General features: G+C 38.6%; 7 protein-coding genes across 18 annotated transcripts; 3 read left to right on the forward strand and 4 right to left on the reverse strand.

Moving 5' to 3' along the window:
- Nucleotides 1–309: 309 nt before the first annotated feature.
- On the reverse strand, nt 310–111654 carry TRMT9B (tRNA methyltransferase 9B (putative)). 7 transcript variants are annotated; one of them, XM_058838292.1, is made up of 10 exons: nt 111490–111654; nt 102318–102444; nt 99883–99980; nt 58825–58879; nt 28912–29122; nt 26602–26747; nt 18455–18882; nt 7363–7517; nt 4179–4352; nt 310–2226 (listed from the first exon to the last, which is right to left on the reverse strand). In XM_058838292.1, exons 7-10 carry the CDS (start codon nt 18481–18483, stop codon nt 1187–1189), a joined length of 1398 nt encoding a protein of 465 aa, XP_058694275.1. In that variant the 5' UTR covers nt 18484–18882; nt 26602–26747; nt 28912–29122; nt 58825–58879; nt 99883–99980; nt 102318–102444; nt 111490–111654; the 3' UTR covers nt 310–1186. The 7 variants fall into 7 exon arrangements, with proteins under 7 accessions (XP_058694275.1, XP_058694277.1, XP_058694276.1 ...); XM_058838294.1 differs by lacking the exon at nt 18455–18882; XM_058838293.1 differs by lacking the exons at nt 58825–58879; nt 99883–99980.
- A 100-nt stretch (nt 111655–111754) lies between these two features.
- On the forward strand, nt 111755–128695 carry LONRF1 (LON peptidase N-terminal domain and ring finger 1). The gene is made up of 12 exons (XM_058838174.1): nt 111755–112413; nt 118438–118556; nt 120298–120420; nt 121011–121157; nt 121668–121905; nt 121991–122081; nt 122934–123048; nt 123570–123691; nt 125220–125378; nt 125483–125645; nt 125997–126149; nt 127450–128695. The coding sequence occupies exons 1-12, from the start codon at nt 111822–111824 to the stop codon at nt 127606–127608; spliced, it is 2181 nt and encodes a 726-aa protein (XP_058694157.1). The 5' UTR covers nt 111755–111821; the 3' UTR covers nt 127609–128695.
- A 9894-nt stretch (nt 128696–138589) lies between these two features.
- LOC131578500 (multifunctional protein ADE2) lies at nt 138590–148854 on the reverse strand. Its single transcript, XM_058837219.1, has 9 exons — nt 148699–148854; nt 147865–148062; nt 144865–145043; nt 144023–144202; nt 143819–143932; nt 141940–142023; nt 141656–141836; nt 140480–140638; nt 138590–139816 (listed from the first exon to the last, which is right to left on the reverse strand). Exons 1-9 carry the CDS (start codon nt 148715–148717, stop codon nt 139650–139652), a joined length of 1281 nt encoding a protein of 426 aa, XP_058693202.1. The 5' UTR covers nt 148718–148854; the 3' UTR covers nt 138590–139649.
- Nucleotides 148855–149113: 259 nt separating this feature from the next.
- PPAT (phosphoribosyl pyrophosphate amidotransferase) lies at nt 149114–193797 on the forward strand. Its single transcript, XM_058837218.1, has 11 exons — nt 149114–149441; nt 182494–182560; nt 183369–183575; nt 184102–184214; nt 184334–184479; nt 185747–185819; nt 187103–187254; nt 188477–188604; nt 188898–189119; nt 189872–189992; nt 191245–193797. The coding sequence occupies exons 1-11, from the start codon at nt 149314–149316 to the stop codon at nt 191409–191411; spliced, it is 1524 nt and encodes a 507-aa protein (XP_058693201.1). The 5' UTR covers nt 149114–149313; the 3' UTR covers nt 191412–193797.
- On the reverse strand, nt 153476–180250 carry LOC131578498 (uncharacterized). The gene is made up of 11 exons (XM_058837217.1): nt 179770–180250; nt 175261–175347; nt 171607–172044; nt 170515–170604; nt 169725–169796; nt 165503–165589; nt 161988–162059; nt 160959–161360; nt 159542–159607; nt 158324–158514; nt 153476–154728 (listed from the first exon to the last, which is right to left on the reverse strand). Exons 1-11 carry the CDS (start codon nt 180155–180157, stop codon nt 154630–154632), a joined length of 1992 nt encoding a protein of 663 aa, XP_058693200.1. The 5' UTR covers nt 180158–180250; the 3' UTR covers nt 153476–154629.
- Nucleotides 193798–194478: 681 nt separating the features above from the next.
- On the forward strand, nt 194479–213158 carry AASDH (aminoadipate-semialdehyde dehydrogenase). 6 transcript variants are annotated; one of them, XM_058837850.1, is made up of 15 exons: nt 194479–194800; nt 195203–195553; nt 197507–197627; nt 198319–198659; nt 199423–199615; nt 201891–202132; nt 203473–203579; nt 204014–204186; nt 204682–204874; nt 205385–205503; nt 206833–207670; nt 208768–208931; nt 209521–209646; nt 210878–211009; nt 212046–213158. In XM_058837850.1, the coding sequence occupies exons 2-15, from the start codon at nt 195324–195326 to the stop codon at nt 212442–212444; spliced, it is 3378 nt and encodes a 1125-aa protein (XP_058693833.1). In that variant the 5' UTR covers nt 194479–194800; nt 195203–195323; the 3' UTR covers nt 212445–213158. The 6 variants fall into 6 exon arrangements, with proteins under 6 accessions (XP_058693833.1, XP_058693832.1, XP_058693831.1 ...); XM_058837849.1 differs by having other exon boundaries at nt 195221–195553; XM_058837848.1 differs by having other exon boundaries at nt 195241–195553.
- Nucleotides 213159–213437: 279 nt separating this feature from the next.
- On the reverse strand, nt 213438–249637 carry CRACD (capping protein inhibiting regulator of actin dynamics). Its single transcript, XM_058837847.1, has 9 exons — nt 249451–249637; nt 239483–239618; nt 229990–230154; nt 227455–227523; nt 225973–226155; nt 221414–224858; nt 220267–220457; nt 219062–219227; nt 213438–216245 (listed from the first exon to the last, which is right to left on the reverse strand). Exons 2-9 carry the CDS (start codon nt 239600–239602, stop codon nt 216085–216087), a joined length of 4500 nt encoding a protein of 1499 aa, XP_058693830.1. The 5' UTR covers nt 239603–239618; nt 249451–249637; the 3' UTR covers nt 213438–216084.
- Between the last annotated feature and the right edge of the window lie 38721 nt (nt 249638–288358).

The raw sequence follows: 288358 nt of genomic DNA on the forward strand, positions 1-288358 counted from the left end.
AGCCCTGCTTCTGTTGGCAGTTCCACTACTGATCTTCTGAAGCCAGGTGCTTTTTATCCCCAGCACTATAAATTGCTACAGCCTACTACAGATGGATAGTGATGGTATGTCTTGGAGGGAATAGGAAAGTTGTGTAAACAATCTGTTATCACTTAGGTCCCAAAAGATTCATTTAAACTTCACAAGACAGGAATTTGAATTTTATGTGCAAACTGGGCTTATCCTCGTCCTGTCTACATTATTTAACACACCATTAACGTATATTCTCATGTCTGTGAATAAGAAAAGCAAATATGACAGCTGACCAGATATGCACTGGATTTTTATTAATTTAAACTTAGCTTCCCAGGCTTATCAAAAAGATATACGTACTTCAAGGATTTGATATTTTAGAACTTTACATAATACATTCCCACAAATCCCTCTGACTATTATATACATGTAACCAATGGAAAACTACAGCAAAGGAAATTAAGATAAGATATTTGTGAGAGCTAACACATAAAACTCCACCTGTACCTGCAAGACAAATTAAATTATTTTTAAAACAAAAGTAAAAAATACTGTCCAAAATCTGTGCTGTCATTGCTCCCAAATACAAACATCAAATGACAGAACACGCAGAGCTTGTTTGGTACACAGTTTTTTGCCCATTAATAACTTTACTCCCAACTGAGGAGCACTGGGACCATGCTTGCTCCCAGTTCTACAGCATGCACTCTACCAGTGTACAGTCAAGTACAATTTTAGACATAGTGTCCATGTCTCATTTATAGCACTTCAAGAATAGGGAGCAATGTGACAAACTTCTGGCATCTGAAGAACAAAGATTAGACTTTCTACTGAGAGGATATTTCTCATAAAAGATGCCCTGATCCTTGGTTTATAAAAAGGTTTATTTCTCAATAGAAAAGTATATTTTAAAACACAATTATTTGCTAACAGCAATATAAAACTCTACAGTTTTAACTTCAAAAAAGTTTTGGAAAGCATAAATATTATCTACCACTTGCATTCCTATATACAGACCTTGCATTAGCTAGTTAAATAGTTGAGAGATAATAACTCAAAAATGAATGGCACACAACTACAAGATTCCAATTCCATGTCACACTGCACAATCACAGTAACACAAGGAAGAGCTTAAAATCCTCAGTCACTGGATTCTGCTTTGCTCTCTTTATAGCTATGCTCCTCTTCTCTCTGCAATAATGCACCAGTTTCCATGGTCATAGCAGGAAGAAAGTATCTGAAGCTCAGGCACATTCTCTTCCACCAGAGAACACAGCTCCCCTTCCCGAAAAACATGGTAATAACGCATGAAGGCTTTTGTATCCAACATGGCATCAGTTTGGTCCCCAACAGACACTGCTGAATCCAAAGCTGAGTCAGTGGAATCGGTTGTTGAAGTTCTTTTGAAAAACTTGCTGTTATCAGACTTACCAGCACCATCTTTGTTACAGCCACAGAGGCAGTCTCTGTCTTCCACTGGGCCATTTAGAAATGAAGCTTTGTCCCCCTTGCTCTGAGCTACACTTTGGTGTCCTCCATTTAAACTTAAATCCTTTGGTGCAGCTGTGGCTGGTGACCACTGTGGTTTTTTGAGAGACAGGCTTTCCACAAACACATCATCATCATCATCTAAACTTGGTTCATTTAACAGTGACCCATGGTGACCTAAATCCAAGCTGCAGTGTCGTGAATGTTGAATGGGTATGGTACTGTTTGCCCACACACCCTCATGTTTCAGGCGCTTCATTTTGTCACTTTGCTTTCTCAGGGCTGCTTCATCAAGGGATCTGGAGAAAAACCATGAGCGGAAAGATCTTCCTAGAGCACTGTAAAACCTGTTTTCTTCCTCAGAAATTTTCATGCAGCAGGCTCTGGGTAAGCAATGGTCCATACTGTGGGAGTGTTTTGAATCAGTTTCTGGCTGCAGATTGTTTTGGTAGCTGCACTCAGAGATGACAAGCTGTGCAGGGTGTATGTCTTGGCCTTTTGCTGTATGGACAAACTCACCCTTATCTCCAGATTGATTTGATTCTGAAAAACGGCGTGAGCACAAGGCCTTGTTCCATGGAACAAATACATCTTGTTTCTCAAAGCGACGATTCTTTTGTTCCATAGCCCAAACATAAATCATTATTTGGCCTCCAGGTGTCAGTATCCTTGCCATTTCCTTTATTGCTTTGATTCTTCTTTGTTTAGTTGAGAAATGATGTATCACTGTGAAAAAAAGAAAGGCATTATGTATTGAATATTAGGAAGGACAAAGCATTTCTGTCTTCAACCTGTTCTAAATGTTCAATCATTTCAATTGCCTCATTCCAAATTATCACAAATCAGCAACAGTGCTGAATTTATAGGTACCACAATGGAAGTTTACCTCAGAGTGCTCTCTTTTATGATTATGTTCAATATAAATATTATATAAATACATGCTTATGTTCAATGGGTAAAAATAGGAAAATCTGGAAGGAAATTAATCTCACCCCAAAACAGGAATTCAAGAAAAGTCAGGTACATAAGCTGGAGATTTCTGTTTCTCTGCATAACCCATAACACATTATAACATGGCAAGCTTTCACTTAAATGTCTGGCCTTCAGGTGGGTCAGGTAGTATCAGGTTGACTTTAGTTTTTGGCACAATTTTCAGACTTATCTTACTGAAAACAGAAAATCTTTTCACCATGTAACAAATACAGTAAAAAGGAAATACCAGTAAAAAGATTACTTTGAACTTTTATATCAGCACATTGCAAAAGATCTAGTGAGAAAATTTAGAAAAATATTCACCATTGCTTTAATTTTGTCAAATTAAATTTAATTTTTGTAAAAAAGAATGTCTACATTGCACGTCTCAGCATTTTTTTTTTTTACAATATGTTATGCTAGTAAAAAAAAAAGTCAAATTTAGAATAAAATTTTTGATCATTATATTTGGATTTGCTTTCCAGGACAATTCCCACATTTTCAAATTTCACTCCAATGTGAAATTACAACACATTTCAAGATTTCTATATTATTTCTATCTTCCTATTAACTGGGAGTATGAATGAGCCAATTTTAACAGTCAGAGAATAGCGAAGAGACCTATTTTCTCTCTAAACTCTCAGTGGCATTAACTTGTACTGAGCTTGGACACATTGGTCATGTTGTTCTATATGTCATCAGTACTAGGTTTGATTCAGTGATATAAAGAGGACTGATTCTATAATTTGTTTCAAGTGGACTTGGAGCCAACCACTTCTACATGAAAAACATTCCATCTACCCACGGAATAGCAGATAATAGAGTATGTTCTTAGCTGAAGACATTTCTCAGTAAATTCAGAAAAATTTGATTATATGTGCTGCTTGACAGTAGCCAATTCTAGTTGTAGAAACAGTTAGTTCAACACTGCAGTTATGAAAATGCATCCAACTAGCCCTGTGGTTTTGTTTTAATCAAAACAATGATTAAATTACCAAGGGGGAAAAAATGTAGCTTTATTATCATAAGCCAAGAAAAGAATTCTTGGCAGTTAGTATCAACAAGGCTCTCACAAGCTGCTGAGAATATAAAATAGACAACTCTGAGAAGAGTTTCCAATCTATGTACTCAGTGCTTGTTTCCAGATACTCTTGACTCCAAAGAATCTTTTTTCAAACTTTGAAAAAAAAATAATTTAAACATCTATTCTTTTTTGCACAGAATAGGGAGAAGGGAACTGATATTTTCTTATACTGGAATTAGGCCATACATCACCACAGACTCTCCTGCAAAATTTTATCAAAACTGACAGAGATGACGTACAGATACAAGCTTAATTTACCAGAAGGAATTACAATCAACCAACAGAATCTGTGCAAACTCTTTACTGGGTTAAATATTCCTTCTGGTAAGAATCACTCTGGTGGTTCTGCAGAAAAATCAATATTTTAGACATGATTATACCAGCAAACCCAAGAAGAGTATTTGACTAAGTACATAAATACTTGTTTTTCTCTGTAGCAGGATGAAAACCACTTTATTTAGAATTAGATGGACAAAGGCATACCATGTCTCTATTCAAGAGGGATTAAAATCCATTATTGTTAAATGTACTGAAATAGCATGTAAACTTTTAAACTTGCCAGGCTTATAATTGATAGAAACATTAGATTTGCTGGGGCCAGAATGCAGGTATGTTGTCTTACCTCCAATTGAAATGACTGCATTAAAGCACTGATCCCTAAAGGGAAGGTTAAGGTTGTCACACACCAGAACTTCATCACCTTTCTTCCTTGCAATTTCTACCAGTCCTTCACAGTAATCGCAGCCTAGATTATACACTTGACTGTTGACACTGAGATACTTTCCAGTTCCACAACCTAAAGAAAAGGATACTAGGTCAGAAGTCATGTATTCTAGACATTTGCTCTCCCTCCCAAAGCAGTGAAAATAATATGAGGGCTTTCCTAATCCTAAGTTTTCCTGGAGGGTTTGTGCTGAGTAGCCTAACTGCTGCAGGACCGGATTTGGACTGTTGAAATTGTATGTTCACACTATTAGTATTGTAACAGCACCAACATCACCAACAAAAATACTCATTACACAGCCCTGTATAATAGCAGGTTATCTGTATTCCTGTGGGGAACAAGGATAAGTGCAGGTTGGAGGAAGAAAGAATGGTCCTCTGTAGCCACTATTGTACATCTTTGAGAACAAAATCCCAACCACGCTGCTTCACACCCGAGTCTTTATAAAGCCTGGTATCTCATTACCAGCAATGAGCATAAATGGGTGCCCAGAAGAGGGTAAGAAAAGGATAAGCATTAAGACCCCTTTCCTCAGTACTGTTCCAGCTTCCAGCTACTTTCTGTTCAGGGGACTTCCTGAAGCCATAAGTGTGTTATGTCTTTTCAGTGATCTGCAACAGATCTCTTTTGTTTGCTTAACCCCATGCAGTACTTCTCCAGTACATCTCGCTACTCTCCAAGAAGTCCTAAACCATAAATGCCACTGACACAAGTCAGAGTGGAAAATTTTTACTTTAGATACAGACTTGAAAATAACCATAAATCATAAAAGTGAGTTCCATATTGTAGGCACATCCTCTTTTTGTCTTTGTGCCAATGCATTATAACCCATGTAAATGTAATGAACTGTTCCAGAACATCTTCCACCTAAAAGTCTGTCTTCTCAAGGACTGTGCTGTACTAAATTGAAATTTTTCAGAGGATCCCTCAATGCCTTACGCATAACAATCCCTTTTCAAAATTATACTGGGAGCTGTTCACTGCAGCTCTGGGTCACTTGTGAGGAATAATTTCTGAAAGTTGACAGCCAAGCAACGGGGTAGCAGCTTAGCAAAGAGAATCATCTCAGTATTGGTAATTCAATTTAAAGGCCTGGAGTTATCTTTAGAAACATCACTGCTTCTTGCAGTGCTGCTGCTCTCAGTGATGTTAATGTGCACCATTATCTAGAGAGACAGCACAGGAACTATTGCAGAATAGAACAACACTTCAGTATTGAAAAAGAGAGTATTTCTCAGCTAAAAGCAAGCACTATTCTTTGAAGTAACACTTGAGAGAAATGGAAAGTATTAATATTTCTAATGCAGTTCAAGGAATATATGCAGTAATACATGAAGCTCTGCATGTTAGAAAACTACAAATTTTAAAAATTTGTAGAAATTATTATTCATTATTGTGTTTGCAGAGGAATACATTTATTCAACCATCATTAATTAGGAAGATTCAGTTGCTTAATATATGAATTTTGGTGAAGTGCTTTCTAACCACTGTGAAGTTTTGGAAGTATAAAGTCCTCTCTGGGATGAAGCTAAATAGGGTCAAAAATCCTAATATTCTAAAAATCTACAATTGCCAGAGATTAGCTTTTAAATGAGTCATCAGGAAGGTGAATTCCTTCATGTAGGTAACAATGGCCAAGCTATTTTCATGTGTTTTGATCAATGAAAAATAGTAAGGCAAATAGACATAATGATATTTTAATAAAAGGTAGTGTTAAACTGAAAAGAAAATTACCAATTTTGAAAATTTTAGTGCCACTAGGCACTAGTGCCATTTTAGTGCAACTCCTAACTGTTGTTGTAACTATTGTGTAAACACAATAGTTAGATTCCTGTAGATCTTATTAAACCTCATGAAAGAAGATACCTTGTGTGCCTTAACGGGACTATTCTTACTGGCAACTGTAAGGATTGATCTTCTCTCCAGATGAGACTGCAATGGGGTGACTTTAAGCTTTCAGCAATCACTGCTGATAAAGCCTCAAAGAACTTCAGATAAGATGCAGATGACTTCTACTGAAGTGGCAACAATTTTGGCTGAGACAAACCAATCCAACTCTCAGTTGAGTGAGTGTATGCCACAGGATATTTCCTGAGATTATTAGTGCCATTGGTGTAGACACCATCGTCTGTATCTGGCTGCAATGACAATTTTTTATAGCAAAAAGCTATAAAAATAGATTTATGTTCAAAGTAACATCAATCAAGTATTTTTGGTGTAGTGCTCAACAGCAGCAGGAGAACTACACATTATCTTCTGACTACAGCCTACAGCATATTAAAATAGTGTCTTTCTCTTATAGGATAAAGTGGATGCATAATTTATTGTGCACATTTGTTAAACCTTCCTTTGTAAAAGTATTTTATTAGTTTAAACAGTATGGAAAACACAATGGTGCAAACAAGCATTTGTTTGTAATGATGTGCTGTATAGGACTGAAGTCATAATGCAAGCAAAGGAAACACACCAGCACCTGGAAACCCCTGGAAAAGCTGCAGGAGCAACAGAAAATCCAGGTATAAATGCTACATGTAAGGAAAACAAGGCCATAGCAGGAAAACAAGATTTTGGTGTCCACATTTAGGATAATAGGGAGATTATATTTTTTATTTTTTTATTTTTTTTTTAAATATTTTTAATAGCAATCACATCAGAAGATTCCTCTTAATAAAAAGCCTTGCTAGGAGGAGTTTCAGGACAAATGAAAACCAATAAATTGCAGACTGGTATTACATAAACTAAGTGATCTACAGAAACTGAAATATTAAATAATTGGGCTATTAACATAATTTTTTCAAAAGGGTTCCAAGGGAATGACAGACCATTAAGCCAGTGAGGAAATGGATAGATTGAGACTTAGCTCAACAAAAAAAAAAAGGAAAAAATTATTTACTGTCTACATGATGCACTGCCAAAGAATTAAAAGAAGTGGTATATGGTATCTAGCATGGGGGCTTAAAACCAATTTTAAAACAGATTTAAACAAGTTAAAAAAGAGTTGATCTGAAGGCTAAATATGGTTAACAGCTAAACTAGCAAAGCTTATAAACAATCTTTCACACCACTTCAAAGAATGGCTTACCTATATCAACAACGAGACTGCCAGGCTTTTGTTCCAGCAGAAAGTTCCGAACACGAGGCCATGCTTTGGTCTGCAGATCACTAAAGTAGGCAGCTGTACTTTCATACACACTGTGCACGTGCTGCTTTTCTAGCTGGGTAGCCTCATGTTCCATCCTGAAAACATAATGAAGATTATGTATAACAAAACACAAACTGTTGCAGCATACACTTTACATTTTATACGTATGCACAATTCAGGACCTTCTACATTTATATTCATTAAATTATTACAGCCATCTAACAGACTATTTATAAAACAGTCTTAACTCAAAGGATCTGATTTTAATTTCATGAAAGTCAAGAAAAAATGTGAATGTAATACCTCCCCTGTGAAGCATTATGTAACTGCACATGCCTATGCAATAATAGGCACATTCCCAAGTTCACCAATATAGTAAAAGCTGATCTTGTGCAAAAGAGAGCCCGTATTCAGTGAAAGTGCAGAACAGTTATAGAATCATAGAATCATTTAGCTTGGAAAGACCTTGATGATCATCAGTCCAACCAGTTGTGAACAGGATTTCTGTGAACAGTTGTGAACCAATCTTCCTGTTGTTGCTAATGTGAATAGGCAAACTACTAATATATTACTTGAAATACAGTTTGGTCCCTGAAACCTAAGCCCCTATATCATCCATAAGTGATTTTTGGTTTAACAGCCCTCTACAAGTTATTAGTTTGCTAAAATTTTTCAGCAACAAAACCTTGATTTCCCTACTTCTACTCCAGTACCTTCATGACTTAGCACAGTATTTTAATTTAGTGATTTGAGAAGTGGTACCTTCTTAAACTTTAAGTATTACCCCCAAGCTCATGTAGAACACAAAGTGGATGCAGACACTGAATCCCTTCATACAGAATCTTACACCTTCCTTAACGTGTCCTCACAGCCAAGGATCAACCAAGTCAGGTCTGAGTATCTGATAAAGGCTGATGAGATTACATTTCAAAGTGCTAAGGCATTCTTCAAACTAATTTAAGCTGCATATCTGGGAAATATTTCTTCCCATTATTAAAACAAAACTTATTCAACTGTCCAATAACTCAACAGAGATTAAAGCCTGTTTCCAAACATCCAATAGACTAAGCAATGTATTATCAAGATAAAATTATAAATGTGACTCCTTTGACTGCCTTTGAAAAGGTCAGAAGCAAAGACTTTAATTTACTTTTCTTGATTTTCATATTTAGGAACCATAATAAAAATTTCATCCTGTCACTTTTAGTACTGAAATACACAACTATGAGAAAAAAGATGAGAATACGAGAAATTATGGTATCTATCAAAAAAAAACATTTTAATTATTTTTTAAAAATGTATGTCTAATAAATACTGTGAGCTGACACCAAAGCTGTTCTACAGACACATCTATCCATCACCTGTCCCACAAATGCAATCATTTGAGTTTAAAAAATGTGAGTTAACCCCAGTGACTGAAAAAAATCAACGTACTTCAAGTGTGTGTGAATGCTTACAGAATAGTATGTAAGGCTTGATCCATTTCACTGGTACTGTGTAAGAGGTGGGGACAAACTGTTCACAGTTTTCACAGTCTAGTCTGACTGTGGTATCTATGAATATCTCTCTTCAAAACATTTACATTCAATATTTTCACAATCCTTACTTTATCTTTTTTCTACAATCCACAATTTCATTTTATGCTGCTGTAGCTCACCTTTTGTTAGGTGAACACACACATATACATAAAAATTAAATTCAGAAACAATATAGTACATTGCTAATAGGCACATTTTCAGTTTCATTGAAGACTGAACAAGAGAAGCAACATAGACTTGAAATTATATTACATGTACCAGAAGATACTCAATCAAAACTTTTCTCATAATCCATTTAAAGTTGGATTCTATGATGTCACATAGCATGGGTTAGTTGCAGTAATTTCAATAAGTATTCCTTAAAGTCAAAAGCCAAGTCCTTAGTTTTTGTTTGACCCTTAAATATATAAACTTGGTGTTTCGTGTCTCCAGCTGTCTTTTTTCTCTGCCTCAAAACATATTCTGTTTGGTTGTTCAACTGCCTAAGAGTCTTCTATTTATAAGTAGTAATTCCAAAGACTAACAGTCATTTCTTTTATTTTGTTGACTGACAAGTTCCTTGCTCTAATTTATATTTCATGTTTAGTTACTATGTGGTTCAGTGTATCCAAGTGCTCTGTTTTATCTTTCCACTTGATGCTCTTTGTTCAATCTTTGCAGTTCTTAAAAAAAACCTGAAAAGGCAGAATGTTTTCAACCATTCATACTGAATTCCAAATGCTGGATTTTTTTCTCTATTTTCCTGAAATATCTACATTGAATTCCAACGCAGACTGAGACCTGTCTTAGTTTCCTATTGAATCCAAGATCATTAAGTCCTTCCTGTAACTTTCTCATTCACTGGAACAGGTACTGGGTCTTCAGCTACACAGGACATGCTGGAGACTTACATCTATTACGACACAGCATTAGGGGTTATTATTTTTAGATCTTCTTAATAAATATTTTCAAGAAAATAATTTTGTTATAATAGAATAATGGTAGTATACTAAAAAAATTACTTCATGCACCATTTTTTAATAATTTCCATTCCTGCTGATTGTTTATGTTTGGCAAATAATTAAGGCACATGATGAAATCAAACTTGCCAATTGACTTTCCAGTCAAGATCCATAATACTATCAGCTTTTACTTTGCAGCATGGCAGGTAATGTCCCAGCAATTAACCTCTTCATTTCAACGTTTACAAAACACAAAGAACATGTGGAGTCTGCCCAGACCTGCAGCTGTACCACATCCACACAAGTATACTGTCACCAAAAAAACACAGAAGCTTAGACCCATATAACTTTACAAGCCAAACTCAATGCTCCTATTTCTCTTTCTAAACAAAAACAACCATTACAACTTCTTCGCCTTGAAAATAACAGTCAGTGCCTCTGTTGGACTTGAATAGTAGAAAACATTCATTTCATCCAACTTCTGGATTTAACTTCCTGGATAATTGGAAAGTCTGTTTTGTAAAGTAGGTAATGAAAATCTGCCCAGAAACCCCACTGCTTCAGCATCTGCTCCAGTTCTCATTTAAGCTACCCAGAAGCTGTAAGACTAGCAAAGAGAAGCAGAAGGTGGTAATTATGGACACTTTTCCCATGCTCAATTCTTCTTCTCTTGTGCTTACACTCCTATTATAGGGCTCATGTAGAGGCTTGGAGCAGAGACGGGAGTGTGCAGTAAATTGGCACCGAGCTGTTCAGCCACTCTGCAGCAAGTCTTGCCAAGTCTCTGAAATGTGAATGCAGCTCACCAAATGTACACCTCCAGCAAACAAGCAGCTTGGATAATAACGGAAGAGCAGGATTCTCCTCCCTTTCAGTGCTTCCTGGCCATCCTCCTGGTGATTCGTTCATGAGATTCCAACAGGCCCTTGTTGCAGCTGATCTATTAAATGAGGAAACTGGACAAAACTGTGTTTTCAATTCTGCTGAATTTACTGGGAAGTGGACACCAGTCCATCACATATAACTGTGGTACATTAACAAATCATTCGAAAGTAAATAGGTTGTAGTCCATTGACGTTTTCCTACACTGCTCTTTTCCCTCTTTGTTAAAAAGACCCCAAAACCAACCAAGCTAAAAAAAAATTCCTAAAATATTACAGCTTCCAAGACAGTAAAAGGAATTGTACAAACACAATATATATTTTCATCACTATGTATCTCACTAAGAGTTCTCTGGCTCTAAGGTAATCTAATTTCTTCCCTTTCCATTAACATTCTGCAACCTTTTAGATAATTAACTTTTCAAGGATACTGCTTTAATAAAAGTCATGTTGCTTGGATATTTTTTTATCGCTGCTGAAGTAAGAAATACGTTTCAGCAAGTGACCTTGAAATGAAAACAACCAAAATTAATAACCCCCATTTCCAAGGTTTTTTTTTTTAAACCATGTTTGGGTTTTTGGGGTTATTTTGGGAAGGTGAGTATGTTTGAAATTTTGTTGTTGGTTTTAAAAGCATTTAATTTACAATGTTGACTAATGGCATTAAACACCTCATCCTCAAGTGGACAAAATACTTGCTGGCTCCCAGATGCTTGGGGTATCTTGAAACTGAAGCACAGGAGGTAGTGTTCAGTCCAAAAACACTGCCTCTATCACAGTCTACTAAAAGCTTCTCACACTTACCTGCAGTTCCGAATCACTTGCAGGCCTCCTCACCTACCTCAAGTTATCTCCTCCCAGTCACTTAAGATTTTCATCTTCCATCTTTTCATTTATTACACCTTCCTCCATCTCCTTTAGCATGTGCTATGTCAGCATGACTGCTGAACTTGATGTAATACTGCATAATACTGTGAAGTCTTGACCTGGCTCATGTCCAGCTCCTCCTTGCCTTTATATCCGGGCCAAACACAATACTGCTATACGTCACAAAGGTTTGACAATGTCCTCTTGGAACCACCTTGTAATTTTCCTGAATTGATCCTATTTGTCTGGAAATCAATCGCTCTTGATTAATTTGCACCACAGGCCTTCCGCATCTTCTCACTTGCAACTATTTTCTCTAACCCTTTGATGAGCAGCATGGATTCACTCAATTCAGCTCAAGATTTCAGCCTATTAATGAGGGCCCCTCTTAGATACACTCTTTTTCACATGCTGATGGGAATTCTCAGTATCATTTTGGATAAGAACTGCTTCAAAGATCTGGGAAATTCAGCACAGTTGTGTCTCTCTTTGTTGCCACAGCAACATAAATCTTGATTGCACATGCAACTCCAGCTATGGATGCAATAACCTAATTAATCACTTAAATGGAACAGGATAAACCACAAGGGCTAGGTCTACATCCTCAATACCCTGCTCTCCAGCAATAATATGCACTCATAGCTGTTACTAACATCTAAGTAAAAGGTGGGGCAATCCAATTTGTATTTCTCCCTTCATCTCTAGAATAGGAAGAATCACCTATTCAGTAAGAAATGTCTCCAGTTTACTTCCAAAACTTAGTAGTCTTTTCATTCAAATACAGGTAGCCATGAAAACCAAGTGTACAAGCCTAATGGACTACAAACCACAGTATTTTTTCCCATGCAAAAACAAAAATCCAATTCATCTCCAACAGCAAAACATCAGCCCTTCTCAAAACCAAACCTAAGATTCCTGTATCAGGACTTTGCTCACACTTGGATTGCATTTATAAATCATAGCAGCAACTTCCATTCTGATTGATGGTGATTTCTTGTTTCAATAATGCAGACAACAAACTGGTCTATGCCGACATACCAAACAGCTTCCAGATATGAATCATTAAGCAAAGCAGCTGTATCAGTAAACAAATGATAATGAAACAAAATAATAGGAATGCTGTCATGAACAGTTCAACTAGCTGCAATGAAAGTTTAGCAAGAGGATACAATAGGAGATGATTTTCTTACATAAGGCTAACAGCTTCAGTAATTAATTTCAGCCACGCATGAACCATTATAATCCCATGAAAATGCACAGCATCTTCAAATGAAATCAGAGCAAGGGGAGCTCCATGCAGCATTACTAAAACATTTTTGAGCTGAAATCCTGATTCAAACCCCTTTATCCAGTAAAATTTGGGAAATTCTGAAATTGAAAAATGAAGAGCTGGGACAAGAACCACTGTTAGCTGAAACACTAACTGTGAAATGAGCATTTTGAAGTAATTTTGTTGATTAAATTGAAGTCACTATCGTATTTTTTCTTACTAAAATACATAGAACTTTGTCCCAGCAAAACATTAAAAGGACTGAGACTGCTCTTACAAGATCTTGGACAAAATAAGCTTATAATTCAAGCTCTAGTAATTCAAAATGACAGCCATTCACTGTCACATTCATTTTGTTAGCTTTATTTTCCAGTTCAGACAAAACCTAGTACTATTCACTGCACATTCTTGGATCAGTTAATCATTTAATATTCCCCTTGCTGTTTTCCATTTAGGGTCATAGTCTATGTACCTGAAACATTGCACTGTAAACAGATTTATTTTCACTAAGTACATAAACTCCATTCTGTAGATAGCTAATATTCTGCTAAATGAAAACGCACAAACATGGACCCTTGGCCATTAAAAAAACGTGCTAGGAGGAACATACTCATGCTTCAAAGTCCCTTTATATGTCTGTTCATCTTTACTATCACATCAAAACTCATAAATCACCTCCCAGCGCAGAGTCCCTTCCTCATGAAGTCCCACACAGTCAAAAACCTGTGATGCTGGATGTGCACTGATGTGGGTCTTCAGATCCTGCACAGAAACACTCTGTACAGACATCAGAGGACAACTGAGGACTAGGAAAAATTTAGCCTACTAAGAAGGAAGGAAAGTGTCATAATAAGTAGTGCTGAGAAGAGCAAAATATTTAGGTTTTTCTTCACTATTCATATTAATTGCCACCAGGTGTCAATACACCAGTGACAAAGGGATAAGAACTTAGGGAGAGAATAGATTGGGGCTTTTAATTTCACAGGTTTCTGAACAACTAGCCTAATATACAGTATGTAGGGAAGTGATTGCACCGGTCTTGGATTAGACAGGCTCAGAGCCACGAGAAATTAGTTTTGAGAAGCTGTGGGCAACTTGTACAATCCCTCATCTCATCATATTCTAATAAAAAAAAAATAAATTAGGGACAGTTGTTTTAGATTTTAGAAATTGCAGTAGAATGGTACAGCTGGCACAATTTTGAAGAGGATATTTAGAGTGTAGTTATCAAAATTCATTTTCACACTGGAAGGATATCCTGAGCAAACTGGTCCAGAAATATGCTTTGGACACGCCTCAATAATTTCTTCGTATGATACTTGCAGACAGACCAAATCATCAGGGTTCAAATGAGCTGGATAATGATATCAGAAATCAAATGTTTAAACAGATCACAAAAGAAAAAAGCAAAGCGTTACTTTTTCAATATGAATAACCAACTGCACAAAGAAAGACTGAAGGAGGCAGGATGGGAAGATGGGCAGCAGCTCTGCAGAAGTGGATCTGGGCTGTATAACATTTCACAGATTTAATACCACTATGTTGTTTTGATGGTTTTAGCAATATAGTGTTGCCAAAAAAATAAGAAAATTAAAAAAAAATCAGGATCAGAACACAGAAATAGGGAAGATACGTGCAAGTTACATAAGATTTTCCTTCTCCTACATTCAGCACTGCTGGCATATCCAGTTGAGCATTACGTTAAACTTCCAGCAAGAATAAAATAGGAGAGAACAATTATGAGATATTGTACATATCTAAGAGATCAGAAATCACGTAAATCTTGGGGAAAGAAATTTTTGTTTCGGAGTGTTGGTCCAGAATGAGAGAGGATCATTTCATAACAAAAACGGCTGCTGCAAAGTGGAGGGAAATACCTGTTTACCAAAACTGAAGGGTACACAAAAGACAGCAGCTTAAGCTACAGCAAGGAAGATATGGATAGGGCACTTTAAACAAAAGAAGATGAACAAAAAAGCACTGGAAAATGACTGTGGACTGGGTAGGACATGGAGCCTCCACCAATGGGGTCTTAAAAATCAAAGTCGGTTAAGCACCTGTCAGAAAACACTCTGTGACCTGCATCAGTATCTCAGAACCTCTGGCCAATCTACCTATAAGCTTTAAATGCAGCTATTTTTTTCTCCTTGGTAACTGTACGTCTCAAACATTTGTATACAATTATCACGTCTCCTCATTTTCCAGCAGTTACACAAGCATTAAATATTTAGTGCTTTTCATCTTCTCTGACGAATCAGTCAAGGTGGTCTTTTACAAGTACCGTTGTCATTCTAAGTATCCTCTCCATATGTCTTTATTCTTTAGGCCAAGGGATATTCACAGGAATATTTGATTCCTGAATGTCATTCTACAGTTCTGGAATTACGATTTTTAAAATTTCTTCTCTTTCCTCACACTCTGGGTTTGTATTCAGAGTACTATTTTTAGTTGGATTAGTTTTAATTTATGTAGCGTAGTTCTTTCTTTTTTTCAGTCATAGAGCTCATCACTGCTGGTGCTTGCATGGTACTTGGTGTAATAAACAAAACCTCCCTTTTTAGAATGATTTACAAACTGACTTAAGATAGTCAATTACTTGAAAACATATCTTCTGCTGAAATCTCAGAGACAGAAAGATAAGTAGCACATTAACAAGTAGAATCTCAAATGGAGGCTGCCAATGGTTACCTTTGATCTCAAGATGAGAAATAAAATGTTGTAGAATCAATTACAGTAATTACAGAACTACTAAGTGGTTTCTCTTGATACATTTTATAAACTACTCTTGATTATCATGTTTATTACAACTGAACATATCGTTTCCTATCTTAAAATATTCATATACAAATGTACTCGGTGTTCAACATACTCACCAAATACAGTTCTATAAGAAAAGATCTTGTAGTAGACAGTGCTAGGTACTAAGTTACCTCAGTAGATGAGCACCTGAATGAAATCAGTCAGTATGCCTTTCTTTTTTTACCTTACAAAACAATAAATTCTGACTGAAACACTTTTTTTAAAAAAAAATGTTTTAGTTATAGGAAGTCATGTATTTATATTTACTTTCTCAAAAAAGAAAAAGTTATCTCATATGTTTTTGAGGCTAGTGCTCAAAAGTGTCTTAAGTACTCCCTAATAGTAATTGGGTGCTTATGCAGCTGACAAAGGCTCCTGAAGATACACCAGTAATCCTATCAGGGTTCAGATTTAGACCTAGACACAGAAAAACTGCATTAAGTTGTTACTGAAAGGTTGAGGAGCAGCCCTCTGTGAAGCGTCTGTCACCAACAGCTTCTTCCAGCGGCAACTGTAGTAGACTGAGCAGTGTGAAGGCCTAGCAGTGCTGTAGTCAATGTTCCTACAAAAGAACCTTCGTTTTCATAACTCACCAGACCTTCACTCAAAGATTATTTCATTTTAAGTGCACTATAGTATGAGCGATACCTTTTTACATAACTTGTTATTTCTAAGACCTCGATTTTAAAGACAAGAAAGGCCTTTGAAAAATACGATTTTTCCTCATCAGCATGGAAAGGCTCCCTGGGGGAGCTGAAATTTCATATAAATACTACTAAAGTTCTCTATTTGGAAAATATTTTAATCCCATGGCCTTTCTAGGGGTAATTTCTCTTCTTAAAATCAGGAAAATATTGTATGACAGGGAAAAAAGTTGATACCTACAAACATCAATATCTGGAGCATCAAAAGAAATATTAGCTTAGAAGAAATTTGACCTGTAAGTAACTTCTCTGAAATTATTACATGTTGATATAAATGTGGAATTTTCTTCAAAATGGGATATTTTTCAACAGCAAAACATAAACCAAGTTATACAATGCCTTTCGTCCAACTGTGTTCCACTTAAACTTTTCTGAGAAAAAAAATCAGCCAGGATTCTGTGTCACATGAGTTTAAGTCAGTTATGTAAAGCCTGGCTATGACACAAGTATTTATTTTCGTTTCCAACAGGCTCTTTTTCTCCCAGGAATTCAGTTGATACTTCTACGTCCATTTATGAGGGTACATAAATAATTTTTGAAGTACCAGCCAGTGTCTTTACTCTTTGTTTTTTCATTTAAAAATTATTTCACAATCATATAGAAGTCTGAAATAGTTTTTCAATTTCTTTAATCTTTAATCTTCATAAATTTAAGAGACATTTGGCACTCAAGCCACGGTTTTCTGTCACACAGAAAATTCTGTCACTATTACTGCCTATAAACTGGCCCATGTAGATCCTGGTACTGCAAAGACATGAATATCTGCTGAACTGTATGCTGTAAACCATCTTACTGACTTCAGGTAGCCCATTAATAATAACTAAAGGCAGGAATTTGCAAATAATATTTTTCAAGACTAAGCCTCACACTGTTTCTACTGTCCCATATTCTGATTCATCCATCCAGAATGGATGGCAGAATACCTGCAAATCTGAGAGTTTGCATGGGAAGTATTTATACCTTGATGTAGGGCTGTTTTCAAATTCTGTTCAAAGACATGGTCTATATATAGCATCTATTACTGAAATAAATATATTTATGTACTAGACTGAAAACAAATTACTAAAATGAAGCCAACCCTCCAGGGTCCATTAAGGGGCATGAAAAAGTCCTGAAAGATCAGTTTTGTTTCTCATGGAGAGGCTGCTGAATGCTTTTCTTATCTCTTTCTCGAGTTGCATGCAGAAAATCATAAACTCCAGCAGCATGCTTCACCTGAGCAACTATATCAGCAAGGAATGTCATCCTGTGCACTACGTCAACACAGCAGGGCTGCTGAATCCTGCCAGAAATTCTTTGCAAAAGAAAAGGCACTGGTGAGCTGACTCCCTGAGCTCTGGATGTACCCACCGATGCCCAGTGGGAATGAAAATCCCTTTACAAACATTCATTAAGCAGAAAACACTCTGCAATGCTGAGAGCTCTATGTGGAGGCAATACCTCAGTATTCAGAATTCTCTAGGAAAAGAAGAAAATAATTATGAACTATTATGGCTTAGGATTGCTCCAGTTCATTGCTTAGGACTGTCTGCCAACGCACAGCGCGTACTTAATTTTTAACTAATCGGGCGACCACGGAAAAACTTATTATTGCTGTGGTAAATTCCTCCCCACGTTTCGTAAAAACTCCCCTCCCCAGCTGCTACACCAAATTCAGCTCCAGCATCCACGCTAGTTCCCAGCTCTGCAGCTCGCGGCTCCGTACAATTACAATGTGACGTGGGGGGAGCGAGGGCTGGGGGGTCACGACACGTGTGTAAAAAAATTAGTTAAATCTCCAAATCCTTCCCTCCCGGGCTGGGTCAGCGCCAGAGGGGCGACTCCCGGCTCTGCGGGCAGCGTTTTTAAGACGATCATCTCAATCTGCAAAAAATGTACCGCGACGCTTTTTTTTTTTTTTTTTTTTTTTTTGGCTGGTGTGAGGTTGGGGTGGGGATTTTTGCGCTTTCCCCACCACCAGGTTTTTCCTCGCCGCTTTTCATTTCCTGCCCTCCGCAGCATCCCCCCGCGCCACCTTCCCGGCCGTGCTCACCTGCTCCCGCGGGGCGGCGGCGGCTCCATCCCCGGCGGCGGGGGCGGCGCTCGGCCGTGCGGGCCGGGCCGGCCGGGCCGGGCTGGGCCGGGCGGTGCCGCGGGGCCCCCGGCGGAGCGGCGCGGAGGGGAGCCCTCCCCGCACCTCTCCGCCGGGGCCACCCCCGCTCGGCGCGTCCTGATCCCTCACTTCCCCGCAAGCGGGAGGAGGCGGGGTAAGACAAAAAAAGGGCCGGGTTATCAATTCCCTGTTAACTCTTCTCCTTGCGGTCTTGTCTCGTCCCTCGGGCGTCTTCTGCCTGGAGGGTGGTGCTGATGGAGGTGATGGTGACGGTGGGATGCTCCGTCAGGGAAGTGGGGGGTTGCCGTGCGGGGGAGCAGCAGGGTCCCCGAGCTCCTCTGAACCCATGGTGATGGGAGCCGTGTGTGCTGATGGCAAAAGCGGCCAAGGAAGATTAGCCCTTGCTCATTTAAAGGTTAAGCGCAAAGCTAACCTTTGTGACGAGGTCCTGTCTGAAAGTCTTCCCATCCCGCGACTCTTGAGAGTGAATAGTTTTTTCCCTACTCCCGCACTGATTCCTATTAAAGCAGTGTAAAAATGGCAGATTGTTCCTAGACTCCCATATACTTACAGGTGTTTATTACACAAGTATGCAAAAACCCGGGCGTGCACCAGGACCCCGATACAATCAGCACAATAAACACGAGCTAAAGAGATAGTCCTGTCCCAAGAACTTACAAATTATGTATAAGAGATTACAGATACAGAAGGATGCAGTGAAATAATACCAGCCAGTATGACAGGCAGGGAACTCAGCACAGCATTGCACAAAATACTTGAATGTATTGAACTATTTACTGTTACAGGTAGTCTTTTGCTCAAATCAGTATTAAGGTACCTGAAGACGGGATTATGAGGAACACGAGTGTGCACTGATGGGATTTTCAAGACTGACAAAATTACTCAAGGACATGTATTCCCTTTATTTTGACAATCCCACTTGAACAAAAAGATTTGGGGGAAGATTATAAGAACAAGTTGAGAATAAGCATACTGAAGACACATAAAACTAATATTCTATTAAATGTACCAAAGTCATTGAGTAATGATGAAACTCTAAGTCTCCATTATGAAGGAATCAAGAAGTTAGATAATAACTAACCTTCTTAACACCTTCAAAGAGCTTTGACTAATTTGTAAGACATAAATGTCCTTTGCAAACATTGTATTGACTTGTCCCTGTTATGCCATACTTCCACGTACATTCAGCTAATTTAATTCTGTAATGCAGAGTCAGCTAAATTGGTACAGACAAGTTAGGGTCTGCCATTCCCAGGCTCTTTCAGATACTTTTTTCGAAGATGATGTATTCTTCATTCTTCCTTCATGAAAGAATGTATTTTCCTTCAGAAAATACCTCAAGTATGAATACTACCTTATGTTATTTGTTGACATAAATATTTGCTTATTTTAAAAGCTCTTCAGTTTGTAATACTGCCTCAAATCCAACCTTCTCAGAAAAAGATTCTGATGTAGACTCATAAAACTCTACTGTGGGGAATTCACACAGCATTTTTCCTTACCACCTAATCTTTCCTGGATGCTCCTTTAAACTACAGTTATGTATCAGTCCTATAGATTCTCTCCAGACTTCCTGCTTCTGATGCATTTAAAACAGATGTTAGTCATGTAGCTTAATACACTTTAGGAAAAAAAGAAAACCTCATTTTCATTAAGGTTTTATTAAGATTAACCCAAACCAACCCCATCTCATCTTGGTCTTGTCATACAAATTTAGGCAGAATGAAAATAGAATACCTTCTCCTTTGGAGTACTATGCATCTACAGTTGCATAATAAACTGCAGTCTGTAACAACCCCTCCTCCCTAAACAATTAAAAGACCTCATTAAAATAATTTTTTTCTATATTAAAAAGGATTTAGGTCACTAAATTAAGTGACCAAACATTGGGAAAGCCAGAAGGCTGCCCATGAAACCTTTATTCAGACCTCTTGTGCCTGTGCATTGCTACCCTGTACTTAATTACTGTTTGTCTGCAGAATACCAGGCTCCATTTGGAACATTTGAAATTGTGTAGTGGCAAGCATGTAAGACTGGCTAATTATGTTGCCTCTTGCATTCCCATTCATTTATTCCTTTACTTTCTAGCATCTCTTTTGTGCTCATCCCTTATCATCTCTCATCTGGAGATTGCTCTTTGCCTGGCCTGTCTGAAACCTTTCCCCTTAGATAACCTTTTGCAGTCAATCAGGTAAAGCTTTTTACCATAGGGTTACAGCAATTGCTAATTATTCCTTCAAAGGCAATTTGTGATTTTTCTCCAAAGATGAGGGGAAAAAGAACAAAAGAAGAAAAGAAAAAGGAATAAAAACAAAGCAAGGGGGGAAAAGAGAAGGAAACCCAAGGAAATAAAAGTTTCTAGGTTGAAGCAGTAGGGAAATAAGGAATCGAGGTCAGTCTTCATGATATCATAGAGCTTCCTTATTACAAAGGATCAGCTCTCAAATTACAAGCTTTACAAAGAGACAGTTGTACTTGAAAGCAAAAGGAAGCATTAAGTTACCTGGTGCCTTGGAGGGGAAGGATTATGCTGTATTTATAAATAAGGCTGCAGTGTCTCAGAAGACATTCTGGAAAACTGATGATTTTTTTAAAAACTTGTGACAAAACCTCTATGTCTGCTTCTGTTGAAAGAAGGCCTCATCAGTCAAAGACTTTGTTTCCTCTCTACAGTAAGTATTACAAAGAATAAACACCTTTGTGTGGCTTATTTTCTATGCAGATGCTTGAGAGGTAGTCATGAGCTAATGACTTACACCTTTGGTCGGTGAATTTGGTCTTCACATAGAATTATGTTACTGTCAAACTGTAATGTTGTTTTAAAAAGTTTTCCACGAGAACTAACAACAGATGGAAGCAGTGGTGTTTGTGATAGCACTACAGTGAACTAAAAGCAGTAGTTCCACTTCGTGGGAAATTTTAGACCTGCAAAAGCTAAAGGAATAATATTCTTCAGCAGTAATGTCAATTTTTTTTTCTGGAACATGAAAATCCAAAGAAAATTTGAGCTAGAAAAACCATGCTATTTCCCAAAATGAAATGAAATGGGTCTCTAAAGGCTTAAGTTTCCCAGTGAAACTGAGTATAAGCATATTTTGTTTGTATGGCAATCTCAATATCACAAAAGTCCAATTTTCAAAAGTTACTAAAAATGGTAGTTATTGTCCTGAGTGCTTCAGTCTTTAGGGACTTTCTGACCCTTTGTATGGTCTTTGCAATCACTGGCAATAGAAACTTCATTTCTTAAATAAAATTCATATCCTCTGCTTCTCATTTGCTTCCAGGAGTTTTAGTAATAAAAAAAATCTTCAAAATTTTGATGATACTGTGTGCTGAGCCATGCTGCAGTGTGTAATGGATTTGAGTGGGATAAGAAAGCAGAACAAATTTACTGAAAGTAAGCCATGTTACAGTCCAATAAAATTAAACACTCATGGCTTCAGGAACATAATCATGCAGATATTTTTTCCCATAGGCTTACCACACAGTCAAGCTTGTATCATGGCAGATTTTTAATGTGTGACCTTTATAGCCTACCACTCAGGGCTGCTGTGGGGATTAACTAGTTAAGATTTGTAAAGTGCTTTGAAGATTGTAAGGCATTAGGTTGCACAAGTGCTAAGCACTATTATTTAATACTTAAGTACAACCAAGCTTTACAGGACAACTCATGTTCACCTCACTAGAAAGAGTCTTTGTGATTTCTTTGTGATTTCAGTACAGTTGTTGCAAGAGGTAAAGCAAGCAGAATGGACCACAAAAGAGGGAAATGTCTTTCTTGTTCCACTATCAGTGACTAAAGTGAGATATAACTGTAGTGGTATTTCAGAAAAATTAGTTGAAAAATAATTATTAAGAAATGCAATGATAGAAATCCTTGTAAAAATGCAGGGCTCCCTTCTATGCCAGTACTGTTATTTTTACTACATCCTATTTTGCCAAGTAGATCCACAGACTATTCTCCAAATTGCAGACCTATAGATGGACCAAATTTATCAGCTGAAAATGCTGCCAAGTGACAGTAGGGATGGATAAAATTGGTAAGTTGTACTTCATACATATTTTGCCTTATTAAGTAAAAAGTTTGGAAGAAAGATGAACACAGACTGTTGTCTTTATTAATCAGATTAGGAACACCTTGTTCTGGTACAATTCCTTTGTTTGGTTTCATTTTGATATACACCTTCCTCTTGTTTTGTAATGTCAGTTTTCAGCAGCAGGAAGTCATTGGAATTTTTTGTGGTAGCAAAAGGACAAAGTATTTATTAACAAAATAACAATGCAATAGCTAATACCTAAGTATGCTGGAGATAGAGGAACACAAGTGTTTCAGGACTGCTGACAGGCACATATTGTAGAGGTTAAGGTGGCATATTGTTGGACCCTGAACTGCATCCCAGCATCCTGAAGTCATGAAGACCTTATTTGGTATGCAAGGGAGGAGGGTTTGGTTTAATTAACTTACAAGAACTAATTATTATTCAATGGAAGTGTCTTTTCAGGACAAAGCACTTAGTACTTGCATTTCTTGCCTCTGCAAATGTGCTGCAGACATTTCACAAGGACAGACTTTTCAAGTATATGCATTTCCTCTCTGTGGCTAAAAATAAAGATTTACTTTTCTATAGTGTTTTGACATTTTGATCTCAATTGAAGCATATAATAAAAATTCAGTTCACTGACTGTCTCCAGTATGACCTGAAATTCAGCTTCACAGATCAGTAAAAGAGGGAAAACAGAAAGTGAATAGTGTACTTGCACAACAGAGATTCTTGTCCATTCCTGGGTGAAGGAAGCTACAGGCCCCTAATGCTTCAACTTCTCTTCAGAAATCATAAATTTTGCTTCCTCTATTAAGCTAAAAACATTTGTTGTGTCACCTAAGATGAAATTACTTGTCCAAAAACACAGATGATGTCCAAGAATAAGCCAGAGTTCAACTTATCTTTCTAGACACTGACCCCGTCCCAGACTGCTTTAGTTATTCAATTTGGAAACAGCTTAAAACAACTAGAACAGTGTGGTGCATATCATTTAGAGAAACGATTTGTGTGTGGTGGAAAATTTGACTCAGTGCACTCTGTTAACAGGGTCTTACCAGGCTTTTGACCAGCTGTCCCAGGAGATGTGGGAAACTGGAGGTAGTACTCTTCATTCAGATTTGGCTCTTTAAGTTCAAAAGCATTCTTGCAGAGATTCAAGGCTTCTTTGTTCTCAACACGTTTTAGAGTTTTTCCAAGCCTTTATCTGAGACTCCACTTACCTCCACAGTTGCTCTCCCACCACAGTGTCACAGCAAATGCAAAAAAAGCAACTCAGCTGTAACATTCTTATCTTTTGTCTTTTCAGGAACCTTTTTCTTTGATTTTCTTACTGCCTTCTCTTTTGTTTAAATAATCTTAAATCATACAATGGCAACTACTCGTTACTCATTTTAGATTCATTATGGGTTTGCCTATACCAACTTACAGTGTTGCTCATACCAAAAATAAACTACTTGACCTGCATTAGTATTCTTGATGCTTATTTCAGCAGAAGTGAAATTGTTCTTCTGAAAGGGTAGACATTTACCAGGTGCATTACAAATCTAGTTAGAATTTGAAAAAAATGCAGTTGGCTCTTCTGATGCCTGAGTTACTGAGCTTGAAATATACAATGATTGCTATCAATTTCTCATACTGTGCAGACTGCCACACACAGTTTGGAGATGGGTGAATGTGATTCAGTTCTCATGTGATTTTGGTGTATTGAACAAGAAACACTTAAACACTGTAAAAACAGAACCATCAACAAATGTTTTCAAATGTTGCTAAAGGTACTCTCTGTTGTACCAGATAGGAAGAAATGCAATAAGTGAGCATCCCATCAGTTCCTCCATGGAATGGATCACACACCATGAATAGGCAGTGCCTATGAGTCATGCTGGCAGCAGCCACATGGGTGGCATTGAAAGATGACATGTCCACAGTCTTCTCATATTGACAGGAGACCAAGATCCACTGCAGCAAGACCACGTGCATCTTTCTTATCTTTTCCTTTCTTCAGCTGGAAGATGAGCTTAGAATAGGACTAAATATTGTCTTTCTCTGCTGAACTAGCTACCTGAACTACTGTGAATATGTCAGATCTCTGGTACCCTAAGCTCCAAGCAGAAACTCTTTTTCTGGGGCTGTAGAGTCCTCTGACTTTTCTCCATACTGCCTGGGGCTCCTATTCTTCCCATGCATAACCATATCCCAAAACTCTCAGGACCAAATAGCCCAAAGTACTCATCTTGACCCAAAGCAGAGGGCTCTGTTTTCTTGTCCATCAGCCCATTTCATGGTGGGAATAGGAGGTGGCGGGGACATTAGTCTAATTTAATTCTTCTGGTCACCAAGAAGCAGAAAACATGTATGTGCTCCAGTAAGACCTTCTCGACTAACCTGCATCAGAACTAGGAAAATTCTCACTTTAGCTGCATATGTGTAACAGTGAGAATTTCTATCCTAAGTAGAGGAAAATATTCTATCTTGGCAAGAAAAGCTGTTAACATCAAAGAGTGTGAATTTGAATTCTCAGTATTTCTAAACTTATTCCCATGGTATTCTTTTTGCATACTCATTCCAGTGAAATGCTGAAAACTGTTTCTTCTATTCCTTTGTATTTAAAAATTGATTGATGGAAAGGAATTTTTTTGGAAGCAGTTCTTAGAGATGGCTCATAGATTCATTATATTCCAGGACCTTTGCCCATTTTTACATTAAAGTAACAAAGTGAAGTGTCATATGCTTCATTGCAAACTGATTTCCTCTCCCTTCTTTTTTAATTTAGTTTTATAAAAAGATATTTGGAAAGAAAAACAAAAAAAAAAAAACCAAAAAAGGAAGAAAGCATTACTAAAAATAAATCCAAGCAAAGAATATGTGTTGAAGAGTTGCAGAATCCTCTCAGTCTGGAAGAACAGACTTAGTAAAAAATGTGCCCTTTTCTCAACCCCATATTAATTAACTCAGTAATAAGTAGAAGCTTCTTAAGATATGGGAAGAACAATTATTGTTATGGGTCTCCACACAGGGGGCTGGGATGGGAAAATCTCTATCCATGTTTATCAGTCTCACCAACAACTTCTATCTCAACCACTTCATTCCAGAATCTATCTTTCTGCACCCTCCTCTGAGCAAGAGGAAGCTCAGATTCAGAAATGCAAGTGGAAGTGGAAGTGGGTGCTGAAGAACCATGATGTAGCATTCCGGAGACCATGCCTCAAAGATCCTTCTCAAAAGCCATCTCAGATAAAAAGTTGTTCGCAAAAGAGGGTCTCCAGCAAGTGCTGTGACAGATATCTGATTAAAAGATCAGCATATCTTCACCATTTGTCTTTGTGGGGCTGAAGAAAAGACTGTATATCATACACTATCCATAATCTACTCTCCTAAATCACTCTGCCCCCTCCCCAGGCCACAGAATTGCAGGTGTGCAGGTGTTGTGAAAGCACTCCTAGGCTATGCTCTGGATAGGAATTATGTCAATTATTAGGTCCTGGGAACCTTAATCTCCATATCTAAAACTTTTTAATAATTTTCCTTCTTCAGAAAGGAGAAAAATCTTGGGGAAAATCGTGACAAGGCTTCTGAACTGCTAGTCCAGGCTGTTGCAGTTCCTGGCACAAAAGAACACTACCTCACTTGGAAATTTCTCATCCTTGTTCCAGGCATTAGCTCCCTCAGCTTTACTTCCCAAGCAGGGGGATTCACTGCACTCACGGGGGCAGTAAGTTCTGAGTTGCTATCCTGGTTGTATATTATGGAACTATTTCCATTTTGAAGGGAGGTGCCTGTAATTTCCAGATGGGTCTTTAACAGAGGTTTTCACTTAATTGTTGATAAACCTTTTCTTTTCACTTTTTATAACAAACTGTCTTTCTCAATTTCACTTCTCATCTTGAAAATATACCTTCTTTAGTTCACTAAAGCTGTAGGTTCACTTTTCTTGTGCCTCTGAAGGATCCTAATACCACTAAAATCACCCAAAATACACGACAGAACTTTAGCAGACTTTGAAATTGTTAACTATTTTAGACTTACCCATACAGCTTATTTTCCAAGAATATTCAGATTTCTCCTTTGGAAGCATACTGTTGTCGCCAGCAGGGAGAAATTAACACGTTCTTCCGCTGATCTTACTTGGAGCATTTAGGCCTCAAGAGAATGACCAGTGGCAGGGAAAGCACCTGGCATAAGAAGTAAAGAGATGTGGTGGAAATGCAGTACTCCCAAAATCCTTACATAGAAAAGCTGTGTAAAATGTTCTTGAGCACGAGTTGACTTTAGGTTGGCATCTCTGTATTTTGACAGGAATTGCAATGAAGACCTGAAGGGAAATGTCTAATAAGGGCCAGGATGCTGAATGTTACAGCATTGAGAGAGCCAGGGAGAAGGGAACTTCTTTACCTTCTCTGGATATGCTTACACAGTAAGTTGTTTGGCTTCTACCGGTTTAACCACTACCAATAACACTTGGCACACAGCTGTGCACTAGTTCTGCATCCACAGTAAAGATTTTAGAGCTTGCTAACCACATATCTGCATTTGGACAACATTTACAATTCCCACTACATCAGACAAATGGATGCTGCTGAGCCATCTGTTTGAAAGTATGTTTAGTTATATAACCTAAGTTACAAGTACTTCCTCACAGATGAAGATATCTCAGCTTAGATGAATACAGAGAGAGGGGACTGGGCATCTGAAATATCCCCACAAGACCAGAAAATACAATGTAGGAATTGCACAAAACCTGTGCTTTTCTGCAGAAGTGTGGAAGCCTGGCAGGATTCCTTGGGTCATTGCAAATGGCACTGAAATCTAGACTTAGACCACTGAACTCAACCTTACTGTCTTCATTTGAGTGAATATCTAGATATTCCTTAAGTCAATATGAGACCTATTTAGACTGGAGTTCAGAAAGCAGATCAGATGGCAAAATATAGGGATGTTAGGACTTATGAGTCTAAACTTTAAAAAAAAAAAAAAGTGTTCTTTTTGCTTGATTCAGAATAAGAATCACAAGACCACACTGTTCCCAAATTTGCACTTGCTGCTAATATTAAGTGCCCCTTGAGATTCTTGTGCTGCTTTGATAAACACTTACAATCAGACTGACTAGAAATTTGACTGGCTATTCTTGGTATTATATAGACATGAACTTAAAATATTTTTGGAAACATATAATTTGTTGGAGTTTAATACTATTTTGCAGCATTAGTAGTTCTTGTCTTACTTGTATTTGTCCACAGTTTGGTTTATATTATATATATATGTAGATCATATTTTAATAATAGAAACAAACATTCATCAGAAATTTTCAGTGCTCTTCTCCAAAAGCCATGACATTTTCCCTAGTTTCTGTTTGGTATTGTTACAAATGAAATGTTTTTGCTTTGTACTTGTGTCTCATTTGTTCATTTAACTGCATTTTTCTGTTCTACACAAACTCTCAACCCGTACTCATCATCTAAGTGTCTGAATCATTCTTCAAGCAGATGAGTAGTATAAGGGATATAGATCAGTCAGTAATCCCATGATTCTGCCTGGTCTATTTAGCTCAGCTCTCACATGTCAATTTCCTATCTGAGTCTGGAGAACAGTTTAGTGGACACCCCAGCCCAAAAGACCCACTGTGCTAGGATGCAGGAGCTGAAATTCTGCATTATGGTGGAAAGCTAGGTTGTGTCACACCTTTTAAATATGTCCTCAAGACTGTGAAACCTTTCCATGAGTATTGATGACCTTATTCAGGAATCTTGTGAGACGGTGGTGTTCTGATGGAGGAATATCATATAAACAAACCCTTTCAGAGCTCATGCTAGTATGCATTCAAAACATACAGCTGTTAAGATCAAAGGACCACTCAAGGTTGATGCAAATTTTAGATTCTGCTCTGCATAGGCCAAACTCTAAAAGGACTGGCTGGCTGGTCCCAGTGCAAGCAGGAGGTATTTCTGAAGTGACTGTGCACAGGGAAAAGTAAACCTATTTCTGTGTTATACCTCAAGCCTCACAAGTTTATTATTATTACTCCTTTACTACTGAGAATTTTCAGGGCTCTAAAGAAAAAAAAAATATTTCACCAATAGTTATCTGTTTGTCTGCTCTGAGGAGTAGAGGTGGAAAGTTTTGAAATAATTTGCCTCTATTAGAGAAAAATTATTGGTCTGAAACACAGACCACTTGTTGGTCAGTAGCAGGCACGTTCTTCATGTACCATTCTCCACTCTTAGTGACCATTATCATGATAGGAGAACCTCGATCTCCAGAGAGCAGACTGTACACTCCTAGTCCAAGGCTGCCACTAGGACATTGAAAGATAGGGAGAGACAGAGACAAGATTCTCACCTACAGTGAGGCCCTTCTGATCAACACTGCAGCCCATACGATGTCTTCAGAAAGGAAGTTCCATCTAGCAGGCTGATTCTTGCTGCCAGAAAGGTTGGTCAGTACATGTCAGTGTTGTGCTGCTTCACTGATTGCCCATGTTTCCTCAAAGGAGATGTAAATGCACAGGCTCATAGCTGGTTATTTTTCCTTTCAGAGATAACAAGGCTCCCTGGAGAAGGAGACAACATCAAAAGTCACAGGATCATCCATCACCCAAGAGGATGAGAACTGCCAGTCCTGTGACAACCACAGCATCTTCTCTGAGAACTAAGGTGCAGTATCTGATACCTCCATTTACCTGCAGCTTCCTCTTACACAAGCCCCTTCTTAGCAAGAGATGACTTAAATGACCATCAAGCTAAGAGCTATAAATTTATATTACAGAACTGGGCACATTCCTTTCTACTTAGGTGCATACTTGTGTTTGTCATGCTCATTTCTACAATGAGGAGCAATTCTTTACCATCTGGAGTAAGATAAAAAATTAGCTTAAATATCTTTGAATATTTGATATTTTATATGAAGTCTGGCAGAGAACACTTGAAATCTAAACATTTCCATTACTCATAACAGTTATTGCTTTCTCTTTTTTATGCAAGAAAGCTTTATTTTTAATAGTTGAATTTACTAATGAAATAAACTAAATTAATTAAATAAACTAAACTAATAAACTAATTTGTTATTAGTTTAATTATCCTTTATCTTTCCTTTATCTTTCAAGGCTATAACACCTCTATTTTAGAAGACTGTATTCCTAGGATTTCAAATTTAAATACAATTAAGACAATATAGCTCTTTGAGTTTTCCTCCAGCTCACACAAATTCTCAAACCAAATGTTTAAAGACCTACTTCTTTTGGCAACACTGAAGCTTTTCAGTTTATTAGCTTTCTTATTCCAGGAATATCAAAGAAGTTATTTTAGCAAATTAAATCCCATAAGCACACATAAAAATATTTTATTTGCCGGCTTGTTAAATTTTTAAATGATGATTGGATCTCTCTGTTTACTTACATTGTCAATTATTTTATTTTGTTAGAAATTTAAGAGAATACTAGGAGAATATTTTCTTAGCAGTTTCCTTGCCAATATTTTTGCTATTGTACAAAAAAATAGGACCTTATAGATCCCTGTTTGATTTCTCAACTAAAAAAAAAAAAAAAAAAAAAAAAGAAAAAGAAAAATAAGAAAAAAAAAAAGACATCTTTGATGGATTCATCTCTGGTAACTTGGTACCTAAAACTCCCTGTCTGACCAGGTGCATTTACCTACCAAACAGTCTATACTCCCATATGGATAGCAGGGAGACAGAGAGAGACAGGCAGCTGCACAAGGCAGTTTGTCACACTCTTAAAAAGGTGGGATGATCTGCCTTCCAGTATTCCCTCATACTGTCAGCTAAAAAGCCAATTCAACAATTTAAATTGGAGCACATGTTTAGCATGCTTCAATAATGTGCTTAGATGACTCTAGTCAATTAAGAGGAATACAGCCCCAACAAAGATATGTGATTTGAATAAAAAAGTCAATTAAGTGCAAGGTAACTGTTTTATAATTTTTCCAAAACCAGAAAGATAGAAAAGAGCAGATGCAGGGTCAGATTTCACTATTATCTCTCACATTTAGTAGTACTTCCTAGTAAAATAAGTGGTTTCTCTCTACTAATCCAAATATGTCTAAAGAAATTTTGCAAAATTGGGCTGAGAATAAACATAAGTTATTGACATATTCTGAATTTGGATGATTAAAGGGAGATACGAAGTAATTCAAGAACCAAATTTTGACTCTTTGCCAATGAGAGTAGGCTACATAATACATCTGATCATCTGGACACAAGTGCCAAGTCTCCCCAACTGTGTATAATGCTATATATCTGCCCAATTACAAGCCTGAAGAAGTGCTTCAGCTAGTTCGGATAATTAAATTTTAAATCTAATATTCATATGAATTTTTAACATGCCATGAAAACCCAGGGTTCATAAATCTTTTACAGTAACACATGAAGGTATTCTTGGCCATCTCCAACCAATTTGTCCCTCAGATCAACAATAATATTTTCAGAACTTTGATAAGCTAATATATTAGTTTTAAAAATATGCTTCCTTATAGATCCTGAAGAGCTGGATCTTCTCTATAAGAAACATTTACATAGGCTTACCAGCAAAGAAGGAAGGAGAAGTGGTACATATATACTTATTAGAAAGAACCGTCTCAAAAAAAAATACAACATCCATAAAGGCTAGACAGCAGAAGTTGTTTTCCTCAGCTATAAGAAGGGTACTTCTGCCTGACCTAAACAAGTGACTTCACATTATAGTTGATGTGGCAAGTTTGGTCTATCCTTTTGTTGGAATATTCATTTGTATCACTTTTGGAAGAAGGGCAGGCAACTTGGAAGGACTTCAAGGATGTTGTGATAGTATGCAGGGAAAAAAATAGAAGAGCCAAAGCTCAGCCAGAACTTTGTCTGCTGCCACAAAAGACAAGAAAAAATGTTTCCATGAATCAGAAACACAAGGAGGGCTAAGGACACTCTCCAGCCTCTACCGGATGAAGAGGGAAACACAGTGACAGGATGAGAAAATGGCTGATGAATAATGTCTTCTTTGCTTCAATAGAATCATGTGTCCTTGGGGTACGCAGCCCTCAGAGCTAGAAACAGGGAGAGGAAGCACAATAAAGTCCCCATAATCCACAATCCAAAGGGAACTGGTCAGCCATCTGCTAGACCACTTAGACCCACACCAGCTCATGAGGACAGATAGGATCCACCCAAAGGTACTGAGGGAGCTGGTGGAAGTGCTCATGGGGACACTTTCCATAATTAACCAGTTAGCAGTCCTGGCTGAGAGGCCCAATTTTCTGGATTTAGTAAATGGGACACCCATCTACAAGATGGTTCAGAAGGAGGAGCCAGGGAACTACAGGCCTATCAGCCTGACCTTGGTACCAGGGAAGGCTATGAAACAGATCATCTTGACTGCCATTATATTGCACATACAGCACAACCAGGGGATCAGGCCCAGACAGCATGGCATTAGGAAAGGCAGGTCCTGATTGACAGACCTGATATCCTACTATGGGAGGGTGACCTGCCTATTAGATGAGGGAAGGGCTGTGGACATTTGTCTATCCTGTCTTCAGCAAATCCTTTGATACTGTCTCCCACAGAATTCTCCTGAAGAAACTGGTTGCTCATGGCTTGGACAGATGTACACTTCACTGTGTGAAAAACTGTCTGGATGGGCAGGCCCAGAGAGCGGTGGTGAATGGGGTTACATCCAGCTGGTGGCCAGTCTCTAGTCAGGCTTCCCAGGCACAGGGCCAGTGCTGTTAACATCTTCATTGATTTTAAGGACAAGGGAATAGAGTGCAGCCTCAGTCAGTTCACAGATGACACTAAGCTGCACAGGAGTGTTGATCTGCTGGAGGGCAGGGAGGTTCTGCAGAGGGATCTGGACAGGCTGGATTTAAAGTTCAGCTCCAGTGGTATGAGGTTCAAAAAGGCCAAGTGCCGGGTCCTGCACTTTGGTCACAACAACCCCATGCAATACTACGTGTCTGGAGAAGAGTGGCTGAAAGCTGCCCAGTGGTAAAGGACCTCAGGGCTGTCAGCAGCTGAACATGAGCCAGCAGTGCCCAGGTGGCCAAGAAGGCCAAGGGCATCCTGGCCTGTGTCAGCAATAGTGTGGCCAGCAGGAGCAGGGCAGGGATTGTCCCCCTGTATTCGGCACTGGGACAGCTGCACCTTGAGTGTTGAGTTCTGGGCTCCTCACTAAAGAAGGACATTGAGCAAATTCAGAGAAGGGCAACAGAGCTGCTGAAGGGTCTGGAGCATAAGTCTCATGGTGAGTGGCTGATGGAGTTGTGGGTATTCAGTCTGGAGAAAAAGAGGTTCAAGGGGAACTTACAGCTAATAGTTCTCTACAACCACTTGAAAGGAGGTTGTAGCAAGGTCAGGGTTGGTCTCTTGTCCCAGGTAACAAGTGAAAAGACAAGGCCTCAAGTTGCTCCAGCAGAAGTTAAGATTGAATATCAGGAAAAATTTCCTCATTGAAAGAGTGGTCAAGCATTCAAACAGGCTGCCCAGGGAACTGATGGAACCACCATCCCTGGAAATGTCCAAAAGATTTGTGGATGTTACAGCTGGGTATATGGTTTAATCGTAAACACAATAGTGTTGGGTTAATGGTTCGACCCAGTCATGGAGGTCTTTTCCAACCTTAGTGATTCTGTGGTTCTATAAAGAACAGAAACATGTTGAGATACCACATTCTTTGATTAGTGTTCAAAGGAATTGTCAGAAAGATGTCCCATTACAAAGCAATATGCAGGTACCTGAGCAATTTCACCATAGACAACTACATTCACTAAGCATGAAGCACCAGTGACAGAAAGAAGTAAAACTGTGTGAGTTTTCTCATTTTCTAGTGAGTTTTCAGCAAAATTTTTAAACAGAGAAGCAACCTCTGTTGTAGCTGCAAATAAAAATCCCTGGTTTTAAATCTGAGACAATAGTTCTCTTAACAGCTTCCCCTCCCTTTGGTGAGTTCCTGGGGACAACCTCTTGTTCTACAGCCTCAGGCTGCTTTTTTCAACCTCACTTTCTACCACAGATGTATGAGGTTGCATTTTCAGGAATGGTCATTACTCTTGGGATCCAAGTTTTTCATTTTAACCTTGTCTTCCTGTTGATAATTTTTAAGTCCCTAATGGCTCTGACATCAGTATCTAACCTTTTTGTTCACCATCTTGAGCAGAATTGCGATACAGAGGGCTTAATTTACTTACCAAGAAGATCATAGGTAGCCCACATTTGAGCTAGCTCACTTAAATTCTAGTCCAGGAAACTTTGCACTGAACCCCAGGGAGACTCTAGACCTAGGCACAAGCTCTCTGTGTCAGACAAGAACACTGAAACACTGTTCTATTGAATCCCTGAATATAAGGCTACATTTTTGAAATAATAGCATTAGACTTTTCCAGAAAATTCTCTGTAGATTAAGAGCCAAATACTACATATTTGGAAATCTAACTCCTAGGAAAAGGTAGATTTTTTTTCCCTAAAACCACAAACCCCATTGTTCATTTTCCAGAAGCCAGTTGAGGACAAGAGCCATGTGCTTCCATGAATGCCATCCTTATGTGATTAAATTTCACCATATGGATGAGCTTTGGCAGATGCCAAACTGTTAATGCCCTGAGGCAGACAAATATCTAAAACAGCAGAGCTTTCAATGATGAGCACTGTATCTGTCTTGAGGAAGAAACCCATCTGCATTCCTAGCCAAAGTCCCTTTGCTAAGGGACATTGCCTTCTGTCTTCACACTGTTCTCTGACAGAGTGTTGGTCAAATTTTCTCTTGCCTCCTACCTAAGCTGCTTCTTAAAGCTGACATTAGCATCTTAGTGAAAAATTAACCATTTTATAATTGATATCAAGCAATTATAGTTCTACACTTCAGTTTCATGTTATTATTTCTGTCAAGTTATCTGAAAGAGCTAGCAAGGCTTAAATATTTTTAATAAATCAGAGCCATTAATTATCTGCCTTATTTTATAATAGAAATTACACATCCAATTTCAATGGAAAATTATCTGGAAGTGTATCTGAGTCACTCTCCACGATGTTATCAAAGTTAGTCTTACTGGGACTGTCCAGGGAATAAGAAATACTAATTAAATTGTCTGGCTCTGACTGGCTTCATAGTACTTTACAAGAATAAAAGACTATTGTATGTAGCCTACTTAAATCTAACACAAGAAAGCCTCATGAACAGAAATTTAGAAAAATCCTTATATGGGCTTTACCATTTGAAAGATCTTGGAGACTAATTCAAACAAGAACAATTTTTTAAGAATGTGTATTTGATTTGATTTTCAAGCTCTTGTGATTGATTGGGCTTGCAGGGGAGTAATAGAATTGTAACAACTGTGATGAAGCTTTCTTGAATAGAAACTGACATTTCTGACAAATGGTTTTGTTGTTTTTTTTTCCTTCTTAATGTCCAGTCGATTTGAACATAAATATGTAATTCACTGCAGAAGACATGGAAGCCCTTAGACCTTTTTCTGAGACTAGTCTGGAACTGATGGGCTATTGGGATTTTTCCTTAAACAAAAGAAGAAATCATATCTTACACATCACCTGCTCTTCAGGCCAAAATTTTCTTTGCCTAGTCTCAACTAAAGCAGGCAAAATTCCTAATATGCCAAATTTTCCTTGATAGCCTACCTGCTGCACAGACAGCATTTTCCACAGGAGGAAATTTTTAATTGCAATATGCTATGGTTTTCATGTCAACAATGAGTGGGACAGCCTTTTTTTGATGTCCAAAATCTTCTCAGTAAAAATTGTGACAACTACTAATTTGTGAAGCAGCTGTTTCTGAATCTGAGGAAAGGGTCTCAACAGGTTATATTCAAAAAATCCTCTGGAACAGAGACAGAGTAAATAGGTAAAAAAAGTTATGGAAACAGGAGATAATGAGGAAGCCGTAGCTAACTCATGGAAAAAAATGAACTTTACGGGGAAATATGCCTCAATTTCTAAACCATACATCAGGTATGAGCTATACGTTTTTGTTTCTGGGAGATAAGGATCTGCTGGAGTCCTGCTAGTGATGGAGACTACACAGCCACTTCTAAACATACAGTAAAGGACCAAATGTACGTATTATATTTAATTATTACATGAAAATAGGAAATGTTTTTTTCATAGGAGAAAAAGGAAGATGTCAGTTGTCTGCATCACCAAATGGTCTGTATCATAAAGTTCTTGATAATATTCCAAATGTTTTTTACAATATTTCATCCAATCCTTTGTACAGTATTTTAAGAAATCCTAGGGTTATCCCGCATTGGACAGTGTCTGGGAATTACTAATGGGTCCATATAGCAGTTTTTATAACATACCCTAGGGATTTATTGAAAGTTCTGAAATAAACCTTGGCAGTGCTCAAGCTAAGCAGCAAGACAAATACATAATAGCTACATACCAGAGAGCCTCACTACTCATCAGGTACTTTCTCCAGAATACATAAGCAAATCAATTACAATTGTGTCTGAAGGATATCTAATGCCATTAAATATCAGTGGGTAAGTGAAAAGGTCTCCCACACAACCTCTACACAGAAACCAACTTGGCTTTCTCAGTCAATATACTGTGCTTAAAAAGAACAAACATCTTTTATTCTAAAATATTTTAGTTACTAAAAAAAAAATATACCTTCCATCTTCATCCAAAACCAATAAAACAAGAAAACCTTTTCCCTCATTTGCTGTAGAATTCTCATCCCCTTAAGAATCTTTTACTTTTTAGTTACATAGGGGGTTGCCAGGGTAGCTTCAGGAGCTCAGGACATAGGAGAGATGTGCATGAGTAACACTCAAGCCCAGATATGCCACAGACTCACTTGGACATCATGGCTTTTTATTTCCCAGAACCCTGACTAGGGCCACAGTGCTGCTTCAAGCCTGTTCCAAGCATTAACACATCATTACTAAGCTAAAAAGCAAAGTGCCCAAAAAGAAATTGTCATCTCCTTTCTGTCAGGGAAACTTTGTTCTGGTCCCTCTTTGAGCTTCAGGTTTGTCACTATGGAATGCTCTGTTGGGAGGTCTACAAGGGCCAGCCCTGAACTCCAGCTAATACTCCAAGCTAAAGTCTGGCTGAGCTTATTCAGACATTTGTGTCTCTGTGCTGCACCTCCCAGTATGCCTGACTTTGAGAAGATGTTTGACCACTAGCAAGAAGCCAGTTAGCATCCAGCTGGGCTCACAGTTCAGGCTCTGCTCCAGCTCAGAGCATCCGTCTACTCCAGATGAGCAGTCCCTCAAAGCAGAACAGCTGTACTCCCATGACTGTCATCTCAACTAAAGCGCCTGCACAGACACACTGCAAGCCAAATTCACAGTGAATAACAGAGACAACTGTAACACAGCACTTCATCTCAACTCCCTATTGTCACATGTTTCTGACATACATCCCTGGAAAAGAATTGGCCTGAGGCTACAGGATGGGATTTAAGTCCCATTTCTGGTTGTGTCTACACTCAGTATGCAGAATAATAGAGTCTCATGGCTTTTCTCAAATATGTGTATGTCACAAAATGTATGTTTCCTCCCACAGATCTAAGAGCAACTTCCCAGTCAAAGTGAGGCAATACATAAATAGAAATTAAATACTGTATGGGGCCCCAGAACACTTTCACTGAAGGAGTGGGCAGGAGGCAGCTGATTCCTTCCTACTCCTTCTCCAAGATGTCACACTACACTCCTGATTAATGTACTGCAGTCTTACAGTATGGGCACAAGGCCACGTGTAATGACTGGAGGAAAATATGACATTCCAACATCAAAGCACATCAGGAAATATTTTGCTGATTTTTATATTTGAAAGAATTAAGGGGCTATAGAATTAAGATTTGAAAGCCTAGATTTAAGCTTTGGTTCTCTTCAAACACCCTGAAGTCATACATACCAACACCAGAGAAATAACTATCACCTTTACAGGACTAAAAAGTTTCAGAGTCCTGAACTTAGCTCTGTATCTGTTGAATGATAGTCACTGTTCAAGTGAAACCACTCATGTGCATGAAGATTTTAATATGGGTACATTTTGCAGAATCCAAGTTTTTGAGGCATCCTAGTGAATAAGCATCTCCTGTTAAAATCCTTTTAAGCAGCTGTGTGAATGGATGCTAACATGACTGGAAGACAATTCCTCCAGGAATCATCTTCAGCCTTCTGCAAAACAGAAATGCTATTACATGAAGATAGTGAAAACGAATAATTAGACCTTGAGCTGCAGGTGATATGCACTGTGAAACATTTGGATATCTTTCAAGAGGATGCATCATGATCACTGCTGTCTTCCTGGGGAAACAGGTGATTCTTGCAAAATAATTACAACTATAACAATCTTAGAGTTACTATTTCTCACATTACTGTGATTTTCCCACATGAATTTTGAAAACATCCAGTATTCAACTCAGTTATAGAAATTTCCCTTTAGATGGCAATCTTTAAGAGATTTCAAAGGAAGAGAGGATTTTTGAAGTCTGTAATTACAGACATGAAACACATTTTGCTACACAGCCCTTCCTTACCTCTTAATTTCAAGGCTCAATGCTGCTATTATCAACTAAAATGCATACTGTATCTGTAATAAAACCAAATAGATTCTTCTGGAATGGAGATACTTAAGCACATTAAAATTATCTAGTGTCTTTGCTCTCATTAAACTGACATGGCTCCCTTAGGCACCCAAGAAATGAGATGAAATAAGGCCTAATGTCTGATATTCCTGTGAGTTAATCCTGTTCATACAGCACCTGTATCCCTACCTATCCCACTGTAAACCTGAGAGAACAGTGGGATAAATATATGTGTGTGTGTTTGTGGGATTGATGGGCATTTTGCCTTTGTCATAATACCTAATGCAATTTACAATTTACAATTACATTTTGTGCTGTAGACCCAAAGTGTTGCTGTTTCCGACCTGCTGCCCAAAGTTCCATGACAAAAACCAAAAAAATTTCAAAAGAGCTATCCACTGAACACCAGTTTTGATTTACTGCAGTTGACAGCACAATGTCTTCAGTTCCTCTACTAAACTTAATCACTTATTTTTGTTTATGTATGTAAGGATCTCAATAATTATCATTGAAGAATATCATTGGCTTCTCTATTTTTATTTTTTATACATTAAAATTTTTGTGATACCCCTAAGTACAAAAATCGAGTAGAACCCAAAGTACAATTTTTGCTTAAAGCTGAAAGATTGTGTTCATTTTCAACAGACTTCCAAGGAGACATTAGAGAAATTTAATGAACAAAATAATTCCAAATGCTGCAACCATTGGCAGAGAATTCCAATATAAATCAAGAGATCACTCATTGTTATTGTGGCTCCTTGGCTGCTGTAAAACTAATGGTTCCACAATCAGGCTGGAATTTGGGGATCAGAAATTTCCCTACACCCTATACTTGTCAGGCTTACAAAACTTCTCTGTATCAGCTGACATTTGGATCAAAGTACTCTCAGGCTGTACAAGTCTTACGCTGAGGTCAGCAATATTTCTAAATGTGTCTTGAATAACAACACTGGAAACTGTATCAAATTTAAATAAGAATTATATATATATTTTTTTTGTTTGGAAGTCTGGCATTGTCTGGCAAAAGCAAGCTGCATGCCCAGCACTGCATGAGGGAAAATAAACAGCTTTCTGTGGAAGCCAAAAACAAGTTGATTTTTCTCTTAAATTTTCTACTTGCACTTTGAAAAGAATAATTTTTTTTACTTGGATAAACGATAATTAGTACAAAATTGAAGAGAAGCAAGAGCAATGTCTTTAAATATGATAAAAAATTTTTCATTGCTACCTAAAACAATATCCATCTTAATATACTAACAGCTCATTATATATTATCTACCCTCCTCTTGTTTAAAATGCAATTTTTATATCAGGCAGATGTAAAAAATAAGGAATGATAATTAATATTATTTCATTTATCTAAGGAAGCCTTGATTCACTGTTTAAAGCATTGTAGCTAGTGATACTTATTTTCTTCTGAAAGGCCAAGATCCAACTAGCTCTTTATTAATTTAAATATATTGGATAGTACTTGAACAAAATTATGTCAAGTTGTAATTTAAATCCTGACATGTCAAGGGAGTGAAATTTAGCAAATCACAGTGAAATAATCTCTTCTACAAGGATTTGTTACTGTCCTACTGGCAACTTCATCTTATCAAAAATTACCATTCCCATTGCAAAACTACTCTCATACTCCGCAGTACATGACTCAGGTATTACTAACAAAATTGCTTCAGATATTCAATCTTCTATAGATTTTTAAATTATTTTATATGGCTTTTTATTAGCAGTTTACACATTAACAGGAAAAGACCAATTTCTTCTCTTTTTTTGTAAATTATCATTCAATATTAGAGTGGAGGAGACAATTTCCCTCTAATACCTCCTAGTACCCACATCTTTTATGTTCTGGGCTTATTCTGCCTCTTCCATGGCATGATTTTGGTGGGTGCTATATTCCTAAGGAAAATCTTAGTTTTAAATATTTCATTTTCAGTGATTGATGAATGATATCCTGTCTCCATTGAAGTAAAATGTAACCTTCTTATAATTTAAGAGGCAACAGATTTTAGCCCAACACAGAGGACAAGGCAAGTAATTCTGCTCCAGTATAACTACAGAACAAAAATATCATCTCCAATAATAACTAGAGAACACTTACACTCGAGGTGAGTTTGGTCTTTTTAGTCTGCTTACATATATGAATTAATCCTTTTAAATAATAAAATAAAAAAATTAAGAATAGCAGTTCTGAATGTTCAAAATTTTATTTATTTTTTTTTTTTTGGTTCTACAGTAGTCTCTAAGAAGTGAATGAGAAAAAGAGAGGGATTAGAAAGTAAAAATTACTATGGATATAATACCCAAAAGGGAAGGGAAGGCCAAACAAATCCAACATTTAGATGCTCTAAAGTGACTTCAAAGGGAAGATGGAATTATGCCCTATTAAGTTTATTTAACATTATGAAAATGTTCTAAAATGTACTAAAAAACACAGGGAAAATTATCTTTGGCATTACACCTACAAATATGAACCATATGGCCTGTAAGAACCATAACATTTGGAAAAATAATGAAGATACAAAGTGGAAAGGAGATGAAAAATGGAGTGGAGGAGGTTTAGTTAATATCCGTTTAAGATCAGAACATCATGAGTATTTTGTTACAATATTAAAAGTCCTGGGCTCTCATTCAAGTGTGAGAGTTGATGATAGCTGAGACAGCCAAGAGACTGCACTGGCAGCCTGGGATTAGACTGTTTCAGAAAGAGCACAATTTTTAGCACCACTTATCATGTGGTTTCCCTTTCTTGACTTATAAGTCCCCCCCTCTAAATAAGGACAAGCTCGATTTCACAACAAAATCCTTTGCAAGCTGCCCTCAAGTCCACCATCAACTGCTGCTCTAATATGAGTTTCATGTAAGCTTAGCCACTTCTGTCAGCTCTCCTAAGTTTTCTCTCTTCTGGTAGAACTAGGACAATAGGTGCTTGTATATTCAATCATGATTTGTGGGGAGACTCCACAGCTGAAGTTAAGGAAATTGGTTTTAATTTGATAGGGAATGTAAAGGGTATTAGACTCTTTATTCATCCTAAAAATCTTGTGGGCTCCCAACTCCCAACTCCTGTGTAAGTGTACGTGTAAGAATATGTACATTCACGATCAAAATGGCATCCAAGCAACGCTTGTGGGCAGGCCTCAGTAACATCTGACACAGCAACAGTATGGTTGGGTGCCTGAGGTAAAATAATTCATCTGTCTGGGACCCAAAATGGTGATGCACACACCATAAAGAAATGCTGGAAAATACACTGAATTTCGTGTAGTCCACCTTCATAACTGGATCTCACACCTCCCCACACCCCCCCAGTTCAAACAGAAAGTAATTCTGGACAGTCCCATGTCCTGTTCATTCCAGCAGAACAAAAAACATCATTGCATAACTTCATTGCTATCTATCAAACTCCATCTATCAAAGCTGTCAATTTAGCTGCTGTGGCAATCTTTGTCTTGAACTTGTAATGTCTAGGTTAAAAGCCTTAGCTGGAATAAGACAGTTTAATAACAATGATAAATTTATTCTTTTTCATGTAGGAATAGCCACCTTGGTCCCACCAGTTCAAAAATCAGAAGTTGAAAACTCACAAGTCTATTATAAATATAAATTTAATGTTTTCTTATTTATTTAAATGTGTTTGAAACAGAATATGTACCTTAGAACAGAAGCTTAAAAAACTACATCATAATTAATGTTGAAAATTGACACATTATTTGTGAAAATTTCCATAATTTTAAGAATGAGAATGTAATTACTAGATTCAGACGTCAAGATTTTGAAATTAAAATAGGTATTTTTGACTATACATTAAAATGATGATATATAGATATAACTGTACTTTCCCATTTTTAATGAAAGATATTACCTCACTATGAATTTGGCTTCCTTTAGTTTAGCATCCTGTCAGATTGTTCGCAATCTTTCTGGATGCGAGGACCATGATAATTTTTCAACTGAAGCTCAAACACCTTTAAAAATATTTGATGGTGTAGTGTTCAGAGACCACAAGTAATCTGATCACACCCCTCTGGACATCACAGGCTAAGCCATTCCATCTACATCTCTAACAAACCCTATTACTTCTCTAGCAAGCCCTATAACGTGTGTTTCACAAAGTATCATACTTCATAAAGCACCCACTTAATTGCAAAAGTTTATCACCCACACTGACAAAAATCTGATTCTACATCTGATTACAGGTTTGCTTCGTTTTTATTCCCAGATGCTGGGGTTTGTGGTGTAATTTTTTTAGACTGAAAGAGAATATTACTACCTGATGATATTTTCCTGGAACTTATGTACCATAATCAAGTCGCCTCTCAGTTATCTTATAATCTTTAATTATACCATTATAAGACATTTTTCTCTAATGTTCAAATAAATGTTGCAGTTCTCCTCTGAGGCCTCACTATTTTTTTGTCTGCAAATAATAATTCTGTTTAAATTCCACTGTCAGTTTACAATCATTTTAGCAGTCAGGTAGATTTTATTGACTTAACTTACTTGAACCTTCTCAGGGACTGCATGAGTCACTGATTGCAAAACTCTCCTGAACTATGTCAAAACTGTTCAATGTCAGTTCACTACGTGCTGACCACTGCAATCCATTTGCCTATTTACCCATTCTCCCAAATAATCAAAAGATTTTCAGTTCAGACCAATCCCTACAATTATGAATCCCATCTCCACCAAGAAAAACTCAAACAATTTCATGAGTAATTCCTGTCTCAAATATTCATCTTTGATGAGTTCTCCATAACTCTGACAATCCCGAGCTTGAATATTGAAGATTCAGTTTTGCAGCTAGACTGAAGAGAAATGCATCTGTACTGCTGTAGTTGGCACCACCACCAGCGATACAGCTTCTTGTGTCTCTTACGTTGTTCTGCTGCTATTTCCCCTATGAGGTGTCAGTATGGTTTTGTGTATAGACTTTAACAGCATCAGTAAATGTTTAGTACCCCAAATGTTTAGTATCCTTTAGTTGCCATGTCCCATATGGTGAAATTAATGCCACACATTAATTGTGAACTTTTTTTTTAGTTTGTCCTTGTAACATTTCATTGGTCTCCCTTGTATTTTAAGATCATGAAAAATAGTTTTGGCAGTCTGTCATGTGACATATGTACCAACACAGTTAGCAGATGGCTTAACCTAGATGAGCCTGCTGCAGCATTATTTTTATGTTGATTACCTAATAGCATCCTCAGATTTTACTGTTCAGGATTTTGTTCTGCCAACAACAGACAATGTAGCAGCACAGTTTGTTTATTATCAGTAAGGTAGAGAGGTAAATCCTTTTAAAAGGCAATCTTCTGGCTACACAGCATTAGATTTTACTCTGATCTAGAATGTTGGCATTACTTGCCTGGAGGGCATTACCTTCCTAAATTAACTTATTGTCTCCTGGCAACCAAACTGCTCTTGCTAGAATGCCAAAAAGCATTCTGCACTGACCCTCCAAAGGAGGTGATACTAATTTTCTTTATTTCCATCCTGAACTAAGGCCAGTGGAAATACTGTAACTACTTCTTCACTTTTTTTTTTTCTTGCAAAGGAAATTTCTGAAAGTGTTACACAGTTTCTACTGTATTGTAACAGAGAAGAATATATCTTCCTCTGGCTCTGTATCAAATGATATAACGTAATATGTCTAATTGTATATATTCCTAACTGTACTAATTTTGCCAACACCTGCTACAACACAGGATGAGCCAACTTCCTGTTATCCCACTTCCTTCAAAAAGGCATTCAGTGTAAGTTTTCCTCTATTCAGTACCCATAGATGTTGTCATCACCCTACTGACCAGAATCTCCAATACACTGGTAACAAAGTGCATTCAATGCCTAGTAGACCTAGAAGATCAGATAAACCTGATGATGATGGCAGGCAGATGATCCCAGGAGACAAGGAGAAGGGCAGAAAGCAGAAATCATCCTTGTTGATTCTCTTGACTGTGTTTTGGAACATGTCTCGATTTTTGGTTGGTCATTTTTGATAACTCTCTGTGTTGTTTTCCAAACCAAAACCAGCCGCAGTATTAAATAAGCAAATGCTGTTGAAGCCTTTCTGCTGCTCTATAAAGTCTTAGAGAACAAATCAAACTGATGAATATGTCAGTAGTGTTTACTTATAATTTCATTTCATTGCCAAGAATAAGACTGGAGGCTTTTTAATAATCTCACAGTCCTGCACCTTGAAAATTTTTCTCCTGCTGTCAAAAAGAGAGGAATTGAAAATTTTCTGCAACAAAAACTTAAAACATTGGTACCCTTACACACATGCACAAAACTGTAAGAAGTTAATATATGGGCAAGATCCTGAACTGAGCAAGCAGTTACCCAATTTTCTGAGATCAGCTTGATCTTATTGAGCTCATTCGCTAAGGCTGTGCCACAGATCACAAGGTGCTACGGATCAGAATAAAATTTTCAGTATCAATATTAAACATCTCTCTGTTTATCTCTCATGTATAAAAATAGCTGTAGCTTCCAGGGCTGACTTAATAGCTCTGTCAAAGGACCGTTCACACTTTCCAACAATCCTATTAATATAGAAGACATTAAATGCTATTGCTAAGTAACTGAATGTACATCAGCTGAAAACATAATGCCTCAGTGCTAGAGAAGATAAACATCAAAATACATATCAGAGTGTGATAGAACTAAGGACATGATTTAACAAGTATTTTCTGTAGAGGAAAATGTACTAGAAGGCCCAGAAGGATATTTGTATAACTTGTCACATATTCACTAGCAAAATTCAATCTCTATTGCTGAACTTCCTTTTCTTTTTCAGTAAACAAATGAACAGACAAAACATATGCTCATCCTGAGGATCTTTAAAAGAACAATTCTTTTTATGGGGTCTACATACTGACTATAAACTTTAGCATATCCAAAAATATTAGTTTGCAATGTAAGCAGGAAATTGTAGTTTTGCTAACCTTGATGAATTTCTTGGGAATCCAATTTGGAACACTAATGACAGCTTCAAGGATCAGTTTCAAGGATCAGTTTGCACACAGAAAAATTTGAAGCTTTAATATTGTATATCTTTTAACAGAGTTGTCAAGAACAATCAAGGTACATTGTTACTTGGTTAGTACATCATATGAGGAACCCAAATTCCAAGTACTCTCTTCATAGTACACGAAGACATTATTCAGATCTGAGTGAGGCTGCACTTCCACAGAAGCAGGGTCAGAAACATGCACAGGCTTGTATTCTAATTGTGGGGCTACAAGCAGGAGCAGGAGGAAGCAGTCAGCTGTTAGGGTAGCACAAAATGCCAAAACAGCCTTTCCCTATCGCCTCTGAGGGCTCACCAACCACACCATGCTGACCTAGAATCATCCATAAAAGATTATTGAGAGAGCCACTGCTGAGTACAGTTTAAAATACAACTTACTTCTTGATGCATTGTTTCACATGACCATGCTGCAAGAGATATTTTTTGCTGCACTGCCACCTGAGGTTGCTTTCCTCCACCAGGAGCCCCAGGGAATATTGCCGCCACGCAGTATGGGGGATGCAGTGGAATACCCGAGCAGGCAGGCACAGACAGAATGTGTTCACCCCACAAGGAGACACCTTTGAGCCCACCCAGGCCAGGAGCTCAGCAGCTGTGCCTGTGTTCTGGTGACACAACACAAGGTGAGCCTGCGCTCAGTCACAGCCAGGGGACCTGCACTGAAGATACAGCACAGGAACAGAATGTGCTTTGTTTCCATAACTGTCTTCCCACTAAGGCAGCCACAAAGTTAGATAATCTCATAAATAACTGCTTGTCTTTCCTTTGTGTCAGGTTCCCCAAATTCTGTTCCTGCCATTCAGGAACAGATCAATCCAAATCTTTGGAAAGCCACAGGAAGCCTTTAAAAAGACAAGCTATTCTAATATTTTATTAGTAGTTAAAAGTGAATCTGGAGAGATGAACACTACAACCATCCCTTACCTGCAGTTGTCAAGGTAACAGCTGCTTTAGGATTAATGCCCAAAAGGTAGTTTGTCTTTCATCACAAACACTACAAACATTACATGTATTCATCAGCTGGCTACTCATCAGCCTTTTCTTTATTGGTGCTCTTCCCAGGATACTTACTCTATTAGCTTTTCAAGAGCAATAGCCCCAAATCAGGAGGGATTTTTAAAATTGCATGTTTATACATTATTGATTTACTTTTCAGCAGGCATATAATTGTTGCCAACTCACCTCTCAATTACCTCATCCACAATGGGTCACTTGTCTTCCAAGACAAATAATATTACCTCTCTAATTTAATTTTGTGAAAATACATTGCTTGTCTTTATCTTGAGAAATTTTAATGAACTACTCCTGTATTTCCAAAACATCTATCTCTTTCTTTTTTTTTCCTTATATTGTACAGACCTAAAGGAGGGCATTAGGTCCTCTCTTAAAGCAGGACAGATTTCCCCCAAGAAAGAATCCTGTATTCACCTGGCAGTTACTGGCTCTGTGTTTCAGAGTAAAAAATTAGATGACTAAGGCCAGGGTTCCAGTTTTAAAGCTTCCACTGAATGTTTGAAATGATCTCATATAAACCCATTATATAATCACAGCAAAAGAGGGACTTTTACTCATATACTTTATATACAAATCAGTGGTCTTAAACTTTTTTCTGTTTTCCCTCTCTTTACCCAAGAAAACAAAAGCTGAACCTGGAAGAATATTTTTTTTTTTTTTTAAATCTAATTGCTCAGTGAGCTCTAATAATTGGTCTGAACTCATTTCATTTACCTGCTACTCAGGCTTCACAATCATCATACTGACATGACTTCATATTAAAAAAGGCAACGGTTACAATGTCCCTAATATGCATAAAATTAATCTATTTTATAATTTATCTTATTAATGTGATATCTGAAACCTGAACTTGAAAGGATGATACTTGTGAGAATACAAATGCCTTGTTTGTAAAACAATACTGAGTAATCATTAGACATACTGACACATTTTTGAAAATCATGTCAGATTCTTATTAATGATTATGATATGAATTATATCTGAGGTCATCACATCAATATTTCTAATGCTTATTACTATTTCTATAATTAATTAACTCCTCTTTGAATTTGATCTTAAAGAAGAAAAGTTGCAGCAGCTGGATAAATTTCAGACTATGAGAGAAAAGACAGAAAACATTTTAGGGTGTCCCAAAGGTAAACCTGCTTGGGAAGCCAACTTTCATAGTCTAGTTCACCACTCTGTGGTAACTCTTCCATGTAGTCTACCTTGGAGAACACTAACAAGAGGCTACCTCATGCAATGGCATTTTTAATGACTTATTCTCTGAGTTAACACTTTCACTTATTTACTCTCAGGATTAATATTGCTCCAACAGGAACTCAGTCTGTGAATACAACATCCTAGCTAGCTTGCTGTGCTATATGCAGGCTTATATTTCTGGGCATCGGTTTTAGCAAGAAAAAACTCATTTACTACTACCTTTTAAATCATTATAAGAGGACTTTGCATTTTCAAGACAGCCTTCATTGTTAAACAGACATTCAGATACTGCAGTTATGAGTTTTGCATAAACCTCTAGCTAAATAATATTTCATTTCTTTTATGCTAGCTTATCATGAAGACAAAATTCTTCTTCAATTCCTTTATTAGTAATAACATCCCTATGCTCCCAGCTGTTTTATCTGGAGCACTAGAAAAAAGGAGCCAATTCCTCCTCATAAAATTTACATGACTTCTGAATATGCCTCTGGGTGACACATTTAACAAGGCAAGGACAAGATATATGGTATCATTCTTCACAGGACATTCCTCATTAAGTAAGTTGAATATATCAAGTACCCAGATGAGATACATTGCACAAGACAGTGCCCTTTAAAACTGGAAAATAGGTTCCTAGCCATAAATTCAGCCTTCATCATATTAGCTTGCTGTCTCTGAACATGTTTAAATCTGGAAGTTTCTTCCTGTCTGCTACTACTACTCTAACTTCAATAAGCTACAATTATCACAGAAAAGCAGTTATGATGACAGAGGGCATGGTCACAAATTATTGAGAGCAAAATAGGGAGTAGAGGCCATTAATTCAGAGCTGCAAAATCACATGTTGTCACATCACCTAGAAGCTGAGCTTTCTCATAAATCCCAGCCTGTCTGTAGTGCCAGATATTTGCGTTGTGTTCTTCAAATAATGACACATTCTTCTTGCAGAAAAAAAAAAGAAAAGTCAGGGGTGGGGTAAAAAAAAAATTTTTTTTTTTTTTCTTTCAAAACAACCATGATATCAGCTACCAAAAAAGAGAGCTCAAAATGAGTTCTCCCAACAAGGCATAATTTCTGGGCAGGTGTTAATTCAAAGCGGACTTAGGAGAAGAGATGTGAGTAAAACTTGGAAAGGAAGAAAGGAGGAAAACTCTTCCAAGGATCAAAAATACCAGGAGGTAAAAAACCCAAGATCACTTAAAAAGCAGATAAAACAAGCCCACTGACTTTGAAGAAATTCAGTCCTATGTGATTACCTTGGTTAGAGTAGGGATGATGTGTGCATCACAAAGCATCTGAGTTCCAGGATCTTCCCAGCTTGGCAACAGATTCTTCAGTTTAAGTCCCTGCACAACTGCAACCTTACAGTGTCCACTCTATGGGGACTTTCAGTGAGTTAAATCAACAACATGAGAACTTATTTACCTACCCAGAAAGATGATAAAGAAGGCTGTTGGAAGATTTGCAAACTTTTAGATAATGTGAGCATAATTCAACCTGAGCTAACAATGTGCTTGGTGTAGCCCAGCAGGAGACTTTTAAACGGTACTGAGAGCATTTTCATGTAAAGAAGAACTTATGGAAGGGACACAGTTACAGAATCAACAGAATTACTCGTGTCACTAAGGACAAAAAAATTACATATGCATATACAACAGTAATTAATTAACTGTTATATGCAGACAATCATCATTACAATTATTGCTTATTTATTATCATTACCTGTGAATTTATTTATATTTGCTTCCTTTTTCTAATCTTTATGTACACTATATTCTCCATCCTAAATTGCATTTCTCATCACAGTGTCAATGATTTTAGATATTTCCTGTAAATAAAGAGGAAACAGAGCACATGGGATGGACAACAATGCTACATTTGTTTGCTCCTCTTGCACGAAGAACAACATTTTGCCTTTGCCTGAATGACAGTTCCTAAACCATTAGATACAGCCTTAAAGAGCAGAGAGTGATTCCATATATCAAGAATTATTTCATTCTGAAATGTGAATCCCCTAAAGGATTTTATGCTTGGAGTTTGCAGGTCACTGGTGATGGAAAGGATAAATAGAAGTGACATTAGGTACCCACACACTTCTACCAAGTTACTATCCAATATATTATCAGAAGATTCAGATTGTAAACTAGTAATTTCATGTTATTAAAATCCTAGCCCACAAAAGCAAAGTGAATTTTATAAGCTTAATAATATCTTGCCACTGCCATTTTTAACTTCATAGTATTAGCAGCCTCTCATGTGCTATATAAACATTAACTGGCATTAATGGCCTTTGAAATGTCCTTGCTGATACTGCTAACAGTCTTGTGGGCTATTGGTCCCTAATAGCTTAGATTACCATAGAAGCCAAAGGCTCCAATTAAGATCAAGAGCCCTTTTGTTCTAGACACTGAGCAAACATATCCTGTTCTGAAGAATCCGTAAGCTGAAAATGAGAGATGCTCGATGCGGGTTGAAACCAGAAAGGTATAATATGATGTTTACAAATCATTACTGGTATGTTAAAAGGCTGCAAAATATTCATATTTGCTCCTTTAGCTGCCATCATTCATTAAAGCAGAAACATTTGAAAACCAAACTTGTTTCTTGTCCTATGTAATATTGGTTCACTTGGTTTTCTTCAATTTGATTGAAAAATATAAACAGTTTAATCTCATTTTTGCTTTGGCATAATGCTATTCTGTCTAAAGCATGACAGCAGAAAAATTACTTTCTTTAAGATATTTTCACCAAAAATAAAGAATCCTCTGAGAAGATGTTTATTGCAATAAAAGTGCAATGAACCTGTATGACTACTTTGTGACAATAGTGAAAGGTAAGATATGGTTTGCTGAAAAAATACTTTGCAGAATCAGGATCTTAATTGCATTGTGCTCATAAATTAACTAATTAATCCACAAATGCCAGCTAGTTCCATATACTTTTTTTTCTTTCCATTAGTGCAAACTTAAGGTGACCCTGCACTTGCCAAATCATGATACCAGACAGTTTTTATTGTGGGCTTAGGTGACAAATTTGATCAATGAACTACTCCAGGTTTGAATAATTTAGGCGTTTTTATTTGTAGGGTTATTTTTCACTTTGGTCAGCTCACCTTTATTATGTAAAATAAGAGTTATGATGAATTACATTCTTCAACAGATTTATGAATCTGTATTATGTACAATATACTGATAGCAGTATGTGAACACTTCCTCAGTAATCATTCCTAATGACTGCAAGATTAAGAATTTATTTCCATAGTAGATTTCTAGCTTCTGTATTATCTAAATATCACTTCCACTTTTTTAGGTACTCAAAAGGTGAAATACAGCTTTTAACAATGTTTAATGAATAAGCAGTTCCTCTAAGGAGGGTAATGTCATTTCTAAACTATTCCCTGGAATAAGCCAGATACTTACATTTTCTTTCTTGCTTACCAAACTTCAATTCTTTTACTTTAAAATAATAAGATTTTTAAGATTTCATAATGGAAATAATTAAGGTGGCATCCAACATGACACCCATGCTTTTCCAGAGCACATGTTACCCTCTTGCACTGCAGCTCTGGGTGCAATCTCAAGGTGCTGTTCTTCCACCATAGAACAGGGGGATATCATTATCCAAGTGATTAATCAACAAGTGATTGACTAAGCCAATACATTAAAGGGACCCTTGACTCCTCCCTGCCATAAAGGCCAACTGGCCTCTCTTACTTAGGTCTCACACCCTAAAAAATGTAGGAAGTGGACAAAGGAGAAAAAAGCAAAGCAGAAGAAAGAGAAAAGGAGGAGAGCAGTCAATATGCTGGAAGTTATGGCTGCTTTTCAGAGGGATCATGACAGGTTGGATAAGGGGTCTGGCAGGATCTCATGGAGTTCAACAAAGACAAATGGAAAGTTCTTCACCTTCAGAGAAGTATCTCACAGAGTTGTAAACAACAAGTGGCCCTTGGGTACACATCAGGGAGAATAACCAAGTTGAGCCAGGCCTCTCTGAGCCAAGAAAGGCTTCAGTATAATGCTGCAAATCATCACAGCAAAGTACAGGAAACTGCTAAGTCAAGATTGGCTTGGATGTAACTGCACTAACCCTGCACAAGCATATTTGGCACTGTGGCAACATAAGGTCTAACCAAACAGCTGATCACAAATACAAGACCTCAGTATAGAAAATATAATTTAACATATCTGACTGAAGGCCATTAATAAAATACAGGAAAATATTGTAATAACAGTGCCATTAAGACTGCTGTGGCATGAGGACAGAGAAACGGTTTCATGGAATTGCCACTGCTGGAAAACAGCTGCAGGGTGAGGACATGGTGACCAACAATGACCAGCTGTCTTTAGATTGAACTGACTCAACAGAAGCAATGAATAATCTCTCTGAGAGATTACATACTGAGAAGTACATAAGGTCCTAGATCACAGCACCTTGAAGGTATATAAAGACAACTTAAAGACTACCAAGGTAGGATCAGCAGAAGAGGATCAGTGTTGAAGATCCCAGCATCTAAGAATCAATGATTACACTGATAAACAGCCACCTAGGGCCTGTCAACACATCAGGTGTCAGGAATGTGGGCCCAGAATGCCAAGAGGGGCATATTGAGGACTTACTGGATTGGGACAATTCAGGAATTTGCTGCCATAGCCATAACGCTCTGCTGCTCATGGTTCTAAGACTAATGCTGCTGATGTCTAGTATAGCTATCCACTGCCATTTTCATGTTTATTCCATAAATAGTTATGCTCATTCAATGTTGCTGCCAAAGTCATCTCATATTTCTCTCATTTGTTATCCCTTAAGTATTGTATAGTTAAATAATGCTAAGACATAACCACATCTTCTACTGCCATGCCTGAGTTTCATGCTGACACATTACAGTCTACATAAGCTGTTAAAAATCATCACATATATAGCATACTGTCACAGTCTTTCCTTGCTGGATGTCACTGCTGCATGTTCCTGCAGTGGCTGAGAGTCTGGGCATTGGTGCATGTAAGGATGTTTTTGGCTCTGCTGTGCAGACCATTGATAGGTGCTAGAAGATTCGGCCATTCTAGATAGAGTCAATTTTGAGGCAAATCATCATACCATGGATATATGAGCCCTGAAAGGCACATTAAGGACTAGATACACTTGAGGAAACACCAGGTGAGTGCTCTCATGGAAAAACTAGAGATGTTCACATGACTAGTACCTTTGGAGAGCTAGGAAATTGAGCCTTAAAAGCATTGAAAAGGCTATATCCTTACGTTTCATTTACCAGAAATAAATTCTATTCCAATAAGTCTCCATCGAAGAAAATAGTTATGAAAATTCTTTTGCTAAAAAGAATTTTCATACTGTTGCTGTTTCATTAAGGCCAGTCTTCATTTTTACGGATCTCCTTGGCCATTTTAGTCTCAGTTAATTCCATTTATTATTATACTACCAGTTATCTCAGACATCTGCATTTCCCCACACTCTGTGCAGTGTGCACCAATGCTGATGAAAAGGAAGCACATGTGTGGAGGAAGAAGCAAAGGAATCAAATAGTTAAAAGTCTGGGACTGCTAATGAGACTAATAAAAAGCAGAGTTTGTATAGGCAGCTTAATGGAGCACACTTCTCTAAAGCCATTTGCTTTAGATCCAACCTTTGCTAAGAGCGATTAGAAGTAATTGTCACCCAGTGACTCTTTTGTAATCCAGATATTGAAAGGCACAGAGTTCAGGTGGGTTATTTCCAAAGTGCAGGGATCCCAATCATGCAGAATGCTGCCACGCTGGTCTAACTGGCTGTGGTGGTTTGACCCTCGCTGGATGCCAGGTGCCCACCAAAACTGCTCTGTCTGCTCCATCCTCAGCTGAACAGTGGACAGAACATAAAATCAAAGGCTTGTACCTTCACATAAGGACAGGGAGAGATCACTCATCAATTACCACTATGGATCAGAAACCCTTCACTTGGGGAAATTACTTGAATTTATTACCCATCAAAATCAGAGATGCATAATGAAAGGTAAAACAAAAACTGAAGAAAAAACCCTTCACCTGACCTCTCACTCTTTCCTGGGCTTAAATTTATTCCCAATTCTCTGCCTCCTCCCTCTCACTGCACAGGCAGATGGGACTTGGGGTTATGGGCAGTTCATCAGACGTTTCTGCTACTGCTTCCTCCTCAAAGAGAGGAGTCCTCCCCTTGCTCCAGTGGGTGGTCCTTCCTGTGGGGTGCAGTCCTCCATTAATTTCTTCAGTGTGAGTCCTTCCCATGGGCTTCAGTTCCTAACTAACTGCTCCAGCATGGGTCCCGTTTCACAGGATACAGTACTTAAAGAAGGCGTGGGGCTCCTCCATGGGCTGCGGATGAATACTGCACCCTGTGGCCCTCCATGGGCTGCAGGGACACAGCTGCTTCACCATGGCTTTCACCACAGGCTGCAGGGGCATCACATCTACGGCACCTGGAGCAGATCTTTCTCCTCCTTCTTCACTGATCTTGGTGTCTCTGCAGGACTTATCTCACATATTTTCACATATTCTCACTCCTCTCTTCTCTGGCTACAATTACTTCTCTGCAATATTTTTTTCCCCCTTCTTAAATATGTTATCCCAGGGGCATTACTGCCATCACTGGTGGGCTCAGCCTTGGCCAGTGGTGGACCCAAACTGGAGCCCACTGGCATTGGCACTGTCAGACATGGGGAAGCTTCCAGCAGCTTCTCACAAAAGCCACCCCTATAGCCCTGCCCTGCCACCAAAACCTGGCCATGTAAACCCAATACACTGGCCCTTTTGGATCATCTCTGAAAAGAAATAGGACAAGAAGCAGAAAAGTGCTTAAAGGTCTAAGCTGACTGACGAAAGAGAGCTAAGACATGAAAAATGGGAAAATTTTTATGGGATTCTAGCTTGAAGATCTATCATTCCTTGGGTCATTTCACTGGATTTTACATGAGCCCTAATGGCTGTTATTTCATTTTTCATGTGAAGTGCAATTTTCTCTTAAAATGACTGGAACTTTTATTTGTACTGGGCTGACAGAAACTCTATATTCTGCATTGGAAAAGACTGCTCATTTCTGAGAAAGTCTTATTAAACTGATAGACAGCAACAGTTGCCAACAGCTCACACCTCAAAGCTCTCATTGCATTACTATTTCATGGAGTCTTGATATTTCATAAATATGGAATAGCTGCCTGTTTCTAGATTTGATTAAAGAATTTTACATGAGTCTCAGGAAAATTGAATGTTAATATAAAACAACCAGGAATTTTTCTTTGGAAAAATTGTCATATACCAGCATACGTGCCTTGTGTAATTTCAAAGAAATTCTGCTTCAGAAATTAAAGGAATTAGTCAAATATTCATTCTGGGTTAAATTTTAAAACATTTGAGGTTTATCTCACTTCACAATAGTAAAATTTGCAATGTTTCTGTAACACGCACATTTACATTTTCCATAATACAGAAAATTAAATTCTACCCAGCACCACAAATAAACTTCACTTAATTATTTTTATCTTTTCTTGGTTTTTTTTTCTTTTTTTAAACAGTCTTAGTGGACTACCAGTTACAGAAAGAGGGAATTGAGGATGAGATTTAATAACAAGCAGATTTTTTTCATCTTTTTCATTTGAATAACTCAAATAGCTAGTAAGTCTTCATTTACAGATCATTTTCAAAAATGCAACTAAATTATAAAAGAGATGGGCAATGCTGTAGCATTCAGGCAATAACATGAACTCGAGAAGCACAATATTTCCACTGCAGACTTTATTGTGACTGTGTGCATGTTATTTGCATTTCTCAGTGCCTAATGTACAACAAAAACCAAAAACACTGGGATGAAGAAAATATATTACTCGTGGTAAAAAGCCATACAGAAGCTGATGGCTGTGTGGCATATATCTATCACTAACATCTTCAAAAGCTTCTTTTGAAGATTAAATCTATTATTTATTATTTAATTATTGTGCTCAAAGCACAATAATACTGTGCTACCTTAACAATTGCTACTAAACCTTACTATAAAAAGGAAATATTATCTGCATACAAGCGGTAATAAACTACGGATCCATACAAGTCTGAAAAACTGACATAGTAGAAAAACTTAGCTTGTGACATTTAAACTGTAGAATGAAAAAAATACAAATTGCCAATGAAGTGACAAAATTAGTTTCCATTCACGTAAAATTAGATAATATTAGTCTTCCTTTTCTGACCAAATTCATTGCTGTGAACTGACATGAACAGACCTGTGCAGCTGCTACAACAATGAAACCTGACAAATTCAGCCCTATTTCCTCCTGCTGTTTATCGAATCCCCTGTTCACAGACTCCCTGAGCTTTGAAAAGGTGTGGATTGATTATGGTATCTTGTGTCTAAGGGAAAAACACATCCTCAGGCCCCAAGCCCTGGGTGCATTTGGTTCTGTCATAAAAGCTACTTCTCATTTCCACAAATTACTATTCCTGACAGCAGAAATATATAACAAAACACATATAAATTTACAAGAATTTTTATCAAGATAATGATGTAGAAGTATGAGAGGAGGCTTTTGTCATTGAATGCAGATGACAACTAAGTATAAATGATAGTTTGAAAAGGTGGTCTCTGGGTGAGTAGTCCTGCAGTTGTTTTAAGCCTAGGAAATGGTCTATCCTGCAGCTTGCAGGAACACCAGTGAATAGCTAACAAGCAAGCATTTAGGTTCACTTAAGCAGCGTATATGAATAAATATGTGAGGGGAATGAGCTGAGCTGAAGGAAAGAATGCATTATTCATGCAGCTAACAGCACTTACTCATGCCTAGTATAAATTGAAACCTAAAAGTGCAAATCTAGGACACTGAGATTTTCAATCAATGCTGAGTTATATTTAAATTCAATCTAAGCCAAAAATTCTGAGTTCATTTCATGTTTTCAATTCAGCACAGAAGCATTTCACACTTTCTCTCACTGGCTATATTTTGGGAAACATAAATTATGAATGTAGCAGTTTTTGCAAGTGAATCGTAATAATTGATAGGTGTATTTCACTTGAGATGCAGTGGACAATAAATTAAGTGAAATGCACTGCACTGGTGATTAGTTTAATTCCATCTGACAGCTCCTGGAAAAAACATTTCAATCACAAAAAGACTGAGAAATGAGCAAGTTTTTTGCAAGTGAGAAAAAAGAAGCTTGACTTTGCAATTCTATTTTCTTCAATGAAGTGCTCATATAACACCATTGCTTTTATGCCCTGTTAACTCAAAACTGTGAAGAGAATAATTTTTAGAATATGATACCTGTTTTTTTCAATCCATGTTGTTCTAATCTGTCAGCAATTTTTATTTTCAAAATATGGAAATCATGCTGAACTCCTACACTAAGCCACTGAAAAAGCTAATTGGCATTTGCCGAGTGGAAAGATCTTCTTTTCTGTTTTGCATAATCAGGCCTCTGTAATGACACTTTTCCCAAAGATACCGAAAAATTTCATCCCCTGACTTTGCTTAGTCTTAATTACCTAAGGAACATATGGCTGGTGGGGGAAAAAAAGAGAACAGACACAGCTACTGTCTTGAAAGAGATGTTTAATCCAACAGGAGAGTCTGGATCCACAAACTAAGGAAAGTCATAGTAATTTCACCTCACCAAACCTACTTCCTTCTAACCCTGTTAGATTTTCTTATCTGAATGCTAAAACCATTTGAAGGCAGAGGTGAGCTAATACAAGCCTTATGACAGCACAGCTCAGTTTCAGTTGGAGCCTGCTGGCTCCAACTATATATTAATTTGCACTGAATGCGAGCAGTTCAGCAGTTTCCTCTCCTCTCACAAGCCTGTGAAACAACAGGACCATGCAAATAAGAAATCTGAAACAGCAATTCTTTTTCTTATTCTAAATACAGCACAGTTTGCAGTCAACCTCACAGGCCTTTGCTTTCTAGCATTCCTGCCAGGGTATGTGTGCATAGCACAGCACAGCAGAGACACCCGACGAGTTTAAAAGCAGCACTTCAGCCTGACATTGTACCTGGACTAAGCAGTTACTGTCACACAAACTAACACTATGTCTGTAAGAAAAGGGAGAATGTGAACCCACTGTGTGGTTTTTCCACACAGTTTGCTTTTTCCACTGAACAAGTCAATTAAGTTTTATGTAATTGCCATTAGGAAAATGAACTTGATGATGAAAAATCCACAGACAGACACAAAATAACTATTATCAGACTGGAAATTTTTCTTTTGAGGTTTTCCAGTCCTTAGAGAGGAAAGCAGCTGTAGCTGAGAAGCTACTTTAATTTACTTCTACACTGTTCTTCAGAGGACTGAACAAGAGGTTCAACTGAAAGAGCATAAATAAGACCAGTTCTCCTTAGGCTGGAAAGGATTAAAATCCTGTTCTAGATGACTTTGTACAGCTTGTCTCCCAAGAAGAGTGTTAGGCAAAAAGTCTTCAGATAACATGTTACAGTTTCAGAAGAGTGAAGAGAAGTCTGACAAGAGCCAGATTTAAGCACCTTATAATAGATTAGTCACTCACAGTGTGAGCGATGTAACAGGCAACTCTGAATTTCTGTTGTACAGAAAATGACTACACCACTGAGACCCATTTCTGAGCCCATTTCAGATCTGAAAGGATGTGGTGAAAATATCATGCCAGGTTTTTCTTTTTAAACAACCAATTCAGCCTGGCCAAAGTCTATTTGCAAGAGCAAATAGAATACTAGCTGATCCAATGTTTAAGGCTTTACAGCTTCCTTGCCTCCAAAGAGAAGCACATATTGTGGTACTATGATTACAGAATTTCCAGCAGCTAGCACAGCCTTCAGACAGGCAGACTATTGGCAGCAGCTGCTCAAACAAGTACTCACCTCACTGTGCTCACAATATCCCAGCAATTGAACGAGTGAGAAATTATGTCAATGAAATCAGCCTCCTCTGAAAGCCTGCAGTGTGCTTCCATAGCAATCCAACTACTTGATGAACAATTACACTTGCCAATTTGACAAACTCTTTTCAAGGTTATTTAAATCTATCAAGGTTATTTCATCACTGGAAAGAAAGATTTTAATAGTCGGGATATAACCAAGTTACCACCTAAGCCACTAACCTTCCCAAGTACTATGCATTTCACCAAATTACCATCCAACATGAAAGAGAAGAAGATGACAACTGTAAAAGGCTAAGATAAGGCTTTTGTGACAAATAATCTGACACAATTTCACTATGCATATACAAATAAATCCACTGTACCTACAGTCCAGAAGAGAACAAAGACTACCAAAGCAGAGGCTCAACAGCTTCTCTCAGGGATTTTTTCTCTAAGGCCATTTCCCTTCCTTTTGTTTGATTGGGTACCTTCCACATCTTCCTGCCTTAGAAAGCATTTCTACTTGGTGGCCAGCTGTCCTAGCAGGTAAAAGATTACAATCTAAATTATCTCATGATTATATAGATAATTTATACAATAAAATTAAATGTACCTCAATGGATAGAATTTCCAGTAATAATATCAAAACTCATTTGAGAGAGCACCACCTACAAAAAAAAAAGTTATTAAGAAAACATATGGATTGCCACAAATTTTCAAAACAAATAGCTCTATGAAAATACTCATTATAAATACACAGATTATTACATGTTCATGAAATCTGGATACAGCACATTGGTTTGCTATTACATCAGCTAAGTCTAATTTTAAACACTTGACTTCTAGTCTGTGTTTTATACATCCCTGAATTAGAGGGAAAATATTAAATCAATATTTTTGTTTATTGTGGCATAGGTGTCTACCACAGCCATATGTTAGAAAAACAAATACATGAAAACTCTCATATTCTTGTATGTTTCCATATTTGTATTCTGTAATCACCATGCATGTATAGTTATATAATTTCTTGATCTTGATTTCCAATTCCACCCATGTAAGACATTATTTGAAATCCCGGTCTCAGTTTTCCTTACTAAAATGACTTCAGAGCAGAAAAAAGATGTTTATCAGGGATTTCAAAATACCATTATCCTCTGAGATCTATATAAGGTGCCAATACAGTGCTGATACAGTTCCAAGTAAGTAATCATAGATGTTCTTTAATATCGTCTTACATCAGTTATGAAAGTTTGGTAGATCTAAACTTATGCTTCTTCATTGTTCACGGCTCTTACATGTTCCAGCTGCTATGATTCTATTGGACCAGCACAAGGTTTCAGGCAAAACATTCACATGTGCCATTCCTCAATCAGCTCACCCCTATACAGGTGCAATAATGACCACAACAGAAAAAACCACAATTATTTCCTTTAGAGTTTTGGTGACCAGAAAGCTCCATAGATAGAGCTGTCAGATCATTTGGAAACCTCAAGCCAGTCCTGAAGGTATTTTTGATGTAAAAATGAAATTTCAAACTATGATAGGATGAAAAATCTGAAAGTAAAGGGAAAAAAAAAATTTAGAAATCCCTCCCTCCTTTCTGTTTTTCCAAGTGTCCCAGATAGGTAATGGGATTAGTTCAGTCAAAATTTTAAACTGAAAATTTCACCAGATCTTCTGAGAGTCCACCATTTCTAATTTTAATTAAAACAAAAACATTGTTCAAAAAGAAATATTGTAAAGAAACTGAAAATTAAACAAGTCAAGAAAACAACTCAGCTAGACTATCCTTTTTCATAAAAAGCCTTTGGTTCTTATGAACGAATATGATCTGATGATAAGGCATTTGCCACAGCATTCTATTGATGGAAAACTTACATAACATTATTTTGCTATTTCAGATGAAAATCTGGAATGATGAGAATACAAACAGAAAATCTTCTAAGATGCTATGTAAGATACCATGGGAATCCATTTCTTTTTACTGCCAGGTGATGATATCCTAGATGTCGGGTTTTACTTAGACATTTATATCTAAACTCCTCTGTTTATCTAGAAGAAGAACTAGCTGCCAGTGTTGTATGCCAGCTAGATATGCTGAGTGAATTATCAACAGTCTTCTGCTTCAGCAAAATACTTTATTAAATTTTCCTGTCAAGAGTTTACTCTGTATGAAAAATGGATGCATTTGATGCAATTCCAAATTGTTAAGTGACATGTTGTTTTTGATTCTTTAAAAGATTTCAAAGGACAAAGATAGAGTGTGGAACTTCAGGTCAAAATATTAGCAGATTTTTCACTAGGATGTCTTTGTTGAATAAAACACTTTACCGTAGGTTATTTCACAGCCTGAACACATCATTGTTTTGTCAGATAGAGACATAGGGCTGGCCTTCGTGGCCTGGAGGAAAGGAAAAGCTATGATTCCTCTGTTGGCAACATACAGCAGTTAATGAATCCTCAGTACACTGGCATTTTTTCATTAAATACTGTGCAAGTATTTTTAAAGTAAAATCCCATTGGCTATATTTCATTTAGAGTCTCTTTGGGGGCTCTTGTTGCTCTTTCAGTGTAGCAGCAATAAAAAGATCAGTGGAGACATGCTGATTAAATAATGTAAAAATGCCCACAAGACATGCCTGTACTTCACTAGATTGAAGTGTGTTATTTTCTCATAATATAAGCAAAGATAAATTATAACTTGAAATAATAGTTGCAAGTTTTGAGATTTACATGTCATTTAATCAGAATTTGAATGAATGTAAACGGGAATCTCCTAACTCATTCTGACATTGTCTATAATAAGGAAACTGCACAGTAGCAGCTTTAACAACCTTTGTCAATGTAATTATCTAAGCTGAAGCTGAAAGGCCACCCTTGAAAATTGTGTGCAGGCTAATCAGGTAAATAGGTCAGAACAAAAGATTTTAGCAGCATAATTTTCAGTTACTCATACAATCATAGAATCATTTAGGATTGAAAAGACCCCTAAGTTCATGGAGTTAATAATGTTTACTCATGAGTTAATTATGTTTACTCTTGTACAGTACATGGACATACAAAATAACTACAGCCTAATACAGGATTCTGAGCTCTCAAAGAACATGTTTTCTCATGGTTTCTCCTATACAGATGGTAGATGGAAAAGCAATGATGAAAGCAATGTTTGGTATAGTTATTATTGATGATTAGGAAAAAAAGGTAATTAATGAAGAGAAATTTCCAAATGCATGATTGAGTACAGACTAGACTGACTACAAACATGTACAAACTGCAACATACATACAGAAAATAATTTTGGGAACTCAAAGTGACAGCTTCCTTCTCTGGATTTTTGAAAACAAGTGCTAGTAATTAGTCTGACATCTAATCAGTTACAAAGTTTCTCTAGAAATAGAACTGATCAGCACTTCAAATTTCCACTTCACAGAAAACAAAGGCGGTTCAAAATCTGACCTCATTTCAATTCCGAATAAATGCAAGTACTCTCAATATTTCCTTTGAAATACAATTTAAAATACTATGTTAAAACTGTTTTTTTTAATGCTTATTATTATCTTATTCTACTGCAGGTGCATGCTATATATATGTTACTGGATGTTGCCAATGCACAGCATTATTTATATTATTAAGATGTCATACTATATCACGACATACCAAATAGTCTGGTATTCTGGTTTTTATTATTTTTATATTATTTTCTTTTAAAAGCAGAAGAAGTTGCCAGATTATTTATAATGAAATCCCTTTTTTTTTAATCAGGGCTGCCTAGAGTTTTAAGAACTGTGGTATGAGTTTTGGGCCTCCCAGAAATCAAATTTATCATTTCCTGGAGATGGACAGGCTCAGCAGTAGTTTGAGGAACTAGATACTCAGCAAAACTTTATGAAAATTTTACAGACCTGAGACAAATTTATCCTTCAGCTCATACAGTTCACAGGCCAGCAGTTCATTAACTTTGCTATAACCTAGATTGGTTTTTTATTTGTGCTGCAATGATGCAGTATGGTACTTTGATGCAAAATGTATTGCTTTCCTTTCAGTGCCTAGTAGCATAATGAAGAAAACAAGCTTTTGATCTTTCTGAATATTCCCTAGACACATTTTGCTCTGAATATCCTGTCATCATAAAAATATTTGTTACTTTGTCAAATGCTCTTTATTTATCAGTCCTTGCACACACAGATAAAGAAAAGACTTTCTCACTGATATTTCTCACAGATTAAATGTATGCATAATGGATAATCAGAGGCAGAGGTGTACACAGACTAAATTAATGTTATCAAATGATGCAAGCTCTCAGCTCTTCCCAAGATTCATACTGCATGCATCTGAGTTCTGCTTAGGCTCTCATTTGGAACAAAATGACTTGTTCCCCTAAAATTGTTAAGGACTACCTGACCACCCATGAGCCACTCTGGCAGTCTCACTTGGACAGAGGCCACTTCACAGCTACACACCCCACACTCAAAGTCAGACCAAGTTTCCACATCAGAGTCTCAGACCTCTGGATCCTTTCAGTGATTTAATCATGGTGTAACTTTTCAGTAATTTAATAATGGTGTAACAACGGAATAATAGCTCAAGCTGGTGCCTCCAAGGAGACACCATGAGCAAAGGAACCCCTGGGCTTTTACACCCTGACAGTCAAAGTGCAGGGAAGTCTTGGGGTCTTCCAGCTGATCCTCATCTCCTGCCATGTCTGTGAGTGCCCAGTCCCCTGGCTGGCACCACAGGTCCCTGTGCCTTATGCTGTGCAAAGGTTGGTTCCAGTTCACGACCTCTTGTCTGGGGCTCTCCCCAGAGCTGAACCTGGAGCTGGCACTGCAGCTGCTCATGGAGATAGGGGCACTGAGAGCATCCCTCAACAAAACAAAGCTTAGGTGAAGGTCAGAGGTAATTTTTTCTAAGAAATTTCTTACAGACAAAAAATCACTAGGCCTGGCACCTTTCTCCGTATACAGTCCCCTAAGACCATTTCAATAGACCCATTCTCAGCAGAAGAGTACTCTCAAACATGTTTAGAACACCCTTGGCTGTGGTGGGTGGCCCTTGTCTGGTTGTCAGGTGCCCACCAACGCTGCTGTGTCTCTGCTATGACAACAAGCTTGCGTGCCAAGATAAGGGCAAGGAGAGATCACTCAGCAATTATTGTGACAGACAAAATAGACTGAACTTGGGAAAATTAGTTTAATTTATAACCAATCAAATCAGAGCAGGATAATGAGAGGGAAAACCAAGTCTTAAAATATTTTCTCCCCCACTTCTCCCTTCTTCCCAGGCTCAATTTCACTCCTGAATTCTCTACCTCTCAGGCCCACAAGGAGATGGGGAATGGGGGCTGTTCATCACACATTGTCTCTGCCACTCCTTCCCCAACAGGGGCAGGATTCCCCACATTTTTCCCCTGCTCCAGTATGGGATCACTCCCACTGCAGACAGTTCTCTGTGAACTTCTCCAGCATGTGTCCTTCCCACAGGCTCCAGGGGAATCTCTGCTCCAGTGCCTGGGGAAGAGAACCTGGTGCCTGCAGGGCTGTTTCTTCGCATATTCTGACTCCTTTTTTCTCCAGGTGCCATTACCCAGGTGTTTTCCACCCTGTCTTAAAAGTGTTATTCCAGAAGTGCTACTACTGTCACTGATGGGCTCAACCTTGGCCAGCAGTGGATCCAGCTTGGAGCCTGCAGTCATTGCCTCTGTCAGACACCAGAAGCTTCTGGCAGCTTCTCATAGAAGCCACCCCTGTAGGCCCACCACTACCAAAACCTTGCCACACAAACCCAATATACTCACATAAGCATGCTCCATGTATGCACTACATAATCCTGTTAATATCTTATAGAAATGTCACTAGCAGCCCCGAGACAACCCTTACCTGACTGCAGACGTTTTCAGCCAAAAAAGCACAACTTAAAATTTCTGTCCCCAGAGGGACCAGATGCAGTCAGCAAATATTCTACATAGATGTAGACAGTGCTGTCTCATTGAAATCACCATTAACAACATACTCCACAACTTGGAAGGCCATGGGGTTTTTTCCAGAGATATTAACCTCCACTCACCTGTCATCATGTTATCTGTTCAGAACCTGAGTTTTCCTCCTCTGATATGAAGAGTTTGATTTTACAGGTACAGTTGAAATGAACAATGCTCTGTTCTGGAATATCAAGAGTGAACAGCAGCTACTAGAAGGCTGCAGTCCCTGCTGGAAAATAGGGCATTGTTTACAAAGGGCAATGGCAATTCTAACATTAACAGACAGGAGTCTTGTATAGAAAAGTACAGGTAGGTTGTACTAAACATCATTAAAACAATGGGTTTTTTTCTGGATGTTGTTTCAATGAGAGGGAGGTAGAAAAACATGAACAAAACTCTAGAACAGTAACATCAAAATGCAGCTATAAAAGCATTAAGACACTAATTTCAAGCTAAGAGCAATCCTGCCTTGTTTCTGCTGCCCCCAGCTGCTCATTTCTATCTGCATCTTTGTTATATACACTGCCTTTGTTATATACCCTGGCTTCAAAAACACAGTTTGAGAGAGAGGGCAATTGTACACAAGTGCAACAAGTTTTGAAAGGACATTCCCACCAATTATCCTGTAAGACTGTGATCTCACAGGATTACCATATGCAATTACTTTTACTTAAGTTTTTGACTGGGATTCTTAAAATCCTAAGAAATAAATTTATCTTCTTGTAATTAAAGAAAGGACTGTGTTTTGGTTCTTTGAGGTATTTTTAATTATTTGTCAATAAATGGCGGAATTGCCCTTAAGAGACATGATTTCATGCTTTTTCTGACAGATATAATCTGCATGGACCTGAATTTTGCCCCAAAATATGGGAACAGCTGATGCTGCTTCATAAATAAGCCTTTTATTTTCTTGTTTTTCTACACCGGCCTATAATACAGGAATTTTGTCTCACAGCATAGTTTCATGAATTAGAACCTATACATAAATGGACTACAAGAGTGCTCTAAGAGATGACTTTCAACACGTCATTAGTGCAAAAGCAGTTTTGCATCATCTGTAACAAACTGTTTGCTGATTACAATTTCCAGCATATTCTGTAAAACAACTTCACACAGGGCATAAACAGTAAAGCTATACATTAAAAAATACAAAATTATTTTAATGGATAATTTCAAATAGAATAAATAGAATATATGGAGAAACTCTGATTCTTCTAGTTATGTCCAAATTATATATATATATATATATATATATATATATATATATATATATATATATATATATATATATATATATATATATATATATATATATATATATATATATATATATATATATATATATATATATGCTTCTCAGCTGATTTAATTCTATGTAAGTGTGCAAAAAATAGAAGCAGAGTGCAGACATTTGAACTGAAGCTATATTTGCAATACCAGAACTGGAAAAATTACATGACTGTTCCAACTACAACACAGACATTATTTGCAGCCATAGCATATTCATTCACTTTAAATGAATATTCACTTGGCTGTGAGCAGCCAAGTGCCAAACCAGGAAAAGGTAAATTAAATCCAAAAGATGGCCCTTGGCACAGGTTTCTGAAAGGACTACATAAATATAATAGTATTTTTATTCCAAACAATGCTAGCAATAATAGGCCTTTGTATAAATACCTTAGAAAAAACTTCATGGAAATCAACAATGAGGTGTATCAGGAAATGTGTTCAGCTACAAAAGGGATGGCTCCCGTCATTATGAGAAATTGATTTTTATTGAAACAGGAAATAATCATGTACTAATAATATCACTGTTCCTGTCACAAAAGAGTCTCTATTTTAGTGAAAGACCAATACAATCTACAATAAACATATGTTTTTACTTTACCACATTCTATTTCCGATATATTCAATTTGTTGACTGGGTTAAACTCACTGTGCTCTGATCCAACATGCAATTCTAAATAATCTTCAAGATAGAGAGCTACCTACTGCCAAATTAGTTTGAGGACAACACAAATAGTGGGTAAACAAATCAACATAATGACTGATAGAATCTCATCCTTAATATGTAATGTGTTTGCAGAAAGACAGACTGTGCTGGGAATGTTTTTGTAGTGGTCCTAAACTAGCAAGGAGAACCTTCTTTTCAGAAAGACTTCATGACTATTCACATCAATTTTAATCAGTCCTAAAAAGTTGCCATTGATGTTTCTTATTTTATGGTTCTGAAGGAAAATTATCCAGACATTGCATATCCTTTGAATACACACATAAAGATGAGCCACCCATAGTAATTTTTACATCCTAAAAATGGCCTGCAGCACTGAATTGTTTCAGACATGGAAGCTCTGAAATACTGGCTGGATCCCAAAGTAATTCAAGTGCCAAAAGACCAAGTGGAATTATTTTCGGACCATTATTAAACTCACAAAGAATTTACAATATTTCTTCCTTTTGATTGCTAACACAGAGTTTCAGCCTGTGAAAGTTCTAATGTTATCTCATCATTCCTGAAAAACAGTATACGTGCATGAGCAATGCAATGTGTTTAGAAAGGCTGCCTCCTGTCTGCAGGCACAGAAGTAATTCAAACATTTATCTCACGAGGCTTACAAGACATGACCAACACCACAGAGTGTCCCAGGTGGATGGCAGCTTCTGAAAGTGAACAAATGTTCCTGACAGGGATCAAATTCCTGTGAAGAGCTGCAAAGTTCCTTTGCCAAAATTTCGCCTTGAACTAGAACATCATATTGTTAAAAACAAAAAAAAAAATCCATGTAAGGAATATATAGAAAATATATAGGGTCATATACAAGGAACAGAAATGTTCTTTTGCCTCCAGTTATCACATAATTAATCAGCCAGCTGCTGAAGTTACCATTATCTCAGTTTTGCTAAATACAAGTATTTGTTTCACCACTCTCTTAAACAGACCTGTGATACCATCATAAATTTAAAACCGGAAGAGCAGCATAAGGTACATATGTAGGGTAAAATTTCCATTACAAAAAGGAATTTTTTATTACAAAACTTGAGCAAATTGAGCAATCAGTTACAGCAGAATAAACAGTCAAGGTGACAGTGCACATCTGGTGGGGGGACAAGGTCCGTACCTGGATCAGCCACTAGTAAAATAATTTGTAAAGCTACAGTCTCAGACAAACACAAAGCAAGCAATCAAACTTTAAAAAAGATCAGTCACTGAAAGGAAGAAGATAAAAGAAAACCAGAAAAAACAGGATTATAAAGTGATGAAACTATTAGAAAGACTCAAGTAAAAGTAACTCTTGAGTCTAGAATTACTGACTTACTGCCTATACTGAAGTATATTATTAACAAGATATTAAGAGACTATCACAGAAATGGACATTGAACTGCTGTTCTGTCTGAGGGAGATGATGCCTCTGCTCTTGTGAAGCCTGTTGGAGGCTCAGAAACTCAAGACAGTGCAGTGCAGGCAGTCCTGCTTTCTGTTGCAGAGCTGCAGCTTCTCTCAGCACCACACCGTGGGACAAAGGCAGCACTGCAGCTTCCCTACAGCATGCGACTTCGCCTGCATTTCTTTCACTTCTTTGCAGCTTCTTCCTCGTTAAGAGCTTCTTCCACGGCTTTTTAAAAAACAAAAAAGATTACATTTCTCCAAAATACATGGATTCAAAACACATTCCTTACCAACGTCTGCCTTCCAACCATAGCCTCTGTTACGTGCACCATGTGAAGCAGGAGACCTGTCCCACAAACACACCCAAAGATACAGGGGGCACCTTGACTATCCTTCTCCCCTGCATTGGAACATCACCCCACCAGTGAGGGCCGGGAGGCTGCCAAGCCCTCCTGTACCACTTCCTATCACCTCTCTCCACCAGTCAGATCCAGATGTGCTGTAAAACTGCATAAGAAGTCTCACAGTTGTCAGCAGCACTCAGTATGGCTGCAAAAGATCAAACCTTTTATCCTGAGATGTAACAGACTGCCACACCCAGAATCTAATCTATTTGTTTTGGAGAGTAATAAATCAACTCCCACCCCAATTCCACCTTGAACTCTCCTACTCATTTTAACTCCTTCTGTCTATGTCACACTGAAAGGATGCCAGAGAGATCGTGTCAGCAGAAATAGAAAATGGTACTCCCATTAAATGAGGAATTCAATTATTTGTCCAATATCCTTCACCTCTGCTTTAGTTAGCTTCCAGAAATAGAAATAAAGAACAGTAACTTCAGTAACTTCAGTCTTACAGTAACCAACTTCAAGAAAAAAAACCAAAACTATATATATATATTATAAGAAAGTAGTGGAGTCCTGGATGCCTGTAACATAGGCCATGTCTGGGATAAAGGATTCAACTGTGGGATTTGAGACAGACACTGAAGACCAAGAAATTTGAGAAAGGTAAAACATTTAATGCAATAAAGGAGAAGACAGTTTAAGGTTGCTATTTGAAACCTGGCATTATTATGTGATTATACCCAATCATTATAGTATCTAGTAACTAATATTTGTGTAATCTCTGTCCTAGCCTAGCAAACTTTTCCTTAAAAAAGCAGTACCTTAAAATAGGTTAGATAATAAGCAGTAGAGTCACAAAGCTCACACGTATTCTGAGGTTAAATAGATGTGCATCTTTGTATTAAACCACAGACATCCTAAAATACATTTTAAAGGGCAATTAAGGCCTAAAATGTTCATAAATGACATTGTGCTGCAACAAGGCCAGTGCCCAGCAAAATCAAACTCAATCTACAAATAACAGGAGATGCTGGCAGAGTGCTCAATAGTGATTTTGCAATACTTTCACCAGGAAAGTTCAAAACATGTTGACCTTCAAAACATCCTTTCAATCTTATGTGTTTGCTCTGGAGTTTAGAGAGATTGAGCCATCTGGGTAAATTGAAGAGGAGAGGTCTCTGTTTCAGCTGAAAGTTTTTCAGCCTCTCAGGTCTCACAGGTATTGTTTTGCTCTGGGGTGGACTTCTTGTTGCTGTCTAAACAGATATTAACTGGGAGTCTTTTTATACAGATAAATGTTTTTTATCTTCAGACTTTACAAAAAGGGATAGTTTCCAGTAAGGAGTTTTTTGCCAATGAAATATCACTGACCCTAATATACACTATCCTCACAATTACAGTCATGAGAACAACAAAAGGAACAAAACCATTAAAAAACTAAACAGAAAATATGAATCAAAAAACTTATTAGATCTGTATTAATGTGGCAGTTGTCAGACAAGACCGTCGATGTTAAAAGAGTGTCAGGGTTCTTCAGACAAATTATTCCTATTTCCTGCATAATTCCAGAAAACATGGCTTGCATCTCAGTCCTTTGGCTTTTCCTGAAGGCCGGAGTAGGGCCGCGGGCAGCCCAGCCCAGCTCCAGCGGGTGGCAGCAGCGACCCAGCGACCGCAGCAGCCGCTCCTCCTGCTCAGCGCTGCTCAGCGCTTTCAACGCACAGCAAGGCTCGCTTTAGGGCTCCCTCCTTCCATTTGCTTTGGTTTCGGTTCCAACGGGAAGTGCATAATATGCATGAGTGTGCAGGCGGATTAACTGAAAGCTTTCATAATTTTTTTCTTTGAAACAAAATTTCTTTGAGACAACTAACCTTGAAATGATCAGGCATAACCATAAAGTACCAGTGCTTTGGGCACCACTGAAAAGAACACCTTTTCAATTACATGGCAACATCTGAAACAAGAGACACAGCTCCACAAAAAAAGCTTTTAGGTCACTACTCATTCTGCAAACAAAATACAAAAGCTAGGACTTCTCCACAAGAGATGTGGTGGGAGAGCAGACTCCATCTGAGTCACATACAGATTTGTCAGGAGATTCAGCAGATTCATTAGCTATTATTTCTTAATTTAAAGCTCCTAATTAAATACATGGCCTATCTCCTTTCAGTACAGATACATAAAACTCACAAAATTAAGCATTTTGTTGCTCAAATTCCAGTAAGAAAGATTAATTGCAACAAACTAAAAAAATGATGTGATTATATAAAAAATTGAATTGTACTTAGTTATTTGAATGTATGCTGAAGTCACAACCAAGACCCCTACTAACAAGCCTGGCAAAACATAAAAAGCCCAAATGCCAAGCTTACTCACCCACACTTGGGTACATTTATTCGTCCTCTGTCTCAGCTATTGATACTCTTCTCAAACACTGTTTGGACTCATTCCCCTAAATTTTAACCAAACCTCCCCAGTCAAAAGAGGCTACAGGTACTCCAGAAAGGAGTCCTCAAAGCAGAAATGGGGCTCACCCACAAGTAAAAAAGCCACAGTCCTCTACAATTCACCAGATCCAGGCTTTTGACTTTAAACATGGATAAGGTCCTTAATTCCAGTGGTGAAACATTGTGGGACACAGAAAAACATAAAGATACATTGCGACAAGACAGGGATGGAATTTGAAACCTAGGTGAATGCAATGAGACACAACGTGTAAAAAGCATAGAAATGTAGATAAATGCACCCGGGCCTTATGGTACTCCTCATTTGGAGGAACAGCCTGAGAAGAAAGAGAGGGTCACCTTGTTTGGCTATCCTTTGGACACTGGGTTTGGAGACATGTGAAGAAATAGTCACCCATCCACCTGACTGCTGTGTATGTCCTGTTCACCAGGAGGCCATGCTGCGATTGCACTTTCACCCCCCAAACCCTGTCATCAGAGGTTGCAAAAAGCCTAGAGATTTGTGGCATAAGGAAAGCTACTGCCTGCAACAGTGGGATTTCCTGTGGGAGATCTGCTTCCCCCCACTTTCTTCTCAGCTTCCAGTTCTGTAAAACTATGTTAAATGAGCTTCAGGCTCTAAACCTGTCTGCAGGCCTCTCCTTGCCTCCTCCATCTCTACTCCAACAAACTGTTGGAGTTACACTGTCCTTCTGTCCCACCGCTTGGTGCTCACTGGTGACCAGCTTATCCTCCAACACCATGAACAATCTGAACAAAAGATCAGTTGCTAAAAAGAGCTGATTTATTATCTTCAAAAGGGTTAGTTTCCCACAGGGTTTCCATGATTGTCTTCAGCTGAATGAGGATGTCTCATCACAACAATCATATTGTTGACCGAGGTGCTGCTCAGCAGATGAATCAAATGCTTCCTGGTTGTAGAGGTGGGCAGCCCTTCTCTGCCACCTGCACTAAAGTTGTTTTGCTCAGCCCTAGTGGCAATGCTACCTGGCTGGCAGAAGTTCCTAGGGAGAAAGAGCCATTCCACCACAACACCAGCTATGAACGAAAAACCTTCAATTGTCCTAGTTTTCCCTGAGCCCCGGGTAGAGCTCAGGTTCATGTTCCTGCTGTTGAGCTGGCAAGGGCTGACTTGACTTGACAGAGAGTGATCAGAGGTAGGAGTTACGAGACAGTGGAATCTCTCAGCTTGAGGCATTGAGCTTTCTCTCCTCCAGTGGGAGGATGCATCAGTCTAACTTGGACTCCGGCCTGATTCTTATGACTTTGCTAAATAATCACAGTAAGCTGGGAAACACAGAATGCCACAGGCAGTGGCTACAAAAGAGCTGTTAGGCTCTAGAATGAGACTTTCGTTTTCTCAGTGATAAGGAAAGGAAAGAAAAATAACAGTCACAGAAAAGTGAATGGAAAAAGTATTTTGTTCAAGAGTGAGACCAAAATTGTGATGAAGCCCAGAGGATTCCAAGTGTTCATGACCAGCAGACAGAACTCTAAGTTCTTTCTCCTCCATGCCAACTCACTGTCTCCTTTGAACCTGGAATTGCTGGTGGATAACTCATCCACAGACTTGCAAGAGAACCTATGAGAGAGAGACCCAGGTTGTACAGAACATTTCAGTAGAGAAAAACCTCTCTAAAAGAGGAAACTGAAGCCATGATTAATAATGACAATAATCACAGGCACAGCTTTTCACTTTGAGAAGAAAAAAAGGGCTTAAAGTTTCATCAGGTTCACTAGAGCAATTCAGTGTTTAGTTTTATTATTTTTGAAGATGGACCTTTGTATTGTATGCAGTGGAAGGTGTATACACATTGTTATAATTATCATTAAAATAACTCTAAATTTGTGAATAATTAATTGTTGATTGCTATTAAAAGTATAATTACTTTCATGTTGTAACAGCTTAATTTGGCACTGATTAAATTATTTGCTTCGATTGTTTTTCAACCACATACAAAACAAGGAGCCGTTCTCTGTGATTTCACGAATTTCACCAAAATTTTTGTCAGCTATTTCTCCAAATCACAAGTTTGTTTAACAACCACCGTTAATCATGCTATGATTTCACATCATATTTATTTCATAGAAGTGAGGCTGCCAAATGTTTGATACCACATATTAATGGTTCTGACTTCTGAACAGCGTATCAGCAGTGGAAACAAAACCTGAGACTCATTTGCCTATTATACCCTGAAAAGAAATTTTTCCATCTTCTCTGTTCTTGTTGCCATAGTTATAATCTGCTAGTAATTCTACAGATTTTTTGTTAACTAAGATAAACCATAAATATGTGTTAAACTGGAAACAATTCAACTATTTACATTAGAAATGTAATCCACTTGATTTGATCCTTTAGCTGCAGTACACCAAGTCTGCACAGGGACTTACAGGTCTACAAATACCTAATTAAACAGATAGGAAATGGATAAAAACACTAACAACTGGAAGAGGAGGGGGAAAATAATCAGAAATCCATGACTGATAGTAACGAATTCCTCTAAATGTAGGTAAGATGAAAAGGATTTGGCTGAAAGTCAATCACATCTTTCACCCTCAAGTTTTTGACATGCAAAGAAACAAAAATGCAAATGTAATGACATGGACACTGCTGGTCCAAATATTCTGATCTTAGGCAAATCAGAGATGCTTGTGACCATTATTTCACAATGCCTCCAAAAATGCCTGAAAGATGTGAGAATATATTCAAAATATATCACTGAAGTTCAAATTAATTCTAATCAAAAGGAGTAAAAATTACTCCAGTTTGGGTGAAGTGCAGCTTTTTTTTTTTTTGCTTTTTTTTTTTTTTTTTTTTTTCTTTTCTGAGCAAAGCAGAGAACTGGTAAAAAGTATTTTTGAATACTGATTTCTAGTTCTTACAGTTCTGGCTTCTAAGGATAAAAACATAACTGCAAAACTTTTAATCCACCAATTCCTGTACATGCTGGTACTGGCAGATACATTATCTTCTCAAGAACAAACTATCAAGAATGTGGGGAAAAAGGGCACAGCTGTATAATTATATGATATTTAAGGATACACAGAAAATCCTCACCTTGACCTTTCCTACCTCTCTTGCCAGATGTCTAATAATGACAAGCCCTATAGCAAGTTGAGACTAGATTTTGAAACACGCATGAGACTGGGCCACTGCTCGTTTCCCATACTAATCCAGTTATTTTGTACCACATTTCCTAGTATTTGCACATCATAAGACTGGGACAGGAGAATATAGAGGAAGTTCAAGAGCAGAGGTAAATAATTAATTAGTAAGCTTCCTTTTCATCAGAGGGCAGTTTCAATGACAGTGTCAAGCAAAGATTTGTTGTATTTCTTTGCCTAGTTTGATGACAGCTTGTTATAGCTACTGGGAAACCTTTCTTCTAAGAAAATAGTTTTAAAATATGTACTATTTAAGAGGAAGAGCACCTTTTCATAAGATCTAAAATGACTTAAATTTCTATTGCTTTGTATTTGTGATGTGTACGACTTTGCTTAAGAGTCAACAAAGAACCTCAAGCAAACCTATGTCATAAATAAGAAATATTCTTACTCCCACAATTAGAATTTCCATCTTCTCTTTATAAAAGGCTTTCCTTCTCAGAGTCTCTAAAAAATTTCATGGATGCCAATCCCTGTTTTCAGGGCACAGACACTAAACAAAGGACAGCCCAGTCTCTTTATTTTGACTTGCACCCAAACAAATGTCAGTAAATGATAGAGGTATGAAAATCAAGAACAAGAAAGCTCGTTATCCTTTCCTGTACCACAAGAGAGCACCACAGAAGTCTCTGCATAATGAACTTGCACACGTATTTTGATTTTTTGCTGATGATTTTTAATTTTTTAAATGGGATATTTAGTATAATTGAATGTATTTTTACAAATTTTCTTGTTATAACTAAGCCATCCATTCATGAAAAGAATACCTGCTAAATTATGATAAATACATGATCATAACTATGAGAATATGAGAGGATGTGGAACTTTCCAAAGACGTTTGGCATTCAAAAAAACTTTCTGTCAGTCTTAAGTGGTCTTGAAAATGCTTGGCATAATACAGGCTTGTAAAATCCATTTGACTTCTTCCCTGTGACAAGCATTACAAAAGATGAATGGCTTGGGATCCTTCTTGTTTGCAATATATTGTCCGCTGTATCAGATAACTCAATGTGTGACCTTAAAGCAACTCATGTTTCACTTTTGCACTGCAGGAGAACATTTAACCTTTCAATACTACTGGATAAAAATGACTGCATAATGGTGGATCACTGCTAGCAAGCAGTGTTGCTAATATGTTAACCTTCAGATTCTGAAGACAGCATTAGACTAACAGTCTACAGAAAACTGAATCTGTCTCTCAAATAACTTCTCCCATGTCTATCACCAGAACCAAACTCCAAGTCACCAAGTTTATTTCTCTCCAAAGCATTCTGCCACAGCAACAGACATTCTCTGTCCCATTAGAAAGCAGCCTGAACTTTTAGCACTTAGGAATGGGCATGGAATTAGTGCTGGAAATTGCTGAACAGCGATGAGATTTGGACACTGCACAGAAAGGCATCCATCACTAGAGATATTCTACTAGAGACACATTTATATCCCTCTGTAGGGGTTCTGGTGACCCTGGGCAGAGCCCTCCTGATGGTGCTGTGGGGATGCTCCACTGGTACCAATTCCCCTTTCTCACAGAAGCTGTCATGATGCTGAGTCACAACTACTTGTCTCCCACACGAACTATGAACTATTGTGTCTGTGCCTGGCCACCAGCCCCCTGGACAGACCCTGGCATGCAGGCTGCCTCTCCAGCCTGGTCTCAGCCCTACCCCATCTCTACGGACTTGCCTGGTGATGGCTGGGCAGTACCTTACCCTGCATGCCTGGCCAGACCTGCCCTGCTCACCATGCCCAGACATCACAGTCCTGCTCCCTGGCTGTCCCAGCATTTCCCTCTGCTGGGCCGTGCTCCTCTCCCCTCTGCTTACACTCACCAGCCTGGTTGCTCCCATCTGAGGAACAGATCAACCCTGAGTCATGGGACGGGGGTGAGCAACAGCAATAAAGCACAGTCAAAGGAGCCCCGTTAAGGTTATCACCATTTTCAGTCATCACCTTGTTCCATGGAAAATAAAGCCTTCTGCATTTTCAGATGGAATGGAAGCTCTCAGATTTTTTTTGTTTTCGGACCAGGTCAATACCAGAAGAGCCTTCAAGAATCATAGAAGGGCTTGAATTTGAAGGGATCTTAAAGATTATCTAGTTCCAACTCCCGCCCATGGCCATGGAATGCCATCCACTAAATCAGATTGCTCAGACCCCATCCAACCTGGCCCTGAATAACTCCAGGGATGAGGCATCCACAGCTTCTCTGGGCAACCTGCTTCAGTGTCTCACCCCCCTCACTGTAACAAATTTTTCCTAACTTCTATCTAAATCTCTCATCTTGTAGTTTAAAAGTAGTAGTTTTGTTCTCCCTTGCCCTGTCACTGTGTGCCCATAAAAAAGTCACTCTCCCTCTTTTTCCTAAGTCCCTTTTAAGTAGCATAAGGCTGCAATGGGGTGTCCCAGGAGCCCCTCTTCTCCAAGGTGAAGGTATTTTCTCTGAAACTCAGTGTGCTTGGGGAGAATCAACACATCCAGCTTCTTTGAGAAATGTTTCTAGGACTATAAGGATGCAAAGAAGCTCAGAGGAAAAGGCAAACCATAAGACATTTTATTCTTTTCAAGTAAGTCAGAACCAGGTATCCAGCCTGAGAATTCCCAGAAGGTGCAGCTCTTTCAGAGAGTCACACTGGATATCTCGGAAATCAGTTACATAAATTGCCTGTGTGGAAGATATTGACCAATGAACAGAGGAGGTTCACTGGCACAGAGGAAAGCTTTTGGCAGAATAAAGTGTACTTGGTCATGCTGCAACAGGAACATACATTTTTTCTTTGATCAGGCCATTTTTGTAATAATACAACCTATTTTCTGAGCTATTCTATTTTAAAAGGTGCTAAAACCATAGGTGAAGTGAAACCATGGCCCTGATTTTCACCACAAAGCCTTTCAATTGAAACTTGATGCAATATTTCAAATTTGAATTATTAAACACTCTTTAGGAAAATTACCTTCTCTTCTGCATGTAGCAAGGATCTGCTTAACCTGTAGCAGGAGAATTAAGCTTTCAGTTAATATTTACTCTTAGACTGATCCTTAAAAGTGTATTATTATCTATGTTCATATATGAAAAATTTCTAGACATGCATTAGCTATGAGATGAGCAAGCTAGAAGATGTACATTTGGATGAAAAATATCTATAAAACATCTCAGCATCTCAAAAGAAAATTACGCAGTTTTAAGAAGAGCTTACATTAAATAAAGCAGAACATGAAGTAGATGTTACCAACAGCTTCACAAAACATTCAAGTTTTCCTTAGCATTGAAAGTCTGATCCTTTGAAGGAAGAATTTTCCACATTTTTATTCATGGTAAGATTCTGCATGGCTGAGAAGTCAGACAAAAGGCTGAAATAACAAAATTTAAAGTGAAGCCTCACCATAGTCCTAGTTAACTCTAGAAGAGGTATTATTGCTGCATTTTTTGATGTCTCAAAGACAAGTACGAAAGGCTGGAGAAGCAGCTGAAGGTACATGTCCCATCTCAGGATCGTATTTCTCATCAGACACAGTGCTTCTGCCCTGGAACCAGACAATAACAAAAGCACAGCACTGTCTTCATTCTGTCCTAACAATGTTCATAGTTAAAGTTTTGAAGAAATTCTTTGAAGGTCCACTAAATACACTATCATGAGATTATTGTACCTTTTGGTTAAAAGCCCTAAAAGGTCATCTTTTATGCCATAAAATAGGTTATAAGGCATAATTTTTTCAAAGACCCTGAATTAATATTGACACGATATCTCCAAACGTGTTTTCTAAAGAGAGAATTTCCTCTTTTACTGGTTTTGTAAGTTTTATAAAATGTACAACTTCCTATTAAAAACTTATAACAGGTGACAACTAAAGCCAACTTGTATCCTCTAAAAACATTAAAAACAAAATATGTAGAAAATTAAAATAACAGATAATAAAAAAATTTAGTTTGAGAGCTTGAAAGAAACTGTGTATCTTGAAAACCAAACATTTTTATGCATTAGATGACTATGATCCCTTTTCTTCTCTGTTAAGATTTATCTGTTGTCTCAACCAAAAAGACCTGAAGGAGTAACAAATGTTGTTGTTAATAAACAGTGGTCCATACAGATAGAGTTTAAAGATCTTTCTGTATTTTTTCCCCCTCTCTCCCTTCATTCTACAATTCCATTAGCCAGTCAACTTTTGCACTTGTTGGTGTGTGGAAAAGATTATATGCATAAACCAATTAGAGGATTGGAAGTACTTTGCTCCTATAAGCTAGAAAACTAGTTTACTCGTGGTGAATGAGCTAATTGAGTACTAGCAAGCTGACAAGCTTTTTATATACCACCACAGACAACTAGAACAGTCAGGCAGAGAATCTAATCTATTACATAAGCATTACACAAGGACATTAACTGGCTCTTTCCTGCAGCAATGCCAAATTTAATTCTGATATGCTCTGGGTTTCATTATATCACATCCCGTGTTTGCAGTTAATATGCAATACATAACTAGCACAGGTTATGTCAGCTATACAGCTTATGCCAAAGAAAGCATATTTCTGAAGAAGCTGTTAAGGTTCTAAAAACTAACATTGTAGTTCCACTGCACTTTGCTTGAGATAAAAAAAAATTACTATGAATACAGGACTTCCTCCCCTAAATCTTTATCAGATTAAGTATTTACCTTAGCTTACCTTAGCTATTTCAAAAAGCAATACATACTGTTCTAGCAATTGATGAGCCTCAAAAGATCAAGCAATGTAGTTTAGAATGGAGCTTATTGTCAGAGATCAGCTGATGCACCAAGCCCACACTTAGCTCCTGCCAGAAGTGAATCCTTCTGTGATAGGTCACAAGTAGCTCTTGTACAGACATACCCCCTTAACCTCTGCTAAATCCTGCTTATCCCTGGAACATGTCCCTGATGGCAAGGTTGAGCAGCCGGACAAATTATGCCTCTCTGCATTTAAATGGAAAGGTTTTCAAAGAAATAACCAAACAGTAAGGCAAACCACTTAGTGGGCATGTTTTTCTGAAATCTATGGGATAAAATCTAAATCTGGCAATATCAAAGGCACAGCTTCCTTGACAGAAAGCAATAGCAGTGGACATGGCAGACTGACAGATTCAAAAGTAGAGGAGAGATGAACGGAAGCCACCTCTGAACATGGGTATGGTGTCAATGAAATAAATTTATTTTCCATCATCTTCACTTTTGCTTTGCAAGGTCCTGGTTCCTTAGGAGTTGTACATAAATTGTGTACTCATGCTTTAAGTGAGACAAAAACTACAGGATGGGAGTGGGAATAGCAACAGGGCTCTGCATTTGCCTTCCTTTCTGTCATATATGTTTTTAGTCCAAGTTTTTTACCAATCAGACTTCTAAAAAAAAAATTGCATACATTAATTGTGAAGAATGCATTGTCCAGGGTGAACATCACAGAGCATTAAAGTGGGGGGAAAGTTCCTGTATTCATTCTAACAGAGCCTCTAATCTTGAACTTCTCAACTTTGTTTGTTAAAAATCAGATTAGATAAGGATCTAAGATACACAAGACTCTCAAGCAAAAGGGAATAGGAAAAAAATCAGGCAAGCCAGCGCTCTAATTTAGCTAGAAGACCCCTAGAATTTAAACAGCAACAGAAGCACAACAGGCCTAAAAGCACAGAAAGATCAAAGAAAGAGCACTGCAGTGAGACCAGAACGAAACAAGCAGTGAACATGGGCATATTGTCAAGGCCAGACTCAGCAATAGGCATCAGTCCAATTCCTTAAAGAGTGACACCAATTTGGCCAAAGGCAGAAACAATGAAATGGCCACATGTTAGCTAACCTCTCTTTTGGCAGATTAGCATGCTGAATAAGCATATGTGATCTTAGGGATTACATCTAGTTTAGACCAACAAGAGACAGAGGAATCTCCTGTTGTATCTAATGGGCTGTGCATGACAGGGCATCTACTCCAGAAGTATTACATGAAATTATTCAATAAAATAAAAGTTCTATGCCACAGCACAGTGTGATTTTTGAGAATGCACAATTTCATGCATCAAAATAAAGGTGAATCAATAAATAATTTTAAAACAGGCCTGTACAATCTAATCCTGCACTGTGAATATGGGTGATGAAGAATTACTAACAGAAATAAGATATCTGTATGGGGCTAAGACATAAGCAGTTATTAGAAAAATACCAGATAATCTAGTACATTAGGGATAGCTAGGACCCATGGTTCTCAAAGTCCCTCTATTAAAAAAAAAAATAAATTCAGATGATGCTCAGATGCAAGAGAAAAAATATTGCAGAATGTCTATAATCAGTATCTTCCTAAACCAGAAAAGTACACTGTAGAATGTAATAAAGAAAAGATAAAAAAGAATGAAAAAAAAACAACCCCCAACATTATTACAAAAAGTGACAGGTAATGGTTTTTGTCCACTGTACCAGAAATGCCTTCAAAAAACAGGGTACACTGCAGTCTGCTTATGTAAACATCCCACAGAAGCTACTTTTCAGGAAAAAGTCTTAAAATGTACATTGCATTTTCCTTCAGCCAGGAGGGGCGATCAGCAAGAACTAACTGTGCCTCTTGGGAAAACATGAACTAGATGCCAAAGCAAAATTGATTGTAGAACTGTGAGATCAGAATCTTTCCACACAAAAATAAAAGCACTAGGAAAAAGCAGATAATAAAACTGTCAACTCTATCCATTAGGTTTAAAATTAGAAATCTGGATGTTCTACAGTTACAACATGCTATCCCAAGAGATCCATATATACTGTCCTTTACCTGAATGCTGAACATTCAAAATGTTAAGCACTATTACAAGGAGAAAATCAGTGGAGATAACTCTCAAAAGGAAAATATTTCCAAAATTCCCCTTAGGTCTGCAGAGGAAGAATTAAAGAAACACAATTTATCCTGTCATCACAAAACAGTGACTCTCTCTTCCTCTTTCCTCTTCTTTCTTCTTCTGCTAGGGTGAAAATAGAAATTAGCCACATGAAACAGATACTAAATTTCTTAAGAGGTAATTTAAACTAGGGATCTGCAAGCTGGTAGTAGTCACAGCATCAAATTGTAAGATTCAGGATGGTATTGAATCAAAGGTAGATAGCTTTTCAGAAACATAAAGCAATACTTGCACATTATGCCAGCTGAGGACTTATTAAAAATAATCCTCCAGTGCAACTGCAGAATTTCAGCTGATTTTTACACTACAGACTTTATATTATTATCTTCTAGTGTGAGAGCATCCAGTAACATTCCTAAACAGCACTCTTTGAAACAGAGCAGCTCTGAGCACAAGAAGAAAAAGGAGTTGAACTAGCCTTGCACATGTTTTAGGCACTTCCTGGTAGGCACTGACTTTCATATAGGGATTGACCTTAAACTACCAGCTACTTTTCCATATTCAACATGTCTCAAAACATGAGATAAAACATTTTCTTAACAGATGAGCTTTCATCTCCCAGCTGTTTATTGTATCAAATAACCTCATCATGGTGATAAACTCCACACTTCTGTGCCTCCAGTCACTTTGCAAGAGATGGAATAGAATTGTTCATGAAGACACGACAAATGTGTTGTTTATATTATTTTGGTACTATGGGAAGAGCAGATGGAATACTGAGCTAAATTGTAAACCACTGCAAAAGAAAGCAGGACAAAGATAACAATCAAAATAGGGTGAAAAAATTTCAGAACCTGATCTGAAAATACATGGGACAATTCCTTGGCAAAATTCTAAACTTCAAGGAGGGACCTAAAAGCGAAAAACAGTAAGAAAGAATTTGGAGGCTTGGTGGTTTTGCTCTCACAAGAGTAAGTATAATGAATTCTTACTACCATTTTCACAAACAAGCCATAGTAATAATTTAAATTTTATTTTCTCTATCTGGCCAGTATAGCTTATTTCCATAATATTTTTTTTAATTGCCTCAGGATTCAGGCCATTCAATACTGTTGACAATGCGGTGCTGATATGAAACTCATTTTTTCTAGCCTTCAATCACAAGAGCAAAAAGCTTCTGACAGTTGTCTTCAATTTTTCTCTTAGACCTTTGATTTTACATACACCGCATCAAATCACACAACTTCTCTGAGTATATTTAGTATATTCAAAACAGGATTATTTATAAAGCCTCATAATTTTATTCTGTCTGATTGCCTTTCCACCTAGATTCTTGCCTGATTTACCCACACCTAAAAAGAGAAGAAATATTTATGTTGAAGAGAAAGACTAAAAAAACATGAGCAGCATTCCTGAGCAGCAGGAATGACTTTGTCCTCCTTAATTAGCAAGCAAATGAAAATTAGCTATCAGAATATGCATTGTTTTGAGGCATCTTCTGACAGATTTCAAATTTCTGTCCTGCTCTGCCATGGTTAGTTTGGTGGATAATTTCTCACTTGCCCACAAAAACCCACCAGTATGTCCTACAGATACACTTCTGGTAAGATGATATCCAGCTAAATGGAATAAAGGAGTTGGTATCACACATTCCTGCTGGTCCATCCACAGTCTTGAAAACCCAAAATGGAATTAAATAATCTTGAAAGACAATGTTTTAAGTGGTATGCCCAAATCTTTGCAAGACCATTGATTTTGTATCACTCTTCAGGGTTTCACTCATAAAATAAATCCAAGAATTAAATGGGAATCTTAGACTTCTTTTTAATCAAGTCAGTTTCAATGTAGCATTGCTCTAATAGGAGTAGACTATGAAAAGAGGAAAAAAAAATATTTTTTAATTCATTGTAAACACAATATTTTGTACACACATCCCAAACACTCCCTGAAGCCTCACTGCCTGCAATGCTCTACAGGATTTCTACATGCTACTTTTCCATGCCTCCTCCCATTCACTGGCCACAAGACAAATTTCAATTTGATCTCCATAAGATAACTGAGAGATGTTTTAGAAAATCCAGGATATAGAGATTTCATCATTTAAGTGTCTCTATAATAAAATGAATAGGACTTGATAGCTTTCCTATCAAATCTATTTTCTGGGCTCTGCAACCACAGGCAAACAATATAGCAGCAACTGATATCCATGGAAAGATGATGAAGAAAATCATCCTGGAATACATTTCCAAACACATGAAGGGAATAAAGGAGACTGGGAGCAATCAGTATAAGTTTGCAGAAGGGAAATCGTGCTTTAGCAATCTGATAACCTTCTACAAGGATGAGGGGAGAGAGCAGCTAAAGCTGTTTACCTCAACTTGAGTTAAGGCAGACCCTATAATATCCTCAAAGACTAGCTGACAAATTAAAGGCCAGATAACTACACCACTTGAAAATTAACTGAAAGGCCAGGCTTGGTGGGTGGTGATCAGCAGCACAAAGTCCAGTTCGAGGCAAGGTCACAAGTGGTGTAATCCAAGGATCATTACTGGGGTTAATACTGTTTAACAGCTTCACTAATGACCCGAAATGATGTGACAGAGTGCACCTCAGCAAGTTCATAGATGATGCAAAACCGGGAGGAGTAGCTGAAACACCACATAGTTGTGCTACCCTGTGGTACCTTGACAAGCTGGAGATTTGGTTCAAGAGGAACCTTATGAATTTTAATAAGGGGAAATGCAAAGTCCTGAAGAGAACTGTGGAAAAGAATAAACACAAGCACCATATATACTGGGGACCAACCTGTTGGAAAGAAGCTCTGCAGAGGAGGCCATTGGGATCCTGGTGGACAACAAGGTGATCACAAACAGTGCACTCTCACAGAAAAGAAGGCCAGCATCACCCTGGGTAATATGAAGTGCAATAACCATAGGTCAAAGCAAGTGATCCTCCCCCTCCATTTGGCAGTTGTGTGACTACAGTTTGGAGCACTGCACAACCAGGACTAGATTACCCAGTACAAGAGAGACATGGACTTAATGAGTGAGCCCAGCACAGAGGTGATCAAGGGACTGAAGCATCTGTTGTATGAGAAGGGGCTGAGACTCTTCAGCCTGGAGAAGAGAAAGATCAGGCACAACCATGGGTATAATGGACTGGGGAAGGGTATAGCTCAGAGCCTCATCCATACTCATCACAGGGGGTGTTGGACTAGATGACCTTTAAAGAGCTATCCTAAAAGCAGAATTTGTTCCTCAGATGTATTCAGATAAACCCCAGGGTTATTGTCCCTGCTTATATTCAAAGGAGATTGGTAAGGATGTGTTTTGAAGAGTTCTATTACTGAGTGGATGATTATGTAAGTTGTATACTGTACTACTGCATTTTTAATAGGGAACATACTGTCAACACCATCTTTTCAGGCAGCAGACTATAATCCCCAGGCAAGATAAAATCTGCTGTTTCCACCAAGTATCTGCAGGCATTGTGCAGCAAGCTGACTTGGAAACTGCTGCCTAGTGCCTAGAGGAAGATAATTCTTACAGCTTGCTTCACAGGTCTGGTAGGAAGTCAGCTGAAACTTGGGAGGAGCCAGAAGCTGATGATTTGCTGATTGGTGTTATGATGTTTCTTTATGCTTAATGCCTTGTCAGCAAGGCAGCAGGTTTTAAAACTCATACCCAACTTATTTTCCATGACTTTGAGAACTGTAGGTTTGATACTGTGGGTATAAGATTTCAATCTTGTGGGCAAGATTGAAAAAAAAAGGAAAATGCTTGATATTTTAACTCCAAAATGTTATCCCTGCATAATCTAGAGCATGAATTTAAAAAAGGCCAGCTGTTATATGTTATGCAATTCTTAGCCAATAGTTCACTGAATATAAGGAATTTTGCACCCAGTTAGGGAATATAAACTGACACCCATACAGGCAGGCTTCATAGCAGAGCAGCCTATACCCAACATTATCATGTATAATTTAATTAAACAAATAATTGCTGCCAGAATGTTGCAATACTTGTCAGATCACTCATCATCTGCTGTTTTATCAGCAATGGAATGCAAATGAGCCAACAACTATCATTACTTGTGGATGTCTAGGAGGAGGTTAATTTCAACCAATCAAGAGGGATTTCATAATTAAAATATTTAAAGATGTGAAGGAATCATGATGCTTCAAAAATTCTAAAATGATGTGCCTGGGAAAGCGAAGAGATTCTACATACAAATGATGAGGAGCTATCTCTGTACATAAAAACTGAGCTGAAAAGCTGAAGATTATGTAAATTAATTGGGAAAGCTGTAGATTCTTTGCCCATCTGCTTTGTTTGCAGATTTTATAGTGACTTGATGTTACAGCAATAAAGCAGGATGACTGTGCTTAGCCTACTTACCCTCTCTTGCAAGGACACATCTCTTTTAACCATCTCTGCACAAGGCAGAACAGCACAGCAAAGTATCAACATAAGGGTTGGATGATTTAATACAAACTGTGTCATCTGGCAGGAACTTCCAGTATCTGAAGCTGCACTTTTCACTTTTGACATGGCAGAGAACATACTGCCCTGTTCTCAAAAACTCATTTAACTTTTTTATGGAATGCCAATATCAGAACAAGCTGCTAACCACAGTTTAAAACCACATAGTTTACAAAGTGATGTAACATGAATTGCACCTGAGTTCAGATTTGCAACATACAGAAAGACTTCTTTCATTGTCTACTTTTGAGGCAATAAAGTATTTTTAGATTATGATAGTTCTCTACATACACAAGACATCCCAGAAGAAACAGTATAAAACTTATATACACCAAGTTCTGTAACATGCTACTCCATGCTCTGTAATATGTTACCTACTAAGAAATAGGTTTTAGTAGCAAAATACCTGTTGCAAAATGGTGACAGAAAGAGGGTGACAAGAAACAGTGAGAGTCAGAATTTCTTCATAATTACTTTCACTGGAAAACATGCAAAGACATCAACGAAGTAATAGTGATCACTAATTCACAAATATCACAATATATCACAATATCACTAATTCAATATGACTATTAGTTTGCCCAGAGAAGTTGTGGATGTCCCATCTCTGGAAGTGTTCAAGACTAGATTGGATGTGGCTTTAAGCAACCTGATCTAGTGTGGAGTGTCCCTGCTCATGGCAGGGAGGTTGGAAATACGTATTATCTAAGGTCCTTTCCAGCTCAAAACATTCTATGATTCTGTGATTGTAATTCCCCCCTCATTTTTATTCCCAAGGCCATTCATGTTTTACCACCACAACCCAAAGGAGATGGTATTAAAAAAAACATTTGAGGAGATAATCAACAGCTCCTAAGAACACATGGCTAGGTGCTAGGGAAGGGGTATAGTGGCATGAGTCAAGCAGTGGCAGCTTGACAAGTTTTAAAGTATTCCATTTGGAAAAATGATGTGATGGTTTTAGTTTCTGATTATTTCTCTACCCTTAACTTTGCTTCTAACTGATTTCTTTAGTGAATTATTAAGAAAGTTTGCTCAGTGGGTAATTTCGCAATCACAAAACCTCTTGCCTTTCACACGTAGGTAAGATAAGATGCTGTCATTGAGTAATCCTTCATCATATGTAACTGCCACTACACTTACTGCTATTTGAAATGTGCAAAGGAATGTTTATTACTTGAGTAAAAACAATTCAGCAGAACTAGGCACCACCAGGAAGATGAGACACTTAATTATAAGCAATGTTTTGGATAAAACATAAATTCACCTGCTGATTGCTGTACCATTAACTAAAAGGCATGTCTACCATACAGGGAAGTGATAGGAGCTGAGAGCATTACAGCCCACGCAGCCACCATACTTTACTTGTTCTCAGATCAAGAAAGGTAAATTGTAACACCCAAAGGTCTCTCTATTCATATTAAAGGTTATTTTTAGCAGGGTCAATTAAACTTCATGAGCATCTCTGCTGCCAGAGCTGACGCACTTCAGATCATGAACTGTTTTATTTCAAGATAATTTAGCTTCCACATACTACATTGCCTTCTGGGATAAGTTATAAAGCAGATAATAATAACAGTCACACACCCTCAGCCTATGCACAGCACTTAGTGAAAATGCCAGCAGGTGGTTACTATAGATACACAAAGCAAACCATTTCCACATCTGAAAAGCACTCAAGCCACAGCTCACTGCAGTAAGGCTGTAATGTGGCTGGTCTGCAAGAGGTATGATAGTGGCATGAGTAAAAGGGTGAAAATCACACTCTGCATTAGCACAGGCTTATCCAATATAAACATATCATCACTGCAGACGCACTGCATTCCATTCCTTCAGAATCTGATGGATGCTAGTGTTGCATGAACACTAATAACTTACCACAACTATACACATGCCCAATATCCCCTTTCCTCTCTTGGTGACTGATTCAAACTAAGGCAAACTACTGGAACTGAATGTTACACGATGACGTAGCACTACCTTGGGTTATTTCTTTGCAAGAGAGGTCTACATCATTTGCTGCTATAAAATGGAGTGCTAGAACAGTGCCCTGTCAGGACTTCTGCTACACTTCTGTCCACAACGTGGTTTTTACATCATGTCCACTTTGTATCAAACAAGGAAGCATTTCACAGATATTATCACAAAATACAATGTTAATTTTACAGCTCTTTGTCATCTCTTGTAGTTTCATACTCTGTTTCTTTAAGCTATTTTTCTGAGGAAAACATGTATCGTAGAAATTATGCCAAGAAAATTCTCCTTAGGAAGAGCTTGAAGTAATTTACTGTGTGTGCAAACTATGCTGAATGTTTCTTATGCCCAGGCAAGACAGCTATATTTAAAGAATGTGACAACTGCTTAACTTTGCAAGTATCAGTATACTTGCAACCAACAAGGCCAACCTTGACAGGAAGGCAAAGACATTCTAGGTTTGTAATATTTACCTCTCTAAGTATGAACTTAGTCAGAAGACCCAGATTTTAACATTTTAAGTTTAAAAAAAGAAAGGAGGGGGAGCAGAGGCAAAATTTCACTGCTAAGAAGTCATCAGGTACCACATTTAAACAGGGTATGAAAATAAAAGCTATTATTATTCCTTACTAATTGTTACATTTATAAATGACTTCAGGATTTTACTGTAAAAGACATGAATAGTGAATTATCTTAGGTTGAAATGTAATATAAACAGGAGCATATCAGAATATTTTGTAGTTCAAAATTCCTAAACTACACAGTAACTCCTTATTTTTCTTTCATCCTTTCATCTCTAGAGTTCTGTAAAGCCTCTTCAGAAATAGTTTTGTGATTGTAATTATTCTGTTTGTTGAAGAAAACCGTCCAGTCATTAACAGCTGGTTTTGTTGGGGTACCACTGACAACATGACATTTGACACTAGAGAATAATTCTAAATTTAAACCTCACTGTGAAAGAAAAGTGGTTGCAGATACAGGAACTATGATTAGGACAGACAAATGATTAATTATTAATTAGGGTAATAAAATTATCTAAGTGACCCAGACCATTTAGCAGTCAGTGAAATTAATGATATTTATCACAGAGGTATCACTCTCCATAGAATTAGCTGATCATTTTTGATTAATCAGACATAGCATCAATGAAATACTACAATAATGCACAAATAGCTCTTAAAATTTATATTAAAAAGTTTTGCCAGATAAAATAAATAGGTGCTACACTACTAATCTGCAAATAATTCTTAAAATTGGTATTAAAAAGCTATGCCACTGCTGTACTTGCCATAGTGTTCTAAGTGTGTTCTGTAATAGGCAAAGAAATTCATAGTTTAATTTAATAGTGTAGCATGCCCTGAGGAGAGAAAAAGTATTTTCAGTAAAAACATCTGCAAAGACACTTATTTATAGAGGCATGTGATAAACAGACTCATGTGCTCATTATGTTAAAAAAATCCAAACATTCTTTCCTGATGAATTAACAAAGCTATCATGTAACTTAATAAACCTGTATTTCAAGATTTCTAATTTATGTATTTGTTCGGCTTTGCTTTCCTTTTATGTATCAACCTTCTCAGTACTGTAACACAATTCACTATTCTGGTTTGAAAATCAGTCAGACATGTTCTGAATTTCCAGCACAAGTAAACTAAGCTTTGTTAACAAGTAGACATTCTTATGTATAGCACTTTTAAATCACAGATTACAAAGGTTATCATGAGGATAATCTAGGTTGTCAGAACACGGAGGATCAACAAATTAATTATATTTTATTTTTTGTATTATTTTATTTAATTTTGATTTTGCGAGTATCATGGCTGAGATCCAGTTCTCCTACTTTGAAAGCTATTCTGAGTCAACAACACAGTAGACATTTTGGAGAAGTTACAACAAACTAAACATATGAATTCTTAGTACTGCATTTCATACCTTATGGAAGGTTCTGCTTCAAAAATTTTTTTTACCAGAAGTTATTTCAGAAGATGACTTGCAAAACCAGAGTAACTAATGAAATATTATTTTTCCTCTAGCTTTTTTGGACATTGACTATGCTGTCACAAGGCAAGTGGCTAAGCAACAACTATCAGGGTTGTGCATGTTTGCAGATATAACATTTCGGCTGTAAAAAAATAGAAGAATTAAATAAAAATTAAGATAGAAAATTTTTTGTCAAAAGAATAGGAAAAAATTTCTTCATGTTTGGACTTCTGCTAAGGGACAGTTTCTCAAAGAACACAATTGCAATTCTTGTCCTAGGATGTTTACAGCTCCAAAGCTGAGTTCCAGCACAGCACAGCCCTGTACGGTGGAGAGGGGAACTGCAGGGCCCAAAGACCCCATTGTGTCTTCCACAACTGTACAGCACTAAGTTACTGTGTGTGAGCTCCTGCTCATCTTTCAGGTTTAACAAAGAATGGGAACCACGTGTTACACAACCCCCAGTTCTTTAGACACGTTCCTCCTTCACCACACCAAATCCTTGGTGAATGCAGATCACTCAGCAGGGAAGTAAGGCAAGCTTGGTGGGACAAATTATATCTTCTATCTGACATAGCTGGGGGAAAAAAGTTTAGGGTAGACCATTATTTGTTCTGGTCTGAAAGGATGAATCAAGATTTGAACAAATCCCAGTTTATTTTACTTAATTTTTAAAATTGCACAATTTGAAAGAAAAATGTGATTCCCCTACGGCAAAGGAGAGCTAATGAGGTAATTAATATGGCAAAGAATGACACAGAGAAATAGAACTGCTATGGGTAGTATTAGAGATTCTTGTGAAAGACAAACAAAGAAACTATGTGGAAATGATTAAAGATGTTTAAAAAAAATTAAACACTTTTAAATAGCCATCATGGAATTCAAATGTTGTGAGACACAAAAAATTATTACTGTTTCCAAGAAAACATCAAGAGAAATAATTTCCTTGCTAATTCCATTCCAGATGAAAGAGTGATATATTAACACTGAAGAACTGTACAATAACTGAGCCCTGAAACCACTCAGTAAATCATTTAACAGAGTTTGGCAAATAGTATCAGGAAATGCTTAAAACAAGTCTCTCCCCTTCAAGACCCAAATCACTGCGTATGAGTCTGAGGTACTAAAAATTTCTTTGTGTTAGCTTTATTTATTATAAAGGAGAACTATTATTTTGTTTAGTTTCAAGTTCCTAAAACTTTTTCTAGATTTTAAATTTATAGCTTGTAATCTTGTTTTCTTATTTATTTTTCCCAGAGTTAAACAGTTGATCACATACCAAACTTCAGGAGCTGGCATATAAATGCAAGGTGCAGCAGGAAGTGACATTAAGTAGTTCATTAGGTAATCTCTGGTCCTCTACTTTATCAGGACCAGATATTTCAACTAAAAGAATATTTCAGAAACTTAAAGTTAAATTGAGATTCTTGTCCTAACAATTTCAGTAAGTCTAATGAATTCTTTGTAGAGATGCCCATTTCAATGTCAAGAATCTCATGTAAAAGTGCATTTTTCATCTCTCAGATCTTTGCACTGCATTATCAACAAGGCATTGTGCTTTACTTCTTGTCATAAAAAATCATGATGCATACATACAGCAATGACATACAGCAGATTATCACAAAGGGCGGGGGGGATCTCAAGTGCATCATAAATTAATCAGTATATAGTCTTGAGGTGAAAGGTACATACAGAATGCAACATAAATACTCATCTTAAAGGAATAATAAAAAGAAGTGTAACTTTTTGTCAACAGCTTGCAATATGTACTGTTTACAAGTATAATCCAATCCTAGCTGGATCTTCAAAGACTGAGGTCATTGTCACGAGCAAAATTCCAGAAAGTTCTTTTGCACTACTCCTGAAAGCTGTATAATGGAAATACTCTTCATGGTAAATCTTACTTTTATTGCTCTTAATGGCAGCATTTTTCAATGTTGCCCTTACCAGCGCTAAGATCATTTGATATCCTCTAGGTTAGAAAACATTCAGTACTAAACAGTGCTGTATGAGAAGCACCAAATAGCACCATGACCAGGAAAGACAACTGTCAAACTGTCAACACTGCTGCCCTTATATACTCATCTTACAGTGTGAATTCTGACTGCATTTATATTCTGTCGCTGTAAATTAGTTTTCTCTAATCAATATGAGAAGCTGAAGTTTTTTTATGACTTTTCTCTTTCCACTGAGCTTTGCTCAGGCAGCCATTGGTCCACTACTAACATTATTCCACAGAAAGCACATTATCATTGAATAAAAATGAGCTGCCAGAAATTGTGGATTTGCACAGAGGCTTTGGGAAATCTGTTAGTAGGCTTAATTGTACATAAGACAGACTGCACAAAGAAACACCACTCAATGAGCCAAAACTTAAGATCTTAAAAGTCGCTACATTTAAGCTAGCAAATACTTTTTGAGAATCTAGATCTCTAGGTTTTCTTAATATGAAAACCTTATCTGAGGGATAGTTTAGCTATGATAACTGTTTCATTCTGGGAAAAAAAAAGAAGTTTGTTTTATAGAAGTTAGGTAACGTTTAAAAAGAGTTCTTTCTACAAGTACAGAACATACATTTGTATTATTTCAACAGACAGTAAACCAAAAATATTACTTTCCATTCTGAAATCAGGTTAGATGTGCTGGAAGGCTCTTGCGAAACACTCAGAGAATACCACAACATCTTAATTTGTCTTTTTATTCTCTTCTAGTTCACTGAAATGCTCCTGCATACAAGTCCCTTATTTGCCATTATTCTTTTCTTTCATATACATTTTCAGCTTGTACATCTCTCCGTAACTGAGTCAGATGGTTGTAAGTACATTAGTAAGTAATGTGATAGTGATGGACTCAGCTGCGTTTTATAAGCCCCTGGAAAGCTGTGGAGTTTTCATGACCTAACACTCATCACAAACCCACACTTCTTTTGGCATTAGTTTTCTTACCAGAAGTTGTTGGATAGGATTTCAACTGGCAGAGTGAATTCACACTGCAAACATCACCCTGAAATTTGTGCTGGTAGTTTGCTTATAATATGTGCTGGAATAGACAGTATTTGTGTGGTGAAAACAGTTTACTCATTTGGCACAAAAAGATGTGATAATGCCATTCATCAGGAAAACATACAGATGGCAGTTGGATTGTTCATATTCTATATTCTCTCTCTCTCAAGTAAAGTTGTCTTGTTTGGTTTTCATGATGATTCATCTGATGCTGCCTGGTGGGCAACTCTAGTGTTAAAAGCCCTGTGGGGACAGAGAACACAGCCTGGCAGGCATTATAGGAGTTCTCTGATGTCCAAATTCACACTTTCAGTAAAAACTAACAGCTTTCCAAATGCATTCTTGTCTATTCTAACTTCCTTTTCTGAGATCTGACATCTTTCAGCCTGTTGTCATATGGAAACATTTTATGTTTCTGCTCATAAATCTCTTTCAAAAGAAGCATCATTCTGAAGACATTTCTTGAATTCACTGTATCTACTTTCATTTTATGTATGTTCAGTATGTGATCAATTCATTTTATGTATGTTCAGTATGTGATCAAGAAAATCTGTAAGACTGACTGACAGTCTGACAAATTCTACCTAATTAGTACTCAACAGATTTAGCCAGTCATCTTCAGCCCTTCAAGCAATGTTCTGCCAGTGTAAGGTCTTCCTTCTCTCCTAAATACCTGAAGATTTGCCTGAGTCTGAGATAATTATTCAGTGGTATTATGCCTCTCAACAAGTTTAAAGATAAATCAAACCTGAAGTGGAAAAGTGATGTGGTATAAACTGCACAAAAACTAAGTATGATATAAAGAAAAAGAGTGGATGTGCAAGCAAAATATTATGGGAAAAACATTATGGGAAAAAAATTGCATTCTGAATGCTATCTTTGGGGGGAAAAAAATACTTAGAAAAATTATTACATGTTAAAAAACCTACCAAACCATACAAATAAATTATTCATTTAAGGCAGGTTGCCTTCAGAAGCAGGTTATTGTAACCTGCACTACTAGACGAAATGGGAGTAAAATTTCTTTTAAAAAAACCTACTTTTTTCTCTCAGTTCCAATTAGTACTTTTTTTTCATGAAACAGAAACAGTAACAAATTTTTTTTAATACACTGCCATACAACATCTAGATAACACATCTACCAACCACACCCACCAACACACGCTGTGTTTTTCAATGTCATATACACAAATACATTTGCTATGGTTATACCAGAAATCAAGCTACAAAATGGCTTGCCCATTACAGCACAGGAGATCTACAAGAAAGGCAGGAATAAAATTCAATTCTTGGAAGTCCCTGTTTTAACCACACCATCCCCTTTAAGAATTCTCTGTAGTAAAAAATATTAATACATATTTTTATTTTCTTTTTTAAAAGAAAGTCTAACATAGGAGCAAACAATGCTGAGTTGTGAAGTGCTTTCAGATTCGTGCCTGCCTAAATGTGAACAGAAGTTACCCTATAAGTTTTAGAAATACTTGGCTAGACACCAACCACTGTACTTACATAAGGCCATATAATCACCTGACACTTGTAGCTGCCTCACTGATTTTCCAAGAATTTTAATCCTCTTTTCCTGAAACTATCCCTTTAGTGAGAAAATACGTTTATTCTATTCCTTATATGCTTGCTTTGCAGACAAACAGTTTCATTCATCAAATAGGACAATAATATTTTCCACTTACAAACATAAGAAATCAAGAGATTTCTTTGTACAGCAAAGTACAGTGTCTTGTCACAAACAAAGGCCCATTCCTCAACTGTGCACACCCAAACTGCTTCTACACATTTAAAAGCCTTTCTACAGAATAATGAAGCTTCCCAGCTCTTCCCTTCTGCCAAGCAGCCAGACCATAATGTCAGCAAGTATCACATACACAGTGGGTGCAGCTATTAGTGCACTGTGCAAAGAGCAGACCAGAGATAGCTGCTTGATGGCTGGAGGCAGATGTAGCCTGAACATCCTATTACAGAGGTTTTGGTTTTACAGACTGTTTAATTATATAACTCACCTATTCATTTTGCTTTAGTTTCTATTTTCTGTTAGATATAAAATGCGACAAATAAAGCTCCTTGTCCCGTTAAACCAGTGGAAGTTTTAACTGCAAATTTCAAAGAAACCAAAGTCTGTCTCTTTATTGTTTAAAATGTTTCTGACTAGTGACTATAAAACTGGAGTTATTCATTAACAATTATTATTGTTCCTGGTGTTTTTGCATGTGTAATTTACACTTACATCTTGTGTAATAATTGAAGGTTCTAAAGTGACAATAGAATGTATTAAGAAGTGTATGAACCATAAATTGCAGGAAGTCAGAACAATACTCCAGGGAATTACCTTCACTTTAGAAAGGATTATGGATTATTACATCCTTTTCTTACAACAGAATAACAGACTGGTTGAGATTTGACTGCTGGAGGTCTTTGGGCCACCTTCTGATCAAAGGAGACTGAACTAGAGCAAGCTCTTCAGGCTACATCCACTCAGGTTTTTAGTATTTCCAAGGATGAAGACTCCACAAGCTCTCTGGGCAACCTGTTCCAGAGCTTGACAACCCCCATGGTTAAAAACATTATTCCTATTTTTTATTTCAGTTTGTGCTCATTGCCTCTTGTTTTGCTAATTCTTGGCAGTGGTGTCACCTTAAAGTTGTATATATATATATATATTGGTGGAATATTTGGAAATGTCCACTGTTGCAAAACCACCAGCACAACTCCACTTCTGCTGTACAAAAGGTCACTCAAAACATCATTCACTGTCAACAACTAGTTTGTCAAAGCAAATTTAAATTCCCACCATACTCCTACACAAGCACTTCCTACTATTACTCCTGCAAGGGCTTTTTTTTTCCCCTAAAAAACATCTCTCATAACACTTCTATACTGTCTGAGGTTCCAGAAACCAGAAAGGGCTTGTCATACAAGAGGGGTGGAGGGTGGGTGATGAAATAAGCTGTGCCTAGAAAGTCAGAGAAAATTCTTAGAAAACAAGTATTACTTCTGTGGCTGCCTGATACATAAAGTAGGAGGAAAAGGAGGAGAGCATGAAACCAATGGCTGGGAAGAACTACTGACAACTCTGCAGAAACTGCCATTCTGTGATTTCCAACACCTTCCTCCCTCAACATCAGCAAAGCAGTAAAAAGAAAGTACCACAGACTGTACACTGTGCTGCAGCTCCGGCACAGATTGAACAGAAAGTGGCTGCTCCAAGTAGCCACAGGCATCTGCTTCCTTTGTCTAAAGACAGATCTCTATGGAAATTTTTCTAGTGTGAAATGGACTGGTAGTTTGTGGCTATACCAGGCATTTTGCTGCCCTAACACTTGTGCAGATACATTGGTTAAGACAAGAGCAAAAGGCACATGGATTTTATTGCACCTTGACCCATTCTGCTCTGACACAACACAACTGGAAGCCACCAAAGAATGTGTTAAGCAACTTTTCTATCTGACCATTCAGAAGCCACTCTGACAGTTCCTCTCATGCCACCCAAGCTGGCACCCTTTGCAGCTACAAATGCCACTCTCACACAATCAGACCAGGTTTCCCTATTGGCTCAACTCCAGGTTTTCCAAAGCAGAGTCTCAGACGTCTGGATCCCTCAAATATTTTAATCATGGTGCAACAACAGAATAACAGCTCAAGCCGGTGCTGCCACAAAGAGGCTCCAAACAAAAACCCTAGGGTTTTATATCCTCACTGTCAAAGCACATGAAGATCTGGGGATCCTCAGCTCCTGCCATGTCTGTGAGTGTCCGGTCCCCTGGCTGGCACCACAGGTCCCTGTGCCTTATGCTGTGCAAAGGTTGGTTCCAGTTCACGACCTCTTGTCTGGGGCTCTCCCCAGAGCTGAACCTGGAGCTGGCACTGCAGCTGCTCATGGAGCTACCCGCACTGAGAGTGTTCCATTCCTCAAGAGCCAGAGTAAGTCAGGCCAGGAGTCAGCTGCCTAAAAGCTCATACAAGGCAGGAATACTTCTCTGTGCGAGCATAAGTGAGTCCACACTCTTGCCCAACACCTGAAACATCCACCATCTCTAATATGACCAAAGCTTTGGTGGCCCAGAACTCAGATGCCTTCCATGAGGATTATGCAGATCAAGAATGGGAACTGTCCTGTGGGACTCATGAAATTCAAAATCTAAGGACAAACCAAAATAAAGTTAATATGAAGTTGCAGTTATTTAGTAAAATTCCTGTCTAACTGAAACAGTTATGCATAATAGAATGAAAATAGTTTAAAAAGTAATCTGTTGCTCCCTGGCCCTAAAAAATTATTTATTCTTTCTGGTGTGTTCAACAACTATACTTTTCCACTGAAAACCTCAATGCAAAATGCAGTTTTTAAAGCTTTATAGCCAAACTTTTCATACTAAATAATTACTTGAAAGGTTGGCAGAAATTGCTATTTTTCTTGACTTCCCTAAAAGTGCAGTTCTTTTGCAATCAAATGTATATTGCTTCTGGGATGCATTTCTTATGACTGAAGTAATTAAAGACTGTTTACAATGTCAGACCATTAGTTTTGTGCAAATAGAGCTGACTTTAGTTTCTTGCATGAAAGGTTCTTTGACAAATAATGTAATTGTTAACTGCCAATTTTCTAGTGGGAAAACTAAACATCATTTCAAACTATGATTTTTTTTCTCCATCTCATCTGAAACATTGTTCCCAACCAGTTTATTAAATGGTGAATAAATATATCTCCAACTCAGCACATTAACCAAGTTATGTAGGAATTCAAAATTCCTTTCCTCTAAGGGCCAAGACTGCAGGAAAACATCTGCCTGGAGATATGTGAATTTTCTTCTTCATCATGAGAAACACATTCTGGCCAGAGAATTGAGCTTGTAAAGCACAGCAGGCACATTGAACCCTTCTAAAATTCCTGGATGGTACCACCCTAAAACAGAGAACACTGAGAGTTTACATGAAATAAAGCATATTATGTCCATTGTTCTTAAAGAAATAAAATTAATTCCAAATTTTTAATAATCCAAGATGTGTATTTGTTTGTCTGTCTGTACCTTGACTGAAGAGGTAAAAATTAAAAAAATAACTTTTGTTGTATATGAAATGTAAGAAAATCAGAAATTGGATGCTGCCTTGGTAAAAGGACTTCTTAATCTCATTCGGCACTATCTAACACCTTCCATGGTAACAGTGGAATTTTTAATAATCATCATGATTTTGCTTCACAATTTTTAATTGCCTTTGAGCATCTCCACGGACTTTTTTGGTAAGGCCTGATCCTAACTCCAGGAGCCAAGCAGTGGAACTACAAGATGGTACCTCCACTGCAGGAGAAATAGCAGTGTCTTCCCAAAGCATTTAAAGCGGGAATACAGGCAAGCACAGGTAATACTAATGACACTAACACTGGTTGCTTTGGAGGGAAGCTCATGCACTTTACAAAAGTGCAGAAGATCCTTTCCTTTTCTATAACCTCTACTATGCAGTGGTAATCCTGACCAGAAGACCACTGTACACCAAAGAGCAGTGACCCCCACAGCAGGGAAGCAGAGCAGCTCCACCAGCCCCGTGCTGCATGTCCAGCCTGGCCTTCAAGCCCGCTTTGGGCAGCACATGCCCTTGGCTGCAGGGCAAACCCAACCAGCTCACTGCAACCAGCAGCTCCCACTCGGTGCCAGTGACTCTACCTGCATGTCCTTCCCCTGATCTAAAAGTGCAGCAAGCAGTTTTGAAGTGAATATCTCTTCTGGTACACAATACAAATTATCAATCAATCAATCAAGCTGCTGACTTGTAAGAAATTTTTGGAATGCAGAAAAGCACACTGCACCACTTTTACAACAGAAGGGGCAAAGTAATTTTTTTTTTTAGATTTAAAGCAGTTATAAAACTCTCTTTATTTAAAAACTCTTTTTTTTCCCAGAAAATGCTTAAAGAAGCCAACAAAAATGCAATTAAAAAAAACAACTTAGATATTTAATATGTAAATATTTTGTTCACAAATACATACATATATTTTGGTGTATATATTTTATTTTAATAGAATAATAATAATATGAGAATTGTAGGAATAAGATATGCAGTAGAAGCAATAGCGGAAGAGAAGGTATAATCCAGTATTCTGAAAACTCAAATTAAAAAAAAAACAAACAAGTAACCCAAACTTCTAAGACAACAACACTGTAGAAGTCCTTACTTCAAAACAACAATCAATCCAACTATAGGCATTGTTATTTCCTATGTAAATCACCTTAAAATTATAATTTCAAAGCAAGATTTCTTAATAAAGTCATTCCACAGAGAAACTGTTATTTGCAGTAAGAATTGATAAAGTCATTACGTCTTCCTATTGAGATCTACATTAAGGAGGTCATCGCTGCCAAATGAAGCAGTACCAAGACTGAAGACTTGTTTCAGATTTACTGATGCAAATTATCACTCCTATGCTTCTGTTTGGGCCAGGAAAGGAAGGATCAGAGGTTGTTTACAGTTAACACTGTGCTCCCAAAAAGGCTACGGACAACACAGGGAAATCTGAGCTATGGTACAATCTGAACACAACCTTTATTTTTCTTTAAGTGATACCAGAAAGTAGGAAAGCAGCTACATCCATGACTTGCCAACTTTACACCATGGGAAAAGAGGTGATTTCGAGGAAAAAAGCTCAGTCCCATTAGTGTAAATATACTCAGTCCCATTATGTAAATATACATGGAGGTGTCTTTGAAAAATACACTTTCCATTTTGCTTCTTCCTTCCCAATAATTACTTGTTCTACCCGAACGTCCCTCTACAAATACCCATTATTTTTTTTACAATGTAAATCTTTTACAATGAGAAAGACACCTGGATAAAAAAAGACTATAGGCTGATGCCTTCTCTGCTTCTCATTCTTGACAGGCAAGCTCTGCTATGCCGTAATTTATCAGCAAATAGCTTATTCAGAAACCTTTCATTCTGATGTATTACTGTTTACCAGAACAGTTTACTTAGCTACTATGTCTAAGATATGACTCAGCCCTGCAATCATTATAACCTGCTTTTAAGCCTAAAATCAACTACTGACCTAACTATTAATTTTGTTAATGGGGTTGCAGAACTCAAAAATTCTGGGAGACTGTTATCCCCAGAAATTATTCTGTAAACACCAGAGCTTTCTGCTCACCATTTTTATTAAGGTGATCCAAGTACCAAGAAAAAGAACCTCTGAGAACATTTTTTTTAATGAATCACAGAATCATCCAGGTTGGAAAAGACCTCTGAGATCATCAAGTCCAACCTTTGACTGATCACCACCTTGTCAACTATATCATGGCACTAAGTGCCACATCCAGTCGTTTGCTGAACACTTCTCCATGGATGGTGACTTCACTGCCTCCCTCAGCAGTCAATTCCAATGTTTAAAAATGATAAAGAAAAACATGTTGCAACTTCTATTTCTATAATTAATAATAAATATTTACATCTAGTCTACATAGTTAACTTCTGGCTTAAATTTATGGCCAGGAATTGAGGTGTTAAGTCAGTACCAGAAGGAGAATGAAATATTACAGGAACCACGAAACTTGACAGAGTGAGCCATACATCAAATCTCCACAGCTGAGAGCCCCAGGACACAAACCAAGTACTTTGTAAAAAGAAGGCCCTACCATATGTCACAAAGAAAAATGATGGCAACACCTTGTCAGGTTTTCAGCTCTCCAGTGCAGGGAAAGCACAAACTGGGAGTAAGGCAAGGCTCTGAGTGATCTACGGATACCAGCATAGCCAAACACAAATGTAAAATAGACCCAGCATGTCAGCAAGAAACCCAAGAAAAACAGCAGGATAAGCTGTTCACCTAAAAAAATGGTGATATTTTTTTTTTTTCACTAGAGGTAGAAATATGAAGATAAATAAAATATGTGATTTTAAAAATATTCTCATATGCATGGGCTTATCACAGTCTTTCAGCCCTTGTGAAACCCTTCCTGGACAATCAGAAATTGAGGAGTGCAAATCATTAAAAAAGATCCCTAAAATGTGATAGCTATATATAATACGACAAGGACAGAGCACATCACATATAATCCTTTTGGGATGGGCTACTTACCACAGAGCCTCCTGTGAGTAAGTGTGGTCAGCCTAGACCAAGTATGACTGAAACTTGTTACAACTGCATGGACAAAGTATGTTCAATATACGTTTGAGCTTAAAAAAAAAAAAATAAAAAAATGTTGCATTGCATTTTCAGGAATGGAAAAAAAGAAAAATTAAATGAAGTCTTCTTTGTCTCTACATAGAGTATTTGTGGACAACAGCCAAAGACCAGATACCGAATTACCTTCTATAAACACAATGAAGGAGAAATATAGGTGGGAGAAAGCCTGAAATACAATGTTCTTTACACAATCATGCTGAAATGAAGAATTTGTTTGCTTACTTCTCTCCTGTATGATCCCATGCTCCATTGAAAGACATTGGTCTAATGCAGATGAATGGTCTCCCAATTGAACCCTATCACCTGGTGTCTCTGGCAGAAGTAAAATAAAGCTGTACACTTCCTGCAGCATGTTTGTAGGAGAGGTTGAAAAGATGTGGCTGTGATATCTCAGCCTACAGCACACAATGTGCTGCTGGGTGATGCTACTAATGCTCAAGAAGCAAACGTGACATAGTAGTAGGTACAAGCCAAAGTAGAAAAAGTATATTGGATTGTCAGAATAAACAGTAACATTCGGTTTGCTGCTAAAAGGTAACCTATAGCCAATAAGGTGTTTTAATTAGATGTCTTTGGCCACCCTGATTAAAGTAACTGCTTTTTGTTCAGCTCATGTTCTTCACGTAACACCGTATCTAGTAAAGAGCACTAGGTTTGCGTTTTGAAGAAAAATAATGTCTTTCTATTTTCTTTGACACAACATATTTGCCCAGTGTTCTAAAACCTCTAAAGGAAGGACACCCATTAGACAAGGAAAAAGTGGATATACATGGAAAAACTCTATGGAACTCTAGGAATGAGAAATATCTACAATATAAGGAGCATTTGCTCCTCTGATCCTAAAGAGCTAACCTAAGAAGAATAAGTAAACATGAATTTTGTAACTTTAACAACCTCTTTAGAATTTTAAAAGATTGCTAATGATTTTATCATTATCTAGATTTATTTAGACTCAGCGATTTATCTAATAATAGCAGTAGTCCAATCCAGTAATAAGAAATAAAGGACTTTTCCCCCCAATTACCACTATAAGTAGGCTGCCAGTATTTTCTGATTTCTACATGTTTTTCTTAAAATGTATTTTAATTGACTGAAACTCTGAATTTAATTCTGCATTTATTATTGACCACCCAGAAATTAAAGTTTTTTTCCAAGAGGCTAGATATCAAGCATAATAAGCTTTTTTCCTCCCTTCTACTTTATTGAAGACTTGATTACATAGTACAGGCATACTTTTAATACAAATATGATTCAAAAACTGTAACTTCCCCCTTTATTTGTGTAAGAATGAAGAGCAATAATTATTAAAAATTCAAAGAGACTACTGCTATTTGGCAAAGGTATCTCAGTATTATTTATCTCAGAGGACAATCATAAAGAGAAGCAAAACATCCACCTTGATAGCAAGGAATATATTAGAGAATATATATATATTTTTTTTTATCAGGGAATATATTAGAATATATTAGAGAATATATAAATAGATCTCAACATAAATTGTTCTCTAAATACCAAGTCAGACTACAGAACACATGTCCAAAATTTTTATCTTTTATTTTGCTATACATTCTTTTTAAAACAATCAGCCTGTACTTTTTCTGTAGAGTGAATACATAAAAACCCAGAAAAAAATTTGTAAGATATTCGACATTACTGTTAGCCAGTAACTTTCCTCTAAAGGAAAACATACTGATAAATGTTAAAAGTGCTGAATTGTTTGCTTTTTGTACACTTCCTTTTTGAGAATTTTAATCTAAAAAAAAAAGGCTTCTTTAACTGAAGCCTTTTTAGTACTTCCTTTGCTTTTATTTTGGTTTTTGTTCATTATTCAATTACAGTTCTGCACTAAGAGCTCCTGCAATTTATCTCTTTAAATTTAGTACTACACACTTGTAAGTGCATTGCTCTTTGAATAAATACAATTTATATTAATTGGAGCACATTTTCCAGTGACTATTTAGCTATTTTATAAATCTGTAGATTATATGCATCTCTTCTAACAAGCAACAATGGCTGAAGGAAAGAGTCTGATCAGTCCAAGGTTTCTCTTCGTGAAGGAAAGATAAACATGATTCATATATGGAGCTAAGGTACTTTTTAAAACTGTAATAATTTAAAATAAGACCCTCTTGATCACATTTTTAAGTTTGTTGCCTTGCACATGTAGAAACATTCAGCTATACTTTGGAATTTGCAACCACATATTATTGCATATGGGAGAAGAAAAAAATATGATGAACGTGAAAACAGGGAAATGAGTGACTCCACTTATCAGTGTTTCCAGGATAGTCAATTCCACAGTTTCAAAGTATAATTACCAGACTTACCAAACCCCAGAAATGCAGCAGCATTATTGCAATTCCTTAAACTTAAGTCAGGCCACAACACAGATAACACAGTGTGCTTAAAATTCGCAGCTTAGACTCCTCCTAACTGTAGGATCCAGCTACCATTCTGTTAAAAAAAAAAAAAAATACAGAGGAGCAGGGCTTGCAGTATTCTGTTAAATCACAGCCAGGATAACAGAAGGAAATAAGAAAACAAGCGCCTCCTATACAGCAACCCATTGTTGCTGTGTTTCCCCATTAAACAAAAAAGATGCAAATCGACATAGGGCAGAAAAGTGATCCTACCCAGCAAGAGACAGAGCTATTGAAAACAAAGATCATGCTGCCCTGTTCCTGTTAAAAGTCATGCCACAATGAAGCAAAGAATTCTGTTGTCTGTAGGAACAGAAATTATGTACAAGAATTATCCTTGTATCAATAATCTAACAGATTGTTAAATAAAAGATTATTCCATCCTTCATATTAAAGCCAGCAGCTAGACAAACTAAGAATTTCAGAATGTGAATCTGTGCCTGGTGTGGCCCAAGTACCCTGACAAAATAGTGTCCTTGAACTTTTCAGCTGAGGACTGTAAATGGTTGAATGTGAAGTAAGTGCCTAAAGTGCTCTAGCTGCTGCACACTGTGTACGAAAGAAAAATCTGAGACACTCAAAAGATACAGATTACAATCCAGGGAGAGCCTTGGGATTTTAGGCATTCCTAGGTTAGGCAGCAGCTGTGTGAGCTGTGACTGCATTTTTTGACTTAGGCACCTGAATTCCTCATAAATACCTTACTTTAGGTATTTAAGTCCCTTATTGGATCAAGCCAATAACCTCTCTGTCTTTACCTAAGTATTGTAGATCCTATTATGTTTTGCCTCCCTTTTTATTTTAATGAGATCTTTATCTTTCTAACATGTAGTTAGCTATTTATCCTATGTGCGGTCATTTTTTCTTATACTAGTGCATACATAATTACTGTGTAATTAAATAAAGTACTATGGGGCTGGTTTCTTCCAAAAGTATTGAGAACCAATAGCTCAAATTTTCTCAAAGGGAATTAAGATCCTTTGGAAAATTCACACTGCAGTGTTGTATAGAAATGCTAGAGACAGTGGTAGCAGTCTAGCTGTGTTCAGCTCAAATTAACTGTTGAGACCAAGCTGCAAATGTAGCTTTGTGGCTACTCACAACTAAAAATTACTCAAAGCCAACTTCTGCCTAACACTGTGTTGCACAAACAAGGGTTAGTGTTTGTTTAACTGCAGTGATGCTTTTTTCCATTTGAAAATCTCTCTGCTGGAACTATCTCACTAAAGCCCCAAAAGTCTACTAAGCAACACAGAACAAACTGAAACAAAACAAAACCAAGTTGGTTTTGAGCATTTTTTCTTAGCCAGGGCTGAAGTGACTCAAACATCAAGCATCAATTTTAATGACTTTTAACTACTTTAGGACAAAATAAATACCATAAAGCTGAGGTAAAATATTTTTATTCATGGATGAAAAAGTAAAAAAGCTTTTCTAAACAGATCTGCTTTTTAGAAGCTGGAAATTACTGTGAATTCTCAAGAAAAACCTGATTTTCTCTAATGGGTATGTATCATTATTAATTTTGCGTATAATGTTTTTATGTGAGGAAGGCTGGAAGCCAGAACTGCAAGGTCCCAGTTGCTGATTCAATAGGAATTTGGAAGTATTTAACTGCAGCTACAGATACATGGCAGGAGGCTATTGCTGTGGAGCCAGGAGCTGACCTTTGACAAGAAATGGATTTCCCAAAATCAGTTTCTTGTTCCACAACAGGTATTTTACATTAGAGGCATGCGGGGACTAGCCTAATGGTAGAGCTATTTGGAAATATACAGAAATCACCAGTGCTATCTTCCTGGATATTTGGAAAATGCTTTACATGAAAACTTACCCATGTTTTGTCAGATTATCTGAACAAATACTCTTCTACAAAGCATTTCCTTCCTGATTGATGGGTAAGGGTAATTTTTTTTTTATGTTTCACTGGAAAATTTCAACTAATAGTAATAGAAACTGCAAATTCATTTCACATAGGCTACCTTGGTCACCAACTGGCATGGTAAGTAACAATTTATAATGGGAAGCAATCTGAAGCCATTCCCCAGCAGTTAACACATGGAAGGCATGAATATGCATGAACCATTTGCAGGTTATGTTGCACACTTTCCTTCTGAAGCAATTACAAAAAATATTATTAGAGAGATGTCAAGTGTCTGAGAGAAGCATTTGGCACAGACATTTTCACAGGGCTGTTTATACTGGGGTTTTGCCAGTTTCTTGTGTATGGATTTTTAAAAAATTATAAAATGGTATTGAACAAAAATTTTATCAGTAGTAACAAGCTTATTTCCCCATGAGAGGATTCCACTTCAGCTCAACTGGTCTTTTTCCATTTAAGGCCATCATCAGAGGTGTAAGCATGGCCTGTTCTATCCTTCACTGGATCCACCATTTCAGCTAAAGCAGTGAGAATAACAGAACAGCCATTTAGGAGTGAAAAGCAAAAGGCAATGGTTTAAATAGTCACAATCTCTGGGAAGTCCCCAGTGTCATGCATGATTTGCAGAGGCAGGGCAGCACCCATGAGCACTTCCTCTCTGGAGTGCTACGAGAGGAAGCTCAAGATTGCTAAACTTGGATTTTGCTGCTTTCTCTCCCCATTCAATTTTGGCAACCATAGAAGTAGTGGCTAACATGCCTGTGTATGGTAACATGAGGTGGGTGTGGACATTTTGCTGCACTTATAGCATCTACCTTCTCTGTCAGTCCTGCCAGTGTGTTGGGTATCCTAACCTGGGCACAGGGTTAGGTAGATGTCTTATTCCTGTTGTCTTGCAAAGGAAAGGTTTCCTATCCTTCCCTCACACTTCTCCAAAGTCTTCTTCCCTAATCAGTTTGTATTTTTCCCACGGACCTGGGGGGCATTTTAACTGTGGTCATCGTGACTGCAACCGTTCCTTCATCACCCTGCTCAGATGAGACATGCTGAAACATTCACTCTGTAACAATGACTAAGGGGTAAACTCAATAGTTGAAAAGTTTAGGTAGCAGTTTGTCATTTATTCTTCTATTTAATAACTTGTTTCCTACTGATGAACTGTTTTCTGTTGTTCAGACTGAATCCAGTCCCTTGCTATAGCAGCTTGTGTGTCAGGTAATCCCTGTCCTGGCATTAACAAGCACTATTAGACAGTGTGTAAATCCTCCCACTGTTTCTCAGAAACCACCCCATAATCTCACTTCAGATTCTCGGGAGTATTCTCCTAATCTCCAATCCAAATTTCTTTTAGTCATGTACTTCATCTTTGTTTTTATGTGTCAGTTGCTATCTGTTGTCATAAATCACTTATATAGGGCAATCGTATCCCCTTTTCATCCTCATTTTGGCAAGACGGTGGCGGAGCAAGCATTTCTCCATTTCTCCTGTTGTACAGTATCTCTGCTCCAAATTATCCTTTTCCTCCTTTAGTTAGTTATGCTTCTTCTTTTTTTACAAGTAACTTGAACAGAACTGTCTGTTGTGTGACCATTCACCTGAGTCATGTATAGCACAATGAATAATTCCTTATCTCAACAGTAAAAAAAAAAAAAAAGTCTAGACTTGTATCAGTTTCTTTATAGCTTCCTGTTCTTTCTCCTCTTCTATCATTTCAGATTAATAAACTATCAGGATCTAGCAATATTTTTTCTCAATAGATGTACGTGGTTTGACACTTGCATGACTACAATTCTTCCAATTCTACTATCCCAGCAGTCAAGCAGGTTTCTTTCTGTCTGACATTTTTCTCCTCAGTTTATTGACATCACTTTCTTACTTGCTGCCAAAGCAAAAGATCAATTTCCTGCTTTTTTGAGCCAAGGTCACTCATAAAAATATCAAGAAAAATTAGTACCAAAGCTGATCCTCAAAAAATGCATATGAAGTATGTTTTCAGACAGGAAGCTTTTCCTATCTCGTGATCCATTTCCATAGGCTTTTAACAGGATCTTTTGGACCTGACAACTTTTTAGCAATTCCATCTTACTTGGTTTCAGCCAAAATTCTCCATGTGGCTCATTATATCATCTGCTTTACTCAAGTCCAAAGAGAGCCTGAGCACTGCCTGTCTGCAGAATATAATTTCCATTACAAAAACAAAAGCAGAGTTAGTTAGGTTGACTTTAGCCTATGTTAGGTAAATTCAAGGGTTATGGTATTCATGCTAGCTTCATGTCTCCCATTAGTTTTTCACTTGAAAATGTGTTCTACATCCCTAATGTACTATTGAGGTAGCTTAATTGTCTGTACATGGTGAATGCCTTTTTCTTCCTTCCTGTAAGCAATACTGTGCTTGCTGATCTACAGCCAGTGTCCCAGATTTTTGAACATCTGACGGTCATGGCTGTCAGTTCTGTCACGTTTGGAAACTTAGTCAGTTCAGCCTCCCCTAGCAGAGATTTTCTCTCTTTAAATAAAATCTGCTCTAAACTTTCACTCCTTTTATACATTCTAACCCCAGAGGTCAACCTTTGTCATTTGTACTTTTAGGACAAGTGCTGCTTCCATCATCATCATCAAAGTGAGAGAAATCTCATTCAGACAAATCTCAAAAGTGTCACTGAAAACAAGTAGTCTCTGACTGAAGAAAAAAAAAAATCATCAGTCCATAACATTGGTATGTTAAGACTAAAAACAATTGTGGAGATGGGAGGACACTTCTCAGCACCACAGACAAACTACCATTCTGGTAACTGGGAAGGAAGAATGGGGACCAGCATCTCCTGGGTCATTACCCCAAGTCCAAAATCACCCATCAGGAGCGAGCTCCTCAGGGCTCTCTTGACAAAGCGGGCAGACACCTCCAAAACTGTAATTGAATTGAAAATGAGGACATAGAACCAGAGAATCATTTAGGTTGGAAAAGACTTTTGAGATCAAGTCCAACTGTTAACCCAGCACTGCCAAGGCTACCACTAAACCACATCCCTAACTGGCACATCTATATCTTGTTTAGATCCCTCCATAAGATGGCGACTCTACCACTGCTCAGGCCAGTTTGCTCCAATGCTTGACCACCCTTTCAGTGAGGAAAGCTTTCTCTATAGCAAATTTATACCTCCCATCAGGCAACTTGAGGCCATTTTCTCATTCTATTGCTTATTTATTGGAGCAGAGACTGACCCCCAAAGCATCGATCAAAATATGAAACCAAACTTGTCCCAGTACTGAGCCCTGGGGAACCCCACTAGGGATTGGCTGCCACATGGATGTCACACTATTCACCACCACTCTCTGGGCCTGGCCATGCAGATGGCTTTTCAGCCAGGAACAGTGCACCTGTCCAAGCCATGAGCAGCCAGTTTCTCCAGGAGGCTGTTGGAAACAGTGTCAAAGGCTTTACTAAAGCCTAGGCAGACCAGACTCATAGTCTTTCCCTTATCCACTGGCAATCGCCATATTATTATGCTATGAAGCAGAATTCAGATTTGCTGAAGGGAAATCCCAACAAGCACTTGACTGTTAATTAGCAGTTTATTTAGACAGCTAAATACTGGTTTTGTGCAGCAGAAGTCACTGCATTTAACACAATTCATAAAAATGCTAGAACTCTCGCCTTTGCCAAAAGAAAAAATCTAAAATAAATTTTGTTCACTTAAAATTCTTTTTGGAAAGACTAACTGGGATGAACTCTAGTACCCTCAGCTGCTCCTCATAGGACTTATGTCCCAGACCCTTCACCAGCTCTGTTGCTCTACTCTGGACTTGCACCAGCCCCTCAATGTCTTTCTTGTAACAAGGGGCCCAGAACTGGACACAGCACTCGAAGTGTGGCTCCAGCAGTGCTGAGTACAGGGGACAATCACTGCCCTGCTCCTGCTGGCCACAGCACTGCTGACAGTCTAGCCCTCTTCAGTTCATCATAACTAGCTTCTGAGACCAAGCAGGAAATGCAGCATTTTGACCACTCCTAACAAAAAAAAATAAAATTATTCAAACCCAACTTCTGCCCACCACTGTGTGTGTTGTACAAACAAGGATTAGTGTCTGTTCTACTGCAGTGATGCTAAGCATTTTTCCACTTAAAAATCTTTCTGCCAGAACCATCTCACTAAAGCCCCAAAAGTCTACTAAACAATGAAAATCTGAAACAAAACAAATCATAGTTGGTTCTGAGCATTATTTCTTAACAAGGACTGAAGGAACTCAAACATTATCAGCCAAAAGCCACTCAAGAATTTTAAATATGGCTTGATATTTCCTTTTTTGGGTTTGGTTTTTTTTTTTTTTTTCCTAGAAGAAATGGTATTTAATGGTTTCTTGGTAAAAAAAAAAAAGTAATTTTCAGGAATATTATGCTTTTCTTCTTTTAAGCATGACTCTTATTTGCCTAATCTAATCTTTCTCCAAATCACTTTATTTTGCCTTTGCTACACATATCTTTGCAAAAAGTTACAATAGCTGGGTAACTTGTATCTGCCTTCAAAGAAAAAGAGGAGAAACAGTCAGAAAGTCATTATTTCTCTTAGAATACAAATACATCCTTTGGGTTAACTACTTTTTCTTGGGGTATATGCCAAGGGCTCGTAAAAATGGGGCTTGGCTCCAGATTTCCAGTACATAGGCATTAATTTTTAGGTCCACTGCCTGTTCCCTTAGCCTGGGTTGGTCTTGCTTTACTTTTTTTATACTGCTGTTGATTTCTGAAGACCTTGAATCAGAATCATTGTGCTTAATTTACCTCAAGTGGAGTCAAATACAACTCCAACCACTGTTTTGTTGCCACCTCATGTCTAATTGGGTTGCACACACTACTCATACAAGGAATTGCTTGGAAAAACATTCAACCAATACCTTAAAAAGCATAAGAAAGGAATTACTTGGACCTCACTACTTGTACTGAAGGGACAGTGCTTTCTGAATGAGAACAACTAACTTCCATAACCAGCAGTAAGATTCTGCTCTATGGTAGGAAGGGAAAGGACAGTCCCTGAAGTCTTTCTTAGAATGGCCCACATGAACTGTACAATGCCAAGGCTTGGTGGTTTTAAAATATCAATTATCTGACCCTACAAGCAGAGGAAAAAAAAAAAAAAAAAGGATTTTTGAGCATGCTATTTTAATGGAGTGGTGGTGGAGCTGTGTGTTATCTAATCTTGAAAATGTCTTTTTATCCTCTCTTATATAACTATCACATCCTGATGGTAACACAGTGAAAAACTTGAAATTTGAGGGATTTTTTCTTGCTTAGTTAAATATGCCAAAGGTGGAATAATATACAAAACCAAAGCTGAAACAGTCAACTGTAGTTCAAAGATAAAAGAATGGCAACACTGGGTAACATCACAGTCTAACTAGGCCTAGTATCATTTCCAAAAGGGATAAAATGTCTAGAGAATAAGGATGAGGTGAATATATAGTCTAGCTTTCTTGTAAATAATCTCCCAGATACCATATATTTCTACAGCTGGTGGGAGCAATACAAAATGTCAGGCTCCCTACCCATCTATTCATCCATCCTACTCCAAATACCTTGTTTCACTATTTCAGTTTTGAAGAGAAAGATGATGGGAAAAACCTCGACTCTTCTGCTCAAGACACCAGCACTAGCAAAGCCATGAGTATTTTGTTCCTTTACACTGGAAATTATGTAAAATAGCTGATTGCATTGACTGCACTCATGATTGCTTGAATCACTAATGAACTTTTAGTAGAAACACTACAAACATTTATAGGAATCGCTGGAAGTGGCAATGGTGGAAACAGGTTTTCATTTCCACTGATTTAAATTGCTCCATCAGAGGACAGCCATACTATCCTAATTTAAATCCCACAAACCCTAAAACAGGGCTTTGTCCTGTTTTATTTTTCTTCTGTCTTTCCATGAGTAATCTAATCTGAAATGCAAAATAAACTACTGTTCTCTTTAACAGTACTTCTTTCAGAATTTTACTTTTGTCCAAATTGTGTAAGTCCAATACTTTGTGAGGGGTCAATTCACACTTGACATGTCGACAGCAGAATACATAATCCATTAAAACCATTCATAATAATTCATAATAATTTACAACATCCAACCACAACTCAAGTTCACAGTACAGATTATATTTTACTTTGATCTTTAGACTGTCGTTTCCTAACTCACCTGATTTTTAAATAAATTACTGTAAGAGGCCATCTTTCCTATCCATGTTTAAAATATACCCACAATCCCCCCATGCTTCAATTACCATAAAATCTTTTTTGACTTTAGGAATTTAAAAGACACTGTAGAGGCAAAGGACGAAGCTTAGAGTAGTTGAGGTCAGACAAAACACCTGGATGTAAATCCAGATGTATCTGGCTATTTCTAAGCATGCCATCTTTGCCTACAGCTCTCTTAACAACCTTCAGCATCATTTTCCAGCCTGCCATACACAAAACACAGCTGAAGATAAATATAGCTTTGTTCCCTTTGTAAGGCCATATATTAACTTTCCTGATGTGCAAGCTTTGCTTGGAAGGTTTTAAAGGTACTGCAATATTTATCTCAAACGTCTGGATTTATGACTGCCTTCTAACGTTAAAAAAAAAAAAGGCAAAAAAAAAAAAAAAAAGCACTGTAACAATTAAAAACACATAGCACTTATGCAATAGGCTTCAAGCTATCATTAGAGGCTGGCATACACCTGGAAAACCTAAGCACTTCCCCGCTGTGACTACTTTAGGCAAAAGAGAAGCCCAAGTGGTGTTTCCCCGCAGAGCCCGCCCCTGTTGCCCACAGAGGGGAGCGCGGCTCGCTGCCCGCCGGGCCGTGACGGCACCGCGGCCGCGCAGCGAGCGCGTCCCACCCGTCCCGCGAGCGCGGGGAACGCTCGCAAAGAGAGGGGGGAAACAAAGCCTAAGGACAAAGAGCTTTCCCTTAACCTTGTAACTTTTATCTTATCGTGTCCTCCATTAAAAGACTAACACAGAAGACAAGGGGGCCAGCCCAAGCGGCCCAAGACGAGTGCGAGCAGCAGACGCAGGGAGGACGGCGGGCACCCGCCGGGTGATGCCTCCGGGGCCACGACAGCTACAGACCTCCGTTCCCCGCTGGAGAACCCTCTCTCCCCGCCCCGGCGGCTCTGTCCCTCTATCCCTGCCTCCCCCACAGCCCTGCTAACGCCCGACCCTCACCACGGCAGCCGCTGCCAGGAGTCAACCCGGAGCCCGCAGGGCTGTCCCTCTTCCCCTGCCAGCCACCCCCGGGCCGGCCGGGGCGCTCCCCCCTCCCCGGTGCCGGGCGGGCTGCGGGGGTTCCGGGCACCGACGCCCCTGTGGCCGGGCGTTCCCGGACGGGCCCGCCCCGTCCCCCCCACGTGACCCCGCGCCGTTGGCGGCGCGCGCGTGGAGCGGTGTTTTGTAACCTCCCCCCGCCTCCTCCCGCCCCCCGCCCGCGCCGAGCCCGGAGCCCATCCCGGCGTCCGGAGCGGGAGCGCCACACCCCCTCCGCCGCAGCCGCGCAGCCGATGGCAGCGTCCTCTCCCGCCGCCACCGTGGGCTCGGAGCTGCCGCCGGAGCCGGGCGGCAGCGGGGGCCCCGGCGAGGGGGCGGACGAAGAGCGGGAGCTGCTGCTGGCGCGGCTGGTGCCCGCGAGCCGCCTGAAGGAAGCGGTGGGCGCGTCCCTGGCGTCGCTGTGCCTCGGCCCCCTCGGCGGAGCCCAGCGCCTCGGGACCCTCGTGGACTGCCTGGTGCTGAACTACCGCCTGCGGCAGGGGCCGGGCCGGGAGCGCGGGGCCGAGGGGCCGCTGCGCTGCTGCGGCTGCGGGAGGTTCCTGGGCGAGCCGGTGACCGTCCCGTGCGGGCACACCTACTGCCGCCGCTGCCTCCGCAGGGAGCTGCGGGCCCGCTGCCGCCGTTGCCGGGACTGGCTGCTGCCGGCGGGGGGCACCAGCACGGCCGCGGCCCCGCTGCGCACCAGCGTCGTCCTCAACCGGCTGGCGGAGAAGTGGTTCCCGGGCGAGTGCCAGAGAGCGAGGGCTGGGACCCGGCTGGAGGAGCTGCTGGCCCAGGGCCGCTTCCGAGAGGCGCTGGACGCCGTCAACCAGGCTCTGCGAGCAGGTAAGGCTGGGGGGAGCGCTCCCTTCCTCTGCCCGTGCCGCCCGCCGGAGCCGCGCGGTCCCCGCCGCTGCCGCCCGTGTCCCGGCGGGACCGGGACGGGCTAGTAGCCCGGGACGGCAGGCTCGGGGGACTGGGGGTGTGGTGGAGTAGGTGGATGCGCCCTTATCCCCTAGTGCGGGACCGTCAGCGATCGACACGGTCCGGTGAAGAGCGTCCGAAGTTTTCTCGAGTTGGAAGGGATTTGAGGAACCTCTCCATTGGGAGAGCGGAGTGCAGGGGACGTGCAGCTGCCCGGCCCCTGGTTGAGCGCCCAGCCTGGTAGTGGGGTACACCTGCTTGTGCTTACTCCAGAGGTGTGGGGGAGCGTCCCACATGAGCTCCGTCGGGTCTCCTCCCGCACGCTTCTGTGGGACTTGTTTACAGAGGAGTCCGCAGGCTCTGCTTCGTTATGTGTTTGGTAATCGCCATGCGCGGGCAAAGAGAAATTCCGTTGGTGTATTTAACCTTGTTTCCTGAGAGAGAGACCTATTTTCAGTCCTAAGTGTCACCAAGACAATTCCCAGCAGGCCGGGCCCAGTTGCATAAGCAGGCAGGCACGGAGGGGGACAGGTTGTGTAATGGCAGTGACATCATGGGTGGGTGTGGTTGGAGTTTTATATAGTGTTGAAGAGGGTGCAAAGAGGGGAGGTAGAGGCACGCTTTTAGGCTGTCCTCTATCCGTTGCAATATATGTGTCTGCCTGGTACCATGGACTCTTAAGATACACTAATTTTTTCAAAGTTTACTCTTCGCAGAGAGAGTCAAATTTGTGTGATTGATACACCTAGATGGACCCAGCGAGAGATTCCTTTGTTGTTTTAATTTGACTATGGATTTTAACACCTGGTGGCATGGGAGGCTCTGTTATGATTTACACCAGGATATTTTTTTTCTGTTCAGTAATTTAGAAATTAATATTTTTACTGATGAAGTGTGTTACGTTTATACAGTTGTCTGCAGTGGAGGAAAAAAACCAAAAGGTTGCATAAGTCTAATCCTTCCAATCTGTTCTGAAGAGATACATTAGGTCTAGTTCCAGAATAAACTGGTCTCAATGTAGGTGGGATTAAGTCGAAGATCTATTTTATATGCTTTTTGGCAACCTAATTTTAAGGGGTTTAGTTTTGACTATCATTTCTATTTTATTTGCCAAGGTGTTTCCAAAGTGTAGGATACGGGATGGATTTTAAATCTTAAAACTATAAGATGCAGACTTCTTCCTGAAGTACAGCATTGACTCATACAGGTCACAAAGACATATCAGTAGTTTTCAGGGTAAAACTGATGAATCCAGTGCTGATCACCTATGTTTACTGGGCTCCTGTTTCATGTTTCAAGACTGCTTTGAAAGAATAAAACAGTAAATTAATTGCATGTTTTTTGTTACTATTTCTTTTATGGATTTAGGAATATTATTTAGATATTCATAGGGAAAGAATTTTGATCCTTTTTTATGTGAATCTACGTCTTCCATTTTGGCTTCAAAATGGGTTTAAAATTTGAGTATACTTACCAACTGTGATGGTTATTCAAAATCTTATTATTCAGATTCAGTACATGTGCAAGAATTAAGTGCTAGAAGCTCAGTTTAAGGTCCGTTGTACAATTCTTTCCTGTGTCTCCAATCCTCAGAATTATTAACGTTCCCCATATTCTGGAAAAGATACTGAAGAACGTGCAGACATACCTTAAATGTGAATTTAGAGCTGTGGATTCACAACTATAAATTGAAGGTGATTCCAGGCCTACAGATAAATTAATAACTACAGGTATACATTCCGTCTTCCTTCAGACCATGAATTTTGAAGACACTTAGAGAGTGTGTTCTTGTGCTGTAGCACAAGAAATATATTAATGTTTAAAATCGTTCATGTTCCATTTCAGCATTTCTTTACTGACGCCTCATTTGTTTCTTTTTAATGCACATAGTTAAAAAGTTGTGATAAACATTAGTCTGATGTCCTAAATAAGGCATTGATGGTAAACCTCTATTCAAATGGCATATTTTCATAACTTTATTCCATTTCTGAAACATTTGAAAGAGTCATATTTGCCATTGTGCAAAAGTGACTTTAAAAAACCATAAGGATTTGGGTTGGACTTGATGATCTTGGAGGTCTCTTCCAACCTAGGCATTCTGTTGAATTCTGTTGAACATTCATATAGTTAGTATATTCCTTGCAGGAGTTGAAATGAAATAGCTTAGTTAAAGGAGGTCTCTTGAATTAAAATGCAAGGGCAGCTTGCCTTTAATCAAATGTCCTGAAACATACCACTGATGTGTTGAATTTGGTGTGAATATCACTCATTCCTGCAGAGTGGACCTCAAGAGATCTGTTGAGCAATCAGTCTCCTGTTTAAGTAGAACAAAGACTGTGATCAGAGCAGTTTGCTTAAGGTTTTGTACAGCTGGATCATGAAAACCTACAAGCTGACAATTCCACAGCCTTTCTGGGCAACCTGCTCAAAGGTTAATTAGCCCCTTAGTGAAAAATCTTTCCCTTATTTCAAGTCTTAACTGCCATTGTTTTGGTTTATAACCATTGTCTCTTTTGTTTTTTCACTGCGTACTTCAGTAGAGTCTTCTAGATAACCCATTTTTGGATTCTGTTGTGTTCTCCAATGCATTCAGGAATTTTTTTCTGCTAAACAAGCCCAGTTCTTTCAGCACTTTCTTAAGGGTTGTGTGTTCCAACTCTGATTATTAGGGTGGCCCTGTACTACTTGTTAATAAATACCGTGTCTTAAAGTATTTCTACAGAGTGTTTTTGATGTGCATGTCTTTTATTTTGAAGAATTTGCCATATTAAGAACCATATAAAAAGCACGCAGAATCAGATCAGAGGTGGTCCATTTATTGATATGTTTATACTTACAGTAAGAGTAGATGCTTTGGAAGTAATATAAAACTCAGGAATGCATATTGAATGTGCTTTTGTGTGTACACCTTTGTGTACTTTCCTATTAATATAATAATAAAAACTGATGCACACAGTTCTATGCTGCAAATACTTGGTGTGTTTTTAGTTAGTCATTTGTCTTCGAGATGCTAGAAGTGAACGATTTCTGTATTTACAACATATTTGATCACTGAAATTGAAAGTTCAAGGGCTAATTATGTTTCTGTGCTCTTTAATACAAAGATTCAAAATTAGCTTGCATCCTCTCTTTAGCTGAAAAACATTAAATATATGCTGACACATTGCAAAATTGTTTTTTCATTGTAAAAAAGCAAGAAATTAAATTGGCATTTAAAAAATGGGGTATATAAATTTAGATAGAAACAAAGAATTGTTTAGATTGGAAAAGACCTCTCAGATCATTAAGTCCAACCTTTAGTCTCGCACTGCTATGTCTGTCACTAGACCATATCCCTAAGTGCCATATCTACATATCTTTTAAATCCTTCCAGGAATGGTGTCTCTGCTGCTGCTGTGGGCAGTCTGTTCCCACTTGTACTAAACCTCTCGTGGCACCATTTCCTCTCATTATGTTGCCTGGGGAAGGGACAGCCAACCCCCACCTGTCTACAACCTCCTTTCAGGTAGTTGTTAAAAGTGAGAAGGTCCCACCTGAGACCTCTTTTCTCCAGGCTAAACTCAACCTTTCTTCATCAGACTTGTGCTCCAGACCCTTCCCCAGCTCCGTTGCCCTTCTCTGGTCTTGCTGCAGCCCCTCACTGTCCTTGTTGTGAGGAGCCCAGAACTGGACACAGGGTTTGAGGTGCAGCCTCCCCAGTACTGAGTACAGGGAGACAATCCCTGCCCTGCTCCTGCTGGCCACACTATTGCTGACACAGGCCAGGATGCCATTGGCTTTCTTGGCCACCTGGGCACTGCTGGCTCATGTTCAGCTGCTGTCAACCAGCTGCAGCAGCTTTCCAGCCACTTTTACCCCAGCCTGTAGCACTACAGGGGGTTGTTATGACTGAAGTGCAGGACCTGGCGCTTGGCTTTGCTGAACCTCATACCAATAGCCTTGGCCCATTGATCAAGCCTGTCCAGATCCCCCTGCAGAGGCTTCCTACCCTCCAGCAGATCAGCACTCCCACCCAACCTGAGTAATTTGTGAACTTTTGGTGCACTTGTCCAGATCGTGGATGAAGATATTAAAAGAACTGGCCTCAATACTAAGCCTTGAGGAACACTAGTAGTAATCATCTACCTTCAGTCTTCTGAATATTCAGACCCAGTTTGTCATATCTATTGATCATTCAATGACAGTGTTCAGCAGCAAGGTTGGGATCTCAGCTAAACTCTGTTTTGTACTAGTTCAGTTGGAATCATGCCTTTTTCATGGGGGAAAAAAAAAAAAGTGGATAAAATGCCCACCCGCTGTAGACTTGAACTCACATTTTTATCTTCAAACTACCCCTCATTTTCCCCCTAGGAAAAAAGGCTGGGAGTTCCTCAGGTCATGTTCTGCAGTTGAAAGTCTGAAACAGATGAGCTTCCTCTGATTCTGTACAAATAGGCAGCTTATCAGAGAACAAAGACCTGCACTTACTGCTGCCTCTGAACAAAGGAGTTTGGTTTGCTACTAACTCTGTTGGACACCAAAGAGTCAAATACAACATGAAAAGCTATCTGAAGAGTTTAATCTGAGCTCTCACCTTGCTAGGCTATAGCAGTCACAAAACACAGCCACAGGAAATCAGGCTTCAGAGTTGTTCTGCTTGCAGAATTAGCATTTTACTCAAAGAGTTTCCCAGAGTTTGGTTAAAACAAACATTTTATTATGTCAAATGTGAAAATTAAACAAACCAGCTTTGGCAATATTTATGTTTGAGGGGAAACTGTTAACCCAAAGGCAAATCAGGAAGACACCAATTTCAGCTAAATTAATTCTTCTCTGATTTTCTTAACCCTTTCTTTTCCATTAAGATCTTTTTACATGTAGTATTGTGACTAAGTGTAAAGCAGTTTGTTGCAATCTATAGGAACATAGACCAGGATGCCTTCTAACTGTAGAAAAGGCTTATGTTGGAAATTTATGAGAATTTATACTAGACATTTAGAATAAACTAAAAAAATTAAATTGAAATTATAGCCTCCAATAAAGCCTTTTTTGAAACAAAGAGCTATTTGATTTTAGTATTGTTTACAGTTGACCAACCTTTGACTAGTTTATCTTATTCAGTGAAAACCAGGTCTATTTTTAAAAACAATTAATATCAAAACAGTGTTCTGGCATTTTTTCCAAGCAGCAACTGCAGTTAGTTGTGTTACAAAACCATAGTTTTAGTGGCAGGGAGATGGATATCATTCCCATTTAGAGGCTGCTGTACTGAGAGTGCAAAATGCTGTATGTTGGACATGGGAACTTGTCCTTACTGAACACATTTTGCTTTTTTCGCACTCTAGAAGTTCCACTACAACAACTCCTTACAACAGGGCTGCTAGCTGGTGCTAAAGGCTTTCTGGAAATGGCTATCAGTTTTTATCACACTGTGATAAAGCCTGGTTCTGCTGCCTCCCAGACAGATGCTACTGTGAAAGTGGCCCGTCCAGCCATAGTCAGAAGGGGTCAGGCACTATAAAAACAAATTGCAGTCTCCAGAAAAACTCATGTGTTTGGAAGCAAACTTTGTAATACTTAGACTTTTAATACAAGTGTGGCGAATTCCCAGGTTTCTGTGGCTTTGATTGGATATACTGTAAAGATAAAGTTTACTTAGTCCTCAATTTTTGTTGTCCCAGCAGTATGGAGCAGTGCTTTATGAGCCTCTCTGTTCACTATTTGAAAATATTGTTGCTGTAAGATACACTAAGATCTAAAATTTGTTCCTTAGCTTACAAGACATGAACCTGGAATTACTGCCACTTTTATTATCCAAACACTAGGGAGTGAGGGAGAAGGTACTCCACTAATTTTGGAAGTATTTTATGAAAAATTGTAATTATGACATATCACTATGAAAGCAAATCTAATTAAAAATTACAAAATTTTGATTTTTAAAAGATTTTACCTAATTTCTGTCTGCAGATTCCAGTGACTTGATGCTAAGAATTTACAGAGCTGAGTCATATGTTGGCCTCCAAGAATATAAAACAGCCATAGAAGATCTAAATTTTGTTATTTCTAAAATGCCAAATTGGCCAGAGGTAAGTTGGTATAAACTCATCCTTTTTCAATATTGTGTTTGTAAAATTAATAAATTCCAAATTACACATGCATCAATTTGAAAGCCTAAGCCAGCTATTTTAAATGTTGTGTCTTAAGACATGCAAGATACTAAAAGTCATCTTTAAAATAGTTAATTCATAAGAGACAGGCTTCTCATGAGTATGGCAGGTTAGGGCTGGTTGACAAAGACACTGAGCTGGAATAGCTCATGGTGATGTAACCTGTAACAGCTGGGCTTTGGGGCTTGCTTTGTTCAGTTGTTAATTTTTGTTAACAGAGGGACACTTTGCTGTTTTAGATTAGAAAGATTGTCTTCAAAAAGCCCAAATAAACTCAGTGGGAACTGAGCTTTGCAAATAGTACAGGTGGCTGGGGAGTCTGTGGTCTTCAGAGCGCATGTTGCACTGTCTAAACTCTGAACACAGCAGGAGCAGCAAGATCATTCCGCACAAGGGGAGATACCTGCAGTTGTCTTGGTTTCTCCTGAGTTCAGCGATTCCATGGCTACTGCAAATTCATAAAGCCTCCTGCTTTTCACCTATCAATGTTTGTAGTACTGTCTGCTTCTTTCTGTATGTTTGGAAAGAAGCATCACTTCACTTAACTGAGCTTGGTTTGATGGATGGATTCCTGTAACAGTCCTTACCTCTGCAGGAAAATAAATTGTCTGTAAGAGAACGACTAGCAAACTTCCCTTCTTCAGAGTTCATCTTAAAGGAAACTGGCCAAATCCATCAAAGAGGATGTGTGTCCTCATCTGACAGTCTTGTTGAACAGATGTTACTCTTCATACTGTCAATCATTCTGTAGAAACTGCATTCTGGGGTTTGGTAGAGTTTTTCGGTTTTGTTTTGGTTTTTGTTTATTTGTTGTTTGTTTTGTTTGGATTTTTTTTTTTAAGTTTAGCTTCTGGCCCATTATCGAAATTCCTATATACAATTAGATATTGTTGTTGTAACTTTTTTTTATAACTGTTGGTTTTATCTAACTTTAAGTGTTTCAATTACTGTCATTGCAACTTTTTAAAGTTGAGGTAAGTTCTTAGTTTTAATGTTATCTACCTTTGAGTAAGTTCATCAAAATCTGGTAGTCTTTCCTCCCTCTTTTTTTTTCTTTCAAGGGAAACAATACACAGACTTTTTTTTTTTTCCCCCCAGCTGGTGTCCAGGGTTCAAGCATAAAATATAGTTGGAAGAAGCCATTAATTCTGAGAGTGCATTATTTTGTTTTAAGAATATAGGTTGAGATATATGTAAGGGATGAACAGTTGTGTGGATTGTTTTAGTTGTATTCAGTCTTCTAAAGGCTGGAACCATAAAGCTTTTAATGAAGGCGAGGGCAAAAAAAGTATCCTGTAAGCTGTTGTGTGAAGTTATGTAATAATTTGCATTTCCTGTTCCTCTTCTTCCTCTCCAAAGGCTCACAGAAGAGGGAAATTAAGGGCTGTGAATTCAGCACTAGTGAGGTTTTCAACCCTTTATATTAGACAGAACAAGTTAACTGGAAGAAGACTCACACCAGCCTATGCCGTTACTATTTTCAAGCACTGTACTGGATGTGTGTTATAGATCAGGCACACTGTGCACAGTACAAATTCGTTAAAGCTACATTCTTTCTGTCATGGCAGGTTCTAATTCTAACATTGTTGCAATGCTTGTAAGATCAATTCTGCAGTTCTCCCTGTTCTCTACAAATGTCTTTGTGGTATCTGTTTCTCAGGTCTACTTTCAGAAAGGAAAAGTGCTGCAAAACTCTGGCTTTGTAGGTGATGCCTTACAACTGTTTCTACAGTGCTTAGCCCTTGATGAGGACTTTCTTCCAGCCAAGCTAGAAGTAGAAAAGGTAATTTTATTTATGATACTGGTTTCCCATCTCTGACTTGATTTTTTTATGAAACTCCCATTATGATAGACTGAGCATCTAAAATCTTCATTACATAAAGAGAACGTTCAGGTGGCAGATTCCGTTTAAGATAGTTCTTAAATCATACCACATTGAAGAGTTAGTCCCAATGTACATGTTTTATATACATGTTGAAAAGTACATGTGCATTTGAAGTTACTGAATTAATACGTAGAAAACTGGAAAGCAGGCAACAAGTGAAATTTTCCAAGCTGAAATTTTCGGTGCCCAGAGCACAAGTTTTTTCTGTGATAATAAAAATTTACATTGAAAAGCTGCATAATACTGAATTGATAATGTCTAACACTCTTTGACTTGTAGTAGAAAAGATCTCTAGATCAATGTTTTTTTTAGCAATGTAGGTTTCTGCTTATTCTCAACTCTGTCTTCACAGTTACTGCTTGAATAAAGATCTGTTCATGACGATAACTTCGTGTAGATTACCTTCTTAGTTTTTGATATGTAAATTTATAATGAAGATATGTCTGGATTCTTTTTCATTGTTATTGACATTGAGCTGTATTTTCTAGATATTGTGTGATGTTTTGTCACCAGAGAAGCTAGGTGAGAGTCTGAAGGAATCAGCTTGGAATTCACCCCATATTAGAAATAAACCCTTTATACTTGGATCTGAAGTGACTGCATCTTACTGCGACTTACAACTTTGTCCTCTGCAGGTAATAAAAACTCTGCAGTAACTTCTGTCTCTGACTGATGCGTATGCATTAGATGTACTGATACCCTGATTTGTTACACTTTCCAGTGTAAATACTGATTTTATGTAATTGGCTAAATTGGAGGAAAAGAAGCCTGGTCTGGGAGTAATTTATTTTCATTTCTCATGTTAAAACTCCTCGTTCTAGTTCATTAGAATGAGTAATAAATACAGTATTAGAAGGTACTGAAGTTTCATATTAGGGACTTCAAAATAAAGAGAAATACAGTTGTTTTTTTGTGAAGCACATGAAATACAATTTTTCTTTCATTTGAAGAAGGTGAAGATTTTTGAATTGTTACTTGCAAGCAAATTTGAGAACTGTCTTGACTTAGGAATTTTTCTGGTTAGCTAATGGGTAGCCACTAATTGTGGGTATCAGTTTGGCTTGTACATCTTTGCACAGTCACATCTCACATAGCTAGATCTGTGTTACTTTTAGAATACAGTTTGGTTCATTTTACTGTTACAGAGTTTAGGAGGATCAGATGTACTGGAGCCTGTGAGTGGAAGCTTAAATCGTGCACAGTCTGCCCATGCTCTTAACTCAACAAAAGACCTTGCCAAGGAAGATGGCTTAAAGAGAGTGTCTTCTGAACCCCTTCTCTCTGGCCAAGGAAAAGGTGCTTTGTTAAAAAGAAAGCTTTCCTTTTCAGAACAGGATACAGTTGTATGTGAAGATGGAAGAAACAAACACAAAAAGCAAGGAGGTAAACAGTCACTTACTGTGAAATTTAGAGTATTTACTGCCTTGTGACTTTGTTTGAAGAAGTACCTTGTCCTGCTTTTCCTTAGAAAGTACAAAAAGGGACATGACACTGGCTTTTGGAACAATCCCAGGGGATTTGATTGATGTATCAGATTTTGAGTGCTCCCTGTGTATGAGGTAAGATTTTGTCCTTGATTCACTGTTTGTTACAGATGCTTGGCTGCATATCTGTTACATGAATAAACTGAGGTACTTGTAAGTTGTTAAGAGTTCTGATATCAGGCAATAATTTGCAGTTTTTTGCTATCCCTGCACTTAAATGTGTATTTAAATGTCACTTGCTACAATGCTATATACTGCAGGATTATTTTAATCAAGTTGCCTTTTAGTTAAACTTGGCAGTGTTAACTGATAACCATCAGAGGACAGGATCTTTTCTGATTAAATGTTAGGGGTTGTTCAGTCAATAAATAAATACTTTGGGAAGGTTAATGTGTAGAAGCATAGCCTGTGAACCTTGTATTTGTCTGGGAGACATAGATGCTTCAGAATGTTAGTCTACTTAAACATAGCTGACATTGTATTTGAAAACTTACTGAATAATCTTGATTTTCAGAAGAAACACCATAAAACATATGGTGTATACTAAACTATTCATAGTTATGTTATTAGTTTAATAACTAATAATTAGTAATACTGTTAAAACAGTTTCTCAAAGAATCACCTACTTTTGTGTATTCTGAACCTCTATGTAGGGAGACCAAAATCTTTGTCTATTAGGGTAAATGTTTAATTACTTATAGTTTTAGAATGTGTTCAGCTTCATCAGAAAACAAAACAGTGAGTGTTGCAGTAAATGGAAACAAACTGCAGTATAGAGGAAAAAGTAGAATAAGGAGACTTGGGACTAATTATTTCTTTACTTTGTTGTAGTCTAACTAGTCTTAAAAATTCAAGAGATCAGTCACTGACATTCTTAGAAAAACACACACTGGCCATGACATCTAACTTATAATAATTTTGTTTCAGGCTATTCTTTGAGCCAGTAACAACCCCTTGTGGACATACTTTTTGCAAAGGTTGCTTGGAACGGTGTTTAGATCATGCTCCACAGTGTCCACTCTGTAAGGAGAGCTTGAAAGAGGTATTGTTTCTCAGTAAAGCTCACAAATGCAAATACTGTATCATTTTAAAGGCTGTTTCACTTGAACCCAACAATTTGGATTTGCTTGGGCTATGAATTACTGCTAGAATGGAAGAGGGTCTCAGGGTCTTCCAGGTTTTATGTTTCTGCGACTGTTCACTTCAGTGGTGTGATTCAATCCTGCATATTTATAAACTTTGGTTACTATTCAGTTAAACCTCTCTGTGGTTTCTATACACTTATTGGTACGTCCTGGGAAATCAGTTCAGTCTCTGGTAAGCATAGAAATACAAACTGAGTTAGACATTTAAATTGTCAGACACTAAGAACTTACACAGAGAATAAAATTATCAAATATTAGAGTATCATTAGGTTTTAATTAATGAAATATAAAAACCAAAGAGCTATCAGTTTTCATGAGTTTTGTCACATTTCATAGATTGTATTTTTATAAAAAAGCTGCATTTTCTCAAGCCTTTTGTTAAGATACATGAAAATAATATTTTTGTAATTGTTCACAGTACCTTGCAAGTAGAAAATATAGTATCACAGAACTGCTGGAGGAATTAATAATGAAATATTTGTCTGATGAATTATTTGAGAGAAAAAGAATTCATGCTGAAGAAACTGCAGAACACTCCAAGTAAGCTTCCTGTTGTGAAAAAATTGAGAAATTAGCATGGAAATCCTTTTTAGAAAAGTATTATTTTTATAGTCATTAATTGTGGTATATTATGGGTGCAAGAAAGAGTATTAAGCTTGTCCAGGTCCTTCTGGATATCATCCCATTCTTCAGTTGTGTCAACCACACCACTCAGCTTGGGGTTGTCTATGTCACTGATGAAGACATTGAACAGTGCTGGTCCCAATACGGACCCATGAGGGACACTGCTGGTCACTGGGACTCTGAGCCATTGACCTGCACCCTCTGGGTGCAGCCATCCAACCCTTAATTATCCATCTAACAGCCCACCCATCAAACCCATCTCTCTCCAGTTTGGAGAGGACATTGAGGGGGGGAACTGTTCACAGAATTCAAGATAAAATGATATCTGTAGCCCTTCCCTTGTCACTCCATCATAGAAGATCACTGGGTTGGTTAGGTTAGGTTGGATGAGGCTCTGAGTAACCTGATTTAATGGACGGTGTCCCTGCCCACAGCAGAGGAGTTGGAAGTAGATGATCTTTAAGGTCCCATCCAACCTCAACTGTTCCATGGTTCTTTGAAACATGTTTCCCTTCCATTCCTCTTTCTGCATGCACTATCAGGGAGCTTTGGTTTTAGCTTTGCTGCTGTTAATGAAGTTGTCTTCAATTGACTGCAGAATCTCAGAGAACTGAATTTCTTGCAAAGCAATTCATGATAGGCATTAATCATATACAGATAGATGCAATCAAAAAAAATTGTTGGGATTTTTTGTAAACCTGGTTTTTATCTCACAAAGAGTTCTTCAAATACATAGACTGTCATGTGTTGTAGATATGAACGTTGGAAAACTGTTTAAAACTAAAGCTCATGCAGCTTATTTAAAAGAATCCATCCAGCGGAATTTCATTTTATACTCTGAAAGGCATTAAAATTAAATATCTAGTAATGTTTTAATGATAATTTAATTGTATCTACTATCAGCAATACATACTTGATAAAACAGGATGAAAAAAATACTTTTTTTCAGTTACACCTGCTGAGGCATAATGCAAGGTTCAGATTATACACTGGGTTGAATCTTATGATCTGGAGTCCCTTCTTGAAAGTAATCTAAATGGTGACCTAGCTCCTATGTAGTTACTACTACATCTTTTTACTTACAGGAAAACTGTGTCTCTGAGGGCTTAATTAGTTTCATAGCTCAAAATAAAGCAAAAATGAAAAAGTAGCTGACACCCTCATCCCCAAAACAGAGCCCTTCATTCATGGACTAGATACTCACTACCTAGATAACAGTGAGGCTTACTGTCCAGTTTGTATGCAAATCGGTACATAAGTATTCAGCCACTGTTACTGGTATGTGGGTTTATCATTCATTAAAGTTAATACAACATATTTTGACTTTGAAAAGAGTGCTTTATGACCTCAAACATAGCAGACATACTGAAAAAAATGTATTGTCTTGGCATAGCTCAATGTTTAGATTTTGAAGGCATGTATTTCTTTTTATGTTCTCTTGAAGCTTGACCAAGAATGTTCCAATGTTTGTTTGCACTATGGCATATCCTACTGTGCCTTGCCCTCTACATGTATTTGAGCCAAGATACCGACTCATGATTCGCAGGAGTATGGAAACTGGAACTAAACAGTTTGGAATGTGCATAAGTGATTCTCAAAATGGGTAAGTTTACATCTTAATTCTTCCATCTCTTTTGTAATTTTTTAATTGCAAAAAGCATATTTTCAGAAGTGTATAATTGCATTACTGACAGGGTTTCTTTTTAGTTTTGCAGATTATGGTTGCATGCTGCAAATTAGGAATGTTCATTTTCTACCTGATGGACGGTCTGTTGTTGATACCATTGGTGGGAAGAGATTTAGAGTTTTACGGAGAGGGATGAAAGATGGTTATTGCACTGCAGACATTGAATATTTGGAAGATGTTAAGGTATCCGGAATGCAGTCTAAATAAATACTAGTATTAATATATCAAGACTTTTGCTTGATTTATTCTTGAAAGCTCTCTTTCAAATTTTTAGGTTCCTGGAAGCTAGCTGAATTTTTTTATTATTATAAAGCAAATAAAAAACCCATAGTTTTTGTTTCAACAGTAGTTTGAAGCTGTAACTTTAGAAATATCACAATACTTCTTTACCATTCAGTCATTACCAGTCAAAGTTACGGAGAGCACAAGAAATGTATCTAAATATAGTTGAGATTGAGTGCTTTTTGATTTTAGCTTAAACCCCTTAATTGTTTATTTATCACTAATCATATTTTCATAACTTTCCTCCTACAGGTTGCTGATGCAGAAGAACTAAAGAAATTGAGAGAGCTTCACAATTTCGTTTACAATCAGGCCTGCAGTTGGTTCCAAAACTTAAGAAACAAATTTCGCACTCAAATTCTTCAGCACTTCGGACCAATGCCTGACAGGGAGGAAAATATACAGGTGAGAATTCAATTAATATTCATTATTAGATACTTATTTCTAAAAATAAAAACCCTATTACCAACTGCTAAGTATTAAAAGCAAAACTCCCACTTTTTTCTTCAGCTTCAGAGACAATAAGGCTTGCACCTTGTTTCTCTTACAATGAACATCAAATAGCAATTCTGTCAATGGTCAGCAGTTTCTCCAGGAAATGGATGATATGCTGGTGAAAATAAAACTAGTAAACTGAAAACAGTTTGAGTTCCAGTAACAGTTAAACTGTTAGTTTGTGTAAAGCTGTTTGAATACCAAGTGAAAAAGCTCTTTTCTCCCTGTGAAAGTGAAGAAACTGAATCTGCCACATGCAGGCAGTTCTTTGGGAAAGAGGTAATCACAAATAACACTGTCCTCCTTTCTGAGCTAATGTCATAAACTGCTGTAGCTGCTAGCATTTGACAAATGTTTCTTAAGAAACTAGCTGCAGCAATCTATTTTGATGGTTATTATAAACAATTAATGAAGGTGAGATCCTGAAGGAGTGGAGGCTGTAGAAAAGAAACATTTAAAAATATGTAAGATTTGGTTTTCAAAGCAGAGTTTTACGTGAATTGGGATCTTAGGGGAGCTTGTCCCTCACCCATCTGCTACATACTTCTATGAAACTGTATTAGCATAGTCCCCCCTAGGAGGGGGACTGTAGAGGCTGGTGCATGAAGTCAGAAGTGATTTTAGAATGATTTAATAAAAACAGATTTAAAACAGCATACTAGGCAAGAGGAATACATGTGCAAAACCAGAATAATTACCAGGGTAGCAATACCGTGGGTATGCACCTGAGGTTTAGAATAGGACACAAATGTGTCAGCTGTGTGCTAATAGCTGCAAGTGAGGAAATGTTACTCTGGAGTATACCACTACTGGTAATATTTTTGCAAATAATTTGAGGTACTTAGTATTCTCTGCAGTGGTAGGACCTCTGCTGTAGAGTATTAAATCCAGTTCAAGGCCTGACATCTAATGGTTGCTGTTGGTAATTAAAGTACAGGAAAAAGTTACAGAATTTTAACTGCTTAGAGGAAACTTTCTAAGTAGTCCTGCTCTGTCTAGAATGTAGTGAGGAGGGAAGTGGAATTGGGAAGTGACGGAGAAGTCCTTCAAATAAAGGTTAATTAGAATGAAAACATTAAGCTTCAAGAGTACTCAAGCCTTAAGAATAGCATGCCAAGTATTAGATTTAATTTTTTTTTTTTTTTTTTACTTCTTGATAGTCAACTATACAACATTGGTTACTGGTAACCAGCTTATGTTTTATTTCTAGGCAATGCCCAATGGTCCTGCTTGGTGTTGGTGGCTTCTAGCTGTTCTCCCAGTAGACCCCAGATACCAGCTGTCAGTTCTCTCCATGATGTCTTTAAAAGACCGTCTGATAAAAATCCAACATATACTCACCTATTTTTCTAGAGACCAGTCCAAGTGACTAACCGCCTGGGTCTTCCTGAAAAGTTACTCTGTTCTGGTTGTAGTAGCAGCTGGAATTTTTGCTGCCTTTGCACATCTAGCACTGGTTTGAGAAGTGTAATGGAACTGTTTTTTCTCTCCACCCTCCTGGCTTCCTGAACCACATGGTTCATTGGATGCACACTTTCTTCAACTATGAGAGAAGATCACTGACAATTGCACAAAGTCAACCCAGCTAGATATGTTTTTCACATTATCTACATTAAAATTTGCACTATGTAGAAAAGAACCTTTTTGAGACTTGATACTTTTAGCAATTGACTTTTCTAAGCTGTGGAAGTGCAGGACTTAAGGCTGACAGTCTAAGTTTACAACATTGAGGAGGTAATAAAGGTTTTGCAAATGTTTGCCTCAAACAACTGTTTTTTTGCTGTTTGCACAAATATTTGAAATATAGTATTGAATGTCACAGTTGGATATTGCTACTCTTGTTTAATTATCTTGACCATGAATATGGCACAGGTTTTTTTTAAGTTATCTTGTAAATGTATGCATCACAAAACAGGTGACATGAACTGTATGCTGAACTGAGAGCCAACTTTAAGGAACAAATGCAGAAAAAAAGGTACTTCTGTCTAAAAATACTTAAACTGTGAATATGGTTTACATACCTAGGCCTGTACATTTTAAAGAGGAAACTGAAATCTAAATGCTAGTACATTTCTACTGGGCTTTTCAGGCTGTTCTTCCAGAGCACACACTTAGTTTGTAGAGCTTAGAAGAAGAAATCTTAGAGTGTGCGTGCGTGTGTCTATCGGGGATTGTGCATCCAGGATTCAAAAGCTTAAAGTTTTATTTGAACTTTTTAAGTTGGTGCAAATGTGAGTTCTATGCCTTATTCATATAAATAGTAGAGCACACTGCAGTGGCAAGGTTAGCATCATGCTGCCAATAGGTACTTTTTGTAATTAAAGGTTTGCATATTTGTGAATATGTCTGATACTGGCTTTCTTGTATGTAAATCATTTGTAAAATATTTCTTAAATCTTGCTTTTGCTAATATATTTAATTTTCAATAAAAGCTAAAAGTTTGTAATATTTTTAACTTTGTCAGAAACTTTAAATCAATTTCCTTTTTCATATGCTTCCATTCTGGGATCTTAAGTAAATCCAGAAGCTTCTATTTAACCTATGTCAAGGTTGTGAGCACTTCATGACGTTATGTTCATAATCTGTTTCTGATTATAGTACCTGTCTCAGACTGATTACTGGTCAGACAAGTTTTTTCCTGGTGTCCTGCTATTCTTTCTACTTTTTGTTTAAATCAGGTATGAAGTTTGCATTTTGCAAAACTTAAAAGTTGTAGGAAACTGTCCTTGCAGAGCAGTGAGGTGTTTCACTGACTTGCTGGTCAGATAGTCGGGCCTAGTTCTCTTCTGGAGTTGAAGGGTGGAGATTTTACAGGCAGTCCAAAATCTGCTGGATCATCTTCCAATATCAGTTTCTATCTAGAGTAAATTTCCCCTTTAGGGTGCAAGTAAAGTTCTGGGTGAACATTTGGGAAGCTTTATATGCATAATAAAAGAAGAAAGGGAATCCTCTATTTTTGCACTTCCATATGCTATAACCTTAGAAATGTAATCTTTCTATGGCCATGATCTTTCTTCTTAAGAATGCAGGTGGCAGGACTTTTTTCCCTTGGCAGTGAAAAGTTCCTGTAGCCAGACTTGAAATACCCAAATAAACTAGTGGTAATTTTTTTTTAATTTCTTACCGAAAGCTTGAGTTTGAAATGGAGTATTCCGTAGTCTGCTAAAAGATGTGTCTTTATAAGTTTCCATGACTTCTTAATACAGTAAAAATGCAAGTGTCAATTTGGTTGAAGTGCCCTGTGCATAATGGAGTTTTACTTCTGGAACTGTGTAAACTATGCAAGACAAAACTTTACTGAAGAAAAATAACAACAATATAAAAAGCAATTTCACTGTGTTTAACAAATGCTGCATTAAGACTAATTATAAGTATCACTCTTCAGTAACCGTTCTACAGATGTGATTAATATAGGTACTCTTGGGAATGATAGAAAATTGAGATTGGAAAGATTTTTAAGGGGTTTCTCAAATTGGAACTTTAAGTGAATACTTTGTGTACCAGAATGTGTCATTTTTGTGCAGTTACAGTGGGGCAGAACAACAAACTCAACATTTGCAAAGCCCTTTCAGTAAATAGGTTGGAGAGAGTACCATGCTGTACTTTGTACATTGTATTTTGAATTTGGGGAGTACTTTCTTAAAGTTATCCTTTAAATTTTCATCCCCTCCTGTTGCCCATCACACAGCATGGGTCCTTTAGCTATCAAACAATAAAACAGCAGCTGGCTAAGGACTAAGTTTGATTATCTTATATTGTTACAGTAAGGTTCAAAATCAATATAATTAAGCCTGAATGGAATGCAAGTGATCTAGACTTGAGCAAAAGGGAAAAGGGGAAAGCTCACCTCTTGTCTAGACAAGGTACAATGCCATTAATGATTAGTCTTACATCTGATGATGAGCAACAGTCAACAAAAGAGTCAACCTTTCATTTTCTGTCATATTTAAGGGAGTCTCCTTTTCTGGGCAGCACTCTTGGACCAGCCAACAAGAGCTACCCTAAATTATTATTGGGGCACTTTATTTATGAGATTGTGCCTTCTTTGTTCAGTCATAAAATTGACAAGTTGATGTAGAATGGTTCTTTGTGTAAGCATGAGAACAAAATTAGATGCGTCTCAAGAGATTGGTGATCCATAAATAGCTATACAGTGAATCGGATTGCACATATATTAATAAGAGAGAGCTCATAAACTTCAGTGGGATGGGGAGGAGTCACCATACTCAAGAATATTTGCCTGGAAGTGATGTGTGTTTTGGCAAGGACTTCTTCCCAGTTTTGTTAAATTATGGCCAGAGATCTCACTGAAATTCTTAATTTATGATTAATATTTACCTCCAGCCTTTTACCAAATGTCATTTCTTGTAACAGCTTGCTGCCCTAGATAAGCACTGATGAGCATTAGGTTTAGAAACTTCAGTTTTCTTGGTATGAAATGGTAACTCCATAATTCTCCATCTTACTTGATTTTTCTTTTGGCAATTGGCAAGTATTTGTCACATTCATTCTAGCAAATTGTTTCTTTGTGGGCCTTTTACTGGCCTTAAGTTTCTTTAAGGACAATGTGGAAAGATGACTGTAAGATATGTTGATGGGAGTGAAACTTGAAGAGATGTTAGAACATTAGTAGAAAGATGTTTGTTCTAAACCCCATGAAAGATGAGGCCAGGTTCAAACATTGCTAAATACCTTACAAAACTTGGTCATCAGGTGTTCTAACCCATTCCTTAGAACTCTGCATCAGAGAACTTGTGGGGTGAGGTAATTATCTGCTAGATATTAAAGTTGTGCTTTAGACTCACTAACATTAATTACAAATGAGACAGGGTAGAGTTACCTGCACAGCTGAGTCCTGGAGACCAGCACGAGGGAGCCCCACAGGACCAGGCTCTGTGCCCTTGATACTGAGGCAGGGACAAACCACATCTGCCTGGCCTGCACCTCACCAAAGCTGAGATGTTGTTTTGTCAGTACTGACTTCGACTGTAAAGACCTGGCTTTCTACAACTGGATTTGTAAGGGGAAGGCTTTCCACTTAGTAGATGAAATATCTGTTTAAGGAACATAGTATCTGTGGTATCACACTGAAATCCATCCATTTTCCTTCCATTTATGTGCTTTTCTCCAATTAAAAAACCCAAAAATCCTAAAGCTGTAAAATGCTTAATCATAGGATGTAAGATATTCTAAGGCCTTTACCAAAACAAAACAGTCCACTGAGCCTTGTTTTTTATGAATTTTGTCAAAGTCATGCTTTCCTGTCTGCTCATGACTGCAACTGCTTTTACCAGCAAAGACAAGTAGCAAGATTTCACCATGGATTTAAAAAAAAATTAACATTCTTGATTGTAGAAGTGATGTAGTTAAATTTGAGTCAGAAATGCCTATGGGGATGTGTTGCTGCTGAAGATGAATAGATCACACGGACACAGGTCGAGGTGTGGTGAAAGAAAGAGAGTTTATTTTTCCTCCCAGGATTTATAGGTTTCTGACCACGGCCAGGGTTTGGATGGTCAGGATAACACTTTCTCACAGCACTGGCCATGAGAGATGCCCATCACAAGACGTGTAACAGAAAGAATGTACACATATCTATGTTTACAGTTACTGTCCTGGGAAGGTCTTTAGAAAACCATGTCAGCAAGCTCAGAAGCTGAGTTTTCAGAGTGACAGGGATGTGACAGGCTCTCTAGGTGTCGTGGTTTTGAACCAGTAATTAACAAACAAGGGGGAAAGAAGAATTATTATTTTTCTGCTGTGAGATATGGATTAAAATAAGAGCAAACCAGGTATAAAACTTAAAAGGAATAAAGAGGAGTTTATTGACAAACTACAAGAATAAGAACACCAGAATAAACTTTTAGAAAAAACCTTTTCATTTCTCACTGCTCACTATTCCTTTGTTTACATGACAACAGAGACAAAAACTGTATAATTTTGATGGTTTAAACAGTTCTAATTCTTTTCATAGTCTTTTCCTCAATTTCTGTAGAGAAACAGAAGTTCCTTTCTGTTAATTTATGGAGTTTGTCACAAGAAAACTATTTTTGTTATAGTTTCTCGTTTCTCTGATATCAGCTGCTCAGAGCTACTGTTATTAAAGCCCACCCCTCCCATTCCACATCACTCTGAAATGTGTTATGGGTCATGAGTTTGAAGATAGCATTTTTAAGGATAAGTTAGTCAAAGGCAAAAAAGTATTCTTCATCTGCTTCTGTGAGCTTCACTAAGAAACAGTTTTTCTCATTGCCTCTCAAGGCTTCAAATTTCTCAGCACTTCACTATACCACAATTACTTCACTTATTACTTAAATTTACACTTTGAACACCTTATTCCTCTCCATACTCTATTATGAATTAAAGGGGTTTTTCTCAAGACTTCATTGTCCATTTCCATAGTTTTAACAGAAAGATATTTCAGCTTAATTAAAGCATCTCCTTAATTCTCTACCTTTCTTGAAGTCTCTTTTCTTTCTTGCCACTAGTAGTTTATAAAGTCTCTTTTCATGTTGATTCCTTTCCTTTTCTCTCTCTGGATGAAAAGATTAATCTGCAAGTTTCATCTGGATAAGAAAGAGTTAAAATCTTGCCCAGGCTTTGTAGATGGTTCTGTGATTTCTGCCGGAGCAGCAGCTGAAGCTGTTTTTGATAGAAGATTTTTCATGGCTGCTTTGCAGTGTAGTTGCTGTCTCAGCCTGCCGCAGGTCCAGAGCTTTTCTTCTTTACTCGGCAGTTTCCTAGTAAATTCTATTACAGCAAAACCTGCAGCTAAGCCAGGAACCGGCCTGGCCCGGCTCAGCCCGGGGCAAGCCCCCGCCGGCCCCCATCTCCCGGCCGGGAGAACGGCAGGCCCAGCTCAGCCCCCCCCACCCAGGCCGCATGGCCTGGGCAGAGAACGAGAGGCCAGCCGGAGCTCCGCCACTCTTCACAACCAGGAAACAAAGAAGCCCTACAGACTTCTGGGTGTACACTTTAAGGTGGGGTTCACAAGTTGATTCTACTTTTCACTGGCTAAAACTGCTGTCAATTCTCAGCAATGACCGATAATTGGTCAAGAGAAAAGACTCCCAGGAGACCCCAGCAACTTTAACTTTCTTAAAGGTAAAGGAACTTTATGACACTAGGACAAAATGTTTTGAGTGTTAGAAAGCAGTTTGTAAAGAAGTCTTCACAATTCCAGTTGAGGGGTTTGGTTTTGTTTGGTAAATAAGTTGGAAGGATGACTTACATTGGAAATACCTTTTAAAGCATACTGAATACAAACCTGTTCTAGCTATGAAACTGGCCATTTTGTAGATGTTTAGTGTTAGAAAAGGGAAATGATGTAACGGGAAACCAGAGGCTATGCCATATTCAGAGAAATACAGTCACTTTGCAATCCATACAAATTCTCTGGAGCTTGGCATCTTAATTCTGTTATCTATTTGAGTGAGTGTTGGTTCCTTGTGCTTAAGAGCTTTCTGGTCTGTTACCTCAAAACGTTTTTATCAGCATAAAGAGCTATAGAAAGGGCTTGGCAAAGTGGGCTACTAGCTTTTCCCTGACAGTGCTATAAGGGGAGGGGCAATGTTTCTTTTTTTTTCTTGTTTTCTTCATTCTTTTTTCCCCTCTTGCATCAGACCTCACTTGGTTCTGACTGAGGGTTGCTTGTGGGGGCCACATCCCATCCTCTTTCCTCTGCCAGCATATCAGACCCATTCACCAGATGCTCCAGCTGCCTGCTGGATGAAATCCTGGGGTCTGGGAAGCACCAAGTGAATGACAGCCCATTGTCTGTGAAAAGCTCTGTTGTTGGAAAAGACTTGAATTTAATGCTTGATATTCACAAGCATCCGTTGAGCTTCTGGCTGCTTGTTTTTGTTACGATTTTTCTGTGAAGATATCCTCCTACTGGTGATGACATCTGTCATCAGGAGGAGAGAGAGAGAGAAAAGCTGTTACAGTTCATTCTTTTACCAACTTCTCTGCAAATGCATCTTCACTCCTTCCTAAAGAAGTTTTGAATTTTGCCTCCCACAGGGAACAAGAAGTCTGTCTAAGATTACCTTTGCACTCAGGGAATACCCTTCAGGAAGTAAATCTTGTCCAATGGAAAGCTTCCCACTGTAGCTGAACTGACATTTCATAGCCATACAGAAAAAAGGTAACAGGACCTGTCTGAGGCCTGCTACAAGACTCCCAAGGCAGAAACCCAAAGCTCTAGAGGCAAGCTCGCTTGCAGTTACTAAAGGAAACAAACAGACAGTGTGGGGGAAAGGGGGGGATCAAGATCTTCCCTTCCCACAGATCTCTTCATGCCTGCGGTGGTTAAAACACTCTTCTAAGAACTGAGGGAAAGGTTATGTTTTGTCCTTTCCTCCAGTAGCAAGGGAATCAAATTGCTTATAACCAGGGTGGCTGTTGTAACATGTAGAGTGCATGTCAGGTTTTGTGTGGATAGATGTGCTTTGAGGTCCCAACTGGAACCCTAACTTTGTGTATCCTGATAAGGCTGATTAGTAAAAAGCTAGTTTGCCCTGTGAGGATCTAAAATGCTTACGCAAAAGTGCAAGAGGAGATGCTTAAGTGGCTTTAGGTCCCTCTCACCCAGGTAGCCATTGCACAGCAACAGTGAGGAGGTTTGAATGCACACATTTAGATCACAAGTGGAACAGGGATCTGGGACTGCAATACAATTCTAGAGGCACTTCAGCTCTGCAGGAAATTCCAGGTTTGTATTGGAGTTTTCTGGTGATTGTTTTTGTTTGCTTTTTTCTTTTTAAATTAATCCTTGATGAAACTTCTGTAACTTTCTCCTCTAGTAAATAGTTTGAAACAAGTGTTGAGTGTTCCAACAGCATTTACACTTTATTTTTGCCTGAGCCCATAAAGCTATTGTTCTCACGTTTTGAACAGGAAGTCATCTGAAAATGCATAGGCTATGCCAACTGCAACACAATCCAAATACAGTGCAACTGGCACCTCTGATTTTAAAACCTGGCTCAGAATTTCCACCACTATTTCACAATTAAGTTGCAGTGCTAAAGAAATGACTTAGGCTGTAAGAAAAGCCTAATGGCCACTCCAGTGGGGGAACAATCATGACTTTTTTTTTTAGGTATGAATTAGTTTAAAACAGGGATGTCTTAATGCTATCCCCAAGAAGTCTGAAGTACTTTCTCTCCTAGGCCTTCAATTCACTTTTACAGCTCCCCACGAGCAGCAGATATTAAGAACATACCTTCAGTGTTCTGGACAGATGCTTTAACCTTTGAGCTGTGGATGGAGAACAAACCTGTAGGAGCCGTAACTGATTTTTCCTCACTTTTACAAAATGAGGGTTTCTTGGGTGTAGCTTTTTTGTGGAAATGAAATTATGTTAGCAAGGCTGAGCACCAGCTGCCACTCACCTGTACCTGAAGCATTGCAGGACATAAAAGAAGTTCTGCCCTCAGCACTTCCCTCTGCTAAGTCTGAACAGTTCTTTGCTGATACCTTTAAAGAACATTTACTGTTAAGCAGGTAACTGCTAACTAGGACATGATCTAATTCAGGGGCCTAGGTTCCACAGCAGGTGCTTAAAATACTATAATTACAGGTGTTCCAACTCAATTTACCAACTACAAATAAACTTCACTAGCTGCTCCGTGTAATAGTTTATGTAAAGATAAAAGCACTTCTTTATTCATGAATTTATTAGGATAGTTTTTAAAAATTGGACTGAAAAAGCACAAGTGGTACAAGAGCAATTTGTCACTGGAGAAATTTTCAGTTTATTGCATCAATGTAATAGTTGTAATGCTGAATCAAGGGGAAAGTATTTTCATTTCACAGCAAAAAGGCTTTATGAGGAAGTTTCAGCTAAACTAAAGAGCTGACCTTTAGGGCAGCTAGAGAAGACCCTTGCAGATACGACAGACTTTGCAGGTTTTGTCTGCTGATCACAGCAGCACACTGTTAAAAGTCAGCTGCTCTGTCCTGGTGCTTCTGTGCAAGGCAACTGCTCAAGCACGGATTTGCAACTAGAGAGTTCAATAGAGACTGCACAAAAACCCCCCCAAACAACCCACCCCATCCAAAAGCTGAGGAATGACCATCTCTATGGCAACTAAAGCACTTAGCATGCTCATGCCTCACATAAATTGGCACAATTTTACAAATGAAGTTAGCATAATTGGGATGAAAGTAATTTGAGTAAAGTATCTAGAGACCAAACAGAGTATTTCAGGTATTAACACTCAAATCATCATCTGTTACTAATTGTTATTGCATAGGGGAAGACTAGAGACAGCACAGCTCTAAGGGCTGAAGAGACACCAGCGGCTGGCTGTAGCTGTGTATCCCAGCATGGTGCTAGGGTGGTCAGGTGGCTAGTAAGCTTGCCAGGTTGATTATCCATCAGAGCCAACACCCAGTGTAGTGCTGGGTAGGGTGGAATAGGAAATACCTTCACCTGTTGTGTAACTTCACCCTCAGGTTGTGTATTGTTGTGCAGCTGAGTGAGCAGACTGCTGCCACCAGGAGGAAGAAACGCTGCAATCTCCTTCAGTTTTTGTCACTGGTACTTGTCTGATTACAAGATAAGACGATTCACTCACCCAAGCCAACAAAAGAGCATAGACTCTTCACCCATTAATTCTGCTAGTCGAAGTTAACATCGGTGTCTTGTCAGGAGATGTCAGCATGCTTTCAGATGTGCCTCCGCAAGTATGCAGGCAAGTACTAACTTGGTAAATAGTTTTCTTGCTAAAAAAATCCCACAGTCCTGAGGATCTTTACTTCAAAGTCAGTGCTTGCACAAATATAGAATCATCTAGTCTGGAAGAGACCCTTAAGATCCAGCACATCCAACCAGTCCAACCATCCACCCAGCACTATCACTGCAATCCCTAAACCATTAAACCTTATCACCCAGAACCACCTCCAGGGATGGTGACTCCACCACCCCAGGCAACCTATTCCAATGCCATCTGTTGTCTTTTAAGCAAGGCAAACACCCTGGTTCAAGGAACAGCACAGTGGCCCCCCCTGGCCACTCGGTCCATTACCCACAGACACCAATGTGATGGATGGCAAAAATGGCGTTTATTGCTGGAGAATTTGACATTTTATAACCTAGGTTCACTGTGTTACTCCCATCTGCTTTCATCACAGCTAGGTGCTATTGGCTAATTGCAGGAGGGGGGGTTACTATCTTTGCGTTACATTCTGATATCTTCCAAGCGCCGGGCCTTACTTCTACAGCCATCTCCTCTTGTCCTCTCACTGCAGGCCCAGCAGGAGAGACCGAACCCCTCCCCACTACAGCCTCCTTTCAGGGAGTTGTAGAGGGCAGTGAGGTCCCTCCTGAGCTTTCTCCAGGGTAAACAAACCCAGTTCCCCACAAGACATGTTTTCTACATCCTTCATGAGCCTTGTTGCCCTTCCCTGGACATGTGCCAGTATCTCCACGTCCTTTTTAGTCAGGGCCCAGAACTGGACACAGCACTCGAGCTGCAGCTGTATCAGTGCAGGAGGATCAGCACTGCCCCAGTCTTAGTGGTTACACTATTGCTGATACAGGTCAGGCTGCCATTGGCCTTCTTGGCCACCTGGGCACACTCCCAGTTCATGTCCAGCTGCTGTTGACCAGCACCCCCAGGTCCTTTTCTGACAGCTTTCCAGCCCCTCTGCCCACAGCCTATAGCGCTGCCTGGGGTTAGTGTGGCCAAAGTGTAGAACCCAGCACTTGGTACTGCTGAACCTCATACCACTGGCCCTAGCCCATCAATCCAGCCTCTCTAGAGCCCTCTGCAGAGCCCTCTCCTCCATCAGATCAACATGCCAGCCCAACTTGACATTATCTGCAAATTTGCTAATGATAGATTAAATGTCTTCACCCAGATCCTGCCACAAAGGAATTTTACCCTCTTTTCTTCACTAATCCTCACTATTACTGATATTTCATTTAGAGATTCATTAGAAGAGCAACTGCCCTAATACTTAAGAAAAGAGTTACAGTTCTTTTGCTTTAGGGTACGCTTTGACCAATTTTAAACCCTTGCATCCAGGAGAACTGCTTAGACCTCTTCTATACAGACAGACATAAGATGTGGTCAGTGCCTGTGAAGGCCAGCAGCAACATTCAATCCAGTTACTCATACTGCAGGGCAAGCCTGACCTACCACAGAGGAGTACTTCAGGAACAAAACAACACTCCTGAGACAATCAAGTAGCATAGTATCCTTCAGGAGGCTGTCACCTAACAGTGTTCCATGCAGGTTTTAGTGCATAAGCTTCTTACAAGATTATTACCTAATTTGAGGTTCTGAAGTTACCACAGCTGACAGCAACTTTTGAGTGTACTTAATAAATGTCCATGAAGCAGATTTGCATTCAATAGTTTATTTATAATTGTAAAAGCATAGGTGTTACATACTTTGAATAATTGCATATTTGTTAGAATGTTACCTACTCAGAAGACCGGTGTGTGCAAAGACAAAGTCATGCTTAGATTTCCCCCCAGAAGTTTGTTGCTTTAGTACTTGTTCCCCTGTTCAGTTCCATAAAATTTCCACAGAAGTAGAGTGAGGAAATATAGACACAGAATAGCTACAGTTATTTAAGTGTATGAAGACAGTCCAATAGCATCATAGGCCCTACAGAACTACTGAAGGCAGATCTGCCTAGTATTTAAAAGAACAAAGCCTGAGCTAGGCAAGAGTTAGAGCAAACAGGCAACAAGCCAAGTTACAGGTCACTCAAGCCATTTGTATTTATAGCTTGTTATGAACAAGCAAATTGGTGTCAACTTCACCACATCATTCCAAAATGTATCAATGGGGTAAATATACACACACATATTTTTTAAAAAGATACATGTATGTATATACATTTTTTAAATAAGGCATGTATTTATTTCAGGCTCTTAAAACATTTTTACACACTCTTTTCCTATTAATACAGTATATGTTTTCATTTTATTGCTAAAGAAAGCATACCATCATTGCAAGCAGAACAGCATCAACACTGGCTTTAGTCAGCAGTCCAGTTCAGTTAGTAAGGTTCAAGACATACATTAATACTATGGAAGAATGTTACTGTTACAGAAATGCAAAAGACTACTTGAATTCTATTTAGATCGCACCAAATCATTCTCTTGACATAGTCTGTAGTTAACAGTATAGACTAAAAAGCAGAACAGCACCATTCTGGAGCGACAGAAAGAGACACCTAAAATACTACTTCCCCATCTCTACTTAGTTGTTATATTAAAAAAATACACAAGGGAAGGATGACAACAGACTTCCTATTCTGCTCTAACAATGCTTTCTTCTGCAAGAAATGATGCAGGACTTTTGAGCTCATCCAAAGGTAAATCCTAATATGAATGAATATGCACACGCCATTATCATTGTGTAACTAATAATAGTTACTTGTTAGTGTGACTTACAAGGAGCACTCCCTAAGTTTTTTGTCAGCCTGCTTCAAGGAGATCCAGGTGTTTAGCATGTTTGATCGCAGTTTGGCCCACACTAAATGATTGTTTAACCCAAATATCTGGGCAGCAAATTGGGCAGCTCCTTCAGGTGACAGAGTAGTAGGACAGCTAAGACCTGCAGAGAAGAAAATGCCATTTACTAAAGCATAGTTTATAGTCAAACAAAACATTTTCTCTGAAGAACAATTTAAGACAAGGCTCGTTTCAGCCTCCAGAAGACACATGATCCAGTTTTAAAGCCAGTGAAGTGTCATGTGTTCCATTACTTTTAACACAAGTGTTTTGTGACACTTTACACCAAAAGACTCACTTATACAGAGGTAACTGACTCCTGGGCCTCCACTCAAATTACTAACAAAGTGAAAAATCATACAGGTAAAAATGCACTGAATTTAGTAATTAAGAGTTGAGATTTACCTACGCTGATCATTGAGAAAGATACTATTTGATCTTTGATCATAAGGGAAATGCATCAAAATTCAATTACCTAAATTCCCGTTAATATTATTTTCTATTTCAAAATGAAATTTTTAGCAAGGATAAGCCAAGGTTTCCTTTTTAAAATGATTTAATCCTATGTAATCTTTGCTCTGTCTATTGGGGTTTTGCCATTAAGAAGTCAAAAAGCCTCTATGTGACATATTTCCACAGACTTTGCTTGGTACCGATCCAGCTGCTTTTCCAAGGCTTTGCCCCATGTGTGTGCAGTAGAACAACAACAAAAATTAAATAATTAGAGTTAGATCAGAACAAGAGTGTAAGTTGAAGATCATCTTACCACTGGGTAGTCTGAGAGAGGACCACACATCCTGAGTACCCCAGTCAGCTGAGAGTGGAGGGCAGTTGACAACTGGGTAAGCAGTGTTACCAGACATTACTGGCCCCAAACCATTGCTCCTGCCAGCTACTGCAACAAACACTGTTGGGATTCCATCTCCTGGTGGGGACGAAGACATTCAGAGATAAGCAATCCACCTTGTTCTCTACCGCTTGCTTTTGTGGGAACTTTGTCTCAATTCACAATTATGTTTGCAGTTATCTTTTCAATTCCATTCCATTCCATGGCACTAACATTTTGTGTCCAACTTCCTCCTTTACAGAAATATCTTTTAAAAATCTTATATCCTTAAATCCCAGCTACTGTTTACCACAGCTGAAATTAGCATTTCTTACTCTGCCTCTGAGGGGAAGTCTCAGTATCAGAGGAAGAGGCACTGCTTAGCTTTGTAGAAAATATAGCCATTAAACCTCTGGTATCTCTAAATCTTCCTCTCCTTAAATCTGAAACAGTTCACCTCAAAGTGAGTGTTTTAACTATGGTTACCACATTTATAGTTTCACCAAGTGGAATGGTATGCATAGAATGTGTATACTCCCACAGAAATAAATAATTCCTGTATCTCCTGTTAGGCTATAAACACTTTTGAAGAGATGTTAAGTCTTCTTGGCAAACAGAGTAATTTAAAGCAAGTGTCTTTATCTCATGGTATTTTTTCATGGCATCTAAAGTAGTAAGCAAGAATATTTTCATCAAACAGAAAAAAATAGTGGGAACATCTGCCTAATATAACCCTTAAGAATATTCAGTCAGCTAGAGAAACTGTTGTTCTTCCTTGTTTCAGAAACTCTGGCATCACCAGCAAGATGCTACAATAAGTCTATTAACATAATCAGGGCTTGGGCAAAGTAGTTCTGATACTGGGATAAAAGCAGAGCTTAGACTTTGAGTAATGGAAGTTGTGGCAGCGCAGTAGGACAATACATTACTCCAAAAATACATTACTCCAAAATTAGGTACAGCAGTCATGCTACTAGCAAGTGTGAAACACAATTCTAACAGCTTGGTGTTCTGTTTAATAAAAAATGGAAAAACCCCACATACATCTTGTAAGCTGCCAAATCATTCTGAAACATGATGCTGTGTCAACCCAAATCAGTATTTCTTGGCATTTACCTTCATATTCTGCTTTGATCCTCAGTGTTTCATCTGGCCCTTTGTGAGCAGAGGTCACTCTTAATTCACAAGGAATTCCAAAGGTTGCACATGCCTTTTTTATTTTTTCACAGTGACTGAGGTCAGAAGAAGATCCCATTAGCACCACAACTCTACCTTGGCTCTTTGTTTTTAGAAGCAACTAGAGAAAAGAGTAGAGAGGGAGGAGGCAAATAAAAGCAGTCAACAGGATTCAAGGCACACAGTTATCAAAGTCTAGATGTGTTGTTCATAAAAACAGGTACCTCAACTCTTTCTGAAACCCATTCGAAGTTTCTCTTAACCATTTGCAGTGCTTCAGGAGTCACTTCTTTCAGGTCCCGATAGGACTGAAGAAAGGAAAATAAAAGCATTGAAGTGTTGTAGCTTAACCCCAGCCAGCAGCCAAGCCCCACACAGCCTCTCACTCACTCCCCCACCAAAGATCAGGGAGAGAATTTGAAAGGTAGAACTGAGAAAACTCATGGGTTGCAATAAAGACAGTTTAATATGCAAAGCAAAAGCTACACGCACAAGCAAAACAAAACAAGGAATTCATGCACTGCTTCCCATGGGCAGGCAGGTGTTCAGCCATCTCCAGTACAGCAGGGCCACATCACACATAGCCATGACTTGGAAAGACGAAACACCATCAACTCCAAATGTCTCCCCACAACCCCTTCCTTTCTCCACACTTTATATATATGTATTTATATGATGTCACAAGGTCTGGAATATCCCTTTGGTAAGCTGGGGTCACCTGTCCCAGATGTGTCTTCTCCCAACCTCCCAGGCACCCCTAACTTCCTTGCCAGTGTTGCAGTACCAAAAGCAGAAAAGGCCTTGGGGGTCTGTGTTAAGTCCTGCTCAGCAATAACAAAAACATCTTTTTATTATCAACCTTGTGTTCAGCACAAATGCTAAACACAGCCCTATATTAGCCATTGTCAGGAAAAATAACCCTACCCCAGCTAAAACCAGCAAATGAAGTTAATGTGGTTTGGGTACACGAAAGACAAATTTTGCTAACATAATTGATAAGAATTATTATTATTATACCTCAAATGAAATATTTAGTTTTTAGCAATTCTAGGCATAAACAACCTTCTACTCTGCAATTTATGGCCATTTACAACACTAAAGACTTTCAGCCACAAGGGTATTCAGGTTTTAGAAGCTTTCCACACTGACAATTTCAGGAAAAACATACTTCTTTAAAATTGGATTTGTAATGACACAATTGTCTGCAGTAGCACTGTACCAATCTAGGTTCTACATGATGTTATCATGTACCTTATTTTAGGGGACTGTAAGAGCAATTCACTCAAACATACTACTACATAATTCAGGTCAAGTAAACAGCAGAGCAGTTTTGATTCCCAATTTAAAATTAATACCCTTCCTCCCACATAAACTGAAATCTTCCCCTGTGGCTTACAAAACTTTCACAGGATCTCTCTTACTAATCTCAACAACCATGACAAACTCCTGGCAACAGTATTCCCAAACCTGTTCCTTCATAACTAGTCATCTGGTAATGATGATACTTGGGAAGTATAAATGCTGTAAGTTTAAACACAGGACAAGTTCTGTTTCAAACTTGTTTGCAGGCCTCATATGTGGGCAGAGCCTATTAGTAACACTTTTGGAGGTAACACTATTGAATTTATGGTTAACCAAAATAAATAAGAAAAGCATTCTCACAGCAGTTCCCTCCAAAGTATCACCAGATCCTTACTAGTAGAGGATAGCCCTCTGAATAAACTGAGAAACTTGAAGGCAGACCTGGGTACCAAAGTTTCTGTTCTTCCCACCAATCTGTTATCCAATTATTTTATTATTATCTGCACAAGTCAGAAATCCTCATCATTCCTGTAAATCCCACACTTCATCACAATAGCTCCAGTCAATAGTGCTGTTGGGTATTCCAGCTGAATATATACAGGGGATTTTTTTCTACCACAAACCAGAAAAACTATTTAATGAGAATAGGCTTGGACACGAGGTAAGGTACCATACAAACTACTCTGCAACAAGGTAAGACCATCTAGAAAAAGCCACTTTGAAAGCAGATGTTAAACTGTAGGCTTGACTTTCTTCATTCTTCACCCCTGCTTACTTAGAAGGTAAAGATTAAAGCAGCACCTGTTTGTCCTTCTGCTGGCTTCTATCTCCTGCTGGCCACAGCCTCCATGAATCATTGTCAATAACATCAGCAAGAACAATTTCTTTTGTCAGCACATTAACACCAAATTCAATCTAAAAAGACAGTAAGAATCCTATTTTAGTAATTATACAGTGATATTTTTCCTGTCAAAACCAGGATAATGAGAAATTAAATTCTTATACCTTCAGGTCTACAAGAGTGCAGTTTTGGGGCTGCCATGCTTTTTCCAGGATCTCAAAAATGGCTTGAGTAGAACGAGACATAATATCCACTTCAGTCTGGCCAATAGTAAGTCCAGCAAAACAGAATTTTGCTTCAATTATTTGCTCTTCAGACCACTGTGGATCATTATTAGCATCATCCTGTTAAGAAAACCAGAACAAACACATGATGTAATTTAAGCTTGCTATAAGAGGAAAACCATTAAAAGATACAAGGTTTTGTGTTGTTTTTTTTTTCCTCCGAGTAACAAATACAGGCTTCAAACAAGTATTTTATAATTAGCATTAAAAAAATTACTGTAACTTTGAAAACACTTGCTGTAACACCTGACCATCTTTAAGAGCAACAGGGTACACCACAAACACTTTAGATTACAGTTCACCAGATACATCTTTCAGCATGCATTCCCAAAGGAGTTCAGAATCCTAAATGACTAGCTAGCTACTTACCCTCACCATGAAAGTACTGTTTATTTTAATTTCTTCAAATATATCAACATACCTGTTTCAACTGATGCATTAAGCTTATGCCTAAAAAGCCCTTATACCTACATTTTTCTAATTTTAAGTACAGTTTGGCTTGTTACTCTTTGATTGCACTGTAAGCCACTACTGTATGTACATTGGACAAAATAGCTATTGGACAAGAATGCAAAAAAACATGAGACTGGCAAAACTATTGATAGTGAGAGGACTGGTCAGCCACTAGCACTACTTGCTTTATCTGTCTTCATATTAAAGGAGATAATACAGAATCCTAGCTCTGCTTAAGTTTGATGAACATCACAGGACAGGAAACCTACCTTGTAAAACATCTCAATTTTGGGTGGGTAAAACTTATATCCTTCTTTGACACCAGGGTTTCTCTTGAGGAAAGAGCCAGTAGCAATTCTTCTGCACACCCATTCAACTGGGATCATTTCACAGTGAGCTGCTATGAACGCTGTGTCACTCTGTTTCCTGACAAAAGCTGTTTTGATTCCTAAATAAAAAGATGGCAGCTTAGTTCTATTAGTAGGCATACTCCACAGTTAAAACAGTAGTCACAAACATCTCTAATTTTAAGTACATCTGAATATTGCTCTTCCCTAGACTTAAGGGACACACTGAATCTCTGCAGGGCAAGCCCATTCCAGCCTTGCAAAAGACAAGTATCTTCCTGAAGTAATTATTTTTGCCAATTTTATCATATAGCACTCACTTGTAACTAAGAACTCTATTCTTGAAAATAATTTTGCTCACAGAACCTTAAAAAATGAAGTCTATCCTTCACAATGTTTTTGTTTGTCTAAAAAAAAAATACTAGCAGCAACCAAGTACCCAACCACGTTCTCTGGTAAAAGATTTATTATAGACTGAATAGTAATTGGAGCCTTTCAAAGTAGTAACAGAGCACAGCAGTCTTTACTACTACTTTGCTTAATAAAAGCAGATGGGGCAGAGAAAATGGCTTTGTCCTCCCTTTCATCGCAAACTAAGTTATTTAGGACACTAGATCTTGATGATTAATTAGGAAAAAGACAGATTCAGAAGCATGTACACTCAAACCTGCTGCAACAAGTCAACCTTCTTACATAATTGTAAGACGACGGACCCCATATTAAACAGGGACGGCCAACATGCAGATCGGCACTCTAAGTGCAAAACGGCTCTTTTTAAAATTTCACTCTTGAGGGAAGTCTTCACTTTCTCCCTGAATGTTTCATGTAGGTAAAACCTTACAAAAGGAAGACCTTGTAAAATCATGGCTCAAGCCTGTTACTTTGGCTAAGTAGAAAAGGACTAAGGGAAAGTGACCGAATCAGAGGTAGAAAAACAAGTCACATAACCATCATGCATTCACATTGTGGTTGGTTGAATTATGTTTGTTATGATTTAAAACTATGCAGCTGATAAAGGCCTGACTGCTTAAAAAGGCCTGTTTTTGCAGTAAAGCAGCTCTCCTTTGCACCTGGCTTGGGGACCCTGTGTTGCTTTGCTTTGCACACCTTACCAGAGCAAGACAACTGCCAAGCTCAATTGGCTTCTGCCAGAAACAGAAGGCAAAGGAACTGCACTCAGTCAAATCAAGCAGCTCTATTCCATTCCACTTCCAGAACCATAAAGGAAGAAACAAAAAGTCTTAAAATATGAACACTGACTCTTCAAAGTTTGGTGCATTTCCTTCAAAGGCAAAATGATTTAAATAATCAAATGCACATTTAGGCCCCTGTTTGGTTCACTACTACATTTTTCATCAGTGCAGATGTGTGTTTTTGCTAGGCTGACATTAGCTCTATTATAAAAGGGAGAGAAACTTTAACAGAACTTCGTAAATCATCACCTCTGAAAGAGTAGGTAAAGAAGAGTTGCGCAAGGCAAGCAAACACCCTCTACAATAAGACATTCCCACTATCTGCATTTACACCACTCAAATATGGAAACTGGAGAAGAGCCCTGGAAGTTCTTTTGTTGCTTTAAAATGCAGCTGCAGTTTACTCTGCACGTTTTTCCATGGCACTTGTGGGAGTACAAGCCACTCATGGATTTTTGAGAGAGCAACGGAATGGCTACTTCAAGTGCACATCTGTAGGATATGAATTATTTTGATTGTTGTCTTAACTAATGCCATTCAAGAATTAGGCAAAACATCTCACTAATTGCTCCTAAATAAAAATTAGAAGTTTTAATAAATTGCAAATATCATCAAATACCTAGGAGGCTTCTTAGCACTTTATGTACAACAGGCTTCCCAAGAAAGCCAGTGACTCAGGATTACACTGAATTACTTGGTATATATTTCTGTGTAAGCAGTTCTTAAAATACTGGCTGAGACAAAGATAAAACTCTAGAGAACCCATCTTTCTCTTCCCCATATGAAATATGCTAGGACTTCACAGTTTGTTTGAGAGCTATCACCACACCTTGTAACAGATAATACAAATTCTAGAGCAACTCAGCTGCTGCCTGAAGCAGTCTTTGCAAATGTTTTGAAGCATATGGAGCACACAGCTATAAGCAATCTTAGTTAAGCTGACTAGTGCCTGTATTCTAGTACTGTTAGCAGACTCACCACCAGCACAAATTCCTTTGCAACTTGCGAACTACTCAGTGAAAGACACTTCAAAATGCTTTCTCAAAGCAAAGCTACTGGCTTAATTTTTGGAAGTGTGGTGCAAAACTTACATGAGTGACTTAAGTTACGTACTCTGTGAAACTCACTGCTAGCATCAGAAATACTTTGCATCTTTAAAAGTAAAGATTATGCTCCTGATATATTCAATATAGACTGATAAATGTATTTTGCAATGTGGTCTTTGCAAGTGTTATGTGCAAAGCTTACAGGAAGTTTATGCTACTATAACACACAACCGAGGAGGGAAAAGACACTAATTTTATGTTTCTTCTTATATACACAGATTTCACATTGCCTAGACATAGCATGGTAGTGCATTCTATGCATACAGACGTAGTAAAGCAAGGCAGATGTGTCCAGCCCAGAGTTACAGGTAAGGAGATGTAGGGGATGGAAGAACTAACAAAAGCAGAGAGGATTAGGGGCGTGTCCAAAAAAGCAGGAGAAACTACTGCAGTTATCTGCAACACTAGATTAGTGCAAACAATCTCATGTTCCAAATGAACAAGTCACACACTCACACAGCTCTAAAGTACCAGAGAGAAAAGCATAATTAAAAGCTAACAGAAAATAGACTAAAGAATCCCCAAGAGCCTCAAGGCTCTTATAAACTCTCTTATAAAAAATACTGTTTTGTAATAATATCTCTAACATACAAACGAACATACTCTACCTTTAAAATACTTACCAGCTTCCTGAAGCAGCTGAAACACACAGCTTGTCGTTGTGTTGGAAATGGCAGCCTTCCCTTCCATTCGGTCCTTCCTGGCTGCATTTCCCGCCGTTATTTGGTCTTTTGACTGCATGAGAACACATCCCGGGATATCTGGCAGCTCGTACACTTCTTTCGTTTTACCTTCATTAACTTTTTTGCCAAGTTTCAGGTCTAGAGGGAGAAAAACACGAAACAAAACAAACCAAAAAAAAGTCATTTTTGCATCGCAAAAACTTGTTTACTTCCGCACGCAGAGCCACCACCTTCGAATCCATGGGGATACAGCAGGACCCCGCGCTGCGGTCCCTGAGCCCCGACCCACGGGGCGATTTGGCCACGTTCCCCCCAGCAGCGAGGCCCGAAGTCCCGCTCAAAGCTTCCGCCCGGCGCCCCCGGGGGCCGCGCCAGCCGCAGCGGGGCAGCTCCGGCAGTGCCCCAGCCGCCCCCACGGCCGCGGGCAGCCGGGAGCTGCCGCCTGAGCGCGGTGCCCAAGAGCCCCGACGCTTTATTTATTTTTTTTTTCCTTCAGACTTCGGGGCAATCCCGGAGCTCGGCGGCGCGGGGCGGCTGCCGCCCTCAGCATCCTGCGCCTGGAGCTGCCCCCGCCACCTCTCCTACAGCCGTGCCCACCCTCGCTCACGAACAAGTACGTACTGGGAAAAAATTATAAATAAAAAACCCAAAACATTAAAACTACGCCGGGAGAAAGTTGGTTCCCAAGCACCTACACCCCAACCCACTGATCGGGCACAGGATCCCCGAGAGCAGCACCTCCGACCGACCCACCCCCGACGGCCGCCCGGTTACCTGATGCTGCGGGGGCCATGGCTGCGGCGGGAGCGGGCGCGGGCACCTAGGGCACAGGAGAGAGCCTGAGCGCACGCCGCGGGGCTCGGCCGCCGGGGTAAGAAGGGGCCGGCGGAAGGGGCGGGCAGCCCGGGCAGCGGGCAGCGACACCGCCCGCCAATCGCCGCCCTACGCCGCGGGGCGGCCCCGCCGAGCCCCCCGAGCGAACCCCGGACGGCAGCATCACCGCCCCCCCCACTGCCCCCCCCCGTCCCGTGCAAACACGGCCCCGGCCCTCTGCCCGGCCAATGCCGGCGCCACGCCGCGCCCGGCCCCCGGCCCCCCGCACCCTCACCCCGCGGGCAAACATCCCCTCGGCCTGGTGCGCCCGGCGGGGTCGCGGGCAGAGTGGAATCTAGGGGAGGCGGGGCCGGGCGAGGCGGCGGAGCGGGCCGGGGGTGCGGTGTCGCCCCCCCGTATGTAAATGAGGGCGGGAGGCGCCCGGCGGGCCACCGGGATCCCCGGGCGGAGCAGCGTTGTGGGCTGAGCGCGCCGCCGGCAGCAGCGCGCGGGAGCCGCTGGAGCGGGGCCGGGACTGGGAGCGGGGCCGCCGCGCCACCACGTGCTGCCCGCGCCATGGAGCTGGAGGAGCTGGGCATCCGGGAGGAGTGCGGCGTGTTCGGCTGCATCGCCTCCGGTGCGTGGCCCACGGAGCTGGACGTGCCCCATGTGATCACGCTGGGGCTGGTGGGGCTGCAGCACAGGTAAGAGGGGCGCGGGGGGCGAGGCGTGCCCGGACGGGGCCGCCCGGACGCGGCTCGGTGTCGGGCCGGGCCGCCGCGGCTGCTCGGGGCCCTGCAGCAACACGTGCAGCCTGGAGGGCCTCGGGTCTCCGGCGGCGGCAGCGCTCTGGGAAGGGAGGGGAGCGTCCCGACCGGTCCCTTCCGCTCCGCCCCGGCGGAGAGCTCCGGCAGCATCCCGGCGGCGAAGCGGGAGGGACACCCCTCCGCCTCCTGCCTCCCGAGCCGGTCCCGCCGAAGGAGAGCTGTCGAACGCCTTCGGACCTCGGCAGCATCTCGTCCGAGTCGCATCCACTCTCACTGCCGGGGCTGCGCCACTGGCCCGGGCATTTGCACGTCCCTGCGCGGAGCCCGCGGCGGGGATGAGCCCCGGGCGGCGGGATGAGCCCCGGGCGGCGGGGATGAGCCCCAAGCGGCGGGGATGAGCCCCAAGCGGCGGGATGAGCCCCGGGCGGCGGGGATGAGCCCCAAGCGGCGGGGATGAGCCCCGGGCGGCGGGGGGGTACGCTCCGCACAGCGGGATGCGTCTGCCGCCCCGTCCCAGCCACGCCGAGCGGTGACCTCCTGCCGGAGTCGCGGCGAGGCCCGGCCGTCATTCTCGAGATGCTCACCTTAAAAGTATAAGTCACACAATCTGAGGCTGCCGAAACGGAGCAGTTCTTAAGCGTTTTTAGGCTCCTACTAGCGGTAGTGGTTTAGATTCATTATCATGATAAAATAAAACTTCTACCTGACATGTTTACGGCAGTGTACAACAGACCTGACAGTAATCCATGTGGATACAGAACTACAGAATGAAGTCTGGGTTCTGCTCCCATTTGGTTGGTATTCAAAATAATAATGTTATGGACTGACTTAACCAATAATTTTCCCCGTGGTGCCAGAAAGGGATATCTTCCCTGTGGGAACACATGCACAGCCAGACACGCACAAGCTTTTATAGTAGGGACATATAGGAGTACATGCTGAGCCTGTTTACTGTGCCTGACTTCACAGCTGCAAAAAAGTGTGCGAAATAAACACATTCCTCACAGTCTAGGTAGGTGGGCTACCCAGGTATGGGTAAGTACATGTGCACTGAATAGATAAAATATATTCTTTGTATTTCTGAGGTCACAGGCATGTAAAATGTTGCTCTGAAATTGGTTTTGGACCAACAACAGGAAATCGTGGAGATTTTCTTTTTGTTACAATAGAGTTTCATACACTTTTCCTGATAAAATGCTGCATTCGTACTGACTCTCATATCCTAATAATTCAGCTGCAGGTATACATATTTGCCAGTGTCCACCAAAGAATGTTTTTATTGGGAGTGATACAGCCAAAATCCCAGGAACAAAGCTATGGTTTTCATGTAAAATGAAACAGTAGTCTCATTTTGGCTTGCATCATTTTTCTGTGAAGAGGCTGGAAATAATGTTACTTTGTGCTTGCAGTTACACTGGAGTGTTTTAGGTAGAAATGAGATGATTGATGTATTTTCATTACTTTGCATCTTATTATCTCAGTTTTCATTGCAACTTTTTTTTGACTTTTCAATATGCTTTGTTTTGTGGTTTGATTGTTTTTTTTTCTTTGATGGGCACTTGACAAACATTTAATTTGCTTGAGCTTTTTAATATCAGATATCCCCTGTGGAAGACACGACTGTACACAGCAATACTTATACTATGATTGAAATTCATCATACATTCACAAATTCTACAGGAAGCTACACACCTAGAGGCATATATGCACTACCTCTGATTCTGATCTAACTCAGTAATGGTCAAAATTTGTAAGGGATGCTTTCCTAAAGGCATAAGCATTTGACATCTAAAAGTGAAACAATCGGTTCCATTAGGTGTACCTTTACAAGCACTCAATAAAATTCTGTAAATAGCTGAGATATTAATCTTCCTATTTTCTTTGCTAATGTTTCTCTCTTTGAATTTCTCCTATTACAGTGGGTAGAAGAGCTGGCATCCCAATCCAATAATAATCCCAAGGATAACAGCTTCTTTTTACTTTTTGGAATGTCTCTTGAAAACCACAGTTAAAGTTTAGCATTATTGAATCAGTAGGCTTCATTAGGCCCATGGTTTTAAAGTTAAAAATGAAGACACGTCTCTTAACGATAGCCCTTTAAAAATAAGTAAATATGAAAGATTATAGTGAATATTAATGGGCCATCCAGTTCAGGCCTGAGTGACTAACAGAAATTTGACTGGCCACTAGAAAATACAGTCCTTAGACATCACCTTCAAATTAGTAAGGATATTTATGTAATGATTACATATTTTCATATGAACAAGTTCTTCTGTAAGCAAATTAGTCCTGTGCAATAAATCAAAATATAGAATTTGGCCCTTAATTTGTCTCAGATTTTAAAATTCAGAATATTAAAGCATGGCATTGTATCAAGCTTCATTTCTGAGATGCCTAGACCACAAAGAGGAGAACATGTTATAATTTCTAATCTTTGAAATCTTACCTGTATGTGTAAAAATCCAGAGTATTTGTTAGATGCCACAAAAACAGGCAGCACAAATTCTTTGTGCTTTGTGTTCTGATACAGCTGGTTGCAGCAAGGTGAAGGACTTTGCTGTTTCTGATAAATGCCCAAGAATGAGTTGATCATTTGTATTACTGTGGCACTGAAGAGATTTTCTTCACTGGGGATATTTGCAGCTGAAAACTTGAAACTCTGTGAGCTGAATCAAGCCACCAGAACATTTAAGCATGCGTTCAGTGGTGTGTATGAGCGGTGCTTGCTGCTTCACTCACTGAAAGTGTTCTGCGTGAAAAATTGATGTGTATATGTAAGCGAAGTTCAGGAGCCTCATCATAAAAGACAAAAAATAAACTTGTAATTTCACTATTATGACATTAGCAGAAACAACTTTAAAAGTTGTTTGGGGTTGCATTTTTTTTTAATATTTAAAAAGCAGCTGCTAGTTGTTGAGGCTTAAATTCTCTCTCCTTTGTAGCAGAAGTTAGAATACAGCTTTTTGTTTGCTTTAACTTTATAATGGTGAACTCTGAATTAAAAATGAAAACCAGTATATTCCTACTCGCAGTCTAATCAAGGCCTTCCACACACTAAGAACATTTTATAAATTTAATTTGACACCATGGTAACATTTTACCATGCTCATTATGTTAGAAACTTTTAATTCTGCTCAAGCAAATCATGTTACTCTGGCATCAACATTAACAAGGCTTAAAAGTGGATGGTCTAAATCATCTCTACATTTTGTAAGCCAGGGAACAAAGTCAGTGCAAAATCCACTGACAGCATGCCAAAATAAAATCAGAGGATATTGCTAAGGAGAGGATTTTCTTGGGGGCGGTGAGGGAGGGAGGAGGAGTTACTCTGAATTACAAATCTATTAGACGTCATTTGAGTCCTTGACCAGGACAAATTTGCAAAGTCAATCTTCAAGGAAGTGTGATTTCTGTTAACTTTTTGCAAAATTCTTTGGAAAATATTTTTGGCAGTAATACTGTGTACTGAAACCTGAGTGTACCTACCAGCTTTGTACTCATTTTTAGAACAAGTCTTTAAAAGCCCTCGTCTATGAAGGTGGAAGTGCCATTAAGTTGGAATATTCCTTGTCTCAGGTGGGCCTGTGTATGGAACTTGTAATCATTGGAGGCTTGGCCAGTGTGCTTTTTGATACCTTTCCTGTTATTGTCCATTTTTAAAACCCATATAACAGATCATCACCAGTGTAAGTTAAGACACTTCTCTTTCAGTCTAGTAAAGTCATTGGTTGCTTCCCATTAGCCATCCCTCCAAATACCTGCATTCAGTATAGCATAATAAAAGTGTTTATCTACATTTTATATACAACATCTTGGCTACAAGATAGGGGTTTCTTTTAAAGGCTATTTAGCAAGCCATTGGTATTGTGACTTATATTGTGAATCTTTCAATCAAAAAGCTTAAAATTATAATAGTATTTGGATGGGAATTTTCTGAGGAACTCAGATATACTACAGGTAATGATCCTGATAATTTGGTGTGTATTTATCTTTTAGTTTCATCTCAAGAATGCATTATGAGTTCAACATATCCCTCACTCCCAGGTGCAAGAAGTGCAGTGTCAAATGTCTCAATTGTCTAAATAGCAAATTTTGTAATTAGTCATATTTATATGTAAATTCCCTAAGGAATATACAGGGTCAGACATTTTCCTAGTTAGGTACTGAGTCTGTATGCTATTTTATGAGAACATTCATGCTCTATGTGCTGGTAAAATATTCCTGAGTGCATTCAGACACAGAATGTAGATGAAGAAACCCTTCTTCTAGTTCTATCTTGGTTCAAGTTTTAGGCCATTGCGTGCTGCAGGTAATGACAGCCTGGCTTAACATTCTGCAAAGATTTTCCTGCAAGAAGAGAGGAGGAGCAGGGCCTTTTTGCTGTGGTGAGCTCTTCCATCTGCTAGGTAGTTTTACATAACATCCTGCAGGGCTTGGGTTCCTACACACTCATTTTTGAGAAAGTGAAGAAAAGCCAGATTTCATTCTAACCAAGTTGAGGTCTCGTCAATGTACATGTCACAAAATGTAGTTCAGTCTAAGCTCTTATCTCTGAATGTGGAGTAACCAGCTGGAATGAGTCCATGTAAGAAGGACTGGGAAAAACAGGAGGGAAATTGTGCCAAACAAGAGATGCAAGAGGACATTTCTGAGGCAGCTGTTATATTTATTGTGGCCAACAGACTTCCTATTACATTAACCTAGCTAGAGAGCTGGGGTGAGACTGTTCATTCTTCTTCACTTTGACTGTAAGTAAGTCATCCATGTAGGCATTATAAAGCTCTCCCGTAATTTTCACAGGATTGCTAGGTTGGCTTGTCTGCCCATATCTTAAATTTGAGCCTCATGCATGGAGGGAAGGTTGTGTGCAGTAACCTGTGTTATCACTGGGTAGTGCAGTTCATATAAATTCTCCTAGCTTCACTGTCTGCTATGTCTTGCATTACCATTCCCTTGGGGGGGAAATAAAAAAACAGCAGGGTTGTTTGGAGGGGCTTTTTATTAGATTAGTTTTAATGTAAATCAGTTGTTTAGCCACTTGGCCATATGGATACTTGTGCCAATTCAAAGGAGACCTCGCTGGTAAGAAACAAAGGATGACTCTGAAGGCAGTCTTTAAAGCCAATTATGCAGATAGTGCTTGTGGATCCACCATCAGTGCAAGCATTTCTCCTTCCTGAAGCTCATTTTCAAAGCCTGTGGCCCAAACAGTTTCTCCAATAACCTAAAAAGGCATTCAGAGGACTTTACAAAATAACAGCCCTATCAAAGATGTGTGAAGTGACCCATTCATCTTTAGTGAATGAATGTGCTTTAGAGAAGAATGAAGCTTTTTTAATGCAGGTCAGAGTGGTAATAGTTCCATTTATCTGCTACAACTCAAAAATCTCAGTATTGCTATTTGCAAACTGGGGAGGAGACAGATTTGCCCACATACTAATCTTAATGGCCCTCTGGCAATAATGCAGATATTTGAGGACAGAGAAAACAAAAAAATCTCTGTTATTTGTATGATTGATGCTCTTGCCATCATTACTTGGTTTTGATTATCAAGCTTGAACGTTTTCGTGATGTAATTTATGTTAAGATTCCCAGGATTAGTTACATGGACATGAGGACTTGGCCTGGCTCTTCTGTTGAGGATCTAGGTCTAAGAAAGGCTCTCCTCCCAAACCACTGCAGTCCTGTGGTAGTTCCCTATACAAAATCATTTAGCATGTGTCAGATGGTGTCCCGTGTTCCATATCACTGGCCTGTGTGTCTGGACTAAATATTTTGTGACTGTAATAAATGTAAAGCTGTGATCACAGACAGCAGAAACACAGCAAAAGCTTAAGTGGATATGAAAATACACTGGAAGTATGAGTTGGATTAACCAATACAATTTCTGAAGGGACTGTTTTGAGAAATCTTTTGGCCTAGCAACATTCTGTTTAGCCCACTGTCACTGTCCATGGGGATGCTGTCCAAAGGAGACAGATCATAACTCTAAACAACCAGAATTCTAAACATGCAACATTCCTGGTAATTTTGTCTCTAAGCAAAAAGCTACGTGGAATCATAACTACAACCACAGTGAAGAAAGGTTGTCTTCATATCACTTTATCTGTCTCAAGTAAATTAATTGTTATCTGTATAAATGGGAGTAGCACACAAATATCAGATAATGCCGAATGCCTCATCTTGCACCTGACATCTCTTACCATCTTTGAAAGTGAATGAACAGCAGGGCAGAAGACAACTTTCTGACAAAACATTTTAAAAAGCAAGCTATGTTTTGCAGTCACAAAGCAGAATAGAAGAGGAATCCCACACAAAGGGAAGTCCACTTTCTTCGAACATTTGTTAGATAAATCCTGCTGTCTGAAAAGTTTTCTGAGGAAAAAAACCCTTTACTTGAAAAGTAAACACATTTGTGTTCTTTTTTTTTCTGTCAGTTCTTGCTTCATGTCTACCACCTAGTGTTGACATGAACAATTTCCAAGTAAAGACTGCAAGTGTGCTCTGCAATTCTCTGCTAAGTATTCAACAAGTTGTTTGCCTCAGTGCTGTTGTGTTGTTCTCACCTGAATATCAGCATAGATACATATTCTTGAAAGGTCTGATGATTTTTATGAATTAAAAGTTTTTATTTTCTGGAAGGAGGTAAAGGGTTTTTTTGGGGCCATTGTACTGAATGACAGTAAAGTTTGGAAAGATTTGGATCCTTGTGCATCATGCAGAATTTAAAGTGACAGTTTATCATCTCTAGAGTGCTAGCTGTTTCCCTCAGGTTAGTATTTCTTCTAAAAGGACATGCACACTGCAACAAAAATAACTTTTCAGCTGTTCAGAGTTAGTCCTGGCATATCTGGGAACTTGCTGAGCTACTTCAACTCACACAGAAAAACCATTCAGGCTTTTTTCATACTAGATGGGCTAGTCTTGTCTGAGGTTAGTGAGATAAACTGGTTTATAGGGCATCCAGCAAGAGCTAGGTTACTCAGAGTAGCATGGAGAAAAGGGGAATCTTCTTGTTGAAGTGAGTTATCAAGTCAGTTTCAGCCTTGCACTCATGAAACAGAGAAGGTAAAGCAAAACATGTACGTTACCCATATTATTTCCAGTACAGTTACTTCAAATAGTTTAAATCATAACTGAACTAAACTTTTAAATGTACTGGTGTGAATTAGGGTTGGGTCACACGTTTTTCTGGTTCATATGTGGAAGGAGTAACCTGTGATTTTAGTAGTGTGGGAATGGTGAGGTCTTCAGCTGACTCAGCATGTTCTGTAGGGATACCTGACTGCTGTGATGGCAGGGGCAAACCTTGTCCTCCTTCCAAAGACAACACCTCTGTATGCAATTAATACAACACAAGTTCAAGGATGTACCTTTGAACCAACTCATTGGAAAGAGAGAGAGAGAAGAAAGATTTTTAAACCAATGATGATACTAGTATTGCTAGGAATACTAGTTTTGGTGACAGTATTACAAACCAAAGGTTTATACTGAGAAATCAGTGTAAAATGTGAAAAGTGGTAGATAAGCATATACTGTAAAAACTATGTATCCATGTCACTGTATAAATTAACATGATCAAAAAACCATTATTTTCTAGGGATCTCTATCCTGACTTCTCAGAATTGTTTTAAAAATGCTAATCAAATGGCAGATTAAATCCACCTTGGTGGAAAGTATTTGCCTTCATAATGTCTCTCATAAAAGAATTGACAAGGAAATAATTAAGCACAGAGCAGGAAATTATACATATCACATTATATCCAGTAATATTTTTATGCAAAGTTTTAAAGAGGAACTTGGATGGAATTTAGGCCTCTGTATGTAAATAAACCTGGTGACTGTTGCTGCAATAAGGACTTGAGTGTTTGACTTGAGTTGTGCCTTTGTATGTGCACAGAACTGACCTGGCTTTGGCAGGGCTGTGTAGGTCTATGCCCAAACATGACTGAGATCCAGAAAATTGTTTTGCTGGAGTACACTGCAAGAAAAACCCTGCAAATGTAATACAGACCAGAAAGTATTTGCACAACCACAAAATGAAGTAGTGGCTAGTAGGATTTTGCAGAGTAACAGTTATAATGTGGCATTTGTCTCTTAGCGTGTCGTTGTTTCCTGCACTATGTTTCTATGTTCTCGGTAGGTTACTGGACATAACAGACCCCTTGCTCACTACAGAACAGGGACCATAACTCATGCCTGCCCCTTCTATGCAGGCATCAATTCTGTGTACTTTCTTTCTGGCTCACTGAATTCTCCAGTCCAGTGCTGCACATTGCTGCAAGCCTTCAGCAGGCACAGGGGGACATTCCCCCACACCAACACAAGCAGGGGGAGAGGGTAGGAGGAGGGTAAATGCTGGTTAAGGAGGTAAGAGTGTTTTCCCTACCAGCCCTGCCTAATCAAAAAGTTCTATGGCTTCAACTGTTTGGTTAATTGCAGAGGACTAACTTGTTAAGAAGACCCTGGAGATGGTAATTGGAAATGATGGGGTGAAATTTTAACTGTACATGTTTTCTTTGATCACTTAAAGTATTATTTTCTTTCCATTAAGTCTGTTAATTGTGGCATGTAGGTAAACCAAGATATATAAGCAGAGGTCATATTTTTTAATTGTACTAACTGACATCACTGCTAAAAGCTCATAGTTAAGGATTATGATGGAAACTCACACCTTATGAGTGAGTTTAAATGAGTGAAGGTGACTATATTAAAGGGAAACAAGCATGTACTCATGTGGGTAACTTAAATATTTCATTTCATACTACCTGACAGAATCTATTTGCACGTTAATTTCATAGAAAGTTCATGAAACCAACCTGTTGTACGGCTGATGGATCAGCATACAGCTGTGTTCTGTTGAGGTCTTGCATTTCTTCCTGCTTACAAAGCCTTTCAAACAGTAACTTTTTGCCTTCTGTTACTGTATGCACTCTCTCTGTTAACAGTTTTTGGAAGTGGAGTATGGTGTTTTCAGAAGCACTTTTCTTAAGTGGAACAGGTGACACTTCTGTGGATAAAAGCAAAGTAAGTGGTTAGAGTGCACAAGTCAATGAACTGCTGACACTGAAGTTTAGCACATGCTGGATTTTCGTAAAGGTGTTCTTCTGAACTCTTTTGGCTGGTGTTGCCTGGTGTTGTATAAGGGATCATTGTATAATGGAGAGTAGGAATGCTGCAGACCCTGTAAAAATCTATCTCAGACTTTCAGTTTTGCCTAGCTACAGCCCTCTCCAAGAGGTACTTACATAACAGGCAATAAATGAAAGTCTGTTTCATCACACAGAGTGATTAAATACAATGTTAGTATTGTGTTTATGTAGTTACAATGTTAGTATAGTTTGTGCCGGTGAACTAAATGGGTTGAATTAAAAAATTTAATGTTTGGATCATTTATCTTCATCCATCTGTGAATATCATTTTGCTATTAAAAACAGTGGTGAGATCCTTAAAATTAAGTGTTTTATTCCTCATTCTTTGATTTTCTTTTTATTTAGGGCCTGTCAGAAAGAAAAATGAGCTTCTGACCATCCCCATATCAAATATGCCACATATTTCTATCCTTCCCATCATTTTTCTCTCTCCATGATTCTCTATTCTATCTTGTCTTTGACACAGCTGTCTTAGCCTGTTTTCTTGTGTACAACACATTAGACACGTACACATTAGACATGTTTACAGACACCGTAGTGTAATATGAAGAAATCACATCCATGACTGTGCCTGTCCCTACTTTCCCTTAAGCAACACAATTGAGACATCTTGGTTTTTAAATACTGTATTTTCTTTGCATATGATGTTACCTCATTTATACCAGGGATAAGGACTGAAATAAATAAATTACAGTTTTCCTTAGGCCTACATTTTTATCAGAACTCTTATTTTGCCAGTTGTTGTGGGTGAGAAAAGAATGTTTGTTTGGAGCTTGGTGTTAAATTCTAGGATTATGGTTTTTTAACTGTTTGAATACTGAATATAGGAATCTGGCATCCAATTCAACAGCAGTATAGATGTTTTTAAAAGTCAGGGGCTCTTACCATCATTCCATGTTTTTCTCTTGATACTCAAAGATCCCGTGTTTGCTGTAGCATCTGCCACTGAAACTTAGAAAAGAAAAACAAGGTGACTAAGTGTTTTGTTGAGATTCTCAAGGAACAGTCAGTCACACACCAAATACAAAAGCAAATACCCTAGGACAAGACACATTTTTTTCACAGATGCCTCAAACAGATTAATAACTGAAAAATAAGAAAATAAGCTTCTTTTCTGGAATGTTATTGTTTTACTGGCCACTGCATCAGCATTCACAGATTACATAGTCCTTTTCCAGCATGCTAAAATGTAAAAAGCCAGGTTGCTTGATGGTGTTGGCAACATTCTTGGTGTTGACATATCCCATTCATGGAGAGTAGAAATGAGCAGTAATAGATTCAGTTTCTGTATTTGGAAGAAAATACATTTCTTGAGAATGTGATTAAGCATAAGATCGAGACAGGGGAAAACTGTCATCCCACAGCTCTATGGATGTCATTCCAGCTGCAACTCACACAGTACTGAGTGGTGCCCTTGGACACCACATTAGGGCTCAGATTCACGACTCAGGACAGCAGGCTGGTCCCAGCAGTTTCTGCTCAAGCCGTCCATCTGGCCTTTCTGCAGAAATGGTTCAAGTCCTCAACTAACATTGGTGCTGTTGCAAACTATTATCTAACATATTGAGAACAATCACAATTAGTTCTGCTTTACCTTAAGTCACTGAAGTATAAGTTGCAGAGGTTCAGTTACTTCTACAAGAGCACCTAATCTGCCTGGAGCAGGGGAAGGTGCCCCTGAAGTCTGAAGCAGTTGCCCAGTTACAAGAACCCTTACAGCAGACACTCTATGGTTCCTAGATCAGAGGATTTCTGATATTAAGAAGCAAACTGTATTTTGAAAACTGAATCTGCTTTATCAAAATTAATACAATTATTACAAGTGTTCAAATAAAAATCACTGCCCTGGATTTTTCTCTCTCTTGACTGTGGTGTGTGTTGAATTAATATAGTTTGTGGTTTTTGGAGTCTTTGCACTTGGCGTGATTGCTACTGATGTCTGCAGTTCTAAATGGCATGAGCTTACAGCTCTCTATTCATCAGACTTTACATGTCTGCTGTATGACTCCTAAAACCTGCCATGTGTCCTAGCACTATTTCACTGTATGTCACTTAGGCTTTCCAAAGATTCTCCAATAACACAGAACGCTTCGGTGCTTTCACTTTTTGCTAATATTCTCACTTCTACATGTCCCCATAGACCACTTGAGTTGTTCCCTATGTGACCATGCAGATACAGCTTCCCCAGTTACTTTTCTCCCCCATTTCTGGCTACACATTTCACATCTACGCCATGGATCAAACAGGCAGCTTTAGAAAGTTCACTTAAAGCACTTTATCTCATCACTGAAGTTTTTATTACCTGATAGGGGACTTGAGCTTTCACATCCCCAGCCTGAGGTTCCAAGAGGCTGTCTTCTTAAGATACAGTCAACTTCATCATAAAATCTCATTTTTCTTTTGGGATTTCCAAGGTGCTCATTTTCTTTCTGCAGTGCACGGTATTCATATTTTAAGTTCTTGTACTTTGTGCGACATTGTTTCCAGTCTCTGTCTATACCACGTTTCATTAACCTTCTGGCAATTTCCTCAAATATTTCTTTGTTTCTTGTGGCCCCTTCAAGCATTTGTTGTATCTTTTCATCTGACCATATGTTTATCAGAGCCCTAACTTCATTATCACTCCAGTGTTTTCCTGCTCCAGTATCATTAACTGTAATAACTTTAAAGTGATTTTGTGCTTCTTCCAAGGGAATGTGATTGTCTGAAAATATAAATAAAAAAACCCTAACTGTAAGTGCTATAAATACATGCTAAATATACATATATGAAAGCATAATTACAACTAATAATCTTTTAACTTTATAATTTTAGTATCAATACACCATTGTTTCCTCCTAAGTATTAATCTCATGTTTCTCCAAGGCATCTAAAATTCAACATTCTGTCACGATAGTTGTGCCACTGTTGTGAAATTAAAGACAGATGTATCCAAGTGTTACATGTAGGAAAGCAGTAATCCGTAAGCTTTTAGGATCTCAGCATTGGTGAGATGTGTGATTTCAAATTAAAATGGCAATACGCAAATGAAAAGGCTACTCGGGATTCAACAGAAGAAGAAAAATCTTCAGACTCAAAAATAGTCAGACGTAGGCAGATGCTGCTCATTAGATATGTATGGGAGGAAAAATTGAACTACAGTATTAATACAAGTTTTGCTCATCAAAGAAAAAGAGCTATGAAATTAACTTTTAAGTTTGCTAACAAAGCTAGAATGGAATCAGGTGTAGAAAAGTAGAGCTATGTTTACAGTAGAGATCTGATTGCTCCAGCTTTGGCACTGAAATTACAATGTGATTTATTTCATAAATAAATGCAAGTTAATACTCACCTGTCCCAACCATCCGTTTTGCTACTGGTGTACAAGATCTGTCTTCTGAGGTAGTGCTTATAGAATCATCATCTATAGAAACACACAAAGAAGTTTTTTTAAATAGACTTCGATTTAGACAAATAAATTGCTAGTATTATTGTCATCCTCTGTAGGAGACACCTATTCCCACCTAAAAGTGTCCTAAGCCCTCAGTCTAGCCCATTAGTTATAGACTTGAAGAATCACAGAATCATGGAATCATTTAGGATGGAAGTACTAATCATCTAGGATGGACTTAGCATTACCAAGTCCACCAGTAAACTATGTCCCTAAATGCCACATCTACATGTCATTTAAATCCCTCCAGGGACAGTGACTCCACCATTGCCCAAGTCCAAGGTGACAGTTCTGATGACCTCCCTCCTTACTTCACCAAGAACTGAAAACACTACCATTTTGTGACTACTGTGGCCAAGAGGCTCCAGCCACCACCAGTCTCCTATTCACAAACACCAGGTCCAGTGGGTCCCTTCCCTAGCTGGCTCCTTCACCAGCTGTGTCAGGCAGTTGTCAGCCACACACTCCAGGAACCTCCTAGGCTGTGTCCTCTGCTGTGTTGTGTTTCCAGCAGACATCTGGTAACCTGAAGTTTACCCCCAAGGGCCAGTGACTGTGAGACTTCTCCCAGCTGCTTATAAAATATTTCAGCTGCCTCTTTGTCCTGGTTGGGTGGTCTGTAACAGATTCCCACCAGGATACCTGCCTTGTTGCCTTCTCCTGATTCTTACCCATACATCCTCAACCCTACTGCCACCATCGTGAGCTCTAGACAATCAAAACACTCTCTAACATACAGAGTAGCCCACAGTCTGTCCTTCCTTGCTTGTCACTTCTGCAAAGTTTACAGTCATCCATTGCAGCACTCCAGCTGTGCAAGTCATCCCTCTGTGTCTTCAAGATGGAAACTTATAGCAGTTTTCCTGGTACACAGTGGCTTCCAGCTCATCCTGTTTGTTTCCCGCACTGTCTGCACTAGATGCACCACAGCTGGGCTTTTTGCCCCACCATCTTTAGGGGGTGAGAAGCTCTTTGTATTCTCAGGTGCTTCTGTGGTTTCTAACACATCAATAACTCCTCTATGTCTGCTGATCTCCATCCCCTGACTACTGAGATGGCAGATCGAAGGACCTCTCTAGAACAGCATCTCTCAAACATTTACATGTTGCCCCCAGGCTCTCTATTAAGTCTTCGTTTATCTCTTCCCACCTGCAAATTTAGTTTACAGCTCTTTCAATGAGTTCTATTAACTTCTATGCTAAGATCCTTCCCCCCCCCCCACCCCCCCCCACCCCACCCCTTTGAGATAGGTGTCAGCAAGTCTGGTGTCATGGAACCATGATTAAAAAAACCAATATCTTCCCAGTGTCACTAAGCTTGAAGCCATATAGTGATCTGCTGGGTCTTCCTGTTTTTTTCCCCACATTATTCCTTGCAACTGGAAGAAGACAAGACTATTTGTGCTCTTGATCCCTTAACCAGTTTCAAGGCCCCTGAAGTCTCTCTTGATTGCCCTCAGGCTTTTATTTGCAACTTCATCACTGTCTACTGAGAAATTCTTGAAATAATCTATGAACATCAAAACCCAGATTTGCTGGGTTAATTTGCTTGTGCTTGGACTACTCTGAGACTGAACATCCACTTTTGTGTGGACTTCACTTTTTTGGGTTGGGAGGAAGAGAAAGATGAGTTCTCATTGTTTGCTAGGGGATGTCATAGACTATGTTCAGTACTGGTTTTGGTAAAGGGTAGAAGTAAATATTCCTTTTATGTTTTGAAAAACTGAGTGCTTACTTAGGCTCTGTCAGAAACAGAGATTCTTTGTAAATAAACATGTTCATTTGATGTGCTTTCTATAATGGTTCTTGACAATATATGCACAAACTAGTACTTGGAATTTGTATTTGCTCCATAACTTATCTTCTCTTCAGTCATTTGGCAAATACTTGTTTTTCATAAGCCATGTGCAAGAATATATTTTGTACCTGTGAAAAACTTGGAAATCATACTCTCATCATCATGTGTGTGTGATTTATTTGGGGTACTAGAAAAAAGTGGGTCATCTCATAAATGGGCACCCTGTAACTCTTGAGAAAATTCTTAGATCTTCCTTAACACTTGGAGCTCTTGGAAATGGGCCAAAACAGAGCTGTAGGTCTGCTCCTAGGCTCCTAAGAAATTCCTGGTTTTTTTCTTAAACTGTTACCAACCTCCCCATAGCTTCCATTTCTGTTATCATTCTCTCAACCATAGTGGTTCTCTGATCTCTTCCTGTCTTTGGCAATGGCACTTGTGTAGTGCTGACTTGCATGATTACTGTGTTCGATTGGATACTAGATGATAGGGAGTTGGTGTGTATGAGGCAGTCAGTTGAGCTGCATGACATTTTATTCTTCACTTTGCATTTGTGTGACCTTGCTATGTCTCAACTTTCAGGGTCACAGATATACTTTATCCTCAGTGTCACTTGTGTTTCTGTGTGTCACTGTTGTGGTGGCATGGCTCTGATGTTGTCCTCAGTGTTACAGTCACTACAGTTGTCTTTCATGATCAAGATCAGCCAATGCAAACAGTTGTAAAGGGTTTGTTGCATAGGGTGTCTCAACATCCAAACTACAGATAACATAATTGCTGGAAAGGAAGCTCTTGCCTGGAATATGCCTGATGCATCCAGCAGAAATATTCTTATGGTAGAAACTTTCAGTGCCAAAGGCCAAAGAATTGCTGTTCACAAAATCACTAAAATTGATTTTTTTCGTCTATTAACTTCTGCATACAAACAGCATTACTATAAAGAATATAGTCACTATATTTCAATATAGGTTGCTATATTTCAATTTCAATGCTATCGTTATTTCCCCTGATGTCTTTTTTTCATGATCTTCTATGGTTTTTATGCTCATTTATTCTGGAATATTAATATCCCTACTATGTTCTAATGTTAAATTTTAACATTTTAAACAAAACAAATCTTGTCCTGATCACTTATTACTGAATATATGACTTCTACATATTGCTGATTTCAGTTTTATGTTTATAATAGTTAAGAACATTTATGTGGAAATTGCTTGGTAGTAAATCATCTGATATTAAATGCAGTCATAAAGTAGTTTGAAAATACAGACAAGGTATAAAATGTTCTTAGTTTCTTTGACTGCTATTTACCTTTCCATTTTATCCTTTCTGGCAACTGTGTACGAAAAAACGTATTTATGTCACAATCATGCAGACTAATCATATTTATCACAAAAAGGAGTATGCTGTCTGGGAAAATAAGATTTTGTTATAATTATGGGAAGGAGAAATAAGTGTTCATACGTTCCTGCACTATGAAATCAAACAAAACCTATAATTTCTCATAATCTAGAAGTACAACTAGTGTAATTTGCTGGAATAACATATGAAGCTCTGAAGTCTGCAATGCCCAGTAAAGTAGAATGTCCTATCAAAACTATCATGACAAAGTCCTGACTTACCTATATCAATCGTCTCCTTCTTTACTTGTGTAGCTTCCAGAGCTACTGGGGTGGAGTTGGCAAAGTCCCCCTCATCTTCAAGGATTTCTGTAAAAGTACAATAATTTGCAGAATTCTTATTAACTAAACACATCTTGAGTGATGTCTTGAGAGTCATGTACTTCAGAATGATATACTGATGATAACTACTGTTAAAGATTTCCTCTCTTAATACATTAAATCTGCCATTTATCTGCAGTAATAATCTTAAGAGCAGAGTGTACCCACTTCTAAAGTAAGTCCAGAACATCACATAACAGCTGCAGTATATAAGTTTATGGGTTATGTGTGCAAACTCTTAAGTTATTTTAACCTGGATCAGAATATGTAGAATGGTTTTCACTGATGGTGGGTGTAAGATATCAAGTTACTGGTAAACATTCATGCAGCGGAACAGGCAAGACAGTGACTTGCATAAAGGGTGCAAAATATACTGAAATTATTGAAAGACAACTAAGTGACTGATGCCAAGTCAATTCAAGTGTTTGAATTAGCCCTCAAAGGAGCAAGGGACCCTTACACATCAGGGTGCTGTGCTTACACAACTGATCTGTAAGGCTGCCTGCCTGATGGAGACAATGTACTAAAGCCTGTCCTGAGAACATCTCTGCTGCTGCAGCTTGCCGGGGTTTACATCATACAGCTGGGTGACAGAGGTGTCCCTGGGCTCCCCTCCATGGGGAGGAGATCTCCACTCCTCTGCCATTGGCCCGCTGATGTTAAGGGAGAATTCCACCCCTCTGCCCTGGGACAGAGGTATGGGCAGGTGGATGATGCAAGTGGTCTTGCTGATCCTCACTTCCCACTGAGGACACTGCTCTACAGAGATTAAATGGTGAAGGCCACATCACGGATCAATGACAGCATTTCTGGCTCCCAGCCTGTTCTCAGTCCATTCAAGAATTGAGCAATAAAGTTTAATCTAGAGCCATTTTATTAAAAATTACCCCCAGATCAATACAGCTTTGTTTGCATCAGATGTTCTTTATGATGTGACTAGCATCATGTGCTTTTTTTTTTTTTTTTTGGCGAGCCAAGAATGTGTGTAGGGAGCCTAGCTTTTTTTCTAAGGCACCTTTCAGAGTTTTGGAGGGAGGGCACAAGAAGAGTAAGACTGAGCCAAACAGAACAAGCCGTCGACCGTTTTTGGCATGGATAAAACACAGTGGCTCCATCTGCATTGTTAGTGGAGCTATAGAGAGTTGCCAGTAAATATGCTTAATCTCTACTTTGTGTTTGAAGCACTGCTCACAAGGCCACCCGAGCAATGCTGTCACAGTCTTTCCTTTCAGCCACTCAGACTGATACAAGCTCTGTTCTCTTTTGGCACTCTGTCACCATCACTAATTATCTTGTTTTCTGGCTCATGAGGCAAGATTAGTAATTTGTCTCCTAATCCTTACTCTCATGTGTGTCTTGTATAGTATAAAAGGAAAGTGGGTTATGTTAAAACTGGGGAAAATTTTCAGTGTGTGGTTTATGTTTATGCTCCAACAACTTGCAAAGTTGCTGCCATCTCTGTCATACAGATCTATGAGAGTGGATACAGAAAACTCTGGATAAGACAGTTAAGAGTTTATGTCTGCAGCCCAAATATGCCTAGGCTAAGACAGTGAATAGTCAAGAACTTTGGGATTTGCACTTCTCTGAAACACTGCTTAACACTAGTCTGGGGTATATGCATGAAAACATTATATTTTGACTTTATATCTGTACATTTTAAAATTCCATGCACACAGCAGCAAGTGTTCAAGCCAATGTTAAGTGCCTGAGTATGCACCAATTTAAGATCTTAACTATAAACAACAGATTTTTAAAAAGCCCTTGCTTAGGAATATATCTTGGAAGTGTCACTACTTACTTTGTTCTGAGAGTGACATATATAGTAAAGTGTATGGGGTACCAAAAATCGTAAGAAGATAATGACAAGGAAAGGAATTTGTTTGAAGTAGAATACTTGCTGTAGGTATTGTAAGAACATCAGACTACTGGTATTTCTTAGAAACCTGTTTTCATCTCCACTGTTGTTCCCTGGCACTTCAGATTTAACCAAACACCTATACATACACTCTATAGTCATACTGCAAAGTCTTGACACATGTGGAATGTACATGGAGTTTGGATTGACAGACGGTATAGGCTGAAGTAACTGGCTCTTCTGAATAGATTTCTGTAACAACTAAAAGTGATCCCACAAAATTGAAAACATCAGTGAAAATGACTAAATAAGGTTTTATTTGCAGATCGATTCAGTGGGGTATGTTTGCCAAAAGAGAGAGTAACCTGCAATGTCCCCAGCGTATCACAGGACACTTTAGCCAAAAACACACGGGTTGGGGACTGTTGTGGCTCTTCTGCTCCCCCAGCTGGGCAGTGCTGTCAGCAATGTGTCAGGAACTAGGACAGGCTGTGCAAGGAGCTGTGAGGATTTATTTACCTTTGTCTTCTCCTTCTCAGATGGGCATTTGCTGCTCTTTTAGTAGCAAATTCATATGGGCAGAGGAAAAAACCAGTATCACGGCACATCAAATAACTAGGTGCTCTCCTGAAACTGGTGTATTTGTCCTTTGATTAACCCTATTTTAGTATTTTTCTTACTTGAGTATGGCAAACCCACATGGGCTGTTCATAAAACACTGGCCGTGGTGACTGTTACTGTGGCTCATAACTCAGATTCAGGTGTAAGAACATGAGAAACACATGCTCTGAAGCAGCTTGTGCATCTTCTGTGTATTTATGCAGCTGCAGTTGCCAGAAGGCAATGCCTGCCTAGGCTAACTCATATATATATATATATATATATACACACACATATATATGAGGACGTGCATATACAGCTCTGACTGCAGATTACATTAACTGCATATACTGATAAGGAAGATACCCAGATAAGAGTTTAACAGAATTTCTAAATTCTCATCTATGTTGAATTGAGGTTTTCTACAATTTTTTTTCAAGACACATAAATACCTATAAATTTAATAATTCCATGCTGTTGAGAAACACTTTTATACAAAAGTTCTGTTGAATATGCAGGAGCTTTTACAAAAAGTCACATCCTAAATGCCAGTGATTGAGACATTACTCATATCACACAACCAATGTAATGTATCACTGCCTGTTTGCCTTTTTCACTATTTATCAGTGTGTATATTTATGAGTACAGAGGTACATACAGTCTCTTTACTTACCAGTTGCTCACTTCAAAATTATTTGGACTGTCTCATGTACCACAATTAGAGAAGAAAGGGTCTCCATGTTATTGTAACATAAAAAGTGTGCATCTTTTGTCTGCTTTATGCAATACCTAATTATATCGCCATAAAAAAATTAAAGACTGGGTGTCTTCTACCACTTGAAAAACATTTGAGTGTGTATTGTTTGTTTTGGAATGAGGAAAAGAATTGTGCAAACTGAACTTGTTTGTTGGTTTTGCCTTGGAGTGTGGTTTTGCCTTTTTCCCCCACAGAAGTTTGAAAAATAGTCTTAAGAGTGGATAGACTGAGCCACAGACGCTTTTGAACCACTTGTTATTTTAATTTTTCCCCACAAAATCACATTGCATTTACAATTACCCAGAAATAAACAAACTTTGTAGTTAAAATGCACATATTTGAAAAGGGAGTTGGTAACCAAGGTAAACTACAGATATTTTTACACCTACACTTACCTTAAATGACAAAATGCATACTCGTATCTTTGCTAGAAATATTCATTTAACTTCACCTTAAATAGCTTGTTTGCAAAAGTGCAGTCCAAGAAGTTACAATATTATGTAGCACCAGGTGGTTGAAAACTAAGGGATGACAGTTAAGGAGCACTGCTGAATCTTTGTATTACATAGTGTCTTACTACTGTCCACCTGTATGTAGTAATATTACTTGTTGATGGGGAGAAATGGAATTTAATACATTTTTTAAGCAGTCTTAACTGGATCCCATAAAATGCTGTTTATTTCTTTCATATTTGTCTCTCTGAAAATGAGGTCTCTACAGGCAATGCACTTTTCACAACAACCTGTTTTTCTCCATTAAATGTGTGATGTGGCCATGGTCACTTTTTTTTTTATTTCTTAGTAAACTTAAATTTATTAATGTAATTTCTATTGAATGAAAAAAACCAAAAATGTTAGTATCTGGTATATCTTTAATTACCTCTTATGATCAACCATCTCTTTACTTACTTGTCATAGCTGTTTCTTTCGTTATATTCAGAGCTGCCCGATTCTCTGGAGTAGTTATTACAGTAACATCATCTGTCAGAAGATTTTTAATTTGATATTAAAGTCTTCACAAGTTCACATTAGACCATTTTAAATTCTGTAAGACTACTCCTTAATGCTTAATTTAGACCATGTTCTGCCTCACACTACTGAAAGAGAACATGAGGTGCTCTGTTGTGGACAATAACACCTGTCAGCCTGAGAGACTTCCATGTGTCTCTAGCTGAATGTTAAACTTCTGCTTCCTCTGAAATTTATGTTTTCAGATGTAAACCATAATCTTTCTTTGTAAAGAGCAGAGCATATGACCTTCATATTCAGTGAAACTCTTAAATGAAGTTTTCATCCTCTGACATGAGCATTTACACAATTATATCCTGATCACATATTGTGAAAAAGAGATGCTCTATTAGTTCATGTACAGGAGACTGAGTAATTCTAATCCTTGGGAATACATAGTTTAAGTAAACATAAATGCAGCAGGACACTGCACTCAACTTGATTAAACCAGTAGTCTCTTCTCTACATTTTGCATCACAAGTCTTTGGAATGATTACTTACTGGACTGATTTTATCAAATTTAGCAGGACATTGTAAATGTGTACATAAGTATGTGATGACATCATCTCTTGCTTTTAAGTTTTCTAGGTTTCTGGATTTTCTACAAATTACAATTTGGGCTTATTTTAAAAACTAATTTCAATTCAATAAATTTAGGTATTTGTATAAAATAGAAGACTTTTCAGATTACCTGAATCAGAAACTTTCTTTGTATCTGCAACCTGTAGGTCTTCTGACATATTACTAACAGAGTCCTCTTCACCTGTGTCTCCAGGCATTTCTGTGTAAATAATGCTAAATTAATTAAGGCACCGTATTTTTATACTTTATAAGAACATCTGTGATATATCAAATTAAAAAGCCATCCAGCCTCAGATGCTTTTTATGCCATCAGGCAAAGTAGATGAATTATCAAAATGTCTAGAAATGGCAACGGAAGAGCAAATCTTCCCCCAAAATGTTCTCATAGTTTTCAGCCAGACTGTCTTCATGTAATATTTTCGAATTCTCCCATTACTTTACTAACTTCTAGTCTTACATTTGGCCAACAGAGTATCATCCCCTCAACTAAAACTTTAATGTTTAATTCTGTTCTTAACAAGCATGTTTCTGGTTGTACATACCAATAGAAATGTTTTAACTCTTGGGTAGTATAAGTTCATCAGTCTACTCTAATTCTGCATTGATCATCCATTACCCTTAATTGTCAGTAACCACCCAAAACCAAAGGCAAGCCTCTGTCATCATTCTTAGTGCTACTTCTTTTGCTATTTTCACTGTTGTGTCACCAGTTTGGGAATCTTGCTCCAAAGGCCAATCAAACTCAGCTATTTGGGACCATAAGAGAAAGATAATTTAGATGTCAACTTTTTTAACCAATGTCTGTTACTGCAGATTTATTTTGCTCAATGTCTTAATTTTTCCAGTAACACAGTCTGAGTATCTCCCTGATCCATTTCTGTTATCTAAACTGGAAACAGTCTCTCCTGACATGATTTTGCCTGGAATTGTCTTTCTGTATCATCCTATGTCTTCATCTTTTTTTCCTCCTTTTGCTTCTCAGTTCTGTTAAAAAAGTGCAGGGCAATCACTCAATCTGAAATAATAATACCTTATAACAAAATATAAAACTACTGGATAAATAATAAATTTCCATTCAGTGTTTTTCCACCCCAGCCAATTGATTAATTTCTCTGTTTGTGCTTTTTAAGTTTTTTTAAGGTCTCTCTAGTGCTGGAAAACTAAAAAAATTAAATCATATGTGGGTAGTTGAAGTACTTACCTAAGGAATCCTTTTCTGATTTTGCTTCTGTCCATTCTGAAGGCCTCTCACTTTCATCATTATCTGATTTACTTGCTTGTTCCATGGTGCAGTGTCCCAGAATAGCATCCAGTTCATTAAAAAATTTCATACTTTTACTTGTACTCCCTGAGTCTTGGGCACTTTTTATACTCTTGTATTCATGTTTCAGATTTTTGTATTTTGTCCTGCACTGCTTCCAGTCCCTGTCAATTCCAAACTTTTGAAGTCTAGCAGCAACCTGTTCAAATATTCTTTTATTTCTCACTGTCCCCTCTAGTTGTTGCAGGATATTTTTGTCTGACCATATGTGTATCAAAGCTCTGACTTCATTAACAGTCCAGTGTTTTCCTCCTTCATTTGCTACTGTAGGAATAAAAGCCGGTGGTTTGGAAGCCTCTACTGCTGATGCTGGATTACCTGCATTGTGTGGGGTAGGGGAGAGACACAGATATTTGTTACCTGTATTGGGTGGTTTGGGTTGGGAAAGGACAGAGAGAATGGGAATGAAGGACACTGTTTCCCCAGAGAAAGATGGAGCAGAAGTGACATTAAAATCAAGCTATTGGTTATAAATTTGTCAGCAATTTTGTTAATTCTGATATGATTTTTGCTTTCACTTGAAGACAGTAAGATAGCACATGAACATTTAATTAATCTAAGAGGAATATTTCTTTCTTCTGTGTCCTAATACACAAAATTTTTATGTGTAACACCTTTGGGAACAACTGATGAGCTGCTTTGTCCTTCAGACATTAGAGAGGAGAAGAGTTCTGTTGGGAAGATGGGGTGTACTGCATGAGCACAATAATAAATTGGCCCTGAGTCACTGACACTAGCATCAAGGCTTAACTTTTTGCATTCATGCCATACTTTAGTTTTTACACATATGGAGAGATTTAACCTGAGTAAGGATCTGATCCTTCTTTCTTAACAAAGCAGCCCAGTTGTAGGGAGCAGAGGAATGGAGACTTTTGCTTAAGTCAGACATTTGTGTGATAGAACTCAGTTCTCATGGCGCAGAACCTGCACCTTTCTCAGGGCAGATCAATCAAAAATATTTGGCGTTTTTTAGTGAAAATCAGTGTGAGCTGTCTTACTCTGCAAAACTAAGATCCTTTTTTTCATTTTCTACAGTCTACAGCTTAGTTTTTTAACATTATGAGGTAAAGGTTGCCACCCATGCAATAACTTAAAACACTGAAATGCTATATATTTTAGTTTTTTAATGTTTCCTTGTTTCTATTTATGCATTTGCTTTAAGACTTTGTTTTATCAGATTAGTTTGTAAAGTCATTTCTCATGCATTTTCTAAAGCTGTGAAAAAATAACTAAAAAAACCCAAACAAACAAACCTAAAACCAATTCCAGGGCATGATCAAATAAAGCAGCATGAAAATGCACAGTAACTGACAGGTTTTTACAGTCATGCTACAGTGATAAATGCCCTTGTCTGTGTCTTTTTCTGGAAGAGCAAACCAAATTATGTGGGTTCAATACTTTATAGCCAATAAGGTGTGTGTGGTGGCAATAGTATCAGACGCTCGATTGTGCACAGAGCTTCAATGGGGCATATTTATAATAACCTGTCCAAGATCAAACTTGTCCTAAATAAAGCCATTCTTTTGCTAGTCTCCATAATTCATTCTAGCTGTCAATAAATTGTTCTAACAGATACCATTTTTTTTTCCTTATAGTCCTGGGTTAATCAGGACTCTGCAGCAGCCAGCTCATAGCCAGTGTAGTTGAGAAGGATATTTTTCAGGTGCCACATCAATTATGCTTTCTCCATTTCTTCCTGAGGAAGTGAAAGAAAATGCTGATTTACTAGTGAATCAAACCATATGAACTGCCACAGATGATAACTGCCAACATCAGATAGGCCAGAGAGGAAAGGCCCAGGGAAGACGACAAGAAGAGAGGACAAAGAATGCAAGGAGGTGCTCTACACTTCCCAGTCAAAGCCGTAGAGCATGGGGGACATCTGGGAGGAATAAAGTTTCTTTACTTTTTGTATAAATCAGTATTTCTCACTAGTCAGTTCATTCCCAGCTGAGCTCACTTCTGGTTGTGGGTATTAGCTCAAATGAGTTCTGGTGACTCAGTATATTGCTCGCTTATTCTGCTCTGTGCAGAGTGGAAAATGGTGGGTTCGTTTGTTCCTCATTCCCTTTAAAAAACATGCTAATTCAAAATATCCTGCCTACAAGTACCACTTTGAAACAAAGTTGTTATGGTCAGTGCAAAAATTTTCCATATATCTTAAATTCATTTTAGTCCTAATTTGTTTTAAAAAAATGTTTAAGCAGAATATACATTTCTTTTTTATCTGAAAGATGCATTTATGCTGTATTTAATCTTTTTATAAACCCTCAAACCTGAGAAATCTGCTGAAATAAAACCAATATGTTAGGCAGATACAAAGGGGTCAACATTTTTATTTCAGTGTCTTCTGAGATAGTGCTGAAACTTAGGGACTAGAAGAAGTACATGGGGAGGGCATTTTAGTACTAGTATGTACTTGAAAGCCCATGCAATTGAAGTTATTTTGCTAACTTTGTAGAAAGCAGCTTCCTCAGAATTGAAGATTTTTCTGCTTGGCAGTGTGTTGAGCACTGGCAAATAAAAACATGTTCCTGTAAAATTTGATTCAGATACTTACTGCATGTTTTGTTTATGTGCATGAAGTATTTTATATGTGCATAAATTCCATGTGACATTCATTTCTCTTCCTTAATTTCTTTCTATGCCAGGCAAGAGGGGTATAAATTGTAACATAATAGCCATAGGCTTAGCCTGTGGCTTGTTTTCTTCCTGAATATGGTCCCTTGCAGATTTTATAATGAAAGTTGTTGTAACTGGACTGGAATGTATACTAAGGCATAGGGGGTATATAAAAAATAGAGCATGTAGGAGATTCAGGACAGCTGCTGTTAATCCAGGCAAAAAATAAGTTTAAATCTGCCCAAAATGTGTTTATGTTTCTCCGTTTCCTGTAGCTGCCCCTTGAAGGGGCTCACACCTAGGATGCTGTTCCTCTGTCTTGCCAGATTTGTGCCTTTGCTTTGTAATTTTGCTGAGCAAAACTACTAAAGTAGGACATTTTCCAAATGAGTTCCATGGGTGGTTGGACTAAAGCATTGCTGACCACTCCTTGCTTGGAGAGGTGACTTTGAAGTTATGCTGGAGACCACTGCAAGTCTGGATAGCTCTGCATCTCTCTCCTGGCTCAGGCCACTCACTCATGCTGCTTTAAGCATCCATGATTTAAGAAAATGAACTAGGGAAAAGCCACAAGCTGACATGGCTAAAAACACTAGCTTTTGGCATACTTTCCACTGGCATTTAACAAAATTACTGTGGTTAATGCAGTTAACATGAATAAGCTATAGCATGGGATGTGTTTTGCATGAGAACGGGGGTCATGCAGGTTGTTACATCACATACAGTGGTCAGTGTCTAGCAATGCACAGCACCGCTGAGTGCTAACACTGGCAAGGAGGTGGTGCAAGAGTGTGGCTGTATTAAAGTTGCGCTGATCAGAAACAGAATGACGGTGTTTTCAAGCTGTCGGGAAGTGCTCTGACACCCATGCTGCTTTTACGCTTTTGATCTCTCTGTACCATCATACTATACCTAGTTGAACTGGTCTGGCATGAGATATAAAAAGTAGTGGATCTCCTGGAGCATCCTCATCATCTTCTAAAGAAACTGGTATTTCACCTGGGAAGGAAAGAGTTTTTAGATGAAAAAAAATGTATGGACTAAATTAGCTTAAATTAGTTTAAATTCAAGTGTCCATACACCATGAGAAGATCTTTAACTTGGAAATCTCACCATTTAATTTGTAGTTAAATTAAATCATAAGGGGGACATGAGTTATAGGAGGCAAATCATTTTATGTTTTGTATATTAAGCCTGTTTTAAATGCTTTTTAAAATTCTGGTTGAAACTGACTTGACTCTAGTGACTTGTATGCTCTTTTGATTCAGTATTCAGGGTAAAGTAGATAATGTAAAGTAAGAGACATACAAATAAAGGCAGACTTTGCACACAGATTCATAAAAATCAAAAATCCATTTATGTAACAAAAATAAAATCCTAGAAGAGTATGAAGAAAACAAGGATGTTCAGCAAAGAGCTCTGGAAAGCAATGGAATTCATTCATGATATGGGGAGGGAACCAAAATATTCATTGTGACTTGACAGCAGACATATTTGTAGCTGACAGGATTAAGTCTGGCTTTTTTCAGCATAGCTTTTCTACATTTATTTAAAAAGGAACATTATAGGAATTGCTATGTAAGTTTTAAAAGCAGCATATGTACATCAGGTTCAGACCCAGCTAGATTTTCACAGACTACAGACTTGCAAGTTGTCCTGTGGTAGTGTGCTGTTTTCAACACACCATGTTGACAGGAGGTTTGAAACGTTGATTCCTTGTATGGGAGCTGAGCTTCTGTGAGCTCCAGCCAGGCAGGGCACGCAGATGAAAGCTCGCAGCTCTGCGGTAGTCCGTCACGGGGAGCAGTAATGAGGTGCGGCTAGGATGCAACCTCCTACCCCTGACGTTGGTGAAACTGAAAACTGCGTTTGAAAACATTATCCTAAATCCTCCTGACTTTCAGCAAGGCTCATGATGACTCATAGATGCAGTGGCCTGATCTCTGACTGCTCCCAGCTGTCTGCCTGGCTTCCCTGGCAGGAGCTGCTGCTCATGCCTCCACCTCCAGTGACAGGACTGGCGTTTCAGCTGCTTAAGAATAGCAAAGCCAACCAGAGAGAGGAGAATAAAATCTCTGCTGGAAGGCTTCTGAGTGTGCCATAGGCACTAGCATGAGAAAGGTTAATTACATTGTTATATTAAAAGAGAAATTTCTTCTATTTTTAGTAACTAAGAACAGTTACCACATAAAGATACTACTGTACCAGAAAAGCTACTCAATAAAAGCATTGCACACTTGTTCAAAAAACACTATATAAAATGCTGTCAATGACATGTTGAAAGTGCAGATGTGGAAAACCACGTGTAAGTGGCACTTTTATGTTAGCATTTCTGAAGGATCTTCCTGCATTTTAGTAGCTGAGATTTCTGCCTGTCATTGCTGATATATTTCTGCTCAGCGATAATCTTTCTGCACTTGCTGATGTAAACTGAAGGTCAAGCAAGGTGATCTGTGTCTTAATATTTAAACATAAAGAAATATAAAAAGTGTAAATAACTTGAATTACTAGGCCAGTATTTTGTAAATAATGTAGTTAGTTTATTAATACTTGATTTAACTTGATTAACAAAATGGAAGGTCATTCATTTGAACTCTAATGAAAGATACCATTTTTCATAGCACACCATCACTTTACATAGATTTTCTTGGGTTTTAATTAGTGTGATAATACACAAACTGCTTGAAGAGAAGTGAACTTGTTGGCTTGTATCTTTTTAAACGATAATTTAAGCTACATCTCTGCCTGTGAAACATGTTTTGGGAGGACAGCATGAACCTCTCTGTTTACATTTCTGCATGTGCTTATGCATAAGGTGGTATCGTTCCATGAACAAGCTGGGAACTGGTATGTTTTGCTGCGAGGTTTGTTCTGAGACACTCCTCAGATTTGATTGAGATTTTCAGTAATAATTTCTTAAAATACACTTTCAAAAGAAAACTGATTCTACCTCGTATGAAAAATCATCAGGGGAACACTATTGAAATACCATTCAGTCCTATAAAAAAAAGTAGTCTCTTTTCTTCCCTTCCTGTTGCTTCCCCTGCCCAGCAATCTCCCAGTAGCTGAGATGATGTAAAGACATGCTTTTCATCTTTACATTAAGCATGTGTAGGAATGTTGAGACTGACACTAAGCAGAATGGTAAATATATGGTGAATTATTTAGGAACATGCCCTGTCTCCTGTCACGCTTTTTAGGAAAACAAATCAGTATAGCTACCAATTGTGTGCTTAGACATCCTCCAGCCCCCTCAAAATGAGATGTCTCTGCCTCTTCTAAAAGAGGTGAGGGACCATTTTTCTCTACTCTTTTATAACACGCTGGTTGAAAGGGCAAAGCCCAGGAGGGGCCTGCAGTTGCTGCTGGGGCAGGAGTAGGGGGCTGCCTTTGCCTGTGCTGCTGGGAATCACCTTTCCCTCTGGGAGCAACACCACCATTCTGGGCAGCTCTATCCCTGCAAAAGGACTTGAGAGCATCAGCTGCAGAGCCGCTGATGCCAGTTTTGCCTTAAAAGTGCTCTTCAAAGTGCTGGGCTGGGCAGGCATCATACTCTGACTGCAGGTGGAATAGGACTGGCCCTCTAGTACAGTGTTAGTTGCTTGACTTGCATTCTTAAATAAGAAAGTTGATGATCTCACAGCTGTTCCCTCAGCCCCTTGTTGTGGATATATCCATGCATTCTGCATAGCTGCAGAACACGTTTCTATCTTAGTGTGCGTTCATTACAGCTCAGTTGTGGTTGTGAAAATCTTTGCATTTCAGTTTTTGCATTAGTGTTGCATTATTACAGTTAGCTGCACTTAATTTTTGTTTATCCATAAAACCTGTTTGCTTTTTTTTTTCTGGAGTAACAGAAGTGCTTGTGCAATCAAGTGATGTATTTAATTATACCACCTTTAAAACCAGACTGTCCTAGTGCTTCAAAACAAGGCATGTCTCACCTAGGAGTAATTATTTTTATAGATACTATAGTTTGGGATTCACAATTGAAATTAACTTTTGCTGATTTAAATTTGCTAGAGGTCTAAAGCAGATGAGAATTAGTATTACCAGGTGCAAACTACATCAAAACACAGAGGATAATCCAATGGTAGATCCTCAGATGTAGGACATTATCTTAATTTCAGGTAGTCCTCAAAGTGTTTCAGCTTGTATTAACCTCAGTTCTGCAAGTTTAAAAATAAAAATGGATTGCCATTCACAGTGCAGAGAGCACATTACAATATTTTAAAATTGCCATTTTAATTTGAAGTGACTTTGACAGATTAGAGGCTTTCTGATAGTGATGAAAAATTAAGGTCAAGCTTTTCGTTAAGGTAAACAATGACAATGAAAAACGGCAATTTCTTTTCCTCAAATCTGTAAAACAGCACTGTAGAGGGAGACATGGAATGCTACAAGGACAAGCTCGATGTCCGGCTCCTTTCTATGCCTTTGACAATATCCCCTGGCAATAACGTTGTTTCTTGTTTTCTTAAAAAAGATTCACAATCTGAATTAATGTAAATTGCTACATACCATGGGAACAAATTAAGCTTTTAATTTCTCTTTTTAGTCATCTTATTTTGGTACCTGTAACTATTATTGGGGCTTATGCTTCAGTGACATTTAGGATGTGACAAGGAGATTTGAGTGATGTCAAACAGCAGATTGACCCTAATGAAATGTTAAGCAGAGCTTAAATGCATACATAGAGAAGGTCGAATAAAACAAGAGATGCAAATAATTTAGTAAAACTCACTTCAGAATAAAGACAGCTGTATTCACTTGGTTTGCCGCAAAATAGTCTGATAAATACAATAATTTTTACTTTCACTGCTAAACTAGAGTTTTTAATGAGAGATTATTAAGTATCTGTTTCTGGAATATGAAATGAAACTGCTTATAAAGTATTATACCATAAGTCATCACACCTAAATATCAAGCTGACATATATATATATATATGAGAAATAAGAATAAAAATCCTAAATTTCACTTGTATCAGAACAAATAACAATTTTTACACCACCCTGACAGTTTCAGCCTTTTCTTTTTCATTACGTTTACATCTGAATTGGAGCTCTACAAAATCTGCTTCCGAAGTACTGCAAATGAAAGGCAAAGGGAAAGAAAGCAGCTTATTTTAATTTAGCATTTCCACGCAGTGCAGGAGCCTGGACACTAGCAAGTACTCACCGAGGCTGCAATACAGGCAGTTAGCATAATTTTGCTGGAATTACGCTGTATTTACAGACTTCGACACTGGTGGGTGCTAACATTTTATTCCCCTGCGCGAGGCGTGCATCCAGTCACTTCTAACAGCGCTGCCGGGGCTGAGCAGCCTCCGCTCCAGCGCCAGCCGAGTCGGGCTAAGGTTTTGTTCCCTTTGGGTTATAAGCAAAGAGAGAAAAATAGAAGCAAAAATATTTTTTTTTACCTTGCGTGCTGTCTGTTGTGGGGCTTGTGTTCGGCTGCGTCTCAGTCGCAGAACACCTGCCGTTTTCTTCTGCTGCTAATTGTGTGACAGGCTCATATCGCAATATGGCATCCAGATCATGGAAAAACTTCATGGTTTTAGTGACATCCCCAGAGTTGTGGGCATATTTAACCGTTCTGTATTCGTACTTCAGGTTTTTGTACTTTGCACGGCACTGTTTCCAGTCCCTGCACACTCCCAACTCCTGTAACCTTTTAGCAATGTAGATAAATATTCCTTTATTCCTCAGGGTGCCGTGCAGTTGCTTTCTGATATTTTTTTCTGACCAGACGCTTAACAAGGCTTTAACCTCCTCTTCAGTCCAATGCTTCCCTGCTCCACTCTCCATGTTGAAAGTGACCTGGAAATGATTCACTATTTCTAGCCAAGATTTTGTTTCCTAGGAAACCAGACGGCTGGTTGTCAGTAAGCTCCGCCGAGATGAAAGGATCTAGTTTTACTGGCTCAAGCTGCCTGAGGGGAGTAACTTGAGACACTGCCAAATAAGCAGGCTCGGCGCTGGAGCCCGCCGAGGGAAGCGGCTCCGGCAGCGGGGAGGGGAGACCTCGGCCTGGCCTGGCCGGACCGGGCCGGGCCGGACCGGGTCTGGCTGGGGGTGCTGTGACTCATCTTCGGGAGTCAGTGCGGGAACCAAGGTGTGAGAAGAGAGACAAAAATAGTTTCGTTCCTTTTTAAAAAAAAACCAAACCCAGCAAAACAAAGCAACATCCCCCCCACACACACACCCCCTTGTGGCCTGGCCTCGGGAGGCCCCGGGCAGCCCGGGGGCACGGCCGCGGGAGCCAGCCTGCCCCACAAGGCTCGCGTTTAGGATCGTCCTGCCCTACATCTGCGCATCTCTGTGCGCTGTCTGCCTCTAACTGCGGGCCGTAGAGACACGTTTTACATATTAGTGATGTTTTCATAAAAGCTGGCATACTTAAAGTGGCTCAGCTCGTAGAGTGGTGCAAATGTGGTAATGACGCTGAGATCCCATGTCTTTTGTCAGTGAAGTGAAAGATGTAATTCAACACCTTGACCAGGGCCTTCCTTGGGGTGTCTGCTTCCCTCTTCCTAGTGATTTAGTTACTATTTAAAGAGACCACGACAGTATTAAAATGGAAATTTCCTGTAATATTAACAATTGCAATTGCAACAACAACAATTATAATAATAATTGCTGAATGCAGTGCATCAACCCTTAAGTCTTACTACCAGTCTTCGTATTTATAGATAAAACATCTTCCAGAGTTAAAGTAAATGGATTTAAGAATGTCTTCATCTCTGATTATTTTCTTCGAAAAGCTGTCTCACTAACGGGGTAAATTTGTTCAGATACGTGGAAAGTTTGGTTTGTTTTGCTTTCTGTAAGCAAGTGTTCTTTAAAATGTTTGCTTTACATCCAACTGAGACTAGTAACAAATAAAGGGATTTTATGAACTGGAGAAAATTGGTCATGTCAGTTGTAGACTAGCATCCAGTCTATTGATTTTTGTGCCAAATTTTATTGTTGCTTATAATAAATAATTCCAGTGACTTCAACTGAGTTAAACCAGTCCAGTGCACAAATAGGACATTAGTTGCCTTTCCCTTTTTAAGAAAAAACATCTTTTCTATTCAGACATTATCAGAGAGTGGATAGGAGCTCGCCTGTCCACCAGCGTCCTGATGAGTATTACAGGCACAGGCAGGCAGATAACAGCAGTTTTGTTATAGGCAACACTGCCTTATTTAAGGAAGTCTTTTAAAGGGAGATGGAGCAGCCTGCATTGTTATCCACAAAGAAAAACAAAACCCACAAACAAACAAAAAACAAACAAAAATCTAGTCTGCAAAGCAAACCTTTTCAATGGATAAGGACTGGATTACAAACGGCAGGCAGGTGCACAGTGTTCTGCCTGCCTTGGGCAGGACAGCATCAGGGGATCTGGGGTACACCCAGGGGAATCAGCAGGGGGAAGGAATGGGGAGGACAGGCAGCAGGACAGGGAAAACACACTTCAGCTGAATCAGCTCTACTGCTCAACAAAACACAACTGCCAACCCAAGGCTAAGAGAAGTATTTACTTTTGCAGTGACACTTGTACTTCCTGTTTTGCCTGAGTTCAGAAGCTGAGATGCCCAACATTAAGTTTATGCACTCAGATGCTTTCATCAGAGGGTCTGTGTAGGTTTTGGAGGTGTAAATGCTAGCTTCTCTGCCTAAGTGCAGAAATGCAAAAGCTTCTGCATAGGTGATCAGTGGAAAAGATAATCCATTCCCCTAAGCAACACCATCAGTTTTTAGTAACATATCACAATCCAAAGCAGAAATGGAATAGCACTATAGAATAACATTAGTACTATCACCTAGACCATTATGCCTCTAAAAATGGCTTTTCCGATTAAGCATCTATTTTTACATTATCCCCATATTGAAATTGAATGTCCAGTAAGAGCCCGAGCCAGTGCTTATGAGTGGAAAGATTCCCACTGAATTTAGAGGACTTAGGCACAACTTATATGACTGTCTTGAAATAAAGCGTAACAAAGGCAAGAAATCTACAATTAACGCAACAATTAACAAACACTGTAAAATAATGAATAAGTCTACATTAAAATTCCATTACAAACCACCTATCCATTGTATGCTAAAGTGTTTCATAATAATGTCAGTGCTTTATTGTGATTTTATTTTGTCCATAGGGGCCAGGAGAGCGCTGGAATTGTGACAAGTGATGGCGAGTCATCCCAGGCATTCAAGGTGCACAAGGTAAAATGCAAATAAATGCCTTGTATTCTTCATTGAGATGCATGTAAGTTAGTCTCTGCTAAGAAACAGCATAATTAGAGAAAAAGTAACATGTTTGATGGGCATTTCTGATTTTGTGAGTAAGAGTATCTCATTTTGTTACCTGTCTTGAGTGTATGCTTAAAACAAATCTGCCAACATTGTCCTGGTAGGTGTTTCTGTGCATACAGTGGCAGATGCACAGAAGTTACCCAGAGCGTGATAATGATGTCACAAAAACTTTACCAAAGTCACCCTGCACCTCAGGTGTTAACTCTGCAGATTTGGAAGAGCATTGATGCTCTTCTTGATCTCAAAAAGAAAAAAAATACTGTTATAGCCATTACAAGGAAATGGATGACTAATCTTACATTAGTGAGACTCAAGGAAGTGGCAACTACTTTACCCATAGGTAACAATAAACAGAATCTAAGACAGAATGGAGGCCTGAGAAGGTCACACAGACTTTCTCAAGCTGAGAGAATCATGGGGGATGTTATAAGACACATAATGACTACAGCCTTAAAAGTATCTATTTTTAGTCAAGGAATAGATTGTTCCGTGAAAATCCTCAGCACAAAAATGTAGATTGCTTTATTTAAAAACAGGACTAAAGGGATCTGATATACCACTGTGACACCTACTCAGTTTCTTTCTGTCCCATGTCTTTCAGGTTATTTGCCTTTTTCTTAAAGCTCCATTAGTACTATATCAGCATTAAGCAGAAAAAGATCTTAGAAAGTCACCAGGAAAATAAAACTAAACTGAACCTTTTTTTTTTCTCCCAAAGGGAATGGGTCTTATAAACCACGTCTTCAATGCAGACAGCCTGAAGAAGCTGTACCCTTCAAACCTTGGTATTGGGCACACGAGGTACTCCACCTCAGGAATTTCTGAGCTGCAGAACTGCCAGCCTTTTGTTGTAGAGACTCTTCATGGGAAGATTGCTGTGGCACACAATGGGGAGCTAACAAATGCTGCACAACTAAGAAGGAAGGTTAGTACTTCCTGAGTGTGAGGCAGAAACAGGCAGTACAGTTTCTGTGACTTTTCCTTAATACCAAATTATTTGGGGTTATGAAAGAGCTCCCTAATCAAAATAGATCATTTTGGGGGGAAAAATCCTGCAAAGGGGATTCTGCCTTGGTATCTCTTTCTGGATCTGTTTTAGGCAATTTCATATTTTCTCTTTATATTTTAACTCTCTTCCCAGAGCATGCACAAAGCTAATTAAATGGCCCAAACATGAATTTATGAATATTGGTGTCATTAATTTTGGTTGCATGCAGAGCAAAGGAATCAGATGAAAAAGGAAAAATGTAGTTCTAGTGTAGAAGATTTTCTGACCTCATTTTACATAGTTGATTTGTTGGAAGAAACTTGGCATTATTATGCTGTGATCACTTGAAGCACTGTCAAACATTTCTTCATTGCACCAAGGTGTTGTTAGGCTCAAATTTGAGCAGTGTGATGTGAGATTGTTTTTTTAATGCTGGTAACACTTTTGGTTTGTGTCTTAAAAGCTTATGCGGCATGGTGTGGGACTGTCGACCAGCTCTGACAGTGAACTGATCACCCAGCTGCTGGCTTTCACACCTCCGCTGGAAAACGACGATACGGCCGACTGGGTGGCAAGGTGAGGAGCATGGGCTTCACAATCAACACCATCCTTTAAACCTCAGCGTGATGTGCAGCTGCAAATGCACACAGCTGTTCGTGTGACACACCGTTATGTTCACCTGTGTCTCATTCCAGAATAAAAAACTTAATGAAGGAAACTCCAACTTCATATTCATTGCTAATTATGCATAAAGACATCATCTATGCAGTACGTGATCCGTATGGAAATCGCCCACTCTGCATTGGTCGCCTTATTCCAGTAGGGGACATGAATGGAAAAGGTAAACTATATATAAGTATATATATAGTTATATATATATATATGTATATGAACCTCTTTATGCATATGCATAGTGTGTGTGTGAGATCACTGATATAAGTAATTAACGCTACACTTACTGAAGTGTAAGGAGGAATATGTGATGCAAAAATCAGTTTTGAAAAATCAAAAGAAAAAAAATTGGTAAGGAAAAAATCATCTATAACGAGGTATGCAAAATTCCATTCCCAGATACAGGGAATCACAGTGGCCTAATGATAGCCACAATTAGGCAGCCCAGTTGTATTACAGTTTAAGTAATTCTCATTAGTTAAACAGGAAAGAGGGATGAACAGAATCACAGAGGGGTTGAGGTTGGAAGGGAGCTCTGACAGTCATTGTCAATCCCCTGCTCAAGCCGGGCCACTTAAAACCAGTTACTCAGGACAATGTCTAGAAACAACACTGGTTTCTTCTTTTTTTTTTTCCTATAGTAAGGTGGGTAAAAAGTGCTGGATTGCTTGCAATATATCTCTGAATTCCAAGCAACCCAGTGACTGGACCATTACACAATAAGTTTATGGGAAAAATTCTTTGTGTTCCTGTTCAGCCTGAAAATCAACATTTTTCCATTAACTGAGATTAAAATATCTTCACTTGTTTAAAACCAAAAAAATTCAAAGACAAAGCAGTAAATGCTTCCATATCTTCAGAAAACTGAGTAATTTTAACCACAAGAAAAATTACCAAGATTTTTAAAATCATACAGACATTCCTACCCTTTGTGACACGATTAGATCTTTCCCGTGGTTGACACTCAACTCTCATTGGAATTCAATCCAGCATCCATCATAATCAAAAACATTTGTCTATCAACATACTTAGCATAGGAAAAAAAAGGAGTTTCTTGTGTGAAGAAAAGTAATTATGTCTATCTAAAGTCACTGAACTAGAATTTGAAGTGTTTGAAATAGTGCAAGGATACCAAAGGTATGCCTGAACTGTCTCTCTTCATGAACTGTGAATACAATGCTGCTACTTCCACTTCTGTCTCAAACAGGTTTATGATGTTTATTTAGTGGATTTGCTTGGGATTTTTTTAAATAATAGACAGGTGGAAATAGTGGAATGCTGTTGCAACAGAATGCTATACCTCTTAGTTAGAAATTACAATAATTTTAACTGCATACTTGGCAACCGTAGCAAGCCAGATACTGCAGCAAAAATGCGATTGTGGGGAGTCATGATAGCAAAAAATTGGGAACTCTGACTGAAATCTTTTATTTCAGGAAAAGATAACACTGAAACAGAAGGATGGGTTGTCTCTTCTGAATCCTGTAGCTTTTTGTCTATTGGTGCAGAGTAAGTGGCCTGATTCTCACTTTATCTGAAAGCTCTTCTTTAGGCAGTGATTAAACATTAAATCCCAAATTGCCAAATACCATAATTATAACAACATGAAAGACATGAAGGTTTGGTTTGCTGTGGAGGATGTTTTTGCTAGTCCTCGGTTTTACCAGTTTATTTTCTCAAACAGATGAATGTAAAAAAATAATCATGTGTGCAGAAAATAACAGTAAAGACAACTACTGTCACAAAGTAAATGCCTCTTACTTGTTGCATTATACCTGATTACCCATATAACTTATTCATTTTGTCCTCATTTTCAGCAGCATAGTTGTATTACAAAATAATTCTTAACCTTTAGAGAAGTTACACTGGTAAATCACAGGCTGAAATAACCTGAGTTGTAGCATATGCTATCTGGTAAGGCAGCCTCCTTGTTAGAAAAAAATTAACTGTTTTCTGAAACTTCTTAAAAAATCTAGGTTAAGAAAAACTCACTGTGTAGGACTATGTCCGACAATCAGCTGAACCCTGTGTGTTTTCAGTAAAGCAATTTTGTCTAAACTTTTAGTGCTCCCTGCTGCTGCTAGTATCTGACCAGTGAATAAACACATACTTGCTCACTGCTATTTGTATCTCCAGAATATTTCAATATTTTGGGGTAGATTTAGATGTTAGAATAGTCACCTGAGGACTCACTAAAGGATCTAGAAAAATGTTTAATAAGGTTAAACACTTTAACATAATATACCTAAACTCTTCCATATTTAAACCAAACCCATATTTGTGCAGATTTGAGAAACAGAAGATACATTTCTAGTCAGCTTTATGTCATTTGGGGGTAGCTATTAGACAGATATGTCTCTAGATTTGGCTTGTAAGGCAGGATTATTTTGGCTACCACCTCTATTCTTGATTATATTTCTTAAGGTTTATTACCTTTCACAGAATGGTTCTCTAGTACTGATACAGGACTATATTATTAAACTGTATTCAATTTCAAGCCTGTACAGTATGTCCCATACATAGGACAAATACCATAATTCTTTGGTACTAAGTTTAGTATTTTTACTTAGTTTATTGCTTTTGGATATTAATTCAGACTGTTTTAGTAAGGGTCAGTTGTCTTAGCATGTTGGTCTTAAAATGCTTCAGGTCAAATCCTAAGGTGGAAGCGAGTTGTTGTGTTATGATGCTCAAAAACATTTTTTCCTCTCAGTTGACTCTTGTTTTCTTGTACTTCAAAATTATCATCCAGCTTCAGGACATTTCTAACTTCTCTGTATTTCTTTCTCAAGGTACTATCGGGAGGTCCTTCCTGGAGAGATTGTGAAAATATCCAGACATGATGTGCAGACATTGGATGTTGTACGAAGACCTGAAGGAGATCCATCAGCATTCTGCATCTTTGAATACGTTTATTTTGCAAGACCAGACAGTATTTTTGAAGGTACAAAAATATTACATACAGAGATGTAAGATAATGTGCAAGATGTTATCCTGGAACACAATGACTCTGGGATCATGATAGAGTACCACTGAATATAAGCTTATAGAGCACAGCTGGGACAGAATAGGCTGCAAAGCTTTTGAGATAAAACTCAGCAGGAGGAACATGTAACAACATCATCTTCCTGTTTCTCAATGTGGATACAGCCTCAGATAGGCTGCCTGCATACTCCCACAGGAGGGATGAAAAGGGGCACAAGCATGATCAAGGTCAATGAAATATCTTTTAAAAGTGAGAGACTGAAGAAAGAAACTTTATTGGTTCTTGGAAAACATTTTAAAAATTAGACTTGTGAAATATGATTTACAAAATAACTTTATTTTGATATTTTTCTTTGGGGTAAGTGTCACTTCTGGAAGATGCTTGTAATTTAACTCATAAATCTATGCATTATCTAAGTACTTGGCAGTGTAATGCTTTTATTAGTATTTCAACAGAGGCCCTCAAAATACTACCCAGGACTCTCATATCTGGCAAACAGCTTTTTCATTGCTTTCTAGGGACATGCTATCCATTGATCCAGTACAATTCTCCACCCTTAAAAAGCTAGTTACACACCAAATTCATTTTCTTTCACAATCACCTTACCCTTCAGCATCCTCACTTCTCACATTCCTTGATACTGCTGCTGTAGCTTTTGCTGTGCCTCATCTCATTGCAATACTTCCAGTTCTTGCCCACATTGCAAATTTTTTAGGACCTTAAAAGCTTCTGAGTCCCATTATCCCCTTACTAAATTCAGGGTGAATTCTGCCAACTGATTCAAAATCAGTAAGTGGACAGAAGCAGACAGAAGGATTGCATAAATTTGTCTGTTGGAAAAAGCACTCTAAAAATAGAATGTGCACACTATGAACTGCCAGGCATAATTTCTAGTTCTTTCCTCCTGCAGATAGATTTTGTAATATCCACAGGACCATTAGTTAGCTACCCAGTTAGGGCAAACTGGATTTTAATTCTCCATGTAGTGATACGAATGTGAATGTTATAATGTGACATTATGGAAGGAAATAAAAATGACCTTATGCAAGTGACTGCTTATTAGTTCTGGAACTTTTCTCACTGACTTCTATGCCTACAACTTGACACAGAAATTCATACAGAAAACTGAAAGGAAATCTGAATCATGCATACCAAGAAAAACACTTCTTTCTATTCTTAGGTCAGATGGTATATTCAGTCCGCAGAAGATGTGGGCAGCAGCTTGCTATTGAAGCACCTGTGGAAGCAGACCTGGTCAGCACTGTTCCAGAGTCTGCAACCCCAGCAGCTCTTGGCTATGCTCAAAAGGTATGTTACTTTGCTTGTTTTTTCCCCCCAAGCATATTTATACACATCTCTTTTTGTAATGTGGGCTTATAGTGATATGGGTTAACAGTTGTATATTGATAAAGCTCTATATCTTCAGTACGCAGGCTACTCCTGTTGAGTCCCCTGCCTTGTTTTTTCTGTCATTATTCCTCTATATTAAGGTATTTAAACATAAACAAGTCATACCAAGTCCTAAGGTCAGTTTGAAAAACAGTAACTGAGACTAACAAGTCCTTGTATATTAATTCTGTTTAACTGTCTCCTGTTTGCAGTGTGGACTACCATATGTTGAAGTACTCTGTAAAAACCGATACGTAGGGAGAACATTTATCCAGCCAAATATGAGGTTACGGCAACTTGGTGTTGCAAAGAAGTTTGGTGTTCTGTCTGATAATTTTAAAGGCAAACGAGTTGTTATCATTGATGATTCAATTGTGAGAGGCAATACCATTTCACCCATAATAAAACTACTGAGAGAATCAGGAGCCAAAGAGGTAAGTTAATTTTGAGTCAGTACAATACAGATGTAAATAAAAGTTGATGGGAGGTTAAAGCACAGGGGCATGTCTTCATTTGTACTTGTACATTGTTGCCTTATTTAAAAGGGCAAATGTGGAAAAAAACAATGACTAGTGTGTGTTTATTGTGAAGATAGGTTAAGAAGATTCTTATGTATGAATGTGACTTTGGGGTGATTGAGGTGTCCACAGGTCTCCACTTACAAAGCACTATCTGGCAAATAAAAAAAAAATTGAATAGAAATTAGTTAAGATCAGAAAACCAAGTACTCCTGATGTGTGACTTGTGGAAGTACAAAAAGTACAACCATATACTGCTGTAAATACCACATACCTTAAGTCACCAGAGCACTGGTTTTTTAATTGATAAAGATTTTTTAAGCAAAACAGTGTGCAAGTTAGTCACTGGAGCAAAAATGTCCTGTATAATGTTTGATTTTGTAAGCTGAAACTTTTTTATCAAGAACTAAACACCATAGAAGAGAAGTAAAATCAGGATGGAACCTTCTAAGAACATTAGGAAATACTATAAAAAAAAGTTCTAAAACTGCCTTACCTCTCCTTTAGTATTGGGATCTGAAAAAAACTTTATCCTACTTTTAACCCTTGAATGATTTCTGTGAAGTGCTGTGTTCATTATCACTGTGCAGAATTGAGACTTTGCTATTCTGTTATGATCTGCTGACCGTCAGCTTACATCAGCCTGTTTTGAAATTATTTTTATTCAGGTGCACATCCGTGTAGCTTCACCTCCGATAAGATTTCCTTGTTACATGGGAATAAACATTCCAACTAAAGAAGAACTCATTGCCAACAGACCTGAATTTCATGATCTGGCAAACTATATAGGTAAATGCTGCTTGTTTTTTTTTTTTTCCTTGTATGAGTCGTCAACTCTATTTTATAATCTACTTCAAAATAAAGCAGAATGTATCAAGGCACCAGTAGCAAAACTGATTAAAGAACTCTTAAGGTTGGTAAGCTAGGTTTCTGCATTGTGAATACTCTATGGATCAAACCAATTCAGATACATAGTATTTTTTAAACATGGTTTAAGAGCTGTAGTGGTCAAAACAATAGAAAGTATTAGAATAATTGCATAAGTTGCAAATAAAGTATGACAATAAAGCTTTCCAATACTTAATGCTTCTTCTGAGAAACTTGACAAAACTTGACTTTGACTGCAGTCAAAATACCAGGAAGAAATTAAGTCATGAAAATCTGTCCTATAATAAAAAGTGGATGTAGTTTCACTTTCATGATATTCATAAAAATATATTCAGAATTTGTAAACACCTACTGAATTTTCTACAAATTGACATTTATGTAAGTAATTTTAACTGCATTATATTTTTCACTTTGAAAGAAATTACATTTGAAACCAATCAAAGAATGTTAAAAACCTTCTGAAATTTCGAGTCGTGTTTGCAGCAGAACAAAAGAAAGATCAACAGTTTATGTTCCACTGTAAACTCCGATTTCCTGTGTTAAATACTTACTTTCACTGTCTAATACTGTGATGAAATTTTTTTCCCAAAATTATTGTGAAGGTGTATGGAAATATTTCAAGTTTGTAGGATCTCGCTTTTAAGTATTATTCACCACGTGAGTGCAAAAGATAGAAAACTAATGATATGAAAAGCTTATCAAACATTCCTACTGCTAGAAAATTTGCATGAATTGTATAATGATTTTTTTTTAACATAATGGTCTTCCCCTCCTCCAGGTCCCAGAGAGGCTTGGTAGTCTGTGGTGCTCAGATTCGGGAAGCACTAGCCACACACACATCTGCTTCCAGACCTGAACTAATGTTTAACTCTGGGAGACTACAGAGAGTTCAGGGAGTCTTAGTACACACTCTGGACTTTGCTTGTTTTTGCAGTTATATATCACATATTTGTTACCAACAGAACTTTCTGTCTAGATTTCAGTGAGTCTGCTCCCTGCACAAAGCATGTGAGAAGGGCAAGACATATTATAGTCTTAAATTTTTTTAATCATTCTCTTTCATAATCCATATGATAATGTGACTGCATTTCCAAAGAGCATTGCATTTGGTACAATACTGCATGTTTAACTGATGACCCTTTATTTCCTCTAGGAGCAGACAGTGTTGTCTATCTTTCTGTGGAAGGGTTGGTATCATCTGTGCAAGAAAGCATCAAAGCAAGACAAGACAACCCTAAAACCCACAAGTCATTTATTGGAAAGCTTGGTCACTGCACAGCGTGCCTCACTGGAGATTATCCCGTTGAGCTAGAATGGTGAACTTTTAGTGGATGGACATCAGTTCATATGTTGTTGAATGTAACTTTCAATGATGCCTTCTTGCATTTAGGTCAAACAGAAGCCTTACAGCAGCTAACTAATTACTGTTACTCAAACACATCTTTAAGTAAAGACTTACAGAAAGTCTGATGTGCTGATGAAAACAATGTAAGCAGATTAAAATACAAAATCATGTAGTTTTGATGCACAGTTGTGCCTTCTATTTTCTCACAAAATGCTATCAAAACCAAAGTTTTTTTTAATTATGTAGAAGTCCCAGAGTTTGTTGTTTTGGTCTTGCCCTAAAAGCTTCCCCATTAGACATTTTCACACAGCACAAATCATGTGATGATGTAATTTCAAATTATCAAAGTCTTAATGCAAAAGTATCTGAAGTTTGCTTTTCTCATTAGGAAAAATACCAGATTCTGAAGAATGAAATTGCTTCCTTAGCAGCTGTTGCTTAGGCTTTTTAAGAATATAAGTATCAAACTTTTGCATACAGCTTTTTTTAATTGAGGACTTTGTAACAGATTCTATGCACATGATGTCTAACATGATTTTTAAAAATGAAGACTCAGGGAAATGCTCAGCCAAAAGCTCTCTAGTTTTGTAAATTTAAAATTCTGTTTTAGAAGTCATGTAATTACATTATCTTTGTGTGCTTCTATCAATTGCCAATACAGTGTGGAAGAAGAAAAAATATTTGGCACTGCTGTTCTTTTTTCTGTTTTATGCCTTTTTTTCTCTGGGATGGAAGTCTGACAGTTTCTAAAGTGTACTTTTAATTTGTCAACATCCAAACTAAAAAAAACCCTCAACTTTCCATACATAACAGTAAAAATGATATATCAAATGAAGATCATGAGTTGTTTTGGATATAGTCTTATTCTACTACATTACTGCTGTTAGAATAAATGTAATGTTTAAAAAACTCAAGTGTTCTGAAGAACCATTAGCTGTTAAATGCATTGTGTTCAGTTGGTCACAATTACACAGTTACTGGTATGCAGGAAGATCACTTGGACAATGAACCACTAGCTGAAAATGGAAAAGCACCTTTTCAAAACTATTGCAAATTTCCGCACAATTTTAAAAATATTTTGTATACCTCAGTCTTTCTCACTGAATACCAGCAACTTAATTTTAGATTTTCTATTTAATGTTGTGTATTTTGGCCTTATAATTGTTTGTGACATTGTTAAAAAAATAAATAGAAAAATTTAAGAGCTTCTTCCTTCCCCATCATCTTCCGTATATAATCTTGAGAATTACAGGACTGCTAATTAAATTCAGAAGGGAGTTTTATGTGGGATTTGTAGCAATTGTGCCTGATTGACAATCACAAAAGTCCTAGTTTGAAAAAATATGTAAATAACCATGCCTTAATGAAGTCAAGACTGTGACTTGTGCAGTGGAATCAGAACCTGCTTGCAGCCAAACCTATGGGAGAAGCTAGATGTGATGAGCATGGGGCCCTTACTGTGCTGCTTCACCAGTGCCCAGATCTACATATTGGGGGATGTAGGTGGATGTCTTCTAATTAGCAGGTTTCATTTTTTAACATAACCATAACAGTTTGTCTGGACAGTAAATTTAACCGGGTGGACATTGACCACCACCAGGTTAACCAGGAAGGAGTATGAAAAAAACAGAAAAACTGTTGTGAACATTTTTCACTATTTTTCTTTCCCACCCTCAAAAGAAAATCATTTTTAGAAGGGCTAAATTGAGTTCTGAGATTACAAATACATGTGAGGAGCCCTTTATATGTGAGATAAACATTTAGATAGACATTGTAACAAGTCTACCTGTCTGTAATTGTCTGCCAGGACAAACTGGAAATGAAACTTGTGCAAATTCTCTTTTAATGTGCTTTCAGCAAAATGCTATTTTTGAAGTCCAGTAATAATTGCTTTAATGTGATTTGAGCATTGGGTGGCATAATTCTAATTTAAAAAAAAAAAACCAAGTCCCATTGCCTTTTCTCCCCTCCACATTATACAAATGAAATTCTGACTGCTACTGTGAGCACTGTAATTTCTGGATGCACTGCAATGCTGAAGCCTTATTATATATTCTTCAAAATCTTAAGTTAAAGAGATGATTTTTCAAGTGTCATTCTATTTTGACAGCTGGATTTATGCTTCAGGTTACTAGACCCTTTTTATCACACATAGCCAACACACACATCAGTGAGTCTGCTGAAGGAGAAAACTCTGGCTTTAGGTGTCGCTACTTGCATTAATGTTTTACTGTGAAACCGTTTCTGCTGTATTACCAATGTGCAACTGTGCCAAACTATCACTTAGAGAATGTGACAAACAGTAAAAAGCTTGATGTTTAACTTCTCCCATGCAAACATTAAAAATGGTTGTGAACTGGTCTTCTCGTTCTCTCTCTGAGGCATCACTGGCACCATGCGTGGAGGCTTATTTAATAAGGACACCTTGAATGCACCTCGGAGCCAAAGCAAATTTACTGTGAGGGTGGTACGGCACAGATTGCCCAGAGGTGTGGATGCCCCCTCCGTGGGAAGCGCTCAAAGTCAGGCAGGATGGGCCATTGAGCAACCTGGTCTAGTCAAAGCTGTCCCTGCTCACAGCAGGCTGCTGGAACTAGAGGATTTTTAAGATCCCTTCCATACCTTACCATTCCATGGTTCTGTGACTTTCTGTCATTAAATCACGCGGCCCCCAGGGCAGCACGGCTCCCGCTACCCTCACTCTCACTTCCCGCTGGCGGCCTTAAATCGTACCCGGGGGGGAAGCCCAGCCCCGGCCGCCGCCGTTCGCCCCGCCCGGAGCCGGGCGTGGGCTGGCTGCAGGGGCCGCTCCCGAGGATTGCCCAGGGATTGCTGCAGGGGCCGCTCCCGAGGATTGCCCAGGGATTGCTGCAGGGGCCGCTCCCGGGATGGTCCAGAGAGCTCCCGTTTCCAGCCCAGGGAAGGGCGGAGCTCCCGCCCTGCGGCCCGGACGTGACATCCCCGCCCGCCACGGCGTACCACGGGCAGGAAGGCCCGTACCACCTTCTGGGCCGGAGGGGGACGAGCGAGCTGTGAGCGTGATGGAGGGAACCCTGTCCTTCGCCCCAGCCATCTGCATTTATTTTAGCCCCTCTCCCATGTCTGCCGAGGGCAGCGGGGAGTACTTTGGTGCACTCGCTGTTCCTCTCTTCCTCTCTCTGGAAGCAATGGCTCCGGCGGAGTAGGCCCTGCCTTGTGGACACGCAAGCGACGCGACGGCCTCTGGCCAATGAGAGCGCGGCATTACCGCGTCCCGCCAATCGGAGGCGCCGCGGGGGCGGGGCCTGGGCGGCACCGGGAAGTGCCGCGGGCGGGGATCCCGAGGAGCGCCGGGAGCCGCCGGGCCGTGCCCGTCCCGTGTGGGGTAACCTGAGAGAGGGGAGTGGGGCCATAGGCCGGACCCGTCTGGTGTCCGGTCCGGGCTTGGCGGGAGGGCTCGCGGGGCAGAAACGGGCCCCAGCACGAGCAGTGCCCTTAAAGTTCAAGTGTTGGGGGTTTCTGCTTGTGAAGGAAGGATTCGTATTTCACAATTCCGCTGAAAGTTACTGATTAATTAAGCGGTGTTAATGAAGCTATTAATTCAGTGATGCGCAGCTTCAAATACAAAAGTGTAACGGTGAGGAACAAACTACCTCTGTACGAGTCAAGACTCCAGCTTTGCACCTTCTGTAATCTAACGCGTGGTAGATCTGTGTATTCTCTGCCATAGTTGTTATTTCGTTTGTTTTTGTTGGGTTTGGATTTTTTTTTCTTTTCCTTCCTGTAGCGTTTGTGTGTTTTGCAGTGTTTCGTGTGCCTTTGCAGTGCGGCTGAAGTGTTGGAAGCGAGGCGGTGACCGTGCCGTGCGGTGTGTGGTTCTGGCAGGGGCCTGAGGCGATGCGGCCGCGATGATGCTGCAGGAGCTGGTGGCTCGGGCAGCCGGCCTGCACTCGGACAGAGCAGCAGTTTGCTTTGATGAATGCAATGGGAAACCTCCAGCATTCTACACCTACGCCACCGTGGTTGAGCTTGCCGTGGAGCTGACAGCTTTCCTTCAAAAGCACTGTGGCCACCAAGGCAAATGTGAAATAGGCCTTTACTGCTATCCAGGAATAAACCTGCCCTCGTGGATCTTAGGGTAATGATTTGAATGCTTGCACTCTGTATTGGTTTTCTAAGGGTCTTCTCTGTTAAAGTAAATTTTACACTTTGTTTATATTTTTATAACAACAAAAATGTAGTAACAGCATAATAGTACAGCCAAGGTGCTAGAGTCTTGCATCATTTAGGGGAGAAGATGGCACTATGACAATCTCCTGAAAAGCCATTGCTAAAATATTTCTGAATCTTAAGTCTTAAAGCTGTAAACTGTCTGCAACTGCATCCTTTTATTGAAAGTGATTTAGCATGTTTACAGAAATACAAAAAAAAAAATAATGACTACTATCTTTGTTCTGCTTGTTTTAAACTGGAAGTGATCTGACAGAAAACATCTGTTAAGAAAAGGACTGCAGGTTTTTTTTAATGCATTGCCTTGCTGGCAAAAGAAAAAATAAAAAAGATGCTCTGTATTAAAATTCCATGTTTTAAGCTAAATGAACTACAATGAACAATGTTCCATTGCAAATACTATGGAAAGAAGTTGAGCAGTGTTACCCTAAAGTGGTATTGATTAACTAATGGCTTGGAAGTTGAAATGCTTGTGATCACAACACTCATGTTAATCTGCTTCTGCTGGTGAATTCTAATGTTTGTATCCTTTGTATAGGTATGTTTTGTATTCCTAGCATTTATAATGGAATAGACAAACACAGGATGATAAGCATATTTTTTTCTGCTGATGAATACAGCAGCAGTTGTGCTTCCTGGGGGCATGGCCTGTGTCGGCATTTTCCTGTCGTTCACACCTCATGTAAAATACACTATGGCACCAGAAGAGGTACCACAGTGGAGTATAAGGATTTCAGAGAAGTGAGCAAGCACGTGTAAAGCTCCTACAAGCACTGAGGAACTTTCTCACCAGTCAGGAAAAGCTTTTGCCTCAGTGCAGCAGGTTGTTCTGAGATGTTGTGCAGGCCCCATCTGTGGAGGTGTTCAGAACCTGACTGGACAAAGATCTGAACAACCTGGTCTGGTGTCACAGCTGGCTCTGCCTGAGCAGGAGGTCAAACTCAGCATACTGAGGTCCCTTGCTGCCTGATTTGTCCTCTGTATCCCAGTGAACTTAGTAACAGTTTTCTTTTGCTGTGTGAGGGGATCTGCTGGGGCTCGTTGGTTCTTGCAGCTGTCATTGCGGCTGTGTGATGCAGGGCAGGTTTAAGTGCTTACTGGCACGGGTGGCTGTAGGAGCATGCGGGATGCTGCCGATCCCACGTCTCCCTTCGGGACCTTGGCGTTACTGCAGTGACAAACCGTGTGCACGGAGAGGAAGTATAATAAATAAATTATACCTGCGGCACAGAACCCAACAGCAGAGCAAATGTGAGGATTTTTGGGGACGGTTCATCCTTCAGTCGCCGCTTACTCGCTTTGGTTTTCGGGGCGGTAGCGAGTTCCAGCGCTTGTGGTTATCCGGGAGCGCCGCTGTGGGGCAGGGAACGGGAGCGCAGGGACTTGCAGCTGCTCCGCCTGCCTTGTAGGAAAGACAGCGCAGTGTGTGCTTAGATTCTCTTACGCTGCGCTCTTTGCACTTATAGGAAAGTATTTTCAGCGTGCAGGCTTTTGGTGCTTTTTAAAATACGTTTATACATGTTGTATGTGGGTAAATGGAAAGGTTTCTGTTTCTAGTCAATACCAGAAGGTTTAAAAATGTGATGCTGTTGGTGTCAGTGATACCTTTTGTCATAACTGACTTGCTTGGTCAGAAATAATATTGAACATTTTCATCTAGCTTTAATCTTTTCCCTTGCTGTGAAAGACTAAAAGGCAGCACTGATTTTCATCCTACTTTTCTGCCAACAAGATCTTTAAAAGTCATGTTATGACTACATTTTCTAGCTCAGTCAACTATGAAAATATAAAAGAAATTTTAGCAAAATCTAAGAGGATTTCTTTTTTTAAAAAAATTGTTTAAAAATTTGTGTTTTATTAGAATACTTCAAGTTCCAGCTGCCTATTCACCTATTGATCCAGATGCACCACCAGCCATATCCACTTACTTCATGAAGAAGAGCAATCTTCAGTATATTCTTGTTGAGAATGACAAAATAAATGTAAGTGTTCAAGCTTCTATAGGAAGCATTAAAGAACAGTTTAGATGTGTGTAGATACACAGATTGAATTCTGTTTTAATAGGCTTGGATAGAGTGGTTTTGTTTTATTCATGGCAAAAGGTTGTCTTTCTTAGTCAGAAAGTCTTTAAAATCAGAAGTACAAAATGCTTCTCTCTTCTTCAAAATAATTGCCTTCTTTCCTGTTACACTGTTGTTCAGGCAACCTTGTTGGGCACTGATATTGGAAGACTTTTCCAGACTTGTTTCTGTATATGTCAATGCTAAGAGTTGGAAACGTGCAGTAGTTAAAAAAGCTCTGCATTTAGTACTTGGGTTTCTCTTTGTCTAACTCATCCCAAATCTTATACCCTCACTCATTGCAAAGGGAATAGACAAGTTACAATTCAGATTCCTTGGTCTTCTGCATAGTTTTTTTCTATATTTTCCCTTTTTTAAATTTTATTTTCTTAGATAACTGTTTATTTTGCACTTATGAAATCTGTGTTCACTCATACTTAATTTATAGAAATACATGAGCTTATAACGGTCTGATGTGTCTGTTCCAAAATCAGAGGTATGAAAAATCACAGCTTGTTTGTATGAAATGCTGTTTTCTGTTTCATTGCATGCAGTAGAACAGCAACAGTGCCTCCTGAGTTCCACTGTTTGAGTTGTTAATTTTCTCTTGCAGAAATTCCGGATGTCCCATGCTGACTGTTTTTACCACAATTCCTCTGCCATAGAACATACTGGTTTAACTCTCTTCCAAGTGAGCTCAAGCAACACTGATTTCAGCTCAGAAGTAGACAATATGAAAAGTAAATGTGAACCTTCCAAAGCTGTGGATAACTCACAGCCGGGATATACCTTTGGCCCAGATCAAACCGAAGTAAAAACAGCAGAAGTAGGATACATGAACGCTGGCCAGAAAGACACTTTAGCATATGTCTTGCATACATCAGGAACTACAGGAATCCCCAAAATAGTCAGAGTGCCTCATAAATGTATAGTGCCTAATATTCAGCATCTTAAGTAAGTGTGGTTTTCAGTTTTCCTTTCAAATGCCTTGACAAATTTGATGCTTTTAGGATTTTTTTTTTTAATATTTCAGAGGAGTGTACGTAGGGTTTTTGCTGACATAGCTTCACCTTTTATTTTTTATCCACTTTTGTGTTTGGTTTTTTTTTTTAATTTCCAAGTAGAATCATTTTGTTTATCAGTATTATATTTAAATGATGCTTTTCCTTCATTTTTGATGGCTGTGCTTCAAATAATACACTGTTGCTCATAAGTTTTGTACTGTCATCTGGCTTGTGGCTTAAAAAAAAGACAATGAAAGTAATCATTTGTTTGCAGTTATATTTACTGTGTTCTGTAGTTCTTAAGTCATAATTTCTTGTTAGGCTACCCAGCTTTCTTTCTGTTTCACATCGTATTAAAACAAATATATTATGCAAAATACAATATTTTTTCTTTCTTGTCTTTTCTTCTTTGCTTTTTCTTTCTTTATCCTTTTTTTTAATGAGCATCTCTTAGTTGAAATAGTTATCTCTTAGTATGAAATAGTTGAACTCTATTGGTCTGTAATATGGTGGGTATCTTCATAAAACACATCATTGGTGAAATCACCAGTTACAGTCCAGGAGCTCTTGCTCAAATTACCTGTCAACATATTCAGAGCCCATAAGATCTGAGCTTTGCTAATGCATTTAATTCATGCTTTCATTCTTTTAGTTGAGAAGGGTTTTTTTGATTGCGTGCATCAGATTTGTATTTCCTAGCTTTCTGATTTTAGATCCATATTTGAGATCACACCAGATGATGTGCTATTCCTGGCTTCTCCTCTCACATTTGACCCATCTGTGGTTGAACTGTTCATGGCTCTGACAAGTGGAGCCTCTATTCTTGTTGTACCAAACACCATTAAAATGATGCCCATGGAGCTCTCTGCTGCTCTGTTTCACCACCACCATGTGACAGTGTTGCAGGTAGGCAAAATCTAGGTGTCTCCAGTGTCTTGCTTCGCACTTTTGCTAATGTGTACTACTTTTTCATCAGCCTAGAATCTAATGCTGATAGGACAGGAGTGTTCTTGCTCAAAGGAAATAGCTATCCTTTTTGTTGTAGACTGTTAGCTGTCTAGAAAATTTCCATTTGATCAAAACCTCAAACATTTTTTGATAGAAAACACTGAGCCAAAGATTATCATAAGAAACCTTTACTTGCTGAGAATTAAGTGAATCATTCTGTTAATTAAACTTTTTGTTCTGAAGAATCTGGTAATAGAGTAAACTGTTACAAACATTTTAAGCACTTTTTAATGGGCTTGATCTTGGAGTCTTTCATCATAAACAACTTTTAAGTTGAAATGTTAGATTTTATGCTAACAGTACAACTGAACCAGTGCAATATATTGGGTGGTAAAATGTCATTTTTACAGTAATGAGAACAAGGTAATAATTGATTTCAAAGGTAATAATTGATTTCAGAGCAATACTTATTGTTTACATGTCACCTGCTTATATGAAGCTTCATGCATCTCTTATGCCTTAAATGAAGTTATCTCCTATATGATCTCCTATATGATTTCAATTTTAAAGTTTGCAAAATTTACTTGAAGCATCCAGCGTAGCTGAATAAGCCTAGCCTGTACCTGTAGTCCTGTCCTGTCGCTTGCTATCTGGGAGAAGATACCAACTCCCACCTGGCTGCACCCTCCTTTCAGGCACTTGTAGAGCAAAAAGGTCACCCCTGAGCCTCCTTTTCTCCAGGCTAAACACCCCCCAGCTCACTCAGCTGCTCCTTGTGGAACTTGTGTTACACACTGTATTCCATTCCCTTTTTTTTTTTTTCCTGTAAGCATGGTGATAGTTGAGATTGTAGGGTGTAAATTTAAGATTAGTGAATAGCTGGCTGAAGATTCCACACCAGAAAAAATTCCTTTAGTTACAAATCTTTCATAACTATTCTCTGCTCTTATTGTCATTTGTTAGGATTGCTATAAATGGTGTAGATTATCCTATGATATACAATTTTCATGATCAGCTCAGTTGCTTTTAGAAAAAAAATTCTGAGATATTGCTCTCTATGAGCAAGGTTTTTTAAGACTTCTAAAGATATATTTGTTAAGCATGCTAATAGAGAAAGGCAAAATTTCATGAAGATTTTTGAAGTCTTTCTAAGAAAAGTTTGATTTGTTTTGTTTTTTTAATCACTGTCCTAATCAGTGAAGGAAGGACTTCTCAGCTGAATAATTGACAAAAATATTCTCCTTCTTAACTGATGGATGAGTCATTTTATGTTTCTTAAAGAATAGAATTCAGTACCTCCTCCCCTTGAATTTTTTGAGCAGACTTGACAAATCCAAAAATAATTATGAGGGAGGGAAGAGTATAAATTTTTTCCCTTGTTTTGTTGTGTTTTATTTTGTTGCTATAATTTCACTAAAGTTAAAATTATCAGCTGAAAAAAGATGGTTTTCATCCATTAGTAGAAAAAAAGAATGTGGTAAAAAATAATACCATTAATTTTCCAGTTTTTTTACTAGAAAAGTAGGCAAGAATGAGAGTGAAATGTGCCAGGTAAAATGATTTGCTGCTTTTTTCATTTCAGTGAAAGGGCTCTATATCACCAGTAGTTTTATAGAAATAGCTGTTTAAGATAACTGGTTTAGGTTTGGGGGATTTGGGTTTTATATCTTTTCCCCCTGCTTATTTTAGTGAAAGCTTTGAGAAAAACTAATTATTGTAAACTGTTCTATTTACATAAATCAAGGACAACCCAGAATCTGACATCCTAGGAATTTTTAGTGTTATGTAAGGTCTTTAAATGTTCCATATACAGGTTAATCAGATGTATAGGTTATATTTTTGCTGTAACATTCAGGAATGAAGGGAAAGCAGGCTCAAACAATTACATGAAGAGAATACGGTGTTGCTTTCTGTTTCCAAATAATTAACATAAGAACTAATGTGCACACACTTGAGGTAATAGCTGAGATGCAAAAGGGAACCCATAACACACCTGAGTAAAGAAGAAGCTTTGCAGAAGAGCATAGATTGATGCTGATAGTACTCATTAAAGGCCTTATAAGAAACACAATCTCACAATCACACCATTGTTACAGTTAATACATAGATGTTTTAAAGTACATCCATAATACAGTTACGCAACAGATAGGATCAAGCAGGATGAGAGGTACACATACACTGATAAAATGTAACAGCTCTTTCTCTTTTTTTCTTTTAAATATGTATCATTCAGGCAACACCAACACTTCTCAGGAGGTTTGGAGCTCACATTATTAAATCAAGAGTGTTGTCTGCAAATACTTCACTTCGTGTCTTAGCCCTTGGTGGTGAAGCATTTCCTGTACTGAGTCTCTTGAAAAGTTGGAAGCACAAGGAGAACAAAACAAGTATTTTTAATCTCTATGGTATAACTGAAGTGTCAAGCTGGGCCACTTGCTACAAGATTCCTGAGGAGGTTTTTAGTGCTGATTTTAGGTAGGAAAATTTGCTGTTCTCAATGGCTTGGCATGTGAATGATGAAAATCACCAGAAATAGAACCTCAGACTCCTGTTACCAGGGCTACTGAGTCCTCATGAGTGTTTATACTGTTAGAAATTACATTTGGATTTTCTGTAGAAACAGACTAATTCATTATCACAGGAGCCAGTACAGCCCCACTTCCCCTGTTTTAGTAGTGTGGATGACAGAAATTTGTCCAAGGTGGCTCACCCAAGATTTCACAGCAATTTACCTAAACTTCAAGAAGTGCTTTCTTTTTATCACTCTGTCATATTTCACTCAGTTTCTGACTTGTTTGGTTGTTTAGCATTTTTTCTTCATATTATTTTACAGAGTCATGAAAGGTACTTCCCATTATCTCACTGTTTCATTTTCTCTCTGAAATGTGTGATTATTCCATGCCATAATAATTATATGTGCAATTTGAGTTAAACATGTCCTACAAAATGGGATGGTTTGCACAAATTATGTGATATATTAACCTGGTGCTTAAACCCTTGAAGACTAAAAATGGTGGATTGTCATGAAGTGTTAATAAATTCTCATGTAAAACTAATTTTCTCTGAGTTCAAACATAAAATGTAATACTTTAAAATAGGAATTGAACTGGAATCCATGCCAAAGTTATTTAAAGTTGCTTTAAATTTTAAGTTTTGCTTTACTGAAGAAAATATATTATTCTATACTGCCACTTAGAAATACCTTTTATATTCAATAAATGAGGTCCAGCAACTGCTTGAAGAGGTTGGAGAATGAAGAGAAAGGAAGGAGTTGGTCAGTAGCTCAAGAGAAGTCTATAATAGATACATGACATTGAAATAGCTACATGACAGTTTCCTGTATTTCAGTCTTTTCTGAACTGAACGTTTTCTAAATCTTATTCTGAACTTTTCTTAACTGTACTTATTAAAATAGAGTAAAAGCTCAAATTAGGCAGGGAAAAATGAGTTAGAAAGCAGTTACACATACTTAAATTGGTTGACTTGATGGATGTTTCAATCTGGGAGACTTAAAAGTTAACTGAAATGCTTGGGGTTCTCTCAGGGCATTTCAAGGTCAATTCAGGCCTTATTGTCTATAAGTCTGTGGGGTTTTCTGGTATATTTTGGTGACACCCATGCACACAGATGGCGTTTTTAATTTTTAATAAATTGATAGGTTTTGAAAGAAGAAGCATTTATAGAAAGAAGTCCCAAGCATCTACCTTTGCTCTAATGCCTGTCCTTTAAAAAAACTACATGATGCCTGGTTTCTGGGGCAGTTGTTTTGTGTTCAGAAGAGAAAGACTTCTACTGTTTCTCTCTGATATATTTAGAACGGATTTTCCTGTACCTTTGGGATCACCCCTCCTTGGAACAAAACTTGAGGTTAGAGATGCCAATGGATCTGCAGTTCTTGAAGGCGAGGGACAAATATTGATAGGTAATTTTATGTTTCTAATTATTCTAAGATACTGTTCTTAATTGGTTGAGTTTTAATAATATATTAATTCTTTTGCTTGATATTTGCCTATGGTATACAGATTAATATATCATTTTAAGTTCTGATTGGGCCGGGAACCTTCTGATAGTGTTTTAGGTTGTTGGAATGATGAACAGGAAATTACCATCATTTTATCTGCAGACTATGCCTTCATTATAGTGATTTCTTTTTCCCTTCTTGCATTTTGACATTCTCTGCTGAAGTAATTTCTGTGTATTAACTGACTTAGTTGCATACCCAAAATTGTACATTGCAGAAGTTTAGACATTGATAATAATGCATGGTAAAGTTTAAGAGAATTTGATAAAACACTCTATAATTTTCATTTACAGTTAGCCATTTAATAGATATGGCAACAATCTTTTTTTCTGTAGGTGGTGAAGAACGAATCTGCTTTCTTGATGACGAAATAACTGTGCCACTGGGTACAATGAGAGAAACAGGGGATTTTGTAAGAGTGGAGAATGCAAAGTTGTTCTTTTTGGGTCGGAAAGACAATCAGATTAAACGTCATGGCAAACGTTTTAATATTGAATATCTGCAGCAGGTAAGTGCTCACATCAAGAGTAGAGTATGCCACTGTAAAAAGGCAAATATAAGGAGCACATTGTTTTCATCAGAAATGGATATTTGCTTGTTTTCAGATGACTTCTAGAAGTCTGAAGGAATTTGGAGAGTGTATTATAAAAAATCTAGTCACATAATTTAGGGAGGAGTTTGTTCTGAGTTCTTGGGAATCTGTTTTATTGTATGGTTTCATCCAGGGGAATTGAGAACTGTATAAACAGACTGCTAGATTATATCTCATTCATGGCATTTTGGCAAATAATACATATATATGCTCTGTTCATGTATATTGCTCTGTTCGTTTTTATGTGAAGTACAAGCTTCAGCTACAAAAGAAGATATTTAATAGGATGTTACGTAGGCATGTGAGAAAAATACAGTTTTTAAAGGTGTGCACTTTTTTCATTGTTTTTTGCTTCTTTTTCTCTATTGATGAACTGCATTTCAAAGCAAGACTAATGTTCTTCAATTGCAGGTTGCTGAAGATCTTTGCCAGGTAGAAGCTTGTGCAGTTACCTGGTATCAACAGGAAAAACTTATCCTGTTTGTTTTACCCAAAGATGATTTTGAAGAGAGAGAAACACTTAAAGAACTTCAGATGTGTTTACCAGCTTATGCAGTCCCTGATGAAATTGTAGAGATTAAAGCTTTGCCTTTAACATCACATGGTAAATGAAGCCATTAAGAACCCTTGCCACTTGTTTTAATGGTATCCATTGCTTTTTTAATCTTTTTTTTTTTATTGACCACAATCCAGTATCATGCTTTTAGAATATGTACATTAGATAAGTAATGCCTAGTAGGATATAATGGCCATGTATTATTATGTTTTCTTGATGATGTTTCATTTGAGAATCAAAGAGTAGTGGAAAAATCAGTTTAGTTTTAACACTGCACATTTCTTACCTCAGTTGCTCCTGTTGCAGTCTGCAACAGAACCCTCATTTCTGCTGAGGAAAAGCAACGTCTTGAAGGTGGGGTTATGTGGGAGGGGTAAATTTTCAAAAACCTTACTTGGTTTCATGCAATTGATCAACTGTGTAAAAAAATGTAGATGTAGTAGAGTATGAGTAAAGAAATACATACAAGAATATAGTGACTATTTGGGCAGAGCAAGTTTTGAAAGTGCTAATACTAAAAGAGCAATGAAAAAAAATCGTCCTTTATTTTCTACAAAGGCAAAGTTGATATATCTGAACTCAACAAGATTTACCAGAACCATCTAAACTCCAGAAGGCGTGACAGTAAGCTGAGTGACGCAGAGGAATTGTGGGAAAGATTGCAGTATTTATGGAAGGTAGTATTTTGAGCTGCCTTTTTATCTTTGCAAGTGGATCATTATACATGTGTCAGGAATTAAACAGTTTTAAAAAGTATGACTAATGCAACCAGAACATTCTAGCTGCCTATAGATTTCAGCAGTACAGCTCTTTTCTCTTCAGTTAATACTTAAATAGAGTTGCTCTGCAGTGGCCAAGAGGGAGTAATTTATATTTCTCTATCAGATAAAACTCTGGGCTATGAGGTATAAGCAATTAGCATAGAAAGAATGTAATCTGTCAGTAGCTTTTTGAATGCTGATTCACATGCCAGAAGAAGGTATCACTAAAGAAAACAAGGAACTGGGACATGGAAACTTTGTAAAAAAATAGCTGCCCTGTTAGTAGAGTTTCTTATTTCTCAAGGTAATTATAAATTGAAGAGTCCTTTTTTTAAATAGATGGCATGGTTGCACAACTGTCTCTCAGACTGCCTGTTTGGATTGTTTCTAAATTTCTGTGCTAAAGACTTGTTTTTAAAGGTATTGAAATATGATGCCAAACAGTATTACTTTGTTTTTCAAAGGTGGACTTAGAAGTTTCACCTGAAAGTGGGATTAGCTGTGGCCTAGGACTTGAACAAGTAAATGTAATGTATTTGTTTGTTTGTGCTGATCCTTTTCACATTGATGGCTATGAAGTGATAACCCAGGGGATTGGATGTGCCCTAGACCCATTATGGACAATAAAAGATGGCATCCAAAACCAAAGGGTTTGGACTTGACACCTAGATGTAAAAAACAAGGGAGTTTAGTGAGAGGTGACACAGTTACTGCTGTTTGTTGTAGTACTAATGACAAATGCAAAACCTTGCATGAACTGAAAGGCTTATAACTTCAAAAGGAGGTAGGTAAGTAGGTTACTTAAATAATTCACAAGTAAAAAAAAAAACATTTTATATAAGCGTTATTATTAAAATAAAATGCCTAAATTGATTTTATGAAAAGGCATTTATGTTTTGTCTGCAAAGTTGTCATTGATAAATGGATTTGAAAATGGCCAATCAATATATAGTACAATTCCCTTTAATTCCTTAAACTGCAGAATTGGAATTGAGCAAGACATTTTGTAGTACAGAATTGGTATCTCCTTATATCCTGGTTCCTCCCCAGTTCTTGTTCTATCAGTCCCTCTGTTGGCACTAACATTTTTCAGTGATTTTTTGCAGAGTAGTGAATTTTCTCAGTTGTTGATTTTTCACACAACTTTTAGGTATTCAGGTGGATTCTACCCCACCTGAGGTTTTATGTGTGTGACATAGTATAACACCTACAGCCTGGAACCTCTTTCTTTCTTTTTTTCTCTAGTCTGTCCTTGGTCTTCCACGTGATTCCACTGGAATTTCTAAAGATGCAGTATTTCTGTACAGCGGTGGAGACTCCCTAAAGGCACTACGATTTTATGAAGAAATTGAGATGTTAGTAGGCAAAGCTGTGCCTGGACTCCTTGAAGTTATTCTCAGCCACTCAATTGAAGCGGTTTACAGACATATTATTAAAATGCTGTTTCCAGATGAAGAACAATTAATGAATTCTGACAATGTTGTGAAAAGAAAATTAAGAGTGAGCAGTGGAGAGGAATTACATGGGAAATATATTAAACTGACATCTGAAAGAGGTCATGAGATTGCTTCAGGATTAATTCCATTTATTGCACTGAACAGAGGAAATAATTTTTTCCCTATGAATTTCACCAAGTCTTGTATGCAGCCCAAAAATACAGTATGGGTAGGAGTGGAACCACTACAGCAGCCATCCTTCCTGCATTCCAAGGCTCCAGGTGTAATGAAAAGCCATGTGCAAAGGTCTGAACTGGAGAACAGAATTTTAACACTTGAAAACAAGGCAAATAAAAATGACCATTCCTCTGTTCAGCAGAACCACACAAAACATAGTTACTCATCAGTGGCAGAGTTGGCCATGTGCGTGAGGTGGAAGTCAAACACAAGAAAATGTGTTGATGCATCACCACTGGTTATAATACCAGCTAAAGAAGAAGTATCTGCATCTGTGTATGTTGGCTCTCACTCCCATGCAATGCAGGCAATTGATCTAGATTTGGGAGAAATAAAATGGGAGAAGACCCTTGGAGATCGTATTGAATCTTCTGCCTGTGTATCCAAGTGTGGAAATTTCATTGTTGTTGGTACGTCTTTTGTTTCAGCCTTCATTTTAAATTCTCTTTTCTGCTAAATACAAGATGAATGACAGAGAATCACATTTCTTATCTCTAGCTGTCCTCCATCCATCAGCTTCCATATTTGCCTCAGAACTAATTTATTGCAAAATAGAAACGGAAGAAGTAATTTAAGTTTCATGATAACTAGTGTTGGAGTTTATCTAATATAAACACTTGTGGTTTATTATATCCCAGTTTATTAATAAGGAATAATCAGTGGCTACAGTTTCTTTTTTTAGTGGTAGATTAAGGTGTGACATTTAAACTGGGTTTTTTTAAAGTATGCGAAGGTAATGTAGTCTTAAAATTTTGTAAATTGATTGTAAATTGACGGAGTTAGAAATTAGTACGTGCTACCTCATACTATTTTTCACAAAGTTTAATTATTTAATTTGATACTTCTTTTTGGAAATGTAAAGAACATGTTTGGATAATTTTTTCGGTTTTGTCATATCTTTTGTCAGAGGAGTTGCCATTATTTATCTTAGTGTTATCTTTTTAGCCAATATATCTACATCACTAATTAGCAAAGATGTCCAAGTGGTGAGGTTTTTTAATGCAAACCTAATGTTGCCATCTTTTTGTTTGTATTTTGGTTGCTATTCACTCTTGATAATAAAATTGAATATTTCATTAACATTGAAGGAGTTTCTGTGATGACAGTTCAGTTTTCATTAGAAAACTTACAAACTTTATTCTTTTAACACCTTTGTTTTCAGAAACAAAACCTAGACAAAGAGGTAATTAAAATTTTTTTGTATTCTCCCTTTTTGGCAACTCGCTAAGTTTTCTAATATTGTTACTGAAAAACTTGATAGAAAGGTGGTGAAATAAGTATATTCTAAATGTAACTTAGAAAAAACACACAGAAACTATCGTGTTTGACTGTATCAGCAAAACCTTTGAGCTAAAAACACAGGAGGAGCTTTTGAAAGTATTTTGAAACTCTACCTTATGAATAATCTTATTTCTTTCCAGCAGTGATGCAACTAGCAGCATAAGTCACACCATAAATGCAAATAATTATTATTCTTCTTTCCCCCATCATGTTTTATTCCACATAGGTTGTTATGATGGCTTAGTGTATGTGCTTCAGAGCAGTGATGGAGAAATACACTGGACTTTTGTCACAGAAGACACTGTGAAAAGCTCTGCAGTTGTAGACCCTTCCAGTGGACTGATCTACATTGGATCACATGACCAACACGTGTATGCTTTGGATATTTATGTAAGAAAACTGACTTTTACATGTAGAACAGTAAACATCCAATTTAGACTCTATTTATAGTGCACCAGAGGAGGTCCCAGTGGTGTTAGTAATCTTAGGAGTCCACAATTGCACTTCTGAAAGTGCCTGCTGTAAATGGGGTTAGGATTATGTGACAGTAAACAGTTCTAGTGGTGTTCTCAGTTGTGTTTCTTGTGTTATTAGTCCTGGTTGAAACCAAATCTTAAGTTTCTTAGTTATTAAATTCTTCATGGGTGTTTCAGAATAGGGTGCCTAGCTAGAAATAGAACTGTGGTTTTCTGTTGGGGAAAGAATCTCACATTCTAAACTAGAAAATGGAGGGAGATGGAAGATAAAAAGGATAGATACTGCCTTTTCATTAGCTGAATTTATTTTGTTCACTTGAAGAGAAAGCCAATGGCACATGTGTTGCTGTCATGGCAAGTAGATTGTCTTCACTTCTTAACTAGTATTTGCTGAGTAAACACAGTACTTGATAATGTTTGACATTCAAAGGTCTTTGTAAACAGGATGAACTCTAACTCCAAGTGAAAAATTGTTTATTTTTCTTTTTTTCTTATACTTACAGGAAAAGATGTGTGTATGGAAGTTACATTGCGAAGGTGGAGGTGTGTTTTCATCTCCTTGTCTAAGTTCTTTTCCACATCATCTCTATGTTGCTACATTAGGAGGACTGTTTTTGGCTGTTAACCCAGTATGTACCTTTGCTTATGTGTCTTCATCCTGATCTCAAGTTTAAATGAAACCAAATATATTTCTGAAGTTAAGATTACTGTTCCAATGAAAGGGAAGATGATCGTATGTTATCAAGAAATATTTTTCACTTGGGGGCATTATGATATACAAGGTTACCATAATACTTCCATACTTCAGAAATCTATCTGGTGGTAAGGAGAACTGAAGTGACTTGCTTGAATTCACATGGTGACTGTAGGCCAAAGTTGCAGTCAGTTTCTTTTCATTGCCATATCAGTAAAACCAGTGAGTGAGAGCAAGTCTATAGATCTATTTCTTGCCCCTTCCTCCTTTGACAGTAGGATTGAAAAAAAAAAAAAAAAAAGCAGAAATCTGAAGAGAATGCAGAAAGAAGCCACTTCATTCCTCTTATTGTTTCCCTGCCCATATTTAAGAGCTGTCCTTTTACTCTCAGTGTGCAGTTCTGTTCTTTGCACTGGGGAAACGGCATTCTTGATAGACGTGGAGCAATTTCATGGTTTTCCGAGGCATTGTTTGCTTACAGCTGGTCCTGCCTGATAAAAGGAACAGGGACTTGAAGCAGCTATTAATGTTTTTGTACTCACAGAACACAAAGCATCAATCCTAATCACCTTTACCTTCCACCCACTACAACTGTTCTCAGTAATAATCAGTCTACCATTAGAAAACTAGTGTGTGGTTTTGCAGCCACAGTGGGCTGTGCTTAAGAAAAGATTTTTTTTATTCTGTAATCCACAGTAACAGGTAGTTGAGAAACACACCTACAAGCGAGTCTGCACCTTCCTATTTTTATGAATAATCCTAATTCCTGGGGAACGTGCAGGGTATACTAGGAATGCATTGGGACAGTCACAGATAGTTGCAACATATCCTAGAGTATCAATATAACTTAATTCAAAAGTATCTCGACTTCATTGGTTCTTGTCACATACTGAGCAGCTGGGAATGAAATAAAAAACTGAATCTGGCATTTATTAGAACTACTGCTAATACACTATTAATTATCATTATTACTTTGCCTAGGGTGAAGAAGAAAATTCAGTTTTGATTGCATTTTTGTTTTGTGTGGGTTGTTGTTTTGGTTTGGGAGTTTGGCTTGTTTTTTTCCACATTGCTTAAGGGCTTGGTGAGGCAGTGATGGAAGGGTTGTTTTGTGCCATTTTTTATAGTTGTGTTAAACATCAGATATTCCATGCTGCCACTTACAGGTCACAGGGAGTAAGATTTGGAAAAGCAACCTTGGAAAACCACTCTTCTCCTCTCCTCACTGCAATGAGAACTACATCTATGTTGGGTGTGTGGATGGAAACTTATATTGTTATACTCATTCTGGAGAAAAGGTAAAAGTGTTGTTGGGATTTTTATGTCCACCTTCAAAGCCTGAATAAGATACTTTATTAGGACTGTTTTCTGGGGCTTAATGATTGACATATACCTTTTTGAGAACCAAATAGAAGTGCCCATTGTTAGAGAGGAGAAAGTAAAAAACCGTTTTCCTAGGGGAGTCCATGTAGTTCATGGCAAAATCACAAACTCAAGTTGCCTGATGCATTAAGAGAATTTCTAGTTCAGACCTTTTACCCAAAGTAAATTGTCAAGTGTAGTGCCAGCAGATTCTTTCATTTGGAGCTTTTCAAGGATGTCTAGTCTGTCTTCTGTAAGATGGTGGCTATTCAGAAGTAAAGGTTTCTTAGAATTTTTATGAATTTATCAAAAAACTGCCAAATCATAGTTCTGGTAAAATATGTGTCAGCTTTCACATTGAATTAAATGAGAGTATTTTTTTAGTTCCTTAGAGATAAATGTAGTTTGTATCTGATGTTAAAACAACTGACACCATTCATTTGTTGGCCTGAGATGCAGTATGCATGGTAATTCCTAAGCCTTTTCTGATTATAAAACATGTATTAGTCCATCCGTGCACTGCTCTCTGCTTGTGACAGTGTTGCAGAACTGATACTCTCTTGAGGAGGAATCTGCACATTGTTAGCATAAGCAGAGGAAATCTGTATTACAAAAGGAATATCTGCCTTTCTGCCAAAGAATGGCATATTAACAGGATTCTTGATGTTCATTACTAATTGTACAACAGCCCAAGAATATTCTTTTCCCAAATCGGCCATTTTTACATGGGCCTCACTGAAGGTAGTAACTCTTCCCTCTTCCTCATCTATTTTATGAGACTTTTATTGCTTACTCTCTGTGTAAAACCTAACTTATAATTTGACAAGGATTTACCAGCCCTCACTGAAATCTAGTATACTTTTGAAATTAAATGCTCTCCTATCAACAATGAGTCTATTAAAAAATTACAGTTGCTGCAAAACTGATAACATAAAAAACCCTTGATAATGGATGGTTATGTTCTTTCTGTAGGTTTGGCAATTTTCCACTAATGGGCCAGTGTTTTCATCTCCATGCCTCTCAAGTTTAACTAAGCAAGAAATATTTTTTGGCTCTCACGACTGCTTTATCTACTGCTGTAACATGGAGGGTAATTTACTGTGGAAATTTGAAGCCACTTCAAGTGTATATGGAACACCATTCATTTTCCAAAGTGATGACTTAAATAACAAAATTCTCTTGGCAGCAGTATCTACAGATGGCAAAGTGTGGATCCTGAATGCCAAGAGTGGAACAGCAGAAGGAGTAGATAAGCTTCCAGGCGAGGTTTTCTCCTCGCCTGTAGTATGGGGATCAAAGCTTGTTGTTGGCTGTAGAAATGATTATGTTTATTGTCTAGATCTGTATATAGCAGGAAAAAATAACAACTAAGATGTTTGGCTGCTTCATTTTTATTGTTTACGTTTGTAAACAGGAGCTCACACGTGCTCTCTACCCCTCTGCCTATTGCTGCAGGCAAGAGATGCACCTTGCAGGCTTGTCCAGTAGAAGTTTGCAGCAGCAGTGTCCAGTGATGCAGGGACGATGGCTGCTGCTGAGAGAGGGGGCACAAAGTGTGTAAGGTGCTATATTCCATAGCTTGGGTAGCAGGCTATCCAAGGAGGAGTGTATTGCTTTCTCTGAGTCCATCCTTGCCTGTGCCTGGCTATTCCTTGCACCAGACTAGTGTTTGTCTGTCTCTCAAGATTTCTGTGCCAGGCAAACTAACTCAAGTCCTTTTTTGAACCTAACTTTTAACTTGATTTCTAGAGACATAGCCTGAATTTCATATACCTGGAAGGAGAGACCTGTTTATTACACTTTGTACAGAGTAATTCATCTTTTGTGGACCTAGGCCTGTCACAGCTTAATTAATCTAGCATATACTTAGACTCCATTGAAGTCAGTAGGAGTTATCTCTTGTATTCTAAAGTGGAAATAACACTAAAAATATTAATTAAATTTCAATTACAGGAACAGTATGAGCTCCAAGATGAAGTGTGGACTGCTCAAATCAACCCTTGTCAAATAATTTTTTAAGATATTTGAATGAATGCTGTTCACATTGTCTTCATAAGAACTATTAATAAAAGTTGTGTAAATTGGGTTTTGTGTTCTTTAACACCTTAGAGATAAGTACAAGGGTCTTGGTACTACAAATCAAGTACTTACAGTGGCAAAAGTACACTTCACTGAGAGCATTTCCTTAGAGTCTTCTAAAAGAAGTATAATAGACACTCTTATCTTACTTTCTCTCATGAGCCATTTACTTTGAATCCTGTGTAGTACATAGTAGCTTTGTAGCACTCTAAGAAGTTCTATTACCATCTATTTGTAAAGCATGTTTAACATGTTTAACAGAATGAGACACAGAGGACATATATCAATGATTTGATAATTTTGACCAGGTTATAGTTTAATAAGAATTAAAATGACAGTATAATAAACAATTGCACTTTAAAACATTTGAAAAATTAAAAAAGTACACAACAAATACCCCACAATTATACATCTTGTAGTTTTTATACATTACTATATGAACATAGAGGTTAAGCATGTATAACCTTGTCAAAAGAAATGGTATTTTATGTTTGTATAAGTTACAAAAAATTGAGACAGTATACTACATAGTGGTTTATTCGGTTCTTAAAACATTTTTGCTGTTTTAAACTGGGTAGTAGTGTTTTGGATTTATTTTTACAGATTTCAATACTTTATCAGAAATGGTTGCAACAAAGCTAAAGCAAAGTAACACTTCACTTCATTGGTATTTAGTGCAAATCTTTGTTAATTTAACATGAAATGTCACTGTTGCACATGTACACTTTAGAAATGTTTCCATCAAGTACTGTACATAATACAGTTTCCATTGTTACACTAGATACCTTTATGGTTGAAAAAAAACTCTGCTTTGAAGCTTTAGCTTAGGACCATCCTTAATGAAAGCTCTATTCTATGTGCTATAAATGGATTGCATTGGAAAATTGCATCCTTATGTCATGCACGATAGCACCTAATTTTGCTATGCTTTTCAAATTACTAGAATCTTTAATCCTGATTTACTTCACCTTCTCTGTATTTCTACCTGGCTCCCCCTCCCAAGAAAAAATTGTAAAGATGGATTTCAGGCAGTTTAGTTATTACATATCCATACTGCAGGCAAACTTGGAAAAAAATTAACCCTAAGATTCACTAATTCCTGGTGCTAGCAGAGCAAAAGTAATTACAGGGCCAATCCTTTCTTCAGATATTGAAGGCATTAAGTTGGGGTTTTCTTCCCAAGCATTTGCTAGCAACATTGTCTCATTTCTGCTTAAAACATATTAATTACTTATATTCATGGTAAAGGTTACTTTAGAGATTCTGATTTTAAATATGAAACTGAGAAAAACTGATGGCTTAAAACATCCAAGAAAGATCATCTTGCTGCTGCACATGTACTCAATCCAACACGTCCATTGTATTTGTGCTACTGTAACCATGATACTGAGCCTCTGTTTTCTGTTCAGTGGGAAAGGCTGTATTTGACAATGGCTTTTGCTGAAATTCCTTTTTGATTCTGGGAGCAGAGTGTACAACAGGTTTCTTTCTGTTTCCTGCGTGGTTTAAAATGCTGTTTCTCATGCTGCTTACAGCAGTTTGGCTAAAACACTTCCATGAGACATATGTTATATCATTCTATAATGATGTCATTTCTTTTCATGAAAATCTCTCCCTTCATGATGTTGTAGGCTTAAAGGTTCTTTTGAGCCTTATGGTTGTAAGAAGGAGACTTTAAAATTTTTTAAAGTCTTCCTTGTAAAACTCAGTTGATTTACTTAATAGGGTGATATTTTAAAATGCAGACCTAGAGATTTCTGTGGGATGTTGAGGATAGTGATGTTTTTATTACATTTATGGACTTTGTCCTTTTTTGTAAGAGGGAGGGGGTGGACATTTCTACTTTAGTTACGTGAAGTAATAAAGTGTTCAATTGCCACACCAGATACCTGAGATGGGGTAAGTAAACTTTTTGAAGTGTTCTGACTGTATTGGTCAGAGTACAGGAAGTTACCTGAACTGCCTGAAGCTGCATGCGGAGTAAAATCGGGAAGAATGCAGAGTTAAAACTCCTAAAACTCTCACTAACTTAGCTTTCAGTTCTCAATTAACTTCAGCCAGTCCTACTCCTGTGGGAACTTACTGACACAAATTCTACAGGAATATGCATTCGCACAGGAGCAGGTTAATTCCAGTCAATTGATTTAAAATTGTAAAGACACAATCACTGTCTCTGTGCAGCATAAATCTGGCCAAGCACAAACAGTGATGCACTTAAATGACTAGAAGAAACAGTGAATCCCTGACTTCTTTCTGAGAGCTTAATGATATTTGTTTAAAAAATTGTGGCTTTTTAAGTAGGATTGTTTTCTTAGAAGTGAGAGTGTATAGATGTAGTGTGTTAATCCTGTGATGGAAGAAGTTACCCTCAGCATTTGGATGGTACCATCTACTTATCATTTGCATGTGGAACAGTGTATCCTGAAGCTCTTCCTTAGGGAAAAAGCTTTCAAATAGCAGGCAGAACTGGCAGTTCATACAGTTTAACATGTTTTAATAAATTATGACTTAAGAGAAGGAAACATGCATCTTTCCTTAATTTCAACAACAAAGTTCTGAAAAAATTGCTGAGATCTCAGCATAGAGATCTAAAATTCCAGAACTGAATACCAACAGAATTTTAGAAGCTTATTCTTAAAGAACCCTTATTCTGTTCTGGCCCTTACTATGATACCTGCTAAAATTTACATCCAGTATCTGAGCATTCTCAAGTTTCTGAGAGAGTCTGGCTGTGAAATTTTTGCCATGACCTCTTTTAGCTATTTGTCGAAGCAGTGACTTGAGTAGACTTTACAATGAGCTAGAGCAAAATGGTAATCAGTTCAGTTTTCAGTCCTTCCAATACATGCATTTTCAGTTTTGTCATGTGTAAAAAGCAGAATAAATAAAAGAAAGCAATTAATAGTCAGCAATAGAGATGTAGCTTCACAGTTTACTTTATGATCTGTGGACAGTCACTCCAGGCTTTTGCTTTCCTCTTGGCTAACGCAAGCCAGGCTGGTTCTGTTGACACTGGGTTAGCATCAGGTGTAGAGAATCTCTTGGCCACCTCCTTTGTAACTGGGGTTGATGGAACAGAATCTGAAATTTCCACTTTTTTATGGGATAGGGAGAGGGAAAAAAAAACAACATTAGTTGAATTCTGTGCTTTGTTGCAGGATTCTAGAGATTTCACTTTTATGTGAAGATACTCTAACACTAGATACTTATTTCCAGCACTTTCAGTTAAATCTTGCTGTATTTGCAAGATAATAAAGTTAAGAGGAGCTAAGTTTCCTTTCTCAAAGGTGACTCCAAGTAATCTAACTCACAAAAATACGGACAAAATGTTTAGTCCTAGCACCATCCAAAGAAAGCATTTCCAATTTTCTAGTCTTCCTCTTTAAGCAAACAATGTAAAGTAAAGCTAGGGGGTTTTTTAATGCTCTTTGGTAATGCAGCTGCTGCACACATGTAAACCAAATGTATTCAGTAGCATTTATATTCCCTCTTCAGAGAAGAAGGTGGTCCTATAGCTTCCTGCCTCAATTAACCCTGCCCAAGGGACTGTCCTGAAAAAGAAAACCTGCTTTCCTCACTAACTGTTTGACACATTTTCTTCTAAGTAGTATAAGACAAAAAGCTGTCTCCATAAGAAAATGTGTTTAATAAACAAATGATTTCTAAGAAGCAGCTTCACAGAGCAGAACCATGGAAGTATTGTAGAAGTCGAATGGGAAAATAAATTCTGAGACAGTGAATGTCCTCAAAGGCAACCTGAATGGGATTAAGTCCTGTCTGAAACATACCGAGTAACTCTAAAAATCTTAGTTGCAAAATGACTCCTTACTCATGCCCCAGTGCCCCATCTTCACATATTTTCTTTTTTAGGAGCCAATTTTTTTTTTTTTCATGTTCAAGTTCCCAGTTACCTTAAGTTGCATTTTGAGGTTTTGAATGTGTATAAAAGCTTTAAAATTGTGTAGAAGCTTTAAAATTGCATGGATAAAAAAAACGCTCTATTTTTCTTTTTAGTGTGTCTTTTATCATATATTTTTATCTGCAAGTAAGTGAACAGTAGCAGCAGCAATTTCTGTAGATGGACACTTTGAAAAGATAATGATTTTAAATACTATGGTAATTTATGCTATTTTAAAGGTCCCACACTCTTATCAGTTCCTGTAGTACAAGTCACAAGTGCAATTTTGATATACACCACCTACAAGTTGTGGGTGTTTTTAATGTCCTTAGAGGAGGACTCAGCAGACTTCCATTTTAAACATGTCCTAGGCTGGTCTTCTGTCTTAAATGCTCTTCTAACCATGGGAAGCCCAAACTGGTCTTATTACCCACAAATATTTGCATATATGTGTTGTTGCTAAAGGCTGCCTGGCTCCAAATATAGTCAGTAATCACAGGGAAATATAGTCACTATTTTTTAAGGGCCAATAGAGTTCTGTGCTTTCATTTCAGATATTTCAAAATGGGCAATTCCTCCTAAATTTTCTTCTGAACTGTTACTCTAGTGCAGCCAGAATGACCTTGGATAATTGGGTTTTGGCCCTTTGATCTAATTTGGCATCATCTATTGTGGTGGAGCTTGATTTCTGCTAGAACTGACCATATACAGCGTAACACCATGCTGAGTCTTTGGGGGTAGGGCTGCAATAGAGCTCCTTAAAAATTTCAGAAATGCTGTAAAGCATGAACGTTTTGGGAAATTTATGTAAGATCTTAGAATGGTTTGGGTTGGAAAGGTCCTTTAAAGGTCATTGGCCAACCCAAGATGTTCCAAGTGAAGTTCTCAGGGACATCTGCTCTTGTGTGCAGCTACAGTGTGAAGATCCAGCTGCTGAATCAACTGAATATAGGCAGGTATAGGGGTTTGTCAGTTTGGGACAGTCTGTAACAAAGGAGTAGCACTGGTTTAGCCTTTCACAAATCAGTCGAGTTACCTCATTGCTTGCAATAGTTGCATTTTACAGTTCTTGGCTTGAGTGGTACTGAATAGATGCAGCTGATACATGTATTTACTTTCAAAAAATGCTATTTACTTGCACAACTTTTAAAAAGGTTTCTTCAACACCTATCTGCCCCAAGACCTTTCCTCTAGGACTACTGTTAGCTGGAGATATACAGGCAAGTCTGTATTTCAACAATCACCTCATGCCACCCCAAGTATTATGCCCTTTGGGGAAGTATTTATTTTAAATTACCTGCCTTTTGAATATGGGATAGTTTTGGCTTAACTGAAGTGATAGATAAAGCAGTAAGTTCTGGTTCCAACCTACCATGCCAAATATTTGACTGGGAGGGAGAAGTCCTAGATTCAAAGTAACAAACTACCTTCAACTGAATTGATTATCTTTTTCATTTTTCAAATGAGAATACTTATTTCCAGTATTGGGCGGGGGGGGGGGTGAATATTTCTCCTTGGAAAACTGGGAGGTGTGAGAACATAACATGCTTCATTTGCTGCATAAATATACTTTATTAAATAGTTAGAAGTTAAATATCGTTCCCTGTCTGTGCTAACCCCCAACCTAAAGGCAAAACAGTACTGCAATTGCAATTTACGGTAAATCAGATCCCTCTAATGTGCATTAGTTATGTTCCAAAAATACTGTTGGATATGGCTTGGGGAGACAGCCTAATTTCATTAACTTGAACTGGGGCAGTTCAAAGGAATTGCAGCAGTGCAGCCTTAATAACCTGTGGAGACTGGTAAAAGTCTGTTTAAATTATGTATTTCCATCATAATGGCCAGAACATGAGATGGGAATAAGTTGTGTTATTCTATGGAACGCATTTGTAATTCTAGCAGCAGTGTATGAGGGAAAGCAAACCCCCTCATTCACTTTCTCAAAAACATGCAATACCACCTCTAAAGTGCATTATTCCTAGAATGAATCTGAATCTCTCAACTGTACCTGTCACAGAAGTTGGAAGGGTGTTCGACTTTTTTAGATGCTCCCTTCTTTCCAGTCTTGACACAGCAGTCTCAATTTTCTTCTCTCCTTCTTGAGTTGTAGATTTCTGCAGTGTGCTTGTCTTGCTGCCGCTACTTTTATTATCTGACTGATTACTTACAGCAGCCTAGAACAGAAAAGGAAAACTACTAGATGAGAAAGTCTGTCATGTAATGGCTGCAAGTTAGAGATGACACACTTGATGCTTTCATTCATCACCTGTCTTTTCCTTAACATTCCTTTTTGGCAAAGGATCACAACACTGATACCTCTAAAACCAACAGTCATTAAAGACTGTAAAAATCCCACCACAAAGTTTAATTTGTCATGTTGTCATTTCAGTCAAAATGCTGAAGAGTTTCAGTCAACCCTCCCTGTTAAATGCAGCATTGAGACATACTGTGCATCTGTGGGCAACTTCACACCCACTGCTGTTTTCTTCCATCAGTTATCTATGTCTCAGGTTATGCATGTATCCATCAGAAATTTGGTTCTCATAACAAACAGCAAAATATATTTAGTTATCCACACACTCTTCCTTTTTGCCATCTGTGATATTTACATACAACATCACTGTGCAGCATCACTTTGGTACTGTATGTAGAAGTGCTTCCCTTACTAACAGAAAACCTTGGAGAACAGGAAACTATTTGGAGAACAGGAAAGAATTCAATGCCTTCTTTAGGCATTTGGCTGTATCATGTTTGTTCATTTCTTTTGTTCATCCTTATTTTACCCAAATAGTACATGCTGCAATAAAAATAAATTCAGACTTACTAATATTCACCTATAATTGCATATGCCAGCTGTTATTCCCCAAGCATTAAAGGTTAACGTCTCACATAAGCTCTGAAAGAACCACATTGCACTCAATTTTTATGTTCCATCCCCTACACAGTAGTTCTGCTTATGATTGTCATTAACTACCACCTGATATCATCAGAGTTTACACTAAAATTGCCAAACTATTGCATTGTTTTTTTCTCCTGGAGGTCTCAGTTTTGCTAAAGGGAGCTCCAGACTGTCAGAATACCTTTTACTCACTTTTTATCTTTTATGAAGTCTTACCAAACATAAAAAAGTATTCCCACATAAAAAAAAATTAGCTAACAGTTATAATTATGGCATCAGTATTTCTAATGGGCAGGTTTCTAAAGATTGCTTACATTTTCTTTGGCCAGTTTCTCTGCTTGCTTTGCCTCTCTGGCTTGTCTTCTCTCTTCCCTCGTAGCTTGCTGCTCACGAAATCCCTTTTGCTTTTGCAGTGCTAATGTAATCCAAAGTGGTTGTGAAGTTTCCACTTTTTCCAACAATTTAGAGCCATCTAAAGAGTGTCTGCTCTGAAGGACAGGCTTTTCTGAAAGAAAACATGACAAGAATTGATTGAGTAATGCATATCTCTTGTCTTGAAAAAGCCCTTACAACTTGTCTACCTTGTGAAAATGCTGGAGCTAAGCCCATTGAATGCCGTGTCAGTCACAGACCTTTGTGGACTGCACGACAAATCCTGAAACAGATTTTATGCCTCAGGAATAAGACCTAATTCAACACACTCACCCAGCTGTCCGAATTTATCTTTTTTTTTTTTTTATGTGTGTGAAAAAAAGAAATAAAAAATCTGAAGTTCCACTGAGATACTGTTTCAGAAGTGTTCTGATTGAAAAATTCAAGAATGAAAAATTGTGGTTTCCCAATGAAATGGTGAATTCCTTCCTTGATCTTTTGAGTGTCCTTACTCTGAAAGGGTAATTTTCCCTCTTATCCAGGATACCATTTCAGGGCACAGGGACTTTCAACTCTCCTCTGAAGAGACATTGTGGCTACTCTAATTTTTTTCATCACTGAAGATCGGCTCTGAAGCACAGACTGCTGTGCCCAGCTGTATTGCTTAAAGAATTTGCACAGGATAAAGGGACCTAGATTTTAATATTTTTTTAAGCTAAATAACATTTCTTTAAAAAGAGGAGCAACAGAATGTAGATTTTAAAAATTACACTATCTGCTCTGATAACACCAGAGTCCATCACCTGGTCCACTAGAGGCAGAGGTAACATCTCTGCCAAGGGAAAACACACAGACACTTCTGTTACCATTTCGAAATTAACTTTCTTAAGTAGGTTGCGCTGGTCACACTGAATTCATGGGCTTCTGAATTAAATTATGGGAAGTCACACTCCTTCAGCCCTAAGCACAGTAACAGTCCTCCACAAGTAACATGCCAGGTAAAAATTATAGCTTAAGATCAAATATCTTCCTCTGGACCTCATTTTGGAAATGCAGACAATTGCTAAATTTGCTTGGAAAGATACATACCTTTCTTCAATGGCTCAGGCTTTTTGTCATTTTTTTCTCTCCATGGAATACTTAGAGATGGGAAAAATGACTTCTTTTCTTTGACTTCTTCCTCTTCATTTTTGTAGTCATTGGATGGTATGGATTGGGCTGCATTTGCTCTGTCTTCTTTTCTCCACCCACCATCTGATTCAGCTTTAGCCACCCTTTGCCCCAGCATATCAGATAGGTTTGATCTGTTTATTTTAGAGAGTGGAGATGATGGTGGGGTCTGGCTGGTGGGCTTTGGAGCTAAAGCAGGTTTCTGTGGGACCAGTGACTTGCATGCTGGTTTCTCATGAGCAGGTAGAGCACTCTGGCTGGTGGCTGGTGGGACCACTGGTGTGCTCACAGGTGGTGAAAACACCACAGTAACTGAAGAGTCTTTTAAATTACCAGGGATGTTTGCTCTCCCAGTGCCAGGAGAGGTACTTTCTTGTGGAGTGAAAACAGAGGATTCTTTCTCACCTTCTGTTGAGGTGAGTGGGTCAGGTACACCATCAAAACTGTCTCCTGCACTGTATCTTTTCTTTTTCTTTTGCTCTGCCTGTTGGTCATAATGAAAACGTAAAGAGTAGTTTGTCCTTCGTAACTTTATCCCAAAGGGAGAAACATTTTCGTCTCCATTTGGTAGTGGTTTATCTGCTTTTTTTGTGCTGTTATTCTGCTGATTTTCTAGAGAATTGGGAAGTTCTGGCTGGGGTGAATCCTTCCCCATAGAATGTGGAAAACTTGGAACAAGGAATGATGGAAGATCTTTTGCAAATTTACAGCCTTCAGTGTTGTCTGTCACTTCCCTATGGGTTTCCATTTTCTCCTTAGGCTTTTCAGCTAAGTTATCCTTAAAAGTGGAAACCACATCCTCCTTTGAATCAGCAGATGAGCCAGTGGTTCTCCCCACAGCCACTGTTTCATTGCCTTTTGACACATTTACATTCTCAGCATCTGAATTGGTTTTTGAAACATCTGAAAATTTCTGCCATGCTGGTGTTATTGAGAACTTTGCATTTGCAGAGAGGGTTTTCCTCAAGTTGCCATGGGGAACACCACGTCCTCGGGGTGTCCAGTCATCACTGTGCCTGCAGACAGCTACTCGGTCTCTCTCATTATATTTGTTGTTTTCTGCATTCTTTAGGATTCTGGAGCGAATAGAGGCCCACTCAGCCATTACAGCCTGGTTGTTCAAAGCCTCTTGTGCATGTTTCATTTTACTGCTGCTGGGTTTGGGATCCTGTTTTTTTCTCTCAGACTTCTCTGGAGAGGGAATATCCACAGTCTTCCTCTCTTCTGTTAAGCCAAGTAATGATTTGCAAGCTGTGTCCTTAATCTGGTTCAAGTTCACTGCTGTGCCACACAGCTGTGCTCCAGTAACCAAAATAGCTGTGTGGGGTACGCACACAGATGACGGGAGGGAATGAGAGCCCTTACTGGTAGTGTGCACCCTGCAGTCTTTAACAGATGGAGAAGAGACTCCTGTTCCTTTGATGGGCATAACAGGACTCAGATTTACTTTCTGAAATATGATCTGTTTATCTCCAGAAGACACTTGAAATGTGAAGGGTCTGGATGCTGTTTGTCTTTCATCTACCTCTTGCCACCGAAGTTCTTCCCCTATGCGTTTTTGTTCCTGAGCCTCAACTTCTCTCTTCAGTTTCTGGGCTAGTATTTCTTCTGCCGTTTTAGTCCCTTTTTCTGGCTGTTTAACTTTTTGGGAACTTGATCCTTCTTGGAGCTTCTCCTCTGCTGGATGTGTATCAGCCCCTCCAGCAGAACACAACTGATCTTTTTCTTGTGGCTGTTCCAAGGATTTTTCTTGTTTTGGCTGAAGATTTGGTCCTTCTGTGTCTACCTTCTGCTCTTTCAGCTTATTCCATTCATGTCCATTTGGTTCCTTTTGCTGCTTCAGTTCATCTTGTAGAACGAAGTCTGAACTTTCCATGTGCATTTGTTTTGTGAGTTTGTGTTTCCTCTGCTCTTCCCGTTTCTTTTTCTTATCCATCACTTGCTGGGGTTGTCCCTTCTCTGTCTTTTCTTTCTCCTTCAAATGCTCTCTTTGTTCCTCCTGTTTCTTCTCTTGTTTGAGGCTCTCAGGTTCTTTCTCCTGCTTTAGTTTTATTTCAACTTCTTCAAGCTCTTTCTCTTCTAGTTCTTGTCGCTGTATTTCTTCCTTATTTTGTTTCTTGAGCTCTTTTTGTTCTTCCAGCCAGTTTCTTTCTTCTTCCTTTTGACTGTCTTTTTCAGACCTATGTTGCCTTAATTCTTCCAGTGCTACCCTCTTCTGCTCCTCCGGCTCTCGTCTCTGTTTCTCCTCCAGATCCTTGTGCTTCTGCTCTTCCCATTCCTGACACTTCTCCTCCTCCAATTCCTGATGTCTCTGCTCTTCCTGTTCCTGGTGCTTTTGCTCCTCCAGCTCTCGTCTCTGTTGCTCTTCCTGTTCCTGGTGCTTCTCTTCCTCCTGCTTTAGTCTCTGCTGCTCCTCCCATTGCTGCTGCCACTGCTCATCCAGCTCTTGTCTCTGTTGCTCTTCTTGTTCCTTGAACTTTTGTACCTCCAACTCTTGTCTCTGTTGTTCCTCTCGTTCCTTGAGCTTCTGCACCTCCAGCTCTTGTCTCTGTTGTTCCTCCTGTTCCTTGAGCTTCTGCTCCTCTGACTCTCGTTTCTGTTGTTCCTCTCGTTCCTTGAGTTTCTGCACCTCCAGCTCTCGTCTCTGTTGTTCCTCCTGTTCCTTGAGCTTTTTCTGGTCCAACTCTTGTCTCTGTTGTTCCTCCTGTTCCTTGAGCTTCTTCTGGTCCAACTCTTGTCTCTGTTGTTCCTCCTGTTCCTTGAGCTTCTGCACCTCCAGCTCTTGTCTCTGTTGTTCCTCTCGTTCCTTGAGCTTCTTCTCCTCCAACTCCCGTCTCTGTTGTTCCTCCTGTTCCTTGAGCTTCTGCACCTCCAGCTCTTGTCTCTGTTGTTCCTTCACTTCCCAGTGCCTCTTCTCCTCCAGATCTTGTCTTTGTTGTTCCTCCAGCTCCTTCTGCATCTGCTCCTCCAGCTCTTGCCTTTTTTCATCCTTCATCAGTCTTCTTTCCTCTTTATGGCATGTTTTTTCTTCTATTTTCAAAGATGTTTCTCCTTCAAGGAGGTATTGCCTCCTCTCTTCTTCACGTCTCTTTTCCTGTTCTTTCCGCATCTCCTCAAGTTCTTGGCACCTTTTTTCTTCCATTTCTCTTTGTTCTTCCATTTCTACAATCTGTCTTATCCTTTCAGCTTCAAGGATACCCCAGTGATCTTCAATTCTTTTTTCCTCTGCCAGCTTCTGCTCATCTCTGTCCTGGATTAGCTTGCCTGCTGTGAAGCGTCCATTATAACTTGGGTATATGTCCTCATACAGCTGAGTTTCTAGGTCCTCTGGCTCAAATTCTGTTATTGTTAAACTTTGTGATCCCTAAAATTGGAGACAAGTTTGGGGTTACTGAACATTGACTGTTGGCTTGTTATCCTTTATAGTGAATAAAGAGTTGCAAATGCAAAAAAAAAAAAAAAAAAAAAAATTAAACGGTGATTTAGGTGAGCCAACACACCCCACCCCAATTTATGGATTACATCATCATAGATCCCATGTCTCTCACCTATTCAGATGATAGTCTTTAAAAGATAGAAAACATCCCAAGAGTGATAGCAGTATAATGCCAAATATTCAATCACCATTTGTTGTACATTGAGACCTGCCATTTCAAATTTGCAGAAGCCCAAGGAACAGAGCGTAAGTTTCACATGCCCATTCTCCTTCTACCACTCCATCCTTTAAGCCTGAAATAATGAATGCCTGCTTTGGGGCATTGTTTTGCCAGTTCTTTCATGGTAAATCTGGTACTTGCAGAGACAGAGCTGTTGCCTGCAGAAAAAAAAACTCTGCAATGCTAGCCAGGAAAGAACATTCCTCAGGGAAATACAATTTGTTTTCTTTTCACAAATCCTGAGCCAGGATATCTTCCTCATTAGCTGTGCTGAGACTCCAGTACTATTGTAGGAACCGTGGGAACTAATAAGATGTCAGGATAAAAACCAAAACAAATGTACTGTAAGTGTACAAAGCTACAATTTTATATTTCTCTTTATAGCTGTTGCAAGAGCTACATTACTTAAGTCTTATTCCTTCTTACAAGGCAAAGATATTATACCTGTCAGAACCCATGCCCAATTTAGAGAATCTGATTTTTTCCCAACCAAATTTTGCACCTATATCAGAGCAGTATTAACAGGAGCGCATATCTTCAGGCCTTTATGACCTAAAGTTTTAATAGAAAAACTAGGATCAGAAAGCTCTCCCAATGTAAAATTGTAGTGGAAGTACTTCAGATTTAAGTAGTATTTGTCACAACTGCCAATATTAAAACGTCTTTGCATCTTCTCTCCAGCTAGGATTTCAGATAAATAACAATGTTAATCAGATCTTAAATCCTATGTCTATAGATCCCAATACACTCAATTATGGTTATTTTGGACCCAGTTTCAAAAGTAATTGCCCTCCTCTCACTGTTTGGCCAGTTATTTAATACCTTTGTCAATCTCTTGTGCTGTCTTGACATCCTCTGCTTTTTTGGCTTCACCGACAGCTTGTGCTTAGCTGCACTGTTGTCTAGACGAGCAAGAGCCTGGGGAACTGAATCCAGATTGATTGTTTCAATTGTGCCAGAACAGGAAAACTGTCTTTTTGGCCGAGCTGATTTAACTGGAGTGATCTGTTTGTATCACAAAGACAAGAAACCATTATTAACCTATTTGTTCCATTTATAAATAAATAAATACATAAATAAATAAATTAGACACACACACACACACACATCTTTGCAGGTTTTAATTTAAAGGAATTATTAGCAGAAAAGATTTGAAACCCTGGCTTTCCATTACACAAATCACAAACTTTGGACATGAAAGTTACAGCTCTAATATTTTCCCATTTTCAGTACAACACACTTTTATTGTTTTCACATAAAAACTACTTAGACCATTCTATTGAAGTTTTTTCACAGTTTAGCTCACTCTGAACTTGTTGGGAATGGGAAAGCACAGGCAGGGTATTAAACAACATCAAACACTGAGAAATTTTAAAGTTTGCTTACTGTGAAAAAATATCTACATCTTTAAATAATTTAGATTATGCACTTCAGGCAGAAACAAATCAGATTGACTTATCTAAGCATCTTAATAGAACAGCTACAGAGCTGTACTCCCTGCATGGGAGATGACTGCAGCACTGGATCTCAGACTGGCACAGTGCCTGTGGAAAACCTTCCCTCCAGAGTCATGTGGAGTTATCCAAGACAGAGCCGAACAGCAAAAAACTAAAGACAACACTGGCTTTGATGGGTGCTATATTTCTCGTGCCCTTCAAATGCTTGGGTTCAGAAAGTGTAAATATAAGCAAAGTGATTCAGTGAGGCTCTTTTTGTGAATAAATAGTGGAACTGTATGTCTGGGCATGTAAGACTGAGCCTGTGGTCTGTCTCTTCTGTAAGTCATCAAACTATCATCCCAAGACTTGCATTTGGCATAGCACAAATGGAAAAAGAAGACAGAGAGGGGAAAAAAAAAAAAAAAAGAGAAAACGTCTTCTGTGAGGAAAGAAATCACATACATTGTTTTCAAGACAGCTCTGTAATCTTCTGAGGTTAAACATATGCTAATCAAGGAACCAATTACTTAAAAGCTGAGGGAACATTTTGCATATGCTTATTGAATTACATGCAGGCATAACAAAGTAGTAGAAGTACTTATGAAAATTATGACTGTGTGATTAATACATCAAATAGAGGAATGCTGCAAGACAGGCAGAAACTAGGTTCTGCTGTTTCCTGCAATCAGCTTTTAAGATTTCTCAATGTTAGTTATTGCTTATTTACTAGCTCCAAAACTGTACAGCATTCACAAAATGTTATGATCAATCAAACAATGAAACAAAGAAAAGAAAAACTGTCAGGCTTCTAATATTTAAAATTAGAATGTAACTCAGAGCAAACCAAATGTAAAAGTTTTTTTACCTTTTCTTCCATTTCATGTCCTGTTCCAAGAAAATTCATTTTTCTCAAGAAATCTGGAGTGTCAGTGGACTAGAAAAGATTACCACAGACAAATATTAAAATGTAAAGGATCTAGTAAATATGATTCAAAGGACTTGTGAAATCATGTATGTTAGGATAAGATTTTTCCTTCTTTTCTATTACTTCAGGACTGATGGATAAGCAATTCTTGTTCCTACAAGCTCTGAGCTTGTATTCACTGCTCCTTGAAACACTACTGTGTGCACAGCACTACAAAAGGCAAAACATTCAGGTTTCCTTAGCAAGATAATCAGGATCCAAAACAAAAAAAAGAGCACAGCTTTGTAGGATTTTGATCAGATCTCAATGATTTTATTTTCTCCTGACTTACGCATAAGAAAAAAAATACTAACCTGTTCAGGCATTACTTCTGCTGCAAGGAACTTCATGTTCCTGATAACTCCTTTTACAGAGCTAACAGTCCCCCAGAGTGATGGAAGCCAGGAAAGCTAGGACTCTTTAGCTACTGTCCCTCTCCAAGCCATCATGGAGAGGAATTTTCAAGGCCCAGGGCTTGAAGCAGCATTCATCACACACAGAAACCTTGTTTTTAATCATTCTATCACAGTATTACTTTGTAACCTAATGTGTGTTGGGATCACATTACACCACATGATTGTTAATATCAAGGCTAAAAGCTCAGCTTCACAACTACTAGTTAAATTAAACCCAGAACTCTTGCCACCAACCCAAGCCACTCAGTCGGGAAAATCGGAAGTCAAAAAGCATCACAAGAAATCTGTTCAAAGTAGAGCAGATCCATGTGGTCCTGGCCACCAGTTTTTTATAGAAGCCACCCTATCCCCCAAGGCCTATGCAGATAGACTTACAAGGCCAGCAGACGAGACAAGAGCAGAAACCAGGGAAGCTGCCAGAAATCTCTGATAACACAGGTAAGTAGTAGTGTGCAGAAACAAAAGGAAAGTACCGAGTGCTCTGGCCGACACTGTCCATGTAAAATTGGTTTGTTTGTGCCTACTGCCTCTGAGTAGGAATGATTGCTCCTTCAGTGTTTGGAAAAAGAATTATGCAAGGGGTGTTCATTTTGTTTTCAAAACATAATATTTTAAAGAGTAGGCGGTAAGAACTTAATTTCTCCCTTCATATATATATATATATAATTTGATATATAGAATTATTCTTGCAGATTTTTAATGCTTGAACTGTTGTATCCTTTGAGCTGGAAGTCTCTAGGTGACATTAGGGTCTCCTGCATGACCCAAGAAGAAGGCTGTCTGCAGAGAATCTATGTTTATCTCAAACACAGACTCACCTAGCACCAGGGTAGACAGTGCATTGCCATAACCTGTCCACAGTCCCACTGCACACTTTGTGCTCTGAGGCACACAGGATGCTCTTGATTCACCTTACCTGATTGCACCAGAAAGAGTACTTGTTAGGCAAAAAAATAGGCCTTAATTTGGTTTAATTTTTATCTTTCCAGACTGCTAAGGGAGAGTGTGAGTGTGCAGGTCCTACCCAAATGCCCAGCTCCCTGGCAGATTGAACCACAGCCATGAAAGAAGTGGTCACAGAGGAGCTATGTTGTCCCTTAAAGACTGATGAAGAATTTGGGCCAGATCAGCCATAAACCTCCCTTCTGAGTGTTTGTCTGAACACAGGCATGAATTGCACAGGACCCTTGGTGCCTCTGCATTTCACACAGGTAGAGCTAGTGTTAGTGAACAAGAGCAGAGGCTCCTGCCCCCGTGTCCCAGGATACTAAGGGCTATGTGTACATACTGGCTTGCTGGATGCCTTCTCCAAGGGTTCCAGGCAGAGTCAGCCTCCTCCAGGCATGAAAGGTTGTCACTCTACTCCTTTCTGCCATTACAGCAACACACTGAACCAGTCTTGCCTTAGAGGATTTCCAGAGACCTTTCCTCACTCACCGTGTTTCTTCACTGTCTGAACAAGACCTTTCTGGATGCCTAAATGCCCACAGCATCAAAATCTCAATGAATAATTTGAAAAATTATTTGAATTACATGGAAATATTATTTTAGGGAGCATTCAAAATGCTTCTCCCCCTTCTTCATCTTTGGTTTCTGTCCATGAGAAATATGCATACTTACTCTAAGACCTAGGATTTAGGCTTCACACACCTCTCATTTTGAAATGATTTTCCTTTTTGGTATTTGATGTTGTGAACAACTTTCCTTGCTGGGAAGTCCGTATTTTAAAATATTTTCTGTATTAGAAAAATTTCCTGTGTTCTAGCAACACTGGAAGTAATGTCTGCACTGCTGGAACCTCAGAGCAAACACTCAAACCAGTAATTCTGTGTGACCTGGCTCAGGATGCCAAGAGCATGCTTCCTACCAGGCCAAGAAGCACAAGCTGAGAGCTCCCTCCCACATAAAACAGCCCACTGAGCTCTGCTACGCCTCACTGGAAACATCTGCTACACCTCAGTGAACTTTGCTGCTTTAGTACTGCTCTAGTGCCATGGACATGTCAATTTAAAGTGCTTACTTTATTACCGCAGTCTGAGATCACCGTGTCCTGCTGGGTCTCCATCTCCACAGGGCTGCTGAGCAGCACATCCTCTTCTGTACTGGCGTTCGCTTCCCCCATTGTCCTCGCAGAAACTGTCATTTGTGGAGGCTGCCCAAATTTTATATTTTTGGCCAACTGTTGCTGAAAAAGAAGAAAAATAAAGAAAACAAAACAGCGATATATATTACAAGCGAAACAAGCCAAGTTCAGCTAGTGCCCCTTCTCTGCCTGAAAGCTGCACAGAAATATTCTGGGCAGCTTCTGACTCTGGACAAAAAAAATAAAATCCTGAGGCTGCAACATGATGGGCACCCTCTTTTCCCTCACAAGGTGACTAAGGTGAGGAATTTACTACACGATTTGTGATTTGTATGATCAATTCGAGCTCTTGACAGTGTTGCTAACTTTTGAAAATTTACTATGAGTTTTGAAACACTCAATTTCTTTTTAAAATCTGTGTTCTAGGTTAAGACTTTGTTTATAAAAACTAATTATGAAGCCTTATTGTTGTGAAGAAATAAGCTTATGAGAAAAGTGTACATTGAGAAACTAAAACTACCCCAAAAGGCATCCTTTTTCTTTTCTAGCCTCCAAACCCTGCATCTCATTCATTTGTATTTCTAAAAGGTATCCTTTTTGTAATGTTTAATCATAAGTTTATCATGTTAAGGGTTTGGCACAGCCCTGCCTTGGAGAGGCAAATTCTCAAAGCAGGGGAAACCCAGCTCTTTTAAATGCTTGATCTCATAGGAAGAATAGACAAACTCATGTCTGCTCATGCTCATGAGCACTGCCAGTCATTGCTGTTGCACAAAGAAGTTTAGGCAGGGGACATGGGAGATGAATGGATAAAAAAGCTTTCCCACCATTTATTTTCCATGTTGAAGCAATCTTCTCTCAAGAGTTACAAGGAAGTGCTCTTGAATTACATCAAGAATTAAGATGAATAAAATAAGAAGCATACACTATGTGTCCTCTAGCAAGGTGAGTTAGAAATTGCAGTCCTGGCTGCTGCAGAGACATGTGCCATACAGACTTTGAACTTTTGCAAGAGAGAAGATATTCTCTAGAAGGAGCAAGTGCAGCAGGGAACATTTCTGAATATATTCTTTTCCTGAAATATTTCAGGGAATCATTCTCAATTAGGAAGGAAGGGACTGTGGAGTTGTTTTCCTGCTTTGCTGTTTTTCAAGGACAGAAAATTCTCCAAAGGTGATCTTCCATTTTTGACTTGTGATACAATGAACAAGTAATTCAACTGTGCTGCCTCTATTCAATGGAATCCTTACACAGTACCCTGACATAAATTTGCTGCTGAGAGCTGTGGAAGATTGCAGTAGACAGTAGGTAAAACAAAGATTTTTTTCCCCCCTATAGCATAGAATCAGTAACATGGTGCACACTTGATGAATTGTTAAGGAAAGATATCTTCTAAAGGAGTTCAGGTCAGATTAGTCTTTCTTGCCATAGTTCCTAGTGGTCTAGACTCTTGTATCAAGTTTATCCATATTATCCCAAAAACATTAACAGATTTCTGTATTGAACCATTAAAAAAAAATTGCATGCAGAAACTCCTCATAATCAGGTTAGTAAATCAGAACAGCTCTTCTCAGTCTCCTCACTGACTTAGAGTTAGTTATTGATGCCCATTTGAATTCTGGCAGAGAGTGGTGAAATTCATATCGTAAAGCATTCTGGTGTAGTGGGCAGTTCTGAATGGCAAACTTTTATTCCCACCTGGATTACTGGCATAGTCTAAAGGCAAGGGTTTCACCAAGTCCTTGCAGGCTTTTATGTTAACAGTGCAACTCTCTGACTTGAAAACTCACATGCTTACATAGTGTACATGGGAGATGGCGTGGGCAAAATGGTCTGTATGAGATTTTGTGAGGCCTTCAATTCTATTCTATTCTTGCAGGCCTTCTGATGCCACAATAAAATTATTCCTGGAAAAAGTCTTAATCTGAGAATGTGTTTTCTAAGTTGAGATTGCTCCTTTCTTCTTCCTAAAGTCATGTTCCGAGAGAAATAATTCTCTGGGGCAGAAAACTGGAACTGTCAGCATTACTGAGCAACCACCTAGGAAACTAAGGGTCTGTGCATCTTTTCCATGGTGAGAACATGTACACATTAAAATATTGCTTGCAGTGTCTTTTGGAGGAAGGGATGGTGAGTTACCCTTTTGATCTGTTGGCAAGTTCTTGATGTGTGTGTGCAGTGCGAGGTGGGAGCTCAGTGATGGTGCTGCTGTATGGAAAGTCTATGCTTGAAAAAGAATGGCCTTTTTATTACCATCAAGGTAATAGAGGATCTACAGTAACCATGTGTTTTTCTGTATATAAAAGCTTAAAATGTTATTTTCCTGATATTTCCAAGGAATATACTATCCTCAATATTTATAGACTGTACACAGTCCTGACTGTTTTTTGGTTTGGAGGTTTTTCAGATTGTTTCAGAGCTTTAAAAGTTTGTTTGCTCAGACTGGCATAAATTAGTTTGAAGATTGAGGAATAAACTCTAGTAACCCTCTCCCTTCCAAAACAGAAGGTGCTTCCCTGTATGATTTCTTTATTGGCTTTTTTTGACCAGATTGATCCTAAAAAACAAAAAGCTCCACTAGTAGGTCTCCACTGGCCAGTTTCTTTAGGTGCATTCTAATCTCTAAAGCTGACACTAAATACCAAATGACCAAATTCCAAAATCTCAAATAGCTCATTGTAACTACTGAGCAAATTTATTCTTATTGCTTTTAAAGAGTAATGCTAAACCTGCTTCTTGGTCTTTTTTTAGAATGTACTGATAATGTAACTACAATGCAATTACCCTCTCAGAAAAATTCCACACTGATGCATTTTCTACCTGGTCAATCAGAAAAATTCTAAAAATGCATCATCCATGAAAGAAAATAAAAACCCCACAAATTTTATGTGGAAGAACACTAAGATAGTCTAGCCCAGAGATACATCTGGCTAGAGATACATGGAGAGATACATCAGTTTAAGATGCAAGACCTTTGAAAAGATACCATAATCCCTGAAAAGGAGCATCTGCTTTAAATTTCTCAAAAGTTTCAGTTAGACATATATTTCTGAACATATAACTAAAAATCCTCTGTAGTTAAGAATTCCCTGTGCTGACAGTTTGTGGATGATTGTTGTCTAAGGAGGATTATTTGTAACGCCAGTCATTAGAAGTTGCAGGCATGGCATTTTGTTCTTCTGCCATTGCACAGTCATGTCTAAATAGCCTTTTGAAAATCTCCACAGACTCATACTGGGCTCAGTCAAAGGACCTTGGTCTCCTTTGGTTTGTTCAAGATTTGTAATTTTGCAGCCAGAAACCACCATCTTGCTCTGAAATCTCTGGAGACACCACACACAGGGGAGCTTTAGACAAGATCCAGGCCAGGTTTATATCATCCATTTTTTTTTTTTTTTTCTGTAAGCTTCATGAGGTTCTGTAAGATTCCTGATAGTTTTTCCATTCACACACAACCTGGGTGGCTGTCATTGTGACAGTGAGGTAAGGAGCAGGTCTGTACATCTAATACAAAAATAAATACTGGGAATTTAGCAAAAAAAATGTTGAGTTTGCGCTCATCCAATTTTTAAAATCTTCCTTGGTAACTGGACAGCCCCACTTCTATTTCATGAGAAATAATTGCTAAAATGTGATACTCTTTAACTGACACCAGCCTCCCATTAATAACTTAAGGAATCAAGCTCCTAAGAAAAATTGTTCTGCGTTGTCTGGCACCTGCAGCTAATAAAAAAAGCCCAGACTTTCAAAGCACTCTTTTCATTTGCATAGGAAATGCCACAGAACAAGTTTTCCATATTAATTGGCAAAGAGCCCAGATGAGGCTGTACATCTCCTCTCTCACTCCCGTTTGGCTTCTATTCTGTGTACATGCCTACTTGCATGTGTGTTGGATTCAGGCCCCTGAAACTACATCATTCTTAGGGCTTCATGCCTGGAGTGAATCCAAAACTGGATCCGCTGAGCTGCTTCAGTAAAAAAACATTAAAACAGAGTGTACTGTTTCAGCTGATTCCATTCAAACAAGGCTTCCAAGAAACGCTGGTCATAGCTTCCCTTCAACTCAAATATCTACTCTTCATATCTGTTTGCAATGCCTAAACATAACAAAGCTTGACTGAAATTACATTTTCTAGTTATATAGAAATGAAAAATAATGACTTAATTAATACTTGTCCCAAAAAGAGGCACACTGTTGAAATTCCACTTGGTCCTGTACAGTCTCTCAGAATGACACAAAATCAAATGCCTCGGGAATACATAAGAACAGGGTGAGCCCATACTGAGGTGTTGCTTGCAAATGCTCCAATGATTTGTGGCATCTGAGGAATTTTTATACAGTCCAGCTTTGCTTAAATAAATATTTCTTTTGATTTGGAAGTGTTACTAATTTCAACTGTTGTTCATGTGTTCTCAGGCTGTGAAAGACTGAATTGTACTATATTCGTTTCATCAATTCCACTCATTATTTCAGGCATCTGTATCATATTGTCTCTTATAATTTCTCTTCTAGGCTCAGAAGAGAGTTCACCTAATTCATGGTGAACTATGGAAGTGAGTCCACTTCTTAATCAAAACTGGAAAATCTGCAGCATATCTAAACAAATTAAATACCCCATTTTTTTTTTTAATTTTTTTTTTAAATAAAGGAGAGAATAAACTGGAAAAAATAATGTGAAAAGTTATATTGGTATAGCTTTAGAAAATAATCCAGGTATAAGATTAATATGGAAATCCATAGAAAACTAGGAAAATAACAAATATTAGCACAGATGTTTTGGATTCAACATTCAGGGAGAAAACTATTCCACTCTCCATTGCTGGAGCAGTATGTGGTTAGGGGCATTATATTTGAAGACATTACACTTGTGGGGAGAGTCCAAAATAGAAGAACGGTGAAGGAGCAAACTGTAAATGGCCTTCTAAAGGTGTGTACTTGCAACAAATCCAGACACAAATGAAGATTTTGGTGTAAGTGGTGACAGATCACTTATACATGCTCAAGTGTAAAAAGATTTTGTGGAGAGGTTTGAAGATACTGCATCTGTGGCATTTGTCACATCAGTCTCTCCTAAAGCAAAGCAGATCCAAAGAAGGAAAATTTTCCTTCCTTGGAAAGAAAGCTCATTTTCAAGGATTACTGTGATCATAGGAAAAAGAATGTCTGCCCAAGAAATACTAGAATGATTTAGAAAAAATTATAAATTCAGTTTATAAACAAAAAGAATTTTGAAATATGAGGAAAGCATTTAGGCTTCAGTGGCACTAGAAAATATTGGCAACAAAGAAATTAACTGTAAGAAATACAAAGCTAGACAACCATGAAGTCAAAATTCACTCCCAATTCTGAAAAATTCAGAGTATCATGGTAAAAGATAATAGCTTTGAGGTTTGAAAAATGGCTTTGTAGCTTTGTTGAGATCTGGGCAATAAGAAACAGAAGATACATTGAGAGTAGCTGGTAGAATACAGATGTGCAGTGCACACTGAGGGAAGCACTGGCTTAGTCATTAGCTAAGATATGCTAATGACTAAAAGAAATGTAATCCAAAATTTAGCAGCCACAAGGTCTGACAAAAAGAAAATTATAAGGGTCATTCATCATTACAAAATCAAGGAAATACAAATTTTAAAAGGGGTCCTTCTGCATTTGACTGAGAAATTTGGATTCACAAAAAATGTTTTATCATAAGTAATATCTGTATAATAAATAGATGCTTTATAGTTTTACAGAGCAGAGAGTTTGTTTTAAACTACATGGCCACATGAAACAAAAAAGATGTAATCCAGTAGTTGCTAAAGGCCATAAGTCATATGTCACAGTCAATATTTAATATTTCTTGCAGCTGACTGCTGCAGCCTCACAGATAGATGTCAGATGACCCGAGATAATTTCAGTGAAGGCGAGCAGTGGAGAACAAAGGCAGCAGCAGTGCCACACCATGGCATCGTCCCAGCAAGTGGGAGAGAATAGTGTAGACACTTCAGAAAACCGATGTTTTAAACAAGCTTCCATTTTGCTTGCTGCAGTTTTTATGAGTCTGAAATAAAAACTCTCTTCTGTTCATTTGCTGACCATTTCTGGCAAATATCAGAGAGGTAGAAGCTAAAAAATGTCAGGATATAGTTCTAAGACACTTTGATGGGAGAAAGGAAGGATGTAGAATGAAGCTCCAAGGGTTGGGTTGTGGGGTTTTTTCTGACATGCTGCTAGATTTACATTTTAAACATTCCTTGTGTCTCATTCACAGCCCTGTATGACAACTAAAGCAAGATCCCCAGAAACTAAGAGAGTTCAACATTAAGAGAACCAGTGCCTATGTGGGAGCAAGTTCGGGCTGGCTTACTACACTGGATCTTAAAAATTAGGTAATGATAAATCTCAGCAGTTCCAAAGGACGAAGAAAAGACTGCTTTTACAACAGCAGATGGCTTGAACCAACAAAAAATAACTTCAGGATACAAAAGGGCTACTGAAGGTTTAAGAGAGGTCAGGCTTTTCTCAGCCTGACTTCTAGCACACAGTAAAACCTTTGAACATGACCAAATTCTTTTACAGAAGGCATGATAAGATGAATACTGCCAATTTGAAAATCAATAAAACCAAATGAGAGCAATTCCAGAAAGAAAAAATTTACCTTTCACGTGTAATTAGAAAGAGAGAATTCCCACAATAAGCAGCTGAACCAGTGCACAGGCTGGCCAGCTGCCCAGAATACTACGGAGTTTGCACCATTACACAACATTTTTTGTGGGTTCATCAACACTCTAAAGTCAGCAGAAATGCAAGGCAAGAAGGGAGAAACACTTTGGCGGCCCACAGAATGAAATCCATCACCATCAGTATTAAATGGCTTGCCTTGCTATTCTGACTTCAAAACCCTTTTCCCCGTGCTGTCTCTTAGGTTTGCAAGCACAGGGACTTTTCCAAAAAAAGATTTAAGTTTTCCAGGAACATTTACTGTACCACCTCCAAAAAAAATCCTGAAAAGGGTTAAAATCTGCAGAGCTTTTGATCTCCACTTGGGGTGCAGCAAGTTTAGAGTCATCAGGGGAGCATGGAATCCTGGCCACAACTCTTTACTGAGGGGTATCTTGCCAGGTAAATGGAAACTGAGAGTGCTATGCTTCCACCCTGACATACAATCCTGGCAAAACCACCGTAGTGCTGGTGGCACAGCGATGACCTGGGACTCGGGGCTGGCCACAGAATTGCCTTTAAGGTGCAGAGTGCTCTTCAGAAGAGAGGACTGTCTATTCTTAACCCACCACTTTAAGAAATACAGATGTTCCCAGCTGGAGTTAGCTTGCAGAAAGAGATTTCAAAGTAGATAGAAACTTCTGGTATCAGGAGATGGAGTATCAACGTTTGCTGTGTCTGCAAAATCACACAGCAAACATGGGCTCATAGAATAGCAGGAAAAAAAGGATGGGGTATGGAGTGCATGAAACCTTCAAACAGGAATGATTGTCCAAATAACTCATCAGACCTGGGACTCAAGTCTAAGGTAAATTTAAAAACATGCAATGGGATTTTAGCATGACTTTGTCTTTAAACTCAGGGAACAGTTGCAGAAATCATGGCTAGAGAAATAGGAAAAGTTACATGGTGAGCAGCAATTTTTGAAGATACAAATGTGGCCCATGGACTTATTATAGGGAAGATTTCCACGGGTTTACAAAAAATATTCGTGGACATTTAGATGAATGTATAACTTCTGTGTAAACATGTAAGTACTTAAAAGTGTAACTTGGAATCTATTATGCATTTCTTTTCTGAATGAATAAGTGGCTCTCACCATCATCATCAGAGCTGAAAAATGAATTTCCTATGTTACAGGCTAGGTTCCAGCTACACTAAAATGACAAAAATGAACTACCATCCTTCAATTTCAAATAAAAAGGCAAGCACATTTTTTACATCAAGCAGCTGAAACAATATTCTCCCTTAAAATACACACAATTAACCACATTAAAAAAAGGCTTATGCAAAGTTCATATGAGCAAGAGAGTACCACTGGCTATTTCATGATTTTCAAGGCTGACATTTTGCTCTAATTTTCTTGAATTAGCATTTACTTAGTGAACAGAGTTGTTACCAACTGCGTCAACTATGCTTTTTCTCAGGCGTCTTAGTTTAGCAAAGGCAACAATTTCCATTGGGAATTTTATGCTGAGTTTTGAAACAAGTGAAAACACCTCTGGAAGTGAAAAGTTATTCAGAGAAAAGCTAATACACGGAAGCCAAGGAAACAAATCCAACAGACAGGGAGGGCACAGCTTCCTGAGAGAGTTGGTGGGCTTTGTAGGACATTGCAGGTTAGGCCCACATAGCTCAGGTCTTCACCCACAGTCAGCAGTCATTTTAAATATAATGGTTTCCAGCCTGGAAAATAGCATGCACAGAATCTACCTGACCCAGGGAAATTTAAGCTGAAAAACCAGCACAGAGGAATTGGAGATGTCCTAGTGTGGTTTCTGCTTCAGAGTTCAACCACAGTCAGCACAGCTAGTACCGTGCAGGTGCTCTGTCTGCTGACAGCACCAGGCAGGAGGCAGGGACAATTCCATCCTGAAGGTCAGAGCTGTCTGAATGCGCATGATCTCTCACTCACCAGAAAAGATGGATCATGGGTAGACTTCAGAGGTAAAAGAAATCAATGGTATTTTACTAGTCATCTTCAGGGTAACAGCACTTGCACAGCATTAAAAATTTATCAGCATTTTGACAGGATATGTCAGCATCCTGAGCAATAAAGTGCAATGTGTTTCTGAAGGACAGCTCTCTCAAGGTCTAGAAAGGCATAAAGCTGGGAATCTTACAGATATACAGGGAGTAAATTGAAAAATTAGTTCAAGCACTAAGGGGAGAGAGCTCTGGAAAAGACGGGAAAGAGGATCATAAAAAGCTCTTTAGAAGCAAATAGCCAAATGTGTTATTTATGCTTTGGAGAGATAAACAAATCCACCATTCATGAACACCGTTGAAAGTACAGTGAGAAAAAGGGGAAAAATTGCAATACATATAAACATGTTATTAAATTTGCTTTGCAAAGAAATCTCACTCTGCATGTCATTCCCTGCCCTCAACATAGCCTTCATTTTTTTCTCTCATTATCATATTTGTAGGAGTTAGGCATACAGACCAGGACACACCAAAAGCAAGAGTTCAATTCAGATGAATTCCACAGGTGCAGACATTTCTGCAAATATGTTTACAGCATCACTGCTGTACCTTTCAAGACCAAAACCTGGAACTTCTGCAGATTATCTGAATTACTTGCCATGGCTTTTGGCCAGAGAACTTAACTTGGCTGAGAAACTGTCCCAAGGCTATTGGAAAAACAACTCATCTTTATGCACATTTAATATGCTCTGGAGACCATTTTCCACCACATTTTAAATATTTTTCCCACATACAATTTCTTACCTGAAGAATTTTGACTTTTCCTAAAACGTTCTCCTGTGACATTGCTTGAATGGCCTGTTCACTCTCTGTTCTCCCATCAGGTATGAAAATACTGTCATGGGAAAAAGCTCGACTGCCCATAGAATAATGGGAGGATCTGTCAAAAAAAAAAAAAAAACAGTCAAGAAGTAAGTAAATACTGCAATTAATTTATGAGAGTGACTCTTTATATCATAGCTGTCCTGCTGTATGGATTTCCCTCCCTCTTGCCTTCTACATAAAACTTTTGTACATTCTCAGAGGAGAGGTATCCAAGCAGTTTTGATTTTCAAATGTTTAATGGAGGTGCACAATTCCTTTATACACAGTCTTCCTCTTTGGAAAGACCTGGAGTTGGGTGTTTTTAATAGGAGTGTTGAGAAGGTCAATTGATTTTGCTTGTTAAGTCTCAAATCTAAATGTTGCTTTCAGGATACAGACTAGAAGGTGATGATGCGCACATTACCAGAGTGCATATCTAAGAAAGTGCATTCATGCTTAGTGCCACTGCTTGGGGCACACTGTCACCCCTGGTCAAAGCAAACAGCAGGTGCCAAGCAAAGGGAGCCCTAGAACACAAAAAAGATATAACAGTGCAGTAAGCCAGATCTATAGAGCTACCTCCTTTAGCTGATTACTCAGCCCTTCCTATGGTCATGAGCATGATCACACTGACAATAAAGGTTATCACCAAACCCCCAGACTGCAAAGATGCTTATTGCACCAAGCTGTGTGTCCTTGATTAGCCACAAAGAGCGAGAAATGCCCGTGTGTTGCTGCTAAACTGAACACTGATGCCAAGGAGGAGGCTGTGTCATGAATGAACCAGTTATGTGGCTCTGATTCAAGTCCACAGGCAAAGGCATGAAACCAAAAGGGGTTTACCAGAAATCATTCTAATGAATGTAACAATAAGAAAACTTAGAATTAAAAAAAGAAAAAAGGCTTGTGGTTTTGGGGTCACACTGAGGGAAAAAATGTATCAGTTTGAAAGTCATGTTTTGCTTCACCTAGAATATTCCATGGTAAGTGAAAAGCCAATAATCTACAATCATGATAAAAGCCACAATAAAAAAAAAAAACAAAAAACCAAAACCACAAAAAAAACCCAAACCAGAACAACTGAGAAGTCCCAAATCTCTCCTTTTAATAACCTGTTGGCAACCCTATAGAACCCATTTATAGTTTCAGAAAACAATCTGAAGGGGAAAAAAAGGATAGTTTTGATACAGATCCATCCAACATAACCTTCTACATATGATAAAAGCATTGTAAATAAATATTTCAGCAAAAGCAAAGAAGATGATACTTCCAGAGACAGATGTAAGCAAAAGAACAAGAAAAATTAGGCTTCATATTTAAGATCAGTATATTATATTTTCTGCCTTTTAAAATGTGTTAATTGTTCGTGAAGTGTTCAAGATATTTATATTCATACTTTGGAAACAAATAAATTGGGAATGTATTTATTACATTTTCATCTCATTTTTCCCTGAGGTATTTTAAGTAAAAACAATAATCTTTTCTTTCCTAAGGGAGAGTGTCATACAGGGTTACATAGCCCTGCTGAAACTGATTCTTGACTTTTATAACAGAATTTCTTAGAGGTAACCTGAAAATAACAGGATAAAAAGTCCCCCAAACCCTCTCCCTCGTTTGTATATAAAATACTTCTGCAGTCACAAAATAATCAATCCCATTTTTATAACACAGTTCTCTGAATCATTTAATCTTCCATACAATCACAGACTAAGTGAAAAACTACTTTTCATTCAGATTAATATTTGACCAAGTCGCTTAATTTGGAACAAATGAACACACAATCAGGCAAAGAGCTGGTCAATATTCCACAACATTTTTAGCCATGGAAGAAGAGGAACATTTAACTGATGCTATATTCTATGTTAGATTTTTTTTTTAAAAAAAACCCTACAACACAACTGCCTCTGGCTGTTAAAGGCAGTACACATTTAAAGTTTCCTTTAGAAATTTTTTATTAGAGAAACCATAAAATTATATTTTTAAACCCTTTTCTATAAAGGTTTCTATACTGAATCACTGTGACTCAGTCTGTACACAGCTGTGGGAAAATTGCATGGCATTGAAATTCCTCTACCTTGCTTGGCCAGCCAGGAGTCAGCCAGTGAGCCACAGCTTGAAAAGTTTACCCTTACACAGAGACAAATTCCTAGCAGGCCTGGGAGTGAATGGTTTGACATGAAACTGAAAGAAAGTTGGCTTTTCTCATATAATTGTGTAGGTCTGTTTGAACTGAAAGTTCCAGCACTGCATTCAAGCAGGTGAGAAGGACACATGTAAAATGTGACAAACCAGCCATTTGCACTGTTCAGTGTGTGAGCCTGCTGCAGGTGCAGAAGGCAAGGCCAGTGGGAACTGGTTGTTTGCTATTTACCTTTGAGCTGAGAGATCTGCTGAGAATGCATAGTCCAGGTCATACTGTTCTCCAGAGAGGATCCTTTCTCAAATATTTTTTTTCCAGCTATGCTGTGGCTCAGATACTTGTGGCTTTGTCTCACAGCTATTTGCTATGCATACAACACCATTCACACTTCTTGCTGTCCAGTGGGTTGGACTTCTCATACTTAAAATCAGACACCTCATGTATATTTGTGTTGTTTGCTACAACTAATTCGTAGGCATGAGTTGCAATTCAGGCACCAAAGAGCTCAGTGACTTGTTTGGAAGTTGTTCTTGACCTTACTAATGAATTGTTAATATTGAAGCTGGGAGCAGCAAACCTGCAGCTTTGAAACTGAAGGGAATTTGCCAGCAGTTCAAACCCCAAAACTGCAGCTGACCAACAGCAGGAATACTCTGACTGTAGGAATTGCCTGATAAAACCTGAATTTCTGAAATGAAAGCAAAGAGCAATTGCTGAGGATGGTTCTGGTGGACTGTCTGAGACATGGCTGTGAATAAAAGTCTTCCCCACCCTGCTGCAGAGCTGAGGACACTTTTAGGAATCTAGTCTCCCCTTCTGCCTGAAAATTTGCCAAAATTTCATTTACAGCTTCCTTTGGGGACACCAGGTCACAGGAAGCAGCTTGGCAGCTCCATGTGACCTGCAACCACATCACCACTGAAAATCCAACCCTGTCTTTGACAAGCGTCCACAATGGTACCACTGGCAGGTTAGGACCATGCTAAGCATTTACAACATCTCCAACATTCTCCCAGACACCAACTGCTCTCTCCCTCATTCTCTCTCTCTCCCCCCTCATTACAAGGCTCCACACATTTTGTTTCATAGATCTGAGAACAAGCATATCTGAAAGGTTTTGTTTCCATTTTTGTTTTCTTGTTGACTTGATAATAAAACATACTCCAAATTGTTAGAACACATGAAACAAGAAACCCCACAATGAATTAATGACAGACTGCTCCCTACTCCATTCCTTCAAAATGCTTTGCAAATATGCTGAATATTTCAGAAGTGGGTGAATGAGCAATTCTGCTAGCCACATGTCCAACAACTGGTAAAAATAGTTTAAGAATTTTGTTTAAATAACTATGTCAGCTAAAGAACATTGAAAAAAAGATATTCACACACTGTAGTAACCTAGTTTCTTTTACAGGCAAGCTGAAATAGCAGTTAAGGTGATTTCCAAGCTAGTTGTACTTTCTGAAAGGTCTCTTATTTTACTCCTTTGGAGCCCACAGCCTTTTTACATTTTCCCAGTAGTGAATTTGACAGATTATATCACAAAGGTCCTTTTTCTGCTGCTTTTTTTTCACTTTGTTCATGTTCTACTTTTGGGAAGACTGAATTTCTTTTAAGTCATAATACAGTATGAATAATTGAGTTTCCTTTGCTGCTACCCATCTCTGAAGTTTTTCTCAGAAGTCTTTATACAATAACATCCTCACAATCCACATTTACAGACTGGTCTCCCTTCAATTAAAAGGCATGTCAGTATCAGGAGTTGATTTCAACAAATTCACAGCATGGCAGAGATATGGGATACAGTCACAGCCATGGCTGAAGGTATTACAATTTCAAACTTCCATATCACTTCCAAGAGACATGGGAAAACAGGGGCATCAGTTTATGAGCACTTCTGTTGATATTTCCAGTGATGACACTTCAGAGGCTGTTTGTGCTGAAAATAGTTGAATCATCATCTGACTCACTTTCAGAAACCTAAATTACATGAATTATGGATGTGATATATCAAAATACAAAGCACTTTTAACAAATCTTTAAATATGTTCTCCCTGAAGATGTGTTGCAACCCAAATATCATGTTCCAGTTTCAATTGCAGTACACAAATATTCAAAACTAATTTTCTCCTACTGAGAGCAAAGTTAAATTCCATTTGCTCTTTATCCATTACTCATTCTTGCTGAGGTGTATGTGCTAAGAAACTAGGAAATGTGAAACAAATCTCTCACAGTAGAATGGGACCACCCTGAGCCTACAGGAAAAGTCTTACTCCTCTCCCACGAAATGCAGGAAACAGAGACCCTCTTTGGACTCTCCCTCAGCCATCAGCTGCTATGGATCTATTTAGGAAGTGATTTTCCATCAGTTCTAGGTACCTCAAGTCAGGACTAGTGAGGTATCACACTCTCTTTATCCTCCTCTCCATGTGCTCCCATCACCTCTTTTGTGCCTTATTAGTGGTCACTGTTCACATGAAACAATTCAGAGAAATGATCTGGTAACTAGAATAACCAAGTACAAAAAAAACCCAGCATATTAAAAGTCCCCCCAAAACACCAGAACTCAAAAATCCACACAAATTCCTGGTTTGGCTGAGCAAATCCTGACACAAGTTTCCATGCTAGCTGCATATATAGAGAGCTGGAAAGAGTCAGACATCAACCAGCATTTACTGCTGTGGGACTGTACCCTTGACTACAACAGAGCACATGCAGGGACACTTGCACAGAATACAACATTATTGTATTGACACTGCTGGCTGTGATGTTTTTAGACCCCATGTTTCTCCAGAGCTATTTCCCATCTTAAAGACAAACGTGTGATCTTTAAAAAGGGAAAGCTTTTCCAGAAAGGAATACTGAGACCTCAGCTCTTATATAATCCCATGCTGGTGCATTACTGAAGTACACCAATTGCCTCTTTGGTGTGTCATAAATGTTCCTCCCACTCTGATATTAAAGAGATAGAAATAGAAACTGGAAAATAAAGGGAAAGAATGAGTTGTTCTGTTCTTTTATGTTTGTAGAGACCGACTCCAAAAAACCCAGAGTCTCATGACTTCCACTCTTAGATTTCCATTAGAAACCAATTCTGTAATTGTTAAAGATCAAAGTCAACTTTTTAACATAAAACCATTTTTAAACAAAAAAAAGTTTAAAATCATGCAAAGCAAGAATGAATTTGGTTTAGCCAGGTATTGACCCATCATATAATCTCCTCAAAGGAAACCAAGAATCACTTCCCAGAACATTACCTGAGGGAAATGACAAGTGCAGTGATAGGTTGCCTCTACTTGGTGTTTTGTTTTAAAAAAGAAATCTGATACAACATTTTGCATCTCCCATGGACGTCTCCAGGACAGCTAAAGATGAAAAGCATAAATTGCATTTTCTAGTATTCCAGAGATGCATTAATACTGTAATAGAGGAAAACGGATTGTAATTCTGAGCTATATTTTTATTGTCCTCTTTTTCATCTGCTGGAAAGAGAGTTTTGGTTCTAACACCTGGATGGGGAATATTGTTCATGCTGCAACATGAGTTATAGCTGTGCTCAGACAGAAAATGACTTCATTGCATTAACAAACTCACAAACATGGGCCTCACAATCTGAACAGACAAAGGAGAGACTTTTTCAACAGAGAATCTTTTTCATAAAGTAAACTAAGAGATCATCTCTGAATTCATTCTAAAAATATATTCATATCACCTTCAGGAACAAATTCAATGAATTTCAGGGCAATAACTCTGGGAAAACTTTTTTAAATACAGTTCAGTTTTTTTCAGTACAGTTTGCCTGTTATGACCCATCCAAGTCCCACTGATGCCAACAATCAGTTGTGCAGCCACACTCAGAGTCTTTTCAAAGATATCACTCAGCATTATCACATACAAAACTCCAGTCTGGTGTCATCAAGGGACCTGGAGCCTATGAACTTACCATAATTTATTTTTCTTAGAAGTAGAGATCAAACCTAACTTTAAGTAGCTGATGCATCTTGCTAATAATATAACTAAAATTATTATAATTAGGGGCATAAAAATTAACCATGTTTTTTCACCAAAAACATGTAATAAAATTTATTTTAAAAAATCCATGCAAATGGAAAACTGCAGCCATAACCTTATCTGTCCTGGAACATCCTCAACACACATCATAACCCAGAAATAAGAAACTCTTTCCTGATGTACATGTCAGCTGACACAAGTAAGGAAAATCCAAGCTTTTTTTTTCCTAAAACAAAATTTCTTACAATCTCCCTATGTTGCTTTGCTCTGCTTAAGCTTGAAGAGATACTTGCTTAAATCAGAGCTCCGATAGGATGAAGCCTTCAGGAGAAGGTGAACACCAAATTCCACAGAAACAAGGCACTTGCACTGGAGTCAAGAAGGCACTCAAAATGAGGCACTTAGAAAGGAAATAATGACTGACAAGTGCCAATTGCAGAAATACAGTTAATACACAGAAAAAAAGATTCCCGGTGTATGAAAACTGGATGTGACAGAGAGAACGTTTCTTGGGAGCTCTTTGAAACTCCAAGATAGATCACTTTTTACTGTTGATCTAGATTTCTTCAAACAGAACTGCCCAATGCTGCAAGTAAAGGGGTCCCATTTTATGGGAGGCTGTCAAGACACTGAGCTTTGCTCAGAGACATTTTCCTGGAAGGTCAATGCTGTCTCACTTGAGTCCTAAACACCTGACAGGTCTAATTCCAGGTCCCTTGAAATACTGCATTCAGCCTAAGGAAAGGTAATCTACTGTACCCCAAATAAGAGAAATTTAATTCCCCACTCCCTCTGCACATCAAGCCAGAATGACAACCTTTAGTAGGGCACTGCACAGGTACCCTTTCAGGTCTGTCCTCACAATGCTTGCTCAGAAATTGAGTATTTGTCAACTGTGACAAAAAAGGCAAATATAAAATCTTCTAACATGCCAAATCATAGCCTCAGAACAGAAATTTCTGGAGACTGCAGTGAAGTTCCACAAACCTGTGGCACTTTCCTGTAGTCAGTACTTCTATCTCCCAGCCATTATGGTTAGGACAGAAAGTTAATGAATACAGTTTTAACTTTGCAAACTCCAGAAGGGCAATATAGAAAAGGGAAAAGGAATTCCAGTTTTCACAAGGCTGAGCAAGACAAACTGCAGCAGGAAACCTCCCACCTGGGTATTGCAAAACAACATAGATGAATAAAGAGGTTGAAGCATGCATACATCAGGATACCAAGCAAGTTATTTGCATTTGATGAATCCAGGATGTAAGAAAGGATGGACTGGCGGATCTCTCCAGCTGCTTCCAACTCAGCTAGTCAATCTACACCACATGTAGATTACCTCAATTGCTCCGGGCATGTCTGCATCACCCAGTCAGCACAGTCTCCATTAGAGATTCAGGTGTTAGCTGTGAGCAGGCTTGTAAGCCAATACAGCACTCTGTGAAATACTAGCTTAGGCCTGGGAAGCTATATAGATATCTTCTTTAGCCTACACTCATTCATTTGCTTGTTTCCACCTTCCAGAAGCAGCTTCCTCCCTTAATACATTTTCAAAACAACCATCTCCTCTCCCCAAAACAAAGCTAAATGTCCACAGGACACATCTGTAGATAACAAATTCATGTACATTGCAGGCTGAGGAAGTAATATAACTTACTAAAGGAATGGGAACATCTCTGAGCTCTTATTGCAAAACTGGAGCTTTTATTGCAAAATTGGAGCTTTTATTAAGCTTTTTTAATACATAGTTGTACATTCTTAAAGAATTTGAAGCAAATGGTTCACAAAACTCAGGATTTTGCTTATGTAAATATACTACTAGTTATTTGTATTTAGTCTATTTCTGTATGAATAGCAGAAAGTATGGCAATGCATTTACTGTCAGACAACTTGTAAACAACAATGTGTATTATTTTAGTTAGACAGCCTATCTGGATTCAGTTCATAAATGTTTGAAATTACAGTAAAGGCTAAAACATATAATGGATGGAAGACATATTGAAAACAGGCCGGAGTGGCAAAACTGAGCTCCCAAAGTAATTGAATGCAGTGCACTGAACATTTATGCTTGTTGTAAAATGAATTAAGTAGCAAAAACTACCTGTAAACTGAAAATTATCATCAAATCTCACATTTGCACCGTGAAGTCTGACAGGAAAAACAGAACTTTGACTGAGTATTTCTAGCAGGCTAAAACCTCTCAGGAATCACAGAAAGAAATGTTCCACTTGAGGTGAAACTTGGGACCTTTCACTAATATCCTATGATTTAAATTGTACAGTCTGATTTTTCCACCAGATGCTAACTTTTAATGCTCTTGTTAATTAGAAAGATAATAGGATTAAAAATGCAAACATTTAACAGTCTCAAACAAGGTCTGCCACACCTTCATGTCACTGATTGAGGAACAGGACAAGTTCCCATATCACTGTTTGTTTCTGGGTGCAGCACTGCATTTTCAGCTATGCCAAGTGGGAAATCCCTGATAGTGAGATGACGCTGTTTAGTTTGCTCGTGAGGAAAAAGGCACTAAAACCTCCCCGTGTGGTTTGGCATCGTGCACTCAGGTAATGCATCACAACAGGGCTCAGTCACTCCTCCAGCTGCACTGTGGCTATGCTCAGTGCTGCTTTTCTGAAAAAGCTGGGACAAGCAAAAGAGGTGTACAACATTACACCACAGAAACCAAAAGGAAACCTACTACACAAGGAATTTCACAGAATGGAATAAAACCCCAGAAGCTAAAAAAAGTCCCCTAAATAAATAATTTTTAAAACTCATATTTTCATAGGCACCATTAGAAATGTTGTTCTAAGGTCTAGGGTAATGTTTCTGATACACATTTCATTCTTGAGCAGAGGAATTTGGAATGGTTTTTTTACCCTTTCAGATTTTTTTGTTACACTTTCAGATACACTCCCCAGTGCAAACACTTCCTTTACTTCCAGAAGAGTAGGCTTTGGGCAGGAGCCAGCTAACCTCTCTGAGACGAGCAGTTGGAAAGTGAATTATTACTGACTCCAGTAGTTTGTGAATCTGGTCTTGGGGCATTGTTGCTATTGGAGTAAGAGTTTCTTTTGTTTGAGTTTTGTTTGTTTGTGTGTGTTTGTTTACTTTGGGTTTTTTTTCCTAGTTAGAGATTGCTGACTTGTTTACTCTGTACAGTTTCTAACTCCCACCATCCCCACAGAAAATTCTCATGCTGTTCTTCTGTCATCCTCTGTTGTCACTGGAATGTTATCTGATTTTCAGGTGCCTCTCTCCTCTCTGTTCCTTCTTCTGCTCTACATTCAAATTGGTCCAAAATAAAAGCAGCCTGTTTGTTGACCCCAATTATAATGCAAAAATTATTTGGAAGAGAGGGAAAAAGGATGTCTGTCTCAACCCAAAGATACCACCTTGCAGGGAAATGTATGCAATAAAGTATCCATAACAGCCAGTTCAAGTTTCCCTTTTCCCAGTTTTAAAAACAGGGATGCCATTAATACCTCTGCTCAGGTGTTCACCTGTTAAATCACAGAGCTGGATTCAAATTCATTTCTGCTTCCCCCTGGGATTTCTTATTTGCAGAGCATCACACGTGCCCCTTAAGCAGCGAGATTTTGAGGTCTAAAGCAGCAGGTGTCAGAGGAAGGAGAGATGCACACGCTTCATAGCGAGCAGCGTACAAACTGCTGGCAGTCAGCAGAGGGGAATTTAAGTTTAGTTCCATTAGAAGCAGGGGGAGCGGGAGCTGTGTGTGCAGCAGCCGGGGAGCACTTACCTCAGCCCGCTGCCGGGCTCCTCATCCGAGGAGCTCCCGTTGCAGATGTTGCCGAAGGAGTGGCTGGGCTTCAGTTTGGGCTCCTCACACTCTAAGACGGGCTCTCTTTTCTTCCTCCTGCCGAAGAGCTTCTTGAAAGGCTGGAATTTGCCTGCCTTTTTCTTGTCTGCAGGTGAGAAGACAGAGCGGCGGGGGCTGAGGGAGGCTCGGAGGAGGAATGGGGTCAAAGAGCGAGGCGCAGCCCGGAGCAGCCCGGCGCAGCGCTGGAAGCGCGGGCTGCAGCCGCCTGGGCACGCGTCACACCGACACAGCAAAGGCAGGGCTGCTGCCTCTGGGGCCAAACGCTTGGCTCCACAGAAAGGATAATTCCCCGAAGCCAGAACGTAACACTGCCGTGTTTTTAGGTTTTATACCGCAGTATTGACTATTTTACCAAAAGACAAACAAAGCTTTTGGTCACCCCACTTTGGAAGGGGCTGGATCCTCTGCCTTGAATTGGAAGCAATTGAAAACAAAGAGCTTTAGAGTTTTAGTTGAGTGGTCTCATAACTAGACAAGCCAATTTACAAATGAACAAAAAGAACAGAATAAATTTTTGTTGGTTCGTACTGGATTACTTCAATCAACATCCAGCTTTATATCAGAAAAGTCAATACATTTTTCTGACTTTTTTCTCCCCAGGTAACTGAGGACAGAATTTGACCAGGCACTTTTTCCTTTAGACACTGACATTTTCAAAGCTACATCAAAAAAAGCACAGCAAAACCACAAAACATACATGAAGACAGGAACAAGAAATAAAAAAAAGTTAATTAGGAAAACAGTAACCTTTTTCCTTCCACCAATAACTGGAAAAAATAAAGGCAGCTTCAAACTACTATCCCCCATCTATTAAAAAGAAGTACCATGATTTTCTTGTTAACCACAGGTTAATTTCTTGGGGCTGGGATGAATCAAAGAATATATAAAATATAGTAACTGTTAAAGTGCTTTATTCCTCTTAGGCTTTACCTTAACTTTAACTACCTTAAAACACTCTAGTTGGGTTTTTTTAATTTGTTTGTTGTTTTGTTTTTCTTTTAAACTCCAGCATTCAGCCTCCTATCATAACCTAGTTTGAGAAGCATCATGTTGTACTGGTGACAAATATTTCCATGAGCTAATTACATTCTTGTATGTGCTTTTCTTGCAGGCTGTGTGCACACATTGCCTCAGCGTGCTCTACTCTTCCTGTGGGCCGGGGCTCAGCAGAAAGCCCTGGGTTGGTTGCAAAGTACATGCAGGCCCTGTAGGAAATTTTGACCAGGAAATCTGGAATATTTTCTGTAGTGCAATAGTATTCTTTAGTTCCACCTTGGGTTTTACACTCTACTCGGCCATACCTAAGCAGGGTAAAGCACATCTGGGTAACACACCATTGTAATCACTGGAGGAATATCTGAAGTGTTTTCAGAGGCAGAAAATGTGTCCAAGCATATTTTGACCTGGCTACCTCCAGTGGTAAGTGGTTTCCAAAATAGCATAGTGCCAGAGAGCCTGAGTTGTACCTCAGCTACCCAGTGTAGCATTAAAGTTATGCACAGTTCATCTATCTGTATCTGATTACGGATGAAATAAGAAATCTACATTGAAACTACAAAGTCAAAGACACAAGAGATAATAATTTTGCTCTTCCTTTACAGATCCATAAGAGGTTCACAGAAACGTAATTCTTCTTGGGCAGTCAGGATACACAGGATTTTTTCAACTTCATTAAAACATCAGGGCTGCCTAGTAGCAGCATAAAAATAAAAAGCTGAATTACAAACTTCAAACCCAGGCCCAGCATCATAATTTTCCAGTCCAGAATCACTGACTCACAATAAGCAGATGAGAAAAACAACATCTGGAACAGCAGTTTTACCAGTGTAGAAGAAAATGGGATATGGAAGATTACCTGTCACCCAGCCCTGCCTTCCATACGCAGATCAACTTGCATCTCCAGCCAGACCAATTGCTTGCTGCTCAGTTCTGACTTCAGATATATGTAGAATGTATTTATATATAATAGAAAATATTCCTATATGAAATCCTTAGAAGACAGGCAGACATCCAGGTAGAGAAGGAGAGAAATTACTGCTCTTGGCCACTGCTGCTCTGACCCTTTAAGAGCTTCAGAAACACCATAAATCAAATGGTAGAGCATACAGCACAGAAAGCATCAGTACCAGACACAAAACTGAGTAGAAGAGCTGTTTGTTCAGAGTTCTCACCTTGCTTCTTTCCTCAACTTTCTCCAAAAGGGAGATGCCAATTTTGCTGGTTAATGTCATTTACTGCATAAAAAAACTCAACTACAGCCTTTTTAAAAAAAGGTTCTCACCATGTCATTCATCCACGTTACTCTTGTCCCCTCCTCTTTTTGAGATCTCCAGATATAACTGTGAATTGCCTCATTGACTCTAAATCTACAGTACTGATTCACCAACTATGAGTCTAATGTTGAATGAATGTAACAGGTCAACACAGCTTTCATTTCATCAAAATGGGTGAAAACCAACACACTTATTTGCAGCCAAGATCTGCTTTTGCCCATGTGATGTAACATGTCCCTTATCTGTTTCCTTGCTGCACACCCATCATCACAGCTGTCACATTACTAAGCATGAATTCTTTAAATCAGGCTTTGTGACTCATTCCAAAGCCAAAGAACACCCTGCCCTGCACAGGCTGTGCATGCTGTTCTCCATCCTGCCAGGTTTCTAAGGAGGGAATGCCTGACCGCTAAGACAAAGTCTGTTTATGTATATTTTTCACAAGATCTTATGGAGGAAGATGTGGGATGATATTGCAGGGTGAAATGCTTCCTGTAGCAGTAAAACAAGTACAAAAAGTATTCCAAACATCAGCAATGCAGCAGACAATTCTCTTCACAAAAGCCTTTTGAGTCTGTCATTCTCAAACAAAACTCATCCCTTCTGTCCATCTCTACTGCTGAGAGAAAAAAATGGGATAGGAAAGGATGAAAGTTGGGACAAAGTTGACAGTTGGTGTCAACTTGCAACAATGACAATTGCTGGGAGAGCCAGAAAACAAGTCAGCTTACATGTGCCATTTGCTTGTCTCCTCAATCACATTAATGGAATACTACAGCTTCAGCCCCAGGAGAACAGGCGAAATAAGCAATTAAACCTTTTTTTCCTGTCTGTTTAATAAGTCTATCTTGTTGGAATCGCTGTAAACAGTTAACAGGAAACCAGTTTTGAATCACAGAATAACATACGGTGTGAAGGCGACAGATAAACAAGGTTGGATACGCTAGCTAGGACAACACAGCACATATGGTAGGCGTGCCCTTCTCAGCTACCAGAAGAGTAGCAGAGCAGATTAGAATAATCTGTAGCCTGTCATATAATTTGTCAGATGCACAAAGACATGCAGTGCATAACACAGAGCCAGTTAAAGCAGAGAGCCTTGGCATCACATAGGCAGCACATGGTGCCTCCGCTACCGATGAGAGAGGGGAGCAGCTCCTCCTCTCACAGTTGCTCTTTCGAGCTCTCCAAGAAAGATGAAGGTGGGTGCAATGGCCTTTATTGCCAGGAAATCAGGCACAGCCTTTGGACTCCAGCTGGCAAAGTCTTATCGACATGCCAGCTGAAAATTCCCCATAAAATACCTTGCAGTTAAATTGCTCAGTTCCATCAGGATTCCCAGGCTGTGACACCTATCAAAAAACAGCACAGAACCCTCAACACAATCACAGGCCAAACAAAGATTTAACTATCATGATTATAGAGAGAAGAGATTAAAATTATTGGAAAGGGAGTGAGCGGTGTATCCCAGACAACAGACAGGGGTGAGATTATGCCACTGGATGAGATAGAGGAGATGTCAGTGCCCCTGGAAAAATCTGAAAAACAGTTTTCAAGCAAAGCAAACTTAACATGAGAAACAGAAAGACTCACATAATCACAGAAGAGACACCTAAATATTCAACAAGGTGTTGATTCCTTGCAGCTTTTCCTATTTACTGCAGCACTGGGAGCACTCACAGAACTGTGGGTAAGGAAACCTGGGGGGCAGGTTGTCTCTGAGCAGAGCTGACCAAGCACATGCATCAGCTGGTGGGTAGAAAGATGACTGCTGAGGAGAAAAATAAATAGAAGCAGAATTCATAGTGTCAATTTGAATTCTAAGTCACAATGACCAAGATTTTTCAAGCCCTAGTTTTGAAATAGGATTGGCAAAGTTTTCACAGAATTTTTTTGCTCATTATTTGAAATGAAGCATCTGTTTATGACACTTCTCATGTCTGAGATATTGAGCTGTCTCCAAAATTATGTGTTCATTGTTAGTGAATTTAATGTCTATAAAATGTGGTGTAATAAACTAGATTAATGAGAATATGAATTATTTAATTGGATAGATATTTCTATATTGAATTTAGGGAATGGAAATCCAAATGGATGTTGCATTAAAAACTGTGTGGCAGAGAGAGGACAAGTGGGCTGCTGGGCTGCAGGTGCAAGGTGGAAAAGGGGACTAAAAGATTCTGTTAAGAGGGTGAGTTGACTGACATTTCTCATTGCATCTCTGCAACAGAAGAAGCTGCTATGGTACACATTGCCAGTACTACTGTGTAAAAAAACACCTCAATTTCAAACTGATGGTATGCTTATTGATGCTCTTTTTAAAATAATCAGGATGTATCCACTACAATAACCACTGCCCAGTTGAGCCCTAGGTTGGCCAGGCATCTGCAAAAACTTCTTTGCTTTTCAGGTCCCCACCAAAAAAGCTGCCTTCTTTCCCCCTTTCCCAGTCTGTTCCAATGGCATAGAGATTCTCTGGGCAAATTAGGATTGGCACTTGCTTCCAGCTTTTCCACTCACTCCACACCTCAGTACATCCACTTCTGTGAGACGCCAGAGATGCTCGTTTTTGCTGATAAATTTTCAGCACTCCCTGGAGAGGTGTTTCCACTCCTCCAGGGAAGGGAAATAAATTGTTTGGGGTCAAGGAGGAAGAGAGCAGGCTTTGCTCTGCTTAACCATGTTCCTGTGTTTTAAAATAAGTGTGAGCTCCTGTACTTGTGGTAGCTCATCTGATCTCACTGGGAAAATTGGTTCCTGGACATATTCTGCTTCCATGACCTGCCCTTAATCCATTGCCCTCTCTTCCATAGGTAGATGGGGTTGATAGCTGGACACAGTCCAGATATACAAAGCAGGCACAAACACCAAAGAACCCAAGGAAACATTTAAGAGAACACACGGGGAATAAAGATAGACTTAAAAAAAAAAAGACTGATGCTCAGATTCAATAATGCAGCTTCCCAGAAATGGGTTCACCTCTGTCAGACATTTAGTGATAGCACATAACAGTCATAAAGCTGACAGTATGCAATAGTCCCATGCTGACAGAGATAATATCACCTGACATAACATCAATACCTGAGAAACACTAAATGAAAACAAGATTGAGAGTTATCAAAGACGTCAAATTGGCGTAGCCACAATGGTCTAATGAAACACCTAGGCAAAGCAAAGGAAAAATAGTGGGCTATTACTTGCCTGTTTTTCCAAGAGTATCAGGTGATCTTACAAGAGATACTATTTCTTGCAAACCTTGTCCCAGAGAGGATGGGGTATTCTTGGATTACCTGATATAAACTAGTAATACTACCTAAAGTATCCATAACACAGGAAGAACGAATCTTATTTTCCAGAAACATCTATTTTCCCTTGCCATCTGCAGAAGCAAAAACATTTCCACAAAAACCAGCCCATTTTGTGATTTTTCTTTCTCCCAAAGACCGTATTTTCCACAGAAATCTTACATACCTGAGACAGTCAGCTGTTAGGAGATACGTATGAATCATCATAATAGTCTATTAATCCAATATGCTTTATCGTTCAGAGCGAGGAAAGAGTAATTTCGACACCTCTGGATACAACAAGGAAATACTCTCTTGAAGGTAAAAGGACTGAACCTCCACTGAATGAGGTTTGGCATAGTGGTCTTTACAAGCAACAGAGAAATACAAATGAAGAGGAGTAAATAAAATCTTTTACATGTTTGGATGACATTAAGAAGAAGAACTAGAGCTAAGTAAATATCCACTTCTTCAGTCTCATTTACTGTGGCAAAAGTCTCCTTTAATTTCTGAGCTCCTGCTCTCTTTTCCCCGCCTTCTAATTAAAATCTTCCCAGACAGTCTTTGTATTTGTGCCTTCTATTTTCATCAAGCATCACAATGAGTGGTCCTAAGGGTCAGAGAGCCTCATTCATCCTAAAATAATTTGTTTTAACACTGACATTCTGACTTCTTAATCCATCCCACTGCCATCCTTGGGCAGCATCTTTGGGACAGAGAAGACACTGCTCTCCAAAAAACAAAGCCAGAGCTGGAGCAGGTAGCTCACTTTGGGAATGCGTGAGGTAGGCTGGGGATAGCAACCACTCCCAGCAGGGAAGACAGTATGAGAAAATTAGTATAAACTTCAGGAGCAAACCCTACTGAGGCCAGGGAGTTTTCTTCTTACAGGGGAAAGCCCTGGTTACAGGCTTCACAGTGAGTAGCCAGAGGGTATAAAAAAAGTTGGAATTTGTGTCCTGAGGAGAGTAAGGATGGGTAGAGGAGTTCATACCTATGAGGACATCTGAGAAAGGGTTCAGTAAATGCAATAAATGTTACCAAGATGCTGGGCTGCATTGCAGAACATACCTGATAAGATAAAACCTGCTTATTACAGCTCTGGGCGCAGTGCTGCATGTGAGATTTTAGAAAGGAAGAGACTGCAATAGCTTCTGATTCACGAACAAAATATTACGTAACAGAAGGGAGAAAGCTTTGTTTTACTAGTGCAAGGTTTACTAACTCAAGTTATTAATGATGGGAGATCCTTTTGGTGTGCTGGGTTTTATCTGATGTTTCCAGAGCTGCTTGAAACATTTGATGTCAATCAATAAAGAGATGTTGGATCATTATTTCCTTCTCAGAGAAAAAGAAAAAAAAAGGTAAAACATTCCTTCAGTAGGTTAATTTATTATGTGGAAAATTCCTGATTGAAAGAAGTCCTGGCCATGCTGCATGTGGTAAGATAAACCTCCCTAAGGCAAAGCTACTTCCCTGAGGCCCCATGTCAAAGCAGTCCAAAGTCCAAGGAGCACCACGTGCACTGCACAAACAGCTCCCACTGCCCCTCCCCAGCTGCCAGAGGTCATTTATACCTACTCAAGGCTGGCACAGGCTGCTGACAGACCAGGATCCTACACTCAAATCACAATTTGCAAGATCATTCTTGCAAGGGATTGTGTTACATGAACAGTTTTTCATGCCTCTCCAGCTCTAAATAAATTCTGTATTGCACTGGTCAACATTTTTAGATCCATACCACCTCCAGTTTTCCACTGGTGAGAGGAGGAGTATTTCACCATCACAGAAACTATTGTCTTACCATAGAAAATGTTTATTTCCATGAAGACAGCATGAAACCTCTTCAGTGATAAGGCAGAGGTGTTACTAGCATGATGCTGTGTTCCACCAATAAGAAAAAGCCGAGAAGCATCCTGACCTCAAAGGACAGTCAGAGGGCTGTGCCAGAAAGTCTTTGGATGGCTGGAGGACTGGGATAACTGGGATAGAAATGAGCTGAAGTATTATGTACAAACTCATTCCTTTAGGGCCTATTGCTGAGATGTCCCAGATTAGCTAGAAATGGGTGAGAAGACAGATGTGACCACTCCAGCTGATCACAGGATGATTATAAGCCAGTACTGTGGTGCTGATGCAAATGTTGCGTCCTCCTTCAGAAAGGGGTCTGGGGAGTGGCAGGGTTACTGCCCAAGCAAGGAGCTGGAGATCCCACTGACTAATAAATCACTAGGGGCTAACAAATCAAAGCTGTAAGCAAGCAGGTACATCCAATATATTTTAGACTGGGATTTGGGTTTTTTTCCTTTTTTTTTTTTTTTTTCCCAAGGGAAACAATAAACTAATACATTACTGAGTCATTATGACACAAAACAATTTCTTTCTTCAATGTCACATAAAGGCATTATAATATCCAATATTATTGGATAAAAATTTCATGCCATGGTGTAAAACCAAATGCACTATTTGTGCTTTTAGTGCCTAATACAAATTGAGACCAATACAGATGTAGATACTCAGAGTGATTTTTTTCTCTTTTGCACAGTTTTAGTATAACATATTTTACAGTGACAAACGTATTTGAATTTTAAGTTTTCAATTCAGATGAACTGCTAGAATATTTTAGATAGGTCAGATTAAATGAATCAATTTTTCATTTTATGAATTTACCTACTCCCCAGTCATAAGAGATGTTATCGGGTTTTCTTGAAACTATCAATTTTGAGTTAGGGCAGCTCCATGATGAAGTAAAAATACATTTTAAAAAGTTCCAATATAGTTTTACATGTCACTCTGAATGAAGGAGAGGGAGATTAGGAGAAGGGGAAACCCCAACAATTACTTTATGTCTGTGTGTTTTCTTTCAAAGTTCTGAGAATTATAAAGTGATATAGAAAACACAGGACTAAAAGGGGTCTTATTCTAAGCAAATTATTAACTACTCTAGAGGACATATTTATTTAATAAGTTCTTCATTAAATTTGGTAAGGGTAAAGGGAACAGAAGGCAGTAAATCCACCTCCCCTCACCAGATTTAAGGAACTAAAATGTCAGGATCATCTCTAAATTTGCTATGAATCACAAGACCGCCTTATTTGAGCTACCTGGAAGCCAAGCTAAATCTGACCTCATGTTGAATATGTCTAAAAGAACTAAAACAACTTGCACTGATCTCTGATTTCACAGAATTAAATCATGCTGTTGTGGTTTACAGCTGCATAGCAAAATAAAGAACATAAAGTATATCTTAAGAAAAGATCTGCATAAACCATAGCAATCACAAATTCTCCAGCAAGCTTTGATAAAAAGCAAAAAACAAAGACAATGCTTGCATGGTGAAAACCACCGTGAAGAGAAGCATGGAGCTGGGAGGAAGAAAGAAGCATGGAGCATTGTCTGAGGTTCTTTTAAACTTATGGAGGAAGCAAAACCTCAGCTTCCTTATTCTGTTGTGCAGGGTAGACAGAAGGAATCGTGGCACTCATTCCCCAGACTGGCATAACCCCAAAATATCACAGGAAATAACTTCAATCAGCAGCACAGGGGTTGAAGAACCTGCTCTGTGTTCCATTCCAAAGCCTGGAAGCACCGTGCTCTCAATGGAGCCATCTCTGCTCCTGGGGCTGTGCAAAGCTGTGACAGAAGGACACCTTTGGCTCCTCAATGCTCCCCCTATGCCTTCCTGCTGCATGCTTCCCTTTCCCAAACACCCTGCCAGGCTCACTTGCTCCTTCTGACAAACAAATCCTCTGATACTGACACAAATTGTGGCCATATTAATATTTGGGGCATCTGTCTTGAGTCCATAAATCTCCTATTTAACAAACATCTGGTTTTTCATTGTCTGAGCAGCTTTCCCTGCATACACGGGCCCAGATTATCGTCCTCCTCAGGAGGAGCAGGCACTACACTGGGATGCTCTCTGTGTTGTTCAGGACAAGATTTGCCTTCTGGGCATGTCAGCAGGATAGGATAGTCAGCTACTTGTGTGTAGCCTGCAGCTCCTCCTGCCCCTCTCGCAGCTTCAGCATCACAGCCTCTCACCTTGGTGGTGCACAGAGAACACCACCCTGCTGTGCTTCCGCCTCTCCTGCTCACACTCCGTTATTCCAGTCTGCACTGGATTGCCCTTTTGAGCATCAGGGTCAGATGGCCATTTCCAGTTTTCTCAGAAATTGCCAGTTTTCGTAACATAGACCACTATCAGCTGAAGGATGAAATTCATGTCTTAATATTGATTGGAATGTTATAAAAAAAAGCTCCACCTGAGCCAGCACTTAACCAACACCATTACCAGCAATTTCAGAAACAGTATTTTGAGCAGTTAAACAGACCACGGAGATAAAACTGATCATCATTATTAATCACTAATTGTACACTGCACACACCCAACCTAGCTCCTTATCCATCACCTGTTCCCATACAGTGAGCAGGCAACAGGCTGAGGCACAAAGACAAATCTCAAACAACTTTTATGCAGAAAGAGCAGATTAAAGACAGGACCAAGAACACGTAACTGCTTTCCCACATCTGCACTGGAGCCCTCAGCCTGGGTTGTCTTCACCACCCAGGCTAAGCACAGACAAAAGATGCAAGTAAGAGATTTTTGTGATAGGAAGAGGACTGTAAATCTTCAAGTTGAAGTTCTGGCAACTTTCACAAACACTAAATCTACTTTAGAAAAGGAGCTTACAGTTGACTCAATTCCTTGTCATCAATGTACCAAAATATACAGAATAATAAAAGTGAAGTGATTGGTTTGTCTTTGCTTTCCAGAATTAAAACTAAATGAGCAAGACATCACTTGAAGTGCTTACTAACTGAAAAACAGAAATCTGATGAAATTTTACCTTTTTAGACCTACCTATTCTTCTGATATTTGCAAAACTTACAGTATTCACTTCATAGAACAGTCAGATATATTTTGCCATCAAAGTTATTTGGCTAACACAGAGTATATTAACATATAACAGTAATAAGTAGAAGCAGTGTTATTTTAAAAGTCAATCAATTAAGATTTATGCTCCAAATAGAAATATCAAGAAAGAGTTCTTTATAAATTCTGTAGCATCAAAATAGAAAAAAATTCCATCATGCTACTGTGATGCTGAATGAAATCTCCCCCTCTGTTCTATTCTGTGAGGCTAGAATGAAATTAATTACTCATGACAAAGCAGAATTAAAGAGAGAAGAAGCAGCCATAAAGAGATGATACTCCAGCATTTATAAATCTAAACATTTAAAAAAAATCTAAAATAATTCAAATCCAAAATGGCTTTTGCACAAAAGCACAACTCTCCCTATTCCTGAACTAAGACAACCAGATATTTCCTTTTAAAACATCTTGCCATTAGGTAGCAAGAGCAAAGAGAAAATATTTCCGATTTTCATGCCGTTTTGGTTCCAGGCGAGGATTTGCCAGGCCAGGATGTGACTGATCACACTAATCACACATCGTTTCACTGTGCTGAGAATACAAAGCATTAGCATCATTACACTGGAGAAATACATCAAATTTAGCCACACAAGGTGAACATGATTAAACTTCACTAAGAAAGGAGACAGCGCTGTCTCTGAAACATCACTTACCCACATTGGAATTTATTTACCATTTATTATGTGGCAAAACAAAGAATGGAGGGGACTCAGGTGGCCATCCAGATCACAATATCCCATTGTGCTCCTGAGGATGGTTAAATGTAACTGTAGCCAAGGGAATTTAATGCATTGTAGATGGCAGGATATGACACCATGATGGGCCCTTGAGTGAAAACTATTGAAGTATGCAGTTTGTAAGCCTTGGAAAGACACTGGGAATGAAGGTTGTGTCTGCCATTCTCTGAGGGGCTACAGCAGCTGTGACAGTCCCAGGGACCAGCCAAGTGCTACGTCTCATGATGCCACATCATTGCAGAAAATGTTACTTGCACAGGGTGTCTTTTGGCAGATCAGATACCTCCCAGCTGCTCCAGGCCAATGGCAAGACCAAGGAACAGGTCCTGGATCTGACTAGTGCCAGGGTCTCTGTCTAACATGGGTGGAAGCTGGGGTCCTGTCATGAGGTGACTTTACCTTTAAGGTAGTTGTGAGAGATAAGGAAGTTAAAGTTGCTGGGGACTGAAAGGAGTCTCTTCTCCTGACCAATTATTGGTCATTACTGGGAATTGACAGCAATTTTAACCATTGAAAAGGGAGATCAACTTGTGAACCCTACCTTAAGCTGTAAAGTCAAGGCACTTTAGTTCTCTTTGTTTCCTGGCTGTGAAAGGTAACAGAGCTCTGGCTGGCCTCCCGTTCCCTGCCCAACCCATGTGGCCCGGGCCGGGGCTGGGCTGGGCCCAGCGGCTCCCGGCCGGGAGATGGGGCCTGCGGGGCTTGCCCCGGGCTCTGGCTGGGCCAGGCCGGTCCCTGGCTCGGCTGCAGTGACAGAGTTCACCGGGGACTGCTGAGTAAAGAAGGAGAAAAAACTCTGGGCCAGCAGCGAGCTGAGACAGCGACTACACTCTCCAGAGCAGCCATGGGGAATTTTCTATCGCAGACAGCTCCAGCTCCTGCACCGGCTGAGATCACAGAACCATCTACAAAAGCCTGGGCAAGATTTTAACCCTTTCATTACCCAGACGAGACTTGCAGATTAATCTTTTTATCCAGAGAGAGAGAAAGAGAGTGATCAACATGTAAAGAGACTTTATAAAACTATCAGAGACAGTAAAGAAAAGAATTAAGTTTCAGAAAAGGTAGAGAATAAGAAGATGCTCTTATGAGCTGAAGTACCTTTCTGTTGAGACTATGGAAATGGACAATAAGGTCTTGAAAGAACTCCTTTAATTAATGATAGAGTATGTAGGGAGGAATGGAGTGTTCAAAGTGTGGACTTTGAGTAAAAAGTAGAGTAATTGTGATACAGTGAAGTACTAGAAGATTTGAAGCCTTGGGGGGCAATAGAAAAAACTGTTTTCTAGTGAAGCTCACACAGACAGATGAAGAGGACTTTTACCTTTGAATAACTCATCCTTAAAATGCCATCCCTAGACTCATGGCCCATACACACCTCAGAGTGATGTGAAATGGGAGGAGTGAGCTCTGATAGCAGCAGTTCTGGACAGCTGACATCAGGGCAATGGAAAACTATAACAAAAATAGTTTTCTTGTGAGAAACTCCATAAATTAACAGAAAGAAACTTCTGTTTCTCTACAAAGACTGGTGAAAAGACTGTAGCAGGAATTGGGACTGTTTTAACCACCAAAGTTCCAAAGTTTTTGTCTCTGTTGTCATGTGAACAAGGGAATAGTGGGTAGATAAGGGATGAAAAGGTTTTTCTGGAAGTTTATTCTGGTGTTCTTATTATTGTAGTTTGTCAATAAACTTTCTTTATTCCTTTTAAGTTTTATGCCTGTTTTGCTCTTGTTCTAATCCATATCTCACAGCAAGAAATGAGTAATTTTTTTGTTAGTTACTGGTTTAAAACCACGACAGGTCCATTTCAGAAGCTCTGAATACTTGTTTCCTAGCTGCTGAAGCAAATTTTCGATCCCTGCAAACAGCTTGATACAGACCTGGATGCCCTGACTGTCCAGTTAAGGGAAGTTCACAGTGAGAGTCAGAAGAAACCCATGTTGTATTTATCTCCCTTCTTCAGCTGTTTTTCTGACATCACACACCTTACACCCTGCATAATCACCTTTCACCTGACACCCCTGCTCTACTCGTAAAACTCAAGGTCCAAGAGCACTCACTGTAAAAAAATAGAGAGCGGGTTTGGGAAAGGGCTGGGGCCAGAGGGGAGATGTGAACACTAACTGAGTTTTAACCCTTTTTACTTGCTTTGTATCTATTCTTAACTTACAAGACTACAAGTGCTCAGTAGCTGAATCAGATTTTTTCCATCTCTGTAAAACATCACCTAGGGTTACAGTAACACATGCAAGTTTGAAAAGAATTCTAAGAGTACAAATATAATAAACAAGATGAAAGTTTTTAATGTAATCAGTTTCTATTACGTAATAAACTATCCTCAAGAGATGCTCACATCTCTCTCGGTGACATATTTTGACACTGAGATAACGCAAAACATCCCAAAGTAAATCTAAGTTCTACTTTTTGAAACCTTCCTCACATGAATGTTTCTGAAAGATTTGTCAAATATGAGTATGGAAACAACCGTAGCTGTTGCTTTGTCCAGTGGGCTTAGAGAAGAGGAAAAGTAACACTTACATCTAGAAGTCCTGGGTGAAGAGAACATTCATTCCCGTGCTCTGTGTCGGCCCGGCCCTCTGTTAGGTCCTCAGATCCTCACATCCAGTTTTCTGCATTTTCAGAAAAACCCTGATGCTCGAAATGGCTGTGCTAATCTTGATCATTCTTTTAAAGAGCAGAGCTGAAGCCCAAAAGCCATATGTGCAATAACACCCACCCAGGACAGTCAGAGGAGAGAACCATTTAATTTAGATCTATGAAATGACAGCACTGACAACAATAGGAGGGTAACTTTACGCAGTGTACAAGTTAAGCTTAGGCTTCTCCCACCCCTTCACCCCTCCTTTTGACTTTTTCAGACTAAGTCCCACATATCAGACGGAAGAAAGAAAAATGCCAGTTGAGGGGTAGGAATACGTTGTAATGCCAATGCAGAATATCATATCCCCCAGGATTTTTCCACCAGAGGATATGTCTCAATTGCAAGAAAAAACACATTCCTTCCCTTTCTTTTTCCTCCTCTTACACTGTAGATTGTTTGAATATAAACCCTAACATTAACAAACACACTACATCAGAAAAAAATAGGACACTCTCTAGATATTCTGGGTTTTAATTAGGCTTGATTTATCAGGTATGTCTCTGTCTGATGGTAGAGAGACGACATATATCACAGGATATGGATTTTTCATAATGTATTTGCAGAAAACATTACTCTGAACAAATGCAACTTGTTCTGCTTCAGCCACAATTAATACTTCACATATCTGCTCTCTGGCTGATGAACTTACACAAACAGTTAAAGTATTTCAGACTGTAAACTGAAAATTAGCTAATGGCAACTGATCTTCTGCATCACCTGAGAAATCACTGGTTTATTGATGTTCAAACAAATGCTCAATTAAAATGAGTCCAGTCACTTACATGTACATGAAACTTATCATGTACTTGCACACAGCAGATCACCAATGAATTTGGAAAAAAAACTTCTGGAAGAATGCATACCTGGCATTATATATATACACACACACATATATATATATATATATATATATGTATATATGTACACACACACATATATGTATATATATTCATTAATCAGGAGGGCAGCTGCTACTTACTTTTAAGGTGCCACTTTGGAAATCACAGCCAAACATGTGACTAAAAAATGTTAAAATATCTGTACTTGGGTTTGGTAAACAGGTTCCTGTATGGGCATCACCCACATTGTATCCTAAAGCTTCACTAGTGGTAAGGCAATCCAGAGAGTATCTGGATACCCACTTAATCAAACAAGAGAAAATAAGAGAGCAGTGAGATTTTGCAGAATCACAGAATCATTTAGGTTGGAGAGGACCTTTGAGACCCTCAAGTCTAACCTATGACCTAACAGCACCTTCTCAACTAGACCATGGCACTGAGTGCCACATTCGATCTTTTCCTTAACACCTCCAGGGATGATGACTTCCCCACCTCCCTGAACAGCCAATTCCAATGCCCAAGCAACCCTTCTGTGAAGAACTTCTTCCTAATGTCCGGCTTAAACCTCCTGTGGTGCAGCTTAAGACTGTCTTCTTGTCCTGTCACTGGTTGCCTGGGAGAAGAGACCCACCTGGCTACAGTCTCCACTACTTTGTAATAAACAGCTACTTGAATGGCTTTTAAAAATACTTCAGTATTTTTACTAAGTTCTTCTAAAAGCAGAGGGAAGTGTTTTCACCAGTTTTATTTAAATAAAACATTCAGAACAAAGTGCAAGTGGACACTGGATAGAAGCTAAAATGGGCTATCTACCTGTATCTGCTCCTCCTCACAGTGCTTCGGGGATCTGTACATCCACGGAACTGATAGCCAGCTGCAAGCCTTGCCAGCTGGCCAGTGTTTCAGCCTGGCAACTCTTAAGGCAGTCCACTGCTGCATGGACACCACATGCACTGCACATCACTGTAAAAGAGGCTAAAAGCCCCTTAACCAAAGGATTTGAAATTAGCTGGGACCAAGAAAGAGGGAAGAAAGGACGGCTGTTATAATGCGTGCAAGGTACCAGGAAGGATCAGAGCATTCTGTGTTGTTTCCTTGTAATAGCAAATGCTCACTCAAACTGTCTGCCACAAAACTTCCTGTAGAAAAGTCCTCAGAGCCCCCAAGAAACAAACTCTGAAGGACCTCACCCTTTTCAGCCATGGTGGAAACACTGTGCTGACAGCACAGCAGGATCCCAAGGAGCAGCTCTGAACACCTCTGTCCTAGGGAGCACACACAGAGGCATCACCAGCATTACCTGGCCTCCACCAGAATCAGCCCAAACTGAAGGGGGAAGGGGCTTGCTTTGCTTTGTTTCTTTTACTGAAAACAAGATCCACAGTAGGAAAAAACAAGACGACCTCAAGCTGTTGATGGGCAAGGCCTTGCCAAACCAGGACTTTGCTCCCTTCTGCTGGAATGGGCTCCATACCTTAGTTTGTGAGTGCTGAGGACCTGAGCTCACTGTGAGCAGCTGTGTCTCCCTGCCCTGCCCTCCTGGACCATGCCACCAGACCGGTAAGGTTTGTTTGTACCTGTTCTTCAGGATAGCCCAAGCACCCTCTGCAGTGTCAGCCTCTTATTATCCTCCAGCACCTGAATCATCAGCTGGGGCAAGGGTAGCCACAGAGCAGCTGGTCATCCCTGCTTTAGGCTATGTTGGGAAATGGGACAGGCACTCTGCTTCACAGGATAAAGAGGACACCTCATTTAGGGAAACAGCATTCCAGAATAAGAATTGAATGTAGTCTGTCATGAGAGAAGAACATGAAGAGATTGCATCTTTGGAGTAAGACGACAAGATTTTAATCTCACTATCTAGTAAAAAACCAGTAAACAAGAGGACAAAAGTCAACTTGGTTGAGATGTCTAATTAGTTAATGAAACATTTTACTGGAAGTATAATTTTACAGGTATAGCAAAGCAAGAGGTACTAATTAGTTGCAACTCATTAAGTGCAAAGTGTTTAGTAATTTAGGAAAAATGAATGCAGACATGGCAAGGTTGGTACAGACAAGAATTCCACATAGCTGAGTGTCACATTTCCAACAGCAGCCAGTCTACTCAAGCAGCAGAGGAATAATTTGCAGTTCAGTCCTGACCCATGGGGACAGGCAGGCAGGCCATGCATTCCAGCTTTTCTGAAAGAAATATTAAAAGACAAAAATAATGAATGCCTTCACTACAAATGACCAGGTGAGACAATTAGTGTCTGTCTCCACCCATGATCTATTAAAACTTCACATTCCATCTATAGAAAGCATTATTATCCTAAGTAGAGAGCTTGTGGATATATAAATCAGCTGTGTTCACATTCTCATCTTTTAGATTTCTGCTAATACTTATGCAGGAGTAAGGTAAGTCATACTCACCTCTTTGTAAAATGTATCCTTCTTAGAGAAACAGAAACAAACAAACATCCCATTGTTGTAAGATATTACCAACAAGATTTTAATTGCATAATAGTTTCAAAACTTACTCTTTACCCGGGGTTAGTTTGTTGAGCAGGAGGGAGTTCAGAAATCGTTGCACATACTAGGATAGAAAAGGGACTTAAAGCAAAGACAAAATAAAGCCCTAGCAGGGAAGCACGTTCTGTGAACAGGACCACCAAAAAGCTTGCAGAAATGTCATCATTCACCTCAGCTGGAAGGCTGAACTGTAAATACTGATCATGGCAAACTGTAGATATTCTCTATCTTTCTGCTTTTAATCCCATCCATGAAACACAAGTACCCTCAGAGAAACCATATGTAAATTAGCTAATCCTTTTTCAATTACACAAGGCAGTGATTACAGGCAAAGGTTTCCTAGAACAGCAACTTTCAGAGAAGTGTCACAATGACATTGAATCAGACTCATCCCCTACAACTGTCTGCCAGGGCTTTTTAAGCCTCTGTGGTAGTACTGTACAGAGATCCACCACAAACCCACCATAAGGCAAGACAGGGATGCACCATTTTATTTGGTGGTAACTATAGAGGAAGTGATTCCCTATAAAAGCAGGCACCAAATTCTGGGAAAGTCTGGGCCTGGAGTTTTCAGCTCAGTTATGGCTTAACTAATAGCAGCTAACACAAGCGTAAAAGTCACATGAGAAACAGTTTCCTTCCCACAGTCCACTGGTGAAGCTGCCTACAAAAAGAAAACTAAAAAAGTCTGAAAACTTCACAAAAGTAAATTCTTTTCTTTGTACTGAATGGACATGCTGTACTCCCACTCCTTTACAAAGGAAGTTAAGAGCTTCTTTGTGTCAAGCCTACTCTCTTTTTCTCAACAAAATAGAAATGAAAGAGCCATGTGAATTATTAACAGATGACAACAGAGAGCTAGCCAGGTATTTCAAATGCTTGTGTCTCTTCTTCCTACATGAATTCCTCAATAGTACATGCAAAGTAAGTCTTCTTACTACTTCCATCATTTAAATCTGTAATTGGAGCTGATTAAATAACTTGTTGAGAAGCAAAGGCTTTTTTTTTTGCATTCTTTTCTCTCTCTTTCCCTGGGAGAACATTCGACCTTGACTGTCAGTGACAGGGGGGCTTCATGCCTTGCTCTGAAGGGCACTTGGTGATCAGGTGAGTCTTTTCCCCTCTTAATGCCTTTTCAGTACCACAAGCTCATGCAGAACATCATGCAATCCAGTGGAAACAGAGGCACCATTCACTTCTGAACTGGGATAGACATATAATGGGGAAATCTGAAAACAGACTAAAGCTTTAGTCATATTACAGTGTTAACCATCATCTCGCAGTAAAGGCAAATCTTGTTTATTTTGAACACTTTGGATGGCCCCTCATTCCCAAACTCCCCCCTCCCCAGCCCTGCCCAAACAAAGAGGCGAACAGGACACCACTACATGAATCCAACACCATTGCTTGACAGCATGCTTGCTATTTACATGTAAGTACAAACTTAACACTGCTTCAGTCCATTCACATTTACCACAAATAAATTCTAAGAAGAAATTGTCAAAGAATCCTTGCAGATCCAATGCAAAAAATATAAATGAAATTATGTTAAGTCATTATCAGAGCAACTGAAAGATATTTGAGAACGGGCATAGGAAAACCTATCAAAATTAAAACAACAGTACTAAGCTTTAAAATAACAAACTTTTTGACAACTTTGAAAAATAATCCAGATGACCCTAAAAAAGCATGTATTTTTCTATTTACTTAAAAATTTAAATCCATAATCTCTAAATTTTCATCAGTTAAAAGGACCATTTCAAGGGTATGGTAAAGCACAGCATCTGACGTAACACAAATGGAGGAGTCAAGTTTCCCACAGCAGAGCAGAAACCCCCAAGTCATGCCTCAGGGAATTACCTGCAAAAACATTAACCAGAATAACCTCTCTGGTTTGAATTTATCTGTGCTTCACACATACACTGTTCATTCTACCTGCCATAGAAATGGACAAAAGCAGCACATACATTAGCAGCAGCTCCTACTCAAAAACAAGAAGCACAGCGCATTCCCCCTCAGCCAGCTCCCCACTAAAAGTGTTCCAGACTAAGCCACAAAAACTTAACAGTGAGCTTTTGAATGACAGGACATCATGTGCTCCATCAGTCAAGTACTTACAAGGTTTCTTAAACAAATTGATCATGCCTACAATTTCAGACGAGTTCAGAGAAACTTCAGACTTGATCTTCTCTGAGGAAGAAACAGAAGCCATGAAATCACCAAAGAGAAGGACTTGTTTGGCTATTTTTGTTGTGATTTTAAAGAGAACTCTGAAGGACATATTGTAATGTGATAGGAAGCTTGTAGGAACAGCTTTACAAATTAAGCTGGGCATGTATTTCAGCACTCTGTTCTTATTTAGCACTTTCCCTGTGGAAAATGCTAAGGGAGGTTTCAACGAGCAACAGCCAAGATTGATTTCCCAGCTGATCTTTCGTTTGGTACATTAGTTTATACAACTGCTTTTTGCTCAGTCTTCCCCAGCCACAAAGCCAAAAATAGCCTTACCTTTCCCACAAAGGCAATGTGGTATACTGGGACTACAAGGCAACTCTATATAGGTGCTATGAATAACAGCAGTGGTTTGTTGAAAAGTAAGAAAAATCCTGTTATTATATTATCCATGTTTTTATCTTTACAAGAGCAGTTTAATGTCAGTAACTACCATGACATCTGGAGGCTGCATTTTCCAAGAAAATTCGTGCTAGACACCAGTATTTCCTGAAGCATCCTATACCATGAAAGGGAGGCAAGCATAAGCAGTCTATATTTTTCATCATGAAAGAAGCAACAATGATGCAAATTCCTCCTAGAAAGTAATAAAGTTTTGAATAAATCCTAAAAGGCCTTCATTATGCAGTTCTCAGTCAACACTGGCTGAGCCAAATCCTACTACAGTACTTCTCTGTGCTCTGGATAGAACTTCCCATGTCTCCAGCAGCTCCTTTTGCTGAGGTGCCAGTCTTCCACAAACAGATCTTAGCAACCAGGGCTTGAGGGAAATCATACCCAGTAAAGCTAGGTTCTCAGGTCTGTAGTTTGGCCGAGAAATGGGAGATCTAATTTTCAAATCTCCTGGGAACCAGGTAGCTTATCATGCAGTAAAATCCTCTACAGGAAATGAATGTTTTAGCTATGCCTTTTCGAATCTTGCTTGATGTTTGTTCAAAATCATGTCTTACAAGTTTTACCCAAAGACCAGCAACAAGTTGATAAGCTTAGGCCTTCATATCCCAAAGGTGTTTAGACTGAAAAGTTTCTCATAAAATTTATGATCTAGAAAAAATTGTTCTTTCTCAATGTGAAACCAAAGTTTATGGTTGTCACCTAGTTTCAACAGAGGTCCTTGGCATTTCCATATCAATTGCAGAGACTCCTTAAGTAAGATAAAGCCCTCAACAGAGAGGAATTTTAATTAATCTGTTGTACACAGTGCATTTAATAGTATCTGATTTCTAGAATCTCTCTCTGTGTCAATTAAAAACAGTGTATGTGGAGAAATATTGAAGAATCCCAGATAGCTTAGAAGTTCCTTTCTTCCTAAGAACTGCAAATACAGACATACAGAATAATTCCCCTAAACACAGACAAATGGGGTTGAACTGGAAATGAGAGAAGATAAAATAAAGAGCTTGAGAGTGATATCCCCCTGTTGCTTTCTCCTTTGAGATATCTCATACAGATTTGTTTTAGAAGATACACGAAGAGTTATGTGTAATAATGACTTCAACAACTTCTTTCTTTAGGGACACAGTTTTATTTCACTAATGATACATTCTTAGGAATCAAGAGAAAGACTTTCACCCAGTTTAATTTTTAATTAAAAAGAGCTTAAAAAAAAAAAAAGGACAATAAAAAGATTAAATTGCTCTGGTCTGACAAAATACGTGGTTTTTGACTCATCTATAAGAGTCATCTACTTTCTTCACTCCAACAGCTGACAGACCAAGATTCTCTTCAGCAAATAAATCACTTCACCCAGCACCCTCAAGCTTTCCCCCCACAGCACAACACTGGACCTAGCATCCCTCCAAATAGCCAGCAAGCCAGGATTCATTAAGACCATGAGAGTTTACAATAGGGCTGGAGACCATCAGAAAGGCTGCACAGGTACCTAAGCAAACACCCTCTGGCCTCAGGTATGGTCACTGCCCATACACATTCTGTAGCTATTCAGGTCCTTTTCACTTCAAACCCCATGACTAAGATTCACCTTGGAGACCAAGAGATGAATATTACAATGCTGAAAAGCACAGGTGTCGATTACCTCTCTTAGAGGGACTGCCTAATCTAGCATCAAAATTGGAGGTGCATGGATGACCACAAAACAGCCTCCTAGCTGAGGACAATTAGGAGTGTTTAATCATCACACAAGGTTATCAAAGGACTTTTTGTACCAGCAGCAGAGAAGCAGCATCACTCAGACAACAGGCATGAAGATAAGTGGAGGACAATCTGGTAATGAAGAGGCAGAAACCACTCTCCCTATAACTTCCTAATATCAGCTTTATCTCAGTCACACCCACACTGCCTGCTCCCAGTGTCGCAGCCTTTCTCTGAGCAGGGATGAAAATTGAAACATAAGCTTTTGTTACACATCAAAACATTAAATAAAAGAGGATTAAAAGGTGAAGTGACAAAATCAAACAATGCAAAATTTAAAGAGAAAAAGTATTTTCCTTCCACTTGCTGACATGAAAATTGGTTTTAATAGCTGAAAAGTGTAGTGCAGTAGACATTTAAAAGGTCTTAGTTTTTCCCCAAACAACCCCTGTTCATGTAAAACCCCTTAAAAATTTAGGCACAGAGTGTGTTTTGCCTTTGCATCATCTTATGTAGACGGCAATTAAATAATTTACATCACTGAATTGGTATCAATGCCATGCGTGATGCCAAACTGAAATTTTTGCCTCCTCTTGCCAGCTTAGTTTACTTCAAATTTCATCTTGATTTATTTTCAATGCAACAAGAAATGGAGGCAGTGGGGCTTATAAAAGCTTGTTATATGTAATTGTAGATATGGAGGCAAGCATAGATTTGGCATAGGCACTAAACCTGTAACTCAGGAAGCACACTTTATCAGAAAACTTACCTGTTTGTTAAAAACCCCACAGATCACCAACTCAAGCGCTCCCAAGCTACATGCAGCAGTCAGCAGAGAATACTGAAGCTAGTAAAAGAAATCAAGAGAGAGTGGCAGAGAATGAAACCAGGCAAGAACCACTGGAGCCTGGAAGTTTCTGATGAGTGGTTAATAGTACAAAAGATGGGATGCATTATTTAGAGAAACATGTCCCACAGGAACTACTCAGGAGGTGGCAGAGGGTTCTCAAGCAACATTGTTGCAATCTTGTTTCTCATGCGGCCCTTAAATGCTGGAGGTCCAAATGGAAAAACTTGCATGTTAACATAAAAAACCTTGAAAATATATGGCATTTGCAATGTACCCATGTAATCTCCTTCTTCAAACAAACTCTACTAAGTATGACCAGCAAGGCTGCCTGGATCCCACTGAGTGAGCTTTGAGAAAGACTTCTTGTGTTTCCTAGAGAGAGGACAGGTGCCCCACTTTCAGACGAACAGAACCAACAGCAGAGTCCTCAGCAAAAACGAAAGCAGAAAGGGTTGAAGGGAGCAGCATCTCCCTGGAGATGTGCACCTCTGCCCTGGAGCAAGCACAGATTGCAGAGTGTGTGCTACTCCCTGTGACACACCCTTCTGAAGGCAGACAAGGAATACCATTTGTCAGAGTTTTCAACACGATAGTTCTCTGAAGTGCTGACTTTGTGCAAGCAATGGCAAAATGATAATTTTTTAAATATCTTAACCAGAAGTCGCAGTTGGAATGAAGCATGTTTTGCATTAATCAACATCCTTCCATCAAAGTAAAACCTGATAAGTATTTCTTCTTATCTTATTCAGAAGCCACAAACCCTGTTTAATATTGCTCTATTATTGTCTTATCTATTAACAGCTAAATTTCTGCCAGGTTGGCAACTTACATTGCTGTGATTCTGACATTTTTAAAAAAATCTGTTACACAACCAGAGCAGAAATAAAAACACTTGAGCAGCTGAAAGAGTAGAGCTGAATAAGGAGTGCAACAAAACAGGAGCAGATTTAGGAATAATGAGGTCACCTCACACCTCAACACATGTGCAGTTATTCTGTTCACTCAAATAACTTCACATTTGGTAGTAGTCACAGCACAAAATATCACATCATTTTAAAGAGACAGAAGCATTTTAAATGCCTCAGCTAATTAGAAAATAATTAACACAGAACAATACCATCATATGTTCCCCTTCCAGGTTTCTCCTGGATTGACAGATGAAGAGAGAATTAAGAAGGGTGAAAAATATTCTCTCCCTCCCCACGTCCTCCAAGACACCCCTAATCTGGGTATGTGGTTGCAGCTCCAGAGCATCAAGCCATCATGGCATTTAGGGTGCTTCAGAAACCTCTTGTGCCTGCTTGAGCACTCAGGTGTTGCTGTGGCAGCAGCATGAAAGGTTTGCTTCTCATCAGGTATTTTGGCTTTTCAGCCTTTCTTATTCCAGATATCTGCAGTCTGTACTTTATTTAGCAAGGGAGAGACATACTATTAGCTTCTCTCCAAACTGTCAAGTCACAAAAGGTAAAATTCAGAGCCACAAGGTCTGGCAGCACCAGCTTTATGGGGTTCCTGGCTGTGCAGAGGAGGTGAGGACCAGAGAGAGACAGGAAAGCAAGGAGAGCCATCTCCACGTGACCAAAGATGAATGAACAATAAAGAAATAGACAAGACAAAGAGGGATCCACACAAGATTAAACCAGTTTGACTATTCATCAAATTGGTGATATCTGTGAAGCCAAGATATCTGCCATTGGTGATATCTTTGTTATATGGGTTGGTGGGTTGCTTGGGTTTTGGATTCTTTTAAAAAGCTGACCCAGAGACCATGCATTTTTTTGTAATATAGAGAGGAGTGCAGCAGTCTGCATCTAATAAAAGAAAGTTCTAGATGTCAAAATTGTTCAAAAAAGCATGACTACCTACTGAGATAAAGCATGATAGTGCTATCCCTAAAAGGGAGTTGGTATCTAGGCAAATACAGATTGGAATCACTGACTCATCCACCCTAGGCCTTTAAGGCAAATGGATGAAGGGCTGATGGAAGAGAGGGGGGAGGAAAATAGGGAGGCATAGAGAATTTAAACAATATTAGCTACAAGTGAATCCTAAATAAAGATTAAAATCACTGCCTGTGGATTTTGGGACTTCTGAAGTCACAGTCATGAAATTAGCAGAAAACTGGCAGTTCATGATGCACGATGACTTTTATGAGGAAAACTTTTATGACGAAAAGCAGTATTTTAACTTCTAAGAGCTACCATAGCATAGTTCTTCCAAGCTTCTTAAAACATAAGGAGAAATTGGCATAGTTCTTCCAAGCTTCTTAAAAACATAAGGAGAAACTGGCATTTAGTGGAAGCATCTAAAAATCATCACTCCCATTTCATAATTAACTCAACTATCTATTTTAATATAAACAAAAATTATTTCCCAAATTTCAACTGTTTGTACATCCTGCTGACTACAACACAGTCAAGCCCTCCTAAGGAAGGTGAATAGCACAGGTGTTTTCTGTTGCACTCATGTAATAAATGTCATTGGTGGAATGATTCAGGACAATCACATTCATCTAGATGTTACTTAGTTGATACAGACCACAAATTTTTAAAGCCAAAGAAAGCGCTGTTAACTTCTGCTTCTGTAACTAGTTCTCAACACAGGCCAGATTTCTTTACAAATTAAGAGGCATTTCAGTCTTCTTAGGAGATTATTTATGCTTTTCAGCATTAAGGCTTCCATAAGAATGTTCAGTGTCTCTTCATTCATGCATGTCCTTACAGTCCCTCAAGGGACTGGATTGTAGGCTTTTCCATTTACAACTTCATATAGACATCACAAAGGCTATATAAATTTCCTTTTTGCATTTAGTATGAATTCCAAGTAAGTAAGCTATTGAGGATGAGGATTGCCTTTCATTTTCATGTAACAGTCTTTCAAAATATCTTATCAGGCCTGTAAACTCTAAAGTTGCTGGGCCAGTTCCCTTGGAAAAGTCCAAGTATCCATGAGGGCAGCCTATTTATTAATTTCAGCAGAAGTAAAATATATAGTTGTATTATTTTCACTAACAATTTCTGAAACTAAGACCCCAAAACCCCAGCTGAAGGATTCAGCTTAATTTACACTCAAGCAACTTCCTGAACTGCAATCTAAAAGGGTTATTTTGTTCATGATCTAGTTATCCATAATTCCTTCCAATATTTCTATCATTGGAGATTTCCTTATTGCAGCTTTGTTTTTATACCTTTGCAGAGGAATTTCAATAAGTTTTGGAATAGAAAAGATTACGTATGGAATCCTGACAGATAGCTTTGTCTTTCAGTACTATAATTTTGGAAGTGGGGCTGTAAATGAGTAGGGTTGTTTAGGAGTCTCTTGAGTGTTTTCTACAACAAAATGTTACCAGACAAAGTTTAGATTCAGTACCAGGATACATTTCTAAACAGAGTATATTAAACAACTGGACACACACATGAAGTGCAGATGCATTCACCTTAACAAGGTACTCAGAAATACAATGCAATTGACAGTTCTACATGTAAAAGAGGAAGACAAGATAAATTGAATACCATATTGGTTCTTAGAGACAGTTTCTAGGACTCTCTTGTCCAAATACTAGAATTAAGCTTATCATTGCTACAGCTTGAAATAATGGGACAGAAAAGAAAAAAAGTAAGGGAAATAAGGAGGAAAACACTAATTCAATCCCTGCTGTAAAAGCCCATAACTTAGAATTCCTATATGAATGCTTGGGTCTTGCTATTCCAAGTGTTCAGATCTGCTCCAGATTATGTAAAACACAGGGTGACCCACTTGCAGTGAGAAAGAACTGCAAGACCATCCTGGTCAGATCTACATATTTTAGACACAAGCAGATTCAGACATAAGCAGATCCAGACATAAGCAGATCCCCCACAGTAATTTATGAGGAAGGAAGAGGTTTCCTCTGTAAATAAACTGAAAATGTGTTCTGTCTCTTTAATTTACAACTAAAAACCCAGTTTATTTTTACGGTACCTGAATCATCAGTACCTCAGTACCTCAGATTGAACATTTTGGTTAGTATCTCTTTCAGCTGCAGCCATGTTTTTTAGTAAGTGTCTTTGGTTTGGGTTTGTTTTTTGGTTTTGCTTTTTTTGTTGTTGTTCAAATGTTACTGAAACAAGAAGTATAGCACAACACAATTATATCACCACTGAGATTTTGAAATCAAACACAAGGTAAATTCTCCCTTATCTTTAAATCATGCACTAAAGTGTCTTACATCTTAGGCTGATTTGGAACAATGCAGCAGCACCATTGTAAGGGTACAACACTCATTACATTACATTAGAGGTCTTTAACATATGAAAATTATAGCTGCACTTTATAACAAGGACCAGTAAGTCAAACCTCCAAGGAATTGCAGAACTCTGTAATAAGAAAATCACATTGTACAAGACATGTTTTTCTTTTTACTGTCTGCATTCCTTCTACTGATCTCTAATGGAAACTAATAACGTTAAATGTTTATTTAATAAATACTTTAATTATAAATAGCATTTCTATTTAACACAATAAACAAATAGTGCCATACATGAACACTGCATTAGATAGCTTAATAGTATTAAACAGTATTATATTATAAGCACTGTATTATCTACCTGAATGTTGCAGAAGCACAAGGATTTACAAGAGCTTATTTTCTTCAGACTACATTCTCTAGTTGCATGTTTTCTGTACTCTAAATTTTACTAGAGAATAAATAACTACATTAATAGGCTCAATAAAATATACTTGTACTACCTATGTTACATAGGAGCATTATAAAGTCACATTGTATCATCTAGATCTGAAAATATGACAGCCATTCATAATTACAGCATTTGTTCTCTGTAAAACATAGATTAAAATAACAGTTTAAAAGTCCTTGAAGAACTTCTCTAGGGAAATTTGCCTGTGGGTTCTATATCTTTTGTGCTCTTGCTTCATCTACAGAACCAATCTTTGATTTTGGGAAGAAGTCTCATTTTTAGACAACAATATATGCAATATAGAAGCTACGTAAGACACGAACCAGAACTTCATGATATTGTTTTAGCCTGAGTTTTATCAATAAAAATCAATCACCTCAGTTAGGATCCTGCAGTGGGATGAATTATCCAACAAAGACAGGAGAGTTCAGCTCCCCTTCTGACCTAAAGGTAAAGACAACAGAGCTGAGGAAGGACCTTGTCTTGGAGACACCTCTGCCTGCTCCCAGTTCACAACATTACAGATCTCCAAGAAGCTTTTTTAAAGCTGCCTAAGTCTATGAGCTGTGTTTCACTCTTGAATGCAGTGGAAGAAGGTCACAGGGAATTTTAAGTCCTTCAACACAGACCAGATAGTCAGACCACTGCCATAAAAGCATTTAATGTGACATTTCATAATTAGCTCTGATGAATACTTGGGTTTCTTTTCTGTTTAGAATTTCCTGAAGAACTTAACTTCTCTCCATACTAGTCAGACACTGAAGCCCAGGGTTATAGTGAGCCTTCAGCTCAAGAAAGCACTGAGTCATATTAAAATTAAGCATGTGAGTGTCTTTTCCTGATTTTTCTGAGATTATTTAACCACTCTCAGATGCCTAAGGTATAACATCACAAACACATATATCACATTAGCAAAGTCACATCAGGATTTGTGTCAATTTTTCCTCTCCTAATCCTATGAACCTGAGTTCCTAAGTACTCTTAAGATGCAAATTTCAAAATGTAATGTAGGAGCAGCAATGAAAAAAGTATAACCATAGGGAATCCTATGACCCAGTTCTAAAAGTAGTAGAGGAAGCATAAATCACCTTTTGCCCTCAGATAATTTCTTCTACACTACTCTTCATTGATATTCTCTCACAATTCATCATAGAAGAAATTAAAACAATGTAGTCTACAGAATTACTAGACCTCAATTGTTGTCAGCAAGATCACAAAAATAACAACCAAAACAGAAACTAATCCTAATTTTGCAAACATGGTTCCTGGCCCTGTGAAAGTATTGGCTTGTCAGAAGAAATTCTGAAAACATTGAAAAAACTCGAGAGTCATCAAGTTTCACAGTTGCAATGCCATTTTAAGATACAAGCTGTTCCAAAATACTTCTGGTGAGCATGGAAATCTTGCTTAGAACTAGTCAATCTAATTAGGAAAAAACAATTTCAATTCCAATTATAACTTTGTGACCAAAAGAAAGAAACAGATTTAATTAGAATCAAGCTATACTATTGCAATCAAACCACTTCACAAGAATCAGCTCTGCTTTAGAACATATTATATTAATTTTCCTAAAGCTCTTATTCTGTATTAAGCATAAAAATTCAAAAGCATACAGACATTTAGAGGTTGAATATTGATACTCCTCTGATTTTAACATAAATATATCTTATCCAAAGGAAGTAAAAGCAGAAAACACTACTGCAAAATTATCAAGACAAGTTCTTGCATACTGGGCAGCTTCCATGAGGAACAGAGCAGCTACAAAAGGTAACCAGTTCTGTTATATATTGGGATGATAAAGGAACTTGAAAAATGTGACATGACAGCTTCTTGTGTTCATTGTTGTTTTATTTAGAGTTGTCATACCATTATTTCAAAAGGAATTGATCAACTATAACCTTGCTCTTCAGCACGACGGTACTAGATTTCAGAGAAAAAATCTGCAGCAGGAGTTCGAGCCTTTTGCTCTCTCCAGGCTCTCTGGAAGACCCCAAAATTGTCAGGTGTAGCTTCTATATTATAACAGATCTACTTACTGCCCTCCCACTTTTCTGCCAGTTAAAAAAAGCCAAATCTCTCAACCTCCAAAACCTTACTGGTTGCCAGCTTGGTGAGTATCCGGCATGGGTCTCACAGCTCTTATCAAGAGAAAGTTTAAGTGCCTTGACTCAGAAGCTGGTAACCTCCAATGACCCACGTGATGGCCACAGAGAGAAATACTCCCAACCCAAGATTCCCCAAATGGGGAAGTCTGGAATATCTGGAATACGATACAATTATTGGTTATTTACAGTATAGGTTTTAGATCATCAAAATCTTGAACATTTTTACTGTAATTACTGCCCTACAACAATTAGCAGATGGATGTAACCACCCCAGTTTCCAGCTCCTGCTGCACTGTTCTGCAGATGGTATGATATGCTGAACTTACTAATTAATTACATATCAGAAAATACTTTCCATGGAACGTGAGCATCATTTCAGATTGCTGCAACACCCCGGCCATCTTCTTGGTTCTTCTTTTCAGGTTGTGGAGACAACAAAGGCATTGATTCTTTCTAAGTACAATACAGGGGATGGCCACAAGGTGGACAGGTGTGGTAAGCCCAGGTGAGTTTTTTAGAGTTTTCCACAATGTGTAAGGATGAAGCTATCCAGCTGAGTTCACTGCCCCAGGTCCCAGTCCTGCACAGCCAGAAGCACCAAATGAACAGACCATGGGCTGAATAAGCAAATTTCTCAGGTGTGTGGGGTCACTCCCTTAGTGGGCTAGAATGAGGATGTGACACTGTTCTGCACAAAAACAAGCAAAGGCTGAATTGCAGAAGAGCATGAAGTTGGAGTCTGTTTACAGTGAAAGACTTCCTGGCTGGTTTTGTGATTTTAAATTTGAGAAGACAACAAATTTGTTCACATTAATATGTAGAGGGTTCATAAATCTAAGGGGCTTTTCATGTTGAGGCTTACCACTAAAATTTGTAGCAAGAATAACACAAGAGAAGTCTAAAAATCTAGAAAGTGAATAATGAAAAAATGCTACATCATAATGTTGACTAAACCAAGCTCTCTGTCTTCTTGGCAGGACCACTGCTTCATTAAAGTAGGAAATAGATTATTTGCATAGCTAGTTACTGAACAGTGACTCATTTCAGAAAATCTTTGTTATTTTTTATGTCCTCTGAAGAGACTGAATGGATACAACCAAATGTATCCAGAGTCATCAGGTGTTGTAAGAAAGAAACCTGAATTGGGCAAATGTAAAGAACAGGAGAAGCAAAATCAAGAGAACAAGAAATTGCAGAGGAAAAAACTTTGGATGGTACAAATGAAAAAAACCAAAAACAACTTTAATAAAATATGAAAGAACAATGATTTCCTGTTCTTCCATTTTTTGAAGAATGAAAAGCAAAAAATATCTTTAATGGAAAGTACCTTAAAGGAAAACTGAAGTCTCTGGAGAAGTTGGGTTGGATCAGCAGTAAGTGTGAGTCTGAAGCCATTACCATTTAGCTTAGAAAATGTGAAATGGTGGAATGAACTAGAAAAAAAATTATTTGCATTAGGAAAAAGCCAAAATATTAGACTTCAATAAACGTGTTCAAAAATTGACTAACACTACATTCACAAACGATTTACAGAGAATCTCATGGATTAAGCAAAATCTCTACTAACTGCAAATTATTTTCTAAAAAAGGTTTGGACTTTTTCTGCAGTAAAAAGCAGAATATTCTAACAACAGGATATGTGGGTGGGTTATGAAAGAACACTGGGTACACTGTCAGAAAAAAACCAGCCTTAATTCTCTTGGAAGAAATATTATATGCAAATTCTATACAGAAACATATATCTTGCATATTTTAGTTATGAAATTTGTATTAGTCAATCTGGAGATTATATTGTACTTGACCACCCTCACAGACTGTTCTTTGAACACCTGTATTTTAAGCCAGTGGGTATAGTATCTTTCTGGGCAAAATATAAAACATGCTAATTTAAAAAGGCTGTACTCCTGCAAAAATTAAGTCTATTCAAAGGAAGCAGAAGGTAGTCCAGAATCTGTAATCCTTACATACAAATGGCATGGAAATATGAGGTTAGACAGAGCAGGTAGGAATCATCCTGAACTCACAGAGCATTTTCCACTGGTGGTGGTACACTTTTTACCTTTCTGCATTGAAGAAATAAGAACATGCCCTGCCTATAATACATTAACAGACCCCAGCTCACAAACAGGTATGTCACAAACATGTTTGTACCCTCAGCTGAGGTGTAGAAGGCTTTTATGGTAGAAAAACGTCAAAATTACTACAACTGTCCCAAGAAAACAGAACCTTTGTTTCTCAGCAGCAAGCCAATGTATTTCAGCTGATAATTTCAGAAGAGTTGTCAAAGATGTCTGCTTGTCATTTATTCTCTTGCAGCATAAAACACCAGGCAAACATTCTGGCAACACAGTCACAAGTCAGGACTTTTAGATAACCAGTAGTCTTCTTTATTTACAAGGTGGTATGGGTTAGACAGCACAGGTTCTCTAAAACCACAAGAATAACTTCAAACAGCAGAATCATACCGCTTTGTGCAAAAGCAAAGACAGCATTTCTACATTACATAGACTCCAAATCAAAATTTATAGGTATGTTGTGTAGAGTAGGGCGTTCACAAATGTGATGAACACATTTGTCCTGAAACCACATTACAGAATGGCTGCTTTAGAAAGAAATTATCAACTATCATTCAGAATGTCAACAATCCTCTCCAGAATAAAAAATGAAAGGAGTGGGGAGAAGAAAACCTGAATGGAAAAAATCCTCCGCTGCTGTCACTCCACTTTCAGAGGAAACAGGCAGGATAAAACATGCTTTAACTGTTTTCATCTTCTTCCAATACTTTTTAGAACTGAAGCATCTAAGGAAGTAGAGTTGTAAATATTTTACAAATAACCATTCAATCCAAAACCCAGCAGAAAGGGAAATAGTGCAGATCTGTTCTGATAAAAGCACAAATGGCAGAACTACTCCTTAGCACTAATTCCTAGAAGCATCATTCTACAAACATGCTGTGCATGTCTTGGCAAAATGAGAGTCGCATGGATCATTGGAGATGCTCATTAGCCACTTTGCATGGCTAAGAAAAACTTCTGTGCTTGGCATGAGTGATAATATTTTCTGGTTTTCACAGTACTTTTTTTCCACAATACACACAAAAGCTACAAAACAAATAGTTTTAAGGTCAGGAACACATGCATTACATTCTTTCTTTTAAACAAAAATAATCTTTTTTTCTAAGTTAGAATATGCAAGTTAAATAAATATTTCAGTGTTCAATTATCTAAAATTTCACTTCTGCCTTTAACATAATGAATGCTAAATGAAGACACCACTTCCATTGTTAAAAGATCAGCAGAAAAACCTTTCTTACCTTTTTTAAGGTGGGGTGTGGTATTTTCTACTTTCACACAGTCTTGCACTCCCACTGAAATGGTTTTTCTTTAATATAAGGGATCAGAAGTCAGGATATGCTGCTAGGGACCAGTGGTTAACATTCTCCTCTCAGACTGCCTAGGTATAAGTGAAAAAGGAAACTTCAGTTCAGTTCAGTTCAACTTTTCTAGGCAAACCTAAGAGTGAGGGTTTTGTGTTTTCACTCTTTTGAAGGGTGCTTATAAGCTGAACAATTCCTGCCTGCCACATCTCTTGTAAAAGGTTTGAAATACTTGCAGTCTAAAGAAAAACAAAAGAGAAAGAAAGAAAGAAAAAAAAGATACTGCAGCCTGAGAAATTTTTCATTAGCTTTGGATTTCCCTCTGAGATTTTCATACAAAATGATCTTATTTTCCTCCTTCTTACTGGTGAAATGGCAACACTTTTTTATTTTTCCTTCCAGTCATATCCTGCAGTTCTAAATCAATTATATCTCAAGAAAAATATGCCACTGATTTTACTGTAGTTTGGGTGAAATAAAAATGCTGTATATGACTCTACTTTTATGAAAGGAAAATTGGTACCTTCTAAAAACTAAAATGTGGGCTTATAAAATCTTTGGTTTTTCCTCTACTAGAGTAGAGAAGAAATAAGTTTTAACTATTTTTCTGGAACAAATAACTAAATGCCTTTTTTAATTAAAAATGTATCTACTGCAAAAATCTTAATCTATTTGAATACACTGCAAAACAAAAAAAAAAAAATTAAACTGGTGAAAAAAACCTGCAAAATTGAACAAAGCAGCTACTTTTTAAACAGATTTTTTTTCTTCTGGTTTCACTAGTTTCAAGTTTTACTTTGAAAAATTTAACTGTAATTTTGTGATTTTGACCTTGCATTATTCAAAAATTTCCTCAAAAGTTTTTGACTCTTTTTGGGGATTTTTATGCTCCCTTTTACATATAACTGGAAGGATCGGATGAGGATTTTGTAGCAACTATCCTATTCCTAGACTCTATCAGTTATTAAATAGTATTTGCTATAATCATTCACCCTTATATCCTTAGGCAGCCACAAATAAGAGTATTTTGCTGTAACAATGTAATTAGGCTAAATCATGCCCCACTTGACAAGACAATGATAAAGTGTATATTTGGTTCTTGGTAATCAAATAGAACTGCTTGCAAGCATTAAATTATTACTGCTGAAGTTTAAGGACTAAATGTTGGTGGGTGCTCTCAGACTCTCAGGAAAGATGATCTAGAACAGTACTTTTGCTAGCAAAGGCACCTAGACAAAGCAGTCTGTTTAAGATGAGAAATTAACATTCAGTTGGCTCTGCACTGCTCATAATATTCAGAACATCTTGAAGGTGTGAACAAGAGATGAAAAAGGAATATGAAAACATCCTGAGTTTGTCAGTCCAATTCTACAAAAAAAAGGAAAATAAAATATTCCTAATGTATATGATAAAATGTGAAGGTCTTGAACTTGTGCTTGAGTGTGTGAACTTCAGATGTTAAAATCTCATATATGCACATCAACTTCTAATCTAATTTTCACATGCAGACTCAGCGCTGCCCTCTTGTTTCTGGGCACAAGATGCAGCATTGACAATAGCTTGTGCAATGGTCTGAGCATGGAAAGTTTGAGGCCTGCATCAGATCAATGTGGTTCTGGCAAAACAGGGAGAAATGTATTTCCTTTGTCACCAGAAAGCATCCCCCAGTAATCAACTGCCAGTGCAAAGATCTCTGTTAGTTCATAGCTTTAAATCCTGCGTGCATGCAAAATGCCTGACACAGCCTCTCTGGTGTCCCTGCCCTGCAGACAGCGTGCTGCTAACTGGCAGAGCAGAGAACATCTCTCAGTGTGCTCCTTTCACATATTTCCCTGTCCTTTCTGCACCTCAGGCATCACAGAAACCAGAAGTTCAGTGCACCTGCAAAGAGGAACCTGCTGTAACTGAGAGACTTCAGGTCTGTCACCTTGCCTGCAGCCCAAGGGAACCAGCAAATCTACCAGCCCCTTATAGAGAGTCGGTTCTCATTCTTCTGGGTAAGGTTTGGAAGCAGGGGAGCAATGGGACAACTTCTGAATCAGTTTATTGTTCTCAAAAATCAGAATTCAAAGCGCTTTGAACTCCTGGGTGTAAAACAGACCTTCATTGTTCAAGGTGAAAGAAAAAGAAATTTAAAGCACGGTCAGTGTAACCCACTAAGCTCAAGATGCCCTGGCAGTAACAGACAAACAGAAAGGGTCTTCCTTCGATTTACTAACACTCTTTTAATTTTCAGGGGAAGACATGAAGACAGATGGATTGGGAAATATTTCAATGAAAAGGAAATTCCTGAAGACAGGCCAGCCTGGAATATTTGGATCCTGAAAGATTATTTCAGGAAGCTATTCTATACTGTCCTTTTCCAGTGCAGCCATAAAATTGAATGCAGAATTAGAAATACATATTTCCAGCAGAGAAAGCTAGGCAAATGCACATTCTGCATACACTTAGGGAAAATTACTATATCCCACAATAATAAGTAGCTGATAGAAGCAATAATGCCAGTGACCCATGAAATTCTGAGCAGAATAGAAATGAGGAAATAAAAAGTAACCTCAGATTTTGTTTCAGAACACAGACCTCTCCATTGTGCATTTTATCTTTTCACAATCTATCCTTTACCTCAAAACATAATAATAGTACAAAACTTTAGAACAGAGAAAGGCCATTATAAAGCAAGTCCCTGAAAATACCTACTGCAAGGCTAGAGTTACAAGAGGTAAATTGATCAACTGGTCTATTTTCAGCATCTCAGACAATAGCTGTTCTTGTATCTACCTAATCCACATGGTCATTATTTCACCACAAAACGCAAGACTAATAGACAATTAAGCATGGCAAGCCACCAAATATTTGTCCACTAAAGAACTCCACCATATCTTTTCTACCTGCTAATTAAGTCCCTATTCTTCTAAAAATATGTTTCAACTTCCCAGGATAACTGAGTAACAGTCCAAAAGGAAATATGTTCAGCATATCACAGGTAAATATGATCAGCATTACTCACAGAATATTTTTTTCTTAATGCAAAGAAGACTTCTGATTTAAAGAATAAAAATTATCACCAGACAGAGAAAATCAAGACCAAATCCTGAAAAAAGCAGGAAAGTGTAGAGATACCTGCCCATTAAAATACTAAAACTGACTCAGTGTTTCATATCATGAGTAAGAAGAACCCTCTATGACTTAAATGTTTTCTTTAGAACATAGTAGAGCATTGTGCACTAGAAACACTGCTAGCACATTTTAAATTTTGACCCTCAAATTAATTTTAACAACAACTAAAATTAGTGCATTTAGTATACAGTTAAAAATATTTGGAATCAGTCAAAATATACGTATTTATATTATATATATATATATATATGTTGAAAAATATAATAATATATATATATATAAATAACTGATATCATATATCAGTTAAAATAAACATCTTTTCCAGACTACTTACTGATAAAAGCTCCAGTGAGTAGTAAGCTATGAATCTTAAAACCATGTGGTTTATGGTTTGGATCAGAAGAGACCTAAAGATCATCAATTTCCAATCCCCTGCCATGGGCAGGGACACCTTCCACTAGGCCAGGTTGCTCAGAGCCCCATCCAACCTGGACATGAACACCCTAGGGATGGGGCATCCACAGCTTCTCTGGACAACTTCTTTCTGTGCCTCTCCACCTTCACAGTGAAGGCTTTCTTTCTAATATCCAATCTAAACCTCCCCTCTTTCATCTTAAAGCCATTCTCCCTTGTCCTGTCACTCCATGCCCTTGTGAAAAGTCCCTCTCCAGCTCTCTTGTAGGTCCCCTTTAGGTACTGGAAGGTGCTCTAAAGTCTCCCTGGAGCCTTCTCTTTTCCAGGCTTAACAGCCCAGACTCCCTCAGCCTGTCCTCATAGGAGAGGTGCTCCTATGAAGTAGGAAAAGCAGTACAGCTTGTTCTGTGCTACACATGGTACAAACCCATTACTTTGGACTGCTGTCTTTGATAATGCATCATGAGTATCCACAGCTGCTCAAAGCTGAGAAAATAAACTCCAGAGATCACATTAGGTCAGATGAACATTTTATCGTGGTGCCAAACTTGGGTTTGACTCTCCAGCTCCTGCAGTAGCACAATTCCCAAACCCACACACACAGAGCTTTAGAATGGCAGAGTAAGTTTATTTCTTACATTTTTACCTCCTTCCCAAAATCAGAGGTTTGGACTGTTCAAGGGGAATGAATTTCGTCACTGCAAATACCAAAACTCATTGAAGGGAAAAAAAAAATATGTCAGCAGTTATGATCTGGCCTGACCTTTCCTACATTTCTTCAAGTTACACATTTCTTAATGAAAACATATATAGGAGTCAAAAGGGACTACCAGGACACCATCAAGTGTACCTTTCCTGTCCATCCCTACAAATATAGTAGCAAAATATGTATTTACCTTATATGCAGAAAAAACTCCCAAACATGGTGGGCAAAATGTGTGCTCACTTCTCAGCCAAAATTAAACTCACATGTTTTCATGAGAGATAAATAACAAGTTAAACATTCAGAACTAGTAATTAAAAGAACTGCAAAAACCAGAAAATATAAAAATCATGTTTAATAATTAATATGTCAAAAAGCAGCACATGAATTCTGAGATAAAAACATCTTTGGTAACTTAGCATACCTATTATGATTGACATATATTGTGTTCTGGAACTCCAGAGTATCACAAAATTTCATTTAATTCATACAGCTGCTTGATGGAAAAACAAGCAGTAAAAATGTTCTGCTCCCAGTTTTCAATAGAGGTAGGAGTGGCAGAGGTGGGAGTGGAGAATTCTCCCAGATCTTACAGCATTATTTTCAGCCACGCATTGCAAGGAATCCTGTTCTGAGCTGCAAACCAAAGAAAAATAAAGAAGAAGAAAATAAAAGACCAAAAACCTCTGAAAATATCTGAGCTGAGTATCAGCAGTGTTCTGCAAGCCTGTATGTCTGAACAATACAAGGGCAGCAAGGCAGAAAGATGTAAAGGATGCAAGGAAGACCCCGCTCTTGCCAGTGATATCCTGCAACAGCACAAGAGGCAATGGGCAGAAACTGAAACACAGAAGGTCCCTCTGAACATCAGGAAACACTTTTTAACTGTCAGAGTGGCCAAGCAATGTCACAGGTTGCCCAAAGAGGTTGTGCAATCTCTATCCTTTGGAGATATTCAAAACCCAAAGGGACAGAGTCCTGGGTGACAAGCTCTAGCTGACCCTGCTTGACCAGGTGGGTTGGACAAGAGGCTGCCAGAGGTGCCTCACAAACTCAGAGAGCCTGTGGTTCTGTGAAAATGGAAGGAAAGAAATCAGGAAAATCATTCCTGCAATTAGGAAACAAATAATTGAAAACTTTCCTATTTTTTTTTAAAGTACAACCCTATTTTTCACAAGCCAAACAACAACATTAATAAACAGGATGAAACTGAATTAACAGACCTGCAGAACAATTGCTGTTGACATTGTAATTTCCCTGGGTCATGCTAACATCATTAAAAGTCATCTATCTAGTCAAGGTTACAGAGATAAAATCCAAATGCAAGCAGAAGACTGAATAAAAAGGAAGCTTTGATCTCCCAAACTACAGGGTAGGAATAGTCTTGTCAGAAAAATCTGTCAGATCTTAATATGAAAAATGCAGATTTTGCAGGGCTGACCACCCCCTGTGTGCCCTGTTCACCTCTGTGCTCCCTCTCTTCTCTCCAGCACAGCCAGGAGCAGGGAAGGTTAATTATGTTTGCACAGGTCAGCCTCAAAGCTGCATCAAAGACACTGGGAGACATCCAGATGAGTAAATGAGACTGTTTGACCTGCGTGATATTACTGCTGGTAAGGCATGGAAAAGGGAAAACTCTCCCTGACTTAGGGTCTTTGGAATGACCAATGTGCCACAGTCCTGCAGCACAGCCAGGGCACGCTGCAGTTTTACCTCCACTGATGCTGATAAACAACTAAACCAAATTAAAACTGTAGCTTTGCCTGTGTTGTAGGGTGTTAGAACTTCTCTATCAGACCATCCCATCCTGCTCTCTGATCATGCTTGGCTCACCTCACACAAGTGTGAGTCGAAGTACACTTTATTGCACTGCTAGTTAAACTTACACTGGCAGAATATAAGTGTAAATTGCCAAGGAATAAATGGAAACTCAGCCTCTGCCCGTGCCTTGGTTTCTTTTCCTCACACTTAATACTGCCTTAAGAAGACATAGCTTTTTATTTTTAAAAACAATA

This window comes from Poecile atricapillus, chromosome 4 (assembly GCF_030490865.1).
Source record: "Poecile atricapillus isolate bPoeAtr1 chromosome 4, bPoeAtr1.hap1, whole genome shotgun sequence".
NCBI classification, from domain to species: domain Eukaryota; kingdom Metazoa; phylum Chordata; class Aves; order Passeriformes; family Paridae; genus Poecile; species Poecile atricapillus.

What these genes read in the sequence shown, in the direction of transcription:
- LOC131578498 (XM_058837217.1), bottom strand. Translation starts at nt 180,157, where the DNA reads ATGGAGAGTGGAGCAGGGAAGCATTGGACTGAAGAGGAGGTTAAAGCC. An exon ending in CACAACAGACAGCACGCAAG is followed by an intron (nt 175,348 to 179,769) that starts GTAAAAAAAAAT and finishes TTTCCTTCCCAG; the next exon opens with GTGAAATACCAGTTTCTTTA. An exon ending in TGCCAGACCAGTTCAACTAG is followed by an intron (nt 172,045 to 175,260) that starts GTATAGTATGAT and finishes CACACAATGCAG; the next exon opens with GTAATCCAGCATCAGCAGTA.
- CRACD (XM_058837847.1), bottom strand. Translation starts at nt 239,602, where the DNA reads ATGGGCAGTCGAGCTTTTTCCCATGACAGTATTTTCATACCTGATGGG. An exon ending in GACATGAAATGGAAGAAAAG is followed by an intron (nt 226,156 to 227,454) that starts GTAAAAAAACTT and finishes TGATACAAACAG; the next exon opens with ATCACTCCAGTTAAATCAGC. An exon ending in AGAAACTGGCCAAAGAAAAT is followed by an intron (nt 219,228 to 220,266) that starts GTAAGCAATCTT and finishes TTTCTGTTCTAG; the next exon opens with GCTGCTGTAAGTAATCAGTC.
- PPAT (XM_058837218.1), top strand. Translation starts at nt 149,314, where the DNA reads ATGGAGCTGGAGGAGCTGGGCATCCGGGAGGAGTGCGGCGTGTTCGGC. An exon ending in CTGGTGGGGCTGCAGCACAG is followed by an intron (nt 149,442 to 182,493) that starts GTAAGAGGGGCG and finishes TTTTGTCCATAG; the next exon opens with GGGCCAGGAGAGCGCTGGAA. An exon ending in ACCAGACAGTATTTTTGAAG is followed by an intron (nt 187,255 to 188,476) that starts GTACAAAAATAT and finishes TTCTATTCTTAG; the next exon opens with GTCAGATGGTATATTCAGTC.
- AASDH (XM_058837850.1), top strand. Translation starts at nt 195,324, where the DNA reads ATGATGCTGCAGGAGCTGGTGGCTCGGGCAGCCGGCCTGCACTCGGAC. An exon ending in TTGAGAATGACAAAATAAAT is followed by an intron (nt 197,628 to 198,318) that starts GTAAGTGTTCAA and finishes TTTCTCTTGCAG; the next exon opens with AAATTCCGGATGTCCCATGC. An exon ending in ATATTGAATATCTGCAGCAG is followed by an intron (nt 204,187 to 204,681) that starts GTAAGTGCTCAC and finishes CTTCAATTGCAG; the next exon opens with GTTGCTGAAGATCTTTGCCA.
- LOC131578500 (XM_058837219.1), bottom strand. An exon ending in GCACTCTTGTAGACCTGAAG is followed by an intron (nt 143,933 to 144,022) that starts GTATAAGAATTT and finishes CTGTCTTTTTAG; the next exon opens with ATTGAATTTGGTGTTAATGT. An exon ending in GGGTTTCAGAAAGAGTTGAG is followed by an intron (nt 141,837 to 141,939) that starts GTACCTGTTTTT and finishes TCTTTTCTCTAG; the next exon opens with TTGCTTCTAAAAACAAAGAG.
- TRMT9B (XM_058838293.1), bottom strand. Translation starts at nt 18,483, where the DNA reads ATGGAGCCGCCGCCGCCCCGCGGGAGCAG. An exon ending in CCGCCGCCCCGCGGGAGCAG is followed by an intron (nt 7,518 to 18,454) that starts GTGAGCACGGCC and finishes TTATGTTTTCAG; the next exon opens with GATGGAACATGAGGCTACCC. An exon ending in CAGTCTCGTTGTTGATATAG is followed by an intron (nt 4,353 to 7,362) that starts GTAAGCCATTCT and finishes CCTTTTCTTTAG; the next exon opens with GTTGTGGAACTGGAAAGTAT.
- LONRF1 (XM_058838174.1), top strand. Translation starts at nt 111,822, where the DNA reads ATGGCAGCGTCCTCTCCCGCCGCCACCGTGGGCTCGGAGCTGCCGCCG. An exon ending in TACAACTTTGTCCTCTGCAG is followed by an intron (nt 121,158 to 121,667) that starts GTAATAAAAACT and finishes TTACTGTTACAG; the next exon opens with AGTTTAGGAGGATCAGATGT. An exon ending in ACAGGGAGGAAAATATACAG is followed by an intron (nt 126,150 to 127,449) that starts GTGAGAATTCAA and finishes TTTTATTTCTAG; the next exon opens with GCAATGCCCAATGGTCCTGC.